Below are 266,778 nucleotides of genomic sequence, written 5' to 3'. Positions count from 1 at the left end.
CTTTACAAACAATAATGAGTTTTAGTCCTGTAATAAATGAAATGTTACTAGGCAGCTTTGTTGCATGATTGCATAGTTACATCTTGCTAACGGGCCACTCGTTTCTCATTGACATGGATGAAAAATTGAGAGCAGTATGTTTCCAGGTGTGCGCACTCGACAGGCAAATAGCTCCCCAGGTCATCGCTCCCCTAATGGGCCACAGGAAGTAAGCTGATCATGATGGGGAGATCACTCTGTCACCCAGAACCAGCAACTGGATAGAGACTGTGGTTAGTGTCTGGGTGGAGCACAGGCTCCCAGGGGTCTTAGGAGCTAATTACTGAATAAAACAATCAAAAACAAAGCAACCTAAATAAGTTCATGTCATTCTGCCAAATTAATCAGTTATTCCTTGTTTCATGGCAAGATCCAGTTTGTTTCACTAAAAAGTGTTTTCTGCTATAAGATTAAACTGTATTCTGAAACCAAAGATAAGAAGAGACATAGAGGTCAGGCACAGTGGCTCACGCCTGTAATCCCAACACTTTGGGAGGCAAAGGCAGGTGGATCATGAAGTCAAGAGATCGAGACTATCCTGGCCAAAATGGTGAAACCCCATCTCTACTAAAAATACAAAACTTAGCCAGGCATGGTGATGGGCACCCTGTAATCCCAGCTACTCAGGAGGCTGAGGCAGGAGAATTGCTTGAGCCCGGGAGGTGGAGGTTGCAGTGAGCCGATATCACGCCATTGCACTCCAGCCTGGGCAACAGAGCCAGACTCCATCTCAAAAAAGAAAAAAGAAGAGACACAGAAATTTGAAGAAGGATCCTTTAATGGTCCACACCATCTTCCAAAGTCCAGAAGTGGCAGCTGATATCCATTTGAAAGTAGAATCCTAGCTTTTCGGAGCTAGACAAGGCCTCAGAAACAACTATAGTTCAATTCCTCATTGTACCGATGATAAACTCATACCTAGATGGGTAAAAAGAGGTGTGTTGTAGCAGTGCTGTACAGATCTCAGTTTTTCTGCTTCCCATACAATCCTCTTCAACCCAATACTACAATGTATTCATTATCACACATATTAAGCTGGAGTTCTGTAGCCATGTTATTAGAGTTGCAACTGTTTATCCTATAGATTCCAGCCACATTTTAAACACATAACTTCATGTAGTTAGGCCACTAAAAATAAAGTAATCCATCAAGCTAGTAATACACTAGAGAATTTTACCTACATACTAAGATACCTGAAATCCACAGTATACGGCAATTTAACCCCCATCTAATAATGGCTCAATCAAGTAGCTAAACATATTTATTTCACTCGGATGGTTGGCTGGTTGGTAGAATGAATGGACTCCTTGGCTATTTTGGGAACACAAAGGACTAGGACACAAGTCAAAGCCACGTCCACAGTAAGAAATCCGGGCTGATTTCTGCCAAGAAAAGTTACAAAGAATAATTACTTGATAACGTGGGTAAATTTTGACATAAAAGAAGTAATGGATAAAAAGAAAGAAAAATGAACAATTGCTGAAGACAGTAATTACAGCAACCCTAAACCAGAAAGTACTAAGCCAGGAAGCCAAAAACTAAGTCATACACATATGACAAGGTGCAGGGGTTGGTCCTGAGACTTCAGTGAGAATATGTCCGATCAGGATATGCAAAGAACCATTTGGAAGATTTCCAGTTCATAAGAGAAGTATCAAATGAAGTGGATGTGACCATATGCAATTTGGTATGACATGGTAGTAAAAAAGCAATCACAACTACACTCACAATTTTAGGAGAAAATAAAACTAAATCCAGAATTTGAAGCCAACAACAACAACAACAAAAAAGTCATTATTTAGGGTATACGTTCCTGTGGGCAGTACCTTGCAAAGTAGAGCATCTTCAAGAAGAAATATTTGACTTGAGGTAAGGCTTTCACGATTGCCATATTACATTCATAAAGGCAAACTCATCCTTGAGACCAAAGTGACAGAAGATTAGAAATTAAGGCTTTGCTTTAAAGAAATGTTGACATCATGCTGGAAATTATTATCCAGCTACTTACACGTTTGTTTTTAAATCCATCCCTATGTTTAGCTGCCAAAATGCAAACTGCGCGTTCTCTCTCAACAGAGAGCGCCACAGGTCACCAGCTATTATTCTCCCAGGAGTCATTGAATAGGCTGCCCAAGTACACATAAGGAAACTCAACAAACTGTTTCCATTTCAAGGACCATTAGAAACAGAAAGGAAAAGAGAAGGTCAGGGAAACTTAGTTTCTAACAAAGGAAGTGAGGCACTTTGAAAAAGAAAATATTTAGAGAACAGAGAGGAAGCTAAACCCAAACAACCAAAAGGCACAGCTGACGATCATTCCAGGAAGTTGGTAACTTCTGCTGGTCTCTAGAAGCACAGGAAGAAAAGGACTGTTAGCGTGAAGAACGCTCGATGGTTCTAGGTATCTAGGTAGAGTCAGTCAACAGGGCTAACCATGTGATAATCCTGGGCAATTCCACCTCACAGTTCACTAAAAAACAAGTGAAACCCTGGGCAAAGCCCTTTGGGTCTTTAATAGTAATGGAGGACATCACCCTCTCACTTTCTCTGCTTCTACACAGCAGGCAGTCAAGGAAAACTTGCCAAGAAATATGAGTGAATAAATGATTTTGAAAGTTTCATTGAGCAGGAACAGGAAAAGGATGATTTGGGGATAGCTGGAAGGATAGTTACTTGTATGAATAATATTTATTCATCTTCAGTGAGATATTTCTAAATAGAAAGATTGTATTTAAAATGTACAACCACAATAACAGAAGAAAAAAAAAATGTGAGACAAAGCAACAGTTCATAGTGCCACAATGGTCAACAAAGACCAGAAAGGAAATTAAAGCACAAGTTCTACTCAGCAGCACTTCAGCCATCAGAGGCTCTGCCGTGCTATTTTGCAGATCTCTTTCAGTTAGGGGAGGAATGAGTCAAAGAGGGCTTGGCTGCTCTGTGAAATGGTGACATTCAAGTTCAACAATAGTTCTTGGCTTTGAAATTCCACTACAGGAAATTAGAGTAAAATATGCACCATTAATCTTGGTCACAATCTATTTTTTTCTCCTTAGAGGATGTCAAAAAACTAGGGTTGCTTCAGTGTGTGCGTGTGTTTTAAATATGTTCTACTTTGAAAATTTCATTTTGTTCTATGAGTTCTGCAGTGACTCAGAAGCTCCATGATACTATAACTGGAGTAATTTTGTTGTATTTTTAGCCGTGTTCTCCAAGCCTCCCAGTATATGCTGTGATCTTTGCCGAACAGAATCTGATCAGTGTTATAGGGGAAATGATGTGTGAGGCTCTACAAGGAGAGGGTCTCCAGGGCCCACACCTGAGTCATGCCCTGAAGTAGCCTCAGCACACTTAGCCTCCCAGTGATTCTGTGCAAGTCAATCTCAATCTCAATCTTTTGAGCTTACTCTAGTTCTTTGGGGAGAAAAAAAGATAGAAACAACTTCTGAATAGGGCAGTATGTTTGGGGCAGCTTTGTGAATACATATCTAAAATTACCTCCACTTGCCATTTTTTAAATCAATTTTTTTCAAGCAATCAGATTCTTTTCTCCTACAGGAGCTGTGGGCAAGAAAGCTAATGAATTCTACATCCTTCTCATCACCTGGTTTAAATTGTTTTCTGCTCTGAGTAAACAGTAATTACTGTTTAAGTACATCTCAGCAGAATCGTATCCCAATTGCAACAGTTCATGTTCCTCCTAATGTAATCTCTGCAGACGAAATGATCGTCAAGGGAAGTGGGCTGACCTGCTCACAGGACGGCGTACTTACAATCTGCACCTTATGTAATGGCGATTCTGTGTGCCTGTGTCATAATTATTGGAATATTATTTTATGTGTTTTTTCTTTTTTTTTTTTTTTTTTTTTTTTGAGACAGAGTCTTGCTCTGTCACCCAGGCTGGCATGCAGTGGCGCAATCCCGGCTCACTGCAAGCTCCACCTCCCAGGTTCACGCCATTCTCCTGCCTCAGCCTCCTAAGTAGCTGGGACTACAGGCGCCCGCCACCACGCCCGGCTAATTTTTTTGTATTTTTAGTAGAGACGGGGTTACACAGTGTTAGCCAGAATGGTCTCGATCTCCTGACCTCGGGATCTGCCCTCCTCGGCCTCCCAAAGTGCTGGGATTACAGGCGTGAGCCACCGTGCCCGGCCTATTTTATGCATTCTTTAACATTACAATTTATTTTGTGCCATGTTCTGACTTTTAAGTCATTAAATCGTCCTCTGTTCATATTTCTGGGTAATTTGAGGGTGTCTCCATCTGCCATTCCAGAAAATTGCCTTCCCCAGGCCTCTGTCAGAACAAGAAATTGTCCAGCCCCTTGTGACTCAAAATGTGGCCTGGGAACCAGCAGCGTCAGCCTTACCTGGGAGCTACCAAGGACTGTGGAATTTCAGGCTCAACCCAGACCTACTGAATCAGAATCTGCATTTTTAACAGGACCCCCAAGTGATTTGTGTACACAGTGAAATAGGGGAAGTACTGGTCTCTGAGATAACCAAGTTCATCATCAGCCTTTATATCCAAACAGAGAGCTGCCTAGCGAAGAACCGTGAACTTAGCCTGTCTCTCAGACGCTACCTTTTGAGTATTCCTTAGGCTAATATTTGGCTGCTCACATTTACTGGATGAATAAAAGGGCTGTCAGAAGTCTTTTCTTTTTCTTGTCATGTGCAGCCCAGCTGCAGGAAAGGAATATGCATATTTTAGAATCAAAAGCAGAAAAGCAGCATCTGGTTTGCTAGATCTGCTAGATCTAAAGTACTTCTGTTCTGAAAGTCTTTTTCGTGTTTATTAGGGTGAGAAAAAAATGCTCCCCCAAAATTATTTTCCAAGAAGGCATAAGAAAGATTCATGGTACATGAAGTTTTATAAACTCACGAAATAAAGATAAAACAAATTTCGGAGGCATGAAACTTTTGGTAAAGTTTCTATCTTCACTGCTTAAAACACAGAGCTCTAGATGACAGAATAAGGGTTGATTACAAACAACTTGTCCTCTAAACAGGACACAGACTCATGCCAGAGACTCGTGTTGTTATTGCCTTCAGCACAGATCAGAGTTTTATTAACTTTCTAAACATATTTTTACTAAACATCACTGGGGACCATGCTTTGTTCTCCCTGCCCACACCCCACCCTGTGTACAAGAGCCCTTTAAAAATTGTACACAAGCATGTACAGCAGCCTATCAACTTATTCAAATCCTATTGTTGCTGATGAAGTTCTGAAGGCAAATCACACCTACCTTCAAACAAATCAAAAAAATAGCACAAGGGGCGGGGCGCGGTGTCTCACGCCTGTAATCCCAGCACTTTGGGAGGCCGAGGTGGGTGGATCCTGAGGTCAGGAGATCAAGACCATCCTGGCTAACACGGTGAAACCCTGTCTCTACTAAAAATAAAAAAATAAAAAAATAAAATTTAGCCAGGCGAGGTGGCAGACCCCTGTAGTCCCAGCTACTCGGGACGCTGAGGCAGGAGAATGGCGTGAACCCGGGAGGCAGAGCTGGAAGTGAGCCGAGATCGCGCCACTGCACTCCAGCCTGAGCGACAGAGCGAGACTCCATCTCAAAAGAAAAAAAAAAAAAAATAGCACAAGGACCACCTGTGCTCTTGTACCTGCAAATGGCCTAGCTAATTTTCTCACTAGGATGTCAGTGATTCGGTCCCACAATAAGGACCTGATAGCACTGTGCAGGTGCAGTCACTAAAGGCCCACCTCCTCTAGGAAGCACCAACCCTCTTCCTGCAGCAGGCTTCACTTTACATTTGCAGACACAGGTCTGACGTTAGGACATTCAATCAGGTGTTCCCCATGCTCCAAGCAACTGGAACCCACCTGTGTTCCAAGATTACCTTTCAACTGAAAAGCTTTTAAAGGCCAGACACAGTGGCTCACGCCTGTAATCCCAGCATTTTGGGAGGCCGAGGTGGTTAGATCACCTGAGGTCAGGAGTTCGAGACCAGCCTGGCCAACATGGCAAAACCCCATCTCTACTAAAAATACAAAAATTAGCTGGGCATGGTGTCTGTGCCTGTAATCCCAGCTACTTGGGAGGCTGAGACAGGAGAATGCTTGAACCTGGGAGGCAAGGGTTGCAGTGAACCGAGATCACGCCACTGCACTCCAGCCTGGAAGACAGAGAGAGACTCCATCTCAAAAAAAAAGCTTTTAAATTGGGACAGCTGTCACCTCTGGTAGCCACTCGACTAGCCAAAGCAGCTAACATTCTTGGGTTTCAGCAAATCCCAAAACAGAATCTTACCAAAGATTGTTTTCCTTTTTTTTTTTTTTTTTTTGTTTGGATGGAGTTTCGCTCTCATTGCCCAGGCTGGAGTGCAATGGCATTATCTCAGCTCACGGCAACCTCCACCTCCCAGGCTCAAGCGATTTTCCTGTCTCAGCCTCCCAAGTAGCTGGGATTACAGGCAGGTACCACCACACCTGGCTAATGTTGTCTGTTTTTAGTAGAGATGGGGTTTCTCCATGTTGGTCAGACTGGTCTGGAACTCCTGACCTCAGGTGATCCGCCTGCCTTGGCTTCCCAAAGTGCTGGGATTACAAGAGTGAGCCACCATGCCTGGCCGATTATTTCTTTTTACTGCAAATGTATCCCTGATTTCTTCCTTATAACCACTGATGCAAGCAGCCAAAAGGGCTTCTACCACAAGGGCCTGCCTATCTTCCTACAGCCTGCCACAGCATGGCACTCCGACCCAGCTACTTCCTTCCCCAGGCCACAAAGTAAAGTCTATTTTATCCTCTTCAAAAAAAATGGACGGGAGAAAACTGGTATCAACAATCCATTTGCCTTCAAGAATCCATTTACTTGTAATCTTAAAATGTTTAATTCCCAGTGCCTTTACTGCAATAGTAAAATAAATTCCCCATCCGGGATAACCAAAGGCCTCTCTGCATTTGAATAAAAACATTTCTACTGAATTAGGCACACTGAAATGAAGTGCTGAAGGAGAGAACCCTCCCCGCCCCACCCTTGCTCAGAGCCCACTCGCTTCTCCTTCCCTTGTCTGCAGCGTAGAGATTGGCATGGGTACATTTATGGTACGTCAGTTCCTTTCGGCTTTGACCTGAAGTTGGCTCAGATTTGGTTAATGCTGAAATTTGCAGCTGACTTCAGTCGGACTTTGCTTCTCATTAATGAGTTGACATTGCAGTGGGAAGATGTTTCAGCATTTGCTCCTTGAGCTTCCTCAAGCAGGAGCCAAAAGCTGAACAAGATCTTCCTCTTAAAAACAAGTCCAACACATTTTAAAAGAATGGATAGTTTAATTCCACTCAGTAAAACTGGTCCCCCCAAATATTTTAATTTTGATATGCAGATTCCAAGAAAAAATGGAAGATGGGAGGTTCAAAACAGTCTGGAAGCTTCGATCATCGGACTGTGATGGCTCACTCCTCCATGTTGGGTCACTTGAAGACTTTTTTTTTTTTTTTGAGACAGAGTCTCACTCTGTTGCTTAGGCTGGAGTCCAGTGGCATGATCTCAGTTCACTGTAACCTCTGCCTCCCAGGTTCAAGCGATTCTCCTGCCTCAGCCTCCCGAGTAACTGGGATTACAGGCATGCACCACCACACCAGGCTAATTTTTGTATTTTTAGTAGAGACGGGGTATCACCATGTTGGCCAGGCTGATCTCGAATTCCTGATCTCAAGTGATCTGCCTGCCTAGGCCTCCCAAAGTGCTGGGATTACAGGCGTGAGCCACCGTGCCCGGCCACCACCTGACAAATCTTTACATGAGCAACATAGTAAAGCTGAGAAAGCATGATCTGTTCATGTATTTCATGTAGAAAGAACTTGCAAACTAACAGGATAAAATGTTTAAGTGCATAATTCTGTATGTATATACTTCCTCGAGATAATAACTATTAATAGTTCATCAATATCCCTTATTGTGTGTGTGTACAGTTTATTTTCAGTAAATAAATGCTCTTTCAAATGATTTTAACTCATATTTGCAACTTGGGGATAGTCACATTTATTCCTTGCTTGTAATTCTTTGAAATCACCAAAAGAAAACTACTATTCTTATCTTGGTATGATTAATATTCTTTATTAAAGTAAAATGTTTTTTGTCTTTTAGAGAAAGTCTGTTTGGTTTTGTCAGGCACGTGGGGAAGGAGGTGTTTGTATTTTTGGCTTTGTGTGACTTTCCAAAAGCCCCAATGGCTCACAATCAAGGTCAAAGCATATAACTAACTGTTCTTGTGTATCAGGAAGCCTTTATTAAAAAAAAAAAAAAAAAAAAAAAACTCAATTATTTACTATGCTAAAGAAATTGTACAGCCAGAGGAAATTAGGGTCAAATATAAAGCCAAAGAGCTTGGAAAGGTTTATTTTATTTCTGATAATGAGGACCTGGAAAAGAGAATAGAATACTCCCTCTAAATTTCTTAACATTGGAGACAAATCCCTGCCTTACATTGCCAATTACAGTGCTTTGCACCTGCTCCCCTTGTTTGCTCATCCTTCCCTAGTTCTTGTCCCAGATATCACTTGCTCGGAAGGCTTCAGTACCCCCTTCAGACACTCTAGGATCACAACCACAAGCCTCTAAGCCTACGAGACTTCCCTGTACACAATTCCAAACAATCCCATTCATTAAATCAAAGGATTGCTTGAGCCTTGAGCCTGGGAAGTCAAGGCTGCAGTGAGCCAAGATCGTGCTACACTGCACCCCCCCAGCCTTGGTGACAGAAACACTGTTTCAAAATCAAAAAGCTCCCATGGAAAAATAAAATTCCAGGAAATTCCCCCTCTTTTTACCATTTATTAGCTACAAAATAACACATTTCGGATTCTAAAAGACCCTCTGAACAAGCGGACTGCTCCTGCAGGACCCAGGAGACCCCCCAAAACTGTGAGTGCCCCAACTGTGGAAGGGGGAAAGGGAACCCCTCCTCTCCTGAACACACACCTGCACTGGAGAAGATGAAGCTCTGTTTGCTGGAAAAGTTTCCAACGTTACCAGGAGCTGAGTCAGTTTGGAGAGCCAAGGGAAATACAGGGGTACAGGAAGCAGCAGAAAGGCCCTGGGAGCTCGTTGGGTCCGCAGGCAGCCCATTCCTGCATAGCACCACAGGGATCCATCAGGAGGGCGGCCAGAGAAACAGGGGGTAAAACTCCACAGGGAAAAGGAATTGTCTAGCTGCACTTTGTAACAATTTGAACACGGTGAGAAGCCTCCTGGCCAGAACTCAGGGGAAGGTGCAAATCTGGTGTCCAAACGCCACATGCAGGGGAAGAACCAAGCCCTTTCCTTTACTTTCGAAGCTGGGAGGCGGATAGCCTGGGACAGGTTTTCAAGCCCATATTGCCCTCTGCCTGGGGGTCTGGGGGCCTGTTGGGTGGAGGGGGGGGCACAGTGGGAGTGAGACAGATCGTTTGGTTTGCGTGGGAGCTGCATGAGGCCTGTGATTGCTGACTTTCCCCCACTTCCCTGACAACCGGCAAGACACAGCAGAGGCAGCCATAGTCCTCCTGGGTACACAACCCCAGTGGCCTGGGAATCTCACCCCATTCCCCCACAGCAGCAGCAGCAAGACCTGACCAAGGAGAGTCTGAGCTCACATATGCCTAGCCCTGCCCCCACCTGATGGTCCTTCCCTACCCACCCTGCTAGCAGAAGACAAAAGGCATATAATCTTGGGAGTTCTAGGGCCCCGCCCACCACCGTTCATCCCCATACCACAGCTGATCTCTCTGGAAAGCACCAGCTTCTGGCAGGAGGTCAACCAGCACAAACATAGAACATTCAACCACCAAAGCTAAGAACCTTCACAGAGGCGAGATTTCCTTGAGAGGTGATTCCAGTTGGTTATTGGGGGTGGTGGGGAGAGGGGGGGGAGAGAGAGAGAGAGAGAAAGAAAATTTATTCCAGGCAGAAGACACCACATATAGACAAGTAGAAGAAAGAAATTCAGAGCTCAAAGACAAGGTGTTTGAATTAACCCAATCCAACAAAGACAAAGAAAAAAAATAAGAAAATATGAACAAAGCCTCCAAGATGGCTGGGATTGTGTTAAACAACCAAACCTAAGAATAATTGGTATTCCTGAAGAAGAAGGTAATTCTAACAGCTTGGAAAACATATTTGGGGGAATAATCGAGGCAAACTTCCCTGGTCATGCTAGAGACCTAGACATCCAAATACAAGAAACACAAAGAACACCCAGGAAATTCACAACAAAAAGAGCTTCACCTAGCTACACTGTCATCAGGTTTTCCAAAGTTAAGACGAAGGAAAAAATCTTAAGAGCTGTGAGACAGAAGCACCAGATAACCTATAAAGGAAAACCTATCAGATTAACAGCAGATTGCTCAGCAGAAACCGTACAAGCTAGAAGGGATTGGGGCCCTATCTTCAGCCTCCTCACACAAAACAATTATCGGCCAAGAATTTTGTATCCAGCAAAACTAAGCATCATATATGAAGGAAAGATACAGTCATTTTCAGACAAATAAATGCTGAGAGAATTCGCCATTACCAACCCACCACTACAAGAACTGCTATGCTAAAAGGAGCTCTAATTCTTGAAACAAATCCTGGAAACACATTAAAACAGAACCTCTTTAAAGCATAAATCACACAAGACCTATAAAGCAAAAATTCAAGTTAAAAAGCAAAAAAAAAAAAAAAAGTAGGCAACAAAGAGCACAAGGAATGCAACAGTACCTCACATTTCAATACTAACATTGAATGTAAATGACCTAAATGCTCCACTTAAAAGATACAGAACCACAGAATGGATAAGAACTCACCCGCCAACTATCTACTGCCTTTAGGAGACTCACCTAGCACAGAAGGACTCACATAAACTTAAAGTCAAGGGGTAGAAAAAGGTATTTCATGCAAATGGACACCAAAAGTGAGCAGGGGTAGCTATTCTTATATCAGAAAAACAAACTCTAAAGCAACAACAGTTAGAAGAGACAAAGAGGGACATTATATAATGGTGAAAGGCCTTGTCCAACAGGAAAATATCACAATTATAAACATATATGCAACTAACACTGGAGGTCCCAAATTTATAAGACAATTACTAACAGACTTAAGAAATGAGACAGACAGCAACACAATAATAGTGGGGACTTCAGTACTCTACTGACAGCACTAGACAGGTCATCAAGACAGAAAGTCAACAAAGAAACAATAGATTTAAACTATACCTTTGAACAAATGGACTTCACAGATATACACAGAACATTATCATCCAATAACCACAGAATACACTTTCTATTCAACAGTGCATGGAACTTTCTCCAAGACCGACCATACGATAGGCCATAAAACAAGCCTCGATAAATTTAAGAAAACAAATCATATCAAGCACTTTCCCAGACCACAGTGGAATAAAACTGGAAATCAATTCAAAAGGAAGCTTCAAAACCATGAAAATACATGGAAATTAAATAACCTGCTCCTGAATGAGCATTGGGTCAAAAACGAAATCAAGATTGAAATTTAAAAATTCTTCAAACTGAAAGACAGTAATGACACAACCTATCAAAACCTCTGGGATACAGCAAAGGCAATGCTAAGAGGAAAGTTCATAGCCCTAAATGACTACATCAAAAAGGCTGAAAGAGCACAAACTGACATTCTAAGGTCACACCTCAAGGAACTAGAGAAACAAGAACAAACCAAACCCAAATCCAGCAGAAGAAAGGAAATAACCAAGGCTGGAGCAGAACTAAGTTAAATTGAAACAAAAATAAATATAAAAGATAAATGAAACAAAAAGCTGGTTTTTTGGAAAGACAAATAAAATTGATAGACCATTAGCAAGATTAACCAGGAAGGAAGAGAAAAAATCCGAATAACCTCACTAAGAAATGAAACAGGAGATATTACAACTGACACCACTGAAATACAAAAGATCATTCAAGGCTACTATGAACACCTTTACTCACATAAACTAGAAAACCTAGAAGAGATGGATAAATACCTGGAAAAATACAACCCTCCTAGGTAAATCACTGAAGAATTAGATACCCTGAACAGACCAATAACAAGCAGGAAGATTGAAATGGTAATTTAAAAATTACCAACAAAAAAGTACAGGACCAAATGGATTCACAGCAGAATTCTACCAGACATTCAAAAAATTGGTACCAATCCTTTTGACAGTATTCCACAAGATAGAGAAAGAAGGAACCCTCCCTAATCCATTCTATGAAGCCAGCATCACCCTAATATGAAAACCAGGAAAGGACCTAACCAAAAAACAAAACTACAGACCAATATCCTTGATGAACATAGATGCTAAGATCCTTAACAAAATATTTGCTAACTGAATCCAACAACAAAAAGATTATCAAAAAGATAATCCACAATGATCAAGTGGGTTTCATGCCAGGGATGGTTTAACATACACAAGCCAATAAATGTGATACACCACATAAACAGAATTAAAAACAAAAGTCACATGATCATCTCAATAGATGCAGAAAAAGCATTCAATGAAATCCAGTATCGCTTTACAATTAAAACTCTCAGCAAAGTCATCATAAAGGGGACATACTTTAATGTAATAAAAGTCATCTATGACAAACTCACGGCCAACATAATACTGAATGGGGAAAAGTTGAAACCTGTCCCTCTGAGAACTGGAAAAAGACAAGGATACCCACTTTCACCACTTCTCTTCAACAGAGCACTGGAAGTCCTAGCCAGAGCAATCAGACAAGAAAAAGAAATAAAGGGCATCCAAATCGGTAAAGAGGAAGTCCAACTGTCACCATTTGCTGAAGATATGATAATTTACCTCAAAAACCCTAAGTCCTCCTCCATAAAGCTCCTAGAACTGATAAAATAATTCAGCAAAGTTTCCAGATACAAGATTAATGTACACAAGTCAGTAGCTCTTCTATACACCAACAGCGACCAAGCGGAGAATCAAATAAAAAAACTCAACCCCTTTTACAATAGCTGCAAAAGAAAAAAAAAAAGAAAGGAAGAAAACTCAGGAATATACCTGGGTATATTCCTGGGTATATACCCTGGGTTCAGGGTATCTAATTCTTCAGTGATTTACCTAGGAGGGTTGTATTTTTCCAGGTATTTATCCATCTCTTCTAGGTTTTCTAGTTTATGTGAGTAAAGGTGTTCATAGTAGCCTTGAATGATCTTTTGTATTTCAGTGGTGTCAGTTGTAATATCTCCTGTTTCGTTTCTTAGTGAGGTTATTCAGATTTTTTCTCTTTCAATTTTATTTGTCTTTCCAAAGAACCAACTTTTTGTTTCATTTATCTTTTATATTTATTTTTGTTTCAATTTAACTTTCAAAGGATTTGAAAGACCTCTACAAGGAAATCTACAAAACACTGCTGAAAGAAATCATAGATGACACCAAAAAAATGGAAACACATCCCATGCTCACGGATGGGTAGAATCAATAGTGTGAAAATGACCATACTGCCAAAAGCAATGTACAAATTCAATGCAATCCCCATCAAAATACCACCATCACTCTTCACAGAATTAGAAAAAACAATTCTAAAATTCATATGGAACCAAACAAGAGCCCGCGTAGCCAAAGCAAGAATAAACAAAAAGAACAAATCTGCAGGCATCACACTATCTGATTTCAACCTCTACTGTAAGGCCATAGTCACCAAAACAGCATGTTACTTTCACAAAAATAGGCACAAAAACCAAGAGGACAGAATAGAGAACCCAGAAATAAACCCAAATACTTACAGCCAACTGACCTTCAACAAAGCAAACAAAAACATAAAGTGGAGAAAGGACACCCTTTTCAACAAATGGTGCTGGGATAATTGGCTAGTCAAATGTAGGAGAATGAAACTGGATCCTTATCTCACACAAAAATCAACTGAAGATGGATTAAGGACTTAAACCTAAGACCTGAAACTATAAAAATTCTACAAGATAACATTGGAAAATCCCATCTAGACGTTGGTTTAGGCAAGGATTTCATGACCAAGAACCAAAAAGCAAATGCAATAAAAACAAAGATAAATAGCTGGGACCTAATTAAATTAAAGCGCTTTCCCACAGCAAAAGGAACAGTCAGAAGAGTCAACAGACAACCCACAGAGTGGGGGAAAATCTTCACAATCTATACATCTGACAAGGGACCAATCCAGAATCTACAGCAAACTCAAACAAATCAGTAAGAAAAAAAACAAACAATCCCATCAAAAAGCGGGCTAAGGACATGAATAGACAATTCTCAAAAGAAGATATACAAATGGTTAACAAACATGAAAAAATGCTCAGCATCACTGATGATCAGGGAAATGCATATCAAAACCACAATGTGATACAAATCTCACTCCTGCAAGAATGGCTATAATCAAAAAATCAAAAAAATAGTAGATGTTGGTGTGGATGCAGTGAACAGGGAACACTTCTACACTGCTGGTGGGAATGTAAACTAGTACAGCCTCTAAGGAAAACAGTGTGGAGATTATTTAAAGATCTAAAAGTAGAACTACCATTGGATCCAGCAATCCCACTACTGGGTATTTACCCGGAGGAAAAGAAGTCATTATTCAAAAAAGATATTTGCAAACACATTTTTATGGTGGCCCAATTCACAATTGCAAAATTGTGGAACCAACCCAAATGCCCATCAACCAACAAGTGGATAAAGAAACTGTGGTATATATATATACAATGGAATATTACACAGCCATAAAAAGGAATGAATTAACAGTATTTGCAGTGACCTGGATGAGATTGGAGACTATTTTTCTAAGTGAAGTAACTCACGAATGGAAAACCAAACATCGTATGTTCTCACTGAAATGTGGGAGCTAAGCTATGAGGATGCAAAAGCATAAGAATGATGCAATAGACTTTGGGGGCTTTGGGGGAAGAGTGGGAGGGGAGCAAGGGATAGAAGACTACAAATACGGTGCAGTGTATACTGCTCAGGTGATGGGTGCACCAAAATCTCATGAATCACCACTAAAGAACTTAATCATATAACCAAATACCGCCTGCACTCCAATAACTTATGGAAGAATAAAAAATAAACACATTTCCAAGAGTAAGGAGTTGCTGAGAGTTAGTTTATGCACCAGAGTCAATTCCCCTGCACCACTCCTCACATGCCTAGGAAAAAAGTTTAGAACATACATCCCTCAGTTCCACAACGGTCTCTTTGAATTTCCCTTCGAGGCTCTGCTTTTTCTCCCTCAGTCTCTTCCATGGTAAGCTTTCATTTAAGCTACAGCAAAACACTATCTTCCTAGAGGTTATACAGGAAACCCAGAGAAAAGTTCCAGTCTCCATAAAACAGCCCAACCTTGCATGGAGCCACCTCCAGGAAAGATGGCAGAAATGCTAATCAATGGTAAGAGATAGTCTGACGATAAACTCAAAGACTTCTCCAAGCAGGAATGACTTGTAAGGAGGATTCCAAAAAGGCACTGTGCTCTAGTGGAAAACGTTTGGTTCTGATTCAAAGAAACCTAGCATGTGCTACTTATTAGCTGTGTCACCTTGGACAAGTTATTTGACCTCTCTGAGCTTCTATTTCATCATCTGTAAAATGCTAATGGTAAAATGACAATGACAGTGCTTACTAGCATAGTTAATACAATAACTAAGAAGTGTTAATATAAAGGATTCTGCTTATAGTAAGAGATCCATAAATGGTAACAATATATTTTTGTTATTTTCCAAACACAGTACCTTGCACAAAATTTATGTTAATAAATATTTGTGGAAAGGAGGGAGAAAGGAAAAGGGAGACTTGAAAAAGATTCAGGTTTAGCACAGTATAAATCCTGATAGAGGTTTTCCTCTTTTTCACTAATAAATTCTCTGATTATAGCATCGATCTATTGAGGAAATTGTTTGAATACCATGAACTATTAGCACGCAGATCCTGCAGATCAGAGCCCTCTGGTGGCCATTGCAGCGTTGCTATCTGTTAGAACAATTATGCCCACCTTGTCTCTTACAGCTGTATGTCGCCACCTGGTCCCTGTTGTCCTAGATCCCTATCACCTACGCTGACACCAGGAAGCCCAGTTCCACAGCCGCTTCCCCAGGCATCAACCTCAGCCTAGAAAGGACAGTGATGAACGAGCTTTTCTGAGATGTGCCCCCTCACTAGTCATTCTTTGTTGCTTTGTAAAAGAAATGGCCACTAAACCCTCCAGATGAACACAACCAACTGGCGAGTTCTCTGGTCTTGTGTAATAAATCCATTCTGGCAGGCCCACCTCTCAGTGCCTTTTGTTCCTCAGTACTCTGCCAGGACAGTTCTGGCATCTTCTTTTCATTAATGCAAGCCACCATTTTCCCCACTCTTGAAGGACACAGCCCAACAGCACGCTGGGACCAGATCCAGGTGTCCTTTTGATTACATTATATTCTGATAATGCCTGCATATGGATGAAATCTTCTTATCCAGTCTTATATTCTGGCACCCCACCCGCCATATCCCTGTCTAAACTCCCGAGATCCATTGCTAAGCACACTTTACCAATTCCTCCTGGTTTACATTGTCAAATCCTGAAGCTCCTTCAGGGGAGATGCTTGTTCCTCCCACCACAGAGCAAGTCCCTCCCCAGCCAGATCATCCTGAGACTTGACCATAATTAACCACCTAGAATAACACGGGGGTGTAGGCAATATTTGAGGAGGGCCATATCATCATGTAAAGCATCCTCCTCGGCATGGTCTCCAGGCAAGGGGAGTATGCTCTCCACTAGCAAGCAGGAGTCAGGAGGTTCCCCTGCAGGGAAACCTCGAGTCCATCATCCACCTAACTGTTCCCATTCCAGGTCTCTGTGTCTCACTTCTTCCCTATTAGGACCTTGACTTAAGTATAGGAGACTTGCCAGAGTGGTAAATTCAGCCCTTTTATTAATTCAGCTGCTTTGTCAATTAGATATTAGGCCTAATTTTCAGCACAGTCTGTCCTTCAGCTGCATTCGAAGACAGTCTCTTCAAATCAGCTTTCATATCATGCCTGAGGGCTTTTATTGCACTTAACCACCAACTAATCCCACAGTCCTTATAATTACCGTGGTCTTCAATATCTCCCAAATGTTATTGTATTAGCCAGTGCATGCCTTCCCATGTGTATTCCAGATCAATTTACTACAAGGCAGTCAGTACAGTCATGAACTGCACAATATTTTGGTCAATGGCAGATGGCACATATGATGGTGGTCCCATAAGATTATATTTTTTCTGTACTTGTTCTATGTTTAGATACACAAATACCTACCATTGTTTTACAGTTGCCTACAGCATTCAGTATAGTAATCTGCTGTACAGATTTGTAGCCTAGCAGCGATAAGCTATACTTAGCTATGTAGTAGGCTATACCATCCAGGTTTGTGTAATTACACTATGATGTTCTCACAATGACAGAATTACCTCATGATGCATTTCTCATAATGTACCCTTGTTAAATGACCCATGACTGTAATTGTGATGCTACAGCATGCTACCTCCTGCATTCAAGCTGAGCTTCCCAAAAGACAGCTAAGCTGGAGTTTATTCATTTGGCCCCTTAAATCCACTCTCTACCTTTCTTCAACTTAGTGCCTAGGAGGCCAACATTTATGGACTGAATCAATGGGTTTTCTCACTCTCTGCTTTCCCATTTGATTCCCACGTGTTTTTTTTCTTTTTCTTTTTTCTTTTTCTTTTTTTTTTTTTTTTTTTTTTTTTTAATAGAGATGGGGTCTTGCTCTGTCATTCAGGCTGGCGTGCAGTGGCACGATCACAGCTCATTTGCAGCCTTGACCTCCCAGTCTCAAGGGATCCTCCCACCTCAGCCGCCCGAGTAGTTGGGAGTATAGGTGCGCACCACCATACCCAGCTAATTTTTTTATTTTTATTTTTTGAAGAGACAGGGTCTCACCATGTTGTAATTCTTCCACCTTGGCCTCCCAAAGTGCTAGGATTACAGGAATGAGCCATTATACCCGGCTTGATTCCCATTTCATTCAACAGAAGACCAGGGAGGAGAGTGAGGATGGGTATCTGCTCCCCCACCTCCCTCCCTACCAGGTCTCAGTTTGGGAAGGGCTGCATCCTCCTACCAAAGGCTGCAGCTCCTGTTGTGGATCTCACTTCTACAGTTTTCTCTGGGGTCTGACAATCACTCCCTCCTCTCGTTCCTTCAGCCTAGGGTTGTCCATTGCTGCTGAACCAAATCTGTTTCATCCCCACTTGTTGGTTTCCTTAATTCTGCTCACACATTTATAAATCATCTCTTCCGTATCCCACTGCAATAGATCACTGGTTTCCTGCCAGGACCCTTATTCATGCTGTGGTCATCTTTTCTCAAATCCTGGCAAGCCCTTTGTGCCTCAGAAAATTGAGGAAAGTCTTTGGGGGTGGGTTGAAAACACTTGAGTGGCACCACCCAGGATTCATCCCTAATCATCACCCACTGTTCCAGCAGAGACCCCAAGTACTTGCCTTCTTCTTACGTTAGAGTGACTTCCTTTCCTACCAACACATCTGCTAAAGGTTGGGTGACTTTTGCTCCTGCCTTTTGTTCCCAGATGTTCACCCCGCATCCCAGTACTTGACTGTCAATCTCAACATTTGCTTTACTATGTTTTAGGGGGACTCATTGAATTCTTATTCAAGAAGGACTCCTGGCTCCCAGGGCTATGTCTACGCATTTGTGCCACCGCTGGGACTCATGCTACCCAGAGTCATCTGTCTGTGTCCCTTACTAAACACGATGTGCCAAATTAATGCTTCAGTAAAAATAACCTTGTAGTTTATTTGAGGTGTGCTTCTCACTGTTATTCCAAGTGTACTGAAAATTAAAAAGACTTTCTTGAAAGTTGTCATGAATTCAAAAGACAGAGGACATGCTTTATTGGCATTAATATAGGTTTTCCTGGCACATTATGAAAAAGGAACAAGATTAAATTCAACCCCAAAAAATGCCAGAATTAAAGACATTTGCATAACATTAGAGTTCTGGAGGTTTTTTCCAGCCACAGAATTAGCTACTGTAAGATTTCAGAGAAGGCAGGAGCTAGAAAATCACAGACTTTTTCCTCTGAGCCAGCGATGCAGTTTTACCCCTAAAAGCATGTAAAATTTCAGAGTTTAGTAAGTTACAACTTAAATTTAAAATATGATAAATCGGGAAGAATACATGTGATTGGCCATTTTGCCATAGCTTTGGGAGAACATCATACTCTAAAACGTGAGTTTAATAACTTTTTAAGGCTAAATGAGATAGCTATTAGTTACATATTTTATTTCTGGGTATTTTTTTTCTTTCAATCCCACCATAGCCTCTTTATTAAGGCTCTTAAGGGAGTTTAGGGAATTTTGCTAGGGAAAATAATTATCCAAATCCAAACATCTCTTCATTGAAGCTGCTCTCTTTGTATATCTGAACAGTCTTATTTCTTGTGTAGATAATTGCTCAGTTAAAAGGGGAAGGGAGCATTTTCCCTAAAGAAGCTTGCAGTTGGAATTCCTTGGGGGTGAGGAAGACTAGTACATGGGTTTTGTTCATTTCTAGCCCTTTAATCATAAATCCGGTTGGAGATCAGTGGTTAAAGAGAACATGAGAATTTAAAGACTTTCCAGCCCCATTTTCTAATTACATCCAATGTGTTTAAATCATTAGCATATTATAAGTCCAAATTGGGGGAGGATTGTGATACACAAATTATGTTCCAAGACTCAAGGCAAAGAAAAATTAATTTGCAGGTGTGTGAACTGGAGAAATTATTTTGGTGAAGGCATGAATATTGTTTCGAATTTTTAGCATCAGTAGGCTGCATTTGGGCCTTTTGTCTGAGCTGGAGCTCAGGGTCAACAGGTAACCTCCTCCATGGGTATGGTCGACATTAAACAGTCTTGCATCCAGGAAGTATAACTGCATGTGCTGCTCACACAGGTGGGTCTGTGAGGCTGAGGCTGCTAGCTGCGCTCTGCAGACCATGCGGGCCTCAGATGGTCTCACACTCCGTGGTGGCAGTGGAGCAGGTTCCGCAGTCACAGCGGACGGCCACGGGATAGGTGTAGAAGGGGTCGACTCCCGGGGCACAGTTGGGCAGCTTGACGGTCACCTGTTTGGTCTCGTTGTAGGTACAGACTCGATGATGGGCTTCAATATAGGGGGGTTCCAGAATGGGTTTCTGTCCCCACAGATAGAAAACAGGGAATTCATTAGAACATATGATCTTGTTTCAGTTTTTTAGTATCATTTATCACTATCAGAAATTAACTTGTTATTCATTGATTTACTTGTTGCTCTATTGTCTCCCAGTAGAAAACAAACTCCTGAAAGCAAGAAGCTGATTTCATTCAAGACTATATCCTAAGCTCCCAGGAGAGACCATGGCACACAGCAAGTGCTCCATGCGTAGTCAGCAAATGAATCATCTTGGTCATTGCAAACACCTTCTAACTGGTCTCCCCTCTTCCATTTTTACTCCTTACAATCTATTTGCAACACAGCAGCCCTGACTGATCCTGTTTAAACATAAGTCAGATCATATTACTCCTCTGCCCAAAGCCCCAGTATTTCCCATCTCACTCAGAGCAAAAATCAAAGACCTTATGATCACCTTCAAGACCTACATCACCTCCTCTACACCTCCACCTTCTGAAATGCCTGCAACCATTCCCACCCCACTGACTTCCTCACTAGGCTCACAGCGGTCTCCTTATTGTTCCTGCCACCCAGCAGGAACAGTCCCAGCTCACGGCCTTTGCACTTACTGTTCCTCCTGCCTGGAACATTCTTCTCCCGTATGATTCACTCCTTTACCAACCTTTGGTTTTTGTTAGAATGTCACCCTCTCAGGGAAGCATTTCCCAACCATCCTATTTAACATTGCAACATTCCATCTCCATGCCCAGAAACTTCCCATCCCCCATCCTGCTTTATTTTTCACCATAGCACTGATCAATACCACCTGACATAGTCTACCTTTCTTTCATTTGCGTGCTATTCCTCCCACTCTAGAAAGTAAGCTCTTTTAGGACGGAGATTTTTGCCCGCTGTGCCTCCCGTACCTAAAACAGACCCCGGGAGGGTTTCAGTAACTATTTGTCATTGCATCAATGAAAGAAAACATTACAAGACAGGTTCCCGAGTACTCTGTGCACTGTTCTGATCATCAAAAGATTCATTTCCTTTCTTCAGCTTTTATGAATCTTAATTTCAAAGATAATTTTGATAAACAGAACACATAGATCAGAAAAAATATCAGCACCTCGCCGGAGTTAACATCTCGAGCCCTGCAGTCAGAACTATGGAGCTCGAGTCCCTGTTCTGCCACTTGCTGGAGACCTCGGAAAATTCACTGAACTTTCTGAAGACTCAGTTTCCTCCTCTGTAAAGCAAAATGTCTGCCTCCCACCACTGTTTGGGAGACAAAGTAAGACGATACACGCAATTCACAATGTCTAGCACAAAGTAAGTGTTCAATAAATGTAATCCATTGTTCTTATTACTGCAATTATTATAAGGAAGTAATAATGAAAATAATAACAAGCTTTCAAACGACAGTACCTTTGCTTTTTTGTTCTTCTTTGTTCTAGGCAAAAAAGAATATGTAACTCAAGATGAAGTTCTTGCATGAATGTCATGAAAATAGCAAACTTGCCTTTTTTTTTTTTTTTTTTTTTTTTTTTGAGATGGAATCTCGCTCTGTTACCCAGGCTGGAGTAGTAGTAGAGTGGCGTGATCTCAGCTCACTGTAACCTCCACCTCCCGGGTTCAAGCAATTCTTCTGCCTCAGCCTCCCGAGTTGCTGGGACTACAGGCACGTGCCACCATGTCCGGCTAATTTTTGTATTTTTAGTAGAGACGGGGTTTCACCATATTGGCCAGGCTGGTCTCTATCTCCTGACCTCGCCATCCGCCCACCTTTGCCTCCCAAAGTGCTGGGATTACAGGCATGAACCACCGCGCCCAGCCAGCCTTGCCTTTGACAAGGACCAGAGAAGCTGAATTTGTCCTCAACTGTTTTCCCCTACCATCCATATTTGCTTTATGTCTTCTTACCATTGGTACTCTGGGAACCTAGGCAGACCAAACACCTCAAAAAATTTAAATTTCAATCCTAACACGGTGAAACCCCGTCTCTACTAAAAAAAAAAAAAAAAAAAAAAAAAAAAAAAATTAGCCAGGCGTGGTGACGGGCGCCTGTAGTCCCAGCTACTCGGGAGGCTGAGGCAGGAGAATGGCCAGAACCCGGGAGGCGGAGCTTGCAGTGAGCTGAGATTGTGCCACTACACTCCAGCCTAGGTGACAGAGTGATACTCTGTCTCAAAAAAAAAAAATTAAATTTCAGATACATAATATTTTAGTATAAGTCTGTCCCAAATACTATATGAGACAGACAGACTTATGCTAAAAATTTATTTGTTGCTTATCTGAAATTCAAATTTACCTGGGCTTCCTGGTTTTCTGGTTTCATTTCAGTTTGGGTTTTTCTGGGGAGGGGATTGGTTGTTTTGTTTTATTTTGTTTGTCTGTCTGTTTGCTAAATCTGGCAACGCTATATGCAGATTATGAGGAATAGCTATTTTCAACAACAGCTCCACCTTCAAATGTAAATCCAGCCAGTCTATCGTCATGAGCATCCTTATTTTCAGACATGCTTTCAGTTAAGTTCCCTCCCCCAAAAAAATCAAGGGCTTTATATCTCAGAAACTTTCAGATTGCTGGGAAAATGAACCTCATTCTTTTATTTATTTTCTATAGGTTACCTCCCTTTTCATAACACCGTCAAGACATGAATGAAAGTTGGCTAAGATCAGAGACAATCTTGTTCTTTAATGGTTTTGGTGCTTCCATTTTTCCAGTGAGAGCACAGTTCCTGACCTCCTATGGGTGACCACGATCCGATTAAAGCCATTCATCAGTTTTTAAAAAGAAGAGAAGATGGGCTGAATTGAGGGGAAGCAGGAGTTCAAGGATTTGGCACAGAGAGGGCTTCAAATAGCCCAGACACTAAATGCAAACAGGGAGAGGCCCTGCCAGGCCAGTCCCTGAACAGGAGGAGGCACCAAGTGCCCCAAGTGAATTTGCTGCCAATTGACAGGCAAAGTCTACTTAGCAAAACCCGATTTTCATTTGGCTAAGCCCCTGAATGAGGCAAAAAGAAAACTACTTTGATGGAGTCGTTTCATCCAATTTGGAGATTTCATCACTATGACCCAATTCCATTCATAGGGCTGTAATTGTACCTAAGCAAGAGCAGGCCACCCTCTGGGTCCCTGAAGGGAAGGCTATTGTTCCCAATGGCAGTGTCCACTCACAGTGCAGGTTCGCTTCTAAGTGGCCTTCCATTAGGCTGGAGGATCTACAGCTCCAGGGACAGGTCCATCCCAGTCAACCGACAAATGTGTATTGAATACCTTGTTCATACACAACACCTTGACAAAAGCTGTGAAAGTTATAAGAATGAACCCCTGTCCTCAAAAAATTTAACGTGTGTGGTGGGGGAAGAAGTAAGACAAAAAGTAGAGCATAGTCAAGGGCTTACCTGCAAGTCAAAAAAGCCCCAGAAAGGGAGCTGGCACTGCAGATGGGCATCAGGAATAAATATGATAATGACAGATGAGAAGGAGAAGGGATATCAGGAAAGGACCAAAATGAGATCCATGAGGGCTATTTGATAAAACCTTTGAAAGTCACTTACCAAGGCCAGAGTAAGAAAATGTGTTGTCTTCAGGAAAGCAGGCAGACGCCATATTGCTGAGGACTTTGAAAGTTGGTAATTGAATCTGTAGTAGTGTGTGGACATTCAAGGTTTTGGGGTCAGGGCATGACAAGATCAGAGCTAGCAACTCATCAGTTACCAAGTGCGCGGGCCTCAGGGGGAAGAGCCCACAGTTACTACGTAGTGTGATCTGCTGGGGTGCTGAATAGCTCTCTTCCTCTTCACCACTCAGACAGCTCCTCTTAGTCCAACAGGATTTTTAACTTTGTTTGAGAGTGTTATCCCCACTTTAAATTAAATGTCTCTAAAAAGGCCAGGTATCATTGAATATGAAGGAACGTAATAGATCCATCAGTGATAACCCCAGAGGGCTCCCAGGGACTTCAAGAGGAACAGGGCTGCAGAAGAGGCAGTGAAGGGGTCTGGGACTAACTCTCAGCCTTCAGCTCAGGTCCTCTTTCTTGGAAACTGGCCAATTTACCCAAAATGAAGGAACACAGGGAGGAGTTTGGGTCACAAGCTTGAACCACAAATTGATTTCCAGCTTTACACTGACACTCTCTGTGACTTTGCAGCCACTCTCCCTTGAATCCCTCCATGTCATCTGTAAAATGGGTAGAACAGTACATCATGACCTCCCAGAGATGATTCCTAGATACACAGACACAATGTAAACCAAATTCTTAATCTTCTCAATGCTTTGTTAGAGGGGCAACATCATGCTTTTCAAATCACTTTTGGAAGATGCCAATCACAGTTTTGTTTTGGTTTTTTAAATCCACAGGAAAGGGCAGATGTCCCAGCTCCACCTCATATCATTTAAAAAGTGAACTCTTGAGAATCAGACCCAAGCTGCTGGCCCAGAAGATACTGTCATCTGCACATCTTAGCAACTCACCTCCCAGGTCTCACAGCGACCCCAGCAGGCATCCGTGGTGATCCGAAGGCCCCTGCAGCCTGGCTTCTTGGCCAGGAAAGTAAACTCCCTCACGGCACAGCCCACAAAGGTGCGCAGGTTCCCACTGGAGGTGCCAAGGACACAGCCACAGCCAACCAGAAGGAGGAGGGCCATGGGGCCAAGGAAGAGGAATGCCAGCTTCATGCTGCTCTTCCTGAGAGGGAAAGGATAGAGTTTAACAGATCTGGCTGCCCTCAATGGCACAGTCAACCATGCATTGGTCGCTATCAAAGGGACCTTGCTTCTAGCATTTCAGGGAAAATGAGCCCAGAAATTGTAAATGCCCACAAACTCCAACACAGGCATCCAGCGATTCCTGTAACTGGTGCCAGTGTGGATTCCATGGCCCTCTCTAGATGCCCACCCTCCAAGTGCATTCTCAGGCTTTTCCTTATTGTAACTTAACTGCTGCAGTTGACTTGTGTGCTGAAGAAGTTTGTCCCAGTGGTCTTTCCAAAATAAACATAAAATATGAGTAACACCAAAACTAATCCATAATCCCACAGAATACATGAATACATATAAATTATTTTTATTCAGGTCCAGGGTATTTGGGTGCCATGTTACATACTTTGCTCAAAACTATATTTTCAGTGCCATGATGGGGAATGATTTGGGAGGTAAATATTAATAACAGTATTCCCTATATGCATCGCTACTAAACCAACTCACCACTAAACATGGATATGCAGAAAATATCATGAAACCTATCATCTGAGTTGGTGGCCATTCATAAATGTGTCCTACTCACTGTAAATTGGTTCTGCTCTAGACTTCCACTGCAACAGCACCTACTTAACATTCAATTTAAATCCAAATGATGGAAAGCATAGGAGTTATTTAAAACATAACCTCAATCCACTGTCAAGTCCATCCTCTCTGGGTCTTGGTCATTCCCCGTGCTCTTTCAGGAGCCAGAATCAACCCCCTTCATGCCTGGCCCACTAGACAGAACTCACCTGGATTCTGAAGTATAAAGGATATGGCATTCATGGACCCTTACCCCCCACTGAATTCATTATTTTCACAGTTCCTACTTCTGACCTTGCTGTAGCAAGTTCTCTGGGCTTCCCCTCCTCTGGAATGAGGTTACAAATATGGAGAAGCACTTACCTAATCTTGCAGGAGCCAACGCTTCTTTTAGAGCTGAAACTTGCACTAAGATTTCAGGGAGTCACAATGAATGGTAGAAGTTTGCTCTGGGTAAATGTCTCTACCTTCTGTTACTGGGCTGCTTGATTGCTCAAATATATAGAAAAGGTCTTGTCAATCAAAACAAAAGAGAGGCAGATCCTTACAGGAACTACTAAACACATCAAAGCCATGGAATAGAAAGCCAGTCTCTATTTTCCAAAACTGATTAACTTAAAGGGTGTTGTTTTGTTTCTCCACATCACCTGCTGAAACAGAAAGTTACCTTGGTGGGTGGCATAATCCTAAGGAAATAGTCAGCGGTAGTTCCACCTGGTTCTCAAGAGAACAAATGCATTGTGGCAGATGGATTAAATTTTCCTTCATGGTAACCACAAGTTTCCTTTGAAATGGGTAAGTGACTAGCAGCTCATGGCAAACCCTTTCCTTTAACTGACAACATGTTTCAATACACTGAAAAATAACAAAACAATAATTCTTGCTGGAAAGAATGCAGGATCACTACCTGAAAAGATGGAAATCACAGTGAGAAGAAACATGTTGAAAGTCTTAAAACTAGCTAAGAATTAGATGATATCAATATCACCTTAAAATGAATCATTTAGGAAAAAATACCAGGATGTTCCAAGTGATTATCTTCCAGCATGGGAATTAAAGAAAACTTTTCAGTTCTTTTACATGGTTTTCAGCATTTTTCACATGTTCTACATTGGGCAGACTTTTGTAATAGAGAGTCAGTCAATATGAACGTTTTAAAATTAAAATAAACCAACAGGCATGCATTTGTTCTGACTGTAAGGACATTCAGTGCTGCTCTGATAGAGATGTTTCATCAGATTTTTGGTCTTAAATGATTAAAATAAGAACAAAATACTTTTTGGAGAATGGGATATAGTTTATATTTCAATCTACAATAACAGCGTATGAGTGGATTAAAAATGTACTTGTTCGCCGGGCGTGGTGGCTCAAGCCTGTAATCCCAGCACTTTGGGAGGCCGAGACGGGCGGATCACGAGGTCAGGAGATCGAGACCATCCTGGCTGACACGGTGAAACCCCGTCTCTACTAAAAAATACAAAAAACTAGCCGGGCGAGGTGGCGGGCGCCTGTAATCCCAGCTACTCGGGAGGCTGAGGCAGGAGAATGGCGTGAACCCGGGAGGCGGAGCTTGCAGTGAGCTGAGATCCGGCCACTGCACTCCAGCCTGGGTGGCAGAGCGAGACTCCGTCTCAAAAAAAAAAATAAATAAAAATAAAAAAAATAAAATGTACTTGTTCATGGCATTTTTCTGGATGCTCTAAAAAGTAAATGAAGCAGACATCATCTTTGTCCTTAGGAGTTTCAATATCATAGTAAATAATGACATAGGCAGAGACATTGAAGATGCACACTAACTAACTAGTGAAACAAAGTGAAGAAGTTAAACCATTTCCATTTTCTGCAAAGGAAAGTGTTCTTTAAATACATGTGTTGCTCATCGTAGATTTCATTTTCAAAACAGATAACAATGCCCGGTGAGTCCATCAATTTGCCACCCCTCTCTCTAGACCAGAATTATTATACGTGTTTTATAGAAAATTGAACTGGCTTGGAATAAAGGACTTTCTTCAGCCCTTCAGCCTGTGAGTAGCATAACCAGAACTGGAGTACTCTGGGGACGGACTGCTCAGCTGGCCTGATCTTCCTAACTTGCTGGCCAAGAGCTAGCCAACTGGCAGTGAGCTGCCATCCTGGGCTGTTTCTGAAGACGGCTGCTCAACCCTTTTAGACCTGAAACATACACACTTGTGTCTGCAGAGTCACAAAATAAAGACAGACTACAAAGGCCAAGAGCATCTTTCTTTCACAATCCCCAACTTATTTATAATGCAGAGGTGTGGCATCATGCATTCCACCCTGTCAGCATTAACTTTATAAGAACGACAATTTAGAGTCACTAAGCATCTACTATGTGCCAGGTACCATGGAGTCTGCTGTGCTCTTACATATGTTATCTCTAGACCTTACAACAATTCTTTCAGTCAATTATTATTTTCTTGTTTTTACATTGGAAGAAATAGAAACTCAATCGTTTTGTAACCTGCCTGCTTCCAAAGCCTTCAACAACACTGGGAATGGCAAATGGGTCTATTTCATCCCTGGAACCAACTACAGTTAATGGGAAGCGGCTACCTGGAATGTTGTGTTAAAGAAGGCAGCTGAAGTCATTCTAAAGGCAAAGGGCAGTGGCCCATCCACTTCATCCTGGGTGTAGGAAAGGAGAATGGTGTATGGATGCCACCTTTTGCAATGTAGGCTGTGTCGCACCTCTCTATGGGCAGAGTGAGAGTTTGTGGTGTGACTTCAAAGGCTAATAAACGCCCTGCTACCCACGGAATATCTCTGCACCATAGTGTGCATGTGCCTGCCACCTTCCCTTCAATCTACGTTGAAGTTCCCACCATTAAAGCCCCTCTCTTGAGGTAGCAAAGAAACATATGAGTAATGTCTCCAAGGATAGACTCTGGAGAATCTTCTCTCCTTTTGTTCCATGATCATATTTACATGGATTTATTGTCACCTTGGAGGGTGAGGCACAAGGTATAGGTTCACTAGGGGTAGAAAGAAAGGAGAAGTGGTGTACGTGAGTAATCATCTTGAATTCCAGGGGGATCGTGACTCCAGAGGAATGAGCCAAGTGTTAGTGCCTCAGAGGGGTGACTGAGAAACTGAGGCCTGGTCCAGGGAAGGCGGTCCCAAGTGGGGAAATCCTGGGGTACACACTGTGTGCAGGAGATGGAGACACTAACAGAGCCTGAAACACTCCCTTCCCTCCCGCAGCCATGCGGATTCTCAGTGGCACAATCTCCTTTGGGACTACCTTGAGCAAGTCACTTCTCTGAGCCTCAGTTTCTTCATCTGTAACACAGTGGGGTTGGACCCTGTGACTCCCAAGGCCCTTCCCAGTTCCAGAATTTAAATATTTATAGACTATTTTATGAGCACAAGAAGCTGAGGACAAGTCAGAAAGAGAGTGCAGAAGGTTACATAACCATAAAGTTGGCCACATTGTACTGAAATCTTGATTCTGACACTGGCCAACTTATGATCTTGGACAGGTCTGGTAGCCCACCTGAGTCTCAGTTTCCTACAAAATTAAAAATACCTCCATCATAGGGGTCATGTGAGGATTCTACAAAATAATGTCTATAAATTACTTCTCACAGGGCTTGATACATGATAAGTAGGCAATAATTGTTGTTTCTCTTTCCCTCCCTGGAAATGCATCATTATTATGTGTACCACTAAGAAATAAAAAGCTGCCAATAAAAAATTATATCACACCAGCAGTTGTTAAGTATATCCTGATTTCCAAGGTATTAGAGGTGAAAAAAAAAATGTGAGTCTGAGAAGAGAAGAAGCAAAGTCTTTGGGGACTATGAGACCTCACTAACATTCTGAAACCAGGACATAGGTAAGCACCAACCTTGCTTTCCCAGCCAACTTGGGGTGCTTTAATCTGACACTAAAATTAACAACATGTTTTCAGTAGAAGAAAAAATCTAAAGTATTAGGCTTAATTTTTAAAGTCCAAATCTCATATTTTGAGGGTAAAAGCTTTATCACAGTTGCAAATTTCAATATATTAATAAATCTTCACAAACACTCAATTTCAGTTCTGACCAAATATGGAGTCAAACTAAGCCAAACAATGCTCCCTGAGCATCCACGGTCTTGCACAGGTATGAAATGAGAGTCCACAGGAACTAAGCTGTTTGCTGCATCACTTAAAACCATCTCTTAAGAGTTTAGAAAAGATGTGCATGCTCTAATATGCTTTTCTACACTGTGTTCTCAAAATACACAATGCTCTGCCCAAGGGTCAAATTAATTAGCATTATGCTTCCCATGGGTGGGAAAAAAGCCACATATGAAGCTATGAGTTTCAAGGAACTAAGAGAATTAATGATAGAAGAAAGGTCAGCCTTGAGTCTTATAAAGTGGTATGTTGCTTTTAATACTGCTTATTTTCCACGGGGGAGAGGAGAGGAATTCTGGGCACATGAATGAAGATGAACAGTGAAGACTTGGAAGAAATTAATTTTGTTGAAAAGTCATTTCTTCCTTTCAAAGCACTGGGTATTTGTGGTCAGCTCCTCGTGTTATTGACTTAAAGAGATAACATTTGCCCGAGATGATGGTGCAGTTGCTATGGTAACATTTTTTTAACGAGACTAAAAATAATGACTCCTGTGTCTGATTTACTAGGACAAGTCAAGCCTTTCTCCATAACTGTCTGAAAGAATTATCTGTCAGTTGTCACAGATTTATTTCAAATTAAGGGGCACATGGTTTGGGCGCTGAAGTGAAATGTTTTTATTTCTGCCTGACTCTTCCACTTTTGAATATCATAGCTTTGCAGGGCATGGCAGACACATGCCTAATAGAAAGGAACAGAGTAGAGTTTAATGAGTCACAAAGAGGCATTCTTTATTTCAGCTGCATCCTGTATTCTCATTGGAATGAGTCCACAAAGCTGCTGGGTCCCCAGACTCTTCATTTGTAATTCCTGGGGCAGTCACACAGACATGGCCAAGGTTGTTGTTAGCTAAGCTTCAAAGCAACAGCACTTCATTTGTTAGCGCTTGACTTTGTTCCAGAAAAGATTCCTAGGCTCCTGGCCACTGAGTATGCACACGTGTGTCTGTGTGTGTCCATCCCTACACTCCAGTGATGGGAGGATGGAGAAGGGGAGAGGAGAGCTGTTCTACTCGCCAGAGTGTTGTATCATTTAACGAACAGGTATTAAGCAACTACTGTCTCACGCTGGGGTCGCTGGGTTTATTTAAAAAATTAAAATATAATGATGTTGGGAGGTGGTGGGCAGGGGGGGTGAGCTGACAACTGACAATACTCAAAGATTTCTGTCCTCCTTCCTTTCCTTTTCCTACTCCCTCCGTCCCTCCTTTCTGGGATTCTGTATTTTATTGAGCATATCATCGAGTGTTACCATATGTCAGATACATACAAAGAACATTTGATGCACATGTGAACGAAGCTAACAAGCTGTCCTCAAAGTGTCAATAGTCTAATGAGGATGATAAATAAACCAACATATATGGACCTAAAAACTGCATCCTTGGTCATTTACCCCAAAGAAATGGAAATTTATATTCACATAAAAACCTATACATGTTCAAAGCAGCTTTATTCATAATAGCCCCAAACTGGAAACAACTCAAGGGCCCTTCAACAGGTGCATGGTTAAACAAACTGTGGTACATCTGTAACATGGAATACTACTCACCAATAAAAGGGAATAAACACACAGTTTAGATGAATCTCCAGAGCATTATGCTGGGTGGAAAAAGGCTATGTAGTGTCTGACTCCATTGGTATAACATTCCTGAAATAACAAAGTTATAGAAATGGAAACTAGACCAGTGGTTGCCAGGGATTAATAAGGGTCAGGGGTGGGGAGGAAGTGTTATGGTTATAAAAAGACGACATGAAGAATTTTTGCGCTCATGGAAATGTTTTGGGTTTTTTTTGTTTTTTTTTGTTTGTTTGTTTTTGAGTCTCACTCTGTCACCCAGGCTGGAGTGCAGTGGCAGGATCTTGGCTCACTGCAACCTCTGCCTCCCGGGTTCAAGCGATTCTCCTGCCTCAGCCTCCCAAATAGCTAGGATTACAGGTGCACGCCACCACACCTGGCTAATTTTTTGTATTTTAAGTAGAGACGGGGTTTCACCATGTTGGCCAACCTGGTCTTAAACTCCTGACCTCAGGTGATCCACCCACCTCGGCCTTCCAAAGTGCTGGGATTACAGGCATGAGCCACTGCACTCAGTGGGAAATGTTCTGTCTCTTGACTGTAGTGGTGGATACACAAAAGAAAGATAAAATTGCACAGAACTAAACACACGTGTGCACACAAATACAAGTAAAATGGGAACTCTGAACCAGATCAGTCATTGCGTCAGTGCCGTACCCTCATGTGATATCGTATAATAGTTTTGAAAGATGTTATCATTGAGGGAGACTGGGAAAGGGGTACAAGTGGTCTCTCTGTATTCTTATAACTGCATATGAATCTACAATTTTCTCAAAATAAAAAATTTGACTTTTGAAAATTGATATAACAGTAAATGTGATAAGTCTTATGATAAAAATGACAATAGGAGGCTATGGGAGCTTAAACTAAGGTGTGGGGGCTGAACATGGTGGCTCACGCCCGTAATCCCAGCACTTTGGGAGGCTGAGGCAGGCAGATCAACTGAGGTCAGGAGTTCAAGACTAGCCTGGTCAACATGGTGAACCCTGTCTCTATTAAAAATATAAAAATTAGCCAGGTGTGGTGACATGCACCTGTAATCCTAGCTAGTAGGGAGGCTGAGACAGGAGAATCACTTGAACCTAGGAAGTGGAGGTTGCAGTGAGCCAAGATCCTGCCACTGCACTCCAGCCTGGGTGACAGAGTGAGACTCTGTCTCAAAAAAAAAAAAAAAAAAAAAAAAAAAAAAAAAAAAAAAAAGGTGTGGGGAGCAGTGTTGTCAGGAAAGACTTCCTCGAGAGGTGATTCCAGTTATTGAGGGGGTGAGGGGGGGGAGAGAGAGAGAGAGAGAGAGAGAGAGAGAATGAAAGAAAATGTATTCCAGGTAGAAGACACCATATACAGAGCAAGGGCTTTGTCGGTCTTGTTCACCGCTATTTCTCCAATGCCTAGAACACTGCCTGGCTCACAGTTAATTATCAAAAACTGTCGAGTGAATAACTGAACACATGAGTGAGGATGTGATGAGTTTTTCTTTCATCATGATTGAGCATAGAGTATATTCAGGAAGAGCCAGGGCCAAGAATGGAAGGAGCAGGTCGGATACAGATCAGGCACTCTGAAATGTCCCCAGGGTATAGTGAGGAGAAAGACAGAGCAAGCAGACCAGCTGGGGAGGTTGCTACCTAGGTGAATACTTTGCCTACAACTTCAGATACTGAAAGCCCTTCGTGGTAAGTTCTATATCTAAAGGAGAGGTATCCAATAAAGATAGAAGTCACACATGCAATGTTAAATTTTCTAGTAGTCACATTTAAAAAGGTAAAAGAAAAAAAAAAAGCTAAATTAATTTAAATAATCAGTAGGTGATAACTGCTAGAAATAAAATAGATTTTATTTAACCCAACATTACCTAAAATGTCCATGTTTCAACATGTAATCAACATAAAAAGTTATTGATGAAATATTTTACACTCTTCTGACATCCTTTTTTTATATTAAATCTTTAGAATCTGGTTGGCATTGGCTGGTGCAGTGGCTTACACCTGTAATCCTACCACTTTGGGAGGCCAAGGTGGGAAGATCGCTTGAGCTCAGGAGTTTGAGACCAGCCCAGGCAACATGGCAAAAACCTATCTCTACAAAAAAAAAAAAAAAAAATACAAAAATTAGCGGGCATGGTGGCCCACGCCTGTAGTCCCAGCTACTTGGGAGTCTGAGGTGCAAGGACCCCCTGCAGGAGATCGTGGCTGCACTGAGCTGTGATCATGCCACTGCACTCCTCCAGCCTTGGTGAAAGAATCCGGTCGGCACTGATAGCACATATAATTGGCCACACATCTCATTTAAAATAACCACATTTCAAGAGCTACATGTGGTGGCTACCATATTGGACAGTGCTGATGCTGCCCAGTGGCAAGAAGTAATTATTTGAGCTTCTTCTAGACCCTGTTCAAGTAGCTTATCTATTAATTCTTACAACAATAACCACCACAAACCTACAAACTGTTTTATTACCTACCCTTTCTGACAAGTTACACAAATCAACCATGGCTTTCCAGCTAATCAGAGATGGAGCTGGGATTCATTTGGCTCTGGCTGACTGATTTGCACTGTATCAGACTGCTTTAGCCACTCTGTTATACTGCTCCAGTGAGAAACCTTGGCCTAAAGTGAGGGGATCATTAGATCAACCTTATAGAAATATGTGAGTCCTCACCAGCTGAGCCCATGCAGCTGATACATGTGAAATTTCAAAGCTTAAAGCAGTGAGTCCGTAAAAGAGAATTTTTTTTCTGAACTTATCAAAATGCTCATTTACCCAGAATCATGATTTCTGATGTGCTGAACCAAATTACTTGATTTGAAAGTCTCAATCTTTAGAAATATGCCTGTTTGCCTCACTCAATCATTGCTTCTTACCTTAACAACACTGAATAGCCTGCATTGGAGTGATTTATAGATAGAAATTTCTCCTACGCAGAGATGACCCTGACATTTCATGAACAATGAAGCCAGAATCAGGTCCAGAAAAGAAAAACTAATATAATCAAGAAGATGGAGGACTTTTATAATGAAGAATAGGATTGAAAAAAATGCAACCCACTCTGGAGGGATGGAAAATACAACATAAGATCTTGAAGCCATCACAACTGTGCGTGTACTGAACAGCAGCATTTTAACAACTGATGTAAGACCCATTTCTGTCTGTGGCTCCTGGGTCCTGAGTGTCTCTTGGGGTCAGTGGCCCACCTTTGCAAAATGCTGGCCAAAGATTAGACATACAGTTTGAGACTTAAGAGCTGGGTAATGTATAACTCTTAAACTCAAGATTCTGGGTTAACAAGCCATGGATAGAAAACAAACTAGACCCAGGACAGAAAGCTGAAACAGCCTGAATGTTAAGCACATAAACATCTAACACCATTCATTGATTTCCTCACTATCTACTCGATCTCCCTATGTGGATGTCACAGAAAGAGTGCAACCTCATTATGTCCCAAACAAAGTTCATTATCTTTCTCCCCAGGCTCTTTCCCAACCTATTCATCTTATGTTTTTCCTCTCTGTAAACAATACCACCTGAGATTCATTCTAGATACCTCCCTGTCCCATATCCCACCTCCACCACACACACACAATCCTGTGGTTCTGTCTCCCAAATGCCTTGTGACTGACCCAGCCTTCCTAATTCAGAGCCCTTGAAGGCACTTCTTACTGATGCCTCTCCTCTGCCTTCACACTTGCCCTTCCAGCTCCCCAACTCCTGCCTCTGCTTTGCCTCTGCTCATCGTCTAGGACTTGGCTTAGCTGCTGCTTCCTTCTGGAAGCCCGCCCTGATCCTCATCCTCCAAGTCTGAGGTGGGCACCCAGGCCATGTGCTCTCATCATGCCAAGTACCTCCCCTACAGCAGTTCCTTTCACACTGCATCATCAGTGAGTGATAGCTCATTTGTCTCTAACCCCTGTTAGACCATTAGCTCCAAGTACCTATGCCCGCCATGACTCTCCTGCCCACTCTTACATACCCTATGCCTGCACACAGTAGCCAATAAACACTTAAGGAAATGACTGACTAAATGATTGTGGAGAATACTAAATACCACTTATTCTCATTTTCTCCTGACTCATATCTTTGTCAGTCTCCATTAAAGTTCGGCAAATACTTCCAGAACAGCAAATAGTCAATCCAAAAAGACTTGCCTTCCCATATCTAAATGAGAACTCAGTGGACCAGTACAGATGCCATCATGAAACACCAAGATCTTTGTGTTGGTGCAGTGTAGGACCCACACATGGGGGTGTGAGCTTACCCAGGCAACAAGTGGTCCTGGAAGCATTAGGCTCAGGCAACAGGGTCAGCACCCACTTCCTATTATCTTCTTTCCCATCCACAGGACATTAAACCTGATCACTTTCACCCCACCACCAATTTGAACCAATTCCTCCTTGTGAATGGTCAGCATACACATCTGCTTCTTGGCATTTTGCTCTGTTTGGCTGGGTGTTATGACACTAACTTCAATTATTTCAGGGAGAAAAAAAATTTTCCCTCTTTGCAGCTTGAAATATCTCATCAATGAGGAGAGTATGGAAATTAGATTTGATTGACAGCCAGCTATTTGCTTCTACCACTTCTGCCATTCTGTAGCTTTCTTTGGATAAAGGAGTTTGGGCTCTTCTGACAGCCCAGTGGGCAATGACCTAACTTTAATAATCCTCTCCCCTCAGGGGGAAAAGTAAAGAAGGAAACTTCATAATGAAATTACTGTGCCTCAAAGATGTAGTAACTAGATTCTTCCTTTTTGCATTGTTCGTGTCCGGGGCTCTGGAAACAAGATACACATTTCAGGCATGCCTAACACTTATTCATGCTCTATTTTCTGCACTGCCTTGAAGATAGATAAGGCCTTCAGCAGACTAGGCCAAGAGTATGAAGTCTGAGAAATACTATTGAAACACACACACACACACTCAGTTCAACTCTATTCATCACATAAAATTATGGATTTAATTTCTCAATTCAAAATATTACAAGAGCCTTTTATTTTTAGACTCCCATGTAATCTTTTTCTTCCCCCAATATTTTGATCAGGATTGGCTGCGGTCGGGGTGTTTATCTCCCATTCTCACTTCTCCATGGCAGGCAAGAGGGAAAAGTCTGGGCAGGATACATGTGGCCTCTGTCTCTCTACTCCACACTCCCACCCTGAGTCTCTTATCTGAGTGGTGAGATTGGAAAATAAACATGGTGACTCAATATCTTGGAGATTTTAAAATTCAGGAAGATTTATCTGTTAGAATGGTTTTGGCTGCAAGCTACAGGTGCAAGCCACTGAGGGGGCATAAACTTACTTCAGTTTAAGTAACAAGAAGCCCAGAGTCAGGGAGATCTGCCATTGGTGTTGCTGCTCTACAATGTCATCAAGGACCCAGATGCTTTCCTTTTTTCTGTTCTGCCATCCTCAGCGTGTTGACATGCCTCCCCACCTCCAGCCTTAGTGTCCTGAAACCACAATGGCTAAAGCAAAAAGAAAGGGAATCAAGAGAGGAAGGTATCTTGTTCCAAACATCTCTCTTTCTTTCTTTCTTTTTATTTTTTTTTTATTTATTTATTTATTTATTTATTTATTTTATTTTATTTTTGAGATGGGGTCTCGCTCTGTTGCCCAGGCTGGAGTGCAGTGGCGCAATCTCGGCTCACTGCAAGCTCCGCCTCCTGGATTCTCACCATTCTCTTGACTCAGCCTCCCAAGTAGCTGGGACTACAGGTGCCCACCACCATGCCTGGCTAATTTTTTGTATTCTTAGTAGAGACGGGGTTTCACCATGTTAGCCAGGATGGTCTCAGTCTCCTGATCTCATGATCCGCCTGCCTCAGCCTCCCAAAGTGCTGGGATTACAGGTGTGAGCCACCGCACCTGGCCACCAAGCATCTCTCTTTCAAAAGAGGAAAAGTCTTACAGAAGTTTCCTGCAGATTTCCTCCTAATCACATGATCTAGGTATCAAGGAAGGCTGAGAATAACAGTACCAGGCATTTTCAGCCTCTATAGTTGGAGACCAGATCTGCTGGCGAGGGATAAAAACAGGGAATAGCTGTAAGGTAGATAACCACCAGTGTCTGTCAAATGTGTAGCTTTAATTCAGGGCAAAGGCCATTTGACTACATATCAAGCTATGCTCTCTCATTTAACTTCATTCAATAAGAAAGCCAATATTTTTATCTCCTCCTGTCAGATTCTTGCATCTTATTTTTCTATTAGTCCCAACCTCAGAGCAAAGAAAGGAACACAATTACTTATTATCTCTGAACACTAACAATTACTGCTAGAAGCATTGTTGACTGTAGGCAAATCAACCACCACCCATCTTTGAGCCACAATGTCTGTATCTGAAAAGCAAGGGGGCTGGATGAAAGCATCTTCAATGCCCTTTCCAGCCCTGACAGTTTATGATTCCATGACTGTGCATTCAAATGCCTCCATGCAGTGAATCAAATCATAAGCACCCTAAAAAAATGTTATGAAAGGAAGAAATTTGACTCACATTGACTCACATTGGCCTTAGGGAATCAAAAATAGTAAATAATAATGAACTTTGAAACCAGTGTCAGTTTAATAAAAATAAGAACTTACAAATGTGCCCCAGGCATGTTATTGAAGATAGCCATGTAATAGGCTTACAAGACTTTAGGAAAATTGCTGCTGCCTTGAGAATGAGTTTTATAAGGCAAGCAGAATGACAAGGCACTAAAATGGATCTCTCCTTCATCAATTTCATTAAGCAATCATTAAGAGACAATGACCTGTCTTGTAGTGCCACCATCTTCAAGATGTGACCTATAAAACAATCATGTAAGGGAAAGAGGGAGCCTGGAGAATTGTGTAAACCTGAAAGTGGGTACATCATTTTCACCCACATTACACTGGCCATAACTAAGTCTTATGGCCCTGACCAAACTGCAAATAAGGCTAGGGAATAAAGTTGTCCTACCTATCCAAGAAGATGAAATAAATTGGTGAACACACAATTATTGTTCCCACCATAGCTTCTTCACATTTCTATGGAGCAATGCCTTCAAATTCTAATGAAAATGATTTTTATCTCCAAATTCTATACCCAACCAAACCTTCAGTCAAGCATGAGAGTAGAATAAAAAAAAAGTACAGACATGAGAGATCTCAAAAATTGTATACTCCACACACCCTTTCTCAGGAAACTACCACATAATGTAAACAAGGAAGTATATAAAGGAAGAAGAAACTATCTAACATAGGAATCAGGGATCCAATGTAGGAAAGAATTGAAGTCCAGAAATAATAGCCGTGTAATAGGTCTAAAGAGCAGCAAATCTAAACTGGAGCAGCAGGGTAACTGCATTTGAAGGATGTGGAAAGAGGAAATGGGCTGGTGACCTATTCTATCACCTGGCCTTATCTTATACTGCTCGCTCATCTTCCATAATAGGAAGTCATCAAATAAATCCTAAAATTTATAAATCAATAAATAGCAGTATAGGCATATTACTTGGGAATGGAGAAGTAAATTCCAAAAGAAACAGCTAAAAAGAGTTGAAAATGGTTGCCCCAGGATAGCTGTACCTAGAGGAGAGGGGAAGGTGGAGTAAGAGAATGCCATTTTTTATTGTAACTCTTGGTGTAGTATTTGACTTTTTAACCACGTAATATATTTTTGTGCTAAAAGATTTGACATGTTTTTAAGTAAAGATGAGAGAGGGAGATAGAAGTTTTTATAATCTTGAGAATAGGGAGGATCGTGGCAGACAGGAGGGAGGGAGGACTAGATTGCAGTTCCTACTCAGACAGAGCATCATGTGGAGTCTCGCATCATAAACTTTTGCTCCAGAACTACCGCAGGAATACATCAGGAAAGCTGAGAGAACCCGCAGGCCCTCTGAAGGAAGTGTACTGTTCCTGCAGGACCCAAGAGGCACCCCAAATACTGTGAGTGCCCAAACTGTGGAAGTGGGAAAGGGGAATTGTCCACCCCCAAACACACACCCTCAATGGGGAACCCGAAGGCCTAGATTATGGAAGAAGATTCTGATCTTACCTGGAGCTGAGTCCATTTAGAGAGCCCAGCGAAATACATGGGTAGAGGAAGCAGCGGGAAAAGCCTGGTGAGCTCTCTGGGTCCTCTAAGAAGCAATTTCTGCCTGGCCTCACAGGAGTACTTGGGAAGGACTGCCAGAGGCACTGGGAAAAGGCCATAGGGAGAAGGAAACCTCCAGCTAACTTTGTAGCAATTCCAACCAAACGAGAAGTCTCCTGGCCAGAACTCGGGGGTGGGCTTGAATCTGGGGTACAGACCACAGGCAGGGAAGGGTGAAAGCCCCACTTGCTTTCGCAGTGGGGAGGCGGGTAGCTTGGGGCAAGTTCTCAGTCCTGCTCACCCACTGCCTGGAAACAGACTCGGTGCTGTTGCAGGGGGCACGGTGGGAGTGAGATCAGCCTTTTGGATTGCATGGGAGCTAGGTGAGGCCTATGGCTGCCATCTTTCCCCAATTTCCCTGACAACATGCATGACACAGCAGAGGTAGCCATAATCCTCCTGGGAACATAACTCCATTGACCTGGGAACCACATCCGCTTCAGCAAGACCCACCCAAGGAGAGTTTGAGCACAGACACTCCTAGCCCTGCCCCCACCAGATGGTCCTTCCCTAACCACTCTGGTAACTGAATACAAAGGGTATATACTTTTGAGAGTTTTAGGGCCCTGCCCACCACCTGATCCTCCCCATACTACCACAGCTGACACTCTCTTGAAAGCACCACCACCTTCCAGCAGGAGGCCAACCAGCACAAAAATAGTGCATTAAACAACCAAAACTAAGGACCCTCACAGAGTCCATTTCATCCCTCTGCCACCTCCACAAGAGCAGGTGCTCATATCCACGACTGAGAGACCCACAGATGGTTCACATCACAGGGCTCTGTGTAGGTAACCCCTAGTACCAACCCGGAGCCTGGTAGACATGCTGGTGGCTCGATCCAGAAGAGAAAGAGCAATCACTACAGCTTGGCTCTCAGGAAGACACATCCTTAGGAAAACTGGGAGAATACTACATCAAGGGAACACCCCATAGGACGAAAGAATCTGAACAACAGCCTTTAGCCCTAGACCTTCTCTCTGACAGAGCCTACCCAAATAAGAAGGAACCAGAAAACCAACTCTGGTAACATGACAAAACAAAGTTTTTTAACACCCCCAAAATATCATACTAGCTCACCAGCAATGGATCCATACCAAGAAAAAAATCTCTGATTTATCTGAAAAAAGAATTCAGAAGGTCGGTTATTAAGCTAATCAAGGAGGCACCAGAGAAAAGTGACACCCAATTTAAGGAAATTTTTAAAAAATGATACATGAGGAGAGAAATCTTCAGTGAAATAGATAGCATAAATAAAAAATAATCAAAACTTCAGGAAACAATAGACACACTTACAGAAATGCAAAAACAAAAAATGTTCCGGAAAGTCTCAGCAATAGAACTGAACAAGCAGAAGAAAGAACCACAGAGCTCAAAGACAAGGTTTTTGAATTAACCCAATCCAACAAAGACAAAGAAAAATGAATACAAAAATAAGAACAAAGCCTCCAAGAAGTCTGGGATTATGTTAAATGACCAAACCTAAGACTAACTGGTGCTCCTGAGGAACAAGAGAAATCTAAAAGTTTAGAAAACATATTTGGGAGAATAATTGAGGGAAACTTCCCCAGCCTTGCTAGAGACCTAGACATCCAAATACAAGAAGCTCAAAGAACACCTGGGAAATTCATCACAAAAAGATCATCACCTAAGCACATATTCATCCATTTATCTAAAGTCAAAGCAAAGGAAAGAATGTTGAGGGCTGTGAGGCAAAAGCATCAGGTAAACTATAAAGGAAAACCTATCAGATTAACAGCAGATTGTTCAGCAGAAACCCTACAAGCTAGAAGGGATTGGGGCCCTATCTTCAGCCTCCTTAAAACAAAACAATTATCAGCCAAAAATCTTGTATGCAGTGAAATTAAACTTCATAAATGAAGGAAAGATACAGTCTTTTTCAGATAAACAAATGCTGAGAGAATTCCCCACTATCAAGCCAGCACTACAAAAATTACTAAAAGGAGTTCTAAATCTTGAAACAAATCCTGGAAACACATCAAAACAGAACCTCCTTAAAGCATAAACCACACAGGACCTATAAAACAAAAATACAATTAAAGAAAAAAAAGGTATATAGGCAACAAGTAGCATGATGAATGGAATAGTACCTCACATCTCTATACTAACATCGAATGTAAATGGCCTAAATGCTCCACTTAAAAGATGCAGAATGGCAAAATGGATAAGAATTCACCAACCAACTATCTGCTGCTTTTGAGAGACTCACCTAACACATAAGAACTCACATAAACTTAAGGTAAAGGGGTGGAAAAATACATTCCATGCAAATGGACACCAAAAGTGAGCAGGATTCTTATAACAGACAAAACAAACTTCAAAGCAACAGCAGTTAAAAGAGACAAAGAGGGACATTATATAATGATAAAAGGACTAGTCCAACAGGAAAATATTACAATCTTAAATATATATGCACCTAACACTGGAGCTCCCAAATTTATAAAACAATTATTACTAGGCCTAAGAAATGAGAGAGAGAGCAACACAATAATAGTGGGGGACTTCAACACTCCACTGACAGCACTAGACAGACCATCAAGACAGAAAGTCAACAAAGAAACAATGGATTTAAACTATAACCTAAAACAAACTGACTTACCAGATACTTACAGAATATCCTACCCAACAACTGCAGAATAGACGTTCTGTTCATCAGTGCATGAAACATTCTCCATGATAGAGCAAACAACAGACCACAAAACAAGCCTCAGTAAATTTAAGAAAATTGAAATTATATCAAGCATTCTCTCAGACCACAGTGGAATAAAACTGGAAATCAATTCCAAAAGGAACCTTCAAAACCATGCAAATCCATGGAAATTAAATAACCTGCTCCTGAATGATCATTGAGTGAACAATGAAATCAAGATGGAAATTTAAAAATTCTGAATGACAATAGTGACACAATCTATCAAAACCTCTGAGATACAGCAAAGGCAGTGCTAAGAGGAAAGTTCAAAGCCCTAAATCCTACATCAAAAAGTCTGAAAGGGCATAAACAGAAAATCTAAAGTCACACGTCAAGGAACTAGAGCAAGAAGAACAAACCAAACCCAAACCCGGAAGAAGAAAGCAAATAACCAAGATCAGGGCAGAACTAAATGAAATTCAAACAAACAAACAAACAAAAAAATACAAAACATAAATTAAACAAAAAGCTGGTTCTTTGAAAAGATAAATAAATTTGAGAGAAAGATTAACCAAGAAGAGAAGACAGAAAATCCAAATAAGCTCAATTAGAAACAAAACAGGAGAGGCCGGGCGCGGTGGCTCAAACCTGTAATCCCAGCACTTTGGGAGGCCGAGACGGGCGGATCACGAGGTCAGGAGATCGAAACCATCCTGGACGGTGAAACCCCGTCTCTATTAAGAAATACAAAAAACTAGCCGGGCGAGGTGGCGGGTGCCTGTAGTCCCAGCTACTCGGGAGGCTGAGAGAATGAACCCGGGAGGCGGAGCTTGCAGTGAGCTGAGATCCGGCCACTGCACTCCAGCCTGGGTGACAGAGCGAGACTCCGTCTCAAAAAAAAAAAAAAAAAAAAGAAACAAAACAGGAGATATTACAACTGACACCACAGAAATACAAAAGATCACTCAAGGCTACTATGAACACCTTTATGCACATAAAACTAGATAACCTAGAGAAGATGGATAAATTCCTGGAAAGACACAACTCTCCTGGCTTAAATCAAGAAGAATTAGATATGCTGAACAGACCAATACCAAGCAGCAAGATTGAAATGGTAATTTAAAAATGACCAACAAAACAATTCCAGGACCAGACAGATTCACAGCAAAATCCTACCAGACATTCAAAGAAGAATTGGTACCAATACTACTGACACTATTCCACAAGAGAAAGAGGAAATCCTCTCTAAATCATTCTATGAAGCCAGTATCACCCTCATACAAAAACCAGGAAAGTACATAACCAAAAAAGAAAACTATAAACCAATATCCTTGATGAACATAGATGCAAAAATCCCTAAGAAAATACTAGCTAACTGAATCCAACAACATATCAAAAACATAATCTACCATGATCAAGTGGGCTTCATACCAGGGATGTAGGGATGGCTTAATATGCAAGTCAATAAATGTGATACACCACTTAAACATAATTAAAAACAAAAATCACATGATTATCTCAATAGATACAGAAAAAGCATTCAACAAAATCCAGCATCCCTTTATGATTAAAACTCTCAGCAAAATCGGCATACAAGGGACATACCTCAATGTAATGAAATCAATCTATGACAAACCCACAGTCAACACAATATTGAATAGAGAAAAATTGAAAGCATTCCCTCTGACAACTGGAAGAAGACAAGAATACCCATTCTCACCACTTCTCTTCAACACAGCACTGGAATTCCTAGCCAGAGCAGTCAGACAAAAGAAAGAAATAAAGGGCATCCAAATTGGTAAAGAGGAAGTCAAGTTGTTGCTGTGTGCTGATATGACTGTATACCTAGAAAACCCTAAAGAGTCCTCCAAAAAGCTCCTAGAACTGATCAGAGAATTCAGCAAAGTTTCCAGATACAAAATTAACATACACAAATTGGTAGCTCTCCTATACACCAACAGCAACCAAGCTGAGAATCAAATCAGAATTCAACCTCTTTTACAATAGCTGCAAAAAAAGAAAAGAAAAGAAAAGAAAAAAACTTAAGAATATAGCCATCCAAGGAGGTGAAAGATGAAAGACCTCTACAAGGAAAACTACAAAACACTGTTGAAAGAAATCATAGATGACACAAACAAATGGTAACACATCCCATGTTCATGAATGGGTAGAATAAATATCATGAAAATGACTATATTGCCAAAAGCAATCTACAAATTCAATGCAATGCTCATCAAAATGCCACCATCATTCTTCACAGAACTAGAAAAAACAATCCTAAAATTCATATGGAACCAAAAAGGAGCCTGCATAGCTGAAGCAAGACTAAGCAAAAAGAACAAATCTGGAGGCATCACATTACCTGATTTCAAACTATACTATAAGGCCATAGTCACCAAAACAGCATGGTACTGGTACAAAAATAGGTACAAACACTAATGGAATAGAATAGAGAACCCAGAAATAAACCTAAATACTTACAGCCAACTGATCTTTGACAAAGCCAACAAAAACATAAAGTGGGGAAAGGACACCCTATTCAACAAATGGTGCTGGCATAACTGGCAAATCACATGTAGGAGAATGAAACCAGATCCTCATCTCTCACCTTGTACAAAAATCAACACAAGATAGATCTAGGAATTAAACCTAAGGCCTGAAACTATAAAAATTCTGGAAGATAACATCAGAAAATCCCTTCTAGACATTGGCTTAGGCAAAGATTTCATGACCAAGAGCCCAAAAGCAAATGCAGTAAAAACAAAGATAAATAGCTGGGACTTAATTAAACTAAAGAGCTTTTGCACGGTGAAAGGAACAGTCAGCAGAGTAAACAGACAACCCACAGAGTAGGAGAAAATCTTCACAATCTGTACATCAGACAAAGGACTAATCTTCAGAATCTATAATTAACTCAAACAAATTAGCAAGAAAAAAAAATCCCATCAAAAAGTGGGCTAAGGACATGAATAAACAGTTCTCAAAAGAAGATATACAAATGGCCAACAAACATATGAAAAAATGCTCAACATCACTAATGAGCAGGGAAATGTAAATCAAAACTACAATGTGATATCACCTTACTCCTGCAAGAATGGCCATAATCAAAAAATCAAAAAATAATAGATGCTGGCATGGATGCAGTGAACAGGGAACACTTTTATACTGCTGGTGGGAATGTAAACTAATACAATCACTATGGAAAACAGTGTGAAGATTCCTTAAAGAACTAAAAGTAGAACTACCACTGGATCCAGCAATCCCACTACTGGGTATCTACCCAGAGGAAAAGAAGTCATTATGTGAAAAAGATGCTTGCACACACGTTTATAGCTGCACAATTCGCAACTACAAAAATGTGAAACCAACCCAAATGCACATCAGTCAACGAGTGGATAAATAAACTGCATATATACATATAAGATGGACTACTACTCAGCCATAAAAAGGAATGAATTAATGGCATTCCTAGCAACCAGGATGAGATTGGAGACTATTCTTCTAAGTGAAGTAACTCAGGAATGGAAAACCAAACATCGTATATTCTCACTCATAAGTGGGAGCTAAGCTATGAGGATGCAAGGGCATAAGAATGACACAATGGACTTTGGGGACTTAGGGAGAAAGAACGGGAAGGGGGTGAGGGATAAAAGACTACAAATTGGGTGCAGTGTATACCGCTTGGGTGATGGGTGCACCAAAATCTCACGAATCACCACTAAAGAAGTTATGTAACCAGATACCACCTCTTCCCCTATAAGCTATGGAAATAAAAAAATTAAAAATAAATAAATATGTTTTTATAATCTTTTCCTTTATTCTACCCAAAAGTCTCACCTAGGCCCTTATTATGACCTCAAAAGGTCAAAGAGAGAAAAAGGAAACAAGGCAAATGTGCACATACATAACACCTTTTTTGAACCCCAAGCAGAATATTTTCTCCTTCATCCAATTTAAAAAAAAAAAAAAAAAAAAACTTGCCAATGCCCCCGCCTTCCTGAAGAAATTCAAGGGGAAAAGGGAAAGGGCTGGTCACAATACATCTGGTCTGAATTTGTCTGTTCTCACACTGATATAAAGAAATACCTAAGTCTGGGTAATTCATAAAGAAAAGAGGTTTAATTGGCTCATGGTTCCACAGGCTGTACAGGAAGTATGGCTGGGGAGGCCTTAGGAAATTTACAATCATGGTAGAAAGTGAAGGGGAAGCAGGCACATCTTACATGGCTGGAGAGGGAGGAAGAGAGAGAGAAGGGAGGTATCTCACACTTTTAAACAACCAGATCTCATAAGAACTCTATCACAAGAATAGCACCTGGGAGCCAGGCATGGTGGTTCACACTTGTAATCCCAGCACTTTGGGAGGCCAAGGTGGACAGATCACCTGAGGTCGGGAGTTCGAGATCAGCCTGACCAACACGGAGAAACCCCATCTCTACTAAAAATACAGAATTAGCTGGGCATGGTGGCACATGCTTGTAATCCCAGCTACTTGGGAGGCTGAGGCAGGAGAATTGCTTGAACCTGGGAGGCGGAGGTTGTGGTAAGCCAAGATGGTGCCATTGCACTCCAGCCTGGGTGACAAGAGTGAAATTCTGTCTCAAAAAAAAAAGAATAGCACCTGGGGGAAAATCCACCGCCATGATCCAATCACCTCCCACCAGGTCCCACTTCCAACATGGGGGATTACAATTCGACATGAGATTTGGGTGGGGACACAAATCCAAACCATATCAGGGCCACAGACAGAGCCCCTCGAATATCAGTAGTGATCCCATGTACATTGGTCCTCTCCTCCACTGTACCAAAAAAAGTATAAGATATTTTACGCATTTTTCTGAAATCAAGAGGCACTATATCCTTCTTATCTAATGACTTCATAAACCTCTCAAAAAAATTTTTTTGACCCATAAATTTTTGGGTGGCTAATACCTGTAATCCCAGCCCTTTGGGGGGCCAACGTGGGAGGACCACTTCAGCCCAGGAGTTTAAGATCAGCCTAAGCAACACAGTGAGACCTTATCTCCACAAAAGATTAAAAAATTAGGTAGTGCATGCCTGTGGTCCCAGCCTACTAGGAAGGCTGAGGTGGGAGGATCACTTGAGCCTGGGAGGTTGAGGCCACAGTGAACTGTGATCACACCACTGCACTCCAGTCTGGGTGACAGGGCAAAACTCTGTCTCAAAAAAAAAAAAAAAAAGAATTTTTTTTACGAAGAATTTTTTTTTTTTTTTAGTTTGACATGACGTTTTGGTGAGCTCATGTTGACTGCCAATGAATATTGCCTTCTTAAGTAACATATACCTTTCAGGCTTACCTTTCTCATTTCAACAACTCATCTTTTGATTTTTTTTTTTTTTTTAAATTTGGGCAACATTCATTGATCTCTTGGCACTACTGCTGCCCTCCATGCTTCTGAAAGTTCACAAAAATAGTTTTGTTGTCATTTCTATAAGATCTATTAGAATGTAATTTGTTAGGTCCTAGATTCTTGACCATATTCATTGAGTGAGGGTTTAATTGCCTCTTTCAGCAACATTCATCCTACAGTCATCTGTCGAGCACCATTCCGGGTTCTGGGATAGAGGTGTAAAACATACTAAAATCCCTATCATTCAGGAGCTCTTCATCTAAAGAAACAGCTGAAAAATAAGCCAACAATCACAACAACTATAAATGCCATGATAGAGATTTGTGTAGGGAGCTACAGGTTAGAAGGACACTTAAACCAGCCTGGAGCGGGCAGAGAAAGCTTTCCAGGATGAAATGTCTTCTGAGCATGTGAAGAGCTGGGAAGTAAATGTGCCAAGAGAAAGAAAAGGGCATTCTGCACACATTTTAAGGCTCAGAAGTAAGCAGTAACTCAGAAAGTTCAGGAACTGAAAGTCATGAAGACACAGGGAGAAGTAATAGGAAAGGAAGGGCACATCAGAGGTGAGCAGGGTCCAGTTTCTGCTGGGAAGACACTAAGGATCTTACTCAGAGGAGTGAAATGATCGGACAGGAGTCTTATTTATTTATTTATTTATTTATTTATTTAGAGACAGAGTCTTGCACTGTCACCCAGGCTGGAGTGCAATGGCGTGATCTCGGCTCACTGCAACCTCTGCCTCCTGGGTTCAAACGATTCTCCTGCCTCAGCCTCCCAATAGCTGGGATTACAGGTGCCTGCCACCATGCCCGGCTAATTTTTTGTGTTTTTAGTAGAGACGGAGTTTCACTATGTCGGCCAGGCTGGTCTTGAACTCCTGACCTCATGATCCACCTGACTAGGCCTCCCAAAGTGCTGGGATTACAAGCATGAGCCACCGCACCCAGCCTTCAGATAGGAGTTTTAAAAAGATCCTTCCAATCCTGAAAACTAAAGTGTGTGTGTGATAGGAATCCAATCCTGAAAACTAAAATGTGTGTGTGATAGGAATCCAATCCTGAAAACTAAAGTGTGTGTGTGATAGGAATCCAATCCTGAAAACTAAAGTGTGTATGTGATAGGAATCCAATCCTGAAAACTAAAGTGTGTGTGTGATAGGAATCGAAAGGTGAGATTGAGACTCAGTGATCAGACATGAGACCACTGAGTTAATGAGGGGAGATATCCCGAGAAAATAATGGAAGTGTGGATAAAAGAGGAGAGAGACCAGACACTGTGACTCAGGCCTGTAATCCCAGCACTTTGGGAGGCTGGGGCAGGTGGACTGTATGAGCCCAGGAGTTTGAGACCAGCCTGGGCAACACAGTGAGACCCCATCTCTACAAAAAATACAAAAATTAGTCAGGTATGGTGGCACGTGCCTGTAGTTCCAGCTACTTGGGAAGCTGAGGTAGAGGTGAGAGGACTGCCTGAACCCAGGAGTTTGAGGCTGTAGTAAGTCATGACCATGCCACTGCACTCCAGCCTGGGCAACGTAGTGAGACACTGTCTCAAAAAAAAAAAAAAAGGGAGAAAGAGCAATCAAAATCTATCTGGAAGGTTGACACTTGACAGAATCTAGTTATAAAGGATGATGGAAGAGGACACATGTCCAGTGGCTTGTCTGGCTTTGCTGATGGGATAGACGGTTGTACTATTGGCCAGCAGGGGAGTTTGGGGGAAGAGGTTTGGGAGCAGGTGAGTGTACTCTGCTAGCAGGGGAGTTTGGGGGAAGAGGTTTGGGAGCAGGTGAGTGTACTCTGCTGACTTTGAAAGATTTGCCAGACAGTAAGTAGAGATTACTCACAGGTAGAAAAGTAGGTCTGCACTCCAGAAAGAGGTTGGGGCAAGAAAGAAAACAACTGTTTTGTTTGCACACAGGGTTGGTAGAAACGGTTTGGGATGAACAAGATCTTCCAGGAATTATGTGGAGTAAAGAAAAGGCGCAAAAAATCGAATACAGAGTAGCTTAGTACCTACTAATTTAGACCCAAGGGTTTATCTCCTCAGGGATCCCACAGCGCCTTGACCTAACAATCACCGTTTTTAAGTTCATGTAATTTTTTTTTCACATTAAACACAATTAACTTAAAGCTAGGGACAAAATCTTGATTTAGTATCCCCAGGATCAAACACACAACTAAGAACATCAACATGCTCAATAAATATTTATTAAACAATGGTGGTATATTCATATAAGAGAGGGAGAAAAATAGCAACTCTGACGTGCTTCCATTTCAAAAATTACCAGTTTTTAGCGTGTCACTGAAAACCAACTTTTATGTAAGAACCCACTCCTTTCCCCTCTCTGCCCCCCTTTCACTTTACTCACTTCAGAGCACAAATCTGGTTTCTAGACTCTACCATTTGCTTTTTCCTCACTATGAAGAGTATTTTATATTTCTGAATGTCCCCAGTTCACTTTTAAAACTAAAAACCATAGAAATGGTCTTGACTGACTTCTGCTCTCCAATTACTCCTTCTCCGAGTCCCTGGCAAGGCGGGCGAGATGAGCCTCCTGGCTGGAGACACCACCGGTGTGAGCATCCCAGCTTGAGAAAAAGAGAGCTCGATTATTCTATGGGAGGCTTTTGCAATCAGAACCTCTCCCTGGGGACAGTTTATTAACATTGGAAATTCGTCATGGTTACAAAGTACTTCGATTTCACAAGAATAAGACTGTCTTCTCTGCTAAGGTGGCAAGTTGTGTTTTGCTTTTTACAAATTAACTAGGCAAGAACCACAAGCGCAGTGTTGAAGAGCAAGATTTCTCTCCCCTCCCTAAGCCAGCTACCTAAATACTCAGAAGACAGTGATCTGTGTATATAGTCACAAAATCAGAGAGTCAGTGAGGAAGTAAAGATGGAAAGCATTTTATCTTTAAAAGGTAGCTCTTTTATCTTTAAAAGAGCAGGCTCTAGGACTATCTGCCTATAGAATCTCATGTTCCCAGCCATTGTGTCTTGCTTGGTAACAAACTGGAAGCAAATACAGTTAAGGCACTGCGCTTAGTCTATTATAAGAACTCAATCAATATTAACCAAACAAAACAAAAACAAAAGGTGACAACGTCTGAGTTCTGGGACTGGGACTTAGCTTTAGGTAGTACAACGCAGCCGATAGTTGGGACTGGGACCCCATTCAGAGCTCAGGCCTAACTCTTACTACATCTGGGAAATGACAGTGACAAAATCAACTCCCAAGTCTCAACGGAATGGGCAGCATTTAAAGGAAAGTTCTCCTCTTCCTTTCCCCACCCTTGAGACTGGGGACTAGAAGATGTTTACGGTGCCATTTTATAACTAATAACAGAAAATATATTAAAATAACACCCAATACTGATGATGTTATGCAAATAATGTAACCAAATTCTATAGCCCATGCAAATTGACACAAATCTTATGGAAAATGATTTGCCCATGTGTCTCAAAAGTCATAGAAAGTTTTCTACTTTCCCATTCCTGGCAATTTATCTTAAAGGAAAAGAATTTAAATGAGAATACAATACATGCAAAATGTATTTACTACAGCATTATCTTATAAAAATAGCAACAGAAAACTTTCTACTCATGCAAGGATAGGAAAATATTAAAGTATGTTCCATCTACACAATGGAATAATACATATCCATTAAAATTATTATAAAGACGATAGCATGTGGAAAAACATTTGACATTAGGTTAAGGAGGAAAATCAAAATCCAGAACTATACATAATAAATGCTAGAGCTACACCTGTTTAACAATTATGTAAGCCTATGGACATAACTGGAAAGTCATATGAAAAATTACAATTAATTTTTTAAGGTGAGTGGATTGTGTTAGCCATTAAAACTTAATTATTTCAAACCTCAAGGAAAGAAAATTATGACACTATTTAAACAATCCCAGGGAGGAAAACATCCCAATTCTTTTTACAAAGACACTAACGCAAAAACAAAAATAAATTAAGAGAACATCAGAAAAGAAAACTGTATTATTTCTCTTATAAGTAACGATGTAAAAATGCTAAAGAAAATATCAGCAAGTTGAATCCAGCAACATATTAAACAAATAATATACCATGACCAAGTTGGGCTCATTCCAGAAATGCAAGGATGATTCAGTAACAGGAAATCTGTTCATATAATTCTCCATATTAATAGACCAAAGGAGGAAAAACACATGATGTCATCTCAACAGAGGCTGCAAAAGCATGTGATAAAATAGATGTAACATTTATTTTTGACTTAAAACAATACTTAATTTCTTAGTCCAACAAGAATAATGGGTACTTTCTCAATATCATATGTATATACATACATATATGCATATGTGCATAGTTATACTGAATTTTGATTATTCAAACCTATAAAAACTCAGCAAGAGATGCTTGATTTGATGAGTCCCTTGGAGACTAAATGGGCACAATGACCGTTCAAAGGCTCGGAGCAGGCCCTGCTATTAAAGAGCGGTCTTCCCAGATTCTGTCTTCAGCCCAAGTTACTTTACCTCTGTGCTCATTAAGATGCTTTGTGCTACAAACAATACCCATTCTCAACTTTCTCCAGTAGTTAAACAGACAATTCCTAGTCCCTACCCCGGCCTCCAAGGCCTCTTACGTTCCCACCACTGCCGCCCTCTTCTCACCAGTCTCCACCCGACTCAGCTCTATCAGCCCTTCTGGTTTTTCCTGAAACGCACCAAGCACATTCCTGCCTTCGGACCTCGGAACTTGTTTCCCCTGCCGGGAAAGTTCTTTCCTCAGATGTTTTAATGCTCACTCTCTCACTTTATTCACTTCCCTTACCAAACTGCCTCAAATAGCATGCCTCTCACAGGACCCCCGCAACACTCCCTATCCCCTGACCCTGCTTTATTCCCTGGTGCTAAAGTGTAGATGTATCTGTGTGTTGTTTTCTCTGCTACCAGAAAGCCAGCTTCATGAAGGTAAATACTCTGACCATATTGTACCCTGCTGCATACCTAGTATCTACGCCAGTGCCTGGCACATAGCAGACTTATGCTGAATATGTTGTTGAAGCAAGAGAAAGCCTGACTCATATAGGTTTCAAAATCAGGAAATTTGTTGTTTCAAGTAGCAAAATTTCAGAGGTAGAATAACAGGCTCAAGGAAAGAGCAAAGCTTGGTCTCTTTATCCCTGAGATTCTCTCTGTTCCTCCCTCTTTAGCATATCAGCTTTGTCCTCACATGGAGGCTGCCCTCATGGTCACAAGATGGCTGCAGCAGCCACTGGAGCAAGGTACTTTCTCTTTCATGTCCACTGAGAGCGAGCAAGTCTCTCCCGGGTCATTCCTTTCAGTCTGATTGGTCCCCTTTAGTTCATGCGCCCACCTCTGAACCAATCACTGACGAGCAGGAGGGAATTCCATGATTGGTTCACATGAATCAGGACCCACCTGTAGAGAAGGCTGGTGTCAGCCTCCGCAGCTTCAAGTCGTTGCATGAGAAAGGGGCGGGAAGATGCCTGAAGAAAATCAAAATTGTATGTGGAAGTGAGAAGTAGAGAAAATGGATCCTGGATAGACAATGAACCACGACCACTAAAATCTCTGACTCCAAAGGAACTCCTCAAGCTTAGGGAACTCTTCTTTTGTGGAGTAACTGGCCTCCTGAGATCTTGGAACACAGTCCTTGACTTGGAATATTTTTTGAGTTAAGTTCCACTCTTAGATTGGGAGCTGCCTCAACACTTTTCCTCCTGGGAAAGCCTGAGCTCTGAGAAAAAGAGATAAACACAACTCTTTCTTGAAAGGGAAAAGGAGATAGAAACAATAATTCAAAATACATTTCACAGAGAGCAGTTTTTCCAAATTGATATCAAAGTACAAAGCATCTACAAAGTGAAATATTCCTCCACAGAAATTAAAGGTCATTTAACTCATATTCAGGCAATGTGAATAAACGCAGCAGTTCAGCGCAGGAGAAAATATTTTGTCAGCACAATGAGCAAGGCTGTAAATTACTGAAAACGTCCCCAGCCAGACAAGCTAAAGTGTTAAACAAATAGTTTGACTAAGAAGTTGCTCTGGGCACATCTCTTGCGTTGGGGTGATTTACTAGAGAATAGAGGACAAGGAGACATTCAGTGAAAAGCATCTGAGGTCTTGCCTACCCTTTGAACCACATGCAATATCCTATTTCACCTGCTGCAAAAACACAGACTGACATCTAGTATGTCATTCCTGAAAGAGGTTCAATCATATTGTTACATTGTGACTCCTTCCCTAAAATCCCTATATGACTCTTTCTTTTTAATTATCTGTTGAGGCCTCACTTACTATACTGAGACATTTTAGGGTGGATATTTCATATGCCTTGAAAATGCTGCTTTTCTCAACGTTAGATACACCTAAACTGGTGTATGTTGGCCCCCTCCCCCCAGCCCTCAATGCTGGAGGCTGCATACAACATGTAGCAAAGCAAGCCTTTGGTTCCCAACAGAAAAGATAACACTTTGAGCATAACTTTCTTGCTTCTTTCTAATTGTCTTCTTCAAAGGGCTTCTGGTATTCATGTGACATGAGCCCCGACATTATCCAGAATTTATAAGAACTTTCATTAAAAATATCTACTGATTTTGCGATGAATGAGAGGGAATGGTAGGCGATCTGAAGAGGCATGTTATTGTATTACTAACCAAGAAAGTCAATGCAAGTTGCTCCAGAATACACAACCAGCAAGGAACAGAGCTGGGAGCAGACTGTAGGTGCAAGACCCCCAGCCCAGGGATCCTTTTGCTACAATGCCCTGAGTAGATGGCCAACTCCCTTTCTGGTGTGTCTTGCTATACACCCAGTTGGTGCCCGCTCTTATGCTGTGTAGTAAAGCACAGACATAACTCTGAGGTTCTTTTCATCCAAAGGAAAGTTCTGGTGAAGATTTAAATATCCATAAAGACATATAAATTAGAGTAAATAGGCCAGGGATAGTGGCTCATGCCTATAATCCCAGCATGTTGGGAGGCCAAGCCAGATGGATCACTTGAGCTCACGAGTTTGAGGCCAGCCTGGGCAACATGGCGAAACCCCATCTCTACAAAAAATACAAAAATTTGCCAGGTATGGTGGCATGCACCCCTGTAATCCCAGCTTCTTGGGAGGCTGAGATGGGAGGATCACTTGAGCCTGGGAGGTCTAGGCTGCAGTGATCCATGATGGTGTCACTGGACTCGAGCCTGGGTGATAGAGTGAGACAAAGAGAGAAGAGAAGAGAGAAAAGGAAGGAAGGAAGGCAGGAAGGAAGGAAACTAGAGTAATATAGGTAGAAATATATATGAAATAGATACATATTTCATATAGCATATATGAAATAAAGTTTTTCAAAAAAAAAATCACAGCAACTCCTGGTTCCGGGACTCGTGAGAACTTTCTCCCACTGATGAGAATCATCTCCCACTGATGGTTCCCACACCATCTCCATAGCAGTATCAGATCAAGTTTAGGCTGTCTCAAGTTGCTTCTTATTGAAGGTAAATGGCATAGTACCAAAACAGGGTTCAGTAAAAGAGCAGACGAGTTTGCCAGAGAGGGACCAAAAAGAAGTTTAGGAAGTATACATCTCTCTAAAATGGAAAGCAAGCAAGAGAGAAGAAAAAAATGGACTGGGGGTCTATAGAAGACAAGCAAATGTTTAAAATAGTCACTGAGTGGCATGGAGACAGAGGAGTTTAAGCTGAGTAAATAGGCAGACAGGCTGCAATAAGGGGTCAGATGAGATGAAATGACGCATCTGCAGAGACACCAATTCCCAGGTCTACATGACTTTATTCAGCAGCAACCAGCACCCCAGGCCAGCAAGGGTACAGAAAAGCAGAAAGCAAAGTAAATTGAGCCAAGATCTCCAGGCCAGCTGAAAGGCAAGAGGCTTGAGAACTCTGTGTCACCAAAAAAGTGGGTGAGAGAATGAGGCAGGAGTCTGAGCTAAATAGATGAGGAAGGGAGAGAGGAACAGGGAGAGTAGATAGCCCATGGGGCTCTTGCAGCAAGAGCCATGTCACATTTTGAATCTCCAGCACCCAGAATAGTAGATGCTCAATGTATACTGAGTTTATGAATGAATGAGTGAAAGGATAAATGAATTCACACACAATCCTGAGTGTACACACACACAGAGAGAGATTGAGAGAGAGAGAGAGCGAGAGACAGAGAGAGAGAGAGAGCGTCTTATATACTATACTAGAAGACCAGGGTCACCATCGGACAGAGTTCACCATTATTGTTAATTCTGTTCATCCTTGTTACTTCATTTGGGTTCTTCATTGCTTCCCTTGCCACGCCTTTCAAGATCTAAAATTTTGACTCAGGCTCTGCATTTTGGGGAACTCAAGCAAAGACAGGGAAGTCTCCTGGGAGACATCTACAAAAGAATTTCCTCTCCAGTGGAAAGAGATCTGTAAGGAGAAATTCTTCTTCCTCCTTCTTGATGTAACGATATGAGGGCATGGTGCCTGGAGCTGTGGCAGCCATCTTGCAAGCAGGAGGATACCAGCCTGTGAATGAAAATCAGTACGATGAGGACAGCAGAGGGGTGACAGTAAAGTCCCTGGCCCTTTCGGTATAAAAAATTAATCATCAGACTTATTATGTGAGTTTATAAATGTTTTCATTCCATAAGCCATGGTTATTCCTATTTTCTATTAGTTGCAGCTCCATCCCGCCTGACACAATGACACCAAAACAGTGTCCCTCACCTTGCAGGTTTTTGTTACACAAGGCTGCTGCAACAGGGGAGATGGCATTGAACTCACTAACCTGAAATATTCATGAATTTAGGTCAGGAAGTTCAGAAGCATGATTACTTAGGGTTGGTCCATGGGGATATTGCTGATGATATTTCTGACCAATTAATTCAAGAGAGACTGATGGAAACAGATAAAATCTAAGCCTCATATCAGCCAATAATTTGACCTCCCCCTTCCTCTCAATCAACAAAACAAATTCATATAAAATGGTTTACAATTCATATTTGTTGATCTTACTACGTACCAGGCACTATGTTGAGCACTTCATACAAATTATCCCTTTTAATCCTTGGGACAATCCTATGAAGTAGAGAATATTATCATTTCCATTTTAGAAATGGGAGGGAAGTCAAGCTGAAAGTAACCATCAGACTCCTATCTTGCTGTTAAGTTTCTTCTCTGTTATAATCTTTACCCTTTGGTGTTAATGTTAATAAGTAATACAATATGCAATTATCAGAAAATGAGAGAAAGAACACAAAAATGCAAGAGACCCCAGTAATCAAGTGTTACAGTAAACCTAATCAGTGTGTAGGCAAATAAAGCCAACTTATTCAGAATTTAGAATAAGATAATTTGGAAAAGTTAACTTTTACATGTCTCTTCCAATTCCATTATCCAATTTCTCTTTCATGGGCTCTAAGTGGATTTCTACCTCACTCCTTCCACGACTAGATCCGGGGAAAGTTTCTTTCAGAAAGCATATCCACATATTACTGAAACATTCTCCAGCCATTTTCAAAGTTTCCCCTAGATAATTAATCTTCTTTTCATGTTCATAAGCCACCAATTAGATGTCACCAATGGTAATGAAAGCCACATCATTAAAATATAAAACTTTTAAAAACACATCTTACAAAGAAACCACAAAGAAAACAAAGAGATATGTTTGTTTACTTTAGAGTAACATAGTAACTCTATACCATTTAGACAACTCTCCAAGTAAACCACAATTTCTATTATTTATAACCATGACATTTGATCAAAGGAGAATACATGTGGCTTATTTCTCCATGCTTTTTTCCCTGGTAGTTAAGCCAAACACAAATTTCATTATCTGGTTTCTAGTCACAAGAATGACTGTGATTGTTCTCAAATCTCAGACATCACAGCCAAAAATTTTTGAGAGGGATTGTAGGTAAATCTGAAAAACAGAAAATAGTAATGGTAATGCTTTTTAGAAATAGTCTGTCAAATGGAGGAAAAAGGTTATGAGTAGAGTTTTTTTTTTAATGCACTAAAGGAATTCTGTAATCTCTCCTCTTAGGAACTTGTCACTCAAATTCATTGAGGTTCCAGGATAGCTTTAGGATAATGTGGTGTCATACTGGGTTTTCTAGCTCTCTGTAAGTATTCCGTAGCAGACCAGCTTTTTCTTTGAAGAAAAGCGAGAACAATTGTTACTCAGAGGTTACTACTCGCACTCACTCTCCTCACGAAGAAAAATATCTAAACTACTCTTTGTATAAAACTTTCATTTGGTGATGAGGGAGAAATCTATGGGAATATATATACCACAATGAAATGTGCTAGTAAAGCTGCAAGAGAGAAATGTACCACTCAGGTAAGTCCATATATTAAAGCATATTTATAAATCTACTAGGAAAAAAAAAATTGAGAAACCAGTAGAATCGTATCAAGCATTTTACATGTATTATCTAATCCAGCAACCACCCTATGAGTTTGGTGATATTAACCTCATTTTACAGGAAAAGAGAATAATAAACTATCAAAAGTGATGTTGAAAACTTGTTGACTCAATCATTCCCTGTCCTACACACGTATTTGTATGTGCTTCACTTCAACTGATAATTTAGAAATTAAAACTTTAGGCTGAGCGCAGCGGCCCATGCCTGTAATCCCAGCACTTTGGGAGGCTGAGGCAAGAGGACTTTTTGGAGGCCAACAGTTTGAGGTTACATAAACTATGACACACCATTGGATTCCAGTCTGGGTGACACAACAAGACCCCATCTATACAGAAAATTTAAAAATTAGCCAGACATGGTGGTACCTACCTGTAGTCCTAGCTACTCAGGAGGCTGAAGCAGGGGGCATTGCTTGAGCCCAGGAGCTCAAGGCTGTAGTGAGCCAAGACTGCACCACTGCACTCTGGCCTGGGCAACAGAGCAAGGCCTGTCTCTTTAAAAAATGTATTTAAACAAAAAAGACGTAATCACATGAAATCATTGAACACAAAAGTAATACTGGCTGTACATGTGAATAGACATAAGCATTGTCTAGATCACTGTTTCCCAAACTTGTTGGTCTCAAGATCCCTTTATTCTTTTAAAGATTATTGAGGTCCCCCAAGAGCTTTTGTTTTTGTTGGTTCTATTCATCAATATCTACCACAATAAAAATTAAAACTCAGTAATTAAAAAATATCTACCTATTAATTTTAAAATAACAATAATAAACATTGCATTTTAACATAAATGACACATTTTTGTGGAAAAAATTACCATGTTGTCAAAAAATAGCAAGGAACATTGCTTTCTTTTACACATTCACAAATCACTTTAATGTCTGACATATAGAAACATTTAGATTCTCATGGGTATATTTATATTCAGTCTATTGTATTATGTTTTTTTAGATGACTTATATGAAGAAAATCTAGCCTCACAATGATACATAGTCAGAAACAAGAGGAATCTTTTAATACTCTTTTTAGATAATTGTGGATACTCCTTGATACTAAACCAAAACTCAACCAAAACTTACATTTCAATATGCAGCAGAAGTACATTAAGCATACTTATATCATCACCCCAAATATTAAACTGATTCAAGTACTGAAATTTAGCAAAATTTATAATTTTTGCTGCTTTATCAAGGACATTCTGAAGTGCAACTAGTACTATATATATATATATGGTTTTTTTTTTTTTTTTTTTTTTTTTTTGAGACCGAGTTTCACTCTTGTTGCCCAGGCTGGAGTGCAATGACATGATCTCGGCTCACCACAACCTCTGCCTCCTGGATTCCAGCAATTCTCCTGCCTCAGCCTCCCGAATAGCTGGGATTACAGGCATGCACCACCACGCCTGGCTAATTTTGTATTTTTAGCAGAGACGGGGTTTCTCCATGTTAGTCAAGCTGGTCTCGAACTCCCGACCTCAGGTTATCTGCCCGCCTCAGCCTCCCAAAGTGCTGGGATTACAGGTGTGAGACACCATAGCCAGCCAACTAGTACAATTTTTTAACTGAGAATTTGTGGTGGTAAAAATTTTAATTTTCTCAAGTGGTAGTTTCTTAAAGGTTAGTGGTAATGTAGAATCTGAAACCATATCAATAAACTTTTTATACTGAATTAGCTTAGAATCTGTTGATCTATCTTACATTTTGAATGGATCTCTTACCCAGGCAGGAGTTTGTAATATCCTGCATCAATCACTTAGAAAACATTAGTTCACTGACTTGGGCAAACCTTCCAAGTGTTCTCATGTTTTATCATACAAAATAAAAAAAAAATACATTAATTAATGTTACCAGCATTCTCATCAGAAAAATCTTGAAATTTTTGGAGGCTGTCAAGTTCACAGTAGCAGAAACAGGTTTTCCAAAATTCTAATTTTTCCTTGAAATCTCAAATTGTATTGTTGACAATAAATACTGTCAGTTATTTTCCTTGAAATGACAGGTCACTCACTTCATTTTCTAGAAGATACCTGCCAAGTATCCAATTCTAAATAATCACAGTTTGTCTGTCATTCCGTCAAGTAAAAATTGTGTTCCATGGGGGGTAAAGTCAGCTAATCCCGCTCTCAATCACACAAGCACTTTTCCTGAAGACAATAGTTATAGTTCAAAATGTGGCACACCCACATTGTGTAAATCTCTCATAGCATCATCACACAAAATATTAAGATGATTTAAGGATGGAAATTTAGTAAAATTAATACTTTTTGCTGCTTTATCAAGAATTTTCATAAGTGAAACTAGCATTTTTTTTTTTAACTGAGAATGTGCGGTGGTAATTTTTTTTTTTTCTTTGAGATAGTCTCATTCTGTTGCCCAGGCTGGAGTGCAGTGGCGTGACTGCGGCTCACTGCAACCTCCGCCTCCCAGGCTCAAGGTGATTCTCCTGAGCTTCAGGAGAATCAGCCTCCTGACTAGCTGGGATTACAGGCATGCACCACCACACCCAGGTAGTTCTTGTATTTTTAGTAGAGACAGGTTTTCACCATGTTGACCTGGCTGGTCTCAAACTCCTGACCTCAGGTGATCCACCCACCTTGGCCTCCCAAAGTGCTGGGATGCCAGGCATGAGCCACTGCATCCAACCATGTGGTGGTAAAAAAAAAAAAAATTTTTTTTGAGATGTAGTTTCACTCATTGCCCAGGCTGGAGAGCAATGGCATAATCTTGGTTCACCACAACCTCCATCTCCTGGGTACAAGTGATTCTCCTGTCTCAGCCTCCTGAGTAGCTGGGATTACAGGCGCACCACCACACCCAGCTGATTTTTTTTTGTATTTTTAGTAGAGACGGGGTTTCTCCATGTTGGTCAGGCTAGTCTTGAACTCCCAACCTCAGGTGATCCACCTGCCTCGCCCTTCCAAAGTGCTGGGATTACAGGTGTGAGCCACCACACCCGGCCGGTGGTAAAAATTCTAATGACTACTTTTACTGTTTGGTGTTGCTGCCTTAATTCATGCTAAAGCACGAGCACTTTTGTCCTCCACTGCTTTTGTGCCATCAGCGCAAATGTCAATACATCTAAAAGAATAAATGACATCTTGAACAGTTTTTACCTTGCAAACCTCCTGAAAAGATCCCAGGGTCTGAAGACCACACTTTGAGAACCATGGCCCTACAGAAGATATAAACTAAAACTAGAAAGAGGGAGAGGGGAAGAGAGAGAGAGAAAGAGAGAGAGAGATAATTTGATGTTTTGCTCATTTGTTTCTAGAACTCACTGTTTTTTTTTTTTTAACCTAACCTTACTCATGGTAGAACTAAAACAAATAAAATCTCAATACATTTTCCAAAAGGTATTCACCAACTTCAACTAATAGTCATGAGGTTAGCAACCCATTGACTCGCACTGATTACCAAAGATTTCAAAATCAAATTCCTATGGTTTTTAGGAAAAGCTGCTTTAACTGGAGAAGGGCCTTTATATTAGACACTTAATCCATTAACAAAGTTGAATTTCAGATACGGTATTGGGAGTTGCAAACAACTTACATTTCCTCTATCAATGAAATGACCAAAAAATTGAGCAGCAAAAAGTCAATATATGGAAATTGGACTCAGTTCTTCCCCTGTTTAAGCCCTTTCAGTAACTTTAGATTGCTCTTGGGATAAAATCCAAACCCTATGTCATGACCTTGGAAGCCATGTGTGATCTAGCCCCTGCCTGCTTCCCCAGCCTGGCTCCTGCTCTCTCTCCACTTGAAACATCTATCTTCTCAAGGCCTTCACTCCAACCAAAAGACTAAATATCACACTGAATTTTTAAAATTCTAGCTAGATAAATGACAGGAATAAGAAAGAGACAGATTTTACATATAGTATTTATCACTTAAGAAACAACATCTTAGAAATCCTTTTCTTAAAAAAGATACATTTATATGATTTTTAAAGCAATCAATATTAACAGTTCTGTTACCACTCTGACCCCTTTTATCCTGTTCTTCCCTCAGGCAACCATTTATATTAATTTCTTACTTACGGTTCCAGTGTTTCCTTAGGCAAATACAAGGAAATAACAACAACAACAACAAAAAATCCTTATATTTGCCTCTTTTTTGTACAAAAAAAAAAAAAAATGCATACTCTAAACTCTTCAGACATTACTTTTTTTTCCCCCCACAAAATGATACCTCTTTGAGATCTCACCTTGCCAGTTCATAGAGAGCTCCTCATCCTTTATTTTTTGCTACATGCTATGGCAAAGGATATTCCATCAGTTCCCTATTGCTTCATTGTCTCCAGTGTTCTGCTACCACAAACCATGCTGCAATGAATAACTGAACACATTATGACTGTCTTTTAAACCTAGTCTTCCACCTCCTGATCAGGAGGAAAGTGTAAGCATGCTCGTATTCTAACCCCTTAGCCAGCCCCTTGATCCTGTTAGCTTCCAATTTTTCATTCTAGAGCTCCAAGGAGCTTCATTTTAAACAGAATTCCAGAAAGTTTAATTTAAATTACACAACTGTGCAAATAAGAGAAACCAACTCTAGTGAACTTGAAATAAATAAGAAAAGACCAGGCGTAGTGGCTCACACCTGTAATCCCAGCATTTTGGGAGGCTGAAGCGGGCAGATCACTTGAGGTCAGCAGTTCGAGACCAGCCTGTCCAACACGGTGAGACCCCGTCTCTACTAAAAATACAAAAAATTAGCTAGGTGTGGTGACGCATGCCTGTAATCCCAGCTACTCAGGAGGCTGAGGGATGAGAATCACTCAAACCCAGGAGGTAGAGGTTGAAGTGAGCTGAAATTGCACCACTGCACTCCGGACTAGGTGACAGAGAAAGATTCTGTCCCCCCCCCGCAAAAATAAAAAAATGAGAGATTGAGAGAGAGAGAAATGAGAAAAAAAGTCTGGAGAACAGGCTCAGACATTAGCAGGGCAGGACTGCCTCAGTCAGGCTGACATGGGGTGGCCCTGGACAGTACAAGCCATCACTGGTACCCCTGCCCTCTGGCACCAAACCGTTCTGCTGTGCCTCCCCTACCAGACATCCAGTGGAACTCTCCTCATGACGCAATGAAATGATGTCTCTTCTAGAGGCATTACTCTAGATTCTACAACTCTGAAAAGGGGTGGGAGATGAGCTCTGGATTTTCTCAAGGGTAGGAAAGAGATTCAGGTGTTTGGCAGTTGAAAACCCAAGAAATGTATACCAAATTAGCAGCACGGCTGCAACTGGAACCCAGGTCTCATGGTCATGAGTCTGGGCTCTCTCCCCTCTGCTTTAGTAAGTTGTTCTATCTCAATGAAGACAAGGCTAGAACTGGCTAGAACTCAGATCCTCCGGCTCCTCCACCGGCTGCAATGCTGTCATTCATGAAAGTCCATAGATTTGCCATTATGGCTGACCATAATGGAGAGCAGCCAATTATTTCCCTCTTCTCTATTTAGACTATTTCCAATTATTGTTACCCTGTAGGGATCTAGATGTGCCAGCATTTGTAGAGATGTCTGGCTGATAAAATGTCAAATAAACCAGCTTTCAACTTCTATCCATAAAGTTGTACAACTCGGGGCTAGAAGGGACTCTGCCAAGGCATCAGGCCAATGTTTCTTAATCCAGATATACTCAGAATGAACCTGAGTACCTCTTTGGTGACTCTTGATAGTACTGGCCTAGAGGGGGACAATCTGCAGACATCTCCTTATGCTTGAGGAGTGCTAGGCTGACCTGCAGTCCTCTCGACATGTCAGACCACAAAGAGCAAATCCTTACTTGGGAAGTAGGTGATATCCCCTCTTCCCTGCACACACACACACACACACACACACATACACACAGACCCTCTCATTCCCAACTGATGTCCCCTCACCCTCCAGGAAACTCCACTCCTCACCACATGAAAAATGAGGCTGTAGCTTCTGCCCTTATTCATATCTGGCAACGTCTAGCATATGCATAAGCCAGATGCGAATGAACACTTTCCCAAGCACAGACTTTTTATGGCTCCAAAGGGAGAATGGTGTTCCGCTGAGTGAGAGGAAAATGAGTTTCCAATTCCAATTCAGTCTCTCCACTGGCAATGGCTGGGGTCATTTTTCTTTAAAATTCTTTACATGAAAACAAATCTTGTCCCAGCAAGTGTTAATTTTCCAGCTAGAAAGCATGGGCTGGTCTGATATGACAGAAGTACACTCTTCTGAGATACTCCTTCAGCCAAGTACCTGGTGTGACTGAGCCACAGTAGCCTCTGCCCCATCTTGGCCTCCTTTGATTTTGAAGACCTTGCAGTAGCCATCCTAGACCCACAACACCAACTCCGAATAATTTCCTCTGATGCTTAGCTCTTTCTCTTGAAGATAATACAGATTATCCCCCATATCAGATAATGCTGCAAGCAATAATGTCTCATATTTCTGCCACATACCTTATTCATTAGCATCCTAGGTGCTGTAATAAATCACCACCAAGTGGTAACTTACTCTTTCACCCTTCTCGTGGCCAGAAGTCCAAAAGCAAAGTGTGGGCAGGGGTGGTTCCTTCTGAAAGCCCCGAGAGAGAGCCCATTCCATCCCTCTCTCCTAGCTTCTCAGGGCTGCCAGCAGTCCTTGGCTTAGGGCTACATAACCACAATCTTCGCCTCTGTCTTTATATTACCTTCTCCTCTGTGTGTCTGTGTTTCTGTCTCTCTCTTTTATAAAGGCATCTGTCATTGTAGGGCCCACTCTAAATCCAGAATGATCACATATCAAGATCATTAACTTGATTATATTTGCAAAGACCCCACTCCAAGTAAGGTCACATTCACAGTTCCTGATGGACGTACCTTTTGGAGGGGCACTATTCAACTCACTACACTCAAGGGAAGACAATATAGGAAAGCCCAGCTGCTCTTAACAGGAGACAGGCTGGGGTGGAGAAATGGTAAGGAGGCTCTGCTCAGCCAACCTGTCCTCTGTCTCTGGACAGGTTACACTCTAGGCTTGATGGCGAGACATAATGTGACACAACTTGACGTGAATTGGAAACTACTTTTTAAGAGTTAATAAGAATTATCTTTTTTAAAAGAATTAGCATTTTCTACTTAGCAAGAGACTGTAAAACTGCCTATTTATCACATCGACTAAAATGATCGTTACCTATATGACCTGTCCTTGGGAGCCCCGTCTCCATCCAAAACGGGAAACAGATTGTGAGTTTTAATTAAAATTGGTTGGGAAATTGGACAAAGACTCTCAAGGGTGAATATGAGCCAGCCACCATCGAAGGAGATTTCCCAATAGTGAGGGGTAGAAATGAATCTTCCAAAAGAGAAAGATAATATATTTACATAACCGTAGAGAATAGGATCCTCACTAGGACTAAGGATTACATCAATCTGGATGAAATGGAAACATCTGTAAGGATGCTGCTGCTCATGCAGTAGCAATTTCCCATGCAGAAGAATGATGCACTTGGTCAACCATGATGTAAGGACGCCAAGACGGAAGGACATGCCCATGACATTCAAGATATCATGCTGAATTAAGTTCATGAGATACATACCAAGTTAGACAGGCATGATCCTCAGGGCATTCAAATGTCTGGAGATTTGTCACTTTGGTATCTGCTACAGAGAAACATTCCAGATTAATAGGGACCAACCATGAATGCCAAGCAGCACTCCTGAGCTGCGGGAGGCCCCCAGCTGGGATCCCAAGGCTCACCTTCAGGGAGTATCCCCAGGAGTGGACATCAGCCATGGCCTACCATGACAACTTGGCTTGTTAGCAGCAGAATATGGTTTTTCCAGCCTGAAGCCTTTTTATCATGTGTCAGGATGCTTGAGGTTCCCTGACTGCCACTCCAGGGGACAGTCATCATGGGAGGTGCTCATCCTACTCGAAGGTCAGTCTGCTGGAGGAAATACGTGGGCAGTGATCCAAGAGCCTGCTGGGTAGTTCATGTCTTTCCAGGTGGATTAGGAATCACAAAGCACAAAGCCATCCCCAAATGTCCCATCCCTAATTCCCCTTTAAGCCACTCTCACCCAGTTGTGTCTTCCTTGATGCTGATATTTCCCAAGAACCCCAGAATCTATACCAATAACTTAGCTTCAAGAGAATTTGTCCCACTCACGAAGCACAGAGATAGTGAACCCTAAAGGCATATAAATGTGCAGAGAAGATAAATCTGTCTATGATGATAAAATAACAGGGCCAGGACAACAGTATCATCCTTGCCCAAAAAAGCTAACTGTCATCCAATAGCTTTTCTTACATCTATAACCCTGCTGGAAGAATGGTAAACCTTCGCTCAGCACTTCTGGAATGCAAGTGAATCAACTGTCAACCTTCTTTAACTCTGCTTGATGAAAGGCTTACACAAAGCCTATCAATAGAAATTTTGACACATGGAAGTGGGGTGCTACTGTGACAGATACCTAAAAATGTCAGAGTGGCTTTGGAATTGGGCAGAGACTGGATGAATTTTAGAGTATGGTAGAGAAAACCTAAATTGGCTCAAATAGGCTATAAGTAGAAGGGATTTTGAGGATGGTTGCTGATGAAGGTGCAGAAGGAAATAACACGTTATTAAAAACCAGAGGAAGGGAGATGCTTGGAGTGGCAGAAAGCTGAGCAAAGTTGTTTCCTGTGGTATATGGAAAGCAAAACGTTAAGGAATGACCTTGGTTATGTAACTAAAGGGATTTCCAAGCGAGACGAAGAAAGAACTACCTGGTTTCTTCTTGCTGCTTATAATAAATTGCACAAGGATACAGATAAATTGAAGGAAAACCGTTAAACAACAAAGAACCAGGACTTAATCATTTGGGAAAGTATTAGATTGCCTAGATAGCAAAATACGTTAAAATTAAGAAATGGCTTCTTAGCACTGTCAGGAAAATGTGGCATGGAGAAAAGGCCAAGACTGTGACTAAATAACCTTTTATTAGAATCTAAGACAGAATCTAAGACAGAGTAGTTTTCAGTCACTCAAAGGGCCCTTTCAACACATTAAAGGCATGCCTCACAGATGCTTTCATCAAACCAGACGGACCTGGGAAGCCTAAAACCCTTCTCCCTCAGTCTTCTCAGCAACAGGCCAAAGTAGAGAAGGGCTATCTCAAAAAGATTTGTAGGTGTGGCTTTTGTTGAATGACATGAACCCCAATGAAATTCGTGGAAGACCTACAAAGTTTTCAAGGAAGTTATTTCGGCAAAACCACTGCCAAATTGGACTGAAGGGAATAGAGATAGCACAAAATGTAGAGGTGCATTTGGACTCCCAAAATCCTACTTACAGAAAACAAGCTGGCTGAACGCGGTGGCTCACACCTGAAATCCAGCACTTTGGGAGGCCGAGGAGGGCGGATCACAAGATCAGGAGTTCGAGACCAGCCTGGCCAACATGGTGAGACCCCATCTCTACTAAAAATACAAAAAATTAGACAGGCGTGGTGGCAGGCACCTGTAATCCCAGCTACTCAGGAGGCTGAGGCAGGGGAATCGCTTGAAACCAGGAGGTGGAGGTTGCAGTGAGCCAAGATCGTGCCACTGCACTCCAGCCTGGGTGATACAGCGAAACTCTGTCTCAGAAAAAAAAAAAAAAAAAAAAAAGAGAAAGAAAACAAGCTGATACAACTAAGCTGCAAATGCCTGCTATCTTCTACTTTAAAAAAGGATGGATGACTCGGAGGGTGGAACCAAGAACTCAAAGGACAAAGTCAAGAGCCAAAGAGGATTATTCCCAGGACTCCTTTGTACTTCCCATTTTCCCCTTTTACACAGAAATATCTATAGCTATTATCCTATGCCTATTCCACAACTGTTTGTTGTGGCAGGGTGATAACTTGTTTCTCTAGTTTTAAACACTGACAGATCTAAGGGAAATTCACCCAGAGTGAAGTTTCTGAGAGACAGTGAGATTCTAGACTTTGAACAGATGCCATAATGGGATGAGACTCTTCACCCCTTGGAAGAAGATGAATGTATTTTGCATGTGAAGGGACACGTGGGAGGGGGCAAATCATTGAGAATCAGAGAGCAAACTGTAGTGGACAGACTCTGAGATGGCCTTATTGATCCCCGCTTCTTGGCATTCACACTGTTGTGTAATCCTGTCTCCTGAGTGCAGCCTGTGCTCATGACTGTTTTTAATCAATAGAATACGGCAAAGGTGATGACACGCCACTTCTGTGATCACGCTGCATAAGGCTGTAATGCCCATTTTGCTAGAAGACTCCTTGCTGCCTTTCTGTAGCAAGCAGCCATGGTGGGGAGGCTCACAGGGTAAGGAACTGAGGATCGTCTGTGGTCAACAGCCAGTTAGAAACTGAGGGTAGCACCCAGCCAAAGGCCAGCAAGAGACAGATTCTCGGTTTTATAATTGCAAGGAACTGCATTCTGCCAACAACCATGTGAGCCTGGAAGCAGATCCTTCCCCAGTCAGTCCTTAATAATAGACCATAATTCTGGACTATACCTCGACTATAGCCTCATGATCTCAGCAGAAGACCCAGCTAAGCCACGCCCAGATACCTAATCCGCAGAAACTCTCAGACAATGTATGTGTTTTGTTCTACATTGCTAAGTTTGTAATAAATTGTTATACAGCAACAGATAACTGATAAAAACTTCAGCAAACTAGCCAGGGCTTTCCAGGAGTCTCTATGTAGAGCACAGCACTCAGACTTCTATGCTCAAGGCCCTGTGGCGACTTCCCACAGAGAAAAAAAAATGGGCTCACTCTGCAAATACTTAGCTAGTGGATATGTTTATTATGCATTTATTATTCATTCACTTATTTATCCAACACATGCTTACTGAGTACCAACAATGTGCAAGGCACTTTTATTTTAGGAGCTGGGCTACTGCTATGAGTGAGACAAAGCCTTTGCCATGATAGAGCTGACATTCTAGAAAGGGAGGTAGTCAACAGGTAAGTAAACAAATTAAGTAAAAGGTAATTTCAAATGGCGGTCAGCTATTCAGTAAATAAAGATGATGATGAGATGGGATGGATTTGGGAGAAGGGACCCTGTTTTAGGTAGACCAATCAAAAGAGTCCACTGACGAGTTGACATCTAAGCAAAGAGGGTGAAAAGCAGCCAACCATACAAAGTGCCAGGGGCAGAGGAAACAGCAACTGCAAGGCCCTGAGGCATGGCCAAGGACAGGACGGTGGCCAGTGGGGTTAGGATGGGTGAGAAAAGGAGAGGAGCAGTGGGAGAGAGGATGAGAGGTAGCATCACCTTGAAGGCCGTGGTCAGGAGTCTAGTTTTTATCCCTTGCGTATCAGGTAGTTTTGGAAAGGTTCTAGAAAGAGGAGTGACATCAATCCATTGCCCTTTCTTCAGGCTTTCTGTTGTTTATCTGAATCAGTGATGAACCACGGGATGGAAACAAACCATGAGTTTCCTGGGAAAAAACATAGCAAGATATTTGTATGTATTCCTTTAGGTGCTCATAGTCCTGTTTCTTTTATAACCTAAACCTGGAGACGTACCGCTCTCCCAGGTGTTGCTGAATACAACCATGAAGTTGGCCAGGACAGTCATTGTTGTGGGCACCCCCACAGGAAGTCACGCCTGAGGAAATCATGACTGGTCCTTCTAGAAGCGGAGACACAGCCACACCTGGTCACCAGGTATACACTGGAGCACCACAGCCTCTTGTCACTAGATGGTGACAGAGCAGAATACAGTCTTTCCCAACCTATCTTCTCTCTCTCACTTCAGTTTCTCGTTTTTGTCTTTAAAAAGAAACCAGTAAAAATTCAGCAAGCCACTCATGTATGACACACGCAGTTTTCTGCAAGGATATTACACTTTGATAAACAGTAAAAATGAAAGGATGCATGTAATTTCTTAATGAAAATAAAGCCTCCTATTGATGTGTTTTTTATTCATAAGCTTTTAAAATGATTCTCCCCAGCACTTCCCTTCTCTCCCCCATCTGCTGTAATTTAGCTAAATTGTCCTTTCAGCCAGCATTTATGGATCTTCAGAGGTTCCTCTCTGTGACAATTCCTCATCAAATTACCAATAAGAAGGATATGAAACTACAGCCCCCACAAGGTTGCCTGGTGACCTTCGGCCCTGAGATTTACAGTCTGCGGAAGCAATAAACTTCCTTTCCCTCTCCCGCCAATGGCCTTCTCTCAGGTCCCTCCATGTGGTCCCTTCCCAGCCAGCCAGACCTCCTGTAGCCAGCACTGGGCTTTCTAAAGAGACAATGTTGTTCCGGAGTTCTCACAAAGAAATTGGCCTTCCTTTGCAAATCCACAAGCTTGATTTGTTCAGTCATCATCACTTGACACTTCAGATTGCTCATTACGTGAATTCACTATTGTCTGAGACGCTCCAGGTGCTGAAGTGCAATGGGGAACAGTGATAATATCCGTTTTGTGTCAGTGAAATAGCCTGTAAACGCCTAACTCATTAACACCATCTGATGTTCACATTTCCTCATTCAAGCAAACTAGGAGGCTATTTGTGCCAGGTTTCTTTCTAATCTGGGATACAATAAACAGTGGCACAAATCAATTCCTGACCCCTGCATTCTCAAAAGCTAAAAAAAAAAAAAAAAAATTTATGTATCTGGGTAGGTATCAGGCAACCTGTTCCTTCCTAACGCTTGATGTGGATCTGCTTTCTCTTTATATATGTCATCACGCTGGCCTCAAAGAAAGCCCCTTTATACCAATAGGCCTGTCTCAATCTGCTGAGTCTGTCTCAGGTTTGTGACACTGAGCTTTTGAAAAAAGAATGCAGGCTATTTATTTGACCCATTTTTCAAGCATTGAGACTTCAGTAAAACATGGTTATACCTCCTGCATGAACACTCTCTTCTCTCCTTTTTTGACTACTTTTAACTAATTTTAACTTCTTAAACTGTCAGTAATTGCTTCCACATTTCCAATTTGCTTATACTGCTCTTTCTTGTTTTAGCAACTCTACAAACATTAAGGATTCAGCTCTCTTGTACCACCTATACCTCTTCACTCCTACCCTAATAGAGCTATAGTGCCATTATTAATTAAATCAATAATCAAAGTTTGTGACTAATATGACTATAAATATTCTCTGCCAGCCCAATAATATACTGATTACTTTTCCTCTTATGAAGCTTTTTCCCCTAGAGTCTCTAATTCCCTGTCTTATTCTCTTACCCTGCCATTTACACTTCATTAATCCTTTCCAATTATTATATCAGTTTTTCTACAAAGTCCTTCCTTCGACCCTCCCCTGCCCCTTTTTTGTTGCTTGCAGAGTGTTTTATCCCCATGCTTCAATCTGCACTGGTTGCTTTCTAGGCCTGCTATATAACTATTGTATTTCCCATTGGTGCCCTCCTAGGAGGAATCCACTGTTTCCGGGATCCTGTCCTCTGCCTTCTTGTTTTATTCTCGTTTTGCTGGAGTACATCCTCAAGCAGTTTTGAACCTAAGTAAAATGCATGAGATGTAAATTTTCTGAATACAGCATGTCTAAAACCTCAACCCTCACAACTGATTGGCTGCATATGGAAGTCTAGGTTGAAAATCACTTTTCCTTAAAAATTTAAAAGCATTATCCCATTGTCTTTTTCACCCAGTGATACTTTTGAGGAGATCAGTCATTCTGATTCTTGATTCTCTAAATGTTTTCCCCCTACTGGGAGATTTTAAAATCTGTCTACTCTTTATTCTTCATATGTTGTGAAAATTACAGAAGTATGTACCTTGATGAGAGTCTTTTTCACCCATTTTTATGGCCACCCAGTGGACCCTATAAATCTGAATCTGGGTAATCCTAGGTATATACCAAAGAGAAATGAAAACTTGTTATCAAACGCCTGCACACAAATGATTATAGTAGCTTTATTCAAAATTATTTACCAAAAATTGGAAACAACCCAGATGTCCTTTAACTGGCAAGTAGACAAACAATGGAACATACTCAGCAGTAAAGCAGTAAACTATTGATTCACACAACATGGATGAATCTTAAATGCATTTTGCTAAGTGAAATAAGATAGGTCTATCTGTATGGCTACATATTGTATGATCCCATTTATATGGCACTCTGGGAAGAAAAAAACCATAGGGAGGAAAATAGATTAGTGGTTCCTATGACTTGGGCTGACAAGAGGAACTGTCTATAAAGGAGGAGCATGAGGAAGTTTTGAGGGGCACTGGAACTCTTCCACATGGAACTGTGGTGGTAGATACCCGGTTCTATGCATTTGTCCAAACCACAGGACTGTAAAAGACAAAGAAATAAATTGTGCTATATTTAATGCTTTTTAAATCAACCAAGATGTGAAGGAAAAGACAAAAAGAAGACTATGACAAATGACTAACTTTATTACAAATTAATTATAATAACCACACTGAAGTGGATGGGGAAGAAAGGAGTTGACCTAAATTGCTGTGGAAAGCAGTGCTTTAAATGAATACTGTGAAGCTAAAGACAAAAAGAACTGTATACAGATGCTGTACTATAGTTGGTACATTTGTTTCTTATATAGGTATTGGTTAAGAACTCTGAAACTACCTTACTTGTATACGAAAGTCGAACAAATAAGTAAATATATTACAGATCACATTACCAGTTTTATCACTGTTGGAGAAGGGAGTTACAAATAAGGAAAGGGAGAAGCTAGAATGAACTCTGTGGTGCTGGATTAGAGTTGGAGGTCTTAATAATGTATTCATGTTTTTTAAAATATATGCAGATAAATATGGAAATACAGATGTATGTATGCAGTAGTGTACATACATATATATTCTAGAAATCTCTAGGATTTCTGGGAGGGGCTAGAAACAGTAGCAATGAACACATCCAGCATCCAGATCTTGGTTTCTAAATACCATTCTCTAATAAAAGAAGGCAACATTCACTAAAGAACTGGTTGTTCCTGGGGCTAGGGCAGGAAAAATGTAAAATAAGCCTGAAGCATGTAGTGGTGCCAGAAAGAAATAAAGTGCTTTAAAAAAAGACAGGTGTGTGTATGGAGTGGGTTGCACATATCAAAAGGTCATGGGAGCCAACCTGAAAAAGCTCCCAATGGAACAACTTAAAATAATAAGAGTACTGGATTATAACCCAAAGGATAAAATTAAATCCACAAGTCCACATACATATAAACATGTGAAGCAATAAATAAATGGGGAAGAAGTAACTACTCTTCCTTACAGAGGAATTTCAATTCATAAATTTATTAGGAATGAGAGAAAATAGAAAACTGCCATTAGAACACTGTACTAAAAATCAGCAGACAAGAGTTTGAGCAGAAATAGACATTTACATAGTCTCTAAGTATTTCCTCCAAAGTATTTAGTAATTATAAAAAGAAAAATAGTAATTTTATGGGGCAAAGACCTTCTAAACAGAACCATAGCCAAATGATCAAGGTTAACATCACCAGTAATACACACTAACAACATGTACCCCCGATATCATGCACTAAAAGAGGAATATCATCTCTGAAATGCCTTTCCAAACAATGTATTCACTGCAATCTAATCATGAGAAAATATCAGAAAAACCCAAATTGAGGGGCTTTCTGAAAATCCACTGGAAAAGTACAAAAGTATCAGTTGTGGAATTTAGGGAAAGACTGTGGAACTGTCACAGATTGGAAAAGACCAAGGAGACATAACATATAATGTGGAGTCTGGACTGAATTCTGAAAGACAAAAAGGGCATTAAAGGAAAGACTGGTGAAATTGGAATAAGTTCTGTATTTTAGTTAATAGTACTTTATCTAAGATAATTGTACCAAGGATAAGTGTTCTATGGTTATAGAAGATGTTAACACAAGGGGAAGTTGAGGAGGAAGTAGGGTACTCAGGAATTCCTGGTACTATTTTTCAACACTTCCTTAAGTCAAAAATTATCTAAAAATAAAAAGTTTAAAAAACAAATAAATTTGAATTAAAATGAGTCATTTTTAAATAAGCTAAGTTACAGGTAAAACACAGTACATATCACCACTGAACAACATGGGTTTGAATAGCACTTATACATGGATTTACTTCTGCCCCTGCCACCCCTGAGACAGCAAGACCAATCCCTCCTCTTCCTCCTCCTCCTCAGCCTACTCAACGTGAAGATGACAAGGATGAAGGCCTTTATGCTAATCCATTTCCACTTAGTGAACAGTAAACATACTCTCCTTATGATTTTCTAAATAACATTTTCTTTTCTATAGCTTACTTTATTGTAAGAATACAGTATATAATACATATAACATACAAAACTTGCAAACATACACAACATATGTTAGCTGACTTTTTATGTTACTGGTAAAGCTTCTGGTCAGTAGGCTATTAGCAGTTAAGCTCTTGGGGAGTCAAAAGATTTTCAGCTGTGAGGGGAGTCAATGCCCCTAATGCCCATGTTGTTGAAGAGTCAACTGTTTATGGCAAAATTCGTGACAGTGATATGTAAATGGCTGATATGTGGGAAACTATAATAATCTTGACTTAGCATGATGCCTGATATGCAGAATAGATATGTGTCAGGGGAAAAAGCTATGGGTCTCCATAACATAACCTTTGAGGGAAAATCTGCTTTCAGAATATCTGATTGAAATCCTACTAAACCTCCTCTTGCAGATAAACATGATAAAATCTAGCCAAAATACAAAGAATAAAGTGCAAAATACAAAGGAAGGAAAGCAACTAGAAAGCCCTGAAAAGCATATTCTGGAGGGAAGTCAACTCAGGAAGAAAAGGATGATATTGGGTAAGGTTTCCATGTTTATGAGTTTTAGGCTGAGAGTCAACACTACGTGAGGTAGAACACCAACAGAAAAACTGTCTTTCTAGTCTGAAGAATCAGAAGAGAGAGTTCAGGGCAACCATAGACACTGGGAGTGAGGGTATAGCCCACAAAAGAGAGACTCAGAAAAGAGCAAACCAAATGCTGCATATAACTCAGCCCAAATCTATGGCTAACCCGGCCCTTGCATACACGGAACAAACTGCAGGGAAGGATAAAATAATTGAACTGAGATTTGAGCTTCAGCTGCTGCCCCAGAGGTGGTGGCAGTTTGAGTCCTTCCAAGTTAATTGTTTGCTAAAACAAAATAATCAAAATTCTTCAGAGGAATACTACAGAATACAAAGTTCCCATAACATAATATTCAATATAACCAGGACAGGATCCAAAATTGCTTGACCTATGAAAAAACAGGAAAATGTGACAAATTCTCAAGAAAAAGACTTAAAAACAGATCCTGAGATGACCCTGATGTTGGAATTTGCAAACAAGAAATTTATGACAAATATTCTAATTATGCTCAGTGATGTTAAGAGATACAGTGAATGATGAGATAGGCAATCTCAACAGAGAAAGAGAAACTATAAAAATGAACCAAGTAGAAATTCTAAGGTGAAAAATGCAATATCTAAAAGAAAAAAAGTACTGTATGGGTTTAACAGCAAATAAAGATGACAGGAAACAACCAGTGAACTTAAAGATAAATCAGTAAGTTATCTAATTTAAAGAACACTGAAAAAAAAAAAGACACTCTTTAAGAAAGAACATGGCACACCCACTAAGATGACAATAACAACAATGAGAAAACGAGTCCTGGCATGGATGTGGAGCGATTAGAACCCTCTGCTGGCAAGAATGTAAAATAATGCAGCTGCTGTGAAAAAGTTTGACAGTTTCTCAAAAAGTGAAACAGCAATTCTACAATTACCAAAAAGAATTAAAGAATTAGCCAAAAGAATTAAAAATAGGTATTCAAACAAAAACTAAAATGAATGTTCCTAGAAGCACTATTTATAAGAGCCATACAGTAAAAATAACCTAAATGCACATAAACTGATAAATGAATAAAGAGATGTGGTATATCCATATGACAGGTTATTCAGCCATTAAAAAGAATGAAGTACTGATACATGCTACAACATAAATGAACCTCAAATATATTATTCTAAGTGAAAGAAGTCAGACACAAAAGGTCACATATTATATGATTCTATTGATATGAAATATCCAGAATAGGTAAATGCATAAAGGCAGAGAGCAGATTAGTGGTTGCCAGGGGCTGAGAGAAGAATAGGAAGTGACTGCCTCACGGGTACTGTGTTTCCTTTTAGGGGGATGAAAATATTTTGAACTAGATAGAAATGATGGTTGCACAGTATTGTGAATATATCAAATGCCAATAAATCGTACATTATAAAATGGCTACTTTTACTATGTGAATTTCATCTCAATTAAAAACAATTTGTAATCAACAGTACCTCTGTGACCTATAGTACAATACCAAAAAGTTAATAAAGAATTAGTGTCACAGAAGAAGACAATAGAAAGAATGGGGCAGAGAGAATATATGAAAAATAATTCTTCAAATATTTGACTAGAAACTTACCACAAATATCATGAAAGATTATAAATTTAGAGATTTAAGTTCAATGATACACACACACACACACACACATACAGAGATCTATATTCCCATCTTACAACCTACACAGATAGTTTATCCCAGAAATTTAATGCAATTAAGCACAATAAAAAAATCATATCATTTTAATATATTTAAAAAGCATTTAACAAATAACATTCTTCATGATAAAAACTCTCAGCAAACTAGAAATAAAAAGGTACCTCCTCAATCTGATAAAAGGCATCTAGGAAAAATCTACGGCTAACAACACATTTAATTAAGACTAAATGAAGAGCAATACCATGTTTATGGATTATGTCTTAGTACATTTTGTGCTGTTAAAACAGAATACCAGAGACTGGGTAACTTATAAAGAAATTTATTTCTCACAGTTCTGGAGGCTGGGAAGTCCAATATCAAGGTGCTGGCATCTGGCAAGGACCTTCCTGCTTTTCATCCCAAGATGGAAGGCAAGATGGGGAGGTATAAGGGGGAGGAGAGGAAAGGGAGGGAGGGAGGGAGAGAGAGAGAGGGAGAAGAGAGAGAGAACCAAACTCACCCTTTTATTAAATACAATGAACCCACTCCCTGTAATAACAAACCCACCCCCAGTCTCCAGTAATGGCATCAATCCATTCATGAGAGCACAGCCCTCATGTAACCCCAATCATACTCCCACCCAGGCTGTTTTTTTTTTTTTTTTTTTTTTTTTTTTTTTTTTTTACATGCTGCTTCTAAATTTTATGTAGAAATGCAAAGGACTTAGAATACTGAGAGCAATTTTGAAAAATACAAAACTGAAAGACAACTTGATTCAAGACTATTATAAAGCTACAGCAATCATGACAGTGTGGTTCTGGCATAAGGATAAAAATATCAACCATTAGAACAGAAAAGAGAACTCAGACTTAGATACACACTTTTAAGGTAGCGTTTTGACAAGAAAGCCGTTCTTTGGAAGACTTTTCAACAACTGGCCCCACAATAACTGAGAATCCACATGGAAAAACTGCATCTAGATTCCTATTTTACAACCTACACATAAGAAAATAATCCAAGATGAATCACAGACCTCAATATAAAAGCTAAAATTATAAAGCTCTTACAGAAAAATGTAAGAGAATGTTTTTCGGCCTGGGATAGGAAAACGGGGGAAGAATGGTTTCTTAGGTCACAAAAAACAATCATAAAAGCAAATAATTCTGCCTTTCTGAGAATGTGTATGAACATGCATCATAGATGAATCAATCATGTACATTTGGACCCATTATTTAATTTGTGAGTCTCAATTTCCCCATGTGTTTAATAAGGCTAATAATCTCATTGATTTTTTTAAATAATAAAATTAAGAATCTATCCAGAGGTTCTCTCACTTGGCTGAGAGGCAATAAATGTTTATCTACTCATGTTTCCAGTGGTCCACAAAAAGTATGTGCCTAATAATAAAAAAGCAATACTATCATTAAAAAAAAAAGTCAAACTAATTCCCCTTTAACTATCACATACTTTGGTCTCCCTTAAAAAAATTTAAAAGCATAATGTAAACTTAATCTAATAGAAACATTACTAATAGACATACTACTTATATAAAAATCTGTATCTTTATTGTACATTTATTTTGCCTCCATTCTTGTAAATATTTATAGACAGGAAGCAACATTATGCAAAGAATTAGATATTTTCTTAAAATCATCTCTTAAGTCTCTTGAACCCTAAAATTTTTTGTTACAAGTTTCTTCTAACTTACCAGGAGGTGATCTTCAGGTGCTACAAGTGGATATGCTTTGAAATACAAAATTGCTGGGCCGGGCGCGGTGGCTCAAGCCTGTAATCCCAGCACTTTGGGAGGCCGAGACGGGCGGATCACGAGGTCAGGAGATCGAGACCATCCTGGCTAACACGGTGAAACCCCGTCTCTACTAAAAATACAAAAAACTAGCCGGGCGAGGTGGCGGGTGCCTGTAGTCCCAGCTACTCGGGAGGCTGAGGCAGGAGAATGGCGTAAACCCGGGAGGCGGAGCTTGCAGTGAGCTGAGATCCGGCCACTGCACTCCAGCCCGGGCTACAGAGCAAGACTCCGTCTCAAAAAAAAAAAAAAAAAAAAGAAAAGAAATACAAAATTGCTGACATTTACAAGGGCTTTTCCTTTCCAAACCGGTTAATTTTAATATGAAATATAAATTGGTTAATTCCACATGGTTCCAAATTTGATGTAATTTAATTAGCTAAGGGAGTAGATCACACCTAAATCAAATAATTTACTTAAAAAAAAACTATCCTATGGTAGCTTACAGATAACTGCAAATTACTGAAAACACTTCTCATTGATTCACAGTGAGGACTATGTCCCCTCCACTTGAATCTGAGCGGCTCTGTCACCGCCTGACCAATAAAATATGATGGAGGTGATGCCATGATAGTTTCCGAGCCCAGGCCTCAAAGAAGAGGCAGTTTTCACTTCCTGCCTCCTAGAACCCAGCTGCCATGCTGTGAGGAAGCCCAAGAAGAAAGTACTGTGAGGAAGAACTGAGACCCCTGGCTGAACTCCAAGCCAACTGTCAGCACTAACTTGTCAACCATGTAAGTGAGTCATGTTGGAAGTGAAGATTCCTGCCCCACCTGTGACACCCTGGTTGACACTCGAGGATCAGAGACAAGATGTTCTCGCTAAGTCCTTCCCAAACTATAGATTTGTGATGAGAATAAATTGTTGTTCTTCTAAGCTGCTACTTTTGTAGTAGTATGTTATACAGCAATAGATACTGGACTATTTCCCAATATTACATACTCATAATCATAAACTGACTTCTCAAAATGAAAGCCTGAACATACCAACCCCACTGCCTCAGAGCTAAGTCAATCAAATCTAGTATTTGTATGGTTCAAAAGGCCACGGAGTTCAGAAACAAACAAACAAAAACAGTCAGGCACCTGAAAACTCTTCACTGCTTCTTTATTATGATGCACCCACAGTACAGAACCTCTCACACATCTGTGAAAGGGGAAGGTTACATTTCTTTTTGGGGAGCACCTTCGTTTTTGTTTCTGTTACCACTCTGAAGAAAGCAAATCATTTCCAAAGAAAAACATTTTAAATTCCAAGTGTTTAAGACTCAGCTTGTATTTTATGGTGTTTGAAAAGGAAGTAGCATGTTTTAGCCAGAGGTGGAAGATTGTTTTGTGGCATTTTACGTTTGAGGTGGATCAGAAGTCTTCACTGTCTGGTTGAACCAGTCTATAATTTTCATATGCAACTTTTCATATCAAAAATGTTTCATTTTTACCTCTACTCACAAAGAGATGCTGTTTAAAAAAACGCACACACAGCTAAATTTAAAACCGATCATGAACCACAGCATTACTAACAGGGAAAATGAACTTTTGCTGCCCTCTCCTGCTAAAACAATGAAATACTAAAATACCAAAAGATTTATGAAGCTAAAGTGAAGTCCTCAAACCAAAAGCAACAGACATGTCATTCTCATTATATTTCAATCAAAAATCAGACAACAACCAGAAAATGCATTGGTAATATTTATATTTGAAAGTTCCCCATTGATACATGAGGTTTGGATTACAACTTATTTACAATAAGTGATTTCAAAAAAAGTAAAGAAAGAGGAAGGGAAGAGGGAGGGAGGAAAAGAGAGGCTGAGAGAGAAAAAAAAGAGAAAGGTGGGGGAAGGAGGGAGGGAAGGAAGAAAAGGAAACCTATATTCATAGACATCATAATATGGGATGTTTATTTCCAAGAGATACTACTGCTGCTATCGTGCACAAGAAGCAGCACAAATTAACATTCCGCTAGATCACAATTTGCTCAACTTTCTCTCAAGATGCACAATCCTTCTTTTAGATTTTAAAAATTAAATATAGAGGAATATAAAATGCAATGCCAATATACCTACTACAAAAATCCTTTGTGGCTCATTCCTTAACTCCACTCAGAGAAGCAGCTGAGCCAGAATACAAAAATAAAAATATTGATGTGCAAATAAAACATCAGTGATCATGTCTGGTGCCACCTTTTTGTTACAGGTGACTGTCACTTTATGATAACATTGGTAATAGCATCAAAAGAGAATCTCTTCATTTCCTGGGCCAGGTCAGTGCATCCAATTAAAAGGAAAAAAGGAAAACAAGGAAAAAAAACCACCCAAACCCCAAAAAACTCTAAAACACTTAAAAATGCCAGTAACATCCATACATCCCTTTCCCATCCCACCCTCATCCCCACAAAAAAATAAAAAAGCTTTTAAAGCTCTAAATATACTTTTTTTTGTTTCTTTCCATAGTGTGATTGAGCCTAGGGCTATACATTTAAGTATAGCAGGTGCAATTACAAGCAAGTCCTGGCTCTGCACCCTGGACTATCCCACGCATAGGAGGTACAAAATAAATTAAACCCTTTCATTTAGGCAAACAAGCCTAAGATAAAGGAGCATAACCCTGCTTGTGAGTATCCAGCGGCATCAAGGGTATTATTTCTTTCTTTTTTTTTATTTTTTCTTTTCTTTTATAAAAAACAGTCAAATGTTAGGGAGAGCAAAATACAATAAAATTTAAAAGGACAAAAACTCAACACTGAAGGAAAACAACTGGGGATACTTGCACAATGAGAAAAAGGAATGCATGCTTGATTCAAAGTATGAGATGGGTGAATTCACTCACATAGTTGTTCTAGGCCCACAGCCTAAGGCCTCAGCATCATTCTAAACCACAGGGTTGTTTGTACTTTTCTCTTCCAAAGACACTCTTAATCCTATCCCTGAAACCAATATGGTAAGGATAAGGTTGGAGTGATCATCACTCTCTAACTACAATATTTGCTATTTTAAAAATATATTTATATATAGTTCTGGAAATTATGAAGCAAACAAAATATAACACAAAGATGCGTTTGTCACAATTAACTCAAGTTGCAGCAACAGCAGAATTGTGGGAAGGGACGGAGAGAGAGGGCTGCTGCAAATGCAGCAAGTACGTCCTGAAATATGTCACATAGTGCAACAGTCAGATTACCTCAGTTACTCTGCGTCACCGCACACAACGTGACTATGTCACATTGTCACTTTCCATTAAAAAAGAAAAAGACAGTGTTTCTTCTCAGAAGTTGCCCTATGAATTTTAGACATATAGCTTAATTGATTCTCTAAATATGTCTAAAATTTTATTCTTCTCAGTTTGGAATGATCAACATACAAAATTGACATCAAGGAGGATAGCTGTAAGTGTTCACCTTTCCTCTTGAAGACAGGGTAAGGTGCAAAAAAGGATCCTGGCCTTTCTCATTTCAAATGACTGCATTTCATCCCAATGGGCAGAGATTCTTCATAAACCTGCGATTTTAATGTCTTCTACCTAAAAAGATGAATTAATGGCAAACAAAAGTTTATACTATCAAAAATAAATATAATGCAAAGTGGAAACTAAAGGGCTAAAATGACAAGGGCTAAAAAGGAGAAGATTTGTTAAAAATTTATTTTTTATCACTTTGTTCCAGCATTTTTAAAGTCAGTTGTTTTGTCTTTGGCAGCCTCTGCCAACTTTACAGTGAATCCCCATCAATGTTCTTTAAAAAGGAAAAACAACAAAAAAAAAAACAAAAAAAAAAACTATTAATTCCATTAAACCACGTTGTGCCTGGTGTTGCATATGACTTTTTTTTTTTTTTTTTTTTTTTTAACTGCTGGTTTTTTGGGGTTTTTTTTTGGAATTAACAATGCCAATTTTGTTTTTGTTTTTTTACAAAGTTACCCAGATGACAATATCCATAATTAGCTGACTCTTACATACACACTGTGACCTGATCATCCTGAAAAACTTTATGGGGGAGAAAGGTCAGCAGTTTTTCTTCCTTTTTCTTGAAAATAATAGAACTGCATATTCTACTTTATATTCAAATGTAAGGAAGAAAATATACAAGCCCATATTTATATTGTATTTCTATTAAGAGCAACAATAGTTCAAATGTTCATGTTTGCTACTATCACAATTCAACACATGAACACAGAATCAGCTCTATTCCATGAATACTGCTGGAAGTGATGGTTTAGGATTACCAACTCACTGCTGCCATGTCCATAACAAGCAAAAGCATCCTGGAAATAAACCCCCAAACACATATCTTTCAGTACATAATAATTCAACTGCATTAGGTAAGTACATACTGTACACAAGTTTTATCAGCAGTTTGCCTACCCAAGATGTAAGATTCTTCATTTAAATACAAAGCAGAGAGCCAATAAGATATATATATATATATAATACAGCCCTAGATTTTGTTTGTTTTTTTTTCTTAAACAATTTGGTCTCGATGCACCTTTGATATAAAAGCATTTTTTAAACTTTATTATTAATACTCAGGACATTAGGAATTTCCAGATTTTTTTTCAGTAGCATTTGTAGAACCACTTTTGGTAACAAATACAGTAGTTAGGAATATGCATCCAATTCAGAATGCATAATAATGTTTATCCTGAATCCTTTCCGGCTAAAAACAGGGCTGGCGCTGTGATGAGATATAGAACGAGAATCTACAAAAAACACTGTAACATGTTTGTTTTTTCCCAGAGGCTACATCCTCTTTTGCTGGAATACTTTATAAATACATATTAAAAAGTAAGGCAACAACTCCAAACAGTCCAAGCTGTTTGCTCAACTCTTTTCCCAATTAGATTTGCAATCCTGGCGATCAATTTCATGGTTGTATTGTTTAGTGTTTGTCTTTCTTATTTCAAATGGTCCAAAAGGATGTTTTTCTCGCATTTCTAAAACATCTCTGGTATGTGTGTTCAATGATATATGCAACTAATACTGGTCAGGTACTGAAGTCTGTGATGTCCCAGTGCCTGTTTTCAAAGGATTCAAGACATTGATTTGGATTCACCATAAACTGATGCATGAATCCAATATTCCCTTCCCTACTATGTTTATCACCTCTTCTCTTTTAACTCCTAATTTTAAAACTGAAGGAGTACCAGGACTACCTGCTTACTGGAAAGATGTTCACCCCAGTAAACAGAACTTTTATCAGGGACTTTTATAATTCATGACCCCATTCCACATGGACATTCAACTCAGGAAGATGTGCAAAAGAAAAAGATGTCAAATTACAGTCAAGTTATCCAGAGGAGGATGTTATACAAACTTATAAGGAAATGACAGTCTTTTTTTCTTCCTTTACTATAAATACATTTAACAGCTTAGCAGAAAGACAAGCTAAATTTAAGATTGTTCACATTTGAAAATTGTATCATACTCTCTGCTAGTGATAAATAAGGAACTCCCGATAATGGAATTTTAACATAGCAATTTCATCAACAGATCTTTGAAGACCGATTTTTTTTTTAAAAGAGGGTTAGAACAATGATTATGTTTGCAAAGTTCTGAGAAGTCCATCTACTGTCCAAACTTTGGATTGAAGTCCTTATTTTGTTTTTTCCTTTACTTAGAGACAGGTATATACAGTGCTGTTGTAATAATGAAACAAATGTGAAATCTACTGTAAAGTTGCACAATACAGAAAACTGTTGCTCCATCTTCTACTACATAAATGTGTGACTCCACAGGTTAGTAATGTCGTTGTCATTGTTTTTGTTAAGTTGGAATTATTCCATCACGTCTAAGACCTCTCTTTAACTCCAGATCCTCCAATTTTTTCCACAATTCTTCACGCTCCTTTTCTTTCTTTTTCTCACTGAGGAAGAAATACAATACAATGTAAACAGCTGAGGTTTAATGAGATTATGCAACAATGAATATTTTACAATTTCACCTTGACACCCTTTTATACTTAGCTTAATTCAGAAAATTAAAACTACTAAGAAACAAAAATGGGAATGACTTATATGCATCAGTTATTGTAAAATTAAGGGCATATTAGTGATTTTCACTTGCAGCTTAGTAAAAATCTTAATTCTTGTTTATCTCCAAATAGTTTACCAAAAAGGATGCTGGAGATGACACTGATACAGAGAATATAGTAGGTCAAGAAAATATATCTGCTCCTTTATTCATATCTATTTTTCCTACCTCATGTACATTTAAATTCTTCAGCAGTTTAGAAGAAACTGAAAACTTGTGATTTCACTTTTAATGATCTGAAAAGAACTTGGTTGATATTATTATGTATTAAATTTTAATGCATCAAGCCTTCAAATTGGGTTCAATATCAATTTTACTGATTTTAAATTTAGTGATTTTCAGACTTTGGGATTTCACTGGTAAAATTTCCCCCAAAAATTGGATGTCCAAGTAAGAATCAACAAACTTTATTTTGCCAAGGATATTTTAAAATTACCACATTTTTACAAAAAAAGGATTTTTTAACATCAACCAAGTAGGAAGTACATGATGCAGGAATGTAAGACTATATTCTAAGTTAAATGCATTCACATTTATTAAAAATAATTCACTGCACTGTCTCTAGTTTTTCCATGTTGCAGTGGACCAATAAAAAGCAGACCCAGGCTGGGCACAGTGGCTCATGCCTGTAATCCTAACACTTTGGGAGGCCGAGGCAGGTGGATCACGAGGTCAGAATTTCGAGACCAGCCTAGCCAGCAATGGTGAGATCCCGTCTCTACTAAAAATACAAAAATTAGCTGGGCATTGTGGCGTGTGCTTGTTGTCTCAGCTACTCAGGAGGCTGAGGCAGGAGAATCGCTTGAACCCAGGACACAGAGGTTACAGCGAGCTGAGATAGCACCACTGCACTCTAGCCTGGGTGACAGAGCGAGACTCCATCTCAAAAAAAAAAAAAAAAGGCCTGGTGCAGTGGCTCATGCCTGTAATCCCAGCACTTTGGGAGGCCGAGGCGGGCAGATCACGAGGTCAGGAGATCGAGACCATCCTGGCTAACACGGTGAAACCCCGTCTCTACTAAAAATACAAAAAACTTAGCCAGGCGTGGTGGCGGGCGCCTGTAGTCCCAGCTACTCGGGAGGCTGAGGCAGGAGAATGGCATAAACCCGGGAGGCGGAGCTTGCAGTGAGCCGAGATCACGCCACTGCACACCAGCCTGGGCGACAGGGCAAAACTCCATCTCAAACAAAACAAAACAAAACAAAATTTAAAAAAAAAAAAAAAAAGGCAGACCCAGATTAACATTCATAAATCCAGGAATTCAGATAATTCCTGAAAATGGGGGCTCCACGATCTCAGGCATGGGGATATAATCCATGCACTACCTCACGCAGCAAGGATTAAAACTTCAGCCACAGTACAATTTCTACTCAGGGAAATCCACATGGGTTGAGTGAAATTTGTATGTAATTCCAATGCCTCATTTTTTAAAACATTATAACCAATGTTTTTAAAAGGTATATTAATAACTTTTAATTAATAGAGCAATAGAGATTAATCTTCATCCCCTCCAACTCCCAAAAAACTCTAGAAAAACCTAAGTAATTTTATATTCTTATTCCACTAGAGACTTGAGGAAATGTTGAATTATAATACCATAATAGTCTGGTATTAACCAGAAATGTTTGAGACCATATGGGAGCACAAGTCAGTGGAACTCTTTACAATACATGCTTATGGCTTACTAAAACCATATGGTAATTAGTATCACTTAATAGGTAATATTTTCATAACTTAGGCCTTGTTTACCATAATTAGTTTCAGCTATCTCAAATACAAATCTGCACAATATAAATTTCAGTGAGCAGAACAGTTTTCATATAATTAACTATTTGTTAATTTTGACCCTGAAAAAATGGCACTTATAGGACAGTAAGGGCAAGATTAGATAATCCTCCAATCTAATCATTACGGATTCCAGATTCTTCTTTTTTGTTTTTTAGAGACAGGGTTTCATTCTGTCGCCCAGGCTAAAGTGCAGTGGCACAATCATAGCTCACTGTAGCCTCAACCACTTGGGCTCAAGTAATCCTCTTGCCTCAGCCTCCTGAGTGGCTGGGACTACAGGTGTGCACCACCACTCCTGGTGCATTCCAGGTTCTAAACATAATCAAGCTGTTTGGCAAATTATCACTTTCTAAGTGCAGTCTGGGGATAATACAAGGACTAAATAAATATTAGCAAAGAACACAATTTGGATATATATAAATCAATTCTATAGATCCTGCTGACTTTCGATGAATATGACCTTTTTATTTGGAGGGAGAAGGGGATGATAACCAAGGGCTTGGAATTTTACTCAACTAAAAAACATTTCAATGTATTTCAGGTTCACATTGCCCTAATTTGCAGTTTTAACCAATTTATGCCAAAGGTTGCAAAATTTTTTTGTGAAAAATCAGAACTTGGCGATGACCTTGAGCAGTGGGATAGAAATAACTCCCACAAGCTTAGCGTTACAATAATGGAACACTAGGCATAAATGGGTTAATTAAGTGTTGACATCATTAAAACATTCATCATCTTGTTACCAAAGTGTTTTGTGTTTTTGATCAAGAGATTTATGGCAATCAATGCAATTTATCCTGTGGGGCTTTTCTTCCAACTGAGCATTATGCTTAGTTATCACATAACTAAGCATATCACATAACACAGCTTTCACACTGACAACTTCATCTTTAAAAATTCTAAATATTGCTGATATAGTTATTGTCACCCCCAATCCTTCCCACTTTTCTCTCTCCCTGTAGGTGGAAATTTTAACACTTAACCACACTGTCATGCAGGGGATATTGTCAAATTCTCTTCTAATTTCAATTTTACATAGCACTGATGTTGGCATATGTATCTAACAGTGTTAACTACTTATTCCACCCACCATTTTCAGATTTGTAATATTTCAAAATTTGATCTGAACTGAAACCATTAACTTCTCGCCATCCTGAAGTAAAACTGTCCATTCAGTTATTCTCTGATAGTACCAAATACATTTCTTCATTCTCTTGTCCTATTCCCACACCTATGGAGAAACCAATGTTTCCATCTGTCAGTACACCCTTCTATTGCTCATTTGACAAATTATTATCCTTGCTTTTAAAAACCTATTTTTTCTTTTTTTTTTTTTGAGACACAGTCTTGCTCTGTCACCCAGGCTGGAGTGCAGTGGTACAATCTCGGCTCACTGCAAGCTCTGCCTCCCAGGTTCACGCCATTCTCCTGCCTCAGCCTCCCGAGTAGCTGAGACTACAGGTGCCTGCCACCACGCCCAGCTAATTTTTTGTATTTTTAGTAGAGACAGGGTTTCACCGTGTTAGCCAGAATGGTCTCGATCTCCTGACCTCGTGATCCACCCGCCTCAGCCTCCCAAAGTGCTGGGATTACAGGCGTGAGCCACCGCACCCAGCCTTTTTTTTTGAGACGGAGTTTCGCTCTTGTTGCCCAGGCTGAAGTGCAATGGCACAATCTCTGCTCATGGCAACCTCCCCTTCCCAGGTTCAAGTGATTCTCCTGCCTCAGCCTCCCGAGTAGCTGGGATTACAGGCATGTGCCACCATGCCTGGCTAATTTTGTACTTTGTAGGAGAGATGGGGTTTCTCCATGTTGGTCAGGCTGGTTGTGAACTCCCAACCTCAGGTGATCTGCCCGCTTCGGCCTCCCAAAGTGCTGGGATTACAGGCGTGAGTCACCACGCCTGGCCCCCATTTTCTCATTAAGAAAGTGCACTCATTATAAATAACTGTAATATGCCAGAATATCACAATCAACCTCATAGTTTTATCTATTCCTGGTCCCCCTAGTTAATTCTTAGCTTTTTTGAGGGTTTGATCTATTTAGTTCAGATAATAATCACAAAATAGTTTTATTACTAAAGTTCACTAAATACAAACCAAATAATTTGAGTAGAAATAAGTTCTTCAATATTTTTTTTTTTGAGACAGAGTCTTGCTCAAATGTCCAAGATGGAGTACAGTGGCGTGATCTTAGCTCACCTCAACCTCCACCTCCCGGGTTCAAGTGACCTTCCCAACTCGGTCTCCCTAGTAGCTGGGACCACAAGCACATGCCACTGGGCCTGGCTAATTTTCATATTTTTAGTAGAGACAGAGTTTCACCATGTTGACCAGGATGGTCTCGAACTCCTGACCTCAGATGATCCGCCTGCCTCAGCCTCCCAAAGTGCTGGGATTACTGGTGTGAGCCACTGTGCCCAGCCAAGTTCTTCAATATTCTTGATGAGATTCTACAAATTTAATCCTGGTTCAACTAGGATAATAATAATGAGTTTTCAGTTGCTCTAAAAGAGAAGATGTTATGCACAATGCACCTTTAATGGTACACCACAGTATTAAAATGTACCCTTGGCCTGTTTTTTAAGTAACATCCTTTAAAGATTTTAAGTTTGGGGCAAGGAGGGTTATTATGAATTTATAATTTGCAACAATTGCTAATATAGTGAATTAAAAGTTGTTTAAACTGTACATGTGGAATAACATATCACATAATTGATATTAATCCCAATATTCTGGGTACAAAATCTGAGCCGCTTGTGAGATTCTCAGGTAAATACTCACTATATTCCATAAATAAGTTGGTTTTCATAAACCACATCCCTGGTAACTTAAAAAAGAAAATCATTGCAATGGTCCCTCTGCCATCAAACCGTTCTCCTCATTGCTCTTTTTTATCAATAAAATGCAAGTGACAGACTAAAAATGAGACAAAGCACCATGGGAACCAGAGAGGTTCAGCAAGACCCTGGGTATGAACACTCGCACACACCTCTGGGTCCTCTGAGGTCCATAGTTTTATGATATACAAAGCTGACACCTGTTTATGGGTGATCAAAGTCAAACCAGAGGCTCAACTACTAAGAGCTCCCTAGAGTTCTATAATCTCCCCAAGTACATCTCTTGGAAAGTAGAACACATTGGACAAGATATAACAAAACTGAAGAATCCTCTAAATGAAACCAATAAAGGCTTTAGTAAGCCATAAGCATGTATTGTAAAGAGTTCCACTGTTTTGTTCTCCCATATGGTCTCAAACATTTCTGGTTAATACCAGACTATTAACCTTCATGTTCTTTTCACTGTTCTTTAAATTGTAATAAACTTGTTGGGTTCTAGTAAGTCCTGGGCCCAAGAGCTAGAAAAATGGTGCCTCATTCCCCCTGCTATTGGAGTGAAGTACAAGATCTGCCCAATTACACTTCAAGTAAGTTCAGAGTGGGAGTGAATCCCAGATAGAAAACTACCTGATGGTCCCTTTAAGTGAACCTAAAATACCAGTTATATGCTGGGCTCTTAACCCTGAGGCAGAACTAAACTATTATTAAAGAAAGGGAGGAAAGCAGGCTTTATCAAAAGGACAGTGTCACAAAGCTTTGTTACTCAGTGGCACAGTAATAAAGACACAGTTAATAAGGGTGCAAAAATGAATATATAAATACAGTCATGTGCCAAATGATAACATTTCGGTCAACACAGACCACATATACCACGGTGGTCCCATAAAATTTTAACAGGGTTGAAAAAGTCCTACTGCCTAGTGATCTGTGTTACAATTGGCTACGGTATTCACCATGGTAACACACTGTACAGGATTGTAGCCTAGGAAGAACAGGCAATACCATACAGCTCAGGTGTGTCACAGTAGGCTATACCATCTAGGTTTGTGTAATTACTATACACTTATGCTGTTCACACAATACAACTGCCGCAGGATGCATTTCTCAGAACATATACTGGTTGTTAAGCAATGCATGACTGTAAACAAAACTGTGCTGCTTAAGATTTGAGGTACAATTAGGCAACTTCAGCAAAGAGCAAGGAAAAAACTCAATAGTTTTATGCACAGCTGACAAAAAAGCTTTAAAAAGTTACCGCTGACGATCTGACTTGTATGTGGCTGTCAGCTCGTCAAACATGGTGCTGTTCATTTCCATAAATGCCTTCAACACATTGTACACCAACGCCACAATAGCCCTGGAAAGCACAGAAGAAAGGGAACGTGTTAGTCAGTCTTATAAAATGGGATACTGAATGAAGAAAGCAAAAGCACAACTTTTGTCTGAATGGTTTCTCGCACCGCACGTTGTCTGTATCCCTTTTTAGTTGGAACAACTGAGAATGACCTACAGTTCACTTCCACATTAAGAGATTTCAAGGCAAGATAATTTTCTGAGGGGTGGTGGAACTTGAAAAAAAAAATCTAATTTTGCCCTTCTAATTTTTTTTTTCTTCTTTGTGATAGAGTTTCGCTCTTGTTGCCCAGGATGGAGTACAATGGCACCATCTTGGCTCATCACAACCTCCGCCTCCTGGGTTCAAGCAATTATCCTGCCTCAGTCTCCCAGGCAGCTCAGATTATAGGCGCGAGCCACTATGCCCAGCTAATTCTGTATTTTTAGTAGAGACGAGGTTTCTCCATGTTGGTCAGGCTGGTCTCGAACTCCCGACCTCAGATGATCTGCCCACCTCGGCCTCTCAAAGTGCTGGGATTATAGGCGTGAGCCACAGTGCCCGGCCTGCCCTTCTAATTATTGGCACCCAGAATAGAGCTGCCTGTGGGCATTTGATAATTTCATTTAATAAAAAGGCAAGTATAATAGTAAAGCAACTTCACCCTAAAATAAGGATCTGTGACAGCACTAACCTTAGACACCTGAATTTGCATAGAATTCTATTTTCTAAATAACACATAATTCATCAAAATCAGAAGCTACTTCCATAGAAACGAATGTTATATATAAATGTGTGTGTGTGTGTGTGTGTGTGTGTATATATATATACACATATAATTCTTATCCACAGAAATGAAATCAAGCCCCCATGTACGTTGGGTGGTTCAACATGAGTTATTTGTCTAGCTGTGATCTGCACCAGTCCTGCTGACCCAAAATATATGCTGATAAGATAACTGGCAAGCTGGGATGGTTGCTATTAGCTATGGGACACTAAACAGCTAAACAGCCAAAATGGTAGCCCATACTTAGGCAATGTGAGGACAAGGTTCTGATGGGCTTGATAGCTTCAGACTAGAGTCTAAATAGCTTTTCCTTTTGCAAAAATATCCGTTGCTTCCGTTTTGCAACAAACATGCTCCTAATATCACTGAAAAAGGCATTGGTAAAAATTAGCCATATATTAAATAAACCATGAGTCTGATGTTTCCAAAACATTTACAAGAAAGTACACTTGCTGTGTAGCTTCTGCCTTGTGCCATTAAAAGGAAAATTTAAGTTCTTTTCTGTTAAGGTTCCAGAATGACCTTCCTCCCAAGGGCAGTGATGGGAAAGCACCAAATATAGTATACTGAGTAGTTACAGACACTTGCTAGAACGTCCTCAAGGGACTATCTGTATAAAGGGACTTAACTGTTACCACCAGCTCCTTATTTTTACAAGTTCTATTAATAAAATTTGGCAAATTTGAAAAATGAGAAATGTGACATATTATAATTACATGCAAAATGTTTAAAGATAAACATATTATTAATATACTGAATTGTATCTACCAATTTTTAAACGCCACATTAAATTTTCCTTCTATTCCACAGAGAAAAATGTAAAGGCATTCAAATTCAGAATGCTTTAACTTTCATCGGGCTGGATGTTAAACTTCTCCTTGATTATTTTAAACTTATTCCTTTCCAAGAGATACATATAGCAACTGAGTTAGCTGTTAAGAAACAGATCACACTAAAACGCAAACCTAGTCAGACCACTTCCCCACTCACAACCCTTCAGTACTTTCTCATCATCTACTTGGTGAAGGTTCACACGAGTCCCACAATCTTTTCTAGCCACATCCTCTAGCACCCTCCCCAAAAGACTTTGTGCCTCAGCCCTCCCAAACTCACAGGTCTCAGAAACTGACAGGTGCTTTTGACATCTTTGTGACTTTTAATATGATGGATGGACCCACCGTCTGAAAGGGCTCTCCCCATGCCATCCACCTGCCAAATTCCTTTCAGATTCAGTCTAAGCATGGCCATGCCGTCAGTATCTACACACCTCTCCTCTCAGCTGCAGTGCCTCCCCAAAAGATCTGCTACCTTCACAGACAGATCAAGAAGACTGTCTAGTAAACAGATATTTTGACTGGTATTTTGTTAAAGTATTTGTTTATTTTCTCCAGTCAGTGAATCCCCAGAAGGTAAGGATTTTATCTTTTCACATACGTCTTCAGCAACAAGGACAACATCTGGCACATAATAAGGCTGAAGGGAAAGAAAGAGAGGAAGGGACGAAGAGAACAGAGGAAAGAAACTGAAAACCTACGGATTCCAATGTTCTTTTGAAATCCTATAAAGGCTGGAAAACATGATGGGAAGGATGACGTTAGAGTTTTCTTCTATCAAACTCATGATGTATTCATTATTCCAATAATAGAGTGCTCTTTCTGCCACCTTTGGGAAAAGAAAAATAAAATGTTAAGAGAAAGAAAAAGACAAAGATAAAACAAAATTATATTTCCAAACAAAAGATTTTTAAAAGGCCATTTTTAAACCATTCCATTAAAATTAAATATTAATCACATGTTATTTTTTTTTTTTTGAGATGGAGTCTCACTAGTGGCGATCTCAGCTCACTGCAACCTCCGCCTCTTGGGTTCAAGCGATTCTCCTGCCTCAGCCTCCCGAGTAGCTGGGACAACAGGCACGCGCCACTAAACCTAGCTAATTTTTGTATTTTTAGTAGAGATGGGATTTCACCATGTTGGCCAGGATGGTCTCGATCTCCTGACCTTGTGATCCGCCCATTCAACCTCCCAAAGTGTTGGGATTACAGGCGTGAGCCACCGTGCCCAGCCCACATTTTAAATGTTTGTGGATTTTAAACGTCTTAGAAAATTCCAAAGTGGGCCAGGCACGGTGGCTCACGCCTATAATCCCAGCACTTTGGGAGGCCGAGGAAGGCAGATCGCTTAAGCACAAGAGTCTGACACCAGCCTGGGCAACATGGGGAGACCTTGCCTCTACAAAAACACAAAAATTAGCCAGGATTAGTGGCATGTGCTTATAGTCCCACCTACTTGGGAGGCTGAGGTGGGAGGATTGCTTGAGCCTAGGAGGCAGAGGTTGCAGTGAGCCAAGATCATACCACTGAACTCCAGCTTGGGTGACAGAGCAAGACCCTGTCTTCCCCTCCTACCCAAAAAAAAAATCCAGAGTGGTTCAAGTGGTTCATCAACTCAGGGATGGAAAAGAAGTCTTCCTGTTTGTTTATATTCTTCTCTAATTCTGCCAGGTCATCTGATTCCACACTTTCCTGACATCACTTTAGCACATCTTACCGGTCCCCTTTCCTGGCTCACGTTTTTCATCACACACACTTAGATCAAACCCAGTGCCCAGCATATAGTTAGCATTCAGTCACAGCTACTGAGGAACACCCACAGTTGTCCATCCCTGTAAAGCAGCCAATATTTACTAAGTGCCTCCTATGGGCAGGCACTGTGCCTACACGGCAAGTAGAATGTATCATCCTTACCACCATCCCAAAAGGAGATACCACTGTGTTCATTTTACAGAAGAGGACACAGAGATTCAGAGAGGCGGAATAATATAGGCAAGGTTACACTGGTAATAAATGGTAAAGACTGGGGCCTCACTTCTAGGGCTTCTTCCAGTGTTTCTGGTCCCTTCCTGTGAAAGCCAGGAGATTTCTGCTCAGTTTCTGGTCTCAGGGACACTGGCTGCACCTACCCTCTCAGATCTCTTAGATCCCTTTTCTCTGCCCACCAAGCTATCAACTGGCTCTAATTTGGTCTGCTGGGCCTGACTGGCTCATCTTGGATTTCATGAATTCAAAGGAACATCTCAAAAACAAAACCTAAAATCTCTAAAAAGGGTAGTTATAGGGGAAAAGGGAAAAAGGGGTGGCTTCTTTCATTTATACAGATTAAGAAGCTGTGTTTTAGAAGAGAACAAAATGGTATAAGATGTATCTACCGGAAGACACTGAGAAATCAGAATTTTTCCATTTATATTATTCAGCTTGGTTCAAAAAAACAAAATAAAACCAAACCCTGGGACTCATTAGGCACTAGACCCTGAGAGTACAAAGAAAACAATCATTACTGCATGTTCACTATATGCCACGTGCTGTGCTAAGTGTCCCACATCTATAATATCTCATTTCCTCACAACCAACAGAGTTGGTGCCATTACTTTTCTATTTTGTGGATGAAGAATCTGAGACTCAGAGAGATAAGCCATTGGCTCAAGGTCACATGGCTAGTAAGTGGCAGATTCCAAAGTCCCTATTCTTAACCTCTTTACTCTGTTATCTGTAAAGAGTTCACACGCTGGTGGGAGAAGGGGCATCTACAAGCCTATCCAAAGTAAACTGTGACACATGCTATATCAGATACATGAATAAAATGTCAGGGGAAGGAGGGGAAAAGAGTAGAATCAATAATCCAGATGACTTGGGAAACAGAAGAGTGGCAGAAATGTAACATAGGTGGGGCTGAGTGTGGTGGCTCACGCCTGTAATCCCAGCACTTTGGGATGCCAAGGTGGGTGGATCATTTGAGGTCAGGAGTTCAAGACCAGTCTGGCCAACATGGCAAAACCCCCATCTCTACTAAAAACATAAAAATTAGCTGCACATGGTGGGGCGCACCTGTGGTCCCAGCTACTCGGGAAGCTGAGGCACAAGAATCGCTTGAACCCGGGAGGCAGATGCTGCAGTGAACTACAACTGCACCACTGCACTCCAGCCTGGGCGACACGGCAAGACTCCATCTCAAAAAAAAAAAAAAAGAAATGTAACATAGGCAAGTGGCATTTAAGCTGGGCTTCGAAGGATGAAGGAAAGGGCATTCCAGGTAGAGGGTATTAAGGAAAGGAAGGCAGAGGCATGGATGAGGACAATGTGTTTGGGAATCATCAAAGCAAATGAGGTAGCTGATGCAGATAAAGCAGGAGGCAAGGAGAGGGAGAAAAAAAGAGTAAGAATGAGGCTGTTCTGAACATTCTAACTGGTTGGAGGAAAATCCTAGGTGCCTCCTTCTTCACTAGCATCCTCCCATGGTCTCTTTGGATGTTCCTCCAGAGTCCAATACTTACCTGCCATTTAACTCTAACAACTTTCTTAATCTCTTATATATCCATTTTAATATGTAAACCCACTAACAGAAGTATGTATCCAGCTCCTTAAAGAGGAAAGGTATTGTTTATGCAAAGTTAAAAATTACTGTGTCTGACAATAGGACAGAGCCACTACTTTCCTGGGATCCATTGTCCTTCTGCACACACAGAGGCAGTGTCACCAGCGTGCAGACCTCAGATCCTAATGACATACCTGAGGCAAACAATGAGAAGTGTCTGGCTACATAGGGCGGCCACTCAATAAATGGATGAACCAGCAAATTCATTAATAAATGTTTATGGATGAACCAGCAAACATTTATTAATGTATTTGTTGGTTTATCCAGTAAACATTTATTAATGAACACTTAAGAAATAAATAAGAGCCTCTTTCCTTTGTTCTCAATTTTACTTCTGCCAAATAATTGAAAATTCTTTTTTCTTTCTGCTACAAATTGAATTGTGTGCCCTTCACAATTCATATGTTGAAGTCCTAACCCCCAACATGACTGTATTTGGACACACGACTTTTAGGAGGTAATTAAGGTTACATGAGCTCATAAGGGTGGGGTCCTAACCAAGTAAGACTGGGGGTCTTATAAGAAGAGGAAGAGAGTGAGACTGCCTCTCTCTGTATGCACACGCCAGGAAAGGCCACATGAGCGCACAGCAAGAAGAGGGCCATCTGCATGCCAGAAAGCAGGATCTCACCAGAAACCAACCATGCTATCATCCTGATCTCAAACTTCTGGCCTCCAGGGCTGTGAGAAAATACATGTTTACGTCGCCAGTCTATGGTGTTATATTATGGCAGCCCAAGCTGACCAAGATATGGCCTCTCTTTTCTAAGCTTCTGGGTATCACTTAGGCCTTTCTGGTGATGCTTTTTTTTTTTTTTTTTTAAGATGGAGTTTCGCTCTTGTTGCCCAGGCTGGAGTACAATGGCTATTCTTGGCTCACTGCAATCTCTGCCTTCCGGTTTCAAGTGATTCTCCTGCCACAGCTTCCTGAGTAGTTGGGATTACAGGCGCCCGCTACCACGCCCAGCTAAATTTTTGTATTTTTAGTAGAGACAGGGTTTCACCATGTTGGCCAGGCTGGTCTCAAACTCCTGACCTCATGATCCACCCGCCTCAGCCTCCCGAAGTGCTGGGATCACAGGCATGAGCCACTGCGCCCGGCTGGTGATGCTCATTTTTAAAAAGATACTTGTTTCCCGGGAGGCGGAGCTTGCAGTGAGCCGAGACCGCACCACTGCACTCCAGCCTGGGCAACAAAGTGAGACTCTGCCTCAAAAAAAAAAAAAAAAGATACTTGTTCCTTGACCTCCATAATACCAAACATCCCACTGAAAAATGAAAAAAACTAAGGCAAACAATCCAGATATGTGAGCACTAAAGGCCCTGGGTGGTATCAAAATATCTATATACCGTTCTGTAATTTTTCCATTTTTATTCAGGCTTGTCACAGTTTCTACCTTCTTTTTTCTTGCTTTGTGGTACAACTGCTGGATTGCCATAAGGTTACTGCTTTAACATATTAACATGTCTTTTGGTCAGAAATCAAAACAGCAGCAGCAGCCAGTGTCTCTAACTATGCAGCATAATGACAGCTTAGGGAAAAAGTCCACCATCAAATGACACCATTAGAGGTCTGGTTCTGTGCTAAGAACCACACTCTGAACAATCTCTTCCAATCAATAGGCAGAGTCTAAGTTTATGAAACGGGCCTTAGGTGAGACAGCCAAAGGATCAAACCTAATGTGTGCTCCCCCAGTTTACCCTTCTTCCCTCCCGTATGGGTTCCACAGCACAGCAGCCCTGGCCCCAAGAAAGAAAAGCGTTGCTCCTGAGTGGCCACGAGGAGGCAGAGCAGTGTCACGGGAAGGTCACTGGCTTTAGCAAGCAGCTACAGCAAAGATCAAAATTTGACTCTACTCTCTATCGACTTGGGACCTACAGTAAATTGCTCTCTGAGCCTTTTTTTTTTTTTTTTTCCATCTAGAAAAGCTTCAGCGGATAATGGGACATTTATAAACAATGTACGTAAAGTATCTAGCATAGTATGGAATATTAGGTTTTCTCCTTTTTCCTCTTAAACATTATTTAGCATTCTCTCTTACACAGTAGAGAAACCCCACCAGCCCACTTATTTAGGAATTATCTGAAATACTTTTGACCATTTTGAGCTTCAGTGTTCATATCTGCATGTCTATAAAAAAACATAATGCCCTCCTTGCAGGGTGTTAGGAGAATTAAAGCTACTGGAGAGAAAGCACCATTACTGTGGCTGTTAGGTATCAAGCGCTCAAGATAAGGTGGCCACTGTTAAAATTATTATCCTGTGAGGAGATAGCAAATAAACAAGAGGTAGCTAGTGTCCATTACATTGCTTTTGAAACAAATAAAATTTAACCAAAATAACTCATGCTCCCTGGCTCATGTCCTCTTTACTACTAACCTGAAAATGGGGGCTAGATACACACTTGGCGATTTGTTTAAACAAAGGTTCTTGGATTTTAACAAATTGTGAAGGTTCAATCACATCCAATATTTCTTCCAGTTCCCCAAGGAACATGACCTGTAAGTACAAGCAAAACACAAGATGTGAGGCATGTCACACAAAAAAATCCGTAAGAACAAGGAGGACTAATAAGAGTTTGGACTACTGTAAGAAAAATTTACACATAACACCAAACATAAATGAACTAGGCATTATCCCATGTTAGAAGATGTTTGTTCCACAAAGAATTCACCACAGGGTACTTGGAAAAATTCTACATACTTGGAAAAAATACTCTTACTTGTTACATATGTTACACAGAACGAGGGACACACACACTGCGCCGGCCCCTGAGAAGCAAAACTGACCCCGTAGCGTTTTCCTCTCTATTACCAGTAACCCAGCTCTCTTTCCACAACACTTTTTTTGTTTTCTTTTTAAACAATGAGAAGGTGGCCCTCCTACATGGAAGAGCAAAAGTTCAAATGTGGTCATTTGCCAAATACTTATAGCCCCTTGCTACATGCTTGATGCTCTAGAACGCACTCATTAATACAACAAAAAGTTCAAGAAACACAAATGAGCAGACTCACCCACATGCAGGTGCCACTTTAAACCCATGAGCACGCACTGACGCATTCTAGACACACACACACGCACATGCACACACACACACGCATGCACGCTTGCTCTCTACGGAGCAGAGTGAATCTTGTGAACTCAGCACCGGGTGCCGCAAGAAACAGAGTTTTTAGATCACAGTATGGAGCCAAATCCACAGTAGAGTCAATTGTTTTAAATATAATGGGAAAATGACAGAGAAATAAAAACCAGTTTATGTATGTAGCTATAAAAAAATAATTACTTTGAAAAAAAATAAAGTGAGCAATCAAAGTATGAAAAATAACAATGCCTTCATATTTTGAAATGTATCTGGGTAGCAATGCACAGTTCAATTTTACCTAACAGATTTTAATTAAATGACTTTCTGAAATTAAAATAGGGTTTGGAGAATTGAAGCTGATTTAAGAAGGAAGGTATTTCTGCTAAAAGTAAAATATAGTAGACCCTTGCCATTTGTTAATATGTAAATGGAATTTCTCCCAAAATTTTAACCAAATATAAAACTAACAGCTGATCTTTTTTTCTGAGCCATTTTCCACATGGTTGCTAACCTGCCAGAAGAGTGGCTGCAGATCTGGTGCTCAGTTAGGCTCACATCCAGCTAAGAAACTCACGCACTACCCTAAAGCAACCTCACAAAGTAGCACCTGCCTGGTGAGTTCTCAGCAAAGGTACAAATGATTGTAGGTCTGAACCCTCCAGGGTAATTTGTGAATGGTTGAAACTAAAGGTCTGTTGTCTATCCTAAGATGACACAGTAAGATCCAGCTATACTATGCTTTAAAGTGAGTATTTGGGCAGGCTGCTCTAGCATCTTTCTACAGTGACAGCAAAACCTTCATATTATGAACGGGGCCACTAGGAAGGGAACATCAACAAAGCTAGACAACTGGACACACGATTGGAGCCTGGCCTGGCCTTACCTGAGGCTGAATAGCACAGTGAATAAAAAGCCAGGGTTCAGGAGTTAAGCAGGCGAGTTAGGGCCTAATCATCTGTACTTACTTAGTGTACTGGGGCAGGCTATTTAACCTAACAGTTTCGAAACTAGTAAAACAAGAGTTTTGACAGCGCTGCCTTATAGTTACAATGAGGTTTAAATGAGATGATGCTGTTTTGTTGTGTTTTGCTTGTTTTGTCTTGTTTTTGAGACACAGTTTCACTCTTATTGCCCAAGCTGGAGTGCAATGGTACGATTTCGGCTCACTGCAACCTCCACCTCCCGGATTCAAGCGATTCTCCTGCCTCAGCCTCCTGGGTAGCTGAGATTACAGGCATGTGCCACCACGCCCGGCTAATTTTGTATTTTTAGTAGAGATGGGGTTTCTCCATGTTGGTCAGGCTGGTCTCGAACTCCCAACCTCAAGTGATCTGCCCACCTCAGCCTCCCAAAGTGCTGGGATTACAGGCGTGAGCCACCATGCTTGGCCCTGATGATGTGGTTTTATACATGCTTAGCCCAATGCTTGGCACTCAGTAAAATACTCAGTAAACTATGAACACTCTCTGACAGTAAACACTTACCTCTTTTTGACTACATGTTTTAGGCCAAAATTTCATTAATCCCCTAATAACCTAAAATGAAAAGGAGAAAAACAAATGGCACTTAATTTTTCATATATATTTCTGGGAAAGGTAATTTTTGTGAAGTTTTTGAAATTATGGAAGAAAGACTTACTGGTTCTGTGAGTGAAGGATCTTTCTCCAGAAACTGTACTATACAATATGCCAGCTGAGTAAAAAATAAAAGGCAAAATTTTAAATTCTATACAGTAAGGGCTCAAAAGATATAATATTAAAACTTCCTAAAAGGTTTCCAGACTGGTTTTAATAACTTCACATTCAATTCATTTTAATTATCATAAAAATAAAATCTATATAAAGCAAAATAAGAAACTACTTTTTCAAGCCAAAGACTAATATTAACATGGCTCCAGGGAATTTTTTTTTAAAAAAAGTATTAGGACATGAAGTATGCAGCTAATGAAAAGCAGAGGTGAGACATCATACTCAGCATATTGTGGAATTATCTCACCTACATACACTTTGAGCTACATCTCAGGGGCTTCCTTTCTCTCTTTGCTAATATCAACAGTACTGAGTTTTACTGTAGTTCCACAAGAGTCCTCTATGGGAAATAAGCACTTAATAAAAAACTTTGCCAATTGCCTGAAATGGCACATGCAAACTAAAGCAGTTTCACGAGGAGATGAAAGACTGTACCTGCCAGTCAGAACCTGGAGAAATGGAAGAATATTTCTACATCTGGTACTAACGCATCTAACTAAGATTGTTTAAATTAATAATCATGAAATATGATATCCCATTTCAAAACCAAAGGCAAGATTTGTAAAAGAGCTTGCAAAGATTCTCGGACAAGAAAACCACTCTTGCAAAAGACCATTCTGATGGTGTTCTAAATTAGAAACATATGGATTAATTTTTCCTCGAAATACAGAATTTCACATTTAAAGAGGAACAGTGCTTAGAAAAATGTGTTACGTTTTTATGCAACCTCAAAACCTTCCCAATGGGGGTAAGAAGGAGTCAGAGTCTAGTCGTATTTAAAATTTTCCTATCCAAAATTTAAAACACTACCCAATAATTTATCTACCCCCAGTGACATACTGACCATGCAAGGCAGTGTTAGCACAAAAATTAGAATGCGGACAAGACAGTGTATGCTTTTTAAAGTGATGAAGGCTTAAAGGGAAAAAAAATGTGAAAATACTGATTGATTTGTTTACTTGTGAGAGTGTTTATGTGTAGAAAGTGATAAAGACATGGTGAGTGACCTAGAACAGGAGGCAAAAAGGGCAACTGATAGACTAATGCAAATAGGATGGAACAAAATATTCAAGAACATTAAAACATGATTACATAGTCCAAAGATCTACATCTGCTAGGCTCCTGTGCATTTTATTATATGTAAGATGTTCAGTATGTTATTGTGTGCACTTGGGCAAGTCATCTAAGTTCTCTGTAAAATAAAATGACCAAACAAGGGCTCCTCCCACTTTAAAAATATTTCCATGATTCTACTGTGCATAGAAAAAAACGCATACATTTTTATTTCCCTCATGGAGTATTTTAAACTTTAATAAGTCTCTTTCCTTTAGGAATGAAGGCTATAGGCCCGGCACGGTGGCTCACACCTGTAATCCCAGCACTTTGGGAGGCCAGGGTGGGCGGATCACGAGGTCAGAAGATGCAGACCATCCTGGCCAACATGGTGAAACCCCGTCTCTACTAAAAATACAAAAATTAGCTAGGCGTGGGGGTGCGCGCCTGTAGTCACAGCTACTCGGGAGGCTGAGGCAGAAGAATCGCTTGAACCAGGGAGGCGGAGGCTGCAGTGAGCTAAGACTGTGCCACTGCACTCCAGCCTGGGCAACAGAGCGAGACTCCATCTCAAAAAAAAAAAAAAAGGCTATATCAATATCAAAAAAACAATGAGTTAGCAAAATTTTTATTTGGCTTCTAAAAGTAGTTGTATAAAATCCTCCTACCTGTGCATGGAAGAGTGATAAGCTCCTGACAGTGTGTAAGGGGATCAATACTTTCACCAGAAACTGTTTGTGTTCTGCCTTAAGAGGTAAAGCAAAGCCATTGATAATACTAGGGAGAAAAAAGAGACACAAATTAGCAATGTTACCACAACAAGTTAAACTGAGACAAACTGTTCTTGTGATATTAGTTAAACTTAATCAGTTTGTTTGTACAAAACAACATAATACCCACCCCAGTGGCATTCAGAATTTCTTTTCTTGTCTTCTTTTTTTAGATAGAGTCTTGCTCTATTGCCCAGGCTGGAGTGCAGTGGCCCAATCTCAGCTCACTGCAACCTTCACCTCTGGGATTCAAGCCATTCCCATGCTCAGCCTCCCGAGTAGCTGGGGTGACAGGCACCCACCACCATGCCTGGCTAATTTTTTTGTATTTTTAGTAGAGACGGGGTTTCACCATGTTGTCCAGACTGGTCTAGAATTCTTAACCGCAGCAAGTGATCTGCCCGCCTCGGCCTCCCAAAGTGCTGGGATAATAGGCGTGAGCCCCCACACCCAGCCAGGATTTCTCAATGACTTCAAGGCATACAATAAGTTGGAAGGAAATTTAAGAGAAGAAAATTTGCTTCTGATCACCCAACAAAGGCTCCTGTGCTCCTAAAATTAGTCAGATGGTTTCCAAAAGTTCTTTATCAAAACCCTTTATTTTCCCTCCCTTTTCCTTCTCCAAATAATGGCCCGCCTTGCTTGCCTCCGCCTTAAATATGACCTTTTCCATTTCCAGGTATCATTCCTTCTCATTCCTGAAACCGCTGCCCAGCCTAGGAAAGTCACTGAGAGAAAGCTGTGTGACTTCACCTTCTTTTTCTCTTCATGTTAGGAGAAAAGATTAAGTAATCACGTTGTCCAGCTACATTATTCTTCCTTGTGTGTAGAAACTTAGACCACAGCTCTTTCCAATTCATTCCACTACTCCAAGCAGCAGCTGTTCAAGGACTATACCCGGATACACAACTCCTTTGAAAATGGCAGTCTTTCCAATTATTATCAACCTGCTTTCAACAGATAAGGCAAAGGACCAGATAGCCTAAAAACTAATGAGAATAAGATGTTTTGGAGTAACTGGCCCGACCATAATTAGATGTATCATCTTTCTAGTAATGAATGAACTGTTAGCTCTTTCAGTCATTCCAGTGGAACTGGCAATGCACAATTGTGGAAGAAGGGAAATGAAATTGTGTCTTGTACAGTCAGTTGGAAAATATGCTAACAGGCACAAATGACAGAGACCCAATGTACATACAGCAAGAGAACTAGGTGAGCATCTCCTGGTGCCACCTGAACCTAATTTTTAAAATAACATTCACCTGAAATTAGCAATTAGAAAAACCGTGCTCACCTTCCTAATATTTCCAGCAGTTCAGCTACACCATTGAAGTGTTCTGTTTCATAAACAAACCTGAGAGAAGAAACAGGAGGAGAAAGGAGGAGAGGAGGAGGAGAAGGGAGGGAGAAAAAGAGGAGGAGGAGGGGAGGACGAGAAGGGGGAGGACGAGGAGAGCGGGGAAGAGAGGAGGAGAGGGAAGAGAAGGGGGAAGAGGGGGAGAAGGAGGAGGAGGAGGAAGAGAGGAGGAGGAGAGGAGGGAAAAGAGGAGGAGAGAGGGGAGACAAGGGATGGGGGAGAGACAGGGGAAGAGAGGAGAGGGAAGACAAGATGGGAAGAGAGGGGGAGAAGAGGAGGGGAAAAGAGAAGGAGAGGGAGGAGGAGGGGGGGAGGAGAGGAGGAGAGGGTGGAAAAGAGGAGGAGCAGAGGGAGAAGGGAGGAGGAGGGGGAAGAGAGGAGGAGAGGGAGGAGAAGAGGAGAAGAGGGAGAGGGAAGAAAAGAAGGGAAGGGGGGAGGAGAAGAGGAGAGGGGTGAAGAGAGGAAGGGGGGGAAGAGACGAAGAGGGGGGAAGATGGGGGAGGGAGAGGTGGGGGGAGAGGTGGGGGAAGAGAGGAGGAGAGGAAGGAAAAGCAGAGGAGAAGGGGGAGGGGCCAGGAGAGGAGGAGATGGTGGAGGAGAGAAGGAGAGGGAGTAAGACAGGAGGAGGAGAGGGGAGAAAAGAGGAGGAGGAGAAGAAAGGAGGAGAGGAGGAGGAGGAGAAGGGGGAGGAGGAAAGCAGGAGAGAGGGAGGAGGAGGGGGAAAGTAGAGGGAGAGGAGGGGTAGAGAAGAAGGAGAGGGAGGGGAGGAGGGGGAGAGGAAGAAGAATAGAGGAGGAAGAGGGTGGGAGGAGAAGATGGGGGAAGAGAGAAGGGGGAAGCGGGTAGAGGGAGAGGAAGGAGAGAGGACAGGAGAATGAAGGAAGGAAGGCAGAAAGGGAAAAAGAGAAGTCAGTATACTGTTTTCAGATATTTGAGATTTACTTAATACTTCCATAAAAACACCAACTTTGCTTCTCTTTATTCCCCCATTACCCTCCACTTACCTTAGAAAAATATTGTTAATCTGTTTTCGGATAAATGCTCTAAGACCAAGAAACTTGCCATAAATTCTGTGTAAGACTGTTTTTAAGTAGTCCCGTTCCCGAGGGTCTTCGCTGTCAAATAGCTCCAGAAGCTGTTGTAAATGAGACATTACAGCTGTCAAAGGCAGTTTCAGAAAAGGATTTAGGAATTCTATTATTTAAAATCCCCTCCTTCTTTCCTCAAAAATGTGTTGAATATTATGTGCCAGGCACAGTGCTAGTTTTTGGGCATATCATGATAAACAAGTCAGACAAGGAGCTTATATTCCACTAAAGAAATACAAATACAAAATAACAACAATAAAAGTAATAATATGAATAATAGCTAATACACATATGGCACTTACTGTGATCATTAGGCAATTTTCCACGCAATCTACATATTAATCCTCCCGATGAGGTAGTTTTGTCCCCCTTTTACAAAAGAGGAAACTGGGGCACATAAGGGTTAAGAAATGTGCCCAAGGCCGGGCGCGGTGGCTCAAGCCTGTAATCCCAGCACTTTGGGAGGCCGAGACGGGCGGATCACGAGGTCAGGAGATCGAGACCATCCTGGCTAACACGGTGAAACCCCGTCTCTACTAAAAAATACAAAAAACTAGCCGGGCGAGGTGGGGCGCCTGTAGTCCCAGCTACTCGGGAGGCTGAGGCAGGAGAATGGCGTAAACCTGGGAGGCGGAGCTTGCAGTGAGCTGAGATTCGGCCACTGCACTCCAGCCCGGGCGACAGAGCAAGACTCCGTCTCAAAAAAAAAAAAAAAAAAAAAAAAGAAATGTGCCCACAGTCTCACAGCTAATAGGTGGTAAAGCTAGAATTTGAATCCCAGCAGTTGAGGCCAAAAGTCCATGATCTCAACCACTTCACTATGCTACCTACTGATATTCCAAATACACAGTTAAAATAAGCTGACTGGGCGTGGTGACTCACGCCTGTTATCCCAGCACCTGGGGAGGCCGAGGCAGGTGGATCACCTGAGGTCAGGAGTTTAAGACCACCCTGGACAACGTGGTGAAAACCTGTCTCTAGTAAAAATACAAAAATTAGCCACGTGTGGTGGTGGGCTCCTGTAATCACAGCTACTCAGAAGGCTGAGGCAGAAGAATCACTTGAACCCAGGAGGCAGAGGTTGCAGTGAGCCGAGATCGCACCATTGCACTCCAGTCTGGGTGACAGAGCGAGACTCAGTCTTTAAAAAAAAAAAAAAAAAAAAAAAAAAAAAGGATAAGCCTTCAGCTCTACTAGAACATCCAGGAAAATGAAAAAATTCTGAATCAAAGCAAGCATCGAAAAGTCTCAATGATATTGGCAACGGTCCTTTTTAGATCCGGACTCTTGTTACGTAGGTGTGCTCACTCTGTAAACAGTCATCGAAGTGAACGTTGATTATTTCCGTACTTATGTTATATGTGAAAAAGTTTTGTTTTTCTTTTTTTTTTTTTTTGAGGCAGAGTCTTGCTCTGTTGCCCAGGCTGGAGTGGTGGCACGATCACAGCTCACTGCAACCTCTACCTCCTGGGTTCAAGCAAGCAATTCTCCTGTCTCAGCCTCCCGAGTAGCTGAGACTACAGGCACCTGCCACCACACCCAGCTAACTTTTTGTATTTTTAGTAGAGATGAGGTTTCGCCATATTGGTCATGCCCAGCCGTGGATAACATGTTTAAGTTCCCAAACATTTGTAATCTAAAGTTAATAACCAAATCCTGATAACATCACATCTATGTGCTCAAAATGAAGTCCACGCAACTAGTCCAAAAGAGGTAACAAGCTAAAGTTTCAGCCAAATGCCAGTGGGCACAACAGATTCAACTCAATCTCTATCAAAAATTCCAGCTGCTTTGTTTTTGTATCATTGACAAGCTGATACTAAAATTAATATGGAAATGCAAGAGAGCCAGAAGAGCCAAAATACTCGAGGGAAACAAAACTTGAAAGATTCACACTTCTCTATTTCAAAACTTAGTCCAAATACAGTAATCAAGACAGTGTGGTACTGGCATAAAGACAGACATACAGATTAATGGAATAGAATTGAGAGCCCCAAAATAAGCCCTCACATTTATGGTCAACTGATTTTCAACAAGAATGCCAAGTCATTTCAATGGGGAAAGAATAGCATTTTCAACAAATGGTGCTGGAACAACAGCATATCCACATGCAAAAGAGTAAGTTGAACTTCTACCTCACAACATACATTCAGATTAACTCAAAATGAAATCAACCTAAAATTAAGAGCTAAATTATAAAAAAAAAAAAGAATAAATCTTCATAACCCTAGATTAGGTGGTATTTCTTAGATATGACCCAAACCATAAGCAACAAACAAACAAATTAGACTTCCCCCAAATTGAAACCATTCATGCTTCAAAGGACACCATCAACAAAGTGAAAAGAGAATGCACACACTGGGAGAAGATACAGCTGACCCTGTGCAAGTTCACTTGCATGCAAATTTTCTTCCACTCTTGGCTGGGCGTGGTGGTTCACCCCTGTAATCCCAGCACTTTGGGAGGCTGAGGCAGGTTGTTCACTTGAGGTCAGGAGTTTGAGACCAGCCTGGCCAACATGGTGAAATCCCATCTCTACTAAAAGTACAAAAATTAGCTGGGTATCGTGATGGGTGCCTGTAATCCTAGCAACTCAGGAGGCTGAGGCAGGAGAACTGCTTGAACTTGGGAGGCAGATGTTGCAGTGAGCCGAGACTGCACCACTGAACTCCAGCCTGGGAGAGAGAGCAAGACTCGGTCTCAATTTTTAAAAAAAAATTTTTTTTTCTTCCACTCTTGCTACCCTGAGACAGCAAGACCAACCCTTCCTCTTCCTCCCAACCTCCTCAGCCTATGCAACGTGAAGACCACAAGGATGAAGATCTTTATGATGACCTACCTCCCATTAATGAACAGAAAATGTGTTTTCTTTTCTTGATAATTTTCTTAACATTTTCTTTTCTCTAGCTTGCTTTATTGTAAGAACACAGTATATAATACAGATAGCATACAAAATATGTGTTATTCAACTGTTTATGTTATCAGTAAGGCTTCCTGTCAACAGCAGGCTATTTGTAGTTAAGTTTCTGGAAAGTCAAGTTTACATATACTTTTCAACTGCTCAGGGGTTCACTGCCCCTAATATCTGCACTGTTCAAGGTCAACTGTATTTATAAACCATATATCTGATAAGGGACTAGTATCCACAATATATAAAGAACTTTTAGGTCAGGCATGGTGGCTCACGCCTACAATCTCAGCACTTTGGGAGGCAGAGGCGGGTGGATCGCTTGTGCCCAGCAGTTTGAGACCGGTCTTGGCAACATGGCAAAATCCTGTCTCTACAAAGAAATTCAAAAATTAGCCAGGCTTGGTGGCACATGCCTGTAGTTCCAGGTATTTGGGAGGCTCAAGTGGGAGGATATCACCTGAGCCTCAGGAGATCAAGACTGCACTGAGCCGTGATCGTGCCACTGCACTTCAGTCTGAGCAGCAGAGAGAGAAACTCTGTCTCAAAAACAACAACAAAAAAAAAAACAAGAAAAAATAATTTTAAAAGCTCAACAATAAGAAGAAAACCCAGTTTAAAAATGGACAAAGGATTTTATTTAACAGCTAAATCGCAAAGGAAGTATACAAATTTTGGTCAATAAACACATGAAAAGTGCTCTATTTTATTGATCATTACAGAAAAGCAAACCCTGGCTCACACCTGTAATCCCAGCACTTTGGGAGCTGAGGGGGTAGATCACGAGGTGATGGTTTGAGATCAGCCTGGCCAACACGCTGAAATCCCATCTCCACTAAAAACACAAAAATTAGCCAGGCGTGCTGGCACACGCCTGTATTCCCAGCTACTCAGGAGGCTGAGGCAGAAGAATTGCTTGAACCTGAGGTAGAGTTTGCAGTGAGCCGAGATCGCACCGCTGTACTCCAGCCTAGGCGACAGAGCAAGACTCCACCTCGGAAACAAAAAAAAGAAAACCCAACAAGGAGATACTCAATGGAAGGCTATAATGAAAAAGAGGGATAATAAAAAGTGTTGGCGAGAATATGGAGAAACTGGAACCCTCATCATTGTTGGTAAGAATGTAAAATGGTGCAGCTATTTTGGAAAACAGTTTGGCAGTTCCTCAATCTCCCACAGAGTTACCATATGACTAAGCAATTCCACTTTCATGTATATATCCAACAGAACCGAAAACACATGTCCACACAAAAACGTGTACACAAATGTTCATGGGAGCAAAATTCATAATAGCTAAAAAGTGAAACAACCCAAATATCTGTCAGCTAATAAACAAAATGTGATGCCAGGGAATATTATTCAGCCATAAAAAGGAACAAAGTACTGATACATGTTACAACATGAATGAATCTTTCAAACATCATGCTAAGTAAAAGAAACCAGACACAGAAGGCCATACAATGTATGATTCCATGTATGTGAAATAACCAGAATAGGCAAATCCACAGTGGCAGAAAACAGAATGGGGAGTGGCTACTAATAGGTCTGGATTTTTTTTTGAGACAGAGTGTTGCTCTGTCACTAGGCTGGAGTGCAATGGCGCTATCTCAGCTCACCGCAACCTCCACCTCCCAGGTTCAAGAGATTCTCCTGCTTCAGCCTCCCATGGGTCTGAATTTCTTCGGGGGATGATGAAAACATCCCGCAATGATACTGTGGTGATGGTTGCATGACTCGGTAAATATACTAAAAACCACTAAATTGGAAACTTTAAAATGGCGAATTTTATGGTGTATGAATTACAACACAATAAATCTGCTACCTTTACAAAAAGTCAGTGTGCAAGTTCCTCTGGCTGAAGAACAAACTTGGAAATCGGTTTGAATGTTACTGAGTTGTTTTTTTTTTTACATTCATCATCATGGAAATGAAGCAAAATTCAGTTCTAGTGTCTTTACAGCAAAACATTTCAAGAGCACATAGCACACAAATTAAAGCAGACTACCATCGTCATCAAAAAGACTATCAAGACATATGTAAGTTTGACCTCAGGTGATTAAGACATGAGGTTGAGACTGACAGCAGAATTAAAACTTCATGGTCAATAATCGAATGTGCTTTTGTTTGGTTTTTTACTTTAAATAAAAGACAGAGTTATGGACAAAAAAAAAGGCCCCTCAAACATGGCAGGAAACACAAACTAAAGGATGGTCTTCAAAAATAGGTAGACAGACAGGACACAATTTTTAGCTACACAATGCCATCCACCATCCATCTATCATTCATTCATTCATTCATTCATTCATTTTAAAAATGAGTATTTCAAGTAAACATTTATGATGTGCTTATTAAGGGCCAGCCAGTGGGCAAGCTGTCAGGGATACAATGATAAGCAAGACAGATACAGTCTTTGCTTTCTCAGAGCCTATTCTAATGGGGAATACAAACAATTAAATAAACAGCATGTTAAGTAGTTCAGGATGTTGTATAAATACACAGCAGACACATCTACTGTATTTGGAAGAAGTGGAGTGATCAGGGAAGGCTTCTAAAGGAAGAGACATCCAGGCCGACCCATGAAGAAATGAGGAGTTAGAAGTGGGATAAGAGTGCTCCTCGAATTGCACGGACCCGGGAGGCAGAGCTTACAGTGAGCTGAGATCTGGCCACTGCACTCCAGCCTGGGCGACAGAGCCAGACTCCGTCTCAAAAAAAAAAAAAAAAAAAAAAAAAAAGAGTGCTCCTCACAGGTTCAATAGTACATGCTTTTACTAGCAGCCTATCCAAACAGAAGATGTTGTGAACTACCGCTCTCTGCCCATTCAGCAATACAATAACTACATACGTACTGAGTTCTTTCTATGTGCCAGCGATGGTCCTCATTGCTGGACATACACATTGTAGAACAATTGTGGAGCCCATCAGGGGAGGCAATGGGCAAGTTAACTCATTTCCACAGGAAAACATTCTATCTAGGAAAGAAAGGCATGTAGCTCCAGCTAGCAAAAAAAAAAAAAAAAAAAAAAAAAAAAAGGCCCCATATAGACCCAATATCTCTTTATCTATAATAAAGTTCCAAATGACATAAGCTCTCTAATCCACCCATCCAGTCCACCCATCGACCCAATCCCATTCCAAGGCTAACAGAAATAATTAACCTTATAAGTTTTATTTTTTAAATTTGGTTTCTACTTTTAAGTGTTTCAAAAGGCTTTAATGAATAACTTATAACCAACATAAGAGGAGGTTTGAGGGTGTGTAATATTAGCAAAACTTGAATCAACTTTCCTTGCATACTCTTAATCTTGAGTTTAATGAATACATAATAATTAAGCAAGAAATGTTTAACTGATGTTTTCATTAGGCTCTCAAACAAAATGCATTGCCGGGTGCCTAACTTTAGATATTTACAAAGCCACAAATATTAAATGTATCATGTTCTATGAGAAAGATGAACTACAGTATTAAACTATTTTTCTGCTTCTCTGTAGAACATGCTTTTGACGATTTTATGATGCATGAGACAGAAATATAATAGTGCACAGGCCAAAAAAAGGGGGAGTAGGATGAGCTCTGATTTCCAAAACAAAATAATATGAGTGTGCTTAGTCATATCTATAGTCCCAATCACTTCCACACAAAAAAAGAAATATACGCCCACACCTGTAAATGCCTAAGTGGACTGTGCCATCCATAATATAACAGGCAGCTTGTAGTCAAAGAAAAGAAGTTAAGAAGCTGGAGCATTTCCAAGGTGATTACAGAGGAAAGACAGACTTGTCAACACACTAACTCCAAGTTTACAGAAACCAGCCTTCTTGAAGCTCACAAATAGGGATAAACTACATAGTGATTTAGCCAAATAACCTTTCTTTGAACTCATAAATCTACAATGAAATGAGAAGAGTGAAATGAAAAAGGGCTGTAAGGGTCTTCTAGCTAGGCAGGGGAATTGAACCTCTCTCCTCCTGAATCCTCCCTAAAATGACAGTGAAAGAATAAGAATAGAAGAAAGCCTTGGCATAGAGAGGACTGGAGAGAAAATTTGGACTTATTTGTAGACTTCTCAAAGATGGAAGTGGATGACAAGAGGTAACTATCTTAGGTTTCCTCTTTCTCCAGTCTGCTAAGTGTTTTTCCATTCTGCAAGCAGGGAAGGAAGCCAACAAGAAGCAGGCCAGTTCACTCCACAGAACCCTTAAAAGGCTTAGAAACTAAAGGCACCAGATATATTTGATGGTAAGGGTGTGAGAAATAGCTAAAAACAGGAGGACTGGTTGAAAGTCTGTAGAAGACCCCCCAGATCCCATGTAGTGTACTGATGATTTACAATGTAAGTCTGGAGAGAATGAGTAAGTATCTAGTCTTGGAGACATCATACACGTTAAGTAAATCACTTGTTGGAAATAATGGGATGAAATAAAACTCTGCATACCTAAAAGGGACATATTTGCCAGCTTTCTTCCCTGACCAGGCTCCCAGTGCTATGTAAGTCAGAAGATCAGAAAGTCCCTTTTGGAAGAAACTGACAGCCTCAAGAGGAAAGACCTACAGATATGCTAACAGCTGAGGGTTTCCTAATGAAATGGCAAGGTCCTTGACCAGTTATCCCATTCAAAGTCACCAGTTGCCATGTGTCACCATGCAAATATAAACACACATGTGCACACTGTAACATACACAAGTTCTAAGCAACTTTTCGGTAGACTAACATGTAATTATGGCTATGAAGTCAAAGATCACCAGATATTTTAACATAAAAGACCACAACAAACAATTATAAGGAACTCAGAGGAAACAAGCACAATGCTAGGAGTACCAAAAAAATTGCAAAAAGGAAACTATAACATCCTCAAAGATAAACAAATATGCTGGATTCTTGAAATAAAACAAGAGTGCTGTTATTCAGGTAAATATTCAGGACATTTTTTAAAAGCTTTCAGAAGTTCAACATATAACAAAAATTTTAGCAGAAGCAATAGAACATTAAAATGAGCAAATCTACCCCTGAACATACAACCAAAAAACAGAGATAATATATAGAAGAAGATTTTAAAAACCAGGAGATCCAATACATAATAGCAATCTAGAAAGACATGGAGACAGAAAAATAGAAAATGAACAGAAGGAAATTATCTGGGGAATAATTCAATTCAATTTCCAGGAAAAAAAAAAAAGTCATGAATGTCAATACAGATATGGCCCATTAAGTGTTCTGCACAATAAATGAACAAAGACCCACACCAAAGCACATCACTTTCTGGACATGGGGACAAAGAGAATATCTCAAAGAAGTTACAAAGAAGACACGTCATTATAAAGGATAAGGCATTCAGTTGGTGCAGGGCTTTTTAATACCAACACTAGAGGCTGGAAAACAATGGATCAATTACTTAAAACATCTGGGAAAGTTCCAAATTTACACCTAGCCAAAACGTCAATCAAGTAGGTAGGCAGGCTGGGCACAGTGGCTCACACCTATAATCCCAGCACTTTGGAAGACAAAGGCGGGCTGATCACTTGAGGTCAGAAATTTGAGATCAGCCTAGGCTAACGTGGTGAAACCCCATCTCTACTAAAAATACAAAAATTAGCCTGGCGTGATGGCATGCTCCTGTAATCCCAGCAGCTGGAAGTTGCAGTGAGCCAAGATCGTGCCACTACACTCCAGCCCGGGCAACAAAGCAAGAGTCTGTCTCCAAAAAAAAAAAAAAAAAAAAAGTAGGCAGAATAAAGACATTTTCAGACAAGTGATCTCAGAACATTTACATCCCATTCATGCTTTTTTAGGAAGAATCTAGAAGGTATGTTCCACCAAATAAGAAGTTAAACAAGTAAGGACACAGTGTAGAAGGGCAGCAAAGGGAAGTGCTGGGATGACTGTGTGGGTGGCCCAGAGCAAGCAACCACTGCCAATAAGAGCAGGATGACCAGGGCTCCAGGAATAAGGTCTCCAAGGGAAAAAAAAAAAGGAACTGATAGACTACTTGATATGTGGGTCATACTGAGAAGGGCTGTATGGTACTCTCAGAGAATTAAGGTATACACTAGTATACCTTAATACTAGTGATGAATACACAGGAAAGCAAGTAAAAAATAAGGCAACTATTTTCCAGGGCTAAAATTTAAAAAAAAGCTCTACAAGAAAAGAAATGTAATTATGTGCCTTGTAATGAACAACATGTATACAATAGTACTCATTCTATCATCTGATTCATTCAAATTTTGTGATATAACATTGGATGTAGAGAGGGAGTTATAGTGGGAGATACATAATGGCTTACAGTAGGAAGTCGACAGACATAAATAAAATCTAAAATGACAAGTTAAGAAATAGCAGTATAAGCATGCTGTTTAGAAAGATGGAAATAAATATATAGAAACAACTGGAAGACTTAAATGTGGTTACCTCCAGGAAACAGGACTCTGGTTTGGAGAAAGATGAGGCAAGAGATTTGCCATTTTTCATTAAAAACCATATAAACATATTTGAATTTTAAAAGTAGGCATTATCAAAACTATTTTTAAAAGTCATTAAGAGCAAAAGATTTCGAGCAAAAAAAACCCAGATCCTCTCTGCTACAATAAATAATTACCCTGCCCTACTCCATGTAAAGTAAGATTTTAGAGAACATCAGAAATCTTCAAGTAGATAACCGATAAAATTGGTATTCTAAATGTTTTCGTCCAAAGTGCCACAGAGCACTCAAATCAGATGTCCACATTTCTGGCTTTGTTTGCAACTTTCTCCTACTATCTGAAAACTACCTTCCTCATACTTTCACCTTGGCCAAATACAGAGAAAACAGCCCAGAACAAAGAAGGCAGAGCCAAAGGTAGTCTGACTCCAATGAATCAGATCGACTCAAGGGATGCACTGTATGAAATGAAGCAACCTATGGGGCAACCACTGAGAAAGGACAATGGGGACAAGGGATCAAATGGTTGCGATCACCAGCTTCTGGCAATTCTGACTCCAAGACTCCTATGGAAATTCAATATAAAACTTTCGAAAGTATAAGGCGTACAAATATGAATAACTCCACCAAGTCACATGCTTTTATTTTCCTCCATTTAATTTCAGGCATTCTTTCCACAAACCAAAGAAGTTCACTTTTTTCCCCTTGAGCATTCTATCTATTTCAAGACAACCTTATGAGTTAAGTTTTTAAGACAACCAGTTTGGTCAGCAATTCAAGAAAGAGCTATTGTGCTAAATAATGATGCACTTAGTGGGAAGCAGGCAGGGACTAGCTACATAATTTGTGGGGCAAAATGAACATACAGTGGTCCTTGCTCAAAAAGTATCAGGAGTTTCAAGACAGCAAGAGCAGAGCACTAAACCAAGCACAGGGCCCTTCCAAGCACAGGGCCCAGTGTAACCGCACAAATTACACAACCAGGAAGCTGGCTCTGAATGCAGGAGTCAGAGCAATAAAGCCCTTTTTACAAGATTTTTGAGTTACACACTGGACAGGACAGGATGAGGTGATCTGCTGTTAACTGGTAATTGGTAACGGCTATCTCATAAAATTCCAGGTAGAAATAAATGCTCTAAACTCTTATTTGCTACAGGCTGTAGGAGGGAAATGTAAACATTTTGACACATTCAAGGAACTCGGTCGGAAAATACAAACTCATTTGTATTGGAGCTGAGATTCAAGGCCTCGTGGAATTTATTTCAGTCTAGAACTAAAAATTTTTTAACAGGTTGGTTTATCTCATGTCCAATTTGTGTTGAGTTTTTAAAAACACAATAACAAAAGGTCACTTTTAAGGACAGGCTGAATGATTTGCATGATTTGCATAATTTACATGATAATTACAGCACCTTTCAGCTAAATATAACAGCAAATGTGAAGTACAAATTACTAAATAGCAATCTCCAGCAGTACATATGTTTACGGGGATACTTGAATAGTATGTCTCTTAGCAACCACTGACTGTTTCAGATTTGCAGAGTAGTTGAAAGCAATCTTTAGAAATATGTTGCTAAACTCTTGCCACAATAATCCACCCAATGAAATAATACAAGGTTTGACAATTCATTTGGGTCTAAACAAGGGGTTGGGGGATCATAAATCAACCATTTTCCCAATCATCCCAATACAGATGAAAATTATCTTTATTGATAATAGACAAAATTGTTCTATAAGCCTAGGCAAGTCTACATACTCATAGCTCTAGAAGGCAGTTTACCAAGTTACTTAAGTCTAAAATCAACATTACCACAGACAAAAGTGCACTATGCAATGAACTGACTATCTTTGATAAATCTCTAACAGCTTTCTTGTGCAAACACTTAAGTGAGTACACAAAAAATGCTACAGGTTATGTAAATCTAGATTTAATAAAAATCACAATGAAATTCAAGTGAGCCAGTCATACTATTCTAGGATAAAAAAACAATAAAACACTTCAAACAAAAACATTCAATACCCTTGAATGAAAAACGACAGACTGTTGGCCGGGTGTGGTGGCTCATGCCTGTAATCCCAGCACTTTGGGAGGCCGAGGGGGGCGGATCACGAGGTCAGGAGTTCGAGACCAGTCTGCCCAACATGGTGAAACCCTCTCTACTAAAAATACAAAAAATTAGCCAGGCGTGGTGGCACGCGCCTGTAGTCCCAGCTACTCGGGCGACTGAGACAGAAGAATCACTTCAATCCGGGAGGTAGAGGTTGCAGTGAGCCGAGATCGAGCCAGTGCAATCCAGCCTGGGTGGCAGAGCTAGACTTCATCTCAAAAAAAAAAAAAAGAAAAGAAAAACAACAGACTGCTTTGTCTGGCCCTACCAAAATATGGCTTTCCAGATTCTCTTGAAAAACCAAAAGAGGGCCGGGCGCGGTGGCTCAAGCCTGTAATCCCAGCACTTTGGGAGGCCGAGACGGGCGGATTATGAGGTCAGGAGATCGAGACCATCCTGGCTAACACGGTGAAACCCCGTCTCTACTAAAAAATACAAAAAAATTAGCCAGGCGAGGTGGCGGGCGTCTGTAGTCCCAGCTACTCGGGAGGCTGAGGCAGGAGAATGGCGTGAACCCGGGAGGTGGAGCTTGCAGTGAGCTGAGATCCGGCCACTGCACTCCAGCCTGGGCCACAGAGCGAGACTCCGTCTCAAAAAAAAAAAAAAAAAGAAAAGAAAAGAAAAACCAAAAGATCCAGCAATACTTGGCTCACTTACCTAGAGACCAACCGTTCTGGGAGTAGATTGGCAACAGGATCTAAGCTCTCTAAATCACCACAGTTTCCATCACTCCTTTGGTCACACCCACACTACTTCATTATGTACCATTTGTCTGTCCTCTGTAATGATTTAAATGAAGGCCGGGCGCGGTGGCTCAAGCCTGTAATCCCAGCACTTTGGGAGGACGAGACGGGTGGATCATGAGGTCAGGAGATCGAGACCATCCTGGTAACACGGTGAAACCCCGTCTCTACTAAAAAATACAAAAAAACTAGCCGGGTGAGTTGGCGGGCGCCTGTAGTCCCAGCTACTCGGGAGGCTGAGGCAGGAGAATGGCGTAAACCCGGGAGGCAGAGCTTGCAGTGAGCTGAGATCTGGCCACTGCACTCCAGCCCGGGTGACAGAGCGAGACTCCGTCTCAAAAAAAAAAAAAAAAAAAAAAAAAAAAAAAAAGATTTAAATGAGCTATCCCTGGTTTTCACACATTATAAATTATACATTCCTGGACTAATAAACATTTATGTCCAACACTGATTGGAGGAAATCAGTTGGCAAAGTGTGGAACTGAAGAGAATCCAGAGGCACAGAAGACCCATGTAACATCTTAAGAGAACCCAACAGCCTGTGAAGAACCATGTACGTAGAGTCCAATGGATATCAGTGATCTTTAGAATAAGAGTTGGATTTCAAATAATTCATAATGTGCTAGGTAAGACATGACAGGCTAACACTATATGATTTCATGGACTGAAGCTATTAAAGAAAACACAGCTTAAGAAAGTTCTCAAAACAAAAATCCTAACAAAAATATTAGTGACAGCACTAGCATAACGTTTACTGAATACGAACCACATGTTGGGAATACTTCTGAGAGCTTGTATAGGTATTTAGTTGTTAAATAGTGACAGCACTAGCATAACGTTTACTGAATACGAACCACATGTTGGGAATACTTCTGAGAGCTTGTATAGGTATTTAGTTGTTAAATCTCCACAACAACCTTACAATGCGATTATATTACGGATATTTTGCATCTACTTTCTAGATGAGGAAACTGAGGCACAGAGTAGTTATGTCACTTGTCCAAGGTCAAACCCAAAAAAATGGCAGAGCCCAAATTCAAATCAGTCTGTACACTTAACCACCAATCTATACCGTTCCCTGAGGAAGAAAAATTCAAGGTAATGAAAAAGGCACTTGAGGCAACACAGGAAGCTTTCCTTTGCGCTTTAGATTTTAAAAAGCGCAGATATAAATGCTGAAGGGAAGGAAGCAATGAATACTGGGCATAAAACAATGGGCTATCCTACAAAAATAGTCTCAGGAAGACTAATGCACAAAATCAGCTGAGGTTTATGAAGAATTGCAAGGCAATAAAATGAGAATGTACTTGCAGATGAAATTTTTTATTATTCTTATTGATTATAACATATATGCTCATTATTTTTTAAATGTAAAGAACAGAGATATCTAAAAAACAGGAAGCGAAGATCATCACACATAATCACCCCCTTCCAGCCAATTAACAACAATTTGGTAGAACTCCTTTCAAAATCATTAATGCATATTGCTATAGTCTGAATGTTTCCCCTAAAATTCATGTGATAGGAATTTAATCCCCAATGAAACAGTGTTGGGAAGTAAGGCCTTTTGGTAGGTGTCAAGGTCATAAGGGCTCTGCCCTCATAAATAAATTAATGCCACTATAAAAGGGGATTTGGGACCTGGGTTCACTCTCTCTCGCCCTTCTGCCTTCCACCACGTGAGGGCACACACAGTAAGATGGCACTCGTTAGATGCCAGCACCTTGATCTTGGACTTCCCAGCCTCCAGAACTGTAAGAAATAAACTTCTGTTCTTTATAAATTACCCAGTCTGAGGCATTTTGTTAAAACAGCACAAAAGAACTAAAACAAAAATACTAACGTTATTTTTCCCTAAAATAACAGATACAGGCTCAAACATTATGCTGTTCTATAACAATGCATGTTTCACTTAAAAATAGATCATGAGTAGGTCTATCACATTCTTTTTACAAACTGATGAATATTTCACTATATGAATGTCCACAGTTCAATTACCTCCTACTAAGGAACTTCAAAGTTATTTTCTAATTTTCTAATAATTATTAACAATGGTGCATTCAATACCTTTGTATATACATCTTTTGTACATATCTGATCGTTTCTCGTGGACTTGCTGGGTCTAAATTTAAGCTGATAGAATACTATCGGTTTCCTCTTCAGGACAATTATGCCAATTTAATGTATGTGTGTATATAGCCATCTATTCATATGTCTATTCATTCATTTATTTGGTACAACTTCTTATGAGTTTTATGGCACACTCAGCAGGGTCATCTCCACCTAAGGTGCTATTACGTTCCATTCTCCTGTTCCGACGCCATACCATTTTAATTAATTTACCTTTTCCTTTGTAGTATATTATTTAATAAGTATCATTAGTCATCTTTTTCAAAAATTTATTTCATGAACTCTAAACATTTGAAGTTTCTTAAAAATTGTAATTTTAATTAGAACTGTACTAATGTAGAAATAATTTGGAGATTATATGAACATCTTTCTGATAGTCTTCCCATCTAGGAATATGCCACATTTCTGCATTTACTCAAGCCTTCTTTAAGTTTCATATACATTTTAAAAATTCTATTTCAAAAAATGAAGATTTTAAAATTAATATTGGAAGCCAGGCACAGTGACTCATGCCTATATTGCCAGCACTTTGGGAGGCCAAGGTGGGCAGATCACTTGAGTACAGGAGTTCAAGACCATCCTGGCCAACATGGTGAAACCATGTCTCTACCAAAAATACAAAAATTAGGGCTGGGCATGGTGGCTCATGTCTGTAATCCCAGCACTTTGGGAGGCTGAGACGGGAGGATCATGAGGTCAGGAGTTTGAGAACAGCCTGGCCAACATAGTGAAACCCCATCTCTACTAAAAACACAAAAAATTAGCCAGTCGTGGTGGTGAGTGCCTGTAATCCCAGCTACTCGGGAGGCTGAGGCGGCAGAATTGCTTGAACCCGGGAGGAGGAGGTTGCAGTGAGCTGAGACTGCATCACTGCACTCCAGCCTGGGTGACAGAGCAAGACTGTGTCTCAAAAAAACAATCAAACAAACAAACAAAAATTAACTGGGTATGGTGGTGCACGTCTATAATCCCAACTACTCAGGTGGCTGAGGCACAAGAATTGCTTGAACTTGGGAGGTGGAGGTTGAAGTGAGCTGAAATCGCACCTCTGCACTCTAGCCTGGGCAACAGAGCAAGACTCTGTCTCAAAAAAATAAATTAAAAAAAATAAAATTATTGGAATCAAGAAAAATAATACATTCTATCAATGTGGGCAGATAATATATGAGGGGGGTGTGAAAAGATGAATAAATATTTAATGAGCAACTACTATACTCCATAGGTGATAACAATAGACATTTTTACAAGTCATCTCATTTTATCTCATAACAAGCCCACTTGCTGTGACTTGTTGTGACAGGTGACTCTTAATGTAATTTTATAGAAAAAGACACTAAGGATCAAGTGCCCAAGGTTTTCAGTCACCTGTTTAAGACTAAAGGCAGGGATCCTGTCTTTGTATCCACGCTGCCAAGTGAACTAAGCAGATTTGACAACTGTCGATTTTGAGGTGTCTCCTATTTTACTTAACAGTATCTTATTTATCCTGTTATCCCATGTCATGAATGAGGAAACTCAGGCTTACACAACGGGTATACAAACTTGCTGAAAGTCGTACTGCAAGTAGGCAGAGAAGCCAGAGTTTGTATGCAGTTTCTTCTGACCCCATAGCTCACATTCTCAGCTCCTAAAATATACTTACAATACATAGGGAAGTCAATATTCAAGTCCAAAGCTTCCTAACTTTCCACTACGTCATAGCAAAACAGCTCAATTCGTATTTTGTTTTTGTATTCACTGACAGAGGAATGAGTCGGAAGACTGACTGCAAAGAACATATTCAGCTGCTACAGAAAATAAGTTGAAATCTCATGGATACAATACATTCTGTCTAACTGAAGAAAGAAATTTTAAGCTGAGATTACCAAGAATCTTTTTTGAGATCATTGAAAACCCACAGAAAATAGAAATCTGCCCAAAGAAAAGAAACAGAGTAAACGTTATCCTGATTTGTCAAAAGGAAAAGGATGTAGGTTTCCAAGAGAAACACCCTAGGACCAGGTGGCACCATGGGAGACTGTGGAGTTCAGAAAAATGCAAGGACAAGCAGGGGTGTGAACAAGACCCGACTACAGAGTGCAGAGGTTGGCAGGACCTGTCAATTCAAGGACAGTTAAGTCATGGTGGAAAAGAGGAGGACGAGTGAGTGAGATGGGGGATAATGGGGTAAAATATCAGCATCAATCCCTCAAGCCCCAAAGATCCCACCCACTCCCCAGCAGAACCAAACCGGCCAGGAAGGGATCTCAAGAGAACCAGTTAAGAAATTAAGGCCCCCTCTAAGAAGGCATTGGGAACGAAGGTAAGTCATCAGCAGACTAAAGGGTCAGGAAAAGGACAGGAGGCCAACTTACAGGTTACCAACATGAATGAGCAGAGTATTCCGGAAAATGGGAGCTAACAGGCACCCAGGGCTTATTCCCAACATGGAAGTTAATGCACTGATTAATCAGATGATTTCAATCAAGCTCTCGGTGGTGGTGCTGATTCTGCCAAAACCCCTGCTTGCCACTTTCACGATTCATTCAGGAACTGGGGTGAGCCCTGGCGTGAAGGTCAAATTTATAACAGATCCAGCAGATGGAAAGTAAAGAAGGCAACAATTGGAAAAATGAGGAAGGGGCTGAAAATGTAAAGTATATAAATGAACTTCACTACTGACACTTATTTCCTGTCTCTGGCAAAATTTTAGGACAGATGAACAAACCCATGGTTTGCAAGCACTTAGGGCAGGATCATCAGTAAACAGCACTAGCTCTAGACGTTCACTAATACCACACGGCAGATGAATGGCATTCCTTTTTATGATAAAGTTACAAGGCCTATAGATGAGAGTAATGCTGTAAACACAGAGTCCTGGCTTTTACCACAGCATCTAATAGTCTCTATGTTCTCCTTACAATCAAAATTAAGAAATGCAGGAAGGATAATGTACTAGTAACTTTCTGGATCAAGGATAAAACTCAAAGATTACTGATTATGAAGTTGTGTAATATAGGGAATTTCTAAAATAATATAGGGAATTTCTAAAGGCTCCTATCTCAGCCCTGGCTAGTTTAACAGCTTTTTCTTTTTTTTAAATTATTTTTATTTTTATAGTTTTGGGAGGACAAGTGCAGTTGTGTTACATGGATATATTGCATTGATACTAGTTTGAGTTTTGTTCCCTCCAAATCTCGTGTTGAAATGTGATCCCCAATGTTGGAGGCGGGGCCTAGTGAGAGGTATCTGGATCATGGAGGTGGGTCCCTCATGAATGGCTTGGTGCTGTCCTTGAAGTAATGAGTGAGTTCTCACTTTATTAGTTACTGTGAGATCTAGTTGTTAAAAAAAAAGAAAGAAAGAAAAAAAAAAGCCTGGCACCTCCGCCCCCTCTGTCTTGCTTCTCTCTCAACACGTGACACACATGCTCTCCCTTTGCCTTCCACCATGATTATAAGCTTCCTGAGGCTCTCGCCAGAAGCAGATGCTAGTGCCATGCTTCTTGTACAGTCTGCAGAACCATGAACCAAATAAACCTCTTTTCATCATAAATTACCCAGCCACAAGAATTTCTTTACAGCAACACAAAATGGACTAATAGATGCATGCCAGTGAAGTCTGGGCTTTTAGTGTACCCATACGCAATAGTGTACACTGTACCCAACAGGTAGTGTTTTATCCTAGTTAAACAACTTTAATCAATGACTTAGATGAGGCCAATAGCATATCTAGATCACAGATGTCATAAAGATGGAAGACACAGTAAATAAGGTAGACATGAATAAGGGATAAATGATTCCACAGGAACATATGCCAAGTACTACACTTAGATAAAAAAGCAAACTGTGTAACAACCAACAATAAGTAAGCCAGGCATGGTAGTGCACACCTGTAGTTTCAGCTACTTGGAAGACTGAGGTGGATCACTTGAGCCCAACCTGGGCTACAGAGCAAGACTCTGTTTGTTTAAAAACGAGAAAAGAAGAGAAACATGCAGCAATATGCAGAAAGCTCAACTAGAAGCCAGCTATAGCCAGAAGCTTAACATAAGTTGGCAACGTCATGCTACAGCAAGAAATGCTCGTGAGACTTTTCCTTTAAGAAACCTAGAGTCATGACAAGGGAATGAAAAGGCCAACTTGAAGCCACACTGGGCTGACCAGGCTCAGGGCATTCTGTTGGGATATAGATGTCATATTAGGGGACAAATGGACACATCCAGGATACTTCAAAACTAACCAATGAGACCCAAGAACTCGGTCTGGAGGAGAAAGTGCATACTGACAGCTGGTAGGCTAGATCCAGAAGGCAAATGGGCTAGTTCATTCTGCACAGGATTTTAGTAATACCAGAAAACTTAACAGAAGAATCTGGATTTCTATTTATCTTGGGGGTTGGCAAGGAGAAAAATCTGGGGATAACTGAATGAAGAGGGGTAGCCAAAGCCCCATTTAATAGGAACCAGTCTACATCCTACTGTCTGACCCCCGGCTTTCAGACTTACTATGAGTGAGGCTATGAGCATTTCAATTGCAACCACTGATGCAGAGAAAAAGAGTCAAAGGGTGAACACAAAAGCTGTGTTCTAAGACCTGAAAGGTTATGTCTGGGCTAGAGATATACTAAGATATTATTCTGAGGAGAATAAGGACAAAGGGTACAAGGCATAGACAGGTTCAACATAAAAAAGAACTTCCTAACAAAAATGGAACAAGCTGCCTGTGTATATGGCTTTTCTTCACTGAAAAAGGGTCTCAAAGGAGACTAATTTGCTAAAGAACTAGAATACATAACCCAAAAAACGTCCTTTCCAAATCTGGGTTTCTCTGATGTTTTCGTATTATAAGTTTCATTATCTTCAGTACCGTCTACCATGGACAGCACACTAGGCTGAGCCCTGAATGTTTTTTGTGTGAGAAAAGCACTGGCTTCATAGTACGACCATAGGATTTACTGATTCCATGTCAACTAAATACAGGCTCTAATACAGAATTACTATCTGATCTTCTCAGGCACATTAATTCACAAAAAATAGGAGAACCCTATTATTTCATTAGTGTTCAGATGTGAGGGCTACTTCTCCCTCGAAGTCACTCCAAGTTACAGTGAGGGAATCACAAGGAGGCATCATGGCACGATGGACAGAAAACCAGAATACGAAATGTGCTTGAGCAAACTTGACACTCTTTCTAGACCTCAGTTTATGCATCCATAAAATGGGGCAGGGGGGAAGGGAGGGCATAAAAATTTAGCCATGTCTACTTTACAAGATTGTTGTACAAATCAAATAATGCAGGCAAAGGTGTTCTGACAATTAGACAGCACTATATACATGCAAGGCTTTCCAATACAAAATGTAGATCTACTATGTATTACTTACATTTTTTTGAAATAAATTATGCTTCCCTGGCATAGCAATCCATACCAATTTCCCTATTTACCCCATGATCCACATATCCATCTATTTATCTACCTCTCCATTTCTATTTCAGACTTCACTTTTCCAAACCCTCTCATGTTAAAGTGTGAGCCAGGATTCAACAGTGTGGTACCAAAGTACTCTAAATGTGAAGTAAAGATCAAGGATCAGTCCCATGTACCTAGGGGAATAGGGTGTACAGGTACTAATGAGCCCCATAGGCAAGGCACCAAAGCGCCTTTCAGCTCTGAGCTGACACCTGAACTTTGAGTTTCATTCCACTCAGCCTTACTTAGGATGTGGAGAGGCCTCCACGCCCCTCAGCTCTCTGGAAGTTTGCCTGCCCCTGTTGGATTGAACCCTATGAAACTGCTGTTTTGAGTGTTAAAAACAGTCAAAAAATTGGGTATGGTTCAACCTACATATCCTAAATTCCAAATGTATTAATTTAATTAAGGAAGGAAATGAGATCACAAAGGTTATCAGCCCCCTCCCAGTAAGGCACAGGAGATCAATTTCCTGCCAAATTAATGTTTTATTTTTTATTTTATTTTTAGAGACAGGGTCTTGCTCTGTTGCCCAGGCTAGATCAAATTAATGTTTTAAATTTGAAATTCTTCTTACTGGCTTACTAGGAGATAAACATTTATTCTTTCCTACATTAGATGCCCCATATGCCACTCAGAAAAGAGCTACACCAGTGTGGCTCAAGCATCCATTTTTAGAGATGAATATATCAACAACAGGAGCAAGGAAGTGTTATCTAAAACTTCAGTGCCATGAAAGCGTCCAAGTCCCAGGTAAAAAGGAAAATCCACGGTTATAACATGTACAATGAGGAGTCAGGAAAAAAAGTGTTCCTGGAGATGTTCCAAATGGAGGAATGAGAGTTAATCCCTTTAGGGAAATTTTAGAATGTTAAGCTGTGCTATTTTCTAGCAATGAAATCTCATCAGTACCCTGACTTTGATTATTTATTACAGGTTACTCATGCTTTGAAGTCTGAGCTTGCCTACTCAGTTTTAACAGATCTACACCACAGTTCTTTAAGAATCCTTATGCAAATATAAAATTTTAAGCTATATAAAGATTCACACAAACCAAGGTTATATAAATGAAATTCCTTTATAATTAGATTTTAAGAGAAAACTATAGGGATTTAGGCATTAGCATTCCTGTCTATTTGAAATGTAATTGATTTCTACCACAAATAAACTGAAATGTACCTATTACTTTTAATAGGCAGTAATGGAAATTAACTTCTGTTTATATATATTTTTGTGGTTGACATAACTGTCATTGCAAAATTTTTTTAACAGACATGACTAGAAAATGAGATAAAGTGTTAACTAGAAAACAAATACACACATCCACAATAATTTGCTTACCTGTAATACAAATTTCTGATCTATATATTTTTTGGCAATGCTGGGTTGGAATTCTTGGCTTTCCAAAAATCGTATGAAAAATTCATATACGAGCTGCAACAAACAGATTATGGTTAATTTCAAATTATGATTCACTGGGAATAGTACTACAAACCACCAAAAGCCCGTAACACTAAAAGTGACAGGGCTTAGAAAATTGATTTTAAAATCAATCAACAAACCACGCCAGCCTGTCTTGTGGCTCACAGTTGCTGTTATGCTTTCAACTTTTAAAACTTAAAATTAGAAAATACAACCAAAGAAAAATTTCCCATAATCTTACCATTCAGAGACAACCACTGTTAACATTTCAATGTATGTATCTCCTTCTACAACATACTAATGTACTATAAACATATTCTTACAGTTTTGCAAACTGCTTGTACCATTTATACAATATATTATGTATATACTTCATTTAACATACCATATAAATATACTTTTACAGTTTTACAGACTACTTTTACCATTTAAACAATGTATTATGAACAATTTACATCAATAATATCTAAACTATCATTCTTAGTAGCTGTAAGTAGTCCATTATAATTTATAATGAATAATTCCATTATTCATAATTAACTTAACCAATCTCCCAGGCTTAGACATTTAAGTAGTTTCTGAATTATTTCTCCATCATTCTGCGTCAACGTGCATCACATAACATACGTCAGCGTGTACTTGTTCAATTATGTCATGAGGAAATGTTTCTAAACATGGAATTGCTAGATCAAAAGATATCCAAACATTCAGAATTTTGATACTCACTGACAAATTCCTTTTCAGAAAGTTTATGGCAATTTCTACTCATCCCATAAGATGGTGTGGCACAATATACCCATCTGCAAAAAGTTAGCCTCAAATAATTGATAAACAGTGGGGAATTACTGCCTATTCTCTTTGCATAATAAGTCTATGTTAAAGGCTACATTAGATCCTGATGAGGTATGCAACAGTATATCAAAACCAGAACCTTTAACTGGTGCAACTGCCTGCGCCTGTAGTCTCTGCTACTCAGAAGGCTAAGGAGGGAGGACTGCTTCAGCCCAGGAGTTTGAGTCAAGCCTGGGCAAAAGAACAATACTCTGTTTCTTTAAAATATATATGTATATAATCTAGAACTTTTTAAGAACTTTTTAAAATATATATATATTATATATATATAAATATATATATAAAATATATATATAAAACATATATATATATATTCCTGAACATCTAACTCTTTCCCTTACTAACTGTGTAGCCCTGAGCAAGTTAATTTCTCTGAAACTTTGTCTCTTAAATGTTATAATGGAGATGGATAGTCTCTAAGTTTAAATGTGATAATACACACATAAAGCCCTCTGCACAATGACTAACATGTATCATCATCACTATTCCTAAAATAACATTTGCTAACTTTTTGGTCTCACTCCTTTACACTTAAAAATTAACGAGGATCCCAAAGCTTTTGTTTATATGAGATACATATCATATATATGAGATATATATATCAAATTAGAAATAAAAAGTGAAAAAAGCTTTTAAATGTTACTGTTTCACTTAAAAACAAGGTGCATTATATGTTAACATAATTATGTTCCTGAAAAAAAAGAAAAAAAAAACCTTTACTTTCCAAAAGAATTGAGAAGAAAGTCATTGTTTTATATTTATATAAATCTCTTTAATATGTGGCTTAATGTAAGACAGATTTTCATCTGCTTCTATATCCAATCTGTTGCGATATGTCATTTTGGTTTAAGCATATAAAGAAATCTAGCCTGATGGAGATCCAGTAGTTTAAAAAAGGGAGCATATTTTACTAGTTTCTTTTTCTCCCACATAATTGTGGATATTCTTCTTTGATGCTACACTAAATTCAACAAATTGTCATTTCTTAAAGATTAGTTGCAACATACAATCTGAAATGATATCAATGAACTTTTCATACTTTGTTACACTAAAACCCAATCATCTGTCTTGCACTTTGAATGGATCTTTATCCATGCATGGATTCCTAACATCATTTGCCAACTGGAAAATATTGGTTCACTGAGTTATGCAGCTCTTTTAAATGTTGACACATTTTATTATACAGTATCTAAAAATATCACATTCTTTATTACCTCAATTTTATTTTTAAAAAGTCTGTAAGCTTTTGGAAGCTGCAAGCTCAAGGTGACAGATGCAAGACAGATATAAGTTTTCTAAAATTCTAATTCTAAATTCTGCATTAATACTCTAATTTTGTCAGTGGTAACAAATATTGTCAAATGGTTTCCTTGTTTGTTTCAGAGATATATCTGTCAGATACCCAAGTCTGAATAATCATAGTCTGTTAGTCATTCCTTCAAGTAAAAATGATGTTTCATGAGGAGAAAAGAAAAAAAGGCTAGTTTAGGTTACAGCTCAAAAACGATTACACAAATGCTTTTCCATAAGATAACCATTATATTTCAATATGCAGTGGATGTTACTATGCATACTTCCCATTGTGTCATGTAGAATATTTTTAAATGTGTGCTTGAGCGTCAAAATTTAATAAAATTATTTTTGCTGTTTCTTCAAAGATGTTCTCAAGTGAAATTGGCTTTTTTTACACTTTTAATTACAAGTACATGGTAGTGAAGAATACTCGACCAGTTTGACACAAGTAACCTTGATTCTCGTTAAGGTGGCAGCAATTTTAACCACCACCACTTTTGCAATGAATAGTACAAACGTCAACACAGTGAAAGGACAAATCATATATACAGCACTGTTATAAAGGTAGTTTTGACCTTGCGGAACACTGAAAATCAGGTCTCAGAGCCACTCTAAAGGTCCAGACACCACTGATTTAAACGTTTCTTGTCACGTCAGACTCTAACTTAAGACTTAAATAAGGGATTCACATTAGCATTTTACTTCCTTATAAAACTGTTTTTCTCCTTGGAACTCTCTGAATTCAGAAAAATTTCTTTCCTAATGATCCGGACGTTGCCAAGTTTCACACGTTATTTTGCTAGTCAAAATAATGCCCAAGTCCTAAGACCTCAGAGAATTGTTCCTTTTCTAATACGCTCATCTGTCAGCTCTTAGTTTTACAAATAGAATGTCAGCCTTATTCAAATGACCCCATCAAGTGGGTTTTAGCCCTCTTTTGGTTGTCACGAAGGGGAGACTCTCATCTTCTAAGCTGACCTGTGGACTGGCAAGGCTTTCCAGAAAGACTGGCAAAGTGCTCTCTCATCTCTGTTCCCTTGAAAGCAGTTATGGTCTAAAATGGTTTGGTGGAAACACTTCAGACATATTTATTAATAAGCATAAGTGTTCTCTGCACTTAAAAGAAAGATTTTACGTCAAAATCAAAAATCTCCCTTAAGTTTCTAAAGAGAAAGACTGGGCCCTGGGGAGGACAAATTACTTTTCAAGGTTACGTAAGTGAATTCTCCAAGGAACTTTAGTAAAAAGGCTAGCATTCCTGTTTGTCAGTCTCAAGTGGAAAACATTAAAAACAAACCCTTAATTGTAAATGAAACTCCTATAAAATTGTATTCTACTGAAGACACACCTAATTTCAGAAAATACAGAAACAAGATACTAATTCAGATAATCGAAAGGTTGAATAACATACACAGAGTAGACCCCTTTGACACATTTGAACTAAAAATTATTCTTTTATCTATTTTTAAAGATCCCAAAAGATCCACAATTTGTTATAATCAGTAATTTTTTTACTTTTTTTTTTTTTTTTTTTTTTTTTGGGTGACATGGTCTCGCTCTGTTGCCCAGGCTGGAGTACAGTGGTGCAATCTTGGCTCGCTGCAGCCTCCGCCTCCCAGGTTCAAGCAATTCTCGTGCCTCAGCCTCCCAAGTAGCTGGGATTAGAAGTGTGTGCTGCCACACCTGTCTAATTTTTGTATTTTTCATATAGACGAGGTTTCCTATGTTGGCCAGGCTGCTCTCAAACTCCTGGCCTCAAGTGATCTGCCCACCTTGGCCTCCCAAAGTGTTAGGATTACAGACACCGGCCACTACATCCGGCCAATCAGTAATTTGTATAGGCCACAGATTTAAATCAAAAAGGTATGCAGGAGCAGTCAATTAGCTGGGCAATGAGCACAGCCAACCATTCAACAACCACATCTCAATGTCATTTTGTTGTTTTGACCTCCTGTCAGGTATTTATAGTTTTTTCCTTGCAAAATGTGTCCCAGAAAAGGAAGCGTACTGCTAATTATGAAGTTAATAAAAAGTGAAAAGGTCTAAAACTATGCTGTGTTTTGGTCAGAAATATAAGTTGGATCAACTAAAAAGTAAAATGTTAAACTTCATGATAGGTGACTATGACATGAATGACCTATCATGAAAAGAAAAAGAGATTTCTTATACATTCAATGAGTGCCCTCATTAGTGCTAAAACCACCTAAAACCGAAAACGGGAAGGTGACTAATTTGTGCTATAGGAATATACAAAGGAAAGGCAGGACTCTTGAGACCAAGTCAGGAGCCTTGTTCCAAAAGCAACAGATGGTGAAGGCAACAATGTGCCTAGTTACCTAACCTTTACTATGAATGAAGGTTGATTTACAAATTTTAAAAGTTTCCTTCACCTGATCCAGCATTAGTGGGTCATATTTCCCCTTGAGCTAAAGAAAGGACCAAAGGATAATAACCTTGAACAGGATGTCAACACAGATGAAACCAGCCCATTTATAATACCGTTTCTGCCTTTATATCCAAAAGGGCACCGGTCTCATTACCATTCTTCATTGTTTCTTTGGTTTTAGGGTTTCAGATAAACTAATGGTTAATATTCCTGCAGTAATTACAGTGTAAGCTAGAGTGGTTTTTTGTGGTAGAACTTACGAGTTTCAGAAATTGATTTGGTCCTGTATTTTATAGAGTCATTAAGTATGGGAAGGATTAACTGTAATATTGAGTAAAACTTTATTGTACTTTAGGGGAAATTTATGTCTATGGTTACCATGATTTAGAATAGTCAAAAAGCTCTTGCAAATGGCAAGAGTGGTCCGCAGGGTCTTCTTTGGAATACAGAGAAGACAACACACTGAGGCTTTAAAGACATCTCTTTTCGTGTCTTTTCCGCCATAAGATGTGAGACAGCTGAGAAGACCATCTTTTTGTTGTTGTTAAGTTTCTTCCAGACTAAACTGTAATTCAATGAACTGGCACCAAAGATTAAGAATAAGACAACAATTCACCCATTCAAAAAAGTAATTCTTTTTTGGATTGTGTCACAATCTGGGATATACCTACGAAAAGCACAAATAGTTTTACAAGTTTCTTAGATTGCAGATAGTATGTCTGGGACCTTAAAAAAAATCAAACATCTAAGATAGGAAATCAACTACAGTGTTTTAACTAATTTACCCAGTCTTAGCAATGGAGGCAGGAATACATATGCATAACATGCCTGAGTAAGAGCTGAGAAAACAGAGCCCCCAAAAGTTTTCCACGTAACAAAGGGAAATAGTACATGTGTGTACCTGCAGAAACTTTGAGTTATCAAAGCAGGACAGACAGACTTGCAAATTTACGTCAGACATTCTGAAGTAGAGGGAAAAAACTCTTAGAATATCTCTAGGCTTTCTCTCTCTGCTGCACAGTTTGTTTGCTCTTCAAAAAGTCAACTTGAACCATGAATACATTTCTATGAAAATGCAGCAGCTTCTGCCTAGGGGTGAAGGTGTACAAGGTATTATTCATTTTCTTCCACCCCTTCCCCCTTGCTATTTGTCAAGCAACCTGAGGATATTCTGACTCAATGGAAGGGTGACTTTGGGGTTCAACATGTACAAATTTCCTTGCTCTATTCTTTTGAGAAAGTTTGGCCTTGAGAGAAGGCAGCACAAGGGAGGAAGGAGCTGGAAAATTACCAGTATGTATTATACAAGTTAATACAATACAGACGGCTCTAGTGCTGGAAACAGAGATGCAGTGATGCCCCTGATCCATCCTGGCACATGAGTATGATTGGAAAACATGGCCTTCTCAGTGCAAGAGAACAGAATTGGCCTTCACCCAAGCTTTCTCTCAGCTGTTACTCTTCCTTACAATACTGTGAACGAAATAGCTATTACAGTTTGGTTTTGTCCTTCTAACTAAAGAAACACATTTGTAGTTAACGTGAAGACAGGCATACAAAGTTCCCAGGGTACATACTGCTAAAAATGAGATATATATTCTGTGAGCTAATCACATCCAACTAATAACTAATGTGAAAATAATTCTGTGCTTTGTTTGAGGCTCTAGAGGGCAGGATCATAAAGAAGCTCTAACAGACGAATAAGAACTGCTGGCTGTACCTGCAACATGGGGTGGGGGGACACTAAAGCATCACACTGACACTATTTTATTCTTTTGGCATCCTAATTATCAAGAGTAAGAAACATAAAAAGCATTCTCTAACTTTCCATTAATGTACTCTAATTTGATTTCTTGGTGAATAAAGGCCTTCAAGGAATTCCCATGCTAATCAGCTAATGAGTTAATGGAGTTTTCTTTTAGAACGAATGGTATTTCAAAGTACCTGTAAGTGTGGCCACGATGCCTCAAGAGTAGGTTCATCTTCTTCTGGATCAAATTCATTGCTGTCACTAGGAGGGAGAGTTCTGAATATATTGCAAGATACCTAAAAATAAACAAGCAGCAGAGTTAACGGGAAGCACCTTCTGCGCAGTTTTACACAAGGTCCTTGGAGCCAAGCTGAGGGGAACCCAGATAACAGTGCACAAGGAACATCACCAAACTAGAATAAGGACCTCTTTCTACAGGCTCTGAGGTGGGGACCACCTCCAGGCAAGCTGGGAAGTAGCAACGCAGCACCATCCTACTCTCTTGAACACTATTCATTGTCCTTATTTAACCCTTTCCACCCTAGGTTGCCATGATTTTATACCTCCCATCAAAGCCTGCTCTTGGTTACTTACCAGTCAAGCATGTTTCTGATTAACCAATTGACACTAAAAAATAAATAACTGCTAATGGGCTTCATGTGCTTCCCTTATCAGGCATAGTCACTATTTGCAAACTTATGATTGAAATAATGGTGAAATTTCAGGCTTTTCTAATAACCTTAAAAATATTCCTTATCTGTCCTCAACGAGTTGGTTTACAAAATAGTAACGATACCCAGAGCAAAACTGTATCTTTGATATAAACCTCTATAAACTTTTAGGTATTCCTTAACCATAGGCAAGATCCAAATTAAACAATGGTTGTTCAAAACATGGCCATGAGTTGGTAACTGTTGAAACTGGGTGATAAAGAGATGAGGATTCATTATACTATCTATTATTTCTATATACGTTACAACACTTCCTCTTTTTTTTTTTTTTTTTTTTTTTTTTGAGATGGAGTCTCGCTCTGTCACCCACGCTGGAGGGCAGTGACGCAATCTTGGCTCACTGCAACCTCCTGCCTCCCAGGTTCAAGTGATTCTCCTGCCTCAGCCTCCCGAGTAGCTGGGATTACAGATGCATGCCACCACACCTGGCTAATTTTTGTATTTTTAAGTAGAGACAAGGTTTCACCATGTTGGTCAGGCTAGTCTCGAACTCCTGACCTCAAGTGACCCACCCACTTCAGTCCCAAAGTGCTGGGATTACAGGTGTGAGCCACCACACCTGGCCTATTAAAAGATTTCTATAGTAAAATGTTTATGTTTTAAATGTTGTTGCTACTAGTCTCAGGATTCCTTTCCAGTTTCTGTTTCTTGCCCCACTCACCCACTCATCTTTCTCCTAATGACCCGAACATATCCCTAGATCTGAAGAATAAGACGGGGAGGGACAGGAGAACATGTGTAAAAAGTGAGAAGGGAAAAAGAAAGCAGATATTGCATCAGAAGCCTTTGCTGGCCTTCCTATGTAATGCAGAAAATACTGAGCTATCTAATACGCTGCTCTGAAAGAGGAATGAAGAAAGGCTTTGGGGTACCCATATAATCTGAATGTGTACATTCCTAGTGCCTAGAACAGTGTGTACACATAACAGGCATTTAATAAGTATTTATTTCATAAATATATTTTTATTATTTATTTCATACTTATTAAATGCCTATTATGTGTACACACTGTTCTAGGCACTAGGAAAACAGTAGTGAACAAAGCAGATAAAAATCCATGCCATCATGGAACTTATTGTATTCTAGTTAAAGCCACAATTATCCCCATTTCCTAGTTATGGAAACTGAGCTCAGATGTATAAGCTATGGGAAGGAGATCCAATTTTATTTTAGTGCAATGGGAGGCCATTAGTGGATCTTAAAACAGAGAAGTGGCATGATCTGATTTCTGCCTAAAAAAAAAAAATCACTCCAACAGCTATGTATAGAATAGGCAGGAAGAGGACAAGTTAGGCTGTGAATGTGACAAGGGATGACGCTGGCTTGGCAAGGATGGTAGGGAAGACAGACAGAAATAGATTGATTCAAAAAGGTAGTGCTTTGCTGCTGGCTTGGATATATGATGTGAAAGAAAGAATTAAGGACAAGATATAGATCTGAGGCCATAAACTGAAGACAGAGATTACTGGAAAAGGGAAAAGTTTATTTCTTTGCTGGCTTGTTTTAGCGGAGAGATCTAGGGATCTAGTTAGAGACGTATTAAAGGAGCAGTATCTAGGAAGCAATTAGAAATATGAAGTTGGACCTCTGAGCTGGACAGGTCAGAACCAGAGACATATAAGACTCAGCAGCATATAGATAATACTTAAAGCCATGGGACCAATGGGATCACCTTGGAAAGAAGTAAACAAAAAGAAGAGAAATGGTCAGCTGGGAGCAGTGGCTCACGCCTGTAATCCCAGCACTTTGAGAGGCCAAGGCGGGCAGATCACAAGGTTAGGAGCTCAAGACCATCCTGGCTAACACGGTGAAATCCCGTCTCTACTAAAAATTAAAAAAATTAGCCAGGTGTGGTGGCGGGCGCCTGTAGTCCCAGCTACTTGGGAGGCTGAGGCAGGAGCCAGGTGTGGTGGCAGGCGCCTGTAGTCCCAGCTACTCGGGAGGCTGAGGCAGGAGAATGGCGTGAACTCAGGAGGCGGAGCTTGCAGTGAGCCAAGATTGGGCCACTGCACTCCATCCTGGGCGACAGAACAAGGCTCCATCTCAAAAAAAAAAAAAAAAAAAAAAAAAAAAGAGAGAAAAAAGAGAGAGAGAGAGAAAGGGTCCTTGGGCACCCAATATTTAGAAATAAGGTAGAAGAAGAAGAGCCAAGGAGAGCAAATGAAAAGAAGCAGGTGATAATAGAAAAGAACTAGAGTTTGGGGTCTCAGAAGCTAAGAGAGAATAGCGTTTTAAGGAAGAGGTCAAGAGCAGCAAATGCTGTTCAGAGGTTGACTAAGAAGAGCACAGAGCAGTATCTATTGGACTTGGCGGTCCTATGAAGTGTACACTATTATGATCCCTAATTTACCACTGAGGAAATAGAAGCATGGATGTTGTTAAGCTCTAAGGTTACAATTAGTAACCAGGAGAGTTATAACTGGACCCAGACTGTCAGGAAGAAAAGGTAGACCAACTTTCTTATTCGTTAGCTTAGAGGACAGAAAAAAATGATCATATGAGAATATGCTTTTGCTATGGCTAATGACAGCAAACACAGTTCTATTATTTTATTTTTGTCCCTTCCAGTGATTACTAGAAATTATTTTTATGAAGAAATAAGTGACTTTTCAGGTAATGACTTCCCTTCAACCAGCCAGCTATAATGTAATTGACAGGGCAAAGGTTCTTTAATTACTCAACTTTGAATCTTCATTAAACTATACATGTATTTCAAAAACTGAGTCTTCATCCCAACTAAGTCATTTATTATGTACTGCACTCTTTAACAAGTGTTTTTCCTCTCCTAAGACATGAAAGTAAACCATGAGAGGGGGGAAAAAGGGGCTTCTCTATACTAAAAAATCTGGGTAAAGAAACAGAAACTTCTCTTCCTTTGTACTCCTGGGCATATAAACTCTCTTACAGTGCCCACCACATGCTGCAGCAACTATCTGTTTGGTTATTTGTCTCTCCTTACTAATAACTAATCAGGAATATACAATACATCTGTCTTCCCACCATATACTCAGCATTTAATAAATATTCACAAAGTAAAAGTTTGGATATATTAATAAAGCTGTGTATTGTGGTTTTGCTTTAAACAAATTTCAAAATTGTCTAGGTAACTTGAATAAATCCAAGTTATTTCTAAGGATGTTCATCCCTGTATTGTGTTCTCATCTTCTGACTTGGTCAAAACTTCCTCTCTCAGTTAACACAGCAAAAGAAGGCCACGTTGGGTAAATAATCCAAAAGGCAGGTAGTTCTAGAAGTATATACATCTCATTTAGCTACACACTGTCATTTCTTCAGATTTATCTTACTGTCATGCTTTATTTAGTTTACTTCTAAACATTCACCAGATGACGAATGAGGAAGCACATGTCTGCTGGGTTGGACAATTCAGAGTTGACTGGATTGGTTAAGTAGTTCTTTACCACAATGGGAAAGAATGGCAAAGCATATCAAGTGTCATGGAAATCGCCAAACCTTTGACCCAGCCTGGAATATACTAGGTACTTAATAAAAATGTTATAAATGAGCCATTACTCCCATCCTTGAGAATTTGCCCTGAGAAACTAATCCAAGACAAGAGTGAAAAAGCTACTTAAAGCTGTCACTTGCAACATTCTCCAAAAAATGTAAAACTGAAAATAACCTTATGTCCAGCATCAGAGAGGTTTATCAACTCAGTGGAATACTGTGCAGCATTAAAGATGATGGCTCTATGGGAGTACCAAAAAAAAGTTTATAAATAAAGATTTATATGGAAAGGCAATTGAAAATTGTGTGACTATAAGGATAAGAATGGAAATGGTTAACTATAAATGGAAATTAAAAGCTATATTAAAGCAAGAGGACTATGGATGATAAACACAGTCCTAAATCTATAAAAAGCATACGTTAAAGACATACACTATGTGAGTTACACCTTCCACTCCAAGATGAAAATGGGTCTTGAACTTGTTTATTATATAAGACTACTGCTGCCAAGCGAGAGTTAAGAACCACAGCCTCCAGGAGTGCCAAAGGTTTATCAGAAAAAATATATATATATATCACAGCCTCCCACAATACCAGCGAGCTTGGCTCATGAATGAATGATTTAAGAATTACATGAATGAACCAGTTTAACTGTACAGTTGAGCTCCAAAATCATAAATTTAAAATCAGGTCATCCATGGACGGGCTTCCATTGGGGTGCGGGGGAGGAAGAGGGGAGGAGTGTCTCTAAATCCCCTGATTTATCTGCAACAGTTTGTATATTAGTCCAATTTGGGAAAAGTCCAGTTGCCTTCATCAGATTTTCAAAAGACTTCCAAGATCTAAAAACGGTTAAAAACCAAGGTCCTAAATAGTAAATTTGCTTCCATTAAATCTTCCTTTATCACTGACAGTCACTTTTAATTTATAGTCTATGGTTAAATGGATTATTAAATAGGTAATGGCAGTTGCATACTTACCCAAATGTATCACAGCCATGAGTAACCACCAATATTACTCCCCACCACACAACAGTTTTGTGAAGAACCTATGCGGCTAGGTTAAAATGCATTCAGGTATTTCCAAAGTCACAAACAGTCTCTATTATATTAAAATACATGAGGTTCTAGCCCTACGCCTCCTATTTTATTCATTCAAAAGCAGACTACCAAAAATGTACAAAAGGAAATTTTAAAGTATATTAGATAAATTTATTTTTCAAATATTGTATTTTAAACTATACTGGTGTCACTGCAAAGTAAAAAAAGTTTAAGAAACAAATGCAGCCGGGCGCGGTGGCTCACGCCTGTAATCCCAGCATTTTGGAAGGCCGAGGCGGGGGGGATCACGAGGTCAGGAGATTGAGACCATCCTGGCTAACACAGTGAAACCCCGTCTCTACTAAAAATACAAAAAAATTAGCCGGGCATGGTGGCGGGCGCCTCTAGTCCCAGCTACTCGGGAGGCTGAGGCAGGAGAATGGTGTGAACCCAGGAGGTGGAGCTTGCAGTGAGCTGAGATCGTGCCATTGCACTCCAGCCTGGGCGACAGAGCAAGGCTCCGTCTCAAAAAAAAAAGAAAAAAGAAATAAATGCCTCTGAGGTAGTCTAATTCCTTTTCATTCCAAAGATATTAGAATACACAGTGGATGTTAGGATCAAACTAAAGGCTTGAAGGGGCTAGGAGCAGGGGCTCATGCCTGGGAGGCTGAGGCAGGAGGATCACTTGAGGCCAGGTGTTTAAGACCAGCTCTGGTGACATAGCAAGACCCCCCCACCTCTCTATGGAAAAAAGAAAGAAAAAAAAGGAGGCTTGAAGGCACTGGCCTGGCCTCCAAAAAGTGGCTATAAGGACAAAGCGAGGCTGAAGGGATGGAAGGAAAGGATGTCAAAACCTGGACAACCCCTCTTCAAAGATAGAAAACCTCCACTAATGAGCTTTTAGAATCAGATCAGGTTAGAAACTATCTCATCCAGCCCCTTCATCTTAGAAATAAGGAAATTGTAGTTCAAAGAGCTTGCAAGTTTTTCAAGGTAACAAATTACCATGAAACGCAGACAGAGTTCCCAGGGAGAGTTCCTAGGGTTCCTTCTGATACACCATTTCCACCCAACCCTGAACTGTGGATGGACCTGACTTCTTTATTTCTCTCTTTTTCCTCTGATCTTCCCTACTCCCATTTCTTTTTAACATTTTTACTACTCTCATTTTCTCATCTCTCCTTTCTCATCATCTCCTTCCAAGTTTTTTTGCCTGCCAGTGCCACTCAAAGGATGACTCAGCATTAACAAAGAACTATAACGATCTCTTCATCCCCACTGCTGGTTCAGACCTCCAGCAGCAAACATCTTGATTACCGCACTGTTTCCTTTCCGGTGTTCTCTTCCTCACATCCCTTCTTTTTGTCTCCCCCAATTGGATTTTGAAGCACTTAAGGACTCCTTATTCATCTCAGAATGTCTGGCACCTAATATACAATAAATGAAAATAACTGGGGGTGCCAAATAGAATTCAGGACACTGGTGAAATCTGACTTTCAAATAAATGACAAATAATTTTTTAGTATAAGTTTGTCCCATGCAATATTTGGGACAGTCTTATACTAAAAAAAATTCACTATTTATCTGAAATTCAAATTTAATTAGAGGCCTTGTATTTTTATTTACTAAATCTGACAACTCTAAAATAACACTAATATTAAGAACCTCTAACTGCTTGCTTTGAGGGTCCAGCTGCTCATTTTTCAGTACGTTAGTTTACTGCTGGCTATTGTTAATTACGGTGCTGCAACAAAAACCAAAACAGTCAAATTCTTGGCCAAATGTGAAAGATGAGACTACAAAGTTTCCGCGTTCATGGCCTCATAAACAAAAGAGGAAGAAGCATTTAGGCATATTTTTATCAGTTTTTGATTAAACTTACTACTTTTTCACTTGCAAGAGCAAAATACAACTGTTATATTTCTAATAGTTCTTTAAATTACTGCAGAAAAAAATTCACCATTCCCAATCCATTTCCATAGAAATTACTAGTTTTGCACTATGATTTTGACTGGCATTTTATTGTTGTTAAGGAAAATATTATAATAGAACAGAGTGTGGCTAGCACCTAAGAGCTACTCATTAAATATCTGCCAATATTAATAAAAAATGTACAAAAGATAAGGATAATACAATGAATGTTTTTTTAAATTAATGAATACTTTGAATTTCCTGTAGTTATATATTTGTTAAGATTTGAGGCTCTGGCACACTGGGCATGTAATGTGATCAGGGGATCACTTGTACCACAGTATAACAAGTCAATTTAAATCATCTTTGTGATTTAGAATATATTTTCTAGACGGTTGAGTATCATCTCTCTTGAATAAAAGCAGAACTAGCTGACCTTAAAGATGTTTCCCCCTTTCATCTGTGAAACTGTAAGTTCATACAATTACACAATATTGCAAGCCTATCAACTATAAATACAAAGAGAATGTTATTATGGCTATAAAATGAATTTTAAGATTACATCTAAAAGGTAAATTTTCTAACCAAAAAGACTATGTGAATGATGCTAAACAGAAAACATTCCAGCAAATTTAAAGCTGCCATTATTTCTCCAGCACTATTCACATTAAGACCTCATGCAAGTAACAATTTCAATGTTATCCCTGAGTTTTCTCATCCAGTTTAAGCATTCATTCATTCAATAATTCATTATGTATTAAAAAGAAACCAAAATGATTTAATCATTTACAACCAGGAGGGGCTAGTAAATGCAATGTTGACACTTAGGCCATCATGTATTATTACTTTTATTGTTGTTGTTGTTGTTGTTGTTGTTGTTGTTGTTATTGTTATTGTTATTATTGAGATGGAATTTCACTCTTGTTGTCCAGGCTGGAGTGCAATAGCACGATCTTGGCTCACCGCAACCTCCGCCTTCCCAGTTCAAGTGATTCTCCTGCCTGAGCCTCCCGTGTAGCTGGGATTACAGGGACCCATCACCACACCCAGCTAATTTTCTGTATTTTTAGTAGAGACGGGATATCACTATGTTGGCCAGGCTGGTCTCGAACTCCTGACCTCAGGTGATCCACCTGTCTCAGCCTCCCAAAGTGCTAGGATTACAGGCATGAGCCCCTGCACCCAGATCTATTATTTTCATAATATTTTACATTAGCACAAAAGATGGATCTAAGTAGATATGGTAAAATTGAACCTTGAAAGAAAATAGGCAAATCATCAATATTTACCATGAATGCCATTTTTAAAACACAATTAAATCTGAAACAAAAATATGAATATAAGCAAGACTTACTTTAAATCTCTAAATCAGACATTTAAACACCTAAGACTATTTTCAAACATACCAGAATTTATATTAAATATTCAACCCTAAGGCCAGGAGCAGTGGGTCGCGCCTATAAACCCAGCACTTTGGGAGGCCGAGGCAGGAGGATCACTTGAGGCTAGGAGTTGGAGACCAGAGTGGTCACAATGTTTTCAGAAAACCCGTGTCTACATACATACATACATAAATATTCAACCATAAGAACTAAAATTCTAACAAAATTTTCTAACATAAAAATAATAAACAATAAACAACACATATATAATGTCAAGTTACTTTTGGTAACACCACATTTAAGAGTTGTTAATGGTCTCAATAATAAAGAACCTTTCAAATCTGACATCTTTAAATGTCAGCTCCTTTAAATTAATTATAGATAATTATTGATAAACATAGAAAGATCCCAAAGCATTTGTAATTATGCTTGAGGGACTCAGAATCAGAGCAGATAAGTATCTTTTAAGCCGATGCTTTGATTAGGAAACAAATGGCAAAATTTGTAAGCTTTCAATTACCATTTAATTTAATTCACTGGTAATTTGTTCAATCAAATAATTTGTTTCTAAAGCCAAAGTATGTATCTTAATCACCATAATATATTGTAGTTTCCACTTCAGACTAGGTATAAAGTCTTTTTTTAAACCTTGCCATCTATATGAACTAACCCAGCTACTTAAAAGTTATCTGAATTTAAGAAACCATTCAAATCTGTTATTATAGCATAAAGGCATGTCCTGGCCAGGCATGGTGGCTCACGCCTGTAATCCCAGCACTTTGGGAGGCCAAGGCAGACGGATCACAAGGTCAAGAAATCAAGACCATCCTGGCCAACATGGTGAAACCCCATCTCTACTAAAAATACAAAAATTAGCTGGGCACGGAGGCACATGCCTGTAGTCTCAGCTACTTGGGAGAATGGGGCAGGAGAATCGCTTGAACCCAGGAGGCAGAGATTGCAGTGAGCCAAGATCACGCCACTGCACTCTAGCCTGGTGACAGAGCTAGATTCTACCTTTAAAAAAAAAAAAAAGGGGGTGGGGCATGTCCTTAACACCTAATTCTAAGGAGCAGAAAATTTAAACTTAAGTCAGTTTGACAATTTCCTAGAATAGGCCATCCACTGCAGGTCTAGCTTTATTGCCTAACATATTAAATATTTAACTGTATTTGCTATGTAATATCATCAATAATTATAATTTTCAGACATTATTATTCCAAACATGTTCATTTGAGTTACCTACGATTCCTTGAGTCAAAACCATCTCCTCAATATCCTTGTTTATCACAAGTGTAGATCTCAGTTGCATGATGAGAACTATCTGAAATACTGTAACATATAGGTGTGATCAAGCCACTCCAGCAAGCCTGTCCATATCTTTATCATAAAACTGCATTTGTGGACAAAGCTCTATACTTTTGTGAAGATGTTCACTTAACCAATGACAGAGTGCATTGTTTACATGTGACTAAGAAACAAGCAGTTGTGACAGCTGTGAGGTTTGTTTTACAACATCTAGAAATCTGGAAGAGGATTTAAAAGGAGATTTCTAAAGCGAGTAATTACTTTAGAAATAATTAGTAATTATTGTTACACATTTTGAAATAATTAGTAATTATTCAAATATACTTTAGGAAAAATTAGTAATTATTGTTACACATTTTAATGTCACACTTAAATCTGTATTAGCAGGGCTTTCTAGGACATAACAACTATTCTATTAAACCTGATTCTGAAATGAGGCAGAAAGAACATATTAAAATGATCAAAAGTTTAACAGGCAATTTAAGAAAAGGAATATCAAAAAAAAAAAAAGCTTAAAACTTATGATACCCAATTAGAATTTTTAAATATAGCCAGTATTCAAAAGACAATATTAAAGTAATAGAAGTCTTAGCCATGTACTATTTTCATAACACACAAGAAAGACATCATTTTTATTTATATTTCCTGTATCAAGTATTTATTTTTTACTCTACTGGGTATACCCTACAGATTTACACAGACCAAAAAACAAACACCGTTTTCATTGTGATTGCTGCTTACTCCTGTTAGAAGCAGTCAGAGTATTTAGTTGATAATTGTTATGATGAATTGGTATAACTAGATTTAACATACGGTGATTGCTTCTATAAATAATTTAGTCCCCTTAGACAAGGAGTTTCTAGAAGATCGGGGCACTGCCAATTGTATGAAAGAAAGGAATCTGTCCATGAGATATCAAGAATAGAGAAACAATAGAATTTGAATACAGATCAAATGTAAATACAGGCATGGTTTGGAAGACTATGTCAACACTTCATTAGAAGGGGACAAAAGGGGAAAACTGAGTGAAAGAAAGAATTTTGTCTTTTGTTTCCACTCTCCTTGACCTGTGCCATGTTCATCAGATGACAGAGGTGCCATGGCAGGAAAAGAGAAGAGACTGGGGAAGGGGAGGGAAGAAAGAAAGAAAGATTCGAGGGAAAAACACATTTGAGTTGGCCCCCTCTATGTAGTGATCATTAATGCCAAACTAGTATAATCAAGTTAATACAAGCAGAATTTATAACAGCTGCAAACTGGAAACAACCTAAACGTTCATCAAACAGTATAAAGGATAAGCAGTCATAACCAACCCCCCCAAACATATATATGCTGTTTAATTCCATTCATATAAAGTTCTAAATTAGGCCAAACTAATTAAGCTTTAATTAAGTATTAATGTCAGAAGAGAGAACTCAAACTTAGAAAGTCTTAGCCACAGGGCCCTACACATAGCTCTTAATCACAGGGCCACATACAGTGTTTTTTTTTTTTTTTTTTTTTTTTTGAGACAGGGTCTCACTGTATTGCCCAGGCTGGAGTGCAGTGGTGCGATTACAGCTCACTGCAGTCTCAACCTCCTGGACACAAGTGATCCTCCCACCTCAGCCCCGCAAGTAGCTGGGACTACAGGCACGTGCCACCACACCCAGCTAATTTTTATATTTTTAGTAGACATGGGGTTTCACAATGTTGCTCAGGCTGATCTTAAACTCCTGAGAGCAGGCAATCCACCTGCCTCAGCCTCCCATAGCACTGGGATTACGGGAGTGAGCCACCGTCTACAGTCATATTTAAAATAGGGGCTCTGTGGGTACATGTCACCAGCTGACTAGTGGGCTTGCCTACAGTGAGACTGGCTGGGCTAATTCCTTACCGCTTGTTCATGCCCCTCCCTCCAGAACTCCTTTGTAGGTTGTGTCTTTAGGTCTTTTCTCTTCGGTTTGCCTGATTCTCCAGAGAAGAATCATCTAACCTCCTGGCTAGAGGGCGTAAGGTATCTGGGAACTGAGTGGGTTTAGTCTCAATTCAACATAGTGTCCTACTTTCAGAAAGGTGCACACTGCTCTCAGCTGTGCGTAATGTCCCCAAGTCTAGATTCCCTCTAGTTTAGCCTCTCCAGAGAGTAAACCTTCAGTGTTCTGCTGGGATTTGAGACAGCAGTTACATGGCTACCTGGTTTTGGGAGAATGGGAGAAAAGGAATTCTGGCTGCTGCTTATACAGACTTTCCAGCGAATCTCCTGTTTCGCCCCCATGCACCCTTCCTTTGAGAGGTTATCTTTCTGAAGCTCCTCGGAGTTGTGCACATGACTTGGCTATGTCTTGACTTTCCTTGCTGCTGCTTCGGGTTCCGTTTTCTCTGATCAATCAAGATAGTAACCACTGTTCATTTGCTTTCTAGCTTCTAAAATGTTAATTTTGAGATCTCTCTATTTTGCTTTGTTCTTGTGGGTTTTCTTTCTTTTCAGTAATAACTTTTTTATTTCAGTAATTGTGGGGAGATTTTAGGTAAAAAAAGTAAACATACGCATGAGTTCAATATACCCTATTTACTCAAAAGTTAGTGATTATTTCTTTTTTTTTTTTTTTTTTTTTTTTCTTTTGAGACGGAGTCTCGCTCTGTCACCCAGGCTGGAGTGCAGTGGCGCAATCTCCACTCACTGCAAGCTCCGCCGCCTCGCAGGTTCACACCATTCTCCTGCCTCAGCCTCCGGAGAAGTTGGGACTACAGGTGCCCACCACCACGCCCGGCTAATTTTTTTTTGTATTTTTAGTAGAGACGGGGTTTCACCGTGTTCACCAGGATGGTCTCGATCTCCTGACCTCGTGATCCGCCCGCCTCGGCCTGCCAAAGTGCTGGGATTACAGGCGTGAGCCACCACGCCCGGCTGATTATTTCTTATTAAGTTATTTCTTCCATTCTCCAGTAATTTTTGCTAATTCAAGTAATTTAATTTGCTTATGCAAAAAATATATCAGTCTCTTTTTAGTGGGGAAGAGTCCAGTAAAACAGCAAACAAACAAACAAACAAACAAATGGCAGGTGCTCTAATCTTAGCCAAAATAAACTGAGAGATCTTCACAAGAGTTTTCTTTCTTAGAATTAGCACCAACTACATTAGTAGGTCTTAGTATAAAATAAAATAGAAAAATAAAGCATGTTCAGGATCTGGGAATACTGAATGCCAAATTCAAATGAACGCCTCCAAGTCATGATTTCATCCAATGAAGAAGTACACAACCTCCCCAAAAATAAAAATAAAGGTCAGCACTAGAATGTAATGTAGAACAAATCCCAGCCCTTAGTATGCTGCTCTCCTCTCAATACTCAGTCCCCTATCACCTTTTCCACTATGACCTCTGTGTCCAGGGCACATGGATATCCTTAATTTCTTTATTTCCAGTTATATACAGAGCTGTTTTGACATCTCACTATCATCTCAAATTCAGGCTGGTCAAAACTAATTTCACCCTCATTGGACTCCATTTATCTCTCAAAGAGAATTCTCCTCCCACCATCCCCATTCTTTCAAGAAGTTCACTATTTTTTTAACCCTTTGGAGTTTTTGTTAACTCTTTTCCTTTATTTGTTATATACAATTTTCAACAAATCATTTTATTTATTACTTCAAAATGTCTCCTTAGTGCTCATGATGGTATTACTTTTAATAGCGGAAATTTGGAAATTGTCTAAATATCCCAAATTGGAAAAACAGTTAAGTAAACAATGGTACATCCACATAACGGACTGTTAGGAACCATTAGAATTATGCTTTTAAAAGATTAATTACAGGAAAGCATGTTTACATCATAATGATAATGAAATAAAAAACAGAATCCAAAACTGCATATATAGTAAGATTTTTTTAAAAAAAGGTTTAACAAGGAAAAACAGGAAAGAGGTAAAAGGGGAATTTTCTGGGGAGATGGCAATGTTCTATATCTCATTTGGGGTGATGACTATACAAGCATATATAATTGCTAAATTCACTGAACGTTCATTGCCTAAGATCTGTTCTTCAAATTTTATTGTAAGTTAAGTATATCTAAAATTTTTAAAGGGAAAAAAAGTCATATTAAAAAAAAAAGAAAAAAAAACAGACTAGGAGCAACTTGGCCAAAATGTGGGTAATGATTGAATTTAAATACTGAAACTATGGGTGATTCTTTGATAAGGGTAGAGAAAAAAAACAGAAGATGGTGAGTTCTTTACATATTCTTAATTTCTTCTTCCTCTGCAATCATCTGACAAACCTAAGACAACAGCCCTCTGCCACAGGCCATCCTGGGTTATATCTGCCAGCCTAATCTTCCTTAAAGGAGCACAGACTTTCTTCACAGGGTCTGGAGAAAAGAAAAGTAAGAATATAGTTTCATTTCACCTCCTGTTCAAAAATCCTTACAACTCCCTGCTCGCCATCTACAAGATTAAGTCTAACCTCCTCTGCTTAGTTTGCCAAGCCCTCTCTAATCTAAACTCATCCCTGCCTCTCTCTACCTTACTGCCGACAAATTCTGACCACGAACCCTCTGCTCCCATTCGGCTCCTATTTCAAGATTAAACTTTGCTCAAAATAGGAGGCAACTTTTTACCTGCTGAAACGGTGATAGCAATGTTAAATTAATTATCTCTAGCGTCTGTTATCTTCACACAAAACTATTACAGGGAAATGATACTTCACACAGAAACGACTGTATTGCACTCTCTCCAAAATTGGAAATGTTAGCAGTGAGTCCAAAAGTGAAGATTGTTGATATTAAATCTTAGAATCCAAAAATAGAGGTGTAAACACTGCAATAGTCATAGTGCTTACTGTGTATAAATCAGTGCAGAACCTCCTACCGCCTGGGTTAGCCTCAAGCACTCCCGCCCCACACAGATTAACCATGTGATACCAAGGCTTTGCTGCATTTCACCATCTGGGGACTGTGGGTCCTAAGTCCTAGAAGGTTACTAAAACTGAATTCAGCGTTTTCTGTAAAAGCCACAGTGCACAAGTTGATAAAACAATACCAACATAAGGCTTTTTTGAGAACACAAATTCTAGATATCTGCTATGTGGACTTTATGGTTCAAAATCAGCTAATGCTCAAAGAAAAATTAAGCCTCTTGAATTGCAAATTTTTTAAAAAGCATACACAAAACATTTGAGGCTCCTGATGTATGTTTCTGACTACTAGGTATGTGTTATTAATTGAAATCACTAAAAATAAACAAGAAAAACTGCCAAAACTAACTGTCACTGTCTCTTATACTCTGTGTCTATGTGCATGTCTCTCTGTGTGTGTGACCTTTCATTCGCAGAAGCCCTGAGCTAGACGGTGAGTAATTAAAACACATCTGACCTACATATAACCATTACCATATAACCACATTTAGCACATATAACCATAGGTTCTGTCCACAGATTAACATTCCTCCTTATCCCAAAACTACTGCTTCATAATGAATTGAGTAGGATATGCCTCCAGGGGAGGACAGGACAGCCTGCCCTCCCTGTTGACAGTGACACATAGCTGGCCTCATCTTAGTTCTTCTGAAGGAAACCAAGAGAGGGAAATAGGGGCAGGAACTGACCACCAACCCTGTGAGCTTACATTTTAAATGTGCTTTAAACACCACTGCCTTCTGATTATTTTACTGCTCAAACAACTGTCAGAGACATTTGAACCTGAGCAACTCCATCTTGAACAGGGGCTGGGTAAAATAAGGCTGAGACCTGCTGGGCTGCATTCCCAGTAAGTTAAGGTATTTTTAGTCACAGGATGAAACAGGAAGTCGGCACAAGATACAGGTCAAAAGACCTTGCTGATAAAACAGGATGCATAAAGAAGCCAGACAAAACCCACCAAAACCAAGATGGCAAGGAGAGTGACCTCTGGTCGTCCTCACTACTACACCATGGTACTACATGGTACCACATACCAATGCCATGGCAGTTTACAAATGCCATGGCAATGTCAAGAAGTTACCCTATGTGGTCCAAAAGTGGCGGGAGGCGGAACCCTCCGTTCCAGGAATTGCCCATCCCTTTCCTGGAAAACTCATGAATAATCCACCCCTTATTTAGAATATAATCAAGAAGTAACCATAAAAATGGGTAACCATTTTTATGCCTATGGACTAGCCCTTCTTTTATTCCTTTGCTTTCTTAATAAACTTGCTTTCACTTTACTCTATGGACTCACCCCAAATTCTTTCTTACGCAAGATCCAAGAACCCTCTCTTGGGGTCTAGATCGGGACCCCTTTTCAGTAACACAACTACTCTTACTTTACAGAATAGGATATAACACATTTTCCACTTTGTTATTAAGTGTAGCACAAATACAAAATTTAATTTTCCAACAGTTTCTCTACTGTCTATGATTTTTTTTTCCTAATCTGTCTAAGAGAAAAAAGCCAGAAATCCCTGAAAAGTAAGTGGCCTGCCTTATTCCAGAGAGTGGTCTATCCTATTCTCCTAAAGCCCTTACCTTCTGCAGGAAGGCCAATTCCGAAGTACTTCAAAGCAGCCCATTTAGCATCTAACATTATCCTCCCAAGACCCCAATCCCTACCTTTCTGAAAAGTATAGAAACATATTTTCCAATAGAGCTTGCTTATCCATTTTGTCAAAAAAAAAAACACTTGTTCTCCAACTTAGCAAATAATTATAACCAGCCCTATTTTTGCTGAGAAATGTCTTTTCTTGCATGTGCTACTCCTGACCCTCCTCACCATGACCCCAACAGCTTTCCCTCTCTACTACTCGGCCAACCCTCACCTCTCCCTATTCATCACTGAAATGGCATTTCTACTCTAGAGTCTTGTGTTTTTGCACCATTTCTCAGAGGCAACTTGCTCCTGAAAAGTCACTGGATAGCGTATTTCTTCTTGTTTTCCTACAGATCAAGTTTGGCTTTAAATACTGGTCAGCAGCCAACTGCCTCCTGGAAATGACCTGCTCATTGTCTGCTTGCCAGATTCTTGCCCCAGGCACTCCTGTCTCTGTGAATTCCACATTGAGGACACTCATTTTCTCAGCTTTTTCCTGCTCATCATGCAGCACTGTGGTGTAACCAGCTTTCTCCAAAGAATTAGCCAATAAATTCCTCTCTTTCATTTCTGTGTCTCCTCAGTAGACAGACAGCCAAATCATACAAACTAACACCAAGAGCTGGGATTATCCAAGACCCACATGCACATACCACAAGCAAGATTTCTCACTTTGTCATCCATGTGCTTAATAGATTTTCCCAGAAGCACTGCTTATACCTTTAAACCACATTTTCCGCTTCAAGGTTAAATTGAAAGGTGGGAGAAAAGAGAAACCAAAACTTGAATGCAGTACTGTAACTTACCCTGCAAAATTCTGCTGCTAGCCACTGGGGGAAGGGGTAGAAACAGGGGGAGTATTCTCATTACAGTGAGATGATATTATTGGATATATCAGTGCCAGACAAGTCACAGCTGTCAAACAATTTTAAGTATATTAAAAACTCTGAACAACCTTTAAAGCAGTTAAGCCAGAAGGACTACAGCTTGTAAATGAAGCAAACAGCAATCTTGAGTAGCTCAGTGGCTTCCTGAGTAAAAACCCTCTCTTTAGCACATTTAAATTAAAACTAAACACTTTAAAATCCCTGTCAGATTCCTTAAGAGAGAATGCTTGCAGGAGAGAAATGCTAAATTATTACTAGAGTGGGGACATGAATATGCAAGTATATGAGGAAAAATTCATTTAGATGAACTTAGGGCAGTATATATACAAATGTATATGTAACTATAAACACATGGGCATATGCAGATTCACAGGGAATTCTCCCAAAAAAAAAAAAAAAAGATATGAAAATAAAACTTCGTAGAGAGTTTGAAATCGATAGACAGACAAAAGATATGGAAAGTCATCTGAAAGAGAAAAAAAGCTTTCAGGTTAGCAAGACTTCATTGTAACCAGAAAAATGTATTAACCAATATAAAGAGACAGGTAAGTCTACTGGGGTGCTAGACGTGGTCCCATGAATAATGATAATAATGATATGGCTACTTCAACAATGCTTACCACAGTGCTAAGCATTGTTCATAAATTAATTTTCAAAACAACCTTATAGAGTTACAGTACAATAACAAGCTTAGAGGGTTGAGACTCACCCAGAATCACATAGTTCAGTAAGTGGCCAGACTGGGTCCTTGTCTGTCTGTCTATGCCACTGACCCAGGAAGGACAATAAAAAGGAAAAGCAGGCTGAACACACACAAGTGCTTCCAAGGATTAGGATGCCCATCACGGAGATGAAGGGATGTCTGAATCATCTAATTAACTCCCCTTGCTCCAAATCTAGGCTAACCAACCAACCTAAGGATTCCTTGGCAGCTCACATAATTTGCTGTAGGCAGAGAAGGCACAGTTCAAATATACACAAACAGCTATCCACTGAGCAGTGCCCTTCTCACTCTGAATTCATACACTGGCACTTTCAATTTCCATATGTTTTCTGTGGGTCCTACCAATTCAACAAACAAGGCTACAAGATGGGGCCCTCTATGATGCACGGGTAAGGTATCACCACGCCAATGTTACCACATAAGGAGCACCAACAGGCAGAGGAGCCTAATTTTTGGATGGTGGGGCAGAGAGAGAAGTGGAGTGGGAAAGCACATGAACTCAGGGGACTGCAGTCTGGGTGGAAGAGAGGGGTGTTCTGAAATACACAGCCTTCCTCCTGGGCTTCTCCTCACCTCCTCAATCACTATTTACTTTCCCAGACTGGGAAGAAGTGGTAGGGTAGACAGAAAAGTTGAGAAGCAGCGTTAACAATTCAAGAATAACACAAAGGCCGTGTAAAGCTATTATACAGGGCAGCAGAAGTGGTAGGGGAGAGGGAGTGAAGAAGAAACTGTTCTTAAGCAAAAAAAAAAAAAAAATGAACATTTAACCCCAGAGCATACTATGTGGTCTGGCCTTGTGAGAAGCAGCAAAATACAGGGAAGGGCTTAAATCAAAGGCCTTTTTACCTATTTAGAAGAGCTCAAGAAAAAAACATAGTACAGAGGCAAAACTCCAACTTTTAGGGGTTTTAGTCCTCATTCCTATTGGAAAGAATAATTCCAGGAAAGCATTACGGCTTAGCCTTTAAGAGTATGGGTTCTGGGCCAGGCACGGTGGCTCATGCCTGTAATCCCAGCACTTTGGGAGGCCAAGGCAGGCGGATCACGAGCTCAGGAGATCAAGACCATCCGGGCTAACATGGTGAAATCCCATCTCTACTAAAAAATCCAAAAACAAAACAAAACAAAAAAATTAGCCGGGCTTGGTGGCGAGTGCCTGTAGTCCCAGTTACTCGGGAGGCTGAGGCAGAAGAATGGCGTGAACCCGGCAAGCAGAGCTTGCAGTGAGCCGAGATTGCGCCACTGCACTCTGCCTGGGGGACAGAGTGAGACTCTGTCTCCAAAAAAAAAAAAAAAAGGAGTATGGGTTCTAAAACCAGATCACCGAGGTTCAAATCTCAATCACCCAGGTGAGTGGCTCTGGATAAGTTTCTTAACCTCTCTCTTCCTTTACCTTATCTATAAAATGACATCTATTATGAGACTACCTATGTCACAGGTGGTTCTCATTCAATGTGAAGATTGAATTAGCTCAGACATTGCAGTTCCTGCAGATTTTTATGCAGGTAACAATGGAAGGCATACAGGTGCTGGCCATCTTCTTTCATTAGTACACACCTGTGTGAAGAGACTCTAAGGATTAAGTATATGGCCACAAGTCTAAATTGTGTAACTTTACAACAATCTACCTAAACTCACACCATATAAAAAAAAAAATCTGAACAGTCAGACATGTATTTAAGATACTGAGTTTACTACCAAAAGCCTTCCCACAGAGAAACTCTAGCCCAAATGGTTTCACTGGTAAAATCATTCTAACAACTTCATTTTTCATCTTTAGTTACTGCCAGAAATGGGAGGACCCTATTTCCAATCTTTTTTTCCAAGTGAGCAACACCCAGCATAGACATTTACTGCACACAGGGTAAAATCACGCTTAACCCGTTTCTGACTCACATGTACCTTTGAAAATTTAAGCAAAAGAAAGTTATTTTCTCCTATAAAAATACACACGGTCGGGCGCGGTGGCTCACGCCTGTAATCCCAACACTTTGGGACGCCAAGGCGGGCAGATCATGAGAACAGGAACTCGAGACCATCCTGGCTAACACGGTGAAACCCCGTCTCGACTAAAAATACCAGTCTGGGCGACAGAGCAAGATTCTGTCTCAAAAAAATAATAATAATAAAAAATAAAAAATACACAGAACACACAAAATTTTGTAGTTAACATCAGAGGGTTCAGTGACCCCAAGAAATCCATCTATGGGCACCCCAAGCTGCTAAATCAATACCGTTAAATGAGCTTTAACTGGATTAGCACAGAGTGACAGTGTAAGATGGGAATTGAGGAAGTACAGACCAGGTTCCCTACCCTTTGAAAAATCATGAATGCTAACAATCTGTTCCTAACCTTGAGCAGTAAATTCCTCCTGATTTCATTCTACAAATGTCTTTGGGAGATCTCATTATCATATCCTTAAATTATTTCCTTTGTACCAAGGAATTCTTTAATTTCTAATCTAATTCTCAGGTCTTATCTTTTACGCTTATCCTATCCTTCAAATTTCCCACCAGCTTCAGTTATTAAGTGCGCTTCTCAGATATCACTCAATTCTCTTCCATTATGTATAATTCTAATATTATAAGCAGTCCACCCTCACCCACCCACCCCCAACGGCTCTTTTGCTATTAATGCGTATCTACAAATCTTATCTCCCCTTTGGATCTAAAGAGTCACCTCCAAGGCAGATTCTGGCCGGGATGTATACAGTAGTCCCCGTCTTATCTGTGGTTTGATTTCCCATGGTTTCAGTCACCCATGGAATAAGTACAAGAAGATATTTTGAGAGAGAGAGAGACAGAGACAGAGACAGAGAGAGAGAGAGAAGGAAGAGGGAGACCATATTTACATAGCTTTTATTACAGTATATTGTTATAACTATCCTATTTTACTGTTATTATTAATCTCTTACTGTGACTAATTTATAAATTAAACTTTATCATAGGTATGCATGTATAGGGGAAAACATAGGATATACATATGGGATTCAGTACCATCCACAGTTTCAGGCATCCCTGGGGGTCTCGGAACATATTCCCACAGTTAAGGGCGGACTATCATGGTTATATTCTTTATCAGACGCAGGAAGATGAAAAACGGAAATTTCATATTCCCCCTCCTCCAGTAGCTATCATTCCAAGGCTACTTTTAGATAGTTGTTATTTTATTAAAAGAAACTCTGCCCTTCAGCTACTAATGTAGCGAGGTTAACCAAGCACTACTAAGAGTACATGTGGCCAGACTCTGAGATATTTAATTGCAACTTCATAATTTTCTACAAAGTCATATTATTGTATTAAGAGGCTAACCAGAGCTCTGGTTTCCAGGTAAATCAAACAATGTATTTAAAAAAAAAAAAAAAAGCACTAGATAACCAAGGGACATGATATAATTTGAGAGTGGGAAAAAACAAAGCTGATGGTGGCCAAGAAACAATGTAAAAAACTCAAAGAAAGACCTCAATAGCAAAGAAGGAAAAACCAGCGAATATATTTTATCTTAAAACTAAATTAGCTTTGGAAAATTACATATTCTACCATTTGAGGTATAACCAGAGATTATACCTCTGGTATATACTGAAGCAGACTTTGAAACCAAGAAAAGCCAAGTCCTAGAGACAAAATATAAAAATAATAACAGCAAATGATCAGTGTGACAAGGTTGTATACTTTTTGTAGGAGAGAAGTGACAGAATTTTACTCTAATGAAGACAGTACACCCAAAGTGTGAGCAATTATTATCTCCAGTCATCATCTCAACCTCTTGATTTTGTAATCCACTCTTCAACCCGCTAGCTCCCACCTGTACCACTGCACTGAAACAATGATTCACTGGTATCATCTAGAGTTCCTTCATTGTTCTTTCCCTCCCTCCCCTGCCCTACTCTCATTCTGATAACTACCGATTTCCACCCCCTACTTTCCATATCTAGGTCTCCCATCGGAACCTCAACATTAACTCATCAAAAACCAACTCCTCAGCTTCCATCCGAAGCCTGCTCTCCCTACTGCTGTACCTTTCCCAAACAACAGCACCACACCACAAACTACCCAACTGCCAAAGCTATCCGAGACTCCTTCCTCTCTCACACTCCAAAAGTTCACATAAGTGCTAATAAGCGACATCAATTATACCTCCTAGGTGAATCTCAAATGCTCCTTTCCTCTCCTTCTCTACTTCCATGCCTGCAGTTTGCTTAGGCCCTCCACAATTTCTCCATTAAAGCAGTCTCCTAATTGATTCCTCTCTGCCTTCAATCTCAGCCTCCTCCAATCTCTCCGTCCCACTGCCACCGAAATACAAATCTGACCATGTCACTCTCCCACATAGAACCTTTCAACCGTTGTCTGTGAGGTTCTTTCAGACTCTGGCCACATCCACATCTTCAGCTGCCATCATTCACCTCCTCCCACTCTCCAACAATAACACTGTAACAACATAGCATGACTGTGTTTCCCTGTATATATCATGTGGTTTGGGAATTCCTTTGCATCACATAATTCTCTTTAAGTTCAGCCACATTCATCTTTTAATACCCTACTGAGGCTATAATCATTCTGTCAAGCCTTCCTTAACCACCCTTCTATCTACCTTCATATCCCTTTACTCCTTCCTTGCCTTGTACAGACTTTATTACTACACATACGACATTATCTCGTTACTGTTCACATGAGTATTCCCTCTACCAGATTTTGAGCTCACTGGCAAAGTGAAGTCCTGTCTTTTTTATCAGCAAAATGTCAAAGTGTGACACTGAGTCATTTAAATAAACATTAAGAATTAACTAAAACAATGTCTTCACCCATGAGATTTCATCTCACATTTGAAGTATCCCCAAAAGAAACATTTTCAAGAAAAGAAGATGGATGTGCAAATATAAAGAATATAAAATATACAGAGTTCAAACTCAGGTAAATAAAAATTTACACAAGGTGATTTGGAAAGCCAGAAATTCCAAGAAATCTTTCAAATGGATACATAACAACAAAACCAAAAAGGCATTAGCATAATACGGTTAAAAAAAATATGCCTCAGGGACAGACACCTGACACTTGAGATGATGTGAAGCAGAATGCAGCAAAGCCTAAAGGAGCTGGAAGTCCTGATTCTCATTTTTCATCAGATATGACTCCGGGAGACCCCATGAGAAATACATGAAACAAACTACTTTCCAAAGCAACTACGTTGCACAACGGCCTGTAAACTTTAAGAAAGGCGTAATCCATTCAAAATTTCTTAGACTGTGTTGATCAAAAGAGTTGTTAGTTTTCAGAGATGGAAAGATGTGAGGGATTCATCATCAACTCTCTCCATTTATAACAGAAGAAACTGAGGCTTAGAGAGAGAATTACTTACTCAAGTTCTTACCACTAGTTAAGCGGAAGATGAGAAATGAAGACAGTGGCTTCCGTGTTCTCTGTCTGGTACTCTTTCCACTACCCACTCTCCTCTTCTACAGGTAAGTTACAGGCTATTTTGCTTTACAGGCATACCTCAGATACATTATAGGATCAGTTCCAGACCACCACAATAAAGCAAATATCTCAATAAAGTAGCCACACAAATTTTTTGGTTTCCCCGTGCATGTAAAAGTTGTGTTTACAATACACTGTAGTCTATAAAGTGCACAATAGCTTCATGTCTAAAAAACAAAAACGGACATACCTTAATTTAAAAATACTTTATTGCTAAAAAATGCTAACAATCATCTGAACCTTCAGCGAGTTGTAATCTTTTTTGCTGGTGGGGAGTCTTGCCTTCATGTTGATGGCTGCTGACTCATCATAGTGGTGGTTGCTGAAGGCTGAGGTGGCTGTGGCAATTTCTTAAAATAAGATGACAATGAGGCCGGGCATGGTGGCTCACGCCTGTAATCCCAGCACTTTGGGAGGCCGAGGCGGGCAGATTGCAAGGTCAGGAGTTCAAGACCAGCCTGGCCAACATGGTGAAACCCCATCTCTACTAAAATACAAAAATTAGCTGAGCATGGTGGTAAGCACCTGTAATCCCAGCTACTTGGGAGGCTAAGGCAGGAGAATCGCTTGAACCCAGGATGTGGAGCTTGCAGTGAGCGGAGATTGTGCCACTGCACTCCAGCCTGGGCAATAGGGTAAGACTGTCTCAAAAAAAAAAAAAAAAAAAAAAAAAAGACAATGAAGTTTGTGGCTTTGATTGACTCTTCCTTTCATGAAAGATTTATCTGTAGCATGTGATACTGTCTGACAGCATTTTATCCACAATGGAACTTCTTTTAAAATTGGAGTCAATCCTCTCAAACCCTGCCACTGCTTGATCAACTAAGTTTATGTAATGTTCTAAATCCTTTGTTGTCATTTCAACACTGTTCACAGCATTTTCAGGAGTTGATTCCCTCTCAAGAAACCACTCTCTTTGCTTATCCATAAGAAGCAACTCCTCATTTGTTGAGGACTGATCATGAGATTGCAGCAATTCAGTCAAATCTTCAGGCTCCACTTCTCATTCTAGTTCTCTTGCTATTCCCATCACATCTGCAGCTATTCTCTCTATTGAAGTCGAACCTCTCAAGGTCATCCATGAGGGTTGGAATCAATCCCTTCCAAACTCCTGTTAATGCTGATATTTTGACTTCCTCCTGTGAATCACACATGTTCCAAATGGCATCTAAAATGGTGAATCCTTTTCAGAAGGTTTTCGATTTGTTTTGCCCAGATCCATCAGAGGAATTACTATCTATGGCAGCTACAGCCTTAAGAAATGAATTTCTTAAATAATAAGACTTGAAAATCAGAATTACTCCTTGACCCATGAGCTGAAGATTGGATGGTGTGTCAGCAGGCATGAAAACATTTGGCCGGGTGCGGTGGCTCACGCCTGTAATCCCAGCACTTTGGGAAGCAGGCTGAGGCGGGTGGATCACGAGGTCAGGAAATCGAGACCATCCTGGCTAACATGGTGAAACCCTGTCTCTACTAAAAATACAAAAAATTAGCCGGGCATGGTGGTAGGCGACTGCAGTCCCAGCTACTCGGGAGGCTGAGGCAGGAGAATGGTGTGAACCTGGGAGACGGAGCTTGCAGTGAGCCGAGATCGTGCCACTGCACTCCAGCCTGGGCAACAGAACGAGACTCCGTCTCGGAAAAAAAAAAAGGGCAGGGCAGGGCAGGGCAGGGCAGAAAAGGAAACAACATTCATCTCCTTGTATATGTCCATTAGAGCTCTTGGGTAACCAGGTGGATAGTCAATGAGTAGTAATATTTTGGGGAAAAAGAAAAACAAAATGTTTTTGTGAGCAGTGGGCCTCAACAGTGAATACAGAATATTTGGTAGACCATGCACAAACAGAGGTGTTGCCATCTAGGCTTTGCTGTTCCATTTACAGAGCATAGGCAGGGTGGATTTACGTGGTTGTTAGACACCCTAAGATTTTCAGAATGGTAAATGAGCACTGGCTTCAACTTAAGTCACACCAGCAGCATAAGTTCCTAACAAGAGAGTCAGCCTGGCCCTAGCTTTGGCATTGATTTCTCCTCTGCAGCTGTAAAAGTCACAGATGGCAACATCTTCTAATAGAAGGTTGTTTCACCTACATTGAAACTCTTGTTTGTGTAGCTACCTTCATCAATGTCTCAGCTAAATCTTCTGGAAAACTTGCTGCAGCTTCAGCTTCTACAACAGCACTTGGTGCTTCACCTTGTACTTTTATGTTAGAGAGATGGCTATTTTCCTTCAACCTCATAAGCCAACCAAGCTCTGTTACTGTCCAACTTTTCTTCTGCAGCTTCCTCAACTCTCTCAGCCTTTATACAATTGAAGAGAGCCAAGGCCTTGCTCTGGGTTAGGCTTTGGCATAAGGAATGTTGTGGCTGGTTTGATATTCTATCCAGACCACTGAAACTTTCTCAATTATCAGCAACAAGGCTGTTTTACTGTCTTATCATTCATATGTTCATTGGAGTAGCAATTTTAATTTCCTTCAAGAACTTTACCTTTAAATTCACAACTTGTCTGTCTGATGCAAGAGGCCTAGCTTTTGGTCTGTTTCAGCTTTTGATATGCATTCCTCACTAAGCTAAACCGTCTCTAGCTTTTGATTTAAAATGAGAGACATGTGACTTTTCCTTTCACTGGAACACTCAAAGGCCATTATAGGGTTATTAATTGGCCTAATTTCAATACTGTTGTGTCTCAGGGAATAGGGAGGCCTGAGAAGAGGGACAGAGGCTGAGAAACAGCCGCTCGGCGGAGCAGTCAGAACACATACAACATTTATCGATTAAGTATGCTGTAGGGGCCCATTTCATGGTGTCCCAAAGCAATTAAAATAGCAACTTCAAAGATCTCTCATCACAGATCACTATAACAGATACAGCAACAATGCAAAAGTTTGCAATATTGCAAGAATTATCAATCTATGGCACAGAGATATGATAGGGGCATATGTTGTTGGAAAAAATGGCACCGACAGTTTTGTTCCACACAAGGTTGCCACAAACCTTCAATTTGTTTGAGTGCAGTGACTCACGCCTGTTATCCCTGCACTTTGGGAGGCCAAGGCAGGTGGATCACGAGGTCAGGAGTTCAAGACCAGCCTGACCAACAGAGTAAAACCCCATCTCTACTAAAAATACAAAAATAAGGCAGGTGTGGTGGCACCTGCCTATAATCCCAGCTACTCAGGAGGCTGAGGCAGGAGAATTGCTTAAACCCGAGAGGCGGAGGTTGCAGTGAGCTGAGATTGCATCACTGCACTCCAGCCTGGGCGACACAGCGAGACTTCCTCTCCAAACAAAAAAAAAAAAAAAAAAAAGCAACCCCCCCCCGCCCAATATCTGTGAAGGGCAATAAAACGAGGTGTGCATGTGATTTGTTTACACCCATAAGAGTGCTTTTCTGTCCCAATTCTAGTAGTCTATAGGTGGTATCCAGACTTCATTTAAATGTTAAAAATGGTTTCCACAACACATAGATTGTTTTTATCTGTTACTCTTTTCTTCCCCTAACAGGAACACCAGTTCTCAAAGTACAAGTCCCATCAAGTTGGATCAAAAGCTAATGCTGATACCGTAACATGCCATTATACGTCATTACTCATCCTGGTTTGCAAAACCCATCTACCGCTTCATTAATATTTCATAAAAAACACTACCATTTCCCTCACTAATTCTAGTGAAGTGATTTTGTTTTACAGTAACATGAAAGAGAAATCGGTGGGGACAGCGATTACCCAACAGGCAGGATCGTCTTGGAATTAGAGAACTTAAGAACCGCTGGGCAATGGAATAAAACACATCTCACTGACGGAGTATTTTAAGCACAAAGAGTTAACAGTGGGTTCCACCAACAATTGTAAAATCAAGTATCTAATAAAATCATTGAAATGTAAAAAAAAAAAATTTATTGAATACTTGCCACATGTTAGAGACTGTTCTAAAACTTTTACAAATATTGTAGCTAATCCTCACAAAATCCCCCAAAGGCAGGTATTACACAAATTAGGAAAGTGAGCAGTGCCAGGATGTATATATACAAGGGGCTTAGAGGTGGCAAAATAGAAGGGAATGAGAGCACCAAGTGGGACGTGGTTCCAGTTTTCCTTACAGAACAGTAAGCACACATTCTCTGGACTGTATACGTATATGAGGTGCTGAGTACCCTGATATGCAAACAAAAGCATAAGCATATTACGTAGGTGGAATATTTACAGAGGGGTTGGGAAAACTATGGCTACCCTCCCTCCACCCTATATACTTCTTAGCACCACACAAAAATGGGGGACCCCAAAGTTAAAGTAACTTGCTCACACTGATATAACAAGTATGGCCAGAGCTGGCATTTGAACCCAGGTCTGTAAGGTTCCAAAGCCTTGTCTTTTTCTTTCTTTCTTTCTTTCGAGATGGAGTCTTGCTCTGTTGCCCAGGCTGGAACACAGTGGCATAATCTCAGCTCACTGCAACCTCCACCACCCAGGTTCAAGTGATTCTCCTGCCTCAGCCTCCCACGTAGCTGGGATTATAGGCATGTGCCACCATGCCAGGCTAATTTTTGTATTTTTAGTACAGACAGGGTTTCACCATGTTGGACAGGCTGGTCTCAAACTCCTGGCCTCAAGTGATCCACGCATCTCAGCCTCCCAAAGTGCTAGGCTTACAGGCGTGAGCCACCACACCCAGCGCCTTGTCTCTTTCTACTCTATCATAATATCCCCTTTTCTGTAAATGCTCCAGAGTGTCTAAGTACCATAAATAATTAGTAGCTAACAATTTCAGCAATCATCAAATATGAAAAATAAGTTATACTTCTAAGAAGGCTAAACTACCATCTAGAATTTTCTAATGCCCTAGAACAGCATGTACACCAACAGATTCAATGCCTCCTAAGGTAAAGCTCTAGTGTATTTTAAAACACATACAAATGGGAGTCTCTTTTTTTGCCTGGAGAACACGGAGGAAAAGAGGGAAAAGAGGGGAGGTCTCCCTTAGGAGACCAAAGCTGGTTTAAGACCAAGCTGGTCCATATGAATCACAGAATTTTTGGATTATGCTAAACACTCAGTTTAAAATCTGGGTATAATCCAATGACGTCCAACATCTTAATCATAATTTGAGAGACTGAAATGCCTACATTTTAAGGAGGAATTCATTCATTTAATAAATTTCAAGAAGACCTGGACTAGGTAGGAGGTATTATGGATGCCACAGAGATGTGCAGGACACAGTTCCTTCTTGGGAGTGCTTACATCTAATTAGAAAAATCAGATAAATATGTGAAAAGACAAAAAAAAGTAGCAAATGAACAAATTCCCAAAATGGTGAGTTGCCAAGAAGCAGACAAACTGAAGGAAGGAAAAAGCACTGTATTTTTTCAGGAAACAAAAGTAGCACTTTAAGTCAGCCCTTGAAGGGAAAATGAGAATTAGAACTAGAGGTGAGGGAGTGGGGAATACGTAAAAGTCCAGAAACAGGGAAATAAAGAAAGGCTATTTAAATCAAATCAATACCAAATGTTGGTGAGGATGTGGAGCAGCAGAAATTCTCATTCACTGCTGGTAGGAATGCAAAATAGTACCACTACCCTGGAAGACAGTTTGGCAGTTTCTTATAAAACTAAACATGCTCATTATCTATAACAAGTAATAAAAGTAAATGCAAATTAAAAAAAACTAAACATACTCTTACCATACAATACATAGAGCAATCACACTCCTTGGTATTTACCTGAAGGAGCTGAAATCTTATGTTCATAAAAAAACTTGTACACAGATATTTATATTAGCTTTATTCATAATTGCCAAAACTGGGAAGCAACTAAAATGTCCTTCAGTAGGTGAATGGATAAACTATGGTACATTCAACCAATAAAATGTTATTCAACACTAAACTAAATGAGCTATCAAGTCTTGAAAAGACATGAAGGAACCTTAAGTGCATATCACTAAGTAAAAGAAGCCCATCTGAAAAGAGTACATGCTGTGTGATTCCAACTATATGACAGTCTGGAAAAAGCAAAATCATGGAGACAGTAAAAGGATCAGTGGTTGCTAGGGAGTTGAAGGTGGTGGGTGATGAAGAAGTGGAGCACAGAGGATTTTCAGGGCAGTGATGTATGGTATGTAGGGTACTATAATGGTGGATACACATCATTACACATTTGTCTAAACTCATAGAATGTCCAACACCAAGAATGAGCCCTAACGTGAACTACGAACTCTGGGTGATAACGATGTGTCAATGTAGGATCATCAATTGTAACAAATGTACCACTCTGGTGGGAGTTGGGAGGAGGTGTTGATAATGGGGGAGGCTGTGCTTGTGTATGGACAGGGGCATATGAGAAATCTCTGTACTTTCCTCTCAATTGTGCTGTGAACCTAAAACTGCTCTTAAAAAATTAAATTTTCAAAAATAAATATACAGATGTCCTCATAGAAAGGCAAACTGATGTGTGTATAAGAATATTCATAGAGTACTGCTTAAATATGGTACATTCACATAATAAATATTATGCAGCTATAAAAAGAATATGGGAACTTTATATGTACTGAAATATATATTGCTAAGTGAAAAAAGCAAGGTACAGAAAATGTGTAGTGTGCCACCATTTGTGTGCTTACAAAAAATATTTATACATATGTTTGCATATACTTATATATTCATGAACTATCCACAGAAAGATACAGAAGAAAGTCATAACCGATACCTCTGTTGGCTGATGATACAGGTAGGCTAAAACCAGGGACTGTGCTCTGCAGAAGGCAGGTAGACTAGAGAAGATCCTCTGCATCAAATTAAGAGGTTTAGATAGCATGCAAACTCAAGAGCAAGGTTTCTCAACAGTGGCACTTGTGACATTTGGGGCCAGGTAATTCTTTATTGTGGGAGCCACTCTGTACATTGTAAAATGTTTAGCAGTATCTCTGGCCTCTCCCACTAGATGCTGGTAGTACTCTCCCCCCACATCTAGTTGTGACTACCAAAAATGTCTCTAGACATTGACAAATGTCCCCTGTAAGGCAAACATCACACCTGGTTGAGAAGCACTGCTCAAGAGCCACACGGTCATCTTTAACCTACAAAACATTCTAGTGCTACATTCCTGTAAATTAACAACAAATCCAATACACATTCAGATATAGATCTGAGGAATATATTAGGCATCGTTTTCAGATGACCTTCACATTATCAGTCACAGTTTCTCACGCTGAGATCATTCAAGTCCCTTTGCAAATCTGAACTATAATTTTTAAACATATCTACTCCATCACAAAAGTCTCTTTTCTGCATTGGTTGAATACAAATGATAAGGAACTAAATACAAAAGCCAGGGAGATGTTCAGCAGTACACAGAGAGTGTGCCAGACCCTGCAATGGGCTCCTGAATGATGCACCGACCTTAAGGGATCTCTGTGGCTATTTCACCAGTCAGTATACCAGCCTCCCCACCCTGCAAAGCCCATCCCCAAATAGCATGCACTCTCCAGCTCCAAGATCCTCTGGGATGCCAAGGAAGGCAACTCTCCCACAGAAATCTATCAGAAAAATCACATTTTGGCTCAGCTTTTGAAAAACTAAAATAATTGTTCACACAATAAGAACGTAATTACTCACATTATGTTAATAATGTTTTTTCTTGTAACTCCTAATGACCACACAAAATCTATGACACTATTCAAAAGTCATGAAAGGTATCAACCTTGACTTCAAGGAGATTATAAAGAGAAGGGTTAGTCAAGAGAGGCTTAATTTTATTAAGCATAAAGCCATTTCTAATATACCACAATGAATAAGATTTAAAAAAAAAAAAAAAAAAGATATCCAACAGGCTTGAATATTTTTCAAACATGGATCTAAGACTTTTGTTATTTTCCTGTGTCTTTTCTTTTGCCAAAGCCAGAAATCCAATAATACCCTGGCAATCTTGGCTTCATATGTTGAAGTAATTCATTGCTTCAGCACTCTCGTAGTTGAAAGTTCTGGATTTCGTTCTCATGAAATCATGCTCTTCAAATTCTAGCACTGTGCCGACTACTTTTGCTTAGCTCTCCAAAGGTTGGCTCTCATTTGTGGAGTTGACCTCCAATGACCTCACTCTTGCAATATATACACCTGTGAGTCACTATGGAAGATGCTTAAAAGTGTCCGCGGAGAAAAAAAGAAACTCACCATTCTAACTACTTCAGGGTAAGTCTGCTCTGTCAAACAGCCTCTGCTTATTGTAATGTAGTCCACCAGTTCATTAAGAGTGGAGCGCTTGTATTCTTTCATTTTAAGATCAGATAGCGTGTCCATGAAGTCAAAAATGACACAGCACTGCTGAAGTTTCTTTAGGAACAGTTCAGGCTGCTCTGAGGATGGAACGTCTAAGAAAAAAAAAGGAAATGGTGTAAGTCTGTCATCAATTTCCAGGTAACAGGAATTCTCTGTGAAAGTTACTTCAAAGGCAAGCTCAAAAAAAATAAGAATTCACATGACAACAGTGTTCTTTTTCACAGTTACACATGATTGGGAGGGGATACCGTATCTACTACTTCAGCGACCTTGTCTTTGAAAACTACATTGTACCAACAAAATTGACTGTATTTGCTATTCCACAACCAAGGATTGACCAAAATCCCAAAAGACTTTACAAGGTTGAAGCAAATTTTAACCAAAAACACCCCAATGTCAATACCTTTAAATCTAAAAACACTGAAAAAGGTCAAACCTTCCCTTACAAGAAAGCTTTCGCTGTTGGTTTAAATTAGTTTTACTAAAAAATTTCAAAGCAGAAATGTCAGTTGATTCATTTTAATTTCATGCTGACATCCTTGGTATTTAAAGCTATTGTTGTGTGTTTATATGTTTTTGTTTTGTTTTGGCTTGATCTGTATGAAGTTTCTTTGTGAAAGAAATCTGAAAAATCTACAAAATGAAACAATACCAACTCTCAAAAAGAGCACACCAGTAACAGGAAAATAAGAGTAAATGCCACATAAATCTACATTCTCTTTTTACCCATCTTCTTGTACTGTGAGAGAAAACCACTAACATCTTATATTAATATGTTCCCAGAATGGACATCTGCTCTTTCCCCACAAACAGCAGGTCAGACATTTGGCTTGGTGTTGTTTCTAAAAAATATGTAGAAATTTTAGGTTAGTTGAAATTCCCCAGCCAGAAAGGAGCCTGATCTACAGTTGGACTTCAAATATACCAACTAAGCTGTAGACAGCCTATTCCCTCCTATCTTCTTTCCAATATTTTATTCCCCCAAACCAGAGCTTCCCTGGAAAAGCAATGAAAACTATAACCAGGGTAGGCTCTGCTGCCTTCATCCAAGGTGATTAGCTCATTAATCCTCAGAACATCCTTAGAAAGAAGCAGGTGGCATTATTCTCCATTTTTCATACACACACACACACAAAATAGAGACAATCACTGAGGTCCCGCTATGAATGGGTTACAGAGCTGGGCAAAGTGCCCAGGTCTCTAACCACACTCCCATGTTCCTTTTGTACTAATCAAGAAGGACCTTAACAGTGTGTAGTCACTTGCAATCATCCTCAGTGGCCAGTCTTCTGGTAAATGCTTTACAATGGACTCCTGGCTTGGGCTGCCTGCTCCCTGGGGAGGAGGGGAACAGCATACAGCACCCCGCTTAAAGCCACCAGCAGCAGAAAGTGAGGGCCAGCCTCATTTTCCCGGGATCCACCAGGCTCCTCTCTACAACCTTCTACCCTGCCTTACACCCCACAACTCAAATGCCAGCATGGCTACCCGGGACCTCACAGGCAATTCCCGCAAAACACTGCCAGTTAAGTAAACCTAGATGAGAGTAGATAGGACACCTAAATACATAGGCTTTCTCTACCAGACATTACAGAACAAGAAGCAGTCCATATTTTTGAAGGTATAGCATCACTGCTACTCTCAGAAAAAACCAGTAGTGAATTTAGAAATTATTAACCTGTGAGTTTCCCTTCCCCCATCACTCCTAGGTCCCCAAAAGCACAATGTATCTTGCAGTCATGATATAGGTCTTATCCTATGTCCCCCAACATTTAATCGGTTTTAAAATATTTAGCCTTAGACTATAAGAACTAAATTCAGTCAGACCAAACTCTCTAAGTGCTACCTGCTTTAGGTGTTTAAAATAAATACATAAAAACGAAATAAGGCTGCTTATGAGCATGATTATATCCTTAACCAATGACTAATTCATGCACAGGACCATCACGGTTAATTACTAAAATTTTTTGAGATCGAAATCAGACCCCAGACCTGGCAACCAAATGGGAATACTGACGCTGCAAACGGGGCAAGAAAAACCTTTTGTTTTTTTTTTGTTTTTTTGAGATGAAGTCTCGTTCTGTCACCCAGGCTGCAGTGCAGTGGTTGCTCACTGCAACCTCCACCTCAAGGGTTCAAGCAATTCTCCTGTCTCAGCCTCCTGAGTAGCTGGGCTTACAGGCGCCCACCACCACACCCAGCTAATTTTTGTATTTTTAGTAGAGACAGGGTTTTGCCATGTTGGCCAGGCTGGTCTCGAACTCCTGACCTCAGGTGATCTGCCCACCTCGGCCTCCCAAAGTGTTAGGATTACAGGCATGAGCTACCGCCCTGGCCAAGAAAAAGCTTATTAATGTAGCATTCATTACAGTTCAAAATCTTCAGGGAAATTTTAATTAATTCAATTTTTGATACAGTGACTTTAATAAAGTCTAAAAATCAGACTATTTACATGGAGAACTCCTTAACACTGCACATATAAATCATAAAAGCATCTATGAATTGTAGTCTTTCCTCCAAAAGTACATCATCATTTAAGCAATGACAATAACAATTAATATTTGTGGTCACTGCAATAGTACTCAAGAGATTCACATACTTAGCAGTTCAAAAAATTCAGGCAGTTAACACTTAGTCCTGCTTTTTAATGTTAGGCAGTTGAAATTTATCCTTTATTTGTGCAAATTGATATAATGTCATAGACAAATGTGAAGCAGGCTATCCACCTGTCCAGTGGAATAAGGATAATAACTCACATTTATTGAATATACTGGGTACATGTATTGGGCACTTTGTCTAAGCACTTATACATATTATATCTCCTTTAATCCCTTCAATGGCCTTCTGCAGTAGGTACTATTTCTAATTTAACAAATGAGTAAACCAAAACACAGATTCAGTGATTTGCCCATAGTTACACATTAATAAGCAGTGGAGACAGGATTCAAACCCAAGTGGACTGGCTCCAGAGCCTGGACCCTTCACCACTGTGCAATGCAACACTGAAACACAGTGAAAGACCAGAGTAACACCCTACTCCAGAACACAGCGTGTGTGCAAAGACAGAAGAGGAGGAAGAAAGCAGACAAAATTAACAAATGACTCCCCATTCATAAAGTATCATGCTAAACCCCTTCCCTATCTCCCCTCTAGCCCATGCCCCAAGGATTCACACATAGAGCAAAAGCTGTGATTTGTCCTTTATCATAGACTAAATTCTTTCTAAAATGACCTACCTTCATTAAATTAAAAAACTTACACAGTCAAGATGAACCAAAAGGGGGTTCTTAAAGAGGAATTCCCTTATGGTAACAATTTAGGAAAGTTTTGTACATGTTGAAGGATGACCAGTCCAAACAAGAGGTTCTTCCTGTAACGTCTGGGCCTCAGACTGTCCCACATAGCTAAGACTGCTCCCAACCTCCTCCCTCATCTACCTAGTCGCAGGGGAGTGTGAAAAGGTAGAATGTGAGAAGGCAGGACAGGCCAGAGATCAGAGAAGGAACAATCTCTGAGTAGTGCAGAACGTTTCCACTATATAAGAAAAGTTTAGTGTCTATGTAAGCAGTCCCCGAAGTAGATCCAAATATTCTTTTTAAAGAAACAGTTATTAAAAGGATTGCTTAAGAAGCCATAAACAGAATCTCATAAAAAAACAAAAAGATATCATAAAGGCAAGAATTCTGACCACAATACAGTAACACTAGATTTTAACAAGTCAAAGCCACCCATCTCCAAAATCCAAGTCACCTGGAAATCTAAAAACTTCAGAAGTCAAGATTGAAGAAAAAAACAAATTATAGTCATTAAGAAATAAATGTGAATTAGGAAAATTAAAGGTCATCTTAGAATCCCAAAGCAGACCAGGCAGTGGATGCTTCTGTCATCTATCTTCCAGTGAAAACCTCTGGCCAGCAGAGGCCATCCCTGCTCCCAGGAAAGGGATTCCACAGAAGCACAGCCATAAATAATGAGCAATCAATAAGCGATTATGTAATACCGTGAAGGTCACTGGCACAATGACTCCTCCATCCAAGGTTAGTATGTGTTCAAAAGAGAGAATAATTGATCCCATTATCACAGCTTGATAAGATCCCATAAGGTCAGATTCCACTGCTCTGGAAGAATTCTTAAAATTAAGTTGGTTTCCAGAATATGTTTCTCCACCAAGAAAAGAATGCAATGACCAGCTAAACTGTATTTCTCACTGTACTGTACTTCTCTTTACTTTTTAGCAGTAGCCATTCTCCCCATACGTCTTTATATCACCGTCTCCCAGTATTCTCCTATCAATTTTCATCAATAAGCAGGAGAAAATGACTACTCCTACCTCCAAGGTGTTCGTTACCTCTGAATAATTTTTAAATTTATGAGTGTTACATGTAATGGGAAAATGGACATAAAATTCAACATAAAGTGAGGGTGCAATCTCAGATTAAGACAAAGATTCTCTTTGTATCTAAAGAAGTCAACAGGATCTACATACAGTTTAGCTCTTGCTGAGGGGCACTCCCCTCACCCTAATCATGATTTAAAGGAAGAGTCGTTTACAATTTGCAGAAGCAGCTCATTCTTCCCCACTAGTCCGCTTCCATCATTCCACCCTATCTAATGTTTGGGGCACAGAATCATGGATCCAATATCACCCCACATTTTCTTCAGGCCTAGCTCATTCAGCACTTTGCAAAGCAAAAAGTAACAAAGGTAGAAGAAATAAAATATGTGCCCAATCTCCTGGGTTTGATACTCTGGGACTCCAATCAACAAAAGTTGTTAAAAATCAGAACGTTAAATTCACATTTGCAAATACGCCAGCCAAGTAAATAAAAGAGGCCCACATCATTATATCTATTACCCATGATATCATAAAAATAAGGTAAATTGTTTTAAAAAAATAAGTTAATAAAGAAAATGTGGACTGGTAAATTATTTACACATAAACTACTGAAATGCATGTGGAAATGTGAGTGAACAAATATTTCTATAAAACGTTCATATGTTTGCATTGGAAGCTAAACTATAACATTACTTGAGCTAATGAACAATATTTATAATATTCAATGAATATCTATAAATTATATTTATATTTCCATTCAAAAGATCTAAAATAAAATTTGTCTAAATTAACAATACTTCTTACCTGAAAATGTCCTAAGGTATTAATCACTTGGCCCTTTTACTTCTATTTCTCCAACTTTCACAAAAAATAACAGGACCAGCACACAACAAGAATAGTAAGTATGGCCTCTAATCCCACAGAACTTTCTCTTAAGGTGTACAAATCCTTATCCGTGTATTCTCTGTCCTTCACGTGCAACTCTCCATAAACTTCAACAAAATCACTGAGAATTTTACTTGCATAAGACATATGAGTCTATATTTACAGAAAACTAACAGTGTCTCATAGTTCTAAGGAGATGCTTAATACTGAAACACTATCATAAATAAAACATTACGAAGTAGATTGAGCCATGATAGACTGAAGCTAGGTATACTAAGAAATGTGGTAAAATGCCTAATTGCCTGCCCATGTAGTCTGTCCAAATCATTGCCATCAATTTTACCTCTACCTTTTTGGAGCACGTATTTCAAGAAACCTAAAAATAATCCTATTTTATTAGTAGAATTAAGCTTCCATTATAGGAATTGCTTTTGACACCAGTAAATCACAGATATAACCAACAATATTTCCTCAAAACGAGGAGACAACTATAAGCCTTTAAAATGAATCAAATAATAAACTTAGACTTCATGTCCTATGAACTGGAGCCAAATATAACATGTTGATTACACAGGATATTTCAACGCACATAAGCAAATAAGAAACTAACCCAGAACCAATCTGTTAACTAAAATAAGCATCAAACACTTGACCATTCCAATTACTTTATTACTGTAAAAAGAAGTGAGTTCAAAGATGTTTGTTGTTGATAATGGTGGTGATGGGATATTTCACTGCTAAGCATTTGTATTTTATAAAAGTGACTCCGGTGATTTCAATATGTGGCTACGGTTAAAAAGCACTGTTTTTAAAGTAAGCACTCTAAAATCCTTCTTTCACTCCCTCCTCCTTTGAAATTCTTTCTCTCCATTATTTAAAGCTAGCAGTGAAAACTTTTAGTTTCCAAGCTAAGGAAGGTCCCTGGAAACATTTACAACAGTGAAAGCGTTCTTTCTTGGCCTTGGCTATACTAGGTGAATGTGGAGTTCGTAGCTTTTAGAAATCTTGCCAATCTGTTAGGAAGCTTGAAAAACACTTTGCTGATTATTAGCACACATATTTTTTAAAGGTTCAAAACATGTGTCATAGAGTGACTAGCACAGATAGAAGAGTGTCAAAAGGATGAAAGGATGAGATCAAGGTGTGGGTACTGACTGAAATTTCCAGGTAAAAAGAACAGAAACAATAATAATCATGAACACTTACTACTATAAAGCACTGTACTAAGCTCCTGACATGCATTATCCCTTTTAATCCTCAGAATATCTTAGGTGTGGCCACTATTAATATCCCAGTTTTTCAAATGAGAAAACTGATGCCCAGAAAGGCTAAGTCATTTGTCCAACATCACACACTAGGAACGGCTGCAGCTAGTATCTGAACCCCAGTAGCTTACTGCTCCAGCAGTCTTACTGCAGGGGAGGGAAGGAACATCCCAATAACGATGATGATAATGGTGAAGATCATATTAAATAACAGCAACTAACCCCCATTAGAGCTGTAGATATACTTCCATTGTTACGACTAGTTATTTAAGAGAAGCTGCAATATAAAAGTAAAAAATAAAAAAAAAATTGGTTAACTTTTCTATTAAATACAAATGTTCACGTTTTAAAACTTGAAACAGTATAAAATCAGCCTTAAGCTAGTGAACAAGTATACACAGGTAAGTTTAAGTTTTAGATAATAACATATTAATTATTCTTCCCAAATTAGACAATCAACATGTATTTATTATTATTGTGTCATGAAGCTCTCCAGTTTCCCTTTCCCAAAAGCTAACAATATGCTCTCCAATTTATAAATAAAAACCAAAGGTCACCACTACTAGTACAGACTAGTATGGCTTCAAGCAGCAAAATTACATGATTCAGGGCTTTCATGTTATTTTGACACTATGATCTAATCAGAAGAAAAAGAAAATATGCTCACATGCACACATACACACATGCACACAGTGATAAATGACACAAAGTGATAAATGCACATAGTGATAAATGACACAGTGTTTCCAACACTGCATGTTATCCGTCATGCTTTATCTTCTAATGCCAAGGTGGTTACTGAAACTTGTCAACACAGGAAACAATATTTTAAAACTGATCAACTTCTAATTAGAGGTTTAATTATTTTCCTGCCACCAAACTCACCACAGGACAGATGCCACCAAAGGTTCTGACAAAGTCAATGTCTTTATTATTAATTCATTTCCTAAGGGCTTATTTCCAGGGCAGTGATGCCAGGAGGAAAAGAACCGAGGCCTTTTGAATATGAGGAACTCCTGGAGTTTGATGGACTTTACTAAAAAAGAGCTGCAAGAATTATACAGTATTCTACAGTATGCATGTCAGTGGTTCCCTCTTTTGAGGATGTTAGGTGCCAGTAAAATTACAAAAAAAAAAAAAAAAGGCATTTTTTCCATTTTTCTTCAGGTAAAGGCATTAAAAACATAGCCACCATTTATTTTCACTATAATTTCATAAAAATAAAGCTCCTTTATAATAACAAAAGAAGAGAAAGAACAATCATAGAATAAAAGACAATCCTTCCTTTAAAAAGGAGGGATGGTGCTAGGCACATTGGCTCCCACACAAAATTCCAGCACTTTGGGAGGCCAAGGTGGGAGGATCGTTTAAAAGCCAGGTGTTTGAGACTAGCCTAGGCAACGCAGCGGGATCCCGTCTCTACAAAATCAAAAAAAAAAAAAAAAAAAAATGCTGGGCTTGGTGGCATGTGTCTGTAGTCCCAGGTACTTGGGAGGCTGGGGTGGGAGGATCACTTGAGCCCAGGCTGCAGTGAGCCCTAAGTGTGCTACTGTACTCTACCCTAGACAATAGAGTGAGACTTTGTCTCAAAAAGATATAAATAAAAACAAAAAAGAGGGTGGGCAATCATCCCTCATACATAGACACACACACATACACATGCATGTGCACACATACACACATAGAGTTGTATATTCTCTCCCTTGACCTTCCTCTCTCTCCTTATTTTTCACCTTTCCCAGTACAGCCAACAACTTTTCCAAGGGCCTGTATTTGGGGATCTCTGAGCCATATTACTTCTTTGTTCCAACATTTTTCTAGAAACACAGAAAACAGAATTCTAGCTGTAATGACAGTACTGATTTCAACTGTATTTTTTTTTTTTAGACGGAGTCTCACTCTGTTGCCCAGGCTGGAGTGCAGTGGCGCAATCTTGGCTCACTGCAAGCTCTGCCTCCTGGGTTCACGCCATTCTCCTGCCTCAGCCTCCTGAGTAGCTGGGACTACAGGCACCAGCCACCATGCCCAGGCAATTTTTTGTATTTTTGGTAGAGACGGAGTTTCACTGTGCTAACCAGGATGGTCTCGATCTCTTGACCTCGTGATCCGCCCGCCTTGGCCTCCCAAAGTGCTGGGATTACAGGTGTGAGCCACCTCTCCGGGCCTTCAACTGTATTTAGATCATCATAAAAGCTGAGAGGATAAATCACACGTTCTGCAATTGTGAAGGAACAGCAGCCATGTGAGTCCTTAAAACTCTTAACACAAAATTCCCATGAAACTGCACATACCTCCGTTCAAGCACTTGCTACATTATACTGCAACTTTTTTTTTAACTAGCACTATACCTTCCTTGCACGTTTTAATAAACTGTTCGTAGCGGGCGTTTTAGAATATAGTAGGTACATAATGTTAGTTGAGTAAGTAAATTCTACATATTGCATCTTATTTCCCCATGTTTTCATTTTTAAATTATAAGTTTATTCCTCTAGAAATAAGATTAGACTAAAGAATAAAGGAAAAGGCTTGATATAATGCATTTAATAAAATAAATTATTTCCTAGTATATTAATAATATCAAGTCATGAAATGCAAATTTTAAAACTAAGATGGTTTTATGGCCAGGCACGGTGGCTCATGCCTGTAATCCCAGCACTTTGAGAGGCCGAGGTGGGCAGATCACCTTAAGTCGGGAGTTCGAGACCAGCCTGACCAACATGAAAAAACCCCATCTCTACTAAAAATACAAAATTAGCCGGGTGTGGTGGCGCATGCCTGTAATCTCATCTACTCAGGAGGCTGAGGCAGGAGAATCGCTTGAACCCGGGAGGCGAAGGTTGCAGTGAGCCAAGATGGCGCCATTGCACTCCAGCCTGGACAACAAGAGCGAAACTCCGTCTCAGGAAAAAAAAAAAAAAAAAACTAGACTTTTTTTTGTTTTTGTTTTTTTTTTGAGTCAGAGTCTCTCCCTGTCACCCAGGCTAGAGGCAATGGCACCATCTCTGCTCACTGCAACCTCTGCCTCCTGGGTTCAAGAGAGTCTCCTGCCTCAGTCTCCTGAGTAGCTGGGACTACAGGCGTGCGCCATCACACCCGGCTAATTTTTTGTATCTTTTAGTAGAGACGGGGTTTAACCATGTTGGCCAGGATGATCTCAAACTCCTGGCCTCGTGATCGCCCACCTCGGCCTCCCAAAGTGCTGGGATTACAGGCAAGATGGTTTTTAATGACCCAATATGTATGAATATAAGGAGTGAAACAAGCCAGCTTATCTGAAAGAACCTAACTAAAAAAAAAAAAAAAAAATGCACAGTTCCTCAGTTCCCTGAACTATGTTCCCCTATTAATATCCAGTAAGGTAATGTCTCATTTTTTTTAACAACTTATTTAAAACTCGGAATTGACTTTTTAAAATAAACAGAATGGTTTATATTCAAGGATAAGAGAAAAATAGGGAAAAAAATTCAAAATGAAGATGAGTATACAACATTAAGTAGTATAATTTGGAAATGCCCTCTATAGCAAAATAACCTGAAAAATTTGTCATTTATCATTTATAAATGAAAAATGGGAAGGTCTAGTGCAAAGGGCATGGGCTCCTCTCTTCATTCACTCACTCTATCATTCACTGATTCGCCAAATATTCATTGAACACCCACCAACAGCCAGGGACTACTGTGATAATATAACGAAGAGGAGACAAAAGTCCTGAGCTTTACATTCTAGCAGGAAGAGGCAAATAATAGAAACTAAAAATAATAATCATGGTATAATGTGTATACTAGGGGGAGTAATAGTGTGCAGGGCAAGGGGGACTAGGCACACTGGGGTTGAAGGGTACAATGTTAAACAGAGTGTTCACCTGGAAGATGACATTTGAGCAAATACTTGAAGGAAGTGGGGTAGTCAGCCGAGGCTGTCTGGGGAAGAGGGTCCAAGGCGGGAAATGGCAAGTGCAAGGTACTCTGGCAGGAAGAAGGCGCATGCTGGTGAATCGGACGATCAGCAAAGAAGTGAATGTGGCTGGAGCTGGAGTGGAAAGTGGGGAAGAAAAGGACAGAAGAAAGGACAAGCGGCTGCAGAAGATCATCCTGGGTCTTGTGAGACACGGTGAAGACTTTGGCCTGGAATCTGGTTCTGAATTAGAATCACACTTTTCCTGTTTACTGACAATGGAGAAGCCACTTACTTCTCTGAGCATTAGTTTCCTTGCATGTAAAATTAAGAAAATATACTTTGGCTGGGTTCGGTGGCTCACGCCTGTAATCCCAGCACTTTGGAAGGCCAAGGCGGGCAGATTACCTGAGGTCAGGAGTTCGAGACCAGCCTGGCCAACATGGTGAGACCCTATCTTTACTAAAAACATAAAAATTAGCCAGGCGTGGTGGCGTGTGCCTGTAGTCCCAACTACTTGGGAGGCTGAGGCAGGAGAATCACTCAAACCTGGGAGGCAAGGGTTGCAGTGAGCTGAAATTGTGCCACTGCACTCCATCCTGGGTGACAGAGACTCTGCCTCAAAAAAAAAAAAAGAAGAAAAAGAAAATGTACTTCACGGGGTTGAGTAAAGATTAAATGAAAAATCACTTCTAGGGTGGAAAGTGCTTTCCACAAAAAAGTCATCATTCATTTGACAAATATTTATCAAGTATCTATAAATACTGTATGGAATCGATTTCCTATTTCATAACTTATTAAAACTATCTTCTGTGCAGAAATACTTATATTTGCTTTTTCTGGCACATCTTCAAAATTATTTTTAAACAATTTTTTAAATGTATTCTGAAGTGTTTCTAGAAACATTAAATTTTTGACCGGGCATGGTGGCTCACGCCTATAATCCCAGCACTTTGGAAGGCTGAGGCAGAAGGATCGCTTGAGTCAAAGAGTTCGAGACCAACCTGGGCAACATGGTAAAACTCCATCTCTACCAAAAAAACAAACAAACAAACAAAAAAACAACTAACAAAAGATTAGCCAGGCCTGCAGTCTCAGCTACTTAGGAGGCTGAGGTTGGAGGATGGCTTGAGCCCAGGAGGCAGAAGTTGCAGTGAGCCATGATCACACCACTGCACTACAGCCTAGGTGACACAATAAGACCCCGTTTCAAAAAAAAATTTTTTTTAAGAAACATTAATTTTTTGTTAAAATTTTATTCTAGTAATATCAAACTTGAATTAAACAAAGGCCGTCTATTTAGAACTCTGAAATAACCATAACTTGTCTTCTCTTCTGCACTTGTCTTTTAAGACAAGGAGCAAATCATAAAAGCATAATTTGATAAAAAGGAATTATGGAACAAACTTCCAGGATGTGCCTGAGAGTCAGCATCACTGAAGCCCAATTTTCAGTCAGGTTCAGAAGTATGAGAAACAAAAATCTTCAAGAAAAAAGATTATTTTCTATTTATGCCATGCTTATAAGGTAAGGAAATAAGTTAATGGAACTAAAGATTTTCAGCAAGCACGTAACATTCAATTGACCTCCCCTCTTCCAAACCCAGCCAAAAAAAATGGCAATAAAAGAAGACACTATTTTCAAGCATTTCAAGGATAAAATGGCCTATCTACTTTCCATTTGTTTTGAAGATTAACGTCAACGCCAATTATTTCAGAATAAAATGAACCTGCAGCTATTTTAACAGTCCACTTATCTGTTAATTCATAATTTATAGTTGATCAAAGTCACCATGAAACTTAAAAAAAAGTTTTAAAAATACAAAAAAAAAAGCAAAAAACAAAAAACAACAACAGCAAGAGTTAATCCAATGTTGCAATGCCAGCTTAGAGATGCTATTTTTGAACCTCTGTTGGGAGTTTTAAAGTATGAGAGCTTAAGCTCCTGAGACTGACACAGGACTGAGTACAGTGGAATAGCTTCTAATCCCAAGAGTAATACAGAGTGTACATTTATAATTAAAGTCATAATCTCGGCAGTAAAATCCAGGGATGGCATGGAGTACACAGGCATGTAGTACACAGTCCCTAATTGTGAAGCTCTCCCATGCTTCATACAAAGGACACTACTTAATTATTATAGTTAAATACAAATGTAAGCCCACATAAAAGAGTTGAGGAAAACCAAAATTCAAATCTGAAATACCATGCCAAGAGACATGAAACCCATTTCAAAGCTTCATTTCCTAGTGTGTATAAAAGCAAAATTATTCAAGCATAAAACAATAAAGACGGAGAAACTTCCAAGTGTGTACTTATGTATGTATGTGTGTATACGGTTATGTACAGTTTTGAGTATATGACTCCAAAATAAAAACTTGGAGAATAGTAATGCAGAGAGTTTAAAAAGGACAGCAAACATGTCTGGGCAGCTTAACACTTTCGGAACAGAAAAGTATTTAAAAAGACTATTGGCCGGGTGCGATGGCTCACGCCTGTAATCCCAGCACTTTGAGAGGCCGAGGCGGGCAGATCACGAGGTTAGGAGATTGAGACCAACTTGGCTAACACAGTGAAGCCCCTTCTCTACTAAAACCACAAAAAATTAGCCGGGCGTGGTGGTGGGCGCCTGTAGTCCCAGCTACTCGAGAAGCTGAGGCAGGAAAATGGCGTGAACCGGGAGGTGGAGTTTGCAGTGAGCCGAGATCGGGCCACTGCACTCCAGCCTGGGCAACAGAGCGAGACTCCATCTCAACAAAAAGAAAAAACACTATTTACAACATGTTCCTTCTATGCTGCTGGTTTCCTGGCCACAAAACATCCATCTCCAAGGGTAAGACAGTCACTGAAACCTAAAGATATGCATGCCTACAGTGCAATTCTAAGCACAGTCTTTTTCTCAATCTTGATATAATTCAGCATTCTATGTCTAATATTGCAACCCAGAGTTTAGCTAAACGTGCCACGGGGTAGTACAAACATTTTCTCTTCAGATTATACTGAAAATTACTTTCCCTTTCAGAAACATATTATATAACTCTATCTTCCACTCAAGGAGCCAGATCACATATGAGAAATAAGAGTTGGCCTTAATAAGTATAATAAAGTTAAAACTAAGCTCGGCAACTAGGTCCACTATCTCAAAAGTCTGTCAGTTATAATTCTGGAAAAACATCACAGAAATGTTTAAGATGTCAAATGAATTCAATTTCTTTCAGCATAATTGGGAACTTGAAAGAAAAATGTAAGCCCATTCTGCATTCTTCCAGATGATTGAGGTTGTCCTTAGGGTCACACACACCCGGACTTTGAAATCGAGGGACCTGGGTTCCAATCAGGCTCCAGCTGGGCAATTTTGGGCAGTATAGTGTGACAGCTAAGACGATGGGCTACAGAGTTAGACTGCCTGGAGTCCAAGGTCAGCTTTGCCATTTCCTAGCTGGGAAAGCTTAGGTGAGTCTCTGGCCCTTAGTCTCCTCATCTATAAATGAGGGGATAATAACAGCATTTACCCCACAGACTTTACTTAAGCATTAAGTGAGTACATAAAAATAAAAACACATAGAAGTATCTGGGACACATTTGGTGGTCAGTAAACTTTAGCTGCTCAATTAATGTTGTTGTTAAAAAGCACCACTGGAGCTTTAGTATCTTTTACAAAATGAGCCTAGAAACAGTAGCTCTGTCACAGTGATAGCTCAAGTGTTTGAGACATAGAATGTTTATTGAATATTTTCCATATTCTAGGCATTGTGTAAAACACAATGCCAGGTTTTTGTGGTTTTTTTTCAAAAATGAACAATATAAATTGTTGATACATATAGATCTCCCCTCCCTTTTTGGTATGTCTGGTTGTGTAAAGCATATTTGAAGAAAATAATATTGAGCTTGACCTACTAATACCCAGTGAAATAACTTCAAATAAAGTTGTAACTTGATTAGAGGAAAGGTAAGATGCTGACTCAATAGGTGAAATGAGTCAGCTGTCAGTACATGCATCGTCAACATGTCAAAATACTGAAGGGTGAAGAGAGTTAACATTTGGATGGAAGAATGAATGACAAACAGAGCATTTGGGACAGAGAAGCAAGAATTTATGAAGACTGCAACAATCTGGATGAGCACTGCCAAAATAAGGACACACTTGGGTCTCACACATCAAGGCTTCCTCTTATATAATCAGGTTTATGCTAAGTGTGCAAAGGAAATAAGCAAGCAATGTTTGACAGCTTTGTCCTTGGAGTCAACATTTTAAATTAGTATCATACTCACAAATATTAATACTTATACATACTAAAAGTAATAATAGTAACTTAACACTTAGAGTTCTTTACAACATATTCAAAATAAACAGTATTAACCCCCCACTAAAATAACATAAAATACTAAACCACTTCAAAGTATTTATAAACCTTTCTTTTCCCCACACACTCTGTTATTTAGAGATCTAAGGTCTTAACTAAAATTTTGCAAACTTTTAATTGCCTCCTAGAAGGGTTCAGACTAAGTCTGGAAGGGATATGATAGGTGATTTCAACCTTCCCACAACACGAATTTGTTTAGAATCTACCATGTTTAACCCAATCATTCATTCACTCATTCCACAAATATTTACAGAAGACTTTTTACATTCCATGCACTAGTCTAGGCTATAAATATACATTATTAAGCAAAACCAAACTTCATGTTCTTAGCCTTCATGAAGCTTACAGACCAAATGGAGAGAAACCCTAATTAAATGACCATATAGATAAATGTAAAAGTTAAAACATTTTACATTACAAAAAAAGGTACAAGAAGATATTATAAGAGCATATATTGTAAAGAATGAAAACAAATGGATCTACTCTCAAAAAAAGCACAGTCCAGGTGGAAGCAAGATTTGCACATATTAATAACAGCAAAAAATACAATTAAAGTATCTACATCTCATGGACCAAGTTGAGAGACAGAAAAGAATAAAGCACCTGGCAAGGAAATGGACCTCCAGCTTAGGTCCTTCATTATGTCCTCTCATTAAAATCTTACAAAAATCCTGCCTAACACATGTTAATATTCCCATTTTACCTATAAGAGAACCGAGGCTGGATTATATTCAGTTTTATTATTCTGGGTCAATGGCTAACGTGTAGAAACAACTTCACTACAAAGAACCAGAAGGAATAATTTTACACCAAAATGAAATACTTCCGCTCCACTTATTTGGACAGACAAATGTGGCAGTAGGATTATAAAGCATAAACAATGATTTTTGTCCTCTTCATCTCCTACCTCCCCACCACCCCTACTTTTTTTGAGACAAGGTCTCACTCTGTCACCCACGCCAGAGTGCAGTGGCACAGTCACAGCACACTGTAGCCTCAACCTCACTGGCTGAAGCAATCCTCCCACTTCAGCCTCCCAAGTGGCTGGGACTACAGGCATGCACCACCACACCTAGCTAATTTTTGTAGTTTTTGTAAACATAGTGTTTCACTATGTTACCCACGGTGGTCTTGAACTGCTGGGCTCAAGGGATCCTGCCGCCTGGACCTCCCAAAGTGCTGGGATTACAAGCGTGAGCCCCTGCGTCCGGCCTCCTACCTCCCTACTTATAGCCCACTTCCAACTCCCAAGGCACACAGTATTCCACAATCACACTCTGCACTCACAACTTTTCCATACTTTAAAAAAAAAAAACAAAAACCTGACTTGCCCTCTGATAATGTGGTGGTTGATTATCCTGTCTGCTAAAGGGTTAAGGGATTATCTCTAGGAAGAACATATTTATATTATTAAAAAACATTTCATAGTAACAATAACAAAATGGCTTCATCCAATTGCATAATTTTAATAGGAATTTCCAGCATAAAACAAGCAAATTATCTGAAGACTCTACTGACATCTAATCTACTTTCACAGGATCATAAAGCAAGCCTTTATCAACAGATTTAAAAAAAAAAAAAAAAAAAAAGTGGCTGAGCACAATGGCTCACACCTATAATCCCAGCACTTTGGGAGGCTGAGGTGGGAAGATCAACACAGAAAGACCCCCGTCTCTACAAAAAAAAAAAAAAAATTAAAGCATCCTAATAAAAAGAGAAAATGTCTAATTCTGAAATTTTGACAATTCACATCGCTTGCTTGTACCATTAATGCACCCTGATATTACAAAAGTGACCAAGCAATAGCTTCTGAGCCATTTCTTACACCACCCTGAAGTCCAAAGACAAGCATAGCATGCAGATGACAACACTTCTTTGAAAAAAACCAAGTGGGGCAAGTTCAAGAGAGACCACTCTGAATGACATTCATCTAGATTCCAGAAACTCTCATATTACATAAATCTGCAAAAACACGCACCAGGCTCTCTTTGGGAATGGAGAGTACACATAAAAATGTGTATGTTTCAAATTTCTGATAAAACCAGATGTCTTATGTCTAGATTGTTCATAGACCCAGATGGGCCAGAAGAACCTCATTCATACAACTCTCACAATTTTTCAGAATCTATCCTCTATTGAAAATACCATGATCTCCTACAGACAGTATACTCTTTTAGGATCTTGACTATAAACAATGTCAAAATATACTTGTTAATTAATGAATGAATAATCCAAAATAAACAAGAGTCACTGAAGACAGGTCAAGTATTAGAAAAAGATAACACATTCTAAAGAGCCATTTCCTGTTTCACAATAAATAGTTCTTTCTGAAAATCTTGAATGAGTCATCTTTTCCCAGTCATATCATGTATACATAATAGTAAAGACTTAGTAAGCACTTACTCTGTGGCAGCCACTGTTCTAACGAGTTTACATGTATTAACTCCTTTAACCTTCTCTACAACGCTGTGAGGTAGGTATTACCAACCTTATTTTTACATATAAAAAATTGACCCAAAGATATTTAGTAACTTGCCCACCATCACACAGCTGGAAAGCGGGCCCTGCTGAGCTTCAGACCTTCACAACCTGGTACCTGTACACTATCCCACCTCTGCTAAAGACTAATGAGAGCTGGCTTCTCACTACTGATCATTTTTGTTTTCATCTAACACCTACAACACACACTGGAGGACCATCTGGAAGGGTTAATCTTCCTAACAGACTCCTTAACATAGATTGAGGCAGACAAGCATTCTGTCATCTATCTCCTCTTTGCACCAAGCAAAATGCAACTACCAAGGGTTAGAAAGATTCTCCAGTTGGCCTGTTATTTCTGTTAATATTTAAAAGCCCTCTCAGGCTGGGCACAGTGGCTCGTGCCTGTCATCCCAGCATTGTGGGAGGCCAAGGAAGGTGGATCACCTGAGGTCAGATGTTCGAGACCAACCTGGCCAACATGGTGAAACCCCATCTCTACTAAAACTACAAAAATCAGTCAGGCATGGTGACGGGCACCTGTAATCCCAGCTACTCGGGAGGCTGAGGCAGGAGAACTGGTTGAATCCAGGAGGTGGACGTTGCAGTGAGCTGAGATCACACCATTGCACTCCAGCCTGGGCGACAAGAGTGAATCTCCATCTCAAAAAATAAAATAAAATAAAGAACCCCTTCACATTAGTGTTAAGTCTCTCAAAAGATGATTCGAAGCCTTCTGTAACCTTCCAGCCTTCTCCTTTGCACTAAAGCTGGCTTACTTTAAGACTTCAACCTTCTTTGTTTGGATTTCATTTACTCCGTCTCAAAAAAAAAAAAAAAAAAAAGACTTCAACCTTCTTTGTTTGGATTTCATTTACTGTTCAGGAAAATGTAATGACACAGAGGTTTGGTCGTTTCATTTTGTTCTGAACACCTAACATTTGTTGAACTCGCATACGATTTGGAGTCTAACTGAGAGTTCAAACCTGTATTATCACCAGCACAGCCTAAGGTCAAGAAGAAAGTCAGTTAGGTTGAACTGCTTTCAGCTAGTGATGGGACCAAAAAGAAGCATGAATAAAACAAGGAATAAACAAAGGAAAGCTAGAAGATATTTTAGGCAAGAACAGCATGGAGGTGAGAGTGAGCACATTACGGAAGAAATTATAAGAGACGCATGTCTAGGGCATAGAAGACAGGTGACTAGAAAGAGTGGGAAACGAGAGGGAGGAATGAGGACATACCTGGCCAGCAAGGACTTTACAAACTGCAGGGTAACCTGGGTTTCATGTGGCTGACCACACAGAAATGTTGGACAGGAGCAAACATAATGAGAAGGGTTGGGGGGGGGGGGGAGTTGATGGGAGGCAATCAAATTAGCCAAAAACAATGTCATCGAACCAAGCATGAAGAGTTGTGAGGGCTTATACGAAGCTGATGGCCGTGGAAGAACAGAAAAAAAAGAAGACTGAGATACCAAAAGGTAAGAAACAAAGGGATTTTTAAAATTACATTAGATATAACAGAAAAGAAAGACAGTCAAAGATTACTAATGTTTCCAGATTGGGAGAATGATGATACTGTCGGTAAAAATGAAATAATCAGACAGAGAAGTTAGTCAAGGAAGTTCATGAACTGTAGTGGCAACAATGGAATGTGAGGTAACTCCAAAGGAGAAAAAGACTGGAAATAGAACTGGAAACAAGGGGCTAAATTAAACGGTAGAGATTCCAGAGTTTTCCCATAAAGGTGTAAGTTGAAATCAAAGGAACAAATAGCTCAATGACTTAGTAAGTGGAAAACTAAGAATAGAAGATTAAAAATGGAACCATGGGGCAGCTAGAGACAAGATAAACTCAACAATGAGGCAGAAAACTCAGCATAGAAAGAGACAGAGAACCAAGATGAAGTGCCCGCAAAAACGAAGTAAAGCTCTGAGACATTTTCCAGTGCTAACAGTGTACTAAAGATATACAAGAGTAAAACCTTCTGTAATTTTAAAGAAATGCCTCTAAATGCTAATGAAACAACCAAAACAGCTCTCTAGGAAGTCTGAGAAATGTCTGATGCAATCAGACTCAAGAGGCTGGGACAGGGCTAATTGTAATTTGGTTTTGGTGTGGATTTTATTAAATGAAAAAGAGTAACAGGAAAGGGGGATGAGATGGAGAGAGAAAATCAAGTCTGTTAAAGTTTTTAGAAACTTGGGAGTTTTAAACCACATGCATTTGACTTTAACATTAAATTCTAATTAGTGATTTCGGGAAAAGTGCAATAGAAAAGCCAAGGTGAAAAGAAAATAGTGAAAGGTAAAGAGAAGGAACCTGGATTTAATTCCAGATTCAGTAAAGAATCATGATAGTATTAAAGTTGGAGTACACATATGGTTTATATTATTAAAACCTGAGGGAGAAATATGAATATGCTTTGTATTGTTAAAAAGATCACTCTGGTCACTATGAGTTGAATGAATGGAAAAGAGGCAAGATAAGAAACAGGGACACCAGTTAGGAGACTACAGCTACACAGGAGGCAACTGTTACAGAATCATGATAAGGACTGGAGACAAAATGGACAAATTAGAGATAATTTACTGTAGAAAGAATTGGTAGAAATCAATTGTGCTTGCTGATAGAAACTACTCTGGGGGGAGAGTACACAGGTGAAAAGTGACTAAGACAGAGAGGGGTCAAAGGTGACTCATGGCACTTGCCCCACTTCTCCACGTTCAGTGGGTGGGAGCCGGGTTGTCTGGTTTGAGCACCTGGGTGAACAGCGGAGTCAGCAGGTAAAAGAGGGAAGAAATAGTTTGGTAGGGGAAATCAAGTGTTTCACTGACAATGTGTTACATTAGAGATGTTTATAAGACATATACCTGGAGATGTATTGTATATACAAGACCAAAGTCTGAAAAGGGTGAGGTGGGGATAGAAATGTGGGCACCTCAGCTGGGCGTGGTGGCATGCTCCTGTTACTTGGGAGACTGAGATGGGAGGATGGCTTTAACCCAGGGAGGTTGAGGCTGCAGTGAACCACAACTGCACCACTGCACTCCAGCCTGGGCAAGACAGTGAGACCCCATCTCAAAAAAAAAATAAAATAAAATAAGAAAAGCAAAAGGAATGTCATATTTGGGAGGAAAAAAAGTAAGAAAAGAAATGGGGGCACCAACCATATATAAATGGTAATATATAAGTGGCCTTAAAGCCACTTAATAGGACAGATGAACTCACCTATGGCAAGGGTGCAAAAAGTGAAGCAGAAGGAGCTCTGAACAAACCCAACACTTACAAGTTGAGTAGAGGAGGAAGAGCCAGCTAAAAGAATGAGAAGAAACAGCCAGAGGCAAAAGGAAAACCTGAGCAGGGTCACAGAAGCCAAAGAAGAACATGTTTCCACAAGGAAAATTTCCACAAAATTGGACAAGTGTCCAATGTTGCTGAGAGACATGAGACATGGAGGTGGCCCTGACAACAGTAATATAAGTGAATGATCAACAGTAATTTAAGCGATGATCAAGGCAGATCAACCCACACCTCACCCTCCCTGCCCTATCAACATAGTTTATCACTTCTTTGCTTCTTTTTCTTGGGTCTTTCAGCATCTATTCCTGCCTTCGACAATTCTTTCTCAAATTCAAACTTCCCTAGAGAAAGGTTCTGCTGGAACACCATTTCACTCTCATCTCTGTTGGGTAGAAGCTCTGGGCCACATTATGCCTTGCCTATAGATTGGATGGTCTTGGATCACGGAGCCACCCAATCCGGTCACGTGAAACCAGAACACACGTACCACATGACACCCAGTAGAAGGGGGTGTCCTGGATATAAAGGGGCAGTCTAAGTCCTGGCCTGTTTCCAACACACTTTACAAATACTTAAATCAAAGACCAATGAACAATTTTAGTGAGGAAAGTCTAAGGAATCTTATAAATTCTAGGCAGTTTACTTTTTCTTAACTTGGGATGGGTATCCATATATTTTTATCAATATATGACTGTTTTTTATATCTTACAATTAGTTTACAAAAATTATTTATAATCTCTCATTTAGATAATACATCGAAGACTGACAATTTTTAGAGGAAAAACTACAAAGGTAAAGAAAAACTGTTTATAGGGATGAAGTCACAACATTTAACACAATAATTTAAAGAAAAAAGCTGCCTAGAAGTGGCTTTTAAAACTTTTATGATAAAATGTTTTAAAAATGTAAGAAAAGATAGTTTTTTTTAATAGCATGCATTCATTCCCTATTAAAAAGAAGGAGAAAGTTTCCATCCAAAAATATTCAGGCCCTATAATTTTAACCCACAGGAAAGCCAAGCTAAAATGAAAAAACATTCAAAGGGAAGTTTACAGTGGAAACTCTGACAAATGCTTAACTACAGTGTCATGAACAGCACTGCTATTGTATGCATGTCTATATATTCAAACTTGAATATACACATTCTTCATTTCAATTAATGGCCATAAAAATAGAGGATTATGATACTCAAATCTTGTATATGTCATTGATAAACCTAAACCACAACAAAAAAAGTAAAAGCATTAACACAAGCTGGAGTCAGAATATTCCACAAACGATGCCCTCACATTTGAAAGTAGGAAGAATGCTAACTTAAACCTGTATAATGCTCAAGGTTTTCAAGCATTCTCAAAATGTATTATTTCTTCTTTTTTCCCCCCCTTTTGCTTTTTGTTGTTGTTGTTGTTGTTCTCGTGGAAGGTACAACACTGGATCAAAATGAGTTATTTCATGTAATGACCCTACCAACCCAGTGAGCTAGACTGGCTAGGTTTGATACTTACTTTGCAACTGAAAAACCCAAATTCACCAAAGATAAAGGATTTGCTCAAAATTACATATATTTCAGTAACAGAGACCATATTCAAGTACATATCCTATAGGCTACAAAAAGACCACTCCTCCTTCCACTAAAGTTTATATTATTAACAACATATCCTTTAATAAGCAGACTTCAAATCCCTGCTGAATCAGTTCAAATATCACATACCATACTCTGACTTCTAAATCAGACTCTACTATCCACCCAAGTAATAGTTATATTAATCAATCAATGGTTAGCAGTTCTTAGGCACTCAATGCCCTACTATGTAGGTGTATTACCAGCACACAGAACTCATACTACTGGTGGTCACTGTTCTTCTATCCTTAGAATTTTAAGAGCCTTTAGATCCATTAACAATTAGTAATCATAAAATAATCTATAAATTACTTATTCATGACATTCACAAATAAGATCATATATTTAACACAAACTTAACTGAATAAGAAGTTGCTTTATTATACCTGACTAGTGTCCACTAACAGCTGAAAACTAAGAACAAGATGAATCACTTAGACTGTAAAGTAGTACAGTCTGTTTTATGACTTTACTACACACGAAATATGAATCCAATACATCTCCATTTCTAAACGGTGATTTACAAGGACCAAATCTCCACACCTCCCATTCAATTCATGGGCTGTTCTCGGGAGTATGCTTATAAAGGCCACAATACCTACTAAATATTTGGATTACAGCCATGGAGTATCAGCATCTGCACCATTTCATAAAAAAGAAACCCATTATCATTAAAAAATCAAGATAGCATATAATACTACTACTACACCTACTACACATCTGCCTCAGCCAAACACAATAGACCATCTAAAAGCAAATGTGCAAAATGGTAATATTAAATAATATAAATAACCACCATTTATTGAGTACTCAATACATTCCAGGAACTGCCAACCTGCTTTAATGATAACAACAACAAAAATTGCAGCTAACATTTACTGAGCCTTGATAATGAGCCAGGCAATGTTCTATGTGGTTTACAGAAATTATTTCACAACATCACACATTACAAATGGAGAATCCAAGATACATAGAGACTAAGTATTTCACCCAAGGTCATATTGGCAATTAAAAGAGGGGAGGGAAGGAGAGAAAAAAAGCAGTAATGGAGAAAGGAGATGGGAAGGAGAGGGGAAGAGGAAATAAGAAAAAAAAGGGAAAAATAAATTAGATCCATTACCTATAAAACTTAATTGCCAAATAAATGCAAATATTAATTTTAAGAAAGGTTCTTAAACCTTTTCAAAGAAAAGTATAAGGCAGCCATAACGTTAAGGGTCTCTTATCTATACAATACAGAATCCTACTGAAAAAGCTCTTGGGCCGGGCGCGGTGGCTCAAAAACATACACTTTGGGGGCCGAGGCGGGCGGATCACAAGGTCAGGGATCGGCCACGGTGAAACCCCGCTACTGTACAAAAAAAGCCGGGGCGCGGTGGCGGGCGCCTGTAGCACTACTCGGGAGGCTGAGGCAGGAGAATGGCGTGAACCCGGGAGGCGGAGCTTTCAGTGAGCCAGGATCGCGCCTGTAGTCCCAGCTACTCGGGAGGCTGAGGCAGGAGAATGGCGTGAACCCGGGAGGCGGAGCTTTCAGTGAGCCAGGATCGCGCCACTGCACTCCAGCTTGGGCGACAGAGCGAGACTCCGTCTCAAAAAAAAAAAAAAAAAAAAAAAAAATAATAAAAACATTACACTGGGCCGGGCGCGGTGGCTCACGCCTGTAATCCCAGCACTTTGGGGAGGCCGAGGCGGGCGGATCACGAGGTCAGGAGATCGAGACCATCCTGGCTAACACGGTGAAACCCCGTCTCTACTAAAAATACAAAAAATTAGCGGGGTGTGGTGGCGGGCGCCTGTAGTCCCAGCTACTGGGAGGCTGAGGCAGGAGAATAGCGTGAACCCGGGAGGCGGAGCTTGCAGTGAGCCGAGATGGCGCCACTGCGCTCCAGCCTGGGCGACAGAGCGAGACTCCGTCTCAAAAAAAAAAAAAAAAAAAAAAAAAAAAACCATACACTGAAGCAGCACATATACTAAAATTGGAATGATACAGAGAGGATTAGCATGGCCCCTTTTAAGAGAAAAAAATTTAAATATATATATATATATATATAATATTTAAATGTATACTGAAACTACAAATCCAAAAATCCATGAAAGAAACAATGAAATCCAACTGACATTGCTCTTATGCAAAACATGGACAAACAATTCAGCTTGGAGATCCTTCAAATATTCACTTGAGGTTGCTTTCCCACTTCAAATGGGGAAATAAAAATGACACAGCTTAGCTTCAGTTAATACTTGGTTACCTGCTGAAACTACATATAAGGAAACCAAAGAAGGGCAAATTGAATAAAGGTTTTTATGATGTGGATATCTATCCTGTAGAACTGAAAACAGACTATTTTCAAATGACTTGGGACACATCGAATGACAACTTGTGGTCCTCTACAACCTAACATCTGGCCTCTTTTTGAGAATGATGAAACTGAAACCCAGAGGTCTCATTGAAACTTTTAGTTTCACAATTATTGAGGATCTCAAAGAACTTTTTAAAAATATGGATTATATCTACCAACATTTACCACTTTAAAATTTAAAATGGGAAAAATTTTAATATGTATTAATTCATTTCAATACAATTGTAAATTTTTTTTAAACTACATTTTCCTCAAAAAAATGAGTGAGAAAAGTGGCACCAGGTTACACTTTTATACATCTCTTTAATGTCTGGCTTAATATAAAGCAACTGGATTCCCAAAACCCACTTTTGCTTCAATTTCTTGCAACGGTACAGGTAATGTAGATTCTGGAAAACACAGTATATTCATGAGAGAGGGAAAAACATATCATGTCTTAGTATTACTATAAAATTAGTTTTGACCTCACAGACCCCTGAAAAGGTCTCAGGAACCTCTGGGGATCCCCAAAGCATGCTTTGAGAACCACTGATCTAGGATATGAAGTACATACTGAGAAACCATGAGAACCTGGCTCCAATGCTGACTTACCCTGAGAGGAGATTAAGTCACTTAACTTCTCTAGATGCCAATCTCCTTCCCAATAAAGAAAAAATTGGCCAGGTACAGTGGCTCATGCCTGTAATCTCAGCATTTTGGGAGCCTGAGGCGGGCAGATCACTTGAGGCCAGGAGTTCAAAAGCAGCCTGGCCAATATGGAGAAACCCCATCTTGTACTAAAAATACAAAAACAAAATTAGCCAGGTATGGTGGTCCACACCTGTAGTTCCAGCTACTTGAGAGTCTGAGGCATGAGAAATGCTTGAATCCAGGAGAAGGAGGTTGTAGTGAGCTGAGATCATGCCACTGCACTAAACCATGGGTGACAGAGTGAGAGACTGTTTCAAAAAAAAAAGAAAGAAAAAAATCATTAAGAACAATACCTATCTCCAGTCTGTTATTTCCAGGTTTCACAATAAAGATGAAAACACACAGAGATACACTCCGAGGTCTTTGGAAGATTAACTTCTATATAAAGCCAACTTCCAGGGCCTCTGTCCCATGGTGCTGTGGGTGGGGGAGGGAGGGTGCTTTTCTCCTCAGCGAAGACTGGAGGCCGACATCAGCCCTCAAGGATCATCCTCAGAACTGCCATGAGCTGGGCAGCCTTGTTTTCCTACCTCACACATTTATAGTAAAAATAAATAAATAAATAAAGCCAACTTCTCAGGTACCATTCAGGTGAAAGCTTCACCTGCCTGTCCCCAAACATTCTAGTTCCGTTCACTTGGCCCTTGCTAAATGAACTGATTTGTTTGTCCACACTTAGAATAGACACTGAACAAAACATAACTTAACTCTTCAGGGTTAAGAAGTGGCTGCCTGTTTAATTCAGTCTATATAGCACCTAACACCATACTGACAACAAACTAAAACTCTTTTCAACAAATCTTAACTGAAAAGGATATCTCTGAGAATGGGAGAACCTAAAAAAAAATTCTCCCTGAGCCATCAAGTTGAGTCCCAGTTAGTGAAATGAAACTGATGGAGAGGGAAGAACCAATATATGCAATAAAAAATTAGGTTAAACCATATGCAAGTGCCAATTTTATACATCAAGATGGTCAAATATTGGAAATTTCATCTAGTTCAACCTAAAAGAATGCCTTATTTTGTTAACACTCAGACTAATGGTGTTAGTGGCGCCAAAGGTCACTACTCAAATTTGAATGCATACATAGTGAAACTTTCCACAAAGAATTTTTGCTTTGTTTTTCCTTTTTGTAACATAAATATTAAAATATACTCAAAAGTAGAAAGGACAGTATAATAAACCTTCACATACTCATCACCCAGGATCAACAATTACCAACCTTTTACCAATCTTACTACACAGATAATTTTAAGGAAATCCATTTCCACAGTCTCAATGTTCTTTTTCTTAAGAGTTGGGGTCTCGGCCAGGTGCAGTGGTTCATGGTGCAGTGGTTCATGCCTGTGTAATCCCAGCACTTTGGGAGGCCAAGGAGGGTGGATCATGGGAGGTCAGGAGTTCGGAACCAGCCTGGCCAACGTGGTGAAACCCCATCTCTACTAAACTACAAAAATTAGCCAGGTGTGTTGGTATGCCTATAATCCCAGCTACTCGGGAGGCGGAGGTGGGAAAATTGCTTGAATCTGGGAGGCAGAGGCTGCAGTGAGCCAAGATCATGCCACTGCACTCCAGCCTAGGCAACAGAGCGAGACCCAGTCTCAAAAAAAAACAGGTGGGGTCTCACTCTGTTACCCAGGCTGAAGTGCAGTACAGTGATCATAGTTCAATGCAGCCTCGAACTCCTGAGCTCAAGGGATCCTCCCACCTCAACCACCCAAGAAGCTGGGACTACAGGTACAAGCCACCACGCCCTGCTTTTTTTTTTTATTTTTGGCAGACACAGGGTCTCATTTTCTTGCACAGGCTGGTCTCAAACTCCTAGCCTCAAGCGATCCTCCTTTCTCAGCCTCTCAAAGTGCTGGGATTACAGGCATAAGCCACTGTGCCTGGCCAAAGACTCCATTTTTTTTATGTATTCCATCCTAAAACCACCAGCCTGAAATCTTGTCTGTGATGGCACTGCAAATTCTCCTTTTTCAGCTTCACTTTCAAAATCTTCCTTCTCTCACATTAAAAGAGAAACACACCTGCTCACTGGTCCCAAACCTTAGCACAGCTCACTTCCATTCTCTGTCACCAAACAAAGGGTCAGTTTGAGTGTTAAGAAAATAACAACTGGAAAACAAATTCTTTTGCAAATCTAGTAGTTTATCTGCTTTCAACAATACTGAAGGAGGATCTAACCAGTTGTTACCAAAAATAATTTTTGGTGATAGATTGATTTTTGACACAAAACTCAGAAATAGTTCAAAGGATTGAGTGATGCTGCAATAACAGAACACTTCCCATTCCTATCTCTTACTTATATAATTAGGATTTGTCAGTGCTTTATCACGATAAAAAAAAAGAAGAGTATGAAATAGAATTGGCCGGGTATGGTGGCTCACACCTGTAATCCCAACACTTTGAGAGGCTGAGGCAGATGAATCACCTGAGGTCAAGAGTTCGAGACCAGCTGGCCAACATGCTGAAACGCCACCTCTACTTAAAATTTAAAAATTAGCTGGGCGTGGTAGTGGATACCTGTAATCTCAGCTTGAGACAGGGGAATTGCTTGAACCCAGGGGGCGGAGGTTGCAGTGAGCCGAGATCATGCCACTGCACTCCAGCCTGGGCAACAGAGGAAGACACATCTCAAAAAAAAAAAAAAAGAAATTGATGCTAAATCCCCATTCTGGCAATAATCAATATTCACCCATGTATGAAGAGCTCATTTCTTTAATTTAAAAAAAAAAAAAAGCCACAGTCCTATGCATTTCATCGAGATACATTTCCAATAACTATTTAATATTTTTAACAATCATTTATCAAAACATAATACCTTTATATTAGTTTGAATTATGTGATAATGGCAATGGCAAATTCTGTTTACTTCTGAATTCAATTAACATTTAGAGCCTCATGGTCACAAGACATTTTAACTTTTTTTATTTTAAAATGATATATTTTTAAAGTATGAGAAGTATGAGAGGGTTAACAGTTAATAAGACTTTCCAGTCTACAAATATTTTTTTTCTGACAAAATTCTGGAGTACAATGGAAATACAACTTCAACAAGCAAACAGTTAAAGAATTCATTCAATTTTTTAGAAGATGATGGTAGGAAACAAATTGCTGTCCACAAGTATCATTAAATACATAAATAAAAGTAATGAAACAGTTTAATTATTAAATGTCAACATTTTAAAATATCCTAGAAATTACATGCTATGCAACTATGTAAACATGTAGAAAAAAAAACTTTTCAGAATCAATACAAAAAATACATTGTTTTACAAAATTCTTTCAAGCCTATATGAGCAAAAAGGTTTGAAAACTGGTGGCATGGAGGCCGAGCACTGTGACTCATGGCTGTAATCCCAGCACTTTGGGAGGCTGAGGTGGGCAGATCACCTGAGGTCAGGAGTTCAAGCCTGGCCAACATGGTGAAACCCCGTCTCTACTAAAAATACAAAATTAGTCAGGCGTGGTGGCGCATGCCTGTAATCTCAGCTACTCAGGAGGCTGAGGCACAAGAATTGCTTGAACCCAGGAGGCGGAGGTTGCAGTGAGCCGAGATCGCGCCACTGCATTCCAGACTGGGTGACAGAGCAAGACTCAGTCTCGGAAAAAAAAAAAAAACCAACAACAACAAACTGTTGCCATGGGTCATGCGTGATTTTAGCCTCTATTTAGATGGTATTCTGAAAACACGACCTTTGGGGAAATATTTATTTATTTAGTTGTTGGGTTTTGGTTTACACAATAAAGGGGGGTAATACGAGAAGGCATGAAACACATCTGGCTGACTGGGACATCTGAAACTAATAAATAGAGTAAACCAGACTGTTAACAAAACATTTTATCTGAATGCATAAAAATCTTAAAAAGTGTTTAATTATATTTACTTTTAAGTACCAAAACAGGGCATAGCCAGACACCCGCTAGAAAATCTAACAGAATAAACTGTTCATCATCAGTTTAATTTACGCAGTGCCTACTGCAAGCTGGGCCCTCGACATACAAGTACACGTTCCTTCAATAGTTTAAGCATTTTCCAGGGCTCAGACACTGTTCTAGGTACCGACAATACTGCAGGGAACAAAACTGACAAAGATCACTGTCCTGCTGGAGTTTACGCTCGGGCAGGATGTACAGATAATAAACATTACAAATAAGAACATAATACAGGCCAGGCCCAGTGGCTCACACCTGTCATCCTAGAACTTTGGGAGGCTGAGGCAGGCAGATTGCCTGAGCCCAGGAGTTCAAGACCAGCCTGGGCAACATAGCAAGATCTCGTCTGTACTTTTAAAATATAAATGAAGTTTTTTTAAAAAATCATACAGTATATTGAAAAGGGACAAGTACAAGAGAAAAAATAAGCAGAGCAAGGAAAGGAACATGGGGAGAGGGGGATCACAATTTTAAATAGAATGCACTCGCAGACATAAAGATAGATATTTGCCTAATTATGACATCAGTGTGGTAAGTACTATAGGAGATTAAGGCTCTCAGTGGGAATGACGAGGAGATACCTAGTTCTCCCTCAAAGAGGTAGTGATATATGAGCCAACTCTTGAGAGAGCAAAAAGAAGTTGGCCAGAATCACAAGAGGAAGAAGGGCTCTCCCAGTCAAGAGAATAAATAGCCCGTGCAGAAAGGGCACAGAGAGGTAGGTGCACGTACACAGCACATTCATGGCAGGCAGTGAACCTGGAGGAGGTAAGAGGGCGCCACTATAGAGAAGCTGGGCAGGTTCAGATCCGAGAGCTTCCATTTCTGCTGTGAGGGCCAAGGAAGCACACTACCAGCTCCTGGAGGCAGCTCCCAAAGGTGGGTCCACAAGGGCCACGCTACAGACAGAGACCTATTGACACTCCCACGACAGGAAGAAAGGAAAGAGCAGAGCCGAGATCGGGGAAGGAGAGAGCAGCACAAACTCAAAAAGCTCCCGAGGCCAGCCGCGGTGGTTCACACCTGTAATCCCAGCACTTTGGGAGGCCGAGGCGGGTGGATCATGAGGTCAGGGGTTCGACACCAGCCTGGCCAACATGGTGAAACCCTGTTTCTACTAAAAATGCAAAAATTTGGCCGGGCGCGGTGGCTCAAGCCTGTAATCCCAGCACTTTGGGAGGCCGAGACGGGCGGATCACGAGGTCAGGAGATCGAGACCATCCTGGCTAACGCGGTGAAACCCCGTCTCTATTAAAAAAAATACAAAAAACTAGCCGGGCGCAGTGGCGGGCGCCTGTAGTCCCAGCTACTCGGGAGGCTGAGGCAGGAGAATGGCGTAAACCCGGGAGGCGGAGCTTGCAGTGAGCTGAGATCCGGCCACTGCACTCCAGCCTGGGCGACAGAGCCAGACTCCGTCTCAAAAAAAAAAAAAAAAAAAATGCAAAAATTGGCCGGGTGTGGTGGCGCGCGCCTGTAGCGGGGGGCGGAGGCAGGAGAATCGCTTGAACTGGGGAGGCGGAGGTTGCAGTGAGCCGAGATCACACCACTGCACTCCAGCCTGGCGATAGAGTGAGAGTCCGCCAAAAAAAAAAAAAAAAAAAAAAAACAGCAACTCCCAAGCCGTTAGAAGCAGAGACACTCAGGGCCCAAAGCAATGAAGCTCAGGCCACGACGGAGATGATGGGGCCACTCCCTAAAGGGAGAAAACCTGTGAAAGGGACCGAGCAGTAGCTAGAAATACAAGTCTGGACTGGAGAAAATTCTAGCCTGGAGATACAGACTAAAAAGCCTGAGAAGGGAAACTGAAGGCATCAGAATAGATATGATCCACCTCTCTCTCTCTGTCTCTCTCTCTCCCCCCGCCCCCCGACACACACACACACACACACACACACACACACACACACACACAAAGAATAGTATCAAGCATAAAGAAGTGCACCAAGGACGTCTAAGCATTTCCTTTTTCAGAAAGAACTTGCTCACATGAACACTATTATTAATATTTTTTTCATCTATCTTAAGCATACACTGTGTCAAACCCCCACAAATAACCAAAAGCAAAAAAAGCAGCTTCTTAAGAATGAGGCAATGACAAAAACGAGGCTGTTACAGATAACTTTTGGAACCACAAGAAATAAAATTATAATCCAAACCAAAGAGAAGTATTCCGAACCTACTCAAAAGATCAGGAAGGTCAGACACAATAAATTCTAAGTCTGGGCCAAGTATATTTTCAAAGTCCTTCCCAATTTTCTTAAGCTAGCAAAAGATACGGAGAGATTTAAAAAACACTATCAGGGCACCACAAAGTTAAGATTTTTACGGCCTAATATTTTAGTAATTCACAATAACAACATATAAGCCAATAACATCTTTTAAATTTACAGGAATCCTAAGCAGCAAAGAACTACTCACAAAAAACAAGTTCGCTCATCTGTCCTGAGAGGCTGCACTTTCAACAATACTTCTGTATTAAGTAACAATGCAACAGCACTCTTATTTTAAAATTAAATAGTTTTTCAGCACTTTAAGAAAAATAAACACCTCTGAAGCAACTAATATATTCAAATTCAACAGTCATTTCTTTCAAGAGCTTTTTGACTTGTATTGTTTTCACAAAAGTAAACGTTCTATCCAAATGAAACATCAATTTCTTTTATAGAACTTTAGCCTGAGCCAGGCTTGGTGGTGCGCACCTGTAATCCCATCATTCTGGGAAGCTGAGGTGGGTGTATCACCTGAGGTCAGGAGTTCAAGACCAGCCTGGCCAACATGGCGAAACCCTGTCTCTACTAAAAATACAAAAATTAGCCGGTCGTGGTGGTGGACACTTGTAATCCCAGCTACTTGGAAGGCTGAGGCAGGAGAATTGTTCCAACCCAGGAGGCGGAGGTTGCAGTGAGCCAAGATCGCGCCACTGCATTCCATCCTGGGCAACAGAGTGAGACTCCGTCTCAAATAAATAAATAAATAAATAAAAGAATTTTAGCCTGTTAGCTAATTTACAAAAGAACTGGTACTGCTACACTCTTTAAAAAATAAAAATAAAAAGCATACTGGCAACAATATGAATTAAGATATGTGAATGCCCTCTTCCATTTTATTTTATTTTATTTTTTATTTATTTTAGAGATGGAGGTCTCACTATGTTGCTCGGGCAGGTCTCGAACTCTTGGCCTCAAGCAATTTTCCTGCTTCAGCCTCCAGAGTAACTGGCACTACAGGCACTAAGCCATTGGTTTGCTGGGTTTTTTTTTGTTTTTTGGGGGTTTTTTCTGAGACGGAGTTTCACTCTTGTTGCCCAGGCTGAAGTGCAACGGTGCAATCTCGGCTCACCACAACCTCTGCCTCCCAGGTTCAAGCGATTTTCCTGCCTCGGCCTCCCAAAGTGCTAGGATCACAGGCATGAGCCACTGCGCCCAGCCAGCCACGATTTTTTTTAAGGTAGAGAAAAATAAAAGTCTGCAAGTGTTTTAACTTTTAGTAATTCATAAGAATTAACACTATTGTTTTTGTCATTGTACATATACTGACAACAAACACTTTTTTTTTTGACACTGAATCTCCCTCTGTCACCCAGGCTAGAGTGCAGTGGTACGATCTCAGCTCACTGTAAGCTCCACCTCCCGGGTTCAAGTGATTCTCTTGTCTCTACCTCCCAAGTAACTGGGATTACAGGCATGAACAACTACGCCCAGCTAATTTTGGTATTTTTAGTAGAGACAGGGTTTCACCATGTTGGCCAGGCTGGTCCCAAACTCCTGATTTCAGCTGATCCGCCCACCTCAGCCTCCCAAAGTGCTGGGATTATAGGCATGAGCCACTGCACTGGCTGACAACAAACGTTTTTGATGGTGAAGTGCCCTAAAGGCATTTCCTCTAAAAAAAATGTACCCTAATCACATTTTAAAGTTCTAGATCCTCTTTTCCCAATTCCCACTTCTCTCCTCCCCTCTCCTGATTTCTCCTCCCCCCACCCCACCCATCTATCTTTCCCCATTACACACACACACACACACACACACACACAGAGATCCTTTAAACATTTCTACCAGGGAGCAATTTTTTTTTCATGGTGCCCACAAGTAGAAACATTTGCACAAATGGTAGGTTCCCTAACCAATCCCAAAAGAAGCACTCTTTTCTGGTATCAGTTCCACACACATTCATACATAAATACCTATTATGTATATAGGCCAGTATTCTTATTTTGAAATGTATACTAAATTATATACACACTAGATATAAAATCCCATCACAAGTGTTTACCAACAAAATCATTTGGGTTATACCAGAATATAAAGTTGCAAAACACACGTGGGTCCACAGTACTCCACTGTTTCCCACCCTCCCATTTCCTTTCCTATCCTGTTTCTGCTTTCCTGCCTCCTTTTTCCCCACCATCCCGCATAAACTCTAAGTCCCAGTCTGTGGCTCAGCTAACCCCATGTCTGAACCCTGGTCTGTTTACTTTGAAAGCCCCTTTCCGTTCCAGCCTCTCTCTCCACCCATTCTTAGAGGGTTCTCTCCAATGTCACTTCTTTCATGAAGACTTTTCTGGCTGATTCCCTGAACCTGATGTGATCTCTCCCATCCTTTGAGCCGCAGGGGCCCCTCACTCACATCTCTCTCACAGTACTTAATTTGACTGTATCATGCAATCATATCTGCCCTCTTGAATTATATATAATTATATCTGCATTCCTGTAGTCCTATGAGACCAGCACATAACATGAATACAGCTGAACTGTCTCAAACCCACACCTATACCCAGGCCCTCTAACAAGAATATTTCCTACCTTAGGAAGAATCTGAGAAAGTTATCTGTCGAGAAAAGTAACACAAAACCAGTATCCTAGTATTTTAACACATTGCCTGAATTTCCATAATGTCGTATTACTTGAAAGTGAAAATAAACATTAGCTCAAGTTGTTAAGACATTTTAAAATAAGAGAAATGTGATACAGTCCAGTAGGAAATCAGATTTGGAATTAAAACTATTATTGTTTACCCTGCCTCTCTTAAATTCCTCTTGTCTTTTTCTCCAATGCTCCTAAACATTGTTGCCGGTAACACCAATAGATGTTTTGCTTCTTCAGGTGAGTAGTTTGGAGAACAGAAGCTTGGTTAAAAATAAGGGAAGTGCAAAGTGTGGATAAATGGATGGGGTCAGTGCCAACGATGTAGGCATTTTGAAATCAATCCAATGATTTCTGAAAAGCATTCAGAGACTGCTATATAAACCTGAGAAGTATATCTATGTTTTGAGGGTCTTAACAAATTTGTACTTTTAGTCCTTTCTAAACAAGTTAGTGTTTCACCTTTCAAAACATCTTTAAACCCAGTAATAATCCCAACAGTATATGCTGTATGTATTTACTCTGTCAAAGAATACTTCCTCAACACTTAATTTCAGGATTCCATCCTCACATTGATCATCTCAACATAATCACTTTTTCTTAATTTTCCTCTCAGATTCAGTCCAAATATTCTTTTCTCAGGTGACTCCAACTGCTTTATTACAGTACCATCAAGGTTTTAGTAATTTCCTCTTCTTTATTTGTCTTTCACATGGTCTCAACTGCTTCCTTATATTCTCCCTCATGTCTCCAATATAAAAAATGACATCAAATGAGACACAAAACCAGGAAGCACCTTTTACATTATACTGTATTACATAAATATTTTATTTCTATTATTCGTTCTCATGTTTTTGCTTCTTTCCACCCCCATCTCACCTGCACACCTACTTAGGACAATTTCTTCCAAATGCTTTCCTGCCAAAGGGCACTGCTTGCTACTTAGCAGGCATTTAATAAATATTCTTTCAGTGAATGACTCTTTTTGAGACAGGTTATTGCTTTGTTGCCCAGGGTGGAGAGCAGTGGCACAATCATTGCTCACTGAAGCCTCAAACTCCTTGGTCCAAGTAATCCTCCCACCTCAGCCTCCCAAATAGCTAAGACTAGAGGCATACACAACCATGTCCACCTAATTTTTTGTTTTATTCTTTTTGTAGGGATGGGGTCTTGCTATGTTGCCCAGACTAGTCTCAAACTCCTGAGATCAAGCAATCCTCCCACTTCAGCCTCCCAAAGTGCTGAGATTGCAGGTGTGAGCCACTGTACCCAGCCATGTGAATGATTTTAGGAGAATCTCCTAGACTCTCTAATTCCATCTAAAGAATTCCCAAAAAAGGGGCCAAGCATTATGGTTCACACCTGTAATCCCAGCACTTTGGGAGGCAGAGTCGGGCAGATCACTTGAGGTCAGGAATTCGAGACCAGCCTGGCCAACATGGTAAAACCCCATCTCTACTAAAAATACAAAAATTAGCCTGGCATGGTGGCACATATGTGTAGTCCCAGCTACTCAGGAGGCTGAGGCAAGGGAATTGCTTGACCCCAGGCAGAGGTTGCAGTGAGCCAAGATCTCACCACTGTACTCCAGCCTGGGCAACAGAGCAAGACGCCATCTTAAATAAATAAAATATAAATATAAATTTAAAATTCCCAAAAAGACTTTCATGAAAGCTATCATGGAACTGTGTTACCCAACTGTATGACCAAAAAGACCTAAAGAATCTAAGCAACTTTAATTTCTGGTTTTATAGATGAAGAGGTGGAAACCCAGAGGGGTTAACTGACTCATCCAAAATCACACAGATGTTAACGACAGAACCAGAATTAGAATCCAGGTCTTCGAACCTTTTTACTTTTGTGTACTATTAGTGGTATTGGTTTTTTGGTTTTATTCTTGCTTTGATTTAATTACTTTTTGCATTAATTTGGGGGGGTAGTTTATTTCTGATTATAAAAGTAGTATAGGCTCACCAAAGAAGATTTGGAAAGCAAAAAATGAACATAAAAAATTGCTAATTCACTTTTCAGGTATCATTGCCTCTCACATACCCTCACTCAATACAAACTATTCGTCCCAAAACTCTTCTTCATGGATTTATATAGCCCCATACTCAATGTTGGTCACCAAATACCATAATTTTTGTTGTTGTTTTCCTTTTTTGTTGTTTTTTTTTTTTTTTTTGAGAACGAGTCTCACTCTCACCCAGGCTGGAGCGCACTGGCCCAATCATGGCTCACTGCAGCCTTGACCTCCCACCTCAGCCTCCCAAGTAGCTGGGACTACAGGTGCACACCACCACGTCCAGCCAATTTTTGTATTTTTTGTAGAGATGGGGTTTTGCCACGTTGCTCAGGCTGGTCTTGAACTCCTAAGTTCAAAGAGTGTGCCCTCTGGCCTTCCAAAGTGCTGGAATTACAGGCATGAGCTGCTGCACCTAGTCAATACCAAAATTCTTAATTTCAGTTATCAACAAGTTTCCTGATGGCACCGAGATTTAGAATATGTCTACCATGGTATGTCAGACTTTAATTCAAGTACAAGTCATCTTCCTTTTCTTTGAGTGATGCCTTTCTCAGCTACATATCAATGTTTAAAGAATACATGTAACTAGAAAAGTGGCACGCGCACAGCCACAAATCCAATGAAGTCCAGGCCAATTTATATCATCACCTACAATGCTGAAACATGATATATTTTGAGTATCTTAAAAACAAGTAGCTGAGGTAAGTAACTATAAACATACTTTTTTCCTTAAATTTTATGTATATGTTAGTATATGAATACCTAAGTCTGAATGACCTCTAGCTAATAAGTAGTAAAATTAGGCCGGGCGCGGTGGCTCAAGCCTGTAATCCCAGCACTTTGGGAGGCCGAGACGGGCGGATCACGAGGTCAGGAGATCGAGACCATCCTGGCTAACACGGTGAAACCCCATCTCTACTAAAAAATACAAAAAAACTAGCCGGGCGAGGTGGCGGGCGCCTGTAGTCCCAGCTACTCGGGAGGCTGAGGCAGGAGAATGGCATGAACCCAGGGAGGCGGAGCTTGCAGTGAGTTGAGATCCGGCCACTGCACTCCAGCCTGGGTGACAGAGAGAGACTCCGTCTCCAAAAAAAAAAAAAAAAGTAGTAAAATTCTTGGAGAGTAGAAGAACTAGGCCAAATAAAATTGTGCTAACCAATATAGCAGCCACTAGCCACGTATAACTACTGAGCACTTGAAATATGATTAGTCCTACCTATTCAGTAAATGGTGTTGGGGAAACTGGCTAACCATATGCAGAACGAAACTCGACCCCTACATCTTTCACCATATATAAAAATTAACTCAAGATGGATTCAGGATTTAAATGTAAGATCTCAAAACTATAAAAATTCTAGAAGAAAACGTAGGAAATATCATTCTGGAATACAATAAAATCAAAAGTTGACAGGTGGAACCTAATTAAACTAAAGCACTTCTGCACAGTGAAATTACCAACAGAGTAAACAGACAACCTACAGAATGGGAGAAAATATCTGCAAACTTTGCATCTGACAAAGGACTAATATCGAGAACCTAGAAGAAACTCAAGCAAATCAACAAGAAAAAAACAACCGCATTAAAAAGTGGGCAAAGGACATGAGCAAACACCTCTCAAAGAGGACATACAAGCAGTCAACAAGCCTATCAAAAACTGCTCACTATCACTAATCATCAGGGAAATGCAAATCAAAATCACAAGTTACCATCGCACACCAGTCGGAATGGGTACTATTAAAAAGTCAAAAAATAACATGTTGGCAAGGTTGCAGAGAAAAAGGAACACTCATACACTGATGATGGAATTGTAAATTAGTTCAGCCCCTATGTTAAGCAGTTTGGAGATTTCTCAAAGAACTAAAAATAGAATTGCCATTTGACCCAGCAATTCCATTACTGAGTATATACCCAAAGAAAAATAAATGGTTGTTCAACCAAAAAGACACCTGCACTCTCATGTTTATCACAGCACTATTCACAATAGGAAAGATATGGAATCAACCTTCAACGGGGGACTAGATTAAAAAAAAAAATGTGGAACATATACACCATAGAATACTATGCAGCATAAGAAAAGAATGAAATCATGCAGCATGATTCATCGTTGCAGCAACGTGAATGCAGCTGGAGGTCATTATCCTAACTGAATTAACACAGGAACAGAAAGCCAAATACCGCATATTTTCACTTATAAGTAGGAGTTAAACATTGGGTACACGTGAACATAAAGGTATGAACAATAGACACTGGGGACTTCAGAAGGGGGAAGCCAGGTGGTAAGGGTTGAAAAACTACCCACTGGATACTAGGTTCACTATCTGGATAACAAGTTCAATTCAAATCCAAACCTCAGCATTGAGTGATATATTCATGTAACAAACCTGTACATGGACTCCCTGAATTTATAATTTTAAAAAACAGCAATATGACTAGTCCTTATTGAGGTACGCTGTAAATATAAAATACACATGAGACTTCAAAGATGTAGTGTGAAAAAAAGAATCTAAAAATAGCTCATTTTTATATTGGTTACATGTTGAAATAATATTTTAGATATACTGAGTTAAAGAAAGCATATTATTAAAATTAATTTCAGACTGGGGACAGTGGCTCACACGCCTATAATCCTGACACTTTGGGAGGCCAAGGTGGGCAGATCACCTGAGGTCAGGAGTTCGACACCAGCCTGACCAACATGGTAAAACCCCATCTCCACTAAAAATACAAAATTAGCGAGGCATGCTGGCATGCACCTGTAGTCCCAGCTACTCAGGAGGCTGAGGCAGGACAATCGCTTAAACCCGGGAGGCAGAGGTTGCAGTGAGCAGAGATCGCACCACTGCACTCCAGTCTGGGTGACAAGAATGAAACTCCATCTCAAAAAAATTAATTAATTAATTAATTTCTTCTGTTTCTTTTTACTTTTTTTAAATCTGACTACCGGAAAATTTAAAATTACATATGTGTCCCACATTTGTGGTCTGTATCATATTTTTATTGGGGAGCACTAAAGTAAGACAATAAAGGAAACAAAGGGGACAAAGAAACACATCAAGAAACAAAGGGGAAAGCTTTCCATTCGCTAGGCCCTGGAAGAGCCCAGAAACTTTCTACTCTGTGTTCACAAAAGAAACCTAATCATTCTCTGTTCTTCAATAACCTGACCTACAGCTTACTACCTCTGAACAAGAATTACAGGTTTATCTTAAAGGCACACTGATTTTTTTACATCTTTATGTACACCTAATACGCTTTGCCTAAACCTAAATTGTGATGACAAAGGAAGAAAAAAATAATAATGCTTTATTTTCTAATGGGACAGCTTCCTTTTTATTCATAAGGAGACTTACTTCATGAGACTTTCTGTACCACACAGCTGTTCTTTCCAGTTAAGGACTCAAAAATTCCTGACTCTCTCTTACATGATGGTTGACAATGTAAAAAATTAAACCAAATATAAAGGTGCTCTTTAGGAAGACTTTCACTAAACAAGCAGTATTCCATGTTATTATGGCTCTGAGGCCTCTTATAAAGATTTTTAAAGGGTCATAACAGGTTTAAATTAATCCCATGGAAAGAATCTGACATTTTAAAAGGATCTGATGACTCAAAACATTCTTTTGGACTCTCCCAGCCTCTTCACTGGAAATGCACTCAGGACAGTCATACCAGTTGGGTTTCTTGTATGATGGCACAGATCAAGCACAAACTTGAAATGTGGAATAAGAAGAGTTATCTTAGGCTCTCCTTGATCATCAAGTGTTTTGTTTTTGTTTGTTGGGTTTTTTAATGTTGTTGTTTTGGTTTGGTTGGGAAGGATGGTGGCATGTGTGTGTTTTACTTTTACATTTGAGTGGAAAGGGGTACTTAACAGCAAAACAATGATAGCCAAGTCTTCCAGTCCAGAAATTACCAGGAGCCTTATCAGAACCAGACATGGAGTCTTTAGACAACTTTTATAGCCTCATAGAAGATACCAGGCTTCACTTTGCCAAGCTCTACTAAATTGGCCTGCCTGTCCCTACCGCTGAGCAAAACATGAAAAAGCTAGAAACAACACCACAAAGTCAAGAGCAGCCAGCCGCTCTAGGCAAGAAATTCTGATCTACTAAAGGTGAGTGTGGCATGCAGCCATAAGAAATAGGGTAGAATCGGTTTAAGCAAAGGAATCATCAGATAGTTGTATGATAGAGGACCCTAACTCCTTTGTGTAAAGCAGGGTTTCTCAACCTCAGCACTGTTGATAGTCAGGCCCAGATAACTCTTTTTTGGTTTTGTGGATTGTTTGTTTTTTTAACCTCAAACTCCTGGGCTCAAGTGATCCTCCTGCCTCCACCTCCTGTGTAGCTGGGACTACAGGTACTCACCACCAAGCCAAGCCAACGAGATAACTATTTATTGTGAGCAGCTCTTCTGTGAACTGTAGGATATTCAGCAGCATCCGTGGCCTGTCTGCCACTAGATGCCAATAGCAAGTCCTTACTGTTTCTGACTTCATTCCTCACTCAAGTCTCACAACCAGGTATCTCCAGACATTGCCAAATTACCCTGTGTTTGGGGGCGGGGGCCGGGGGTGCAAAAGAACCCCTAGGTGAGAATCATCAGTAGAGAGCAAAGACACCGAAAACAGTTGCTAAATAAAGGCTGCTTACACTGTATCCAGCGTGACAAACTGTACTCAAGCTGTTAGTTTTGCACATGTGGCAAGACATATTTCTGACAAAATTTCTGATATTACCAAACATGAAGGATAACAATATAATGAAGTACTCTAGGAATATTAACCAGGTAAGCTTCAAATGACACAGGATTCTTTAATCACTGTGGAATTAATAGTATCTGCCTCACTAATTTAGTCTGTAAACTTCTAAAAATCCAATTAACCAGTAATGATGGTCGAGTATTCAGATGATGTTCCAACTCCTAAAGTCAGGTTACTTGTTCTTTTTAAAATTATGGTTTTAAATTTTAACTGTTTAATTAAACTGTAGGAAGAAGGTATTCTCAAATACTCTACTAGAAATGTAAAACGCAATGTATAAAGCAATTTAGCAGCACCTACCAAGGCTTTTATTTTTTACCTAGAATTCCACTTTTAAGAATTTATCTTACAGACATACTCCCCTATGTGAACACAGAGATATGTCTTAAGTAGTTCCCCACCAATGTTGTTTACAACAGCAGTAAAATAAAAATGCTCCAGATGTTATCAGTAAGAAAGTGGCCGTAAGTAAGTTACTACTTATTCACACCTTGGAAGACTGTACAGCCATTTATTTATTTATTTATTTATTTATTTATTTATTTATTTGACAAGAGTCTCACTCTGTTGTCCAGGCTGGAGTGCAGTGACACAATCTCGGCTCACTACAACCTCTACCTCCCGGGTTTAAGTGATTCTCCTGCCTCAGCCTCCTGAGCAGCTGGGATTACAGGTGTGTACCACCACACCTGGCTAATTTTTTGTATTTTTAGTAGAAACGGGGTCTCTCACCAGGTTGACCAGCCTGGTCTCGAACTCCTGACTTCAGGTGATCTGCCCCCATCAGCCTCCCAAAGTGCTGGGATTGCAGGTGTGAGCCACCGCGCCCAGCTGTACAGCCATTTAAAAAAAAAAAAAAGACAACAAAAAAAAATGACAAATTTTTCAGTAGGAAATGAAACATTCGCAGAGGCCAAGATGGTAGATCATGCTTGTAATCTCAGCATTTTGGGAGGCTGTGGTGAGTGGATCACTTGAGCTCACCAGTTCAAGACATGCCTGGACAACATGACAAAACTCCATCTCTACAAAATATACAAAAACTAGCCAAGCATGGTGGTGCGTGCCTGTAGTTCTAGCTACTTGGGAGGGTGAGGTGGGAGGATGGCTTGAGCCCAAGGGGCGGAGGCTGCAGTGAGCCAAGATCACGCCACTACACACCAGCCTGAGCAATAGAACCAGACCTTATCTCAAAAAACAAAAACCGAAAAGGCAGGGCATGGTGGCTCATCCCTGTAATCCCAGCATTTTGGGAGGCTGAGGCAGGCGGATCACCGGATGTCAGGAGTTTGAGACCAGCCTGGCTAACACGGTGAAACCCCGTATCTACTAAAAATACAAAAATTAGCTGGCCCAGTGGTGTGCACCAGTAATCCCAGCTACTTGGGAGGTTGAGGCAGAAGAAACACTTGAACCTGAGAGAAGGAGGTTGCAGTGAGCCAAGAACATGCCACTGCGCTTCAGCCTGTGCAACAGAGCAAGTCTGTCTCAAAGACCAAAAAAAAATATATATATATATATAGTGAGAGAGAAAGAGTACAGTACTATGTTTATAAAAATAAACATGTCTGGCCAGGGTGGTTCACGCCTGTAATCCCAGCACTTTGGGAGGCTGAGACGGGCAGATCACTTGAGGTCAGGAGGTAAAGACCAGCCTGGCCAACATGGTAAAACCCCATCTCTACTAAAAATACAAAAAGAAGAAAAAAAAAAATTAGCTGGGCAATGTGGTGACCTGTAATCCCAGCAACTAGGGAGGCTGAGGCAGGAGAATTGCTTGAAGCCAGGAGGCAGAGGTTGCAGCGAGCTGAGATTGTGCCACTGCACTTCAGCCTGGGTGACAGTGCAAGGCTCCATTTAAAAATAAACAAAATAAAAATGTCTACATATATGTATATATAGACAAAAAAGTCTAAAAGAATACATACTAATTTGTTTTCATTTTTTTGGCAAGCATTTTTGGGTTTTTGTTTGTTTGTTTGTTTTTCAAGACAGGGTCTCTCTCAATCTCTGTAACCCAGGCTGGAGTGCAGTGGTGCAATCATGGCTCACTGCAGCCTCGACCTCCTGGGTGGAAATGATCCTCCTGCCTCAGCCTCCCAAGTAACTGAGACAACAGGCACGTACCACCATGCCTGGCTAGTTTCTTTGACTTTTGTAGAGACAAGGTTTCCCTATGTTGCCTGGGCTGGTCTCCAACTCTTGGACTCAAGCAATACTCCCGCCTCAGCCTCTCAAAGTGCTGGGATTACAGGCGTGAGTCACCATGCCCGGCCAAGCATATGTTTTTTAAGCCATTTACAGTATTTTTCAAGACCAAGACTTAAAAACAATTTGCACTGTTCATTTTACAAATTAAGTGTTTAGGATTTTCTTTGGTAAATATCACTACTTCTACAAATCATGATTTGTGGATTATTCTGCATCATACACTGGGATGTATTGGTGTTCACCGTTTATCCAGTAACATTATGCCAACACTGCTTAAGCCCTCAAGAGTGAGCCACTTGGCCGGGTGCAGTGGCTCATGCCTGTAATCCCAGCACTTTCAGGAGGCCAAGGCGGGCAGATCACCTAAAGTCAGCAGTTAGAGACCAGCCTGGGCAACATGGTAAAACCCTGTCTCTACTAAAAATACACACACACACAAATTTGTCAGGCATGGTGGCTCACGCCTGTAGTCCCAGCTACTCAGGATGCTGAGGCACAAGAATCACTTGAACCTGGGAGGCAGAGGTTGCAATGAACCGAGATCAATGCCACTGCACTCCAGCCTGGGCAACAGAGTGAGACTCTAACTCAAAAAAAAAAAAAAAAGAGTGAGCCACTTAAGACTTAATTAAATTTGCCAAACCAACCTCAAAGAGTTAAGAAACCTCACCCAGCTCCCCTCTTGAACCATAACCCATCAATAACTAAGAAAATATACAGAGGGAAATAGTTCAATTTAGAACACTGTTTTAGTAAGTGTTTATTAGGTGCTTAATAAACATATAATTTATAGTTTAATTTAGCAGAATTTCATCATATGCATTAAAATTCAAATGATTCTAATTTTCCTTTTCAATTTATTGATCTGAGTAATCAAAACTAATGGATGTGATTTTTCTTCTCCAACTTAAATCTTAAAAGAATGAGCAAAGAAGCCAAATGGGGGGGGGGGGGGGAATAGCATTAGGAGACATACCTAATGTAAATGATGAGTTAATAATGAGTACAGCACACCAACATGGCACATGTATACATATCTAACAAACCTGCACATTGTGCACATGTACCCTAGAACTTAAAAGTAAATAATTAAAATTTTAAAAAAAAGCCAAATGACTGAAAGACTGACAGAACTAACAACAAAAATTAAAATCTCAATTCTAGATTTGGAATAACACACTATTTTATCTGGGTACACAGTTTAAAAAAAAAAAAAAAGGTAGTTTTCCAAGAATTTTTCTGGTTCTAAAATACACAGGCAGAGAGACACACTTCAAATCAAAATGTCAGGCACTCACCATAATAGCTATGGCCTTTAAACCACCCCAGTACCCCTCCCCCTGCCAGTTTAACTGCTTTTAAATGGAACATTCTAAATTGCTAAAAATAAACTATCTCTATTTCCTTCTGATTAAGTTTTCCCATTTTCCCATGACATTTTAACCTTTATTCAGGCAGTTATGACCACAAACATACAATACCTATATGATACCATTTCTAACCATTTTATATAGAGATATATCAATGTGTGATAGTATTTCCTTTCCCTTCAAACAACAATATGGCAAAATAACTTTGAAGATCTCTAGCCAATTAGAACCCTGGATCTGACGACTGACTCTGTGGCATTTCATAAAACTTGGCTCCCCATCACAAGGCCACAGTTATTCTTTCTTGACTACAAGCATCATCTCTGGATTATCCACATCTCTTCCATCTCCAAAGATAACTAAAAAAATACAGGGTAACTACATGAGTATAAAAACACATGAACCTGGCCAGGTGCAGTGGCTCACCCCTGTAATCCTAGCACTTTGTGAGGCAGAGGTAGATCACTTGAGGTCAGGAGTTCGAGACCAGCCTGGTCAACATGGTGAACGAAACTCCGTCTCTACAAAAACTACAAAAATTAGCTGGGCGTAGTGGCGCATGCCTGTAATCCCAGCTACTCAGGAGGCTGAGGCAGGAGAACTGCGTGAACCTGGGAGGCAGAGGTTGCAGTGAGCTAAGACTGCACCAATGCACTCCAACCTGGGCAACAGAGGGAGACTCCATCTCAAAAAAAAAAAAATAAAAAATTAAAAAAAAAAAAAAAAAAAACACACATGAAACTGCTCAAGGTTTTTGCAGAAAGTGGAAAGACAGATCAATGATGGATGTAAGATGTCATACACCCTCCTCCTCTAATGGCCAGAAACATACTCATGTTAGTGGCATCACCAGGCATCACACTTCTCTACTGTTCAATATTTCTATTATGAATATCAATAAATCTCATTTTCTTATTCAGTTAAAATATAATACATTTGGCATGTGGTGAACTTCTGACAATAACTGAATTTAGTTCCTACAGCTTATGTCTTATTTTGAGCATGATGTCAATTCAGTCAACAAAACTAACCATCTTATCAGAAATGAACTTAGTATCTCTTCTTTATAATTTAGAGAGCTTTTTCAGGTAGTATCAACCAAGTGAGGGATTTTTTAAATGTTTGTTGTTTTTTTCTTGAGACTCAATGTCCTAAAGACAAACAGTGTGGTTTTTATTCAGTGAAAAAGCAAAGGTTGCTTAAATTCTCTAAGTTCTACTTACAGAAGAAACTATGTAATATATGCACACTTTTAAACAAATGTATACTATCAGGTTGACCTCTCTGTCCATTTCACTAACTTCTTGACATCCTTTTCTTTTCTTTTTTTTTTTTTTTCTTTTTCAGTCTACATCATGCTTTGCTTGACATGGTTTTAGAAAAGGATGTTTTTCCAGCTTTGTGTATATGAACCTTTGGAAAGTTTTCAAGTGTCTTGGATCTTTATTAATATCACTAAAGAAAACACAATAACAAAACATTTTTATGAATTCAGGAAGTACTTTTAAATAAATCTTTTCTTTTTTTTCCAGACAGGTCTCACTCTGTCACCCAGGCTGGAGTGAGATGGCACAAACATGGTTTACTGCAGCCTTGACTTCCCCCAACCTTAAGTAATCCTCCCACCTTGGCCTAACAAAGTGCTAGGATCACAGGCAGGAACCACTGATCCAGTCTTAAATAAATCTTCATTAGTCACAAATCCCTATAGACATCTGAAAAACACCAGTACAAATCGGTCTGCAGACAGGGGTTCATTTGGATAATCAAATCCCTTATAACAACTTCATATACCTCTCCAGCATTCGTGGCCCAAAATTAGAAACCACTGGCAGAGACTATGAAATATAAAACTGCCTAGTTACAAGCAGAATGGCTCTTTAAAGTAAATATTAGGAATCGTAAGTGAAAATTTATTGTGTGTCAGGTACCAATGTTTTCCCCCTATAAAACTGTATTTCCAAATTTAAAATCAAAATTAGTCATGAAAATCATTTATATGTGCACATTTACTTCATCACAGGCATTTTTTAAGAAATGCAGCTACTCATAAAAAGGCCCCAGGACACACTGGAACACAGAATGTGCCAGCTTCCATTTCCACCACCAAAGAGAGAAGGTTGGTTTTCGTTTGAGCTCCACTACCCAGTCAGAGTATCTGTATCTAAAACCTTAATACAATTTTGAACGTATCACAGGTCAGAGCTGCCTAAAAGAGAGACAAATATATATGATAGCAGAAATGTAGGCCGGGCGCGGTGGCTCAAGCCTGTAATCCCAGCACTTTGGGAGGCCGAGGTGGGCGGATCACAAGGTCAGGAGATCGAGACCATCCTGGCTAACACGGTGAAACCCCGTCTCTACTAAAAAATACAAAAAACTAGCCGGGCGTGGTGGCGGGCGCCTGTAGTCCCAGCTACTCGGGAGGCTGGGGCAGAAGAATGGCGTGAACCCGGTGGGCGGAGCTTGCAGTGAGCCGAGATCGCGCCACTGCACTCCAGCCTGGGGGACACAGCGAGACTCCGTCTCAAAAAAAAAAAAAAAAAAAAAAAAATGATAGCAGAAATGTAAAAATACAAATCATAAAATAGCCACCTCACTGTGAAACTAGAAGGGTTATGGCAGTAATAAGGATGAGAAAAAGAGCAGCAAAAACACAAATGTAGAGATTTCTCTAAATTAATCAATATTTGGTAGTATCTTCTTATTATGAGAAATAAGGTTGGGTGCAGTGGCTCACATCTGTAATCCCAGAACTTTGGGAGGCCGAGGTGGATCACCTGAAGTCAGGAGTTCAAGACCAGCCTGGCCAACATGGCAAAACTCGTCTCTACTAAAAATGCAAAAATTAGCCAGGCGTGGTGGTGCACGCCTGTAATCACAGCTACTTGGGAGGCTGAGGAAGCAGAATCACTTGGACCCAGGAGAAGGAGGCTGTAGTGAGCTGAGATCGCACCACTGCACTCCAGCCTGGAAGACAGGCCAGGACTCTGTCTCAGAAAAAAAAAGAAAGAAAGAAACCATGGAATGTTTGCTCTGGATAAGCCCCAAGAGACCATCTATTCTAGTGCAATTGTCTCATTTTACAGATGAGGAAACTGGCCCAAAGAACTTAAGTGGCTTGCTTCGGGTCATTCAGCTGACTGGTAACAAGTCCTGATCCCAGACCTTCTGGCTCCTAGCCCAATATCTCCAGTTTTTTTGTCTGGTGTTTCACAATCCCTCTGCCACATCCTAATCTGGATTTGACTCATTATTTATGTTGAAAATTATTTTGACAATGTATAACTATTGTAAACGGATATTTCTCAAGCTTCATTTAACTATCCTGCAGATCACTCAAATTAAACCTCAGCAGTTTTCCCATCTATAGAGGGGGTGGGGATAGATATGTTTTGGGCACTATGAATTTCTCTTATCTCCTCTTTGATCTTGAAAGTCTATGAGAAATAAATGTGTTTTTAAAAAATTAGTTTCAAAAGCAACTCTTCTTGAAAGAAATTCACTTTAATGAAAGTAAAACTTGGGTTTTCAGAAACCAATGCCCTAGATTTATTTTGACTTTAACTAAATCAGATGGGTACATCACCTCTCATTCAAATAAAGACACTAAGGTGCCAAATGAAGATGCATACTTACAATGCCAAATGCTGCAGTTCTTTTTACCAACTAAGTCTTTGTGACAGGAAATAGTTCACATTGACTAAATTCTAAACTCAGGATTTAGGACAAAATACTAAAACTGATATGAATAATTGTTACATACTTGTATGGTTAACTGGTAATGACACAGAAAAAATAAATACCAATATGGAAGACTATAAATGAACCAATTAAAAATATGACAGATCCCTGGGTGGGCACAGCAGGCTTTGGAAGGCCACGGCAGGTGGATCTCTTGAGGCCAAGAGTTTGAGACAATAGAGCGACATAGATAGGCAATATAGCAAGACTGCCATCTCCACAAGAAAATTTTTAAAATTAGCCTGGCATGGTGGTGCATCTGTGGTCCCACCTACTCAGGAGGCTGAGGTGGGAGGATCTCTTGAGCCTGGGACTTTAAGGTGGCAGCAAGCTATGACTGCACCACTATACAATCAGCCTGGGTGACAGAGTGAGACTCCATCTCTTAAAAAAAAAAAAAGAAAAGAAAAACTATGACATCCTAGTGTAACAGCAGCTAAAATTTATACAGTACAAATTGGAGCCAACTGCTTTCCACATGTTAACTCATTTAATCCTTACAACCCTACATCTACATACTATTATTATCTCCCACTTTACAAATCAGGGAACCAAGGCAGAGACAAATTAAATGACAAGGCCACAGTCAGACACTTGTAAGAGGGAGAGCCAGGACCTGCACAGAAAATGTTAATAAGATATAATGATGGTGGAAATTTTACATGAAATGTCCAGAATAGGCAAATCCAGAGATACATAAAGTAGATTAGTGGTTGCCTGCAGCTGGGGAGAAAAGGTAGCGAGAGGAATGAGGAGTGACTGCTAATGGGTACAGAATTTCATTCTGAGGTGATAAAAATGTTCTAAATATAGAGATGGTTATACAACTCTGTGAATATACTAAAAACTAATGAATTGCACACTTTTGAAGAGTGAACTGTATAGTACATGAATTACATCTCAATAAAGCTGTTAAAAAATATGGTGGTGAGATATAGTCAAAACGGAACCATACTCAGCAATAAAAAACAATGGAAAAGATAGTCAGTTGCCAGTATTAGGGGAAGCAGTCTGAGTCTCTATTTTTGCTACTTTAGGTCTAAAATTATTTCCGAATAAAAATTGGGGTTTTTTGTTAATTTTTATATTTTTGAGACAGGGTCTCATTCTGTCGGCCTGGCTGGAGTGCAGTGGCGAGATCTCAGCTCACTGCAGCCTCCACCTCCTGGGTTCAAGCAATTCTTCCACCTCAGCCTCCCGAGTAGCTGGGATTATAGGCGCACGCCACCATGCCCAGCTAATTTTTGTAATTTTAGTTGAGACGGGGTTTCACTATGTTGACCAGGCTTGTCTCAAATTTCGGGCCTCAAGTGATCCACCTGCCCCGGTCTCCCAAAGTGCTGGGATTACAGATGTGAGCCACCACACCCAGCTGGAAGTTGTTTTTTTAAATGGAACCATCAACACAGCATGAAGCAGAGGGCACCAGATTTAGAGGCAGGAGGTGCTGCCCTGCCTCCTGACACCCATAACTTCCCTTCTCGAAGTTCTGAGGGTGACAAGACTCATCCTGCTCAACATCTCACTTGCCATGGGGACCCCACAGAAGGTGGCATGATGAAAACACTCCCACTTGGCAGGACACAGTGGCGCACGCATGTAATCCCAGCACTTCAGGAGGCCGAGGCAGGCAGATCATGAGGTCAGGAGTTTGAACCAGCCTGGTCAACATGGTGAAACCCCATCTGTATTAAAAATACAAAAATTAGCCGGGCATGGTGGCATGCGCCTGTAATCCCAGCTACTCAGGAGACTGAGGCAGGGGAATTGCTTGAACCCGGGAGGCAGAGGCTGCAGTGAGCTGAGATCATGCCACTGCACTCAAGCCTAGGTGACAGAGAAAGACTCCATCTCAAAAAAAAAAAAAAGAAAAAGAAAATACTCCCACCACAATACTCAAATGCCATCTATAGGAAGGATAAATATTACCACGTTGAAATTTTATAAAATTTTATAAAAGCAAAATTATCAGTAGAAAACTATCAGAAAAAGGTGTCTGAAAGCTCATGAAATATAGTAATTCAATAGTTAGGCCGGGTGCAATGGCTTACGCTTGTAATCCCAGCACTTTGCGAGGTCAAGGCGGGAAAACCACTTGGGCAATATGGTGAAACCCTGTCTGTACAAAAAATACAAAAACTAGCCAGGTATGGTGGCACACGCCTGTAGTCCCAGCGACTCAGGAAGCTGAGGCGGAAAGACTGCTTGAGCCTAAGAGGCAGTGGTTGCAGTGAGCCAAGATTACAAGGTCGCACTCCAGCCAGGGAGACTGAGCAAGTCTCTGTATCCAAATATATACATATGTATACAGTAAAGAGCTAATTCTTAGTGAGCACTCTCTATGTGCTACACTGCTCTCCACCCTACTCATCTATTGGGTCACTTAATTCTCGCAATAACACTATAAAATAAGTACTATTGTCACTAGCCCCACTTTACAGAAGCAGCAACTGAGGCTCTTGTCAAAGGGTACATGCTGAGCAGGGGTCTAAACTTAAGCAACATGGCCCCAGAGTCCATGATCTTAATGCACTTTGGATACTGCCCCTAAATCAAAAATTATGTGCTTTTCTTTAGAGCTGCCATTCACCATTCATTCAACTCATTAACCTAGGCCCTGCACAAGGTAAATGAAGAGACAATCTTTGGCCCTCAGGGAGCTTACATTGTACTGGGAAACCAGGCAAGTAAACCTCAAAAGCCTCTGTGAGAAGAGTGCTGTAAGAGTGCTGGGGACAGGACACCTCCCTGAAGCCAGCGAAGTCACAGGAGGCTACCTTCCTGCAGGTGACCATGTCAGATCAATAAGAGTTCACCAAGAAGAAAAGAAGGACAAAGAGAGCTAGGATAATCAAAAAGAGATCACCCATAAAGTGAAGAGGCAGCAGAGAGAAATCCAGGAGACAGAAAAATGAATTTAATAAACAGGAAAAGAGATACCTTCTCCACTTAAATAGAAGGAAAAATGAAGTTCAAGACAATTCATGCCTGCTGGCCATCATAAAGGTGGTAGTAGTTCATGGTGGGCCATGTGGAGAAGTCAGGAATTAAACAGGGCGGGACCTTAAGACTTTATCCATCAAATTAATATTTTGTGTTTGGGCTTACTTTTATCTTACAGTAAGCCTAACTGTGACTCAAAGGGGTTAAGAAGGTCATGCTAAGGGTAACGTACAGGTAGAAAGCCGCAAATCTCCAAGACCTGTTCTCTTCTACTATACCATACTCCTTCTGTGAACTAGTGTCACTGTGTAATGGCACTAGTCAGCAGTTACATGGATTCTAGTCTGCCTGGAAAATGGGACGGATGAAAACGCAACTGGAGAAACGTACACGTTATGTTGTGTATCATTCTCCAAAATGCAGAGAAGCTGAACATGAACACTCTCCTTCCTCAAACTATAAGCAAAACTATTCTGGCTCAGTTTTCAAAACTTTTTAAAAAGCAAATTAACAAACAAACCAACAAAAAAACACCCACACCTCAGTGGTTCTCAAAAAGGATACACAGTTTATTAAAGTAGAAGCACATACTCCCTAATACACTAGAAGACCGCTTTATATTCAAAAGCTTTGTCTTGTGGGTCAACCAGGCACTGATAGGCCGGGCGCGGTGGCTCAAGCCTGTAATCCCAGCACTTTGGGAGGCCGAGACGGGCGGATCACGAGGTCAGGAGATCGAGACCATCCTGGCAAGCACAGTGAAACCCCGTCTCTACTAAAACTACAAAAAACTAGCCGGGCGAGGTGGCGGGCGCCTGTAGTCCCAGCTACTCGGGAGGCTGAGGCAGGAGAATGGCGTAAACCCGGGAGGCGGAGCTTGCAGTGAGCTGAGATCCGGCCACTGCATCCAGCCCCGGCGACACGGCGAGACTCCGTCTCAAAAAAAAAAAAACAAAAACAAAACAACCAGGCACTGATCTGACTAAGAGATGTACTACTAATTAGATAAGTCAATTACTCAATTTGACTTGATAAAAAGGCATCATCATAAATTACCACAGTGATGACTTATTAAATTTTTATCAGACTAATTACTACATTGGGATAGGCTAGAAGTAGTCCTCCAAAAAAAATTGTTTTGGTCTAGTAAGACCATGAGCCCATACAAATACAGCTGCCGCTACCACTACCCCTACAAAAAAGCTTGAAGAATACACACCAAAATGTTTGAAGTGATAATCATCTGTTCATCTGTATTTTCTACAAAAATACATGCATGACTCTGGTAACTTTAAACAGGTTTTTGTTTTTTGTTTTTAAGAACACCAAAAACCACATTGGAGGGTGGGAGGGATGGCAGGGCAAGATTCAGAAAAACTTAGCTCAAGGCTTCTAACTAGAATCTTTACATCAAAATCTTTAGCAACATTATATTCTACAAGACGATATTCAATGAACAGTACCTTAATGGTTCTTAAAACATTATTTGTCGCATACTTAGAAAACTATAACAGAAATGAAGCTCAGGTAGAAAATGAGCTCTAAAAATTAAAAAAAAATTCAACAAATTTCAGATTCTGTGGCCGAATCCTAAATCATTTCCATTAGTGCAGTTCTACTCTTCCAAATAAGACAAAAGAATACCACCATATTTTTCTACTATATGAAATTGATTTTTTTTTTTTTGAGAGTCTTGAACTGTCGCCCAGGCTAGAGTACAGCAGCGGGATCTTGGTTCACTGCAACCTCACATCCCGGGTTCAAGTGATTCTCCCGCCTTAGCCTCCCAAGTAGCTGGGAGAGGCGCCCGCCACCGCATGTGGCTAATTTTTGTATTTTTAGTAGAGACGGGGTTTCATCATCTTGGCCAGGCTGGTCTCGAACTCCTGACCTCAGGCGATCCACCTGTCTCAGCCTCCCAAAGCGCTGGGATTACAGGCGTGAGCTACCGTGCCTGGCAGACTAAAAAGATTAAAAGAAGCCAGGCACAGTGGCTCACACCTGTAATCCCAGCACTTTGGGAGGCCGGCCAAGGCAGGTGGATCACTTGAGCCAAGGAACTAGAGACCAGACTGGGCAACATGGACAGATGCCACCTCTACAAAAAATTAAAAAGTTAGCCAGGCCTGGTGGCGCACATCTGTACTCCCATCTACTTGGGAGGCTGAAGTGGAAGGATCACCTGAGCCCGGAGGTGGAGGTTGCAGTGAGCCGAGATGGCGCCACTGCACTCCAGCCTGGGTGACAGAGTGAGATCTTGTCTTAAATTAGGGGAAAAAAAAAAAAAAAAAAAAAAAAAGAAGAAGAAGAAGAAGAAGGAGAGAAGGAGGAGGAGGAGAAAGAGAAGGAGAAGAAGGAGGACAGAGGAAGACGAAGAAAGAGAGAGAAAGGGAAGGGAAGGGAAGGGAAGAAGGAGGAGGAGGAGGAGGAGAAGGAGGAGAAGCCTAAATATAAAGTTACTGGATGCTATGAAAAATACAAAATCTAAGATTATTCCTACTTTCAAGGCACTTGAAATCTTATTAAGAGAAATAAACTATTTTTTACATAGAAAGACAGAGAAGCCAGGTGTAGTGGCACACACAGCTACTTAGGAGGCTAAAGCGGGAGGATCCCTTGAGCCCAGGAGTTCAAGACCAGCCTGGGCAACATAGCAAGAAACCTCATCTCAAAAACAAAAATACAAAGACAGAGGAACAGCACATTAATACTATGCACTGCACACCCTCTGAAGTTGTACATGGGAACCTTGAAAGATAACCAGTAAAGCAATGCAATATACAGGAATGGTCCAGTGAGCAATACAGACCATAAATAAAAAATTACATAATACCTACAAGAGCCAAACAGGGAAAGTTAGCCTTTTTTTTTTTTTTAACTACTGTATGTACAGAGGGGTTTTGGGAAAGGCATCATCAGAGTGAGCTAGACTAGACAGAAAGCTTCTTGGGAAGGTCTCCTCTTGAGCTGAGCCCTAAGGAGACAGAAGATTAATTTCCATCTTGGGAGGAATGAATAAAGCAAAGGCACTGAGGTCATTGAAGAATGCAGAGTGTGAGGTGACAGGCAGGAACAGGCCACTATGTAGAGGTTACAAACGAACACTATGACACTTCCAAAGCAATATCCAGTCTGCTCAAAAAGCATTTGAACCATCTGTACTGCACATCCCCAGGTAAAAGATAGCAAATCAACAACTCCAACCAATTTCTCAGGTGATTCCTATACATACTGAAGTCTGAAAACAACTGTTCCAGAGCAAGGAGGTAACATAAGGCAAGCAGTAAAGACAAAAACACCACATTTATATCACATGTTAACACTGCAAGGAAAACAATTGTTTTAGATGTTCTGTTTCAATACTCCCTAGTATTATCCTTCCCCAAAAGCACTTTCATTTCTTATATAGTTTAATGAATTTCACATCTGAAAATCATTAATAATCTGTCTTCTCTTAGATATACTGAAACTACCAGAATTGCATGAGGGCCTTGAAAGTCCTTATTTAAGAGGTTCGGATGTCAGGATGTGAGGAAAACCATTTGGAAAAATCCCAATCAGTATGCCTCTCTGCCCCCCAATATGCTTCACTAAGAAGGGCAGAGTCCTGGTTTTAAAAGCAAAGCAAAGCAAAGCAAAACATGGCCTCAAGTGATCCAACCACCTCAGCCTCCCAAAGTGCTGAGGTTACAGGTGTGAGCCAAGGCGCCCAGCCTGGGACAAGAGTATTAAATGCACCTTACTTCCTGTCCCAGGCCACTGCTGCAGTGGGCACAAGGAAGAATCTCAGCAGCTTGGGTAAGTAGTGAGCACTAAAGGACCATCAGTGGGCCTTCAAAAAGCCACAAGTTGCCTTACAGAAAGGATTTGGGGCCTCAGAGGCCTAGAAGAAGCAATGAGGGAATACCAACTGCCTACCTGCTATGAGTACGAGGCCCCTTCTAAAGACCTCTCTCTTTCCTGGCATCCAACTACCCTAACTGTTAATTACCTTGCTCCTGGATTAATCTCAGAAGGGCAGTGTGGGTTTCTTTTAGAAGCCATAAGATAAACATGGCACTTCTCCCTCGGTGCGATTAACTTTACTAAAAACACCAATGTTTAGAATGAAAAGAAACAAATATGAAATGCAAAAATCTCTGAATTTTTAAAAATAAAAAAACTAAAAAATAAATAAACAAGACTTCAAAAAAACTGCAGCAAGTTTGAGACGGAGTTGCGCTCTGTTGCCCAGGCATGAGTCCTTGCAGCAGCGCGATCTCAGCTCACTGCAAGCTCCGCCTCCCGGGTTCACGCCATTCTCCTGCCTCAGCCTCCCGAGTAGCTGGGACTACAGGCGACAGCTACCACGCCCGGCTAATTTTTTGTATTTTTTAGTAGAGATGGGTTTTCACCGTGTTAGCCAGGATGGTCTCCATCTCCTGACCTCGTGATCCGCCCACCTCGGCCTCCCAAAGGTGCTGGGATTACAGGCGCAAGCCACCGCGCAGATCCCAGCAAGGGTAACTCTCTTATGCCTAGGGGCACTTGATTAGATAAGTTTGAGAAGCCTGACCCTAGGAATCTAGCATAAACCCACAGAAAGAACTCTTTTCTTCTGGAGCCTCAGTTTGCGTGATTCCTCTTCGTAGAGATCTAGCCTGAGTGGCACCTAATGCCTTTGGGATCCAACCTAATAGCCTGATCCAAGCCCATAAATCCTCACTCCACCCTCCTTCCCACCCCTACACACACTTCTACACATACCAGTGTTATCTTCCAACCCCTGCAGCTCTCAGGCCCCCATTACCAGGTGTATGCTCTTCCCTCCTTGCACACCTCACACACCTCTTTGGAGCCACTGTGCACACAAATGCTTTCCTCTCTAGACCACTCCGCTCACTTGTTTACCCCAATGCTATGGCAACCCCCTCCTTCTGTCACTCTTTGTTCTGTCACTCTCACAAAACAACTGCATATATTCACTAGTTTCATAGGGACCACAATGGCACATAAAACTGTGTCCTGGGTGCCCATTTAAGCCCTTCTGGTATCATTTTCCTGAATTCTTAAGAAAATAGGCCTTCTATATATATTAGCTAACATTTCCTGAGCATCTACAATAAGCCTTTCCCACATATGACTGCATTGAATCCTTACAACTCTAAAGTATGAGCCCTCTCATTATCCCCCTTTTTACCACCAAGGAAACTGAGGCATAGAGAGGTTAAATAACTTATCTAAGATCACTCCAATAGTAAACGGCAAAACTGGACTGAAGTCCTAGCTTGTCTTCCCCAAAAGGGGATGTTCTTAACCCTTCCTCTCATAAGAAGCCAGAGTCCAGAAGAGCCCCACAATCCCGACTGTCATTATCAGCACCCTCGTTCCACTAAATATTTAAAGCTCTTGCTTTGCTTTCCAGCTTTCTAATTCAACCAGCTTTGGGGCAGCGAAACATAAATGTCCACTTCTGGAATGGGAGACATCTCCAGTGAGAGTTACCTTAATGTCCAGAAGAAGCCAGGCAGAGAAATCACATGTCTCAGCTTTTCCACTGCAAAATTTCTATTTTACACTTGAAGAATGTGATTCTAATCAAGTACAAGTTAATCTGCACCTGAACATCTTCAGGTCCATTAATATAAAAATCAGTAACTTTTTTAAATCAAAGGTTTCAACAAATTAGATTTATGTAGTTCTTTAGCCTTCAAAGTCTGAGTCAAATAACTCTTCCACAGACTTTGCTGCTTAAAATCCTTCACTTCTTCTCTAGGCCTGTGTAGACTGCAAATATTTCCATTACAGTTGCTTATGGGACTCATATCCCAGTTGTATCTTAGTCTATGACATGCGCTATAATTTTAAAATCATATAGTTAACATAATTACCTTTATTTTAAAATATTCCTTTTTTTTTTTTTTTTTTTTTTTTTTTTTTGAAACAGGGTCTTGCTCTATCACCCAAGCTGGTGTGCAGTGGCACGATCTCAGCTTACTGTAATTTCTGCCTCCAGGTTCAAGCGATTCTCGTGCCTTAGCCTCCCGAGTAGCTGGGATTACAGATGCACACCACCACACCCAGCTAATTTTTGTATTTTTAGTAGAGACAGGGTTTTGCCATGTTGGCCAGGCTGGTTTTGAACTCCTGACCTCAAGTGATCCACCCGCCTCGGCCTCCCAAAGTGCTGGGATTACAGGCCACGTGAGTCACTATGCCAGGCCTATTTTTAAATATTCTGTGCATCAGATATTTCACTAAACCAGGCTGCCCTTCCTCCTACTCATTCCCATCTCATCTCATTATTCCAAATGTTAGAGGTTTGACTATATGTTTGTTACAAGCACACACCTGCAAATGGAGTCAATGCCTGTGGACTAACAGAATCCATATTCAAAGCCTGAGAATCAGCTATGGGAAAGCCATCTGAGAGACAAACTATACTTGAAGGACAGCAACTCTATCCCTGAGTTAGCTAACACTCAGTGGAAGTCTGGCCCACTGGGACCTGAGCAATTTGGTACATAGATCTGAGTATAAAAAGGTTTGGGAGCTTGCAGAAATTTCAAGAATACACAAAGAAGGCATCAACACCACTCCCTGAGCATCCATGCCTAAGTAAAAAGTGTTTGCTCCATGTGCCACCCTCTTCAAAAAAACATACATATGAATATTCATACACTTATGTAAACCATGAGCATCCAATGATTATATATTTAAATCCATGAAGATGGGTATTTATAAAGAAAAATGACCACAAAGTCATCAAATTAAAATTGTGTTGGCAAAAGGGGATAGGATGAACCTTTCCTTAAATATCACGATACTGGTCCAACTGAGCATCAAAGAATGGGAGGAAATCAGCTGCCTCTAGCCCAGCAACAATGGGACACAGACCTCACCTCACTTCTAGGGATGAGCCAACACTAAGACCAGGTGATGAATGTCACTGGACAGTGATTCTGCTGAGGCTTAAGTGGCATACACCCTGCACTAGGCACTGTTCTAGGTACTGGGGATAAACAGCAAACAAAATACTCAAGGTCACTGCCTCATGGAGCGCACAGTCTAACTGGAGGGGATAGAAAATAAACAATTGTCAGGTGGTGGTAAGTCTAAGGAGTAAAATACAGCAAGCCAGAGACTGGTAAGCAAGAATGTTATTTTATGTAGTGTATCATTGACCACCTCTCTGAGAAAGTGACATATAAACAGAGACCTTAAAGAAGTAAAGGAAGGAGACATGCTGAGTATCTGGTAGAGAAAACCACAAATGCAAAGCCCTACGGCCTGTTAGTGTGTTTGAGAAACAGCAAGGAGGGAGTGTGGCTAAGAGCAGTGAGTTAAGATGAGGTCGAAGAAAGAGCCACATCATGTAAAGTTTTGTAGCCTCAGAAGGTAATTTAAATTTTATTCTGAATGAAATGAGAAGCCAGTGGAAGGTTTTGAACAGAGGAGTGACATAATCTGACTTCTATTTTTAAAAGCTTGCTCTGGCTGCTGTGTAGAACACAGGGGAAAAGATGGAAGCAGCAGGGAACCTGTTGGGAGGCAAAAGATGATAGTGGTTTGGACTACGAGGTAGCAAAGGAGGCAGAGAAGATAGTGAGAAGTGGTTGGATTCTAGACATATTTCAAATTAAGACAATATCCGTTGAACCAAGGTGGGAAGTCCCAAGTACATTTATGGCAGATGGTAGAAATGGCCACAAATTCTTTCCCTCCTTGTGTTCATGCCACTGCAGTATAATTTTAGAGCTCCTCCCACAAAGAGGTAGAGTCTTTCTCCATCCTTGGAATTTCAGCTGGCCTTGTAACTCACTTTGGCCAATGGGACAATAGCAAACATGATGCAAACAGAGATTTGAAAAGTTCTGCCAGGCGCGGTGGCTCAAGCCTGTAATCCCAGCACTTTGGGAGGCCGAGACGGGCGGATCACGAGGTCAGGAGTTCGAGACCATCCTGGCTAACACGGTGAAACCCCGTCTCTACTAAAAAATTAGCCGGGCGAGGTGGCGGGCGCCTGTAGTCCCGGCTACTCGGGAGGCTGAGGCAGGAGAATGGCGTAAAAACCCGGGAGGCAGAGCTTGCAGTGAGCTGAGATCCGGCCACTGCACTCCAGCCTGGGCGACACAGCTGAGACTCCGTCTCAATAAAAAAAAAAAAAAAAAAAGAAAAGTTCTTAAGCATTTGCATTTGCATTTGCCCTCTCTTACTGCTTTAGAGAAACCCATAAGCCACCATGTGGACAAGCCCAGGCTAACCTGCTGGATGATGAAACTCACAAAGCCCAGGTATCCCTGTAGCACTAACCAACCATCAGATATGTGAGTGAGAATATCCATCTAACGGCATGTTCATGAGTGAGCCCAGAGGAAATGAGAACCATCACATGGCTGAGTCCAGCTGAAACTGCCAAACCACAAAATGGTGAACTAAATAAATGGCTGTTGTTTTAAGCCACCAAGTTGTGGAGTGGTTTGTTAAGCAGCAAACGCTGACTCAAAATCTATTCATCCCCCAAATCAAATACAAGCCACCTAATAGCATTATACAAAAAGTAAAATTTCAATTCTAAAGTAAATTGACATAGAACGGTCTTGGTGTTGATGAGCTGATTAGAAAAGGAAAGAGCTCAAGTCATAAATTACTGTGTAGCTCATTAAAATGTGGTACGATAGGGAGCTGAATTCTCTGTGCAAAAAATTACCAAGATAAGAATCTCGGCCAGGTGCAGTGGCTAACGCCTGTAATCCCAGCACTTTGGGAGGCTGAGGTGGGTGGATCACATGAGGTTAGGAGTTTGAGACCAGCCTGGCCAACATGGTAAAACCCCGTTTCTACTAAAATACAAAAAAGTAGCCAGGCGTGGCGGCGCACCCCTGTAATCCCAGCTACTCAGGAGGCTGAGGCAGAATTGCTTGAATCTGGAAGGCAGAGCTTGCAGTGAGCTGAGATTGTGCCACTGCACTCCAGCCTGGATGACAGAGCAAGACTCTGTCATAAAAAAAAAAAAAAAAAAAGAATCTCAGAACACTGAAAACAAAAGATTTCACACCAATACAATTTATCTTTTCAATGTCCCACATACCATTTTTGAAAACTACTAAGTACTTTACCCTCTTGCCAAACATCAAAAATAAGGCTCTTTCAAGATCATCTAGATAGAGGAGCAATTAAGCTCTTTCCTTACACAAAAGAAACCAAGCTGCACTTCTCTTCCTTAGCAGATACAGACAGATGGGTAGACAGATGTTGGGTGGATGGAAGGATAGAGGGCAAACATACATACCACAAATAATACTTAAGAGTAGAAGCATTTATGCTGTATTGAAAGTCTCTGGTAGACTCTGTAACTGATCATACAAAGGCTTAATGTGATGATCACCAATGTTCACAGATATCATTTTTCTTCTCAGTAGTTGTTACTTTCTATTAATTGGAAAGGCAGATTTAAGACACATAACTACCGTTCTGTTTTTAACTAATTTTTTTAATGTCAAGGTAGAAAGTGAAACCTTCCATTCCTATTCTCCAAAGATGACCAGTGTTAAGTTTCCTCGTATCTCCTTCTAGGCCATTTCTCTTTTCCAAATTAATTGCTGTTACTTATGATAACTAATGTAATATAAAAAATAAAAAAAAATTTTAAAACAAAGTTAATTGTCACATACTGTAATTTTGGAAACTAAAACATATCTTCCAAGCTACCCTTATAAATTAAGTAGAATCCTCCCTACCTATAAATGTTCTGTCAAGCTTTTCAAACTCTGTAAAAACCTAACATTAGTATTATATATTGAGTTTTAAACAACTAGTATTAAGATGGCTTGGTTTCGGCCGGGCGCGGTGGCTCAAGCCTGTAATCCCAGCACTTTGGGAGGCCGAGACGGGCGGATCACGAGGTCAGGAGATCGAGACCACCCTGGCTAACACGGTGAAACCCCGTCTCTATTAAGAAATACAAAAAAAAACTAGCCGGGCGAGGTGGCGGGCGCCTGTAGTCCCAGCTACTCGGGAGGCTGAGGCCGGAGAATGGCGTAAACCCGGGAGGCGGAGCTTGCAGTGAGCTGAGATCCGGCCACTGCACTCCAGCCTGGGTGACAGAGCGAGACTCCGTCTCAAAAAAAAAAAAAAAAAAAAAAAAAAAAGATGGCTTGGTTTCTGAAACATCTCATCACCTATCACCAAAGAAAACCCACCAGCAGCAGTGGAAAACCCCACTCTCGGCCGCCCTGCCCCCTGCCAAGAAAAAAACAGTAACAACAACAACAAAAAAAAACTCAGCTATTTAATGGCTGGGGGGAAAAATTGCCTTTTTTGGAACTGAAACAGAAACTGTTTGGATGGTTACATGAAACCACTCACTAGAGTTTATAGGCCTAGTTTATACTTGACATGTGGAAATGAGTCTTCAGGAAGAAAGAAAATTCCTGAAGATGGATCCTGATTCTGTTTCTGAAGATACACTCACCAAAGAAAGGCCTCTCAGGATCATGCACTGGCGTATTCAAACTACACACGGCATTGCCCTCAAGTAAAAAGGATAAGGATAGGCTAAGTCTTATCAAATTATGCCCAGCAAAATGAAGAGCGTGGAAAACGAGGTTCCAGTAAAAGAAAATCTCCCCTCAAATACTGTATAATCTTTCAAAAATATGAACCACTCACTAAGTGTGCTTCTCATGTTACATAAAACTTTAGAAAACCACATCAAATCCTGTTACCTCTTAATTATACATACTAATGAAGGGATAAAAACATGGAGAACCTAAAATTCACTTCCTGCATTAAAAAAAAAATGAACCAATTGTAGAGGCTGGGAGGCAGGGGATTGAGACGGGGAGGGGTTCCTGCAACAACAAACAGAAACTTTTCCTTTCTAATTGTTTACTGAAAGCTGGAATTAAAATAAGCTTTTTATATTTCCTGAACACACATCAAACAAAAATAAAGAGAGCCTGGGTGTCCATGTGAGTGGAAGGGAAACTACACGGAAGACCAGAGAAGGAACTTATATAGCACTTATCTTTCATTAATGGTGATGAGCCAGAACTGGGGCCTCTGAGCTGATATGAATCCCTATAAGCCAAGAGGGGCCAGGGTAAGAGAAAGGACTAGAATATCACACCCTCGCCCTCAGCTCACTCTTCCACTTGCACATCCGCCAGACACAAAGGTATTGTGCTCTTTAGGTCCTGGGCTCCAGCCCAGTGTTTTCTATGGCATATTTCAAGGAGAACTGCAAAGTGCCAGGTTAATGTCAGCAGCAATTCTTGTGAACCAACAAATCTCCGTCCAGCGTAAGCCCCAGATATGACAGGAAACTCAGTTTGTTTTATTGTCAAGGCTGCAGCAAAAGTCACTTAATGTTTGTATACTATTTCTGCTCTTCAAATCTAATCAAATAAATACTACCCAATAAATTTAGACCCCACTAAATCTTTATATCTGAAGTATCATCATATTTATTCATTCAGTAAACACTTACTCCACACCTCCTACATGCCAGACACCGCCAGCTCTCAGTCACAACTGAAAAGATTGATGATAAAACCAGAAAAGGAACCTTATGCCCAGAGTCTTTCAAAGCGTTTGGCCACCTTTGATACTCATGGATCTTTCACAGACTATGCTCTGTCCAAAGCACACCTTTCCTGCTAACCAGAGCAAGCCATAATCATACATCTCTGCCTTTAAAGCTATGTTCAGTTTATTACACTACATTACACAAAAACTCTCTTCATTAAAAAGAGAGAGAGAGAGACTCTCTAGAAGAATATTTAAGATGCAAACCAGAAAAGAAAAAGTAATGAGTAAGAAGCAATACTATAGTAAGAATCGGCACTGCTTTAAAAACATGAAGAATTCCTTTTCTGCCTGAAAGGATAGTTTCCCTCAGCAGGTACTCTAAGCAGTGAAGATGAGAGGGGCACTATCCTAGAGAGCAAGAATATAATCATAAATGGACATGGAATATTGACCATTTCTCTGACCTCAAAGATGAAAATATCATGACAACTGTCAATTACCAAGCGCCTATCATGTTTAGCTGCTACTCTAGGCATTTCACATATATCACCTCTAAAATGAATCCCGCAAGGCAGACGATATTATCACCACTTTACAGATAAGCAAACAGAGGCTGTGAGAAGGTCATCTGTCCAAAGTCACCTAGCTTACAAGGAAAACTGACTAGAATTCTAAGATTTCTGCCTAGCTCCCAAACCTATCCCTCTTTCCGTAACTCTACCCTGCTAAACATGCAGTATTATCTCTATGTCTTTATCTTCAGTCTCCCCAGCTCCCATGCCACTTCCGTATTTCTGACCGGGCCATACCTCTGTACAACCCTAAGCAAGCCCACCTGCAAAACTACTAAGAGAGAGGAAAACAGAAGAAAAAAATAAATGTCAAAAGTGTTAACAGATGGGAGAAAATAAACAACTATATGGGACACTATCTCAAGCTTCAATAAAGCTGAGGTCAAACAGCAATGAAACACAACTGAAATACCCTCCTCTGATTGAAGCTTTCGCTTGAGAGTCTGAGAATTATTCAAATTCTTTAGAATAAAAAGTAAGAACTCAAGGGAGAATAGAAACTTCAGCATCTACCAAGTCAAGAAGATAACTTAGAAAACAATTCTGATTGACATTCCAATTCAATCACACTTACTGAATTCTGCACTGTCAGTGATTTCTTGGAGCCTTGGTTTCCCTCGTTATATACCTACTTCAAACATACATAATGTTGTTTTTGTGAACAGTATCATTCAGTCGGAGTCTCACTCTGTTGCCCAGGCTGGAGTGCAATGGTGTGATCTTGCTCACTGCAACCTCCGTCTCCTGGGTTCAAACAATTCTCCTGTCTCAGCCTCTGGAGAAGCTGGGATTACAGGCGCCTGCCACAACGCCCAGCTAATTTTTGTACTTTTAGTAAAGACAGGGTTTCACCATGTTGGCCAGGCTGGTCTCGAACTCCTGACCTCGTGATCCACCGGCCTCGGCCTCCCAAAGTGCTGGGATTACAGGTGTGAGCCACCATACCAGATCATAGCCACTTATTTTATTTAAATTCATTATGAAAGGAAAATTCCACAAGGGTGAATACATTTTCTTATCTCAACAGAAACTGAAGACATGTCAATGACAACGCTCATTATCTTGAGATAAGAATGAGAAATGAGTGTTTTGGACATTGTAATAACCATAACTTCCCATGAGGAAGAAAAAGAAAAAATCTAAGTTAGAATAAAGACTAAATACAGGTTTCATTGCTAATCAAAATTGCATGCATGCAACAAATCCATAATTTCAGTTCATAAAAATAGCTTTAAGTAAAAGTTCACAGATGAAGAAAAAATGCTTAACACAATATGAAATTCATATTCTAAGCCACCTGCTGCAAAGATACTTTTGCAAAACTCCTAGCAACTTCTTTGGATTTTGTTTAAAAGACTTTTCAATGCTCCCACTGAATGAAAGGTGTTAGGTTAACAGCTATTTCCTATCTGTCCACGTAGCATCAACCTCTTTCCTATATTTGGCAACCACCACCAATCCCAATGTTTCACAGGCAAGATAGCCAAGATCATCACACACATCCAATTCCCCAATCTCCAACCTCCCCAACTCAACACACACCAGCTGGGAAGACAGGTGAACACAATGCTTTCACATCTGTCATAAAGCAAAGCAGCTTACATTTGGCTAGGCTAATCCTTCGTTTCAGAAATGTACTAACTTTGACAGCTTCCAAATGTTACTTCACTCAAAAATTCTTTCTGAACGCTTTTTAGAGCTCAATAGCAAACCTAATATATAATATATAGTGATATATTGTTTTGCTTAAACAATTTAGTCTATGGACAAACTAAATAGATTTTTAAAAACAAACACTCACTTCCCTAAACGTAGCATACAAAGAGATCAACTTTACAGGATCCACTTGAAACCTAAGTCTTATGACTCAAAAAATATGTATTATTTAAGAGGCAGAGAATTGGTCAACTATCCTTGCATCTGTGGGCACAAATGAGTATCATTTGTTAACTATGCCACCCTGGTGTGGTAAAATTATTCTGTTACGACAGTACATAATTATTACTAGTCTTGCTCAAAAAAAATAATAAAATAAAAATAGGATATCCTCCCAGTCAAGAAATGTAGGTGTAGTGCCCTACATTAACACACGAATGAAAAAGAATATTCCATTAAGTAAAACTGTGAAGAAACATAATTTTACCAAGAATATTTTGATATTAAATATAGATTTGGGCTCACAGGAATGCACAGTCTGACTAGCCATGAAATGACTAAAAACATTTTGAAATTAATTAACCATTTAGGTACAAGAGTGGTCATTTAAGCACTGACTATCAAAAGCCCCAAGCTCTACAGTCCTTTATTTGTTTTGTTAGACTCTCTCTGTCAGGTCAGAGTCTGACATAATCATGGATGATGCCTTCTTCCTTATATAAACCATCACAAATCCAGTTCCGCTTCAAGCACTGGTACTGTAAAGCACTCACTCCACTCAATTTTCACCACCCACAAAATGCAGTGCAGATAATTCTCAATAATTTAAACTATAATAGCTCAGGAAAATTTAAAATTAGCAAGTGACAAGGAGGTGGATTCAATTTTTAACTTCATTCAATTTGTCAAATTCGAAATACTTTCAATTATTTATTTTTCCAGTCTTCACAGTAACCATAACACCACCAATGTTAATTGCTTCGCCTAACTGCGGTTTAACTGTTGCTTGCTTTCTCATTTAATGAACTTCAACTGGTACTGATGATAATACTAGATCTAATCTTCTAAACTTTTAATCTCTTAATGAATTAAATCTATTGCATTATGTTCCCCACTATTCCAAGCAGTAGTTCATAAAATAGTGAATTAAAACACATAAAAACTTAAGATTGTGTACTTTAATAACACAGTGGCATCCATAGAACACATAGCTGAGCCTACAGATAGATTTTATTTTATTAATTTTATTTTTTACAGACAGGATCTCGCTCTGTCACCCAGGCTGGAGTGCAGTGATGCAATCACAGCTTACTGCAGCCTCGAACTCCTGGCCTTAAGCGATCCTCCTGCCTCAGTCTCCCAAAGCACTGGGATTACAGGCATAAGCCAATATTCCCGGCCCAGATTTGTTTGTTTGTTTATTTATTGGTCTCACTCTGTCACCCAGTCTGGAGTGCAGTGATGCAATCATGGCTCATTGCAGCCTCAAACTCCTGGGCTCAAGGGATCCTCCTGCCTTAGCCTCTGGAGTAGCTCGGACTACCAGCATGCCAGGCTAATTTTTTTTTCTTCTGTAGCAACAGGGGTCTCACTCTGCTGCCCAGGTTGGTCTCAAGCTCCTGGGCTCAAGAGGTCCTCTCACCTCAGCCTCCCAAATCACTGCAATTACAGGGGTGAGCCACAGTGCCCGCACAGATTTTATCTACAGTTTTTTTTTTTTAAGAGACTTGATGTTTTTGTTGTGGTACATTTCATTTTTATGGTCTAAAAGTAAATCAGCAATACTTTTAAAAGGCAAGCAATGATGAAGTAACTTGTTTTCCTGGAAACCTCAATATCATAAAAATACAATAAGCACAATGTTACCATGACAAAAGAACTTTTTAAAATTCCAACTCCAACAATAAGACTACCTCAAAGTGATCTTCCATCATAATGCTATTATAAATTATCACATGGAACAATAAAAATACAAGAATATGCAGGCTGCTCTGCCTACAGAGTAGCCATTCTTTTATTCCTTTACTTTCTTAAACTTGCTTTCACTTAAAAAAAAAAAAAGGCTGGACGCGGTGGCTCAGGCCTGTAATCCCAGCACCGTGGGAGGCCGAGGCGGGCGGATCACTAGGTCAGGAGATCGAGACCATCCTGGCTAACACGGTGAAACTCCGTCTCTACTAAAAATACAAAATATTAGCCGGGCGTGGTGGTGGGCGCCTGTAGTCCCAGCTACTCGGGAGGCTGAGGCAGGAGAATGGCATGAACCTGGGAGGCGGAGTTTGCAGTGAGCTGAGATCGCGCCACTGCACTCCATCCTGGGCGGCAGAGCGAGACTCCAAAAAAAAAAAAAAGAGGCCAGGCGCAGTGACTCACGCCTGTAATCCCAACACTCTGGGAGGCCAAGGCGGGCAGATCACCTGAGGTCGGGAGTTCGAAATCAGCCTAACATGGAGAAACCCCGTCTCTACTAAAAACACAAAATTAGCCGGGCGTGGTGGCACATGCCTATAGTCCCAGCTACTTGGGAAGCTGAGGCAGGAGAATCGCTTGAACCCGGGAGGCGGAGCTTGCAGTGAGCCGAGATCGCGCCATTGCACTCCAGCCTGGGCAACAAGAGCGAGACTCCGTCTCAAAAAAAAAGAAAAAATATGTAAACATGAGGAGAAAATATTATTCCTTATCACTGGGTGGGGGATCCAGAGGTGATTTATATATTCTGTGGTTGTATATTTGAGGGTGTACAAATGTTCTTGGAATCAAGGACAAACTCTTTTTTTTTTTTTTTTTTTGGAGACGGAGTCTCGCTCTGTCGCCCAGGCTGGAGTGCAGTGGCGCGATCTCGGCTCACTGCAAGCTCCGCCTCCCGGGTTCACGCCATTCTCCTGCCTCAGCCTCCCTAGTAGCTGGGACTACAGGCGCCCGCCACCTCGCCCAGCTAATTTTTTTGTATTTTTTAGTAGAGACGGAGTTTCACCGTGTTAGCCAGGATGGTCTCGATTTCCTGACCTCGTGATCCGCCCGTCTCGGCTTCCCAAAGTGCTGGGATTACAGGCTTGAGCCACCGCGCCCGGTCTTTTTTTTTCTTTTTTTTTTCCTTGAGACACAACCTCTGCCTCCTGGGTTCAAGTGATTCTCCTCCCGAGTAGCTGGGATTACAGGCACACACCACAAAGCTCAGCTTTTTTTTTTTTTTTTTTTTTTTTTTTTTTTGTATTTTTAGTAGAGACAGGGTTTCATCGTGTTGGCCAGCGGGGGGGTCTCGAACTCCTGACCTCAGGTGATCAAAGTGCTGGCATAACAGGCATGTTGAGCCACCGCGCCTGGCCTAAGGACAAACTCTCTTTTCTTTTTTTTTAGACAGAGTTGCTCTGTTGTCCAGGCTGGAGTGCAGCGGCATGATCTCGGCTCTTTGCAACTTCCACCTCCTGGGTTCAAGCAATCTCCTGCCTCAGTCTCCTGAGTAGCTGGGATTACAGGCATACAGGCATGCGCCACCACGCCCGGCTAATTTTTGTATTTTTAGTAGAGATGGGGTTTCACCATGTAGGTCAGGCTGGTCTCGAACTCCTGACCTCGTGGATCCACCCACCTTGGCCAACCAAAGTGCTGGGATTACAGGCGTGAGCCACCGTGCCTGGCTCCTACATACAAACTCTTAATTCAGCCTTGAGGATTTCACCCCAGAAAACTTTAATAGCCCATCCAGTCTCTGATCTCCAGCTACAACAGTCTTTTGAGAAGAACCTTATCAACCTACTTGCCCTGTCTTCTTCTCTCAGCATAATCACTTCCTCTGAGAAACCTTCCCTGAATGCCCCCCCTATTTCTCCAAAAGCACTTGCCATTATTGGAATTCTATCTTTGTCTGTTCAGTTGATTAATATCTATCTCTCCATATCAGAGACCAATCCTGTTATGCTCACCACTGTATTCCCAGAACAATGTCTGGTGTATCATATGGCTCAACAGAAATGTGTTGAACGAATGAATAAATGGACAGAATTGCACAGCCCACTGTTAACGATTATAAAAATGAGAATTTAAAGCCCTTGAGGAGACTGAGTTAGCCAGGTCCTAGACGAACTTCTTTCACAGCTGTTTGCTTCATACACGTTTAGAAAAACACATGCATGGCCGGGTGCAGTGGCTCACGCCTGTAATCCCAGCACTTTGGGAGGCCCAGGTGGGCAGATCACAAGGTCAGCAGATTGAGACCATCCTAGCTAACACAGTGAAACCCCGTCTCTACTAAAAAACACACACACAAAAAAAATTAGCCAGGCGTGGTGGAAGGCGCCTGTGGTCCCAGCTGCTGGAGAGGCTGAGGCAGGAGAATGGTGTGAAGCAGGGAGGCAGAGCTTGCAGTGAGCCGAGATCGCACCACTGCACTCCAGCATGGGCGACACAGCAAGACTCTGTCTCAAAAAAGAAAAAAAAGAAAAACACATGCGTATAATTTATTTTATTCACATCTTGCCACAGTTCAAGAGTATGAGTGGAGTCTGCCACTCCTAAGCCCAAGAGTATCTAAAGCATATACCATTTCTAGAACATCTCACTAAACCAATACAGTTAAAATAAATTCCAGTTACTTGAACTGCCTTTTAAAATGTTAAGACATAAATCTAAATATAATACAATATAGCTCTATTCAACATAAGTTTTAGAACTTCATCTAAACTGTTTTTGATTAAAATATCTTTAAATTTCTTAAAGTGAAACGAGCATTATTTCTGGATGACGGGTTACTGTTACAAACACCAGTTAGCTGGCTGGGCATGATGGCTCCTGCCTATAATCCCAGCACTTTGGGAGGTGGAGGCGGGCAGACCACGAGGTCAGGAGTTCAATATCAGCTTGACCAACATGGAGAAACCTCATCTCTACTAAAAATGAAAAAATTAGCCAGGCATAGTGGCACATGCCTATAATCCCAGCTACTCAGGAGGCTGAGGCAGGAGAATCCCTTGAACCCAGGAGGCAGAGGTTGCAGTGAGCTGAGATCACACCACTGTACTCTAGTCTGGTAAATAGAGCAAGACTCAGTCTCGAAAAAAAAAAAAACACCAGTTAGTTGTATCAGTTGTAGGTGGAGTTGGAGAGACAAGTGCAGATGGATGTATAGAACACCTCACAGGACAGGGAGTACTGAAACTTCCTTCTACTTTAAAAAGTCCCCTGTGTCAATCTGCTTTCCAGTCCTTTTGATCTTTGCTCACAAATTGAGGGAAAACACCAGTCCTTCTGATGCATGGCTATCTTCCTGAAAAATTAATTTGATGAGATAAAGATCAAAAGTAGCCTTCTGACCCTCAAAAAAACTCTTCACCTTTGCTATAAATATCCTTGCATTCAAAATACTCATTCATTCAAAACGAGTGTTGTTTGTTTATGATATGTAAGGCACACAACAGCTGTGATTTCTACACTGCTAAGAGAAGACAGCCCTTAGGAGCCTGAACCTACTCTGAATTCTCACTATATTTCCTCATAAGATATGGTGGAGGAGTATGCCCTACTATTGCCAGATATTGTTTCCTGGGGGCACTTCAGTAAAAGGTTAATTCAAGCCTGTATCTCCCTTATTAGAAGACAGTACTTTTCCTGAAATGGTGCCAAGTCTCAATTTGCTACATGTTCTTTTTAATGTTTTAACACTTTACTTTGAACAGTGTTCCAGGCACAAGCAGCCGTGAATTAATTAAATTAAAATTTAACATCACTGTGAGATAAAAGTCTTTCATGGTGCCTACATAACGGATGAACTTTTGCCAGACTGCTTCTCTCACAACACTGCATATTCTGAAACAAGATCCGGGTCCACAGGGCTGACTTCAAGAAAGATCAATGGCAAACAGAAAGATGAGGGAACGCATATTTATTAAGCAGCCAACCACTATTCAGGCAGTTTACCCACAATGCCTCACTTACTCCTCACAACCACCTTGGGCAGCATGAGTCTCGTTTTACAAAAAGGGAAACTGACGTTCCAAAGAGGTTTAAGTAACGCACCTCAGTTCACAAAGCTAGGATTATCACCTAGACTTGAACCTAGGCTCTTTCCTACAATAAGTTAGTTCCCCAAAGATGGAGGGATGAGTGTTCAAGGACACTGCAGCCAGAATGCTACCAGTTTACCAAACCCTTCCTTACTATGCCGTGACTGACATGACCGACATGCCTTCACCAGGACACAGCATGAGTTGCACAGGGGGGCCCAGGGAAGCGTCTTGTGCCCAGCTCCCTGGCCTAGCCAGCCTTCCTGAGGAGCCCAGAGCCCACAGCCGGCCACTCCGCCACACCTCTCCCCATCACCACCCACAGTGCTGCTGCAGGCCTGGCTGCTCCCCTCATTCTTCTCTTCTCCACTTTGCTTTCTCACCACCTTCAGTCTCCTCGTAATTTTTAGAGTACTTGCAAAAACGTAAATCACCCCCAGCACAGCATTAGCGAGATTGTGGTTAGCTGTTCTCACCTGCACACATTTATGGCTAACGGCCACAACAAGGAAGTTACCAGCTTTAGAGCCAGATGGGCCTAGGGTCCCACCCCTGGCTCTCTCTGCTGGAGTGGGCAACTTACTTTCCCCTCAGTTAAAAGCAAACATCCCTTGTTTTTGGTGTTGGGCATGTGGCTTAAATGAGACGCGATGTGGTACACTGCCTGGCACACCAAAAAACCAACAGACATCTCTTCTTCACTGATTGCTAACCTATTTCTTTACCAGCAGAAGCAACTTGAGTTTCTCCTCCCAAATTCTCCTAGGTCCACAGCCATTCCAGAAAAATGTTTCTTTAGAGGCACATTCAATTTTATCACTGGTATTCCTATTCACCCAGCTGAATTTTTCAAAGGATGCAGATCAAAATTTTCCAGCCAACCGCACACCAGAGTCATGTAGTAACTTCTCCCTTCAACTACCTTTTAAAATTCTATTTGGTATCAAAAAGAATTAAAAATCAGGAAAGGAATATAGGAGAAGAAACCTCTAGTCATAAGAGCTTCCTTCTACAGAGAGAGATGACAAATTCTCTCTCCACTCTGAGTGAGAAAACATGCCAACCACCCAAAGCAACTGTTCCTAGCCTTTGGAGAAACTCCTTTGAGAGCCTGATGAAAACTCTAAACCTTTGTCCAGAAAAGCGTCAGTCTGCACAGAAACATAAAATACTCCCTGGAATTTCAAGAGGGTCAAGGGCCCTCTAAAACTCACCCATTGACCACAGGATAAGAGCCATCAACAAAGAGCCATCTGGGATACTCTTTAAACTGGTAAAATCCTCAATTCAGATTGTTTCCTTAAGGTGCAATAAACTTAAAAGTCAATGAAAGACCTCAAGAAGGTACACTAAGAAAGAAGTTTCTCATTCAACTTTTTTTTTTTTTTTTTTTTTTTGAGATGGAGTTTTGCTCTGTACCCAGGATGGAGTGCAGTGGTGCAATCTCACCTCACTGCAACCTCCGCCACATGGGTTCAAGAGATTCTCCTGCCTAAGCCTCCCAAGTAGCTGAGATTACAGGCACCTGCCACCACACCTGGCTAATTTTTTTTGTATTTTTAATAGAGACGGGGTGTTGGCCAAGCTGGTCTCGAACTCCTGACTTCAAGTGATCTGCCTGCCTCGGCCTCCCAAAATGCTGGGATTACAGGAGTGAGCCACTTCGCCTGGCCCTCTTAAGTCCTTTGCTGGTTCAAAATAAAATGCTGCAAAACTCACATGGCTCAAAACTCGAAGAAAAAGTTCCCTCTTTGAATCAAAATATCAGAACAAAGCTGTGTTCCAGACCAGTATGTATGCTGGGGAATGGGCAAGAGAAATGGAGGCACAAAAGTATTAGAACTCTATTTCATATTGTTCAATATCATTCTTTTTAAACATCTCTATGTTTGTATATGTTTTAATGTTGCATAATAGGACAAATATAAGGAGAGTGCTGAAGTTATATTCTCTGATAGAAATAAGCAATTACAAAAACGTTTGAATATCCTGTCCTGGTAAACAACTTTCTCTCTTTCTCTCTTTCTCTCTCTCTCTCTCTTTCTCTTTGAGACAGGGTCTCACTCTGTCACCCAAGCTGGAGTGCAGCAGCATGACCTTGGCTCACTGCTGCAGCCCTGACCTCCCAGACTCAGGTGATTCTCTCACCTTAGCCTCCAGAGTAGGTGGGACGACAGGAGCATGCCCCCACACCTGGCTAATTTTCCTAATTTTTGTAGAGATGGAGTTTTCCCATGTTTCCCAGGCTGGTCTTGAACTCCTGGGCTCAAGCGATCCTCCCACCTGCAGCCTCCCAAAGTGCTAGGTAGGATTACAGGTGTGAGCTACCGCGCCCGGCCTAACAACTTCCAAATTAAGTTTACCTAGGCCGGGCACGGTGGCTCACGCCTGTAATCCCAGCACTCTGGGAGGCCAAGGCGGGCAGATCACCTGAGGTTGGCAGTTTGAGACCAGCCTCACCAACATGGTGAAACTCCATCTCTACTAAAAATACAAAATTAGCCAGGTGTGGGGGCATATGCCTGTAATCCCAGTCACTCGGGAGGCTGAGGCAGGAGAATCACTTGAACCCAGGAGGTGGGGGTTGCAGGGGGCTGAGATCACACCATTGCTCTCCAGCCTGGGCAACAAGAGGGAAACTCTGTCTCAAAAAAAAAAGAAAAGTTTATCTAATAATAATTTTACCTGGTAATGCTCCATAAATGGAATTTCCCTTGAAAATAATAGCCACTTTAACTTCTCATTCCAGAAACAACAAATCTGTCTCAGACTGACATTAACTAAACAGTAATGCTGAGAAAATTCCATAAGAACTATCCTGGCCGGGCGCGGTGGCTCAAGCCTGTAATCCCAGCACTTTGGGAGGCCGAGGCGGGTGGATCAAGGTCAGGAGATCGAGATCGTCTGGCTAACATGGTGAAACCCCGTCTGACTAAAAATACAAAAAACTAGCCGGGGCGTCGTGGCGGGCGCCTGTAGTCCCAGCTACTCGGAGGCTGAGGCGGGAGAATGGCGTGAACCCGGGAGGTGGAGCTTGCAGTGAGCCGAGAACTGCATTCCGTCTCAAAAAAAAAAAAAAAAAAAAAAAAAAAAAAAAAAAAAAAAAAAGAACTAGTTTCTCCTTTTTGCTTTAAAAGTATAATTCTCACAGTTGTATATACTCCATATTTTTCTTCCTTAAATGGAAAGAATCCATGTAATGTGTTAAAGGAACAAAAATCAACTAAAAGACATTAGTAAACACTTCCCATAGCGCACTTTTCCTATCATTATAGTAGTTAATATTCTTCAACTCATACAATGTATCCAGCACTAGGCTAAATGTTTTACCTGCTTTCTGGAATTTAATTTGAATCTATGATATGGCTTCTATTACTCTCCCAGTTTTAGATATAAGAAAATCAAGATATAAGAAAATCAAACAGCTTCTGGCCGAGTATGGTGGCTCATGCCTGTAATCCCAGCACTTTGGGAGGCCAAGGCGGGTGAATCACACAGTCAGGGATTCAATACCAGCCTGGCTAACATGGCAAAACCCCATCTCTACTAAAAATACAAAAACTTAGCTGGGCATGGTTGTGGGCACCTATAATCTCAGCTACTCAGGAGGCTGAGGCAGAAGAATTGCTTGAACCCGGGAGGTGGAGGTTGCAGTGAGCCAAGATAGCATCACTGCACTCCAGGCCCGGTGACAATGCAAGGGAAAAAAGAAAAAGGAAAAAAAGTCAAATGGCTTCTAATGGTGGACTTAGAATTCAAACTCAGGTATGTGTGACCCCAGGGCTTACATTCTTACTGAAGGAAACTATGCTTAATTCTACTGTAACATAAAAATAAGATTCCATATAAGTTTTCAAAAAAATAATCTTCAGATACAAAAGGTAGAAAACCATTTTTAAGTATTAAAAGAGGATGTCATCACTTGCAAACGAAAAGAACTACTTTAGCCTATTCGAAATATCTAGAAACTTTACTGATCCTTTTCAAGCACTACAAAATCTAATTACTATTATGAGCCAATATTATTATAAAATATAAGTTTTACAAATCAGAGAACATTTGCCCATAAAACCCTGCTCTGAAAGTCCATTATAATATTCAGATATGCTATTCTCTCTTAAACTATATAAAGTCTGGTGATCTGATTAGCCTATCAGTCCTCAAATACGCAGAACAGAAGGATTTCACTGGACTTAACGTCTTAACTTTTGTAAAATGAAAGTGATGAATTTGCAAAGTAAAAGGAATCACTCTAAGTTTGTCATCTATAAAATCCACTCCATTCTCTCTATAGAAGATACCACTTACGTTTTTAACCTGAAATGTGCAGAATTACCAAAGCACAAACCCACTCAAGATTTTAAGTGAACACTCAGCAATGTGATCCTTTCAAACTAAAAAGTTTTCATTAAACAAGTTTATAATTTTGTGTAAATTGTAAGTTTAAAAATTGGCATTAAAATTTTATTTTAAATAAAATTGGCCTGGGCTTTGAGAAAAAAAAAAAAAAGAGGGCTTAAATATTTATGAAGGAAAAATAAATGCCTTTATTACTTATTAGTCAACTAAGTCAACCTAAATGTGAACTAAAAGTGTTCACTCATTTACTAAGAAATATTTATTGAATGCCAATTATGTACAAGGCACTGTTCTAAGCCCTAGAGATAAGAAAAACAAGATTTCTACACGGAAGAAGACCGTATTTTAATGGGGAAGGGGAGATATATCAGACAAGTGAACAAACAAAGATAAAATAATTACAGATTATAAGAAACAGCAGAGTAATAGAAACTTCAAACACTTTTTTTCCCAAGAGACAAGAGTCTTGCTGTCACCTACAGCAAGCAATCCTCCTTCCTGTCCCGGCCTTCCAAGTAGCCAGGACACAGGTGCATGCTACCATTTCCAGTTAATTTTCTAATGTTCTGGTAGGAACAGAGGTCTCACTATGTTGCCCAGGTTGATCTTGAACACCTGGCCTCAGGAGATCCTCCTGCCTCCTCCCAAAGTGCTGAGATTACAGGCATGAGTCACTGTGCCCAGCCACTTTTTTTTTTTTCTTTTCTTTTTGAGATGGAGTTTCGCTCTTGTCGCCCAGCCTTGAGTGCAGTGGCATGATCTCGGCTCACTGCAACCTCCGCCTCCAAGGTTCAAGTGATTCGCCGGCCTCAGACTCCCGAGTAGCTGGGGTTACAGGTGCACAGCACCATGCCCAGCAAATTTTTGTATTTTTGGTAGAGACGAGGTTTTACTGTGTTGGCCAGGCTAGTCTCGAACTCCTGATCTCAGGTGATCCATCCACCTCAGCCTCCCAAATGCTGAGATAACAGGCATGAGCCACCGCACCCAGCCCAAAGACTATTTTTTAAACTCATCAAGGAAGTCCCCAAGGACGTCCCACTGGAGCTAAAACTTGAATGATAAGGAGTTGGGAAAGAAAATTCTAGGTAGAAAAGGACCACCTCATTTTATGAGAACATTCATTTGGCACTTCAATATTTATATGCTCTGTCTTGCATATAAATATTGCATATAAATATCCAGGTTACATCCTGGACGGACGCACATTATGATGAATGCTGTTTATGCCTTACAGTGTTTTATGGTAAGGGTAGATGCATATGTGCATGCATAGCAGCTAACACGATACTCATAAAATAGTAACAACACAATTCTCATTTAGTCTAAGCCAAAAGTTCTTAACTATAGAGAGACAGTGTGAATGGAAGGGCTGAATCTTTAAGAATCTGATGAAAGCAATGAATTCTCTCCTCCAAAAAAGAATGCAGGCTGGGCGCGGTGGCTCAAGCCTGTAATCCCAGCACTTTGGGAGGCCGAGACGGGTGGATCACGAGGTCAGGAGATAGAGACCATCCTGGCTAACACGGTGAAACCCTGTCTCTACTAAAAAATACAAAAAACTAGCCAGGCGTGGTGGCGGGCACCTGTAGTCCCAGCTACTAGGGAGGCTGAGGCAGGAGAATGGCATGAACCCGGGAGGCGGAGCTTGCAGTGAGCTGAGATCCGGCCACTGCACTCCAGCCTGGGCGACAGAGCAAGACTCCGTCTCCAAAAAAAAAAAAAAGAATGCACATACACAGAAACTTTACATATAATTTTAGGAAGGTCTAAAAACCCTGAAGCCCATCCAGATGCACACTGTCCCAACCAGAAATTTATGAACCCTAAGTTAAGAACTTTTTTTTGAGACAGAGTTTCACTCTTGTTGCCCAGGCTGAAGTGCAATGGTGCGATCTCAGCTCACTGCAACCTCTGCCTCCCGGATTCAAGTGATTCTCCTTCCTCAGCCTCCCGAAGAGCTGGGACTACAGGCGCGTGCCACCATGCCCGGCTAATTTTTGTATTTTTAATAGAGAAGGGTTTTCACCATGTTGGCCAGGCTGGTCTCAAACTTCTGACCTCAGGCAATCCGCCCGCCTTGGCCTCCCAAAGTGCTGGGATTACAGGCATAAGCCATAGCACTCTGCCAGAACTAAGTAAGTAGTTCTTAATGGGATGAATATGAATGCAAGCTTCTATCCTACTTTTAAGTGATGAATATATCAGGTACACTGACTCTCGATTTCTTTTTTTTTTTTTTTGAGACAGAGTCTCACTCTGTCACCCAGGCTGGAGTGCGGTGATGCAACCTCTGCCTCCCAGTTCAAGATATTCTCCTGTCTCAGTCTCCCAAGTAGCTGGGATTACAGGCGCGCATCACCATGCCTGTCTAATTTTTTTGTATTTTTAGTAGAGACGGTGTTTCACCATGTTGGCCTGCCTGGTCTCAAACTCCTGACCTCAAGTGATTCACCTCAGCCTCCCAAAGTGCTGGGATTAAAGGTGTGAGCCACCACACCTGGCCAGTTTCTTTTGGCCCACATAAAACTCTGTACAATAATTTTATCTATGCTACAGAAGCAAACTATTAGGGTGTATTAAAACATATATATTCCTGCCTAAAAATGAATGAAATAGCTCTTCATTAAAACAGGGTACAATCTTTCACACACAAAAACACAGAAGAATCTCCTGAACCCAGGAGGCGGAGGTTGCAGTGAGCCTAGATCGCGCCATTGCACTCCAGCCTGGGCAACAAGAGCAAAACTCCTGTCTCAAAAAAAAAAAAAAAAAAAAAAAGGGAAAGAAAAACATAACATAGTTTGGCACTTGCTTTTGTGCAAGATCTTAAAATTGCTTCCCCCCCAAAAAATTATTACCACACTTTTTCAAAGGGTCTAAAACTGAACTTTAACATCTATTAACGTATAGATGTTCTTTAAGTTCAAAAGTAAAGCTTATGGTTATTTTTTAAAAACACACACACACAGCCGGGTGCGTTGGCTCATGCCTGTAATCCCAGCACTTTGGGAGGCCAAAATGGGTGGATCACTGGAGGTCAAGAGTTCGAGATCAGACTGACAAATATGGTGAAACCCTGTCTCTATTAAAAATACAGGCCGGGCGCGGTGGCTCAAGCCTGTAATCCCAGCACTTTGGGAGGCTGAGACGGGCGGATCACGAGGTCAGGAGATCGAGACCATCCTGGGTAACACAGTGAAACCCCGTCTCTACTAAAAATACAAAAACTTAGCCGGGCGAGGTGGCAGGCGCCTGTAGTCCCAGCTACTCGGGAGGCTGAGGCAGGAGAATGGCGTGAACCCGGGAGGCAGAGCTTGCAATGAGCTGAGATCCGGCCACTGCACTCCAGCCTGGGTGACAGAGCGAGACTCCGTCTCAAAAAAAAAAAAAAAAATACAGATTTAACTGGGCGTGGTGGCGCACACCTGTAATCCCAGCTACTTGGGAGGCTGAGGCAGGAGAATGGCTGGAACCTGGGAGGCAGAGGTTGCAGTGAGCCAAGATCGCACCACTGCACTCCAGCCTGGGCAACAAAAGCGAACCTCCGTCTCTGAACACACACACACACACACACACACACACACACACACACCCACCCCTTAGATGCCTAAAGAACACACATCATTAATCCAAGGTACAAACTAGATCAACAGATCTTAACCCATTTCAAGTCAGATACCCCTTTGAGAATCTGAAAAATGCTATTGATTCCCCATTTTTAAAATGGATATACACATATAAAATATTCACATAATTTTAGGCTGCTCACTGCATTTTAAATCCAACCAAGGATTTAAGAATCTCTATATCTACTATACAAGAATATAATGACTGGTTGCTTCTGGGAAGGGAAACTAGGAGAAGGGATGGAAGGTTTTTCACTACACATCCTTTCGTAACCTTTGGAATTTGAACCATATGACTATTATTTATTCAAAAAATGAATAAATAAAAAATAAAAAGCATTACACTAAGTAACATGGCAAGATACTAATACAGTAGATGAAACTCTTCAGGTGAAGATATTTAGAATAGCTATTCTATTAAATTCACCATACTTAAAAACTGCTTCTTTCAATTTTTTGGCTGAAACACATTTGTGGCTGCAAAAATATGCTCTTCATAATTTTCAGAGAAATTTCCAATTTCCACCTTTTTACTAGGAAAATGTCATAAAAATTTCATATTATTCATATTCTAACTTCTGAAACCCCCATTAAATAACAACAGCTAGTATTTACTGAATGTAGCACTGTCACATCTATTGACTATTATCATCATCATCATTTTACAGACGAGGAAAACCAAAGCTTTCAGCAGTTAACTCACTTGTCCAAGGCAACCCAGCTAGCGGTAAGCAAGGACTCCTGTGGACCAACAAAGCCCATGCGACACTGTATCACGACATGGAGCGTAGTAAACACTAAAATCGATGACATTATTCCTTAAGAGACTATTCTTTTTTGCGACAGGGTTTCACTCTGTTGCCCAGGCTCAAGTGCAGTGGCACAATCACAGCTCACTGCAGCCTCGATCTCCTGGGCTCAAACTATCTTCCCTCAGCCTTCCAAGTACCTAGGACTACAGGCGTGTACCACCACACCCAGCTAATTTTGTATTTTATTTTTTTATTAGAGATGGGCCTGCTATGTTGCACAGGCTGGCCTTGAACTCCTGGGCTCAAGTAATCCTCCCGCGTCGACTCCCCAAAGTGCTGAGATTAAAGGTGTTAGCTACTTACTGTACCTGGCCTCTGAAGAGACTATTCTTATCCTAACTAGGTTTTAGCGTATTCACTTGTTATAAAAATCTGGTATTATATTGCATGTGCCTGCTTTACTATACACAAAGCAGATATAGACGAAAAACAATTAACCAACCCAATCATTAAAAAGGCACAAAAATGGCCAGGCACGGTGGCTCACGCCTGTAATCCCAGCACTTTGGGAAGCCGAGGCAGGCAGATCACCTGAGGTCAGGAGTTCATGACCAGCATGACCAATATGGAGAAACCCCGTCTCTACTAAAAAGACAAAATGAGCCAGGCATGGAGGCACATGCCTGTAATCCCAGCTACTCGGGAGGCTGAGGCAGGAGAATCCCTTGAACCCAGGAGGCGGAGACTGTGATGAGCCAAGATTGCGCCATTACACTCCAGCCTGGGCAACAAGAGCTAAATTCCGTCTTAAAAAAAAAAAAAAAAAAAAAAAAGGCACGAAAACTAGTTTCAAATTATAATTTTTAAAGTTCTTACAAGGTGTCACCCTAAAAAGTAAAAATGTAAGCTGAACCTTAAAACTATGGTGGGTTTTTTTTTTTAAGTGTTTTCACTAGAGAAAGAGTATCAACACCAAAGAGGCAAAGGGTTTCTTTCTGCTAAATGGGACCTCTAGTCATCATAGTTGTAAGAATATCTAAAAGTGAATGTACAGACTATCTGCAAAATGCCTCGGAAATGTATAATGAATTGTGAAACAAGAAATAACAATGGCGGCTGAGCGCAGTGGCTCACACCAATAATCCCAGCACTTTGGGAGGCCTAGGTGGGCGGGACCACCTGAGGTCAGGAGTTCAAGACCAGCCCAGGCAACATGGGGAAACCCAGTCTCTACTAAAAATACAAAAATCAGCCGGGTGTGGTGGCAGACATCTGTAATCCCAGCTACTCTCGGGAGGCTAAGCCAGGAGAATTGCTTGAACCTGGGAGGCGGAGGTTGCAAAGAACCGAGATTGCACCACTGCACTCCAGCCTGGGTGACAGAGGGAGACTCTGTCTCAAAAAAACAAACAAACAAAAAAAGAAATAACAATGCCACTTTCACTATAATTCCATCTTCAAAGAGGCAGTATTTTTCAAAAAACGTTCACCCAAATTTAAACTTACAGAATCGCTTAAAGTCAATGCAAAGAAATGAGGCATGGGAGGCTGGGGTGAGGAGAGAACATAAATCACCCAACCAGGTGGTCCTACCACTGATTATTATTAACATAAATTTGTGTGTGTGTGTGTGTTTGTGTGCTTGCCTAAGTGTTCAGTTTGACTGTCATATTCAACAACTTACCTAGGTAACACTCAAGGCTTGCTTCATGTCCTGCTGTGTAAGCGTAAGGAAAGTATCCAAGTCTTTATTTTTTTTTTTTGAGACAGTGTCTATGTCTATGTATGCCTGTGGTGACACAATACGAGCTCACTGCAACCTCCACCTCCCGGGTTCCAGTGATTCTCCTGCCTCAGCCTCCGGAGTAGCTGGGATTATAGGTACACACCACCACATCCACTAATTTTTGGATTTTTAGTAGAGATGGGGCTTCACCATGTTGGCCAGGCTGGTCTCAAACTCTTGACCTCAAATGACCCGCCCCCTCTGGGCCTCCCCCAAGATTTTACTTTCTTTTCAAGCAAGTAAGGCACTAAACCTCTACTAGGTTTTCCCTATCAGTGAATGAGTAAGAATGTTTTAGACCCGGCCGGGCGCGGTGGCTCAAGCCTGTAATCCCAGCACTTTGGGAGGCCGAGATGGGCGGATCACGAGGTCAGGAGATCAAGACCATCCTGGCTAACACGGTGAAACCCCGTCTCTACTAAGAAATACAAAAAATAGCCGGGCGAGGTGGCAGCGCCTGTAGACCCAGCTACTCGGGAGGCTGAGGCCGGAGAATGGCGTGAACCCGGGAGGCGGAGCTTGCAGTGAGCTGAGATCTGGCCACTGCACTCCAGCCTGGGCTACAGAGCGAGACTCCGTCTCAAAAAAAAAAAAAAAAGAATGTTTTAGACTCAAAGAAAAAAATGTTTTCTTTTGAGACAAAGGCCTCACTCTGTCAGCCACACTGGACACAGTGGAACGATCACAGCTCACTGCAGCCTCAACCTCCTGGGCTCAGGCAATCCTTCCGCCTCAGCCTCCCAAGTAGCTGGGACCACAGGCGCACACCACCACTCCTAGCTAATGTTTTAAATTATTTGTAGAGATGAGGTCTCCCTATGTTGCGTAGGCAGGTCTCAAACTCTTGGACTTAAGCGAGCCTCCCAACTCAGTCTCCCAAAGTGCTGGAATTATAGGCGTGAGTCACCATACCCGGTCTCAAAAATGTTAAGACTCTCTAAAAACACTTTCACAAAAGCATACAAAGATGGAGAAAATGTAAATGTCTATCTTTGCAAAGTTCATCCTACAATTTCCTAACACACAGATACAGAAAAAAAAACAGGTATATTTATACAGAATTACAGGTGGTGTTGCTTTCTACAGGAAATAACATCAGTGATACAGATTTCAAAACCTCACCTATTAAGACATAGGGCAAAATAGGCTGGGTGCAGTGACTCATGCCAGCACTTTGGGAGGCCAAGGCAGGTGGATCATCTGAGATCAGGAGTTTGAGACCAGCCTGGCCAACACGTCTCTACTAAAAATACAAAAAATTAGGCGGGTGTGGTGGTGGGCACCTGTAATCCCAGCTACTCAGGAGCCTGAGGCAAGAGAATCACTTGAACCCAGAGGCAGAGGTTGCAGTGAGTTGAGATGCCACCACTGTACTCCAGCCTGGGCAACAAGAGCAAAACTCGGTCTCAAAAAAAAGAAATAAAGCAAAACAAAAACTTTTCCTTCACATTATGTTGCAGTTTTGCAAGTGAACAGACTTTAAAATGCTAAGAATTAATGCAGTATTTATAAATCTGTCAAAGACTTTGATGCATATAATAGACAATCTGATAATGCATATGCACAAAACAAGTGGTTATTAATGAGTATCTGAGCATTCAAAAATGACATATTAAAAAGACGAGTTATATAATCATTCTGTTTATATAATTATCGTATTTAAACTCCCCTGAAATTAAAGACCTTAAGGACACCTCTTTTACTTCATTATTTAAAACCATTCACAAAATTCAACCACATTTTTATTATACCCCAAATAAAATTAACCCAATTTAGTCAAAGCAATACTATAGAAAATTAAATCAATAATTATCCTTTAGCATGCATATAGTGTTTATCCTGGTTTCTCTTAAGGCAATGGCCAAAAAAAATAAAATCCTAGAAAAGAAATTCCTCCTATATTTTCTTTATATTCCATAAATTACTTCCTAAAAAATCAAGAGCAAATATACATTACTGAAGTCTATTGCTGATTATACTTCCTTATGTTCCATAGACAGAGATGGATATCTAATTTATAGAATACTTTCCAGAATATTTACCCAGAATGTGCTTACTACCTAACAATCACTGTTAGTCAATCTGGAATTAGGTTTGTGAGTATATAGTCCTGTTACTCTCCAATTCTCTCATGCTGGCAAAATATACAAGGTCAAAAAATCACATTCTTGGAAAGCAGCGTGCTTGGAAAACTGGCAATACTAGCAGACTTCACTTTTAAAAGTGAGAAAAGGATATAGAAATGGCCAATTAGCACAGGAAAAGATGCTCAACATCACTAATCATTAGGGAAATGCAAATCAAAATCACACTGAAATACCACTTCATACCCATTATAATGACTATTATCAAAAAATTAAAAGGCAGAAAATGAGTGATGGTGAGGATATAGAAAACTGGAACCCTCATGCATTGCTAATGGGAATGAAAGATGGTCCAGTTGCTGTGGCAATATGTATGGCAATTCCTGAAAAAATTCAACATACGATCCAGCAATTACACTTTCTGGGTAGATACCCAAAAGAAATGAAAGCCAGAACTTAAACAGGTATCTGTATGTCATGGTCACGGCAGCATTATTCACAATAGCCTAAAGGTGGAAGCAACCCAAGAGTCCATCAATGAATTATTGGATTAAAAAATATACGGTACGTCTAGACACTGAAATTATTCAGCCTTCAAAAAAGAACGAAATTCTGACACCTGCTACAACAGAGATGAACACTGAAGACACTTGACTAAGTGAAATAAGCCAGTCACAAAAAGACAAATATTGCATGGCATCACTTACAGGAGGTACCTAGAGTAGTCAGACTCCTAGAGACAAAAAACTGAATGGTGGTTGCCAAGGGCTGGGGGACTGGAAACAGGGAGTGAGTGTTTAATAGGTACAGAGCTTTAGTTGGGGAAGATGAAACGGTTCTGGAGATGGATGGTAGGGAGGGTTGCATGACAATGTCAAGGTACTTAATGCACATTTAAACATGGTTAAAATGGTAAATTTTATGTTATGTATACTTTACCATAATTTTTAAAAATGAGAAAAAAGACATTAAAGCATTAAAGAAAAAAAGACATTAAAGCATGTGTCCACAGGAAGGGGAACATCACACACCGGGGCCTGTCATGGGGTGGGGGCAGTGGGAAGGGATAGCATTAGGAGATACACCTAATGTAAATGATGAGTTAATGGGTGCAGCACACCAACATGGCACATGTATACATATGTAACAAACCTGCCCATTGTGCACATGTACCCTAGAACTTAAAGTATAATTAAAAAAAAAAAAAAGAAAAAACAACAAACAAAAAAGCATGTGTCCAAATTCTTCTCACGCATGCTTTTCACTACCCACAAAACTAATACCCTGACTATGAGTGACCAGTGAAGTCCTAATTTAATTGTTTACCATAAGATCCAAGAAATTAGTGTAAGTTTTTAAACTCCTTCTAATCCTAAAAAAAAAAGTTTAACTGGATTCCTCAGAATGAAGTCCTTCACAGATATAGACGTTAACAGCTATTACATATCTACTTCAGATTAAATAAATTACTAAACATCAGTGTCTCCCAACTTTGTATTTCAAGCATAGTTCAATCTAGAGTGTTTCCTTCATTTTCTCTCCAAAGTCTCATGATGACTATTTTCATTTTTACTAGCAAAATCTCTAGTCAAAATTGTCTCCCCCAAAGTTCATAGGAGCTCATCTTTACTGACTGGTAGATAAATCATCTTTACAGTAATCGGTATTCAGTTTCCAAAAATTTTGTATAAACATTGGAATCTTATTCATGAATCTCTCTCCCTTTCTAAAAAAAAGTATTCATATGGAAAAAATAGAAGCTTGAAATACCCTAAGCTAAATTTTGAGGATCTTTTCCGGTTACATTCCAGTTTTTCTTATACCTTCTGAATTCACAAACTGTTACAGAAATAAGTCTGCAATAATGAACTAGCAAACCAGGTTGCCTGGTTTCCTCTAAGCCACTAAAGCTCATTGTGTTGTTCATATCCCCGTTCTCCCATTCTTCAGTATTCAGCACATAAACATCCACCTTTAAAGGTAAACTCTGATAGTTTCCACGCTATAAAAGCTATGTTCTGATATTTTTCAAACAACACCTGTTCATGAACATGAAGCAAACATGATGCAAATTAAAAGGGACAAAAACTAACCACATACCCAAACAAAAGTTGAAATGCCTAATTTAGAAAAAACTCGTCATATTAAAAACATGTTGGGCCGAGGATGGTGGCTCACGCCTACAATCCTGGCACTGGAAGGCCAAGGCAATTCAAGACCAGCCTATGCAACATGGCAAAACCCCAACTCTACAAAAAAATGGAAAAATTAGCTGGGCGTGGTGGCATGCTCCTGCAGCCCCAGCTACTTGGGAAGTTGATCCCAACTACGTGGGAAAGGGAGGATCACTTGAGCCTAGGAGGTAGAGGCCACAGTGAGCCTCAACCTGAACTTTTTTTTTTTTTCTCCCGAGACAGAGTCTTGCTCTGTCACCCAGGCTAGAGTGCAGTGGCACGATCTTGGCTCACTGCAACCTCTGCCTCCCAGTTCAAGCAGCTTGAACCTCAGCTTCCCAAGTAGCTGGTATTACAGGTGCCCACCACTGCACCTGTCTAATTCTTGTATTTTCAGTAGAGACAGGGTTTCACCATGTTGGTCAGGCTGGTCTCAAACTCCTGACCTCATGATCCACCTGCCTCGGGCTCCCAAAGTGCTGGGATTACAGGCGTAAGCCACTACGCCCGGCCTCAACCTGCACTTTCACTCTGTCCCCACTGAACTCTAGCCAGAGTGACAGCATCAGACTGTCTCAAAAGAAAATAAAAAAAAAACCAAAAAACTTGTTTGTAACAAATTTCAGGCCAGGCGCAGTGCCTCACACCTGTAATCCCAGCACTTTGGGAGGTCAAGGAGGGCAGATCACTTGGGGTCAGGAGTTCAAGACCAGCCTGACCAACCTGGTGAAACCCTGTATCTACTAAAAATACAAAAATTAGCTGGGCATGGTGGCGGGCACCTGTGCTCCCAGTTACTCGGGAGGCTGAGGCAGGAAAATAAATTGAACCCAGGAGGTGGAGGTTGCTGTGAACCAGCCTGCGCAACAGAGGGAGACTCTGTCTCAAAAGATAAAAGTAAAAATAAAAAAATGAACAAATTTCAAAGAAAAGATCATACTAAACAAGTATGATCATCATATATCTTTTCTACTTGTACTATCTGAAAACAAGAGTGCATGTAAACAACTATAAATGGATAATGTTTTTCTTGATTTTTAAAAATGAATTCTTCCAAATACCATTTTCTATATGTAAATTAATGAAGTACCATCTCCTCTACTAGGGTCTACTTCCTAAAGCAGCATAATCTGTAGTTGTCATTGTATATAATGTATCCACCTAAATGTCAACAGAAGAAAAAATGAAAAACACAAACGCAGATATCTTAAAGTTTTTCTAGTACTTAGTTTACCTACTCATCAATGTGAGATATTCTCCTGATAATAAGTTTCTTTTAACTTGCCCAAAGACAGACTAAGTTGACCCTTTAAAAAGGAGAGTGGGTATATCTGGTCACACATTAGGAACTTCAATGTGTGTGAAGTATCCCATCCCTTCAATTTGCAATACATATAAAACTCTACAAAAAGGAAATTATATATAGATGTAGAAAGATCAATTGAAAAAGAATGAATGCATCACCTGGTCATGAGCCTTACCTTTTAGCAGCGGCAGAGGTGTTAACTCAATAGGCTTGCCTTGAGACCTAAACTGTGAGGAACTTTGTGACCTCTTCTGTCTGGCTTTTCTGACGGACTTCCGAGAAAATCCGTCTACTTTATCCACTGATGGAGGAGTAGTTGGTGCTGAGGACATATCCCTACTGAAGAGAAAGAAGTATCATAAACCCATACATTCCCAAGGTGGAAGCATACATGTGAGTTACACAAATTCTAAAATTCCCATATACGATATTCATGAAAATGGGAATATGTGCTAAAGAAAAGAAAATCAGTTAAGAAAAGTCTTATCTTGGCCAGGTGCAATGGCTTACGCCTGTGATCCCAGCACTTTGGGAGGCTGAGATGGGTGGATCACTTGAGGTCAGGAGTTCAACACCAACCTGGCCAATACGGTGAAACCCCACCTCTACAAAATTACAAAAATTAGCTGGGCATGATGGCAGGTGCCTGTAATCCCAGCTACTCGGGAGGTTGAAGTGGAAGAATCGCTTGAACCCGGGAGGCAGAGGTTGCAGTGGGCCAGGATCCTGCCATTGCACTCCAGCCTGGGTGACAGAGTGAGATTCTGTCTTTAAAAAAAAAAAAGGGCTGGGCCCAGTGGCTCACACCTGTAATCCCAGCACTTTGGGGGGCCGAGGTGGGCAGATCACTTGAGGTCAGGAGTTGGTGACTAGCCTGGACAACATGGTGAAACCCTGTTTCTACTAAAAATACAAAAATTAGCCAGGTGCAGTGGCATGCACCTGTAATCTCAGCTACTCGAGAAGCTGAGGCAGGAGAACCGCTTGAAGCCAGGAGGCGGAGGTTGTAGTGAGCCGAGATGGCACCACTGCACTCCAGCCTGGGCCACAGACCAAGACTCCATCTCAAAAAAAAAAAAAAAAAAAAGGCCAGGCACGGTGGCTCACGCCTGTAATCCCAGCACTTTGGGAGGCCAAGGCAGGCAGATAACCTCAGGTCAAGAGTTCGAGACCAGCCTGATCAACATGGAGAAACCCCATTTCTACTAAAAAAAAAAAAAAAAAAAATACAAAAATTAGCCAGGCGTGGTGGCGCATGCCTGTAATCCCAGCTTCTGGGGAGGCTGAGGCGGGAGAATCACTTGAACCCAGGAGGCGGAGATTGCAGTGAGCCGAGAGCACGCTATTGCACTCCAGCCTGGGCAATAACAGCAAAACTCCTTCTCCAAAAAAAAAAAGGAAAAAAAAAAAGTCATATGTTAATGGGAAAACATGAAAATTTGGTGAAAATAATATAAGTATCATGGAAATAATATCAGAACTCTAATGTATTGTGCCACTCCATTATAAGCATTAAAGATATTCATTGAGGCTTAAAGAACTCTATGCTGCCTGCCCATTTTCTAACTGCAAAGCTCTTCACATCTTCAAGTAATTTTTGGAGCTATTCTGTAGCTGGAAAACTTCCATCGATACATTTTCCCAAGATATTTAATATTATGAATGGGTTCTGGAGTTAAAACCCTTAGTGTACTTCAAGAATCTATACCAATGTATCAGAGCAAGGTGAAATTTACTACTACTGAAACTATCTAGGCATAACTTTTAATGGGATGTGCTATGTAAGCTGTGATAAACTATACCACACTGCAAATGAGGACAGGCTACATTACTTTAAACAAAACACATAAAAGGTATAATTAAAATATTTCAAAGAAGTCTTCTTTTTGAATAAAGCCACCTTACGTTATTAAAGCTTAATAAAAACTATGAGGAAATCAAGCACCAAAGTTGAACTAAAAACATAAATTCACAGCCTACTGAAACAACCAAGTTGAGTTCCCTTGAGGTTTAGACCTTGAAGTTTAGTTCATCGTCAAATACCAATTTTCATTCCATCAAACTTATGGAACCGAACCGCACTTTTGCATTGTTTAACCCTCTTGAGTTATTAAAATGAAGGCTATTTCCTTAAAGTAACAAGCGTTAAGCTTAATTTCATTCACCAATTTAAACAGATGCCATCATTTCCATGGCACTGAGGTTCCATGCAAGACTAACGGCAGACTCGGATAGAAATAATGCATATGGGGGAAATGCTGAAATGCAATTACTCACCTGTCATTCCAATACACAAGACAAGTGGTTTTTAACTTCTAAATAAAAGAGTAAGGGAATTTCTTCCTGAACACGTGAGAACAAAAAGTTACCTGGATTACGTGGATTTTGACAATGAAAAAATAACAAAAAATATTTAAAAACACATACACACATATGATGTTGACGTTTGGAATTTGGAAGTCTTCTTTGGTTTTCTTAAAAAAAAAAAAAAGTTTTTAAAAATCCACCTAATTTAGCCTTAATATAATGTGATGGATACAAAACAGAATCACAAACTATGAATGACTACAGATGTTAAGATCACTTTAAAATATCAAAATGACTGCATCAGCCAAAAGCTCCACATCTTATTTGTACGTTGTAAATTTAGGGGCCGATTTTCCAATCGGGTATGTGAATTATTTAGACTTCATTCTAACTCTTAACACTACAAAATTTCAGTAAATCCTCTTCCTCCATCGTTCTTTTTGTCTCTTTTTATCCCTCATCTCTCATCCCTACAGATGATATATAGGTAGCTTTTTAAAAAATCATTTACCCCTTATGCCCGAGGCCCAGAATAAGTGTCAGGGATCGCAACCCTGAAGCATTGCAAAACTGAACGTAAGGTAACAGCGGGTCCGTGCAAAGCCCAGGGAAACAGGTTTCGCTCTGGGCCAGGGCGCCCGAAGCTTTATCATCCTCTAATCATCAGGCACAGGGCATTTCCACGGCTCAGGATAATCCAAAGGTGGTAAGGGGAAGTAGGGAAAGACAAGGAAGGGGTTTGTCTGTGGGGATGCTTATATACACCCTTTGCTCCTAACCCACACCCCAAGCCCTGGAGAAGATAAGCTGCTAGAGAATCCTCCTCATAAAGGGGGGCAAGAAAACGCCTCCAATCCCAGAAGGTGGAGAAAAAGGGGGGAGGGGGCAGAGTGAATGTGAGGCATCATCAGAAGCATTTGTAGGTAAATCAGACAAGTGGGACGGGCGCTCCCGCTCCTGCACCCCACCTCACCGCACCCCTCGCCTGCCCGGCCAGGCCTTCCCAAGGCCGGTGCCCCGTAGGTCCCCCAGGAGGACCGGGAGGAAGAAAAGAAGCGGGCGAGCCGCGGTGCTGGAGGAACGAAGTTACCTTGAAGCTTCTGGGGAAGAATCCGAAGATGATCTGTGGCTTGGAGGGGCGGGAGACGGGCGAGGGGGCCGCAGCGGGGGCGGGCGGCGGGACCGGGACGTGCAGGGGGAGGTCCGGGCAGCTGCAGGGAGCCCGGGGCGACGGCTGTCCGGTGCAGGGTCCCTCCGGTTCCGCGGCGGCGGAGCCTCTAGGCCTCACGGCCGGACCCGAACCTCAGCGTTCCGGTGGCGGCGGCGGCCTCACGATCCTCCCCCGCGGGCCCGTCCCATCAAATCGGCACCGACCCCGTTGCGGCTCCGCCGGTGGCTCCTCGCTCACATTCCTGGCGGGCGGCGCCTCAGCTCGTTGCCCCGGACCCGGCGGCGGCGGCGACGACGTGGGGAGGGGGGGAAGGGAGGGAGGAAGACTGGATCTGCAGCGGCAGCAAGAGAAGGGGACAGGAGAAGGAGGAGGAGCCGCAGGAGCTGGAGCCGCCGCTGCCAGAGCCACCTTTCGCTACCCGCGGTGGGTCCCCGTCAATGCCCCTTTCTCTCTCCTATTGTCAATATCACCGGGCGGCTGAGTCCATGGCACACGCGCAACCGAACCTTCTGGCCAGCAGCGCCCGCCTCCGGCGCCCGCCCACTGGAGACTTCAAACGGGAAGCGAGGCCTCATTGGCCAGTATCCGCCTTCACTCCCCTGACAGCATGTTCGGTTGAGACCTGATCAGGGATTGGCGGCAGGAGGGCGGAGAAACAGGAGAGTGGGAAGAGAGGAGGTCGAGGATTGGGCCGAAGCGTGAGGGACCCGGATGCAGCCGCGATCTCTGGCGGTGCAGCCGCCCGGGCGGTGGGGCAGGCTGAAGTGGGAAGCCGCTGGGCCTGAGAGGAGCTGTTAAATTCCGGGAGGTGTAAGACTAGCAGATCAGCTGGCTGGCTTTCCGTGCTGTGCGGAGCCTTTGGCGGCGGTCGTCTTGGACCAGAGGGTTCCAAGGGCATGGGTCGGCTAAGAGTGGGGGAGCCCTGGAGACTTGATCCCGCCCTGCAGCTAGTGTGGCCCCTCAGGGCTTGGGGAGTCCCACTCTGGACGGGACCCTGCGATGCGTAGACAGGAATAAGATCTCCGGCCCGCGCCGGTGCGCCACTGGTTGTGTAAATGGGTCCCTTGAAACCCCCAGCAGTCGCTCTCCGCTGAACCTTCGAATTCTCTCTCACCTCGTCTCCTTTTCCTTAAACGTCTGTTTTGAATATCAGCCCCCTGGAGCGTTGAGGCCAGCGCTGGTTTAGTTAATGCAGGTGGGGAAAACGCTGTCGCCACAGTTTGCAGTCTATTCATCTATTCATTCAGAATATCCGCCTCCTCCCCGCCCCCGTCAGCCGAGTGCTCAGAGCTCGGAAAGACCCAGCTCCAAACTAGGAGTTTCAAGATTTTAATTGGCAAGTTGGACCCGAAAGAGTTAATGGAGAAGACTACTTAAATCTATCTAGAACAAGTGATGAGATATTTGGAGATGTGTTTTTATGCTTGGTGAATGCGAACGGCCAAATGGTACATTTCCAGATAATATTCCTGGATTAATGTTATTTGAATGCATCCTACATACATTTTTTGAGAGGAAAAAAGAAAAATTATTAATGCTAGCTACAAACGTCAGAGTACCAATTGTTCAAAACTTAGAAAATGGGGAGGGGAGGAACAAAAAAATTTAACATTCATATTTTCTCAACTCAGAGATAACCAACTACAGTATTTGCATACTTCCTTTTAGTAGTTTTTATATTAATAATGTGTGTCGATCTGTAGCCTAGTTTTTTCCCTCAGCATTATATCATCTTTTCGATACGTTTAGGGAATAGAGCTATATATAAATAAAACTATATGTACCATATGTACAAGTGACAACGAAAAATGCATTTGCATTTCTCCTGTTTGTGTTGTTAAACACTAGAGTTTTGAAATTTTCTTTGCACACTCCCAGAAATGGCTCTTGAGTGGAAAAATAATTTTGTGCCATGAAAGATAAAAATATTCCTGCTTTGAACTGAAATGGAAAACGAAAAGATGACTCTTAGATGGAAGCAGGCTCCCCCTACTGACTCCAGATGATTGGCCACTGTATGGCGAGTGCCCACTTTTGCTGTGATAAAGTTAATTACCACTAAGTATGAACTATAGAATACCAGCAGTCTGGTTCCTACCCTCAAGAACCTTAAATTTCCATCTCAATATCCTGTACAGTCTTCATGAAAGTTCAGTGTCCCACCCAAGGACTTGTTTCTTCTATCTTTGATTGAGGGTAAATGCAGAATTAAAACCAAGGAAGATTTTGAAGCCAATTCAATTTCCCTTGGCAACAGTTGAACTGTTAAAAGCATAGTGCACGTTTGAAATTCTCACAGCTGTTGCTTAGAACATGTCACAGAGTGGGGATTTTGCTTGCAAATTATGGATCTCTATAAAGACAATTCATTTCAAAGTCATTTCACTTTCTATAAAATGGCTGAGCAACTGAAATGAGCAGGTTTTTTAAAATGGAAACATCTTTGCCTATGTGAGAAATTGTTCTCTGGACCAGTAATTTCTCCCATGTATCCCAGGGGTTTGGGTACTCCAAGAATAGTGCAAGACGATCTATTTGGGATGCAGTAAAAGAAAGTATTAGGAAATATATTTACGTTTAATTTTAATCTAAAAGGCATTACGGTCAACTACTATTTTATATAGAGTGAATGGCTGTGCCCTCAGTACATGGAATGGTGCTTTGGCCTAGAACAGCATAGGAGATGTCCTTAGGGAAACTGGGAGTTGCCCATTCCTAGGGGTTGGCAGTGGTGGGCCCACCTAATCAGCCCCTGACCACATATGACTTATTGCAGTTACTTATTGCAGTTTCTGGATTCAACTAAATGGGCTTACTGATTATATTATCTAAATTAAATTAAACTAACCCTCATAAAACAGACAAATGACTCTTAAGAGTCCTTTGCAAAGAAACCATGGGAGAACAAGAAGAAAATGTTAGAACTGACTCTTCAGTATCAAATCTTTCTTTTTTTTTTTTTTTCGTATTTTTAGTAGAGGCAGTAGTTTCACCATGTTGGCCATGCTGGTCTCAAACTCCTGACCTTGTGATCCACCCACCTCAGTCTCCCCAAGTGCTGGGATTACAGGCGTGAGCCACCATGCCCGGCCCAGTATCAAATCTTTGACAGCCACTTTTCAAAAGTAAAATACCAATCAAATAAATTCAACCAAATTTTGACTAGAAAAAAAAAAAATCAAGGCTACTTGAAATGTAAATTTACATCCACTGTTTTTTTTACTGTTGTTTTTTGAGATGGAGTCTCGCTTTGTCGCCCAGGCTGGAGTAGAGTGGCACAATCTCAACTCACTGCAACCTCCACCTTCCAGGTTCAAGCAATTCACCTGCCTCAGCCTCCCAAGTAGCTGGGATTACAGGCATGTACCACCACGCCTGGCTAATTTTTGTATTTTAAGTAGAGACGGGGTTTCACCATGTTGGCCAGACTGGTCTCGAACTCCTGACCTCAAATGATCCACACCCCTCGGCCTCCCAAAGTGCTGGGATTACAGGCATGAGTCCCCGCGCCCAGCCTACATCTACTGTTATTGAGAATTGAACTTCACTCTAAGTGTATATTTTGATTGAGTTAAGCTAATGATGGTAGCATATGTCTGTACTTTATGGGCAAATACACATATTTGGAAGAATTTTTTCGGCTGGGTGTCACAGCTAGTGCCTGTAATCCTAGCACTTTGGGAGGTTAAGGAGGGTGGATCAGTTGAGTCCAGGTGTTAGAGACCAGCCTGGGCAACATGGTGAAACCCCTTATCTACGAAAAAAAATTTCAAAATTATCCGGGCCTGGTGGCACGCTCCTGTTGTCCCAGCTACTGGGAGGCTGAGGTAGGAAGATCACCTGAGCCCAGGTGGTTGATGCTGCAGTGAGCCATGATCATGCCACTGCATTCCAGCCTGAGAGAGAAAGTGAAAACCTGTCTCAAAAAAAAGAAGTTTGGAAGCCAGGCACAATGGCATATGCCTGCAGTCCCAACTAGTCCAGAGGCTGAGGTTGGAGGATCACTTGAGCCCAGGAGTTGGATTCTGTAGTGTGACATGATGGAGGCTGTGAAGAAAAACATAGGCCAGGCGCAGTGGCTCACACCTGTAATCCCAGCACTTTGGGAGGCCGAGGCAGGTGGATCACAAGGTCAGGAGTTCAAGACCAGCCTAGCCAATATGGTGAAACCCTATCTCTATTAAAAATACAAAAATTAGCCGGATTTGGTAGCAGGTGTCTGTAATCCCAGCTACTTGGGAAGCTGAGGCAGGAGAATTGCTTGAACCCAGGAGGTGGAGGTTGCAGTGAACCAAGATCGCGACACTGCACTCCAGCCTGTATGACAGCAAGACTCCATCTCAAAAAAAAAAAGAAAAAAAAAAGAAAAACATTATAGCCATCTGAGAGGCCATTATCAAGTGACAAAATGTAGTTTATTGCTCTCAGATGAAAGCGTTCACTTCCCAGATATCAAAGCTGAGCTTATCATGAATCTACTAGTGAGCTAGCCACGTGATGAGACGAAGGCACTGACTATCAAATGATGGCTGACTGGTGAACTAAAGGAGGACTAAAATAGTAAGTAGAAGCATTGTCAGAACAATTGTCAACCAGTAGAGGAGGAAAAGACCTATGCTGATTAGATATCATCATCAGAGGTAGACTAGTTTGGTGTGCGTGGAGTAGCGGGGTGGGGGGGGGGGGGGGGGGGGGGGGGGGGGGGGGGGGGGGGGGGGGGGGCAGGGAGGAGGGAGGTGTATACATAAAGCTGGTCATGGACTGAGAGGAAAGAATGGTGAGGGTGAGAAAGCCTGAGGCAACAGCTGCCTCTTAGGAAAACAATAGAGAGAGTATCTACTGCAGGGGCTGTGGCTCACACCTGTAATCCCAACACTTTGGGAGGCCAAGGCAAGCAGATCACTTGAGAACAGGAGTTAAAGGCCAGCCTGGCCAACATGGTGAAACCCCGTCTCTACTAAAAATACAAAAATTAGCCAGGCGTGGTGGCTCGCACCTGTAGTCCCAGCTACTCAGGAGGCTGAGGCACAATAATCACTTGACCCTGGGAGGTGGAGGCTACAGTGAGCCGAGATCATGCCACTGTACTTACTCCATCCTGGGTGACAGAGCGAGACTCCCTCTCAAAGAAAAAAGTATACACATGGCTACTGGAGACAAGGGATTTTGGTGTCATATTTCTTTGAGTTACATTTATCCACCAGGAAACATCCTCAGCAGTGACATTTTCTTGGGTCACAGTTTAAATACTCTGGTTACATGGTGAGATGTGCTTCAAAGGTTATGGCTTATTCGTAGCTTTCCATGTGATTAATGTGTATAATTATTGCTTGAGATTTAAAGTGTTTAGGTGTTCCAGTTCCTTAGTTAGCAGTTTAAGCTGCATTCCAGAGATGACTATCAGCAGACCCTTGCGCTGTCCTTAGTGAGAGCCCTGTGTCACTGGTGGATCAAGATGGAGAGACCTTATATCACCGACAGAGAAGCAGAGTTGGAAAAAAAACAGGAAGAGAAAGTCCATTTAAGTGTCCTTTATTTCATACAGGATAAAATACAAAATAATGGACCATAAGCAATAATCTTGTTTGTAAAATAATCAAATTACACAATTAAATGAGCTTAAAGCTATACCTAATAATAAGCATGATGGTGAGAACCCACTCTGAAATCCAAAGTTATCTTAACTCTGACAGTCAGGAGATAGGGCAGATTATTAACCCTTTCCTCCAGCCTTGGTTTCCTCACCTGTAAATAAGCAGACTAACAATTCCTAACTCAGGATACTCATCAAATTGAAATGATGTTATGCATTTACTACAGTGCCTTGCATCTATTAACTGCTTGATAAATACTACTTATGACTACAGTCATCTATTTTCTTATTTTTAATACTCCTTATCTGGCCAGGTGTGGTGGCTCACACCTGTAATCCCAGCACTTTGGAAGCCCGAGGTGGGTGGATCACTGAAGCCAGGAGTTCGAGACCACCCTGGCCAACATGGTAAAACCCCATCTCTACCAAAAATACAAAAATTAGCTGGGTGTGGTGGTGCATGCCTCTAGTCCCAGCTACTTGGGAGACTGAGGCAGAGAATAGCTTGAACCTGGGAGGTGGAGGTTGCAGTGAGCCGAGATAGTGCCAGTCCAGCCTGAATGACAGAGCAAGACTGTCTCAAAAAAAAAATAAAAAATAAAAACATAAAAAATAATTTAAAAAGTTCCTTATCCATCTAAAAACTGAACTTTAGGAAGTTTTCTGTTGAGTTTTTTTTTTCCCCCTCAAAATTTTCTTCTGGCATACCCCCTGTGACAGGAAGAAAACAAGGAGCAGGGAAATCACAGGCATGCCTCTCAATCTACTTCCACACTAAATTAGACAATGTGTGTGTGGGAGCATTCATTAGCAATAGCAGGGATTTCCATTTTAGAATATCTGTTTACTTCTAAAACTGAACAAAATGGTTATTTGACTTCATTTCAGAGCTTTATCTTCATTCTAATTTTTTTTTTTTTTTGAGGTGGAGTCTCACTCTGTTGCCCAGGCTGGAGTACGGTGGCATAGTCTCGGCTCACTGCAACCTCTGCCTCCCGGGTTCAAGTGATTCTCCTGCCTCAGCCTCCTGAGTAGCTGGAATTTCAGGCACATGCCATGTCGCCTGGCTAATTTCTGTATTTTTAGTAGAGTCAGAGTTTCACCATGTTGGCCAGGCCAGCCTTGAACTCCTGATCTCAAGTGAGCTGCCTGCCTCAGCCTCCCAAAGTCCTGGGATTACAGGTGTAAGCCACCGCACCCGGCCCTTCATTCTAATATATATTTCTTTAAAAGAGGCTCAGGCTGGGCGCAGTGGCTCATACCTGTAATCCCAGCATTTTGGGAGACCAAGGAGGGAGGATGGCTTGAACCTAGGAAGTCAGGACCAGCCTGGCCAATATAGCAAGACCCCTATCTCTACAAAAGAATTTAAAAGTTAGTCAGGTCTGGTAGTACACAAATGTTGTCCTAGCTACTCGGGTGACTAAAATGGGAGGAGCACTTGAGCCCAGGAGTTTGAGGCTGCAGTGAGCTATGATCATGCCATTGCAGTCTAGCCCAGGCAACAGAATGAGACCCTGTCTCTGAAAAAAATAACAACAACAAAAAAAAAGAGGTGGCCAGACATGGCAGCTCACGCCTGTAATCCTAGCACTTTGGTGGGCAAATCACTTGAGGCCAGGAATTCAAGACCAGCCTGGCCAACATAGGAAACCTTGTCTCTACTAAAAAATACAAAAATTAGGACAGGCGCAGTGGCTCACGCTTGTAATCCCAGCACTTTGGGAGGCCAAGGCGGGCAAATCATGAGGTCAGGAGATCGAGACCATCCTGGCTAACACAGTGAAACCCCATCTCTACTAAAAATAAAAAAATAAAAAATTAGCCAGGCATGGTGGTGGGCGCCTGTAGTCCCAGCTACTGAGGAGGCTGAGGCGGGAGAATGGCGTGAACCCGGGAGGCGGAGCTTGCAGTGAGCTGAGATGGCACCACTGTACTCCAGCCTGGGTGACAGAGAGAGATCCCATCTCAAAAAAAAAAAAAAAAAATATATATATATATATATACACACACACACACACATATACAAAAATTAGCTGGGCATGGTGGCACACACCTGTAATCCTAGCTACTCTGGAGGCTGAGGCAGGAGAATTGCTTGAACCTGGGAGGTGGAAGTTGCAATGAGCCGAGATCGCGCCATGGCACTCCAGCGTGGGTGACAGAGTGAGACTCCATCTCAAAAAACAAACACACAAAAAATAAAAGAGGCTCAAAGTATTTTTGCTCTAAGCTTATCTATTTCTCTTCCTCATTGTAACCTCTAAAATTGCACCAGGACTGAGAGTCCAGTTTATCATCCTAGCCCTGCCTTTAATAATGGTCTGGCCTTGTGTTTTGAATATGTGCCTCCCAACCGTCCCCTTCTTTTCCTTTGAGGCCCGCACCCTCCCTCACTTCATGTGATTCTGATGGGACTGTTACTCACGGTGCTTCCTTCTTCCCTCCCTCCTCCCCCAGAGATATGGGTACATGACTCAAGATGGGTACATGACTCAACTGGGTCTTCCCCAAGATTTGCTTTTTGAATGCTGGAGGAGGGATGCCTCTCTTCCTCTTGGATCAGAAACCATGAAATGATATAACTGTCTCCCTTTTCCTTCGTTCATCCTAGTGGAAGCCAATCCTTTAGAAGAGACTTTGGCAAATGCCAAGTTCCATCAGCCTTGTTGGAACTGCTAGATTCAGCTATACCTAAGCTAGTTTCAGTTATATGAGCCAGTAAATTCCCTTTTTTGTTTAAGCTACTGTAGAGTTTGATTTCTACAATGGAAACCCAAAAGAATACTGGCAGGCAAGTCACTTAACCTCTTCAAGCTTCAGTTTACTTTTTAGACCCTGAATCTGAGGTTTTCTAAATGTTGAGAACTAAATGAACCCTTTATGAATCTTAAGCATGAAAGGAAATAATTTAAAGTGACCCTGCCAGGAGTTCTTTCCTAATGTAATTGATCAAGTGTAATTTATTCTTGTTTTGTTTTTGTTTTTGTTTTTGTTTTTTTGAGACGAAGCCTCATTCTGTCACCCAGGTTGGAGTGTGGTGGCGTGATCTTGGCTCACTGCAACCTCCACCTCCTGGGTTCAAGCAATTCTCCTGCCTCAGCCTCCTGAGTAGCTGGGATTACAGGCACGCACCACCAAGCCTGGCTAATTTTTTTATTTTTTAGTAGAGAGAGGTTTCACCATATTGGTCAGGCTGATTTTGAACTCCTGACCTCATGATCCACTCACCTCGGCTTCCCAAAGTGCTGAGATTACAGGTGTGTGCCACCACACCCAGCTGATTTCTGTTTTTCTTCAAAGTTTAGACTCAAAGAAGATATTCTTAAGAGTTATGCATTTTTGGCCGGGTGCGGTGGCTCAAGCCTGTAATCCCAGCACTTTGGGAGGCCGAGACGGGCGGATCACAAGGTCAGGAGATCGAGACCATCCTGGCTAACATGGCGAAACCCCGTCTCTACTAAAAACACAAAAAATTAGCCGGGCGAGGTGGCGGCGCCTGTGGTCCCAGCTACTCGGGAGGCTGAGGCAGGAGAATGGCGGGAACCCGGGAGGCGGAGCTTGCAGTGAGCTGAGATCTGGCCACTGCACTCCAGCCTGGGCGACAGAGCGAGACTCCGTCTCAAAAAAAAAAAAAAAAAAAAAAAAAAAGAGTTATGCATTTTTGGCCGGACGTGGTGGCTCACACTCATAATCCCAGCACTGTGGGAGGCTGAGGCAGGCAGATGGCTTGAGGTCAGGAGTTCAAGACCAGCTTGTCCAATATGGTGAAACTCTCTCTCTACTAAAAATACAAAAAATTAGCCTGGCATGGTAGTGCAACCTGAAATCCCTGCAATTCGGGAGGCTGAGGTGGAAGGATCACTTGAACCCAGGAGGCAGAAGTTGCAGTGAGCCAAGATGGTGCCACTGCACTCCAGCCTGGGTAACAGAACAAGACTGTATCTCAAACAAAATAAATAAATAAAATAAAAAATAAAAACTATGCATTTGCTAAGTGACAGGGAGCTCAGGAAAAAAAAATTGAAAAAGGAATTATGCATATAGAGTTAAATCCTTCTAGAACACAAGGAAAGAATAGTGCAATGACCTACTAAACATGGAAATAAGCCTTATTTAGCAAACTGTATGCTGCTTTTCAATAGGTTATTTTTACTGAGTCTCTTAATACATCAAGGCCATGTTTTAGAAAATGCAACCTACAATTGAGTGTTACATCTAGGCTTCTTATCTATCATAGAGAAAGAACATTGTTTTTGAGATATCAATATAATTGGGTAAAATCTATGCACATAGGACAAATCAGAGCTAACACATTCTAAGGGGCAAGACAACCAAAAGAGGGTGAAAACTGAAATCTGAGCACACTGTTATTGAAACAAAATAAACCAATAAGGACAATGCATAGTATGGTACTTGTAAAAATCTCATATGGTACTGGTAAAAATAACTGCAAGCATGTGCGTAGCAATTTAGTGCATTTTCATATGCACTTTTTAATTTAAGCCTTAACTCTGTAGATACATATTATTTTCATTTCAAAAATAAGAAAACTGAGGATCAAGGAGGTTGCCCAATGTCAGACAGCTAGTAACGAGTGGAGCCACAATCTGAATCCTGTTCGTCCAAGGGTCAGGTCTTTTCACACTATATACCAGGTTATCTCTGTGTTTAAGTCATTTGCTACTAGTATATCCAAGTAATTGAATATGTGGCTACTATTTTCTCTGTCTTACAAAGGAATGACTAATAAGATACAGAGGTTAACTGTGACCTTTTATGAGATCATAAAGTAAAGAAAGTAGAAACAATGGTCCAAGTCCTGCATCACTATAACTCCCATTCATTGAACACTATGAGCTAGGAACTGTGGCAGACACTTTACTTGTATTATCTTGGTTTTTGTTTTGTTTGTTTTGTTTTGTTATTTGGTTTTTTTTTTTTTTTTTTTTTTAAACAGAGTCTCACTCTGTCACCCAGACTTGAGTGCAGTGGCACGATCTCGGCTCACTGCAACCTCCACCTCCCAGGTTAAAGCGATTCTTCTGCCTCAGCCTCCTGAGTAGCTGGGATTACAGGCGCCCACCACCATGCCTGGCTAATTTTTGTATTTTTAGTAGAGATGGGGTTTCACCATGTTGGCCAGGCTGATCTCAAACTCCTGACCTCGGGTGATCTGCTCTCCTCGGCCTTCCAAAGTGCTGGGATTACAGGCGTGAGCCACCAAGCCTGGCCGTATTATCTTGTTTAATCCTCAAAATAGCCTATTGATGTAGGCACTATTATTCCATTTTTTTAGATGCAGAAACTAAGATACAGAAAGCTTAAGTTTCTTTATTTTATTATTATTTTTATTTATTTATTTATTTATTTTTGAGATGGAGTCTCGCTCTGTCCCCCAGGCTGGAGTGCAGTGGCGCGATCTCGGCTCACTGCAAGCTCTGCCTCCCGGGTTCACGCCATTCTCCCGCCTCAGCCTCCCGAGTAGCTGGGACTATAGGTGCCCGCCACCATGCCCAGCTAATTTTTTTGTGTTTTTAGTAGAGATGGGGTTTCACCGTGTTAGCCAGGATGGTCTCAATCTCCTGACCTTGTGATTTGCCCGCCTCGGCCTCCCAAAGTGCTGGGATTACAGGCGTGAGCCACCGCGCCCAGCCTTTATTATTATTTTTAGAGACAAACTCTCTGTCACCCAGGCTGGAGTGCAGTGATTCAACCATAGCTCACTGTAACCTCAAACTCCTGGGCTCACGCAATCCCCCACTCAGCCTCCCAAGTAGTTGGAACTACAGGCAGGTGCCACCATATCTGCTAGAAAGCTTAAGTTTCTTTTCCAAGGTTATACATCTAGTAAGTGGCAGAGCTTGGGTAGGAATTCTAACTAGAAGAAAGGCGCTGAAATTCTAAACTAGTTTATTACCTTTCCCCCGTGGAAATCCTCTATACCTGCAGTCCACAACCTTTTTGGCACCAGGGACTGGTTTTGTGGAAGACAATTTTTCCACTGACTGGGGTGTGGGGACTTGGGTAGGTGGTTTCAGGATGAAACTGTTCCACCTCAGATCATCAGGCATTAGATTCTCATAAGGAGCATGCAACCTAGATCCCTTGTGTGCACAGTTCACAGTAGGGTTTGCACTCCTATGAGAATCTAATGCTGCAGCTGATCTGACAGGAGGCTGAGCTCAGGCAGTAATGCTGCCTTGCCTGCCGCTCACCTCCTGCTGTCCAGCCCAGTTCCTAACAGGCCTTGGACTGATACCAGTCCGTAGCCCAGGGTTGGGGACCCCTGTTCGACACATTCTGGTCTATCTATAGTGCTGTGTAGAGTATCTAGAAAACATAATGCCTTTCCAGCTCATTTCCCTTGATATTTGAGTCTTTTTCAAAACACATAAAGAAACCCTATTCTGTCTTTGGAGAGAAGCACACTTTGCAGGTAGAGTTAAATTTCAGTGTGAATCCAAATCAAGCTTATTTTTTGTGTCTTAAGATTTTTCTTTTTAACATGCCCTAGCATTAGAAAAACTTTCTTCTTAATGATCAGAAAATGTTGTAGGAAACTTCGGTTTAAAGAGCTTTGAAAACAAGGATAGAGGCAAGTACATTTCCAGTACTTGAAAATGTTCTGTTTGATGGCATTTCTAAGTCAAGGAAGCATATATTCTGATTTGGAAGGTTGATGACCCAGTTAACAAGCCAATTGGCAAATGGAACAGAGTATTTATGAAAAAGTATTTTTGAAAAAAAAAAAAACGCATTGAAAGAGACTCATTCAAAGTATATAATCACAGCTGTCTTGACCCCTAAAATGAAACAAGTTATAATTAGCTAAAAGTCACTGCCTTCATTGGCAAACTGTGGCAAACGCTCAACTTCAAGAGAACTCATCATCTCATGATGATCAGTATATTTCCATAAGCCTTTCAAACACATCATATAGAAGTTTCCTAACCAAATTTCCATTATTGTATTTAATCATTGCCTCATACATAACATTCCATATATTGAAGTACCTACTTAGCACTCTGGGGCAACTCAAATATGAAAAAGACATAAATACTATCACTCGGCTGGGCGTGGTGGCTCATGCCGGTAATCCCAGCACTTTGGAAGGCAGAGGTGGGTGGATCACGAGGTCAGGAGTTTAAGATCAGCCTAGCCAAGATGGTGAAACCCCGTCTCTACTAAAAATACAAAAAAAATTAGCCGGGCATGGTGTGGGCACCAGTAATCCCAGGTATTCGGGAGGCTGAGGCAAAGAATTGCTTGAACCCAGGAGGCGGAGATTGTAGTGAGCTGAGATGGTGCCACTGCACTCTAGTCTGGGTGACAGAGCGAGATTCTGTCTCAAAAAAAAAAAAAAAAAAAAACTATCACTCTACTGTAGTAC

General features: G+C 40.6%; 3 protein-coding genes, 1 non-coding gene and 1 pseudogene across 10 annotated transcripts; 3 read left to right on the top strand and 2 right to left on the bottom strand.

The window, feature by feature from the left end:
• Positions 1-18,934: 18,934 nt before the first annotated feature.
• On the bottom strand, positions 18,935-26,303 carry GPHB5 (glycoprotein hormone subunit beta 5). Its single transcript, XM_050797225.1, has 3 exons — positions 25,793-26,303; positions 24,620-24,824; positions 18,935-20,181 (listed from the first exon to the last, which is right to left on the bottom strand). The coding sequence occupies exons 2-3, from the start codon at positions 24,821-24,823 to the stop codon at positions 19,993-19,995; spliced, it is 393 nt and encodes a 130-aa protein (XP_050653182.1). The 5' UTR covers position 24,824; positions 25,793-26,303; the 3' UTR covers positions 18,935-19,992.
• A 52,713-nt stretch (positions 26,304-79,016) lies between these two features.
• PPP2R5E (protein phosphatase 2 regulatory subunit B'epsilon) lies at positions 79,017-253,900 on the bottom strand. Of its 7 annotated transcripts, none has more exons than XM_050799236.1 (14): positions 253,712-253,900; positions 250,490-250,653; positions 163,327-163,523; positions 131,887-131,988; positions 125,331-125,423; positions 104,150-104,280; positions 103,083-103,142; positions 101,687-101,795; positions 99,856-99,909; positions 99,702-99,752; positions 97,512-97,631; positions 92,236-92,363; positions 89,852-89,938; positions 79,017-83,787 (listed from the first exon to the last, which is right to left on the bottom strand). In XM_050799236.1, exons 2-14 carry the CDS (start codon positions 250,644-250,646, stop codon positions 83,688-83,690), a joined length of 1,389 nt encoding a protein of 462 aa, XP_050655193.1. In that variant the 5' UTR covers positions 250,647-250,653; positions 253,712-253,900; the 3' UTR covers positions 79,017-83,687. The 7 variants fall into 7 exon arrangements, with proteins under 7 accessions (XP_050655193.1, XP_050655187.1, XP_050655186.1 ...); XM_050799230.1 differs by having other exon boundaries at positions 89,837-89,938; positions 253,712-253,794; XM_050799229.1 differs by having other exon boundaries at positions 89,837-89,938; positions 250,490-250,650; positions 253,712-253,781.
• On the top strand, positions 187,529-187,616 carry LOC126960227 (uncharacterized; annotated as a pseudogene).
• LOC126960439 (small Cajal body-specific RNA 20) lies at positions 189,028-189,169 on the top strand. Its single transcript, XR_007727986.1, has one exon. It is a non-coding gene; the product is annotated as a small Cajal body-specific RNA 20 (non-coding RNA).
• LOC126959745 (loricrin-like) lies at positions 253,740-255,601 on the top strand. The gene has a single exon (XM_050799237.1). It carries the CDS (start codon positions 253,740-253,742, stop codon positions 254,271-254,273), a length of 534 nt encoding a protein of 177 aa, XP_050655194.1. The 3' UTR covers positions 254,274-255,601.
• The last annotated feature ends 11,177 nt before the right edge of the window (positions 255,602-266,778 follow it).

Source organism: Macaca thibetana, chromosome 7, assembly GCF_024542745.1.
Source record: "Macaca thibetana thibetana isolate TM-01 chromosome 7, ASM2454274v1, whole genome shotgun sequence".
NCBI classification, from domain to species: domain Eukaryota; kingdom Metazoa; phylum Chordata; class Mammalia; order Primates; family Cercopithecidae; genus Macaca; species Macaca thibetana.
The sequence above is the reverse complement of the archived record's forward strand: the minus strand, read 5'-3'. Positions and strand labels throughout refer to the sequence as shown.

Excerpts from the sequence above, each read along its gene's own strand:
- GPHB5 (XM_050797225.1), bottom strand. The coding sequence starts at position 24,823 with ATGAAGCTGGCATTCCTCTTCCTTGGCCCCATGGCCCTCCTCCTTCTG. Across the intron at positions 20,182-24,619 it reads GTCGCTGTGAGACCTGGGAG|AAACCCATTCTGGAACCCCC; the intron begins GTGAGTTGCTAA and ends CTGTGGGGACAG.
- PPP2R5E (XM_050799230.1), bottom strand. The coding sequence starts at position 250,646 with ATGTCCTCAGCACCAACTACTCCTCCATCAGTGGATAAAGTAGACGGA. Across the intron at positions 99,910-101,686 it reads TATCACTCTTCCATGCACAG|CTGGCATATTGTATAGTACA; the intron begins GTAGGAGGATTT and ends TTTTTTACTCAG. Across the intron at positions 97,632-99,701 it reads AAACATGTAGTCAAAAAGAG|GTCATGTTCCTTGGGGAACT; the intron begins GTAAGTGTTTAC and ends TTGTACTTACAG.
- LOC126959745 (XM_050799237.1), top strand. The coding sequence starts at position 253,740 with ATGATCTGTGGCTTGGAGGGGCGGGAGACGGGCGAGGGGGCCGCAGCG.